Source organism: Pan troglodytes, chromosome 8, assembly GCF_028858775.2.
Source record: "Pan troglodytes isolate AG18354 chromosome 8, NHGRI_mPanTro3-v2.0_pri, whole genome shotgun sequence".
In the NCBI taxonomy this organism is placed as follows: Eukaryota; Metazoa; Chordata; class Mammalia; order Primates; family Hominidae; genus Pan; species Pan troglodytes.
Genome location: NC_072406.2, coordinates 50085515 through 50335982, shown reverse-complemented (window position 1 = coordinate 50335982; position 250468 = coordinate 50085515). Strand labels below are relative to the sequence as shown.

Sequence of the window (250468 nt, the reverse complement as noted above, 5' to 3'; positions counted from 1 at the left end):
GCAGCCTGTGCTGTCTTTTATTTTCAGAAACAACATAAATAAACAACAATTACTGAACGCAATGTGTAATCTCTATCTTCTGTGTTTCGGGGTCAATTGTCTAACAGGAGCCACAGGAAGAACTTCAGAGCCACCCAGATGCCAAGCCTCAATTCCCACTGTGACTCTACTCTGGCAGAGGTGAGACTTCACCTTCCAGAAACTATGCTGGGGGCCTCTGTGTCTGTGGCATATTGTTTATATTGTGTGTTTATAGGCAATTTTAACAATCACTGTTCCTAGATTGCAACCCTCCTGAGGCACTGCGCTGACACAGCAAAGTTATTCCCCTTACTGAAGAGAAAAATTAGAGGCCTAAACACCACAGAAGCCCTGATAATATGGAATATTAGCATCAATGTCAGAGCACAGTATTTAGGACAGATACTGATAAAGACAGCATAGATGACCACCTCACCTTGTCACCACCTGAGCGAGGAGCCCTTAAAAGATGGGTTTCCTCCCCGTGATTACGGCCTGCTGGCTTCTCCAGGACTGGGTTAAGGCACAGCTAAAGCTGTTCTCTTGGCCCTGCAGAGCCAAACCCTGGACCTTTCCAGGAAATGGATAAATACCATTTCATTTCATTCATTCACTGCTGCCTGTGGTGCCTGAATACATGCCCTGTGGCATCATCTGTGAGTTACCCACACTTCCCACAGCAGATGCATAGGGAGGAGGTATTTTACTCACCCTTCCTCTGACAGAAAAGGATGAAGTCAAGGGCCTGGTAGAGGCACCACTAAGAAAGGCATCTGAAAGGACCAAAGAGAGTGACCAGCAAGCATTTTTTGCAAGGCTGAGGAGCTGAAAGCTTCCATGAAAGGCTGAACCACCCAGTGGTGAAAAGCATCATCTGGGTTACCTTGTGCTGCCATAAAACACACCACAGACTTGGTGACTTAAACCACAGATATTTATCTTCTCACAATCCTGGAGGCTGGAAGTCTGCAATCACGGTGCCAGCATGGTCAGGTTCTGGTGAGGGCCTCTTTCCTTCTCACTGTGTGCTCTTTCTTGTGCATGGAGAAAGAGAGCATGAACAAGCCCTCTACTGTCCCTCTTAGAAGGGCACTAATCCCATAATAAGGCATCCACCCTCCTGACCTCAGCTAACCCTAGTTATGTACTCAAGGCCCTAATCTCAATACCATCACATTGGTGGTTAGGGCTGTAACATTGGGATATGGGGCAAGACACAAACATTCAATCCAAAGCAAGCATGTCCACACTGTTGGGACTCCAATCCCACTTTTGTCATTGAGTCATTATTTAACCACTGTACCTCAGTTTTGTCCTCTTTAAATTGAGGAAAATATACCTTGTAGGGTTACTGTGAGACTTAAATGAATTACTAAATGTAAAAAACTTTACAAGATTCTTGGCACATGGTAACTACCATACCTATTACCCATAACTAACTGATATTTTACACAATTTACTATAACCACAATTCTTATTCAAACATCCTGGACCTAGCTAACAGTGACACGTGATGATTTCTGAATGAGTTTTGAGAAGAAACTGAGTCCCAAAGAGTGCAACTTTCTCCCACTGTCAGAAGGCCTACACACCACTCTTCTCAGAGAGGTGGAAGAATTGAGCTGTGCTTTGGAACTCTCGATTACATCAGGAACAGATTGCTGATCGGTGACAGATAGCAAGTGTTAATAGTGATGTTGGTGCTGACACAAAGCTGACATCTCTTCATCATGCTCCAATACAAGCATCATTCCCTTGTGCCCAATGCCCATTGGCTGCCTTCTATTTTAATTAATTGATGCTGGTAAACTTTCTCTTACAATGCAGTGGCAAGTCCTGCTTCTTATCTTTACAGAACTTCACTCAGGACACACTCAGATGTTGCTCTTTGATCATGAAGGATGTTTACCAGCAACTTAGTGCCCAAATAGACAAGAGAAAGGGGGGGTGATGATTGCTCATGAAAAGTGTTGTTCACACAGCTGCACATCAAACTGCTGAACTGGGTGCCTGCCTCAGTCAGGGCCCCAGGAAGAAGGGGGTGATTCTCAGCCTAAGTTGTGCTCCAGAGCCTCAGCTGCTTCTGCAGGGCTGGGGAGGGAATAAGGCCACCTCCATTACACAGAGTGGAACTGCCCAGGCCATTTGCTTATTTGATCCTTATCACTGAGAAAAGGAATTTCAGAGCTGGAAGTCCTGGAAGTCCTGGAAGTCCTGGAAACCATCTTGGCACTCAGTCTTTTCTGTAGCCTCCAAGATGGCAGGAATCATAAGCTGGAGACATCTAGTAATTGTTGCTGCTGTTGATGAAGACTCCTCTCGCCCCAACAGTGGGCCTCACAGGTGCTAAAGACAAGTGGTCACCCACAGGGCTTAATGGCAGCGACCCTGGGAGGGACAGCGTCCCTAGCCTCTACTTTTCTACATGGAATTAATGAAAATGTAGAGAATAGAAGACCCAGAATGTATATACACATGAACATATCCTGAATAAGAGCTATTTTATCTCACTGAAAAGTTTATATCAATCACTTATTGGGGCATTCAGAGCATCCTTTGAAAGGCCAGTGTGACCTGAAGATTCATGGATCCTAAATTAGAGTACTGCCTGTGCGTAGCTGCATTAAACCAAATGATCAAGAATATCAAGATACATCTTCCTGGATCTTCAATCCCACTTAAAGATTTGGAGAACATATCATTTTATATTAAAACCAATAACATTTTCAGAATACATTTGAATAATTTCTTTTTACCTAAAAACAGAGTCTTTAAATAAGTATCATTTTTGAGATGCATTGCCATAGGATACATACTGAGGTGTCTTCTCTTTCTCTTACCTATTAGAGGCATTTCTGGGCAAGTTTGAGGAGCATGGAATTGACAGTCATCAATGCATTGCTGGATTTGAAAATGATTTATATCAATCAGCAGAGGACCTTCACTGGTGATGTCAGCAGGATCTGAGGATGTTCAGGTAGACATGCTACGCTTTGAATCCCCAAACTTGAACGACATTATGACTGTGCTCATAGCCAGGCTTCCCTTGCTTGTGGTCATTGCTGTGGATCAAGGTTGTTTTGCCTTCCATGCAGTGGATTTGCTGAGGTGCTTCTCCATCTGTATCTCAGAATTGAGATGTATGAGAAAGATTCTCAGGAGGGGAGAGATATCCTCTTGGGGACACGACCATTGGCTTCCTTGGCCTCACTGAGTAGCAGTGAATATGGACCAGGGGAGGAGAGCGGCAGGACTCACAAGGATGGTCTCAGCAGTGGAGGATGGTGGCAAAGAGTGAGGACTTAAGATTCAGATGAACCTTGCCTGGAACTGTGCCTCTGTGCCTTAGACTGCAACACTTCAGAGGTTAATTAACTTCTCTGTGCCTCACTTCCCCCCTCTGTAAAACCAAGACAGCAGTAGAACCTAACTCACAGGGCTGCCCTGCCTAGCACAGTTAGCTGTACTCCTACTTCCACACATTCCATTTCACCAAAAGCCCAAGAAGCTATGAAATGAAAACTTCAAAACTAAGCTATGTTTCTTCGTTCCTCAAATTCTACTTCTCCACCCACAAATATGTGTACAATGCCTTGCACTGATCTTAAAACAGCTCTGGCTGTAAAATCACTTTGCTGGAGTCAATGAGGTAAGAGGCTAGAACACAATACTAGGGATCTGACCCCTGCAGGCTGGCCATGATCCATCCCTCAGGCAGCCTTCCCAGAGCAGAAAAATCCAGGGAGCCACTTAATGAGACGTTTTCTTTAATGTTTTCTTTAACTCTGACAATTGCAACTGAAATTTAGCAGGAGCTTGTAGCCCTCCAAAATTCTTTCTCTTTCTTTCTCTCTCCCTCTCTCCCTCTTGCTGCTACTCTTTTTACTGCTTTTATGCACCAAACTTCATGGTTTTTTTTTTAATGGAATGATGTTCTTGGGGAAGAAAAGATTTAATAAAGATTTCATGGTAACACCAATGAAAATTGTAAAAAAGTCCAAATTTAAAAGTTAAAATCTTGGTATCTACTTTTAACATTGATTTATTTCCTTTATAAAATGAATAATGTTACAACCACTACAACCATGCCTTTCTTCCGCCAGCGGTTTTTGAACGCTTATTGCACGTCAACCTCTTGTTTACTTCTCAGAGACACAAATATGAAGAAAGCACAGTCCCCAAAGCTTACTGACAGGCACAGGCTCTACACATCTGACAGAATGGGATGTGTATCTGAGACTAGTGATTCATTTATACACACACCCTTATGGGTGCACAGGAGGATTCACCAGCACACCCTGCAATCACTCCTAACTTCCAACAGAGGTTTTCCAAATCATAAACACTTTCAAATTTAGTCTAAAATCAACCCTCACTTTCTCCCCCTTTTCCCTAATACTTCCTATTTTCATCAATGACACACTGCCCTCAGGCATAAGTGAAAGGTGGGTCTTGGTTCAGTTTCTACTCTCTTCTATCCATACCCCTTCCTGGGTATTCCCACATATATTATTTCAAAACCCTTGCAATAGAGATACTAATTATTCCCATTTCACAGATGAAGCAAATAAGGCTCAGGGGTTCAATCCAATGTCATATAGTAAAGGGCCGAGGCAAGATTTGAATCCAGGTCTCTCCAATGCTAGAGTCTGTGACTGTTTCATGGTATCTCACACACACACACACACACACACATATATATATATTTTTAAATAAATTTTTTATGAGAGACAGAGTCTGGCTATATTGCCCAGCTGGAGGGAAGTGGCTATTCACAGATGTGAGCCCACTACTGACCAGCGCAGGAGTTCCGATCTGATCTGTTTCTGACCTGAGCTTGTTCGCCCCTCCTTAGGCACCCTGGTGGTCCCCTGCTCCCAGGAGGTCACCATATTGATGTCGAGCTTAGCACCAGTAACCTTTCAGTGTCACATTCTACAGCCCAGAACTCCTGGGCTCAAGCAAGCCATCCTCCTGCAGACCTATATGCTTAGCAGACAATGGCTTTAATTTCTAGTTCATAATTTATTAATATTTTCTATATTATAATTTACTACCATTTTAATAACTTTTATTTTCATCAATTGCAAGCCTTACAATTTGTATAAAATAGCTTCAATTTTTAGCCCAGCAATCCTAGTCTGACTTTATCTCATACACATTTTACTATATTCCTGACTATTGTCTTTTTCTATTTTGCTTACAATGTAAGAGTTTAAAATGATAAATGAAATAATTGGACTGTTTTCAAAGAGTGTTGCTGTTCCTCCAGCACACTGCAGTTGTGCTATGTGAGCAACCAGTCATGCATCATTCATAAAGCAAAAGCTGCTGCATCTTGCTGCTCAGTTAATAAGCAACACAAAGCTCATTCATAAATAGAAGATTGGGAATCTAAAAAGTCCATCACATTATACTGGATTTCATGGTTCCTCACTATTCCTTAGTAGGACAAGTCTTATTAAGTTTGATACCAATAAAGTAAAAGTAAGATTAGTCTTCAAATCATACCAGAGGGGATCAGCAGCTTACAAAATACAGAGCCATACACTTAACAATGGAGATGCATTTTGAGAAACGCATCCTTAGGGGATTTTATTATTATGGGAACATCCTGGAGTGTACTTACACAAACCTAACCAGTTGCTTTGCCTCTTCCACCTGTTTCCCTTCCGCTCCTCCTTCCTCACTACAGCAATGAAGCCACCCCACAGTCCCCCTTTAAGCACTAATTATACCACCCCCTGGCTTCTCTTGTACCAAACGCATAGTATTTTATCCCATCATGATCCAAACATTATGAAGACACTCATGGGCGCTCTGCTGTTTCTTGGTATCACCTACATTAGCAACTGATATGGCTAGAATGGAGGTGTGGTTTCCCCACAAGCCCCCTCCTAAGTGATTTCCATCTTGGCCAACAGCTCTACTACCTCCCTGGCTTCTTGCTTAGCAAAACTCTAGCAGATGCCTTTGATTCTTCTCTTTCCTTAACATTTGAGAGATACAAATAAAATCTTAAGCCCCTTAATCAACTGGAAATACCCCTCTCTTGGCCAAGAGGATTCCAGAGAAACCTTAAAAACTGAGTTATTGGCCATGACAGATGGGAGGTCAAGTGTGCCTCAGTATGCCCCCTTCCTTATCAACCTTTAGCCAAAACTCCTTCGTAAGGAGTAAGCAGAGACCAGCTCTGGAAAACAATAAATAGATAACTTGTTTCTTCATCATTTTTAGCAAACCATCTGAGGCTGCTACAAGATTCCCGTTCCTCTTCACTGCTTCCAGGTGACAGTTCACCCATCACACAATGCATTTCTTTCTAAACAGTGACTGCCATCTCTGGATGTGTTTTGGCTGACTCTCAAAGGATGCAGTGAGGGTTTTGGCATCCTTCACTTTACCTTTTGATGTCAGAAGGCTGAAAACTCCACCTCAGATCACACTAATGCCATTTTTTAAAACATGCAATCCATGAAAAGGCATTAAGAATTGTTCCTGAACAGGTTTCTCCTCTCATAAATATTTGTAACTCCTCCTATAGCTCATTAAATATGTATATTTTGCCACCCACTCGGCATGCATTTCTGTCTTGCCTTCCATTCCCTCCAAGTGCTTCCTCTCAGCTATGCCTCCCAGCCAGCAAGATGGCCAGCCCTCAGTCAGTAACCCTTCATGAGAAATAAAGTTCTTTCCAAATTTTGAATCCTGTGATTCTTCAGTTGACATCTTCTACTCCAGTCCCTCCACAGGTGCTATCATCCTAAACACAGCCATGTTCCTCGTGTCCACCTGACTCTCAAATGCAAGTCTTCACCAGCCACTTGGCCTCCCTGCCTCCACTCCTTCCCCTGTGCCATCTATTTCTCACAGAGTGTCAGAGTCAGCTTTTAAAGTGAATATCAGAGGATATCATTTTCTGGCTGAAGCTCTCCATAGGCTCTCCATCCCATCTCCAGGAAAAGTCAAGTTTCTTGCTCTGTCTTTTACAAAGGTTCCCATGGTCCAGGTGCTGTGCATCCCTCTTCTCTCCTTTCTGCCACTCTCCCTACCACCTGCTCTTTCCTGCCTGGCTGGTTGGCTGTGGCCCTGTCCTCAGAACATACCATATTCTGTGTCCTTGGCTCAGCTTGGCCTCCCCTGGCATGGGCAGCACCAGCTCCGTTCCTCACTCAGGTCACTACCGAGATGGTGCCTCCCCTGGGAGGCTTCCATGATCTCCATGATCTGCAGGAAGTACACAGTCCCTCGCTATTGTAATTCTCGACATAACCGTAGTATATTTTCAGGGGAGTATACCAGACACATTTATGTGTTACCTGGCAAAACTCTAAATAAATTAAGCCCTATATCCTCAATTTGTCAGACATACCCAGGCTCAGGAGATTACATGTGCTGTGGCATGTCACACCACAAGGAGCAGAAAGAACAGCTCCTCTAATACAGAATTGCCAGGGCACACTGGCAGGTCATCATAAGCTGCCCTGGCTCTATAGAGCTCCAGCATTCAGACTAGGAACCAATGCACGCATGCAGCCATGCTAGTCAGTAATAAACTTCCCTGGACTTATACTAAAACCGTATTTTATTGATATGTCCAGTATGTTTTAAGAAAACAGTCTCAAACTCGGGTCTATCTAATATTACCAGCCACTTAACACTATGTGATAACTTTTTATGCTTTCAGCCCTGGATATTCTTTGAAGAATATTTTCTATAAGGAGTTCTAAAATCCTTCGATCCTCATATTGATACAAAAAAATTAAACACATGAACAAAATCTCTGTGCTTCACACAAAGGTGAGATCCAACCTGCGGCCCCATACAGTCACCAGTGTCATCAAACAGGCCACTACAGTGTAGGGGGATGCAGGGGCAGCTTCAAGCCATGAATGAGACAGCATTACACTCTGTATACACAGTGCCCTAGAATATCTGTGTGAAACAGGTGGAGGAAAAAAAGATGACTAATTTGTGTGTGTGTGTGTGTGTGTGAGAGAGAGAGAGAGACAGAAAGACAGAGAGAGGTGAAAGTTTCCATTTGTTGTTGGCATTGTCTTTTAACTTCTTTTTCATAGGCATCAAGAAAATTCCACCCCTAAAGCCAAATTAAATGTCTCATAACCAAAGAGATTAGTAAGTGGTATGCAAGACAGGCTCTGCACGGAAGGTACTCAAGCTGACAACACCTACTAATAAAAATGAGAAAAAGGTTTTGAAGGTCACACACCTCCATCTTCTTAAAAGACTATGGAGTCTCAAAATCAAGCAAACCACACACATACACAAAAACAATTCAGTACAACAAATCTGTTAAATATATTATGTTGGAATTTTAAAAATGTATCAGACAAAAGAAAATCTTCTTTGGCCTGTTTTTTCTTCTTTTCCCAGAGTGGGACACTTTGGCCATCCCTGTGAAACACTTATACACTTAAATGCAGAGGCAAGAACTGTAGCAGATTCCCTCCAACATTTGTCTGAAACACCTCACAGAGTCCACTAATGATATTTATATACTGTAAGTTAACAGGGATGAAGACAGGGATCGAATGGCTCAGATCTAAGAAGCAACATAATTTCTACCCCATTTGGAATATAATGCACTTTCAATCAGATCATTTTTGTGTGGCAGAACTTTGCACTAAAGAAACATCAAATACATGTTGAGGAAAACCACAGATCAGTCTAAAACTGAGTAAAGCAATGAACAACATGTATTAAAACATGCTTCTATTAAACAAAGTAAATCTCAGGGACCATCTTTGGTTTCACTAAGTCCACTCAGGAAGAGACACAGCATGTTCCTAAGGCAATGTAAGGTTCATTTCCTCATGCATAGCTTGACAGAGCACTTATGGCCCATCACAGAATGTGAGCACCCTTTTATCATCACAGACTCCCAATTCAGAGCTTTGCTGATTTGAAAAAATGTGTTTTAGGTTGTGATTTGGCAGACATAACTTAACCTGGGAGTAATGCTTTAAAACAAATTTCATAACATCTACCATGTCATTTTTAACCAATATCTTTAATATCTTCTGTTTCCACAGAACTTAAATGCAGCTCTGTTTTTACATGCTAAAGACATAGGTCTTTCTTTACCTCTATGGAATATTCACTTTTAGCAATAAAAGGCTCCAACAGGCCAGGTGCGATAGCTCATGCCTGTAATCTTAGCACTTTGGGAGGCCAAGGTGGGTGGATCACGAGGTCAGGAGTTCGAGACCAGCCTGGTCAAGATAGTGAAACCTCGTCTCTACTAAAAATACCAAAATTAGCCAGGCGTGGTGGCAAGCAACTGTAATCTCAGCTACTAGGGACGCTGAGGCAGGAGAATCACTTGAAGCTGGGAGGTGGAGGTTGTAGTGAACTGAGATTGCACCACTGCACTCCAGCCTGGGTGACAGAGCAAGACTCTGTCTCAAAAAAAAAAAAAAAAAAAACTCCAACTACGAAAAAAAATAGATTTTCCAAATATTTTCTTATTTCTATTCCACAGACTTATGCTCAAAATCAGCATGTCCCACAAGAATAAAGAAAACAATTATTGTGTAAAATGTCATCTAAGTCCCTAGCAGGCACTTCTGTCTCTTAGAGGCTTGAGTTAAAAATGGATCAATTTTGAGGATGGTCTGTTGGTCATTAGGACATAAGTACAAATACACATCTGGGGAAAAAATATCTACAGCATTCATTTTGTCCAGTGAATCACTGGAAAATATTTCATTAAAATACAATCCTGAAATTGATATAGAAATTATTTTAAAATTTAATTGATGTATAATTTTCTTCTATCTAATATTTGTGTGCCAAGTATTCTATTAGGTATTTAAAGATATACAAAAGATAAAAAAGCTCTGTCTCCAGTTACAAAGTAAATTGAGCTGTAGGCAACTATATATAAAGTGTTGTGCTACTGATATATATTTGGAAGTTGTTTTTGAAGCCTTGGTATATATGACATAAACTAGAGGGAAAGTAAAAAAATTTAAAAATACAAAAAACTTGAAGAGAAAATTCTCCAGCCCAATTTAAGAGATGAGTGATGGAGGAGAATAAACTAATCAAACAGCAGTAAGGAAAGCTAGAAAAGAATTATGCTTCAGAAGCAAAAGAGAAAAAATTTTTAGAAGGAATGAATGGGCAGAAGTAAGTGCTGCCAGGAGAGTGACCATCATGAAGCTTAAGGAGAAGTCACACATTTAAGAAGGAAGATGCAGAAGTGACAGTGACAAAATGCCACAGGAAAAGAGCTAAGGTGCACAAAAACATATACCAAGCCTCAGATAATTGTTCTTTTTTAGAAGAACACTAAACCACCAATGGGCCTCAAGCAAGGGTGAACAGGGTTATGATGAAAGCACATCTCAAAACTTTTTCTAAGAATAGTGAAGTTACTGCTTAAAGAGTTCTATAGCCACAAAATAGAGAAAAGTGTGTGATTTAGAAAAAAACACTAGAGGATTTTTCATGCAAGCTTTCATGAAATCTTTCACCTAGGGGATTTTTTCATCCTTTCAATATAAAGATGTAACTTTTTATTAATTTTAATTAATCATTTGTTATACATATGACAAAGGATGAGCAAACAAATTTAACAGCAACTAAAAGACATTAATCTGTATTAGGATGTGGAGAAAAAGCTCGGGGCTGAAACAACAAAAACAAAAATAGTAAAACAAATTACTGTCTGAAGGTGATATACAAATGAAATTTAAATATTTGTGGAGGATGCAAAAAGGATGTTTTTCTTATGTGCTAGAAATTACACTGCTTCTTGGCATAGTCACCGATAGGTCATAGAGAAAAATGCCATATTTAGCTAAAGAAGAGAAGGAAACTTCAGAAATAGTCTTTCCAGATTAATAAAAGAAAAAAGTTTCTTATTTCAATAAAATATTCATCTTTACTAAACTTGCAGGTTTCTATATACCACAAGGTTGAATAACCGAGCTGCAAAATGTTTGAGAACATTGCATATTCCCAGCCACATCGACTCTCTTGATTAGTGACTGCAGGCAATGTCTATACTTTGTTGCTTCCTCTTCCATTTTAGCTTTTTATGAACTTGATAGAGAAAAAAGGCAAGTCTTTTTATCAGCAAATTTCTGCATTTTATACAAAATTTTTATAGGCATCTTTTAGATAAAGTTCTCTAATCAGATAAAATCTGGTGTTACTAAATTCTCGTCAATGTATTGTTTTGGCCCTACCATGAAATTGCAGACAGAATTTTACAACACGTGAAAGCAATTTCACTTTTGTAAAGTTAAAACAAAATTTAAATAGTCGAGCATTCTTACAGAGCAATCATGGCACTCTGTCTTGCTGACCTGTGCTTCCTTTGTTAGGAAGAAGGCTGTTTATCCATTCTGCAAATGCTGGTGGTCCCTAGGGTCTGGGCTCTGTTTCTTTCTGTCTCCTTCCTCCATCTCCATTGGCAGTACCGGTACCATTCTTCTACGACATCAAATATCACCCAAATGGCAGTAATAGCCAAGTCAGTGTGTTGAAATAAATTTCTAGATTATTTATTACATAAGCAGACCACTGAAACATTTATTCAAAAGTATTCCATTGAGAGTCAAAAACATATTGATATGATTATTATTGGTCTGTTAAAGAAAACAAAATAAAAAGAACAAACTGGGAATTATCAATAAACAAATCAAAACTTAGATGTAATTATAACCTAAAGGGCTCACAGGGCAAATGTGAAGCAAGCTTCTGTCTCAGAGCCTGCATATGGAAGACATGCGGTACTTAGCTTTGTCGTCTTTCTTTCCTCCTCTTGTTTGAGTTTGGTATTAATAAAAGTTGGACTGAGTTTTTAGTGTAAACGTTTTAGAAGTAGAATATACATACAAAAACTGCACAGATCAAATGTGTGCATCTCAAATGGTGTTCCATTTTCAAAATATGAATACATATTTGCAGCACTTATATTTTTAAAAAGTCAGAAGCTGCCTCCTCATGCCCTTTCCACTTCTCACTCATTGTCCCTCAACCCAGGCATAACTACTCTCCTGACCTCCAACATCATAAACTAGTTTCGCAAGCTTTGAAACTTTATCCAAATGAGTCATACAGGATGGATGTTCACAGAGCCTATTTAGATATTATGGATCCTTGCCAGGTATACAAAAAGTGTTGCAGATAAGCCCAACAAACATCTGGGCTGGTAGTGCAGGGGCAAAAGAATTTACAAAGACAGTTGTAGATAAAGAAAGGTAGACTTATGAGAGAAAATATAAAAATATGTTGCAAGAAAGCAATGAGCACACCAGCATGAGAGAAGCCAACTGCAATAAACCAAGTCTTTCTGGATATTTTATAGGTTAGTGTTCATGCTGTGTGCTGAAGAGAGCTTTGTGCAGTACTGACAACACCAAAGTTGCAAGTGAGCTAACCTGCAGGTGCCTGGTGATAAGTTGGGTGCAGGAGGGCTACATGTTCTGAACCATGAAGAAAAGCAGACTTATAGTTTATCTGCTTTCTCTTTTTGCTTTCCCCTGGTTCTGCCAGCCTGACTCCTTTTTCCCAAAAGGACTCCATAAAAAGTGTTCTCGGTCAGCTAGCTGGTCAGCTGTTGTCAACTTGCCTGAGCTGATTATCCTTTTCTTTTTAAATTTGACCCTACAATTAGCAACCAGCAAAACCATGTAAAGCCTATGGAATACTAAGGGGCTGTGGATTAGAAGCTGCCTCATGTTTTTCTCACTATTTTCCAAATGCAAAACCTGGTTGACTAGTCTTTGGCCACATATCCAGACCCCAGAGGTGGCACGGAGCTAGAACCACCACCATTTGAATGTATGTTCTAAAAGAGAGCAAGGGATTAAGGGCCTGTGATCAGAAGAAAGGGAAATGAATGCAGAGCAAGCAGAAGATGACAAGATGCCAATGCACCCTGCACAAGAGATGTCTTTGCTACTGCTGAGCAAAATGGTAGGGTTTGTCTTCTGAGGACACTGAAAAGTATCTGTGCATTCAAATATGCCCTTCTTTCAGTTTCCACCTTTCATTGAAATCAGGTCGCAACCATTACAGAAGTATTGTGACTCAAAGTTCGCATAGGAGCACAGACAAAAGCAACCTACATTTCTCCTTAGCCAAAGAAATGCCAAACACTTATGATAGCTGGTTGCTCAAAGTTCATAAAATGGCTGGCAAGATGGCCAAATAGGAACAGCTCCAGTCTGCAGCTCCCAGTGAGACCAATGCAGAAGGTGGGTGATTTCTGCATTTACAATTGAGGTACCCTGTTCATCTCATTGGGACTAGTTAGGCAGTGGGTGCAGCCCATGCAGGGTGAGCAGAAGCAGGATGGAGTGTCACCTCACCCAGGAAGTGCAAGAAGTGGGGGGCCAAGTGGCTGTGGCCAGACTGCCTCTCTAGATTCCTCTTCACCTGGTAGGGCATCTCTGAAAGAAAGGCAGCAGCCCTAGTCAGGAGCTTATAAATAAAACTCTGATCTTACTGGGACAGAGCACCTGGGGGAAGGGGGCAGCTGTGGGCACACCTTCAGCACTCTTAAACATTCCTGCTTGCCAGCTCTGAAGAGAGCAGCAGATCCTGACAAGGAAGGCTCTACCAGCACAGCACTAGAACTCTGCTAAGGGACAGACTGCCTACTCAAGTTGATCACTGACCCCCATGCCTCCTGACTGGGAGAGACCTCCCTACAGGGGTTGACAGACACCTCATACAGGAGAGCTCTGGCTGGCATCAGGCTGGTGCCCCTCTGGGATGAAGCTTTCAGAGGAAGGAGTAGGCAGCAATCTTTGCTATTCTGCAGCCTCTGCTGGTGATACCCAAGCAAATAGCATCTGGAGTGGACGTCCAGGAGACTGCAGGAGATCTTCAGAAGAGGGCCCTGACAGTGAGAAGAAAAACTAACAAACAGAAAGCAATAATATCAACATCAACAAAAAGAACTGCCACATAGAAACCCCATTCAAAGGTAATCAGCCTCAAAGATCAAAGGTAGATAAACCCATGAAGGGAAAACCAGCACCCAAATCCTGAAAATTCCAAAAACCGGAGTGCCACTTCTCCTCCAAATGATTACAACTCCTCTCCAGCAAGGACACAAAACTGGACAGAGAATGAGTTTGAGAAATTGACAGAAGTAGGCTTCAGAAGGTAGGTGATAACAAACTCCTCTGAGCTAAAGGAGCACCTTCTAACCCAATGCAAGGAAGCCAAAAACCTTGACAAAAGGTATAGGAATGGCTAAGTAGAATAACCAGTTTAAAGAAGAACATAAATGACCTGATGGAGTTGAAAAACACAGCATGAGAATGTCGTGAAGCATACATAAGTATCAATAGCTGAATCTATCAAGCAGAAGAAAGGATATCAGAGATTGAAGATCAACTTACTGAAATAAGATGTGAAGACAAGATTAGAGAAACAAGACTGAAAAGGAACAAAAAAAGCCTCCAAGAAATATGGGACTGGACCAAACTTACAATTGATTGGGGTCCCTGACAGTGATGAGGAGAGAGTTGGAAAACGCACATCAGAATATTATCTAGGAAAACTTCCCCAACCTAGGAAGACAGGCCAACATTCAAATTCTGGAAATACATAGAACACCACTAAGACACTCCTTGAGAAGAACAACCCCAAGACACATAATCTTCAGATTCTCCAAGGTTGAAATGATGGAAAAAATGTTAAGGGCAACCAGAGAGAAAGGTTGGATTACCTACAAAGGGAAGACCATCAGACAACCAACAGATACTCTGCAGAAACCCTAAAAGCCAGAAGACAGTGGGGGCCAATATTCAACATTCTTAAAGAAAAGAATTTTCAACCCAGAATTTCATATCCCACCAAACTAAGTTTCACAAGTGAAGGAGAAACAAAATCCTTTCCAGACAAGCAAATGCTGAGGGATTTTGTTACCACCAGGCCTGCCTTACAAGAGCTCCTGAAGGATGCACTAAATATGGAAAGGAAAAACTGGTTCCAGCCGCTGTAGAAATACACCAAAATATAAAGACCAATGGCACCATGAAGAAACTGCATCAACAAATGTACAAAATAACCAGCTAGAATCATGATGACAGGATCAAATTCATACATAACAATTTTAACCTTAAATGTAAATGTGCTAAATGCCCCAATTAAAAGACACAGACTGGCAAATTGGATAAAGAGTCAAGATCCATCAGTGTGCTGTATTCAGGAGACCCATCTCATGTGCAAAGACACACATAGGCTCAAAAGAAAGGGATGGAGGAACATATACCAAGCAAATGGAAAGCAAAAAAAAAGGCAGGGGTTGGAATCCTAGCCTCTTATAAAACAGACTTCAAACAAACAAAGATCAAAAGAGACAGAGTAGGGCATTACATAATGGTAAAGGGATCAATGCATCAACAAGAGCTAACTATCCTAAATATATATGCACCCAACACAGGGGCACCCAGATTCATAAAGCAAGTTCTAAGAGACCTACAAAGAGACTTAGACTCCCACAAAATAATAGTGGGAGACTTTAATACCCCACTGTCAATATTAGACAGATCAACAAGACAGAAAATTAACAAGGATATTCAGGACTTTAACTCAGCTCTGCACCAAGTGGACCTAATAGACATCTACAGAACTCTCCACCCCAAATCAACAAAATATACATTTTTCTCAGCAACACATAGCATGTATTCTAAAATCAACCACACAATTGGAAGTAAAACACTCCTTGGCAAATGCAAAAGAACAAAAATTATAACAGTCTCTAAGACCACAGTGCAATCAAATTAGAACTCAAGATTAAGAAACTCACTCAAAACTACGCAACTACATGGAAACTGAACAACCTGCTCTTGAATGACTACTGGATAAAAAACAAAATTAAGGCAGAAATAAGTAAGTTATTGAAATCAATGAGAATAAAGACACAATGTATCCGAACCTCTGGGACACAGCTAAAGAAGTGTTTAGAGGGAAATTTATAGCACTAAATGCCCATGTCAGAAAGTGAGAAAGATCTAAATTTGACACCCTAACATCACAATTAAAAGAACTAGACAAGCAAGAGCAAGCAAATTCAAAAGCTAGCAGAAGACAAGAAATAACTAAGATCAGAGCAGAACTGAAAGAGATACAGACACAGAAAACCATTCAAAAAACAGAACAGAGCCCTCAGAAATAACACCACACATCTACAACCATCTGATCTTTGACAAATCTGACAAAAACAAGAAATGGGGAAAGGATTCCCTATTTAATAAATGGTGCTGGGAAAACTGGCTAGCCATATGTAGAAAGCTGAAACTGGATCCCTTCCTTACACCTTATACAAAAATTAATTGAAGATGGATCAAATACTTAAATGTTAGACTTAAAACCATAAAAACCCTAGAAGAAAACCTAGGCAATACCATTCAGGACACAGGCATGGGCAAGGACTTCATGTCTATAACACCAAAAGCAATGACAACAAAAGCCAAAATTGACAAATGGGATCTAATTAAACTAAAGAGCCTCTGCACAGCAAAAGAAACTATCATCAGAGTGAATAGGCAACCTATAGAACGGGAGAAAATTTTTGCAATCTACTCATCTGACAAAGGGCTAATATCCAGAATCTACAAAGAACTCAAACAAATTTACAAGAAAAAAACAACAACCCCATCAAAAAGTGGGCAAAGGATATTGAGAGGTGACAACGTGCTAGCAGCTCTCACTTGCTCTCAGCGCCTCCTCGGCCTCAGTGTCCACTCTGGCCACACTTGAGGAGTCCTTCAGCCTGCTGCTGCACTGTGGGAGCCCCTCTCTGGGTTGGCCAAGGCTGGAGCTGGCTCCCTCTGCTTGTGGGGAGGTGTGGAGGGAGAGGCACAGGCGGGAACCAGGGCTGCATGTGGCGCTCACGGGCCAGGGCGAGTTCCAGGTGGGCATGGGCTGGGCTGGCCCCACACACAGAGTGGCTGGCCGGTGCCACCGGCCCCAGGCAGTGAGGGGCTTAGCACCCAGGCCAGCAGCTGTGGAGGGTGTGCCGTGTCCCCTAGCAGTGCCGACCCACTGGTGCCGCGCTCGAATTCTGGCCAGGCCTCAGCTGCCTCCCTGTGGGGCAGGGCTTGGGACTTGCAGCCCGCCATGCCTGAGCCACCCCCTGGCTGTGGGCTCCTGCACAGCCCAAGCCTCCCCGATGGGCACCGCACCCTGCTCCACGGCGGCCAGTCCCATCAACCGCCCAAGGGCTAAGGAGTGCGGGCGCACAGCACAGGACTGGCAGGCAGCTCCGCCCACAGCCCTGGTGTGGGATCCACTAGGCAAAGCCAGCTGGGCTCCTGAGTTGGGTGGGGACTTGGAGAACTTTTATGTCTAGCCAGAGGATTGTATATGCACCAATCAGCACTCTGGGTCTAGCTCAGGGTTCAGGGATGCACCAATCAACACTCTGTATCTAGCTAATCTGGTGGGGACTTGGAGAACTTTTACGTCTAGCTAAAGGATTGTAAATGCACCAATCAGCACTCTGTGTCTAGCTCCAGGTTTGTAAATGCATCAATCAGTGCTCTGTGTCTAGCTAATCTAGTGGGGACTTGGAGAACTTTTATGTCTAGCTAGAGGATTATAAATACACCAATCAGCACTCTGTGTCTAGTTCAGGGATTGTAAATGCACCAATCAGCACCCTGTCAAAATAGAAGAATCAGCTCTCTGCAAAATGGCCCAATCAGCTCTCAGTAAAATGGACCAATCGGCTCTCTGTAAAAGGACCAATCAGCAGGATGTGGGTGGGGCCAGATAAGGGAATAAAAGCATGCTACCAGAGCCAACAGCAGCAACCCGCTCGGGTCCCCTTCCACACCGTGGAAGCTTTGTTCTTTTGGTCTTTGCAATAAATCTTGCTGCTCTCACTCTTTGGGTCCACACTGCCTTTATGCACTGTAACACTCACCACAAAGGTCTGCAGCTTCACTCCTGAGGCCAGTGAGACCACAAACCCACCGGGAGGAATGAACAACTCCAGACAGGAGGAATGAACAAGTCCAGACATGCTGCCTTAAGAGCTGTAACACTCACTGTGAAGGTCTGCGGCTTCAATCCTGAAGCCAGTGAGACCATGAATCCACCAGAAGGAAGAAACTCCAAACACGTCCGAACATCAGAAGGAACAAGCTCCAGACACACCATCTTTAAGAACTGTAACACTCACCACAAGGGTCTGCAGCTTCATTCTTGAAGTCAGACCCAAGAACTCACAATTTTGGGCATATTTTGGCAAGCCAGATGGGACTGTCACCTGTCGCCAAGAGGTGAGACTATCACCAAATGGCGAGACCATTGCCTATCGCCAAGTGGTGAGGCCATTGCCTATCACCAAGCGGTACCATTGGACCCCTTTCGCTTGCTATTCTGTCCTATTTTTCCTTAGAATTTGGGGGCTAAATACCATGCACCTGTCAGCCAGTTAAAAGTGACTAGCACAGCTGCCAGAGTAAAGACACAGGTGTCAGGCTTTCTGGGAAAGGGCTCTCTAAAAACCTCTGACTCTTCAGAGTTGGGAGCAGTGGTTTGCCTGGAACCAGCTTTCACTTTTCCTTTACTTCTGGGCTGAGCCGAGGGTCGACAGAGAGGAAAGCCATTTAGCTCTGGGGTCCCAACAACAAGTTGGTTGACCCTGCAGCCAAGAGTGGAACTCTCAAAGGCATGTCACCCAAGTGAGACTCACCCATCTATCCTATCTATCCTGACCCTTGCCCCCTGGGTCCTAATGCCTGCCAGACAAACTTCCTCTTGCCTCTCTTCTCCAAGGCTAGCCCCGCTTCTAAAAATCACTGTCTCTAGTGGTTTTCTAGTTTTTCCTGTAAGAATGATTTCTAGTATAAACTCCAGGACTCTGTTACCTTTTTTAGGCAACCTGGCTCACCAAGCAGAATGACATAATTTTTGCCCAAAGCCCCATTGTAGGGGGGAATATCTGTAATTTTAGGATCCCTCCTCAGACTAACAGGCCTAATAAAAGCTATTCCTGAAGCTAGGATATGTGGAACCTCAGAAATGGTATCCTTCCTATTCAAGTGAGGACAAAAGGTATCGCTCTTCCAACCCTAGAGATCCCTCCCCTCCCTCAGGGTATGGCCCTCCACTTCATTTTTGGTACATAACATCTTTATAGGACAGGGGTAAAGTCCCAATACTAACAGGAGAATGCTTAGGACTCTAACAGGTTTTTGAGAATGTGTTGGTAAGGGCCACTCAATCCAATTTTTCTTGGTCCTCCTTGTGGTCTAGGAGGACAGGCAAGGGTGCAGATTTTCAAGAATGCATCAGTAAGGGCCACTAAATCCGACCTTCCTCATTCCTCCTTGTGGTCTGGGAGGAAAACTAGTGTTTCTGTTGCTGTGTCAGTGAGCACAACTATTCCGATCAGCAGGGTCCAGGGACCACTGTGGGTTCTTGGGCAGGGGGAGAAACAAAACAAACCAAAACCATGGGCAGTTTTGTCTTTCAGATGGGAAACACTCAGGCATCAACAGGCTCACCTTTGAAATGCATCCTAAGCCAATGGGACAAATTGGACCCACAAACCCTGGAAAAAGAGGTGGCTCATTTTTTTTCTGCACTATGGCTTGGCCCCAACATTCTCTCTCTGATGGGGAAAAATGGCCACCTGAGGGAAGTACAGATTACAATACTATCCTGCAGCTTGACCTTTTCTGTAAGAGGGAAGGCAAATGGAGTGAAATACCTTATGTCCGAGCTTTCTTTTCATTGAAGGAGAATACACTATGCAAAGCTTGAAATTTACATCCCACAGGAGGACCTCTCAGCTTACCCCCATATCCTAGCCTCCCTATAGCTCCCCTTCCTATTAGTGATAAGCCTCCTCTAATCACCCCCACCCAGAAGAAAATAAGCAAAGAAATCTCCAAAGGACCACAAAAAACCCCAGGCTATTTGTTATGTCCCCTTCAAGCTGTAGGGGGAGGGGAATTTGGCCCAACTTGGGTATGTGTCCCCTTCTCCCTCTCTGATTTAAAGCAGATCAAGGCAGACCTGGGGAAGTTTTCAAATGACCCTGATAGGCACACAGATGTCCTAAAGGGTCTAGGGGAAACCTTCGACCTCGCTTGGAGAGATGTCATGCTATTGTTAGATCAAACTCTGGCCTTTAATGAAAAGAATGTGCCTTTAGCTGCAGCCCGAGAGTTTGGAGATACCTGGTATCTTAGTCAAGTAAATGATAGAATGACAGCTGAAGAAAGGGACAAATTCCCTACCAGTCAGGAAGCCATCCCCAGTATGGATCCCCACTGGGACCCTGACTCAGATCATGGGGACTGGAGTTGTAAACATCTGTTGATCTGTGTTCTAGAAGGACTAAGGAGAATTAGAAAAAAGCCCATGAATTATTCAATGATGTCCACCATAACTCAGGGAAAGGAAGAAAATCCTTTGGCCTTCCTTGAGTGGCTACAGGAGGCCTTACGGAAATATACTTCCTGGTCAATTGATTCTAAAAGATAAGTTTATTACCCAATCAGCCACAGATATCAGGAGAAAGCTCTAAAAGCAAGCCCTGGGCCCTTAACAAAATTTGGAGGCATTATTAAACCTGGCAACCTCAGTGTTCTGTAACAGGGACCAAGAGGAACACGCCCAAAAGGAAAAGCGGGATCAGAGAAAGGCCACAGACTTAGTCATGGCCCTCAGACAAACAAACCTTGGTGGTTCAGAGAGAACAGAAAATGGAGCAGGCCAATTACCCGGTAGGGCTTGTTATCAGTGTGGTTTACTAGGACACTTTAAAAAAGATTGTCCAACGAGAAACAAGCTGCCCCCTCATCCATGTCCAGTATGCCGAGGCAATCACTGGAAGGTGCACTGCCCCAGAGGAAAAAGGTCCTCTGGGTCAGAAGCCCCCAACCAGATGATCCAACAACAGGATTGAGGGTGCCTGGGACAAGCGTGAGCTCATGTCAACACCCTCACTGAGCTCAAGGTACGTTTAACCATTGAGGGCCAGAAAATTGACTTCCTCCTGGACACTGGCGTGGCCTTCTCAGTGTTAATCTCCTGTCCTGGATGACTGTCCTCAAGGCCCATTACTATCTAAGGAATCCTGGGACAGCCTGTAACCAGGTATTTCTCCCACCTCCTAGTTGTAATTGGGAGACTTTGCTCTTTTCACATGCTTTTCTTGTTATGCCTGAAAGTCCCACACCTTTATTAGGGAGGGATATATTAGCCACGGCTGGAGCTATTATCTACAGGAATGTGAGGAACAAGTACCCATTTGTTGTCCCCTACTTGAGGAGGGAATCAACCCTGAAGTCTGGGCATTGGAAGGACAATTTGGAAGGGCAAAAAATGCCCGCCCAGTCCAAATCAGGTTAAAAGATCCCACCACTTTTCCTTATCAAAGTCAATATCTCTTAAGGCTTGAAGCTCATAAAGGATTACAGGATATTGTTAAACATTTAAAAGCTCAAGGCTTAGTAAGGAAATGCAGCAGTCCCTGCAACACCCCAATTCTAGGAGTACAAAAACCAAACCATCAGTGGAGACTAGTGTAAGATCTTAGACTCATCAATAAGGCAGTAATTCCTCTATATCCAGTTGTACCCAACCCCTATACCCTGCTCTCTCAAATACCAAAGGAAGCAGAATGGTTCATGGTTTTGGACCTCAAGGATGCTTTCTTCTGTATTCCCCTGCATTCTGACTCCCAGTTTCTCTTTGCCTTTGAGGATCCCACAGATCACATGTCCCAACTTAAATGGATGGTCTTGCCCCAAGGGTTTAGGGATAGCCCTCACCTGTTTTGTGAGGCACTGGCACAAGATCTCGGCCACTTCTCAAGTCCAGGCACTCTGGTCCTTCAGTATGTGGGTGATTTACTTTTGGCTACCAGTTCGGAAGCATCATGCCAGCAGGCTACTCTAGATCTCTTGAACTTTCTAGCTAATCAAGGGTACAAGGTGTCTAGGTCGAAGGCCCAGCTTTGCCAACAGCAGGTCAAATATCTAGGCCTAATCTTAGCCAGAGGGACCAGGGCTCTCAGCAAGAATGAATACAACCTATACTGGCTTATCCTCACCCTAAGACATTAAAACAGTTGTGGAGGTTCCTTGGAATCACAGGCTTTTGCCAACTATGGATCCCCAGATACAGCGAGATAGCCAGGCCCCTCTATACTCTAATCAAGGAGACCCAGAGAGCAAATACTCACCTAATAGAATGGGAATAAGATGCAGAAACAGCCTTCAAAACCTTAAAGCAGGCCCTAGTACAAGCTCCAGCTTTAAGCCTTCCCACAGTACAAAACTTTTCTTTATACATCACAGAGAGAGCAGGGATAGCTCTTGGGAGTCCTTACTCAGACTTGTGGGACAACCCCACAACCAGTGGCATACCTAAGTAAGGAAATTGATGTACTATCAAAGGCTGGCCTCACTGTTTAAGGGTAGTTGCGGTGGTGGCCATCTTAGTGTCAAAGGCTATCAAGATAATGCAAGGAAAGGATCTCACTGTCTGGACTACTCATGATGTAAATGGCATGCTAGGTGCCAAAGGAAGTTTATGGCTATCAGACAACCACCTACTTAGATACCAGGTGCTACTCCTTGAGGCGGTGCTTCAAATATGCATGTGCGTGGCCCTCAACCCTGCCACTTTTCTCCCAGAGGATGGGGAACCAATTGAGCGTGACTGCCAAAAAATTATAGTCTAGACTTATGCCACCCAAGATTATCTCTTAGAAGAAGTCCCCTTAGCTAATCCTGACCTTAACCTATATACCGATGGAAGTTCATTCCTGGAGAATGGGATATGAAGGGCAGGTTACACCATAGTTAGTGATGTAACTGAACTTGAAAGTAAGCCTCTTCCCCCAGGGACCAGTGCCCAGTTAGAAGAACTAGTGGCACTTACCCGTGCCTTAGAACTGGGAAAGGGAAAAAGAATAAATGTGTATACAGATAGCAAGTATGCTTATCTAATCCTACATGCCCATGCTGCAATATGGAAAGAAAGGGAGTTCCTAACCTCTGGGGGAACTGCCATTAAATACCACAAGGAAATTATAGAGTTATTGCATGCAGTGCAAAAAGCCAAGGAGGTGGCAGTCTTACACTGCCACAGCCATCAGAAAGGTGAAGGAAGAAAGGCAGAAGGAAACCATCAGGCAGATGCTGAGGCCAAAATTGCTGCTAGGTGGAACCCCCCATTAGAAATACCTACGGAAGGAACCTTGGTATGGATCAACCCCCTCCAAGAGATTAAGCCCCAGTATTCCCTGACTGAAGCAGAATGGGGAATTTCACGGGGCATAGTTTTCTCCCCTTGGGGTGGTTGGTGATAGAAGAAGGAAAGGTACTTATACCCAAAGCCAGCCAGTGGAAAATACTTAAAGCCCTCCACCAAACTTTTCATATGGGTATTGAAAACACTCATCAAATGGCCAAATCCCTATTTACAGGGCCAAGTCTCCTCTGGACCATCCAACACGTAGTCAAAGCCTATGAGGTGTGCCAAAAGAATAATCCCTTGGTTCATCATAAGGCCCCTCTGGGGAAACAAAGAAGAGGTCACTATCCCTGAGAGGTCTGGCAGTTAGACTTCACCCATATGCCTAAGTCAAAGGGATTTCAATATTTGTTGGTCTGTGTTGATACCTTTACAAATTGGATATAAGCTTTCCCCTGCAAGGCAGAGAAGGCTCAGGAAGTGATTAAAGTCCTAATTCATGAAATAATTCCTAGATTTGGGCTTCCCCAAAGCTTACAGAGTGACAATGGTCTGGCTTTTAAAGCCATGATAAATCAGGGAATTTCCAGGGTGCTAGGGATACAATATCACCTTCACTGCTCCTGGAGGCCACAATCTTCAGGGAATGTTGAGAAGGCAAATGAAACACTCAAGAGGCACTTAAGGAAACTAACACAAGAAATTCATCTCCCATGGCCTACTCTTTTGCCCATGGCCCTGTTGAGAATCCGAAATTCTCCTCACAAAATAGAGCTCAGTCCAAATGAAATGCTGTATGGACAACCTTTTCTCACAAATGACCTCTTACTTGATCAGGAAATGGCCAACTTGGTCAAAGATATAACTTCTTTGGCAAAACATCAACAAAACCTTTAAAACCTACCTGAAGGATGTCACAGAAAAAAGGGAACAGAGTTGTTTCAACCAGGAGATCTAGTGTTGGTCAAATATCTCCCCTTTACCTCCCCATCTATGGACTCTTTATGGGAAGGACCATACTCGGTAATCCTCTCTACTCCCACTGCAGTTAAGGTGGCAGGAGTGGAATCTTGGATTCGCCACACCCGAGTTAAACTTTGGACATCCCCTGAGGAACCTGCAGGACCATCAACTCAGGAGTCCCAAGATCAGCCAGACCAGCCTCGATACACCTGCAAACTGTTGAAGGAATTGCACCTCCTATTTCAGAAGGAAACATCCCAGACTAAAAAGGCTCCTACCACTGATCCTGAGGAAAGACCCCTTCCTCCTTAAAAAAGATAAGTGAAAACAGCATACTAACCATACTCTTTGTGATAGGACTATATACTGTAGCTCCTGCCGGGATGAAAATCCTAATCACATCAACCTTCTGTCTTCCTTCCTTTTGACAGCAATTTACTCCTACCTTTAACTCAGACTAGATAAAATGATCTCGTTTTCCAGAGCACCCTCTTTACCTTCCTATTTGCTCTTTGCCTATGTATCCCTCCTGCTTCCTTGGATACCTCACACAACCACCCCTCCCCTTCCACTAGCTCCTAATTACCTCTACAAGACTCTCAACTTAACTCACTCTCTGTTAAACCAGTCCAATCCTTCCCTGGCAAATGACTATTGCCTTTGTATCTCTCTATCAACCTCTGCCTACGTTGCCACTCCCATTCCCGCAAAAAACTGGGTCTTTACCAACTTAACCTACTACCCTCGTTATGAAGGAAAAGACCCTTTCTGACTTCCAAATATGCAATCATTAGCCGACTTCCCCATATCTGATAGGACCAAGAATACCATAACAGGATGTGCAATCCAACTTTTAGGTTCTTACATTTCCAATCTCACCTATTACACAAGCAATGAAAAGCCCATACAAGGCCCTGTAACCACGAATACTATCTTACCTTTCCAAGCCCCTTTATGCATCCAATGCAACCTGTTATCAGGTCTGCCCCTGGGGCACCTACTACCTCATCAGTGTAATTACACCCTATTGCTTCAAGCCCCAACTGATCATAGTAACTTCTGAGTCACCCAAACAGCTCCATTCAGATGGCTTGTCCGCTTCTCAGGGCCCCCCAAAAAGCATCATCTCCTCCCTGCTTAACAAATAGTCCAGGTTTTGTAATGGCAAACATACTCCCTGCATGACCATTCACCCCTGGACCCCCTGCAGCAGTGCCCCCACCACTAGTGAATGCCTTCTCATCCCCTCTTTCAATCACTCTCTCGAATGGTTCTTAGTGGATACAAAATGTTTTTTTCTCCAATGGGAAAACAGAACACAGGGAGCCACTCAGTTTGCTCCCAATACCCCTTTCCAGCCACTCACTGGAGCTACCTTGGCAAGTGCTATAGGAGTATAGGAAAATGAAAACAATAAACTCACACACTTTTTTAACATACATAACCAGTTCTGTCTACCCAGCCAAGGTATATTCTTATGTGGAACATCGACCTATATCTGCCTCCCCATTAACTGGACAGGCACCTGCACCTTAGTCTTTCTAAGTCCCAACATTAACATTGCCCCAGGAAATCAGACCTTATCAGTACCCCTCAAAGCTCAAGTCCCTCAGTGCAGAGCCATACAACTAATAACCCTACTTATAGGGTTAGGAATGGCTACTGCTACAGGAACTGGAATAGCTGGTTTATCTACTTCATTATTCTACTACCACACACTCTCAAAGGATTTCTCAGTTTGCAAGAAATAACAAAATCTATCCTTACTTTACAATCCCAAATAGACTCTTTAGCAGCAATGACTCTCCAAAACCTCCGAGGCCTAGACCTCCTCACTGCTGAGAAAGGAGGACTTTGCATCTTCTTAGGGGAAGAGTATTGTTTTTACACTAACCAGTCAAGGATAGTATGAGATGCCGCCCAGCATTTACAGGAAAAGGCTTCTGAAATCAGACAATGCCTTTCAAACTCATACCAACCTCTGGAGTTGGGCAACATGGCTTCTCCCCTTTCTAGGTCCCATGGCAGCCATCTTACTGTTACTCACCTTTGGGCCCTGTGTTTTTAACCTTCTTGTCAAACTTTTTTCCTCCAGAATCGAGGCCATCAAGCTACAGATGGTCTTACAAATGGAACCTCAAATGAGTTCAATTAACGACTTCTAATGAGGACCCTGTACCGACCTGCTGGCACTTTCACTGGTCTAGAGGGCTCCCCTCTGGAGGACACTAAAACTGCAGGGCCTCTTCATTGCCCCTATGCAGCAGGAAGTAGCTAGAGTGGTCACTGGCCAAATTCCCAACAGCAGTTGGAGTGTCCTGTTTAGAGTGGGGATTGAGAGGTGACAGCATGCAAGCAGCCCTTGCTCACTCTTAGCACCTCCTCAGCCTTGGCATCTGCTCTGGTCATGCTTGAGGAGCCCTTCAGCCCACCACTGCACTGTGGGAGGCCCTATCTGGGCTGGCCGAGCCTGGAGCTGGCTCCCTCTGCTTGCAGGGAAGTGTGGAGGGAGAGGTGCAGGCATGAACCGGGGCTGCATGCGGCGCTCGCAGGCCAGCGTGAGTTCTGGGTGGGTGTGGGCTCAGCAGGCCCTGCACTCAGAGCAGCTGTCCAGCGCTGCCGGCCCTGGGCAGTGAGGGGCTTACCACCTGGGCCAGCAGCTGCAGAGGGTGTGCCAGGTCCTCCAGCAGTGCTGGCCTGCTGGCGCCATGCTTGATTTCTTGCCGGGCCTCAGCTGCCTCCCCACGGGGCAGGGCTGAGAACCTGCAGCCTGCCATGCCTGAACCTCCCCCTTGCCATGGGCTCCCATGCGGCCTGAGCCTTCCCAGTGGGTGTCGCCCCCTGCTCTGCAATGCCCAGTCCTATCGACCATCCAAGGGCTGAGGAGTGCAGGTGCATGGCAAGGGACTGGCAGGCAGCTCCGCCCACATCCCTGGTGCAGGATCCACTAGGCGAAGCCAGCTGGGCTCCTGAGTCGGGTGGGGACTTGGAGAACTTTTATGTCTAGCCAGAGGATTGTATATGCACCAATCAGCACTCTGTGTCTAGCTCGGGTTTTGTGGATGCACCAATCAGCACTCTGTATCTAGCTAATCTGGTGGGGACTTGGAGAACTTTTATATCTACCTAAAGGATTGTAAATGCACCAATCAGCACTCTGTGTCTAGCTCAATGTTTGTAAATACACCAATCAGCACCCTGTCAAAACAGACCAATCAGCTCTCTGTAAAATGGATCAGTTGGTGCTCTGTAAAATGGAACAATCAGCTCTCTATAAAATGGACCAATCAGGAGGACGTGGGTGGGGTCAGATAAGGGAATAAAAGCAGGCTGCTGGAGCCAGCAGCAGCAACCCACTCAGGTCCCCTTCCATACTGTGGAAGCTTTGTTCTTTTGCTCTTTGCAATACATCTTGCTGCTGCTCACTCTTTGGGCCCGCACTGCCTTTATGAGCTGTAATGCTCACCACGAAAGTCTGCAGCTTCACTCCTGAGGCCAGCAAGACCACGAACCCACTGGGAGGAATGAACAACTCCGGACGGGAGGAACAAACAACTCCAGACGCGCCGCCTTAAGAGCTGTAACACTCACCGCAAAGGTCTGCGGCTTCACTCCTGAAGCCAGTGAGACCACAAACCTACCAGAAGGAAGAAACTCCAAACACGTCTGAACTCCAAACATTGGAAGGAACAAACTCGGGACACACCATCTTCAAGAACTGTAACACTCACCACGAGGGTCCGTGGCTTCATTCTTGAAGTCAATGAGACCAAGAACCCACCAATTTTGGACACAATATGAATAGACACTTCTCAAAAGAAGACATTTATGCAGCCAAAAGACACATGAAAAAATGCTCATCATCACTGGCCATCAGAGAAATGCAAATCAAAACCACAATGAGATACCCTCTCACACCAGTTAGAATGGCAATCATTAAAAAGTCAGGAAACAATAGGTGCTGGAGACGATGTGGAGAAATAGGAACACTTTTACACTGTAGGTGGGACTGTAAACTAGTTCAACCATTGTGGAAGACAGTGTGGCAATTCCTCAAGGACCTAGAACTAGAAATACCATTTGACCCAGCAATCCCATTACTGGGTATATACCCAAAGGATTATAAAACATGCTGCTATAAAGACACATGCACATGCATGTTTATTGCGGCACTATTCACAATAGCAAAGACTTGGAACCAACCCAAATGTCCATCAATGATAGACTGGATTAACAAAAAATCAATGACTCCAGGAGCTGTTTTTATGAAAAGATTAACAAAATAGACCACTAGCCAGACTAATAAAGAAAAAAGACAGGAGAATCAAATAGACACAATAAAAAATGATAAAGGGGATATCACCACTGATTTCACAGAAATACAAACTACCATAAAAAAATACTATAAACATGTCTATGCTAATAAACTAGGAAATCTAGAAGAAATGGATACATTCCTGGACACATACACCCTCCCAAGACTAAACAAGGAAGAAGTCAAATCCCTGAATAGACCAATAACAATTTCTGAAATTGAGGCAGTAATTAATAGCCTACCAACCAAAAAAAGTCCAGGAGCAGATGGATTCACAGCTGGCTTCTACCAGAGGTACAAAGAGGATCTGGTACCATTCCTTCTGAAACTATTCCAAACAACAGAAAAAGAGGGACACCTCCCTAACTCATTTCATGAGGCCAGAATCATTCTCATTCCAAAACCTGGCAGAGACACAATAAAAAAAGAAAATTTCAGGCCAATATCCCTGATGAACATTGAGATGAAAATCCTCAATTAAATACTGGCAAAATGAATCCAGCAGTACATCAAAAAGCTTATCCGCCACGATCAAGTTGGCTTCATCCCTGAGATGCAAGACTGGTTCAACATACACAAATCAATAAACATAATCCATTACATAAAAAGAACCAATGACAAAAACCACATGATTATCTGAATAGATGCAGTAAAGGCCTTCAATAAAATTCAACACTGCTTCACGCTAAAAACTCTCAATAAACTAGGTATTGATGGAACATATCTCAAAGTAGTAAGAGCTATTTCTGTTAAGCACATAGCCAATATCATACTGAATGGGTAAAAGCTGGAAGCATTCCCTTTCAAAACCGGCATAAGACAAGTTTGCCCTCTCTCACCACTCCTATTCAACATAGTATTGGAAGATCTGGCCAGACCAATCAGGCAACCGAAAGAAATAAAGGTATTCAAATAGGAAGAGAACAAGTGAAATTGTCTCTGTTTGCAGACAACAAGATTGTATATTTAGAAAATCCCACTATCTCAGCCCAAAAACTCCTTAAGCTGATAAAGCAATTTCAGCAAAGTCTCAGGATACAAAATAAATGTGCAAAAATCACAAGCATTCCTATATGCCAACAATAGACAAGCAGAGATCCAAATCATTTGTGAACTCCTATTCACAATTGCTACAAAGAGAATAAAATACCTAGGAATACAACTTACAAGGGACATGAAGGACCTCTTAAAAGACAACCACAAACCACTGCTCAAGGAAATAAGAGAGGACACAAACAAATGGAAAAACATTCCATGCTCATGGAGAGGAAGAATCAATATCATGAAAATGGCCATATGGTCCAAAGTAATTTATAGATACAATGCTATTCCCATCAAGGTACCATTGACTTTCTTCATAGAACTAGAGAAAAACCTACTTTAAATTTCATATGGAACCAAAAAAGAGCCCGTATAGCCAAGACAATCCTAAGCAAAAAAGAACAAACCTAGAGGCATCAAGCTACCTGACTTCAAACTATACTTCATGGGTTCAGTAACCAAAACAACATGGTCCTGGGACCAAGACAGGTGTATAGACCAATGGAACACAATAGAGGCCTTAGAAATAACATCACACCTTTACAACCATCTGATCTTTGGCAAACCTGACAAAAACAAGCAATGGGGAAAGGATTCCCTATTTAATAAATGGTGCTGGGAAAACCGGCTAGCCATATGCAGAAAACAGAAACTGGATCCCTTCCTTATACTTTATTTAAAAAAAAATTAACTCAAGATGGAATAAAGACTTAAATGTAAAACCTAAAACCATAAAAACCCTACAAGAAAACCTAGGCAATACCATTCAGGACATAGGCATGGGCAAAGACTTCATGACTAAAACACCAAAAGCAATTGCAATAAAAGCCAAAATTGACAAATGGGATTTAATTAAACTAAAGAGCTTCTGAACAGCAAAAGAAATTATCATCAGAATGAACAGGTAACCTACAGAATGAGAGAAAAATGTTGCAATCTACCCATCTGACAAAGGTCTAATATCCAGAATCTACAAGGAACCTAAACAAATTTACAAGAAAAAAATCAAACAAACCCATCAAAAACTGGATGAAGGATATGAACAGACACTTCTCAAGAGAAGATGTTTATGCATCCAACAAACATATGAAAAAAAGCTCATCATCACTGGTCATTAGAGAAATGCAAATCAAAACCAAAATGAGATACCATCTCATGCCAGTTAGAATGGCAATCATTAAAAAGTCTGGAAACAACAGATGCTGGAGAGGCTGTGGAGAAACAGGAATGCTTTTACACTGTTGGTGGGAGTGTAAATTAGTTCAACCATTGTGGAAGACAGTGTGGCGATTCCTCAAGGATCGAGAACCAGAAACACCATTTGACTTTTCATAATGTACATAAAAAATAAACACTGTTGTTTGAAACCTGCTTTACCATAGGAAAGATTGGGCTCACGGACACAAGATTGCGGTTCAAGCACAAAGTCTGCTTATTCCTTCTAACTCTCCATTTATCTTTTAAAAATTAAATTGCATTGCAGGGTAAGTCACTTCAAATAAAATTTATTAAGTGCAAAATGTTCAGGAGTGTTAACCATTTCTCAGATGCCTGGTTTATTATCACTGTAGGTGTTATCCAGAGTCACAAAGTGAGGAGACTCACAGCTTGGAGTCTGACTCCAGGGGAAATTCCAGCTACTCTATTCCCTGCCTGGCCAAAAAGCTGACTCTTTCTCTCTAAGCCTGTTTCCTGAGGTTGCAGATTACTGAATGAGCTGATGCTAAAGTTATTATGCATGTAATTGCATATAGTAAAAACATATTTTCATAAATATATTCTGTCTGACACATAGTAATTGTTCAATAAACAACAAAGTCTCATTTACATGACTTATTTTCTTTAATTTCCATATAAAATCCAAGGATATTATCACCTTCATACACCTGAAAAGCTGAGGCTCAGAAATAACACAAGTATGGCTAATATGGACAATAGACTCAATGTCATAAATGATTTAGGCATTAGGTAATTTAGTTCAAATCTTACTTTCACAGTTATAATTTTAACTGAATAGGAAAGAAATTGGATTCGGGTCACTTTAATTTGGAAGGATTCGAGAGAATCCAGAGGCAATTTTGATAAAGGATGATGCTGTGCCCATCACTGCGTATAGAAAGAATCTGAAATCACTTTAAAGAGCTTTCAACTTAAGAAAATCTACTTTCTTTTTCATTTGTTAATTAGGAAAAGAAAACTCAAAACAAGTTGGTATTACATGTAACAATGACAAGGCAATTCTGTGACAGAATTGTTGTCTGATGGATGCCTGAGTTTTCTGATTCTAGATCCCAAATATTTATAGACTGTGAGAACGCACCTTGCTAGCACTGGTCAAGTCAATGTTTCTGACTTTTTTTATTATCAGTGAAGAGGGCTTTTTGTTATAGTTTTAATTTTCTTTTGTTCTAGAAATTGCCTCAGACAGGGATTGATGTCAGGAGCCTTCAAGGAGAGAAATATACATGAATGGGAGACCCCAGGTTGCAGGCAACAAGAGTCACAGGTATGGGAGAAACAAGGAAGTCTGTGCCATGTTAACTTTGCTCATCTCATCGTGCTTTGTACTCAGATAAGAATATCATCCAGAAACACAGCATGTTACTTCTTGTAAGTGAGTCTTACTGTTCCACAAAATATACAAGTTTAAAAGCCAGAATGGAAATCAGACTACAACAAATAATTCAGCAAACTTCAATATTCAAGAAAACTGTATAAAAATATGCCACAATGTTATTTCAAACAGAAAGGCAAGCCTCCGCTGATAGGACTTCCTCCTTGATGAGGCTGACTGCTCCTCACCAGACAGGCCTCAGGTTTCTGAAATATGAAACTTGAAGAAAACTGGACTGAGTCTATTCAACATTGTATTTGAGATTAATTCCAATAAGCTTAAGATATGCCCATTAGACATTTTCTGGGATGTTACTGCCTAAAAAAACTAATAATTGCAACACAAAATAATTCTTTACAAGGTTCGTAAAACCAATCTGTAACTTTAGGCATAGTAAAACAGTTAAACATGCTATACTAAAGACTGTTCTTAAAAAGCATTTACTTCCTTGGCTGACCACGTGCTTGTGAAGCTAAGCAAACAACTTGACAGCCTCACTTAGGTGGAGAGAAGCTTCCTTGGCAAGAGCTGACCACAATGCCAAGCTACACACAGGAGACTCTCCGAGTGCCCCATTTGGGTTGGGCTTTGAAGCTGGCTTTATACAGGGTCTCAACAATCACGCAGAGACTTTTGGGTTTTATTTACTTGTCAAATAAAGCAATAAAAAAGAGACTTTTGGTTTTGTTTGCCTTTCTGTCTTTCTAGTCTATCTTTCATGCCAGCAGTAGGGTGGTATTGAGGGTGGTTTTCCTCCTTTAGCTGAACCATTCCCAGTGTCACAGCAGCAACCACAGCATTCAGATGAGAAAGCTGTCTCTTTGACAGATTCTTTTAGGAGCACACTTGCTGCTATCCCAGAAGCCCCTGACAAGTGTGTCCCCATGTCTCTCGGCTTCATGAACCAATCACTACAGAAGGGATGGGATTAAGTTTTCCCCAGGAGTAAGGGGGAAAGTCACAGCACATATGGGAACAATTAGGAAAGGGTGAAGAAGAATGGATGCTGAGACAAGCAAACATGGTTCCACACCACAGACCTTAACCTGAAAACAAGTCCTCTCCTGGCCCTAGGCAGATTCCTACACTTAATCTCTCCTCCTCCACTGACATTCTCAGCTGTGAGTATCTTCAATGTATCATGTTCTCCTATAACACCCTATGACAGCTAAAACATTCTAATGAAGTCATATTTTAGGTGTTTTGGAGCAGTGGTTCTCAAAGTTTAAAGGAAAGAATCACCTGAAGATTTATTACAATTTAGGTGCTGGTGTGCCACACCCAGAGGTTCCAAATTCACTCTGTGTGTGTGTGTGTGTGTATGTGTGTGTGTGTGTGTGTGTAAGAGAGAGAGAGACAGAGAGAGAGAAAGAGATTGCCTGCAGGTGGAGGGGTTGTCATTTTAACAAGCAATCCAAATGATTTGAGTGCAGGTAATCAATGGACCTTGCTGAGAAACATCCAATTTAGAACCTATAAAATGTTAAAACTATGTGGCCAAAAGAATTTGGAGTTTAAATCACAGCAATATTTCCATACATGAAGGTTTAAAAATAATTCATCACTCCAGGAAAAAGAAGAGCATGCATGTTTTAGATTTTCCACAGGTTGTTACATATTTTCCAGAATCCTGTCAGGTAATTAGGGTGAGTGGTATTATTCTGACTTTGCTGATTGGGAGATTAATGCAGGTAAAGGGATTTGCCAAACGTTATATAACTGCCTGGGGCATAAACCCTGCTAGGTCTCCTGACTTTTGTACAGAGGTCAAGTAATATGGCATTCCCTCTACCACTACTAAAGTCAAAAGCATTGGGAAAAGCATGCAGAAAACATAAACACATTTCCTAATCTAATTTTGGATCAAGATTTCCTCATCTCTCCAATTCTCTATCAGTAGGCAACTTTGGGGGAGGCAGCGAACTAAAAAGAATTTAGTTATATTCTACTTTTAAGTATTTGCCTTGGGGACCCATTATGGGGAAACTTAAATCTCACAGATATGTTACTGGGGGAAAAAACACTTTCTGTAATCCCCTACAGAAAAACATTATCACATATTTTCCATAGCTGAGGGTTTGGCTGGCATTAACCACGATAGATACAATCTGAGTTTTTAACTTACTATAGATCTAAGCTTGAGAAGAGACAAATGGAAAAACAGGTCTCCTTTTAAGATCCCACAAATGTGGCATATTTTCAAGAGAGGAAGGACGCAGGTGGCTTCTTTGATTTCAGAAACTTCAACTGGAACTTCCTAATGTGTTGTCTGGTTGGGTTTCACATACCATATCATGAGATTCTTTACAGAGGATGAAGACTCTTTGATAGTGAAGAAGAATTCTAATTCTACTGTAGAATTATTACCATCAAGAGAAAACCTGCATTCTCCCCCATGAGAAAAACTCCAAATATCATGGACAAAACAAAGAATTCTCTAATCAAATTAGTAAAAGAAACCCCCAGCAGAAACAGTGCATCTTTTTGAAAGTTAAAGATGTTATGGGTCAGGCACAGTGGCTCACGCCTGTAATCCCAGCACTTTGGGAGGCTGAGGTGGGTGGATCTCTTGAGGGCAGGAGTTCAAGAACAGCCTGGCCAACATGGTGAAACCCTGTCTCTACTAAAAATACAAAAAGTAGCTGGGTATGGTGGCGAGCACCTTTAATCCCAGCTACACAGGAGGCTGAGGCAGGAGAATCACTTGAACCTGGGAGACGGAGGTTACAGTGAGCTGAGATTGCATCATTGCACTCCAGTCTGGGCAAAAAAAATGAAACTCTATCTCAAAAAAAAAAAGTTATGAATAGAGAAAATGTTTTGTGTATCCAATCTCTCTGGCTTCTGGGTGAAAAACGCCATTTGCTATTACACAGTAGTTTAATAGAAGAGCATCAAATAACCATGTTTATTTGCCAAAAACCTACTGTTTAGTGAACTACAAAAAATGGTTTATAAAAATCACTAGAAGCTGGCCAGGTGTGGTACCGCATGCATGTAATCCCAACACTTTGGGAGGCCGAGGTTGGTGGATCACCTGACGTCAGGAGTTTGAGATCAACCTAACATAGTGAAACTCCATCTCTATTAAATATAAAAAATTACCCGAGTATGGTGGCGCATGCCTATACTCCCAGCAACTTGGGAGGCTGAGGCAGGAGAATCATTTGAACCTGGGAGGCAGAGGTTGCAGTGAGCCGAGATTGCGCCATTGCACTCCAGCCTGGGCAACAAGAGCAAAACTCATTCTCAAGAAAAAAAAAGAAAAATTATCAGAAGCATTATTCAAATAGTAATTTTGAAAGCATGGTGGCTCACACCTGAAATCCCAGCACTTTGGGAGGCTGAGGCCGGTGGATCACCTGAGGTCAGGAATTTGACACCAGCCTAGCCAACACGGTGAAACACTGTCTCTGCTAAAAATACCAAATTAGCCAGGTGTGGTGGTACACACCTGTAATCCCAGCTACTCCAGAAGCTGAGGCAGGAGAATCGCTTAGAACCTAGAAGGTGGAGGTTGCAGTGAGCCGAGATCTTGCCACTGCACTCTAGCCTGGGCAACAGAGGAAGACTGTGTCTAAAAAAAAAAAAAAAAGTCTTTTCGATAGCAGAGTTGTGCAGCGGAAGCGTGCTGGGCCTATAAAAAGCAGTTTTTTCCTAGAATACCCTTCACTTCTGAGCGTTCACCAACCTAGGAACCTAGACAAATGGGCTTAGTTTGCCAGTCACAAACCAAGTGACCCATCCTGTCAGCTGTCATTGTCCTCTAATTTAGAAAATCATCTCTGGCAATCAGCTGTGGCCCTGTTTATTGTCCAGTACCAAAAAACTCCCCAAATAAAATATTTATCATAGCAGATCAACTCTGAACCAGAAGGAAGAGAGCACAAAACAGATATCATAAGCCCCAATACCTTACCAAAAGATTGTTGTCTTGTAGCTGACACTTTGTTTTGTGGGGCTCAATCATGCTGCTTTAAAATAGAATTGCTTTCTTTAAACACACAAAGTTTCTTTGTTGGAAATGCTCATTTTGCTACACAACAATCTTCTGGGTTTATTGAATCCCCTCTAATTTCCTCTATTGTCTGAATTTGGAAAAGAACTGAAAAGCACATTAGACATTTGTCCTCTTTTCTTACAAAATGCAAAAATGCATTAGAGGGCAAGCACGCCCGCTCCTGCAGGACAGGTCCATCCCACTCAGCATCCTCAGTGGAGGTCCTCTGCACCTTGGGATATTAGCCAATTGAGCCACCAGGTCAAAAGACAAGCAACACTACTCAGGGCTACCTCACAAGAAACAGCTGCTGGACACAGTCTAGACTTGGGTCAACCCAGGGGATTTTGTTTACTTCCGCAGAGTAAGTGAGGCAGAGATAGCAGACAGCTGTGCCATGCCCAGACCTGCCCCTAAAATATGTATTCCTGGGTGGGAAACACCAATTAAAGTCTGACCCACAGTTCTTCCCTTTCCACCTGGGTTCTGTGCCCCAGCATGAACATCCTCCTTTAAACGTCGGTGGAAACACCAGTGCAAACATCAATCTACTCAGTGCACACCCCTTGCAAACAACTGTCCCTTGGGCCTAAGGTTGTGCAAACTGGCCTGGATCTGGAAGGAGGCCCAGGCAGGCCTGGGCAGTGGGCATTTGACTGTTTGAGAAAGAGGCTTGGGTTCCTGGGAGCCCAGAGAACAGATTAGAAGTGGGAAGACTGGCTGTGTGCATCACAGCTTTTCACTCTGTGCAGAGAAATACACCCAGCGAAGAAGAGCCAGTGCAGAGGTCCCTAAATACAGGGCCCAGCAACCTGTTTTTGGGGTCTAAGGACAGGAATGCTGCGGGCAACCCCAGGGTGGGGTCTCTGGGATGAACCTGGAGACCTGAGCTTGCACAGCTTCCTTGGTAAATTGAGGAGGTATGGACCACAAGATTGCCAAGCTCCTTTCTATCCAAACTTGATATTGTTAGATTCCATGATCCAGTTCATCACGGTTGATGGCTGAATCTCATGCACTAGAAAAAGGTAATATAAAAGAAAAAAATAAAAAGACATTCAAGTGAGTATAAAGACCTTTAATCTCAGTCTTTCTAGTTCAAAGAGACGGAACAATGAGAGATGCTGGTTCATAGAGCTGTTAGATTTAACTTCCACAGATGACTCAGCAGAGGATAACTACTAATCAGAGTACAACATCAAAACTGTAACCAGTATAATCACTGGATTATGAGCAACTCAAAATAGCTCCAGTTTCCAAAGGGCCATAAACTGCACATATCAGTACTATGTGCAATTAACACATAATTTATTATGAAAATGTGGACATGCCAGGTAAGTAAGGGGATTTAGGTTGACTTTTTATAATACTTTACATTTGAAATGCCATTTCTGTGGATTGGATGACATCTTCCAGGTGCTTTAATTTGGTTTACCTCCTGATAGATCCTGACAGAAAGAGGTAGCACCAGCGTCTATCGAACCTCAATACAGTTGTAAAACACAGAGAGCCTGCTTGCCTACACATGGAGAAACATTGTTATCACAAGACACAGAAGGCAAACTTCCAATCTGGCATACTTACCTGTCCTCTCATATTTGGGGCAATGAGAATGGTGGACCAGATGGCTGAGTAGATGCCAAAGAACACCAGACTGGTCAGCATGCTTCCCCAGACAGCCAGATGACTGAACTGCAGAGGAAAACAGTCACTCAGACAGGGCTTCTTGGCTGGCATGGCAGATTCACCCGAACTCCACCCGCTACAGAATCCCTGCATCCTAGCTACCTCTTCTTATGGAAAGATTCTCATGACTCATAGCTTACTGGGGAGGTCAATCTTCCTAATTTCCTTGTCTCAGAATTTTTAACAATGACTTCAAGTAATGAGTGTCCCCAAAGTACTCTGAAGATGAACACACTTTTGCTGTCATGGCTGGCCTTTCTCTAAGATTTATCCCATAGTGACAGCAGGCCCCTCTCAGTTCATGGCAAGGGTTTGCTCCAACCTAAGGCTGTATACAACAAGGATTCATTAATCTGGTAAGAGAGTGGCTGAATGGACAAAATCAATAAGATGTTTTTATTGATCATTTTGGGACTTCAATTGTTCTGTTCAATTTGCAAAAACTGTTTTTAAAAAAAATCTGAAATGGATATTGCCTCTTAACAATGTTTCTTTAAGCATCTACTGAGTTGTTCATTTTTCCTCCTTTGTCCTCTTAATATGATGATCCTTGACTTCTTTCTTTCTTCCACAACTCACAATCTAATCCATATGCAAGTTCTGTTAGCTTTTAAAAAGATAAAATAAATCCAGGCTCTGACCACTTCTCACTGCCTCCTCCTCTAACATCCCAGGCTAATTAAGACATCATCACATTTAACCTGGATTAATTGCCACTGTCTCTTAGGGCAGTGGGCCCCAACCCACGACACAGGCCATGGACTGGTACCAGACCATGGCCTGTTAGGAACCAGGCTGCGCAGCAGGAGGTGCGCAACAGGTGAGCAAGCAAAGCTACCTCTGTATTTACAGCCATTCCCTATCACTGGCATTCCCACCTGAAGCTCTGCCTCCTGTCAGATCAGCAGTGGCATTAGATTCTCATAGGAGCACGAACCCTATTGAGAACTGCGCATGCGAAGGACCTAGGTTGCATGTTCCTTCTGAAAATTTAATGCCTGATGATCTCTCACTGTCTCCCATCACCCCCAGATGGGGCTATCTAGTTGCAGGAAAACAAGCTCAGGACTCCCACTGATTCTGTATTATGGTGAGTTGTATAATTATTTTCTTATACATTACAATGTAATATATAAGAGAAATAAAGTGCATAATAAACGTAATGTTCTTGAATCATCCTGAAACCAGCTCCTAGGAGACTCATGGAAGTCCACTTGTCCATAGAATAACTGTCTTCCATGAAACCAGTCTCTGGTGCCAAAAAAGTTGGGGACTGCTATCTTAGGAGATTACCTATTCCACATTGACTTACCACCTCATACTCATTTTTTTTTTTTTAAGCAGAGCATTTAAATATCAGGCAGGTCATGACACTTCATGAGAAACAAACATAAAGATTTAGATATAATCTTTAAATGCTGAAAATAACGAAAATGTCTAAAATAAGAGACTGCTGAAATAAATGATGGAACATCTATAAAACTTAATCTTTAATCATAAACAATAATTTTGTTGAATTAGATTTTAAGGCATAGAAATTGTGTCTAATTTTTTTTAATAACAAAGCCTTGTGTTCTGTAATGCATCATCTTATTTAAAAATACACACACACACAGACATAGAACAATGTCTGGAAGGATCCCCAGCAAAGCATTAGTAGTGGCTGTCTCTTGATAAAATTATGGAAATTAAATTTTTTTAGTCTTTATTTTCTATATATTTGTGTATGTATATGCTTTTTGTTTTTACAATGAGGCTTTACATTTGAAATGAGATGACTGTTGTTAGCTTAGAGGTGTATTAGGTGCCAAGCAAATAAATCACCAAGAGAATTTGGATTGCAAATTTGCTCCAATAAAGATCAATCCACAATTTTTACATAACAAATTTGAAATAAGATAGCCAGATGTTGTTTATTGTTTCCCCTAGGCTTAGAAATAAATCATAGCATGAAAATGTCTATACTGAATAGAGAAACAATTCTAGACAAAACTTACTTTAGTCCAAGCTGCAGTCTCAAAACCAGCTTTCTGACAATCAGTAACAAGAACATACTGTGGAAAGACAGAAGAGTTTGAAAAAACATTATTCTGAGTGAGTTATTTTCACTTTCCATGAGAAATCCCATGTCTCCACTCCAGATCTGCTTTCTCCAAGGCAGTTCAAGTTTGAAAATACAGCCATCTCAGCAGCTAACTCTCTAGGGGTTGTTTTTAGGGAACATACAGGAAGATTCACTTCCAGAAGAGCTCTCAATCTAGTGATGGACCTTCTCATAAATAGTAGAGAAAGACTTTCTGTTAGCTTGGATGATTTGGGAGACACCATCTTTCTGAGTGTTGTTCTCCTTTGCAGGTAGATGTGAAATGGTCATTTGAAGAATGGGGAAATCTGCTAATCACCTGTCAAGAAACTTTGACTTTGTATAACCTTCAAAAACAATAATGTAAGCACTTCATAACCATTCAGGCCTTTAAAGGATCTATCAAATACATTTTGAAGATTTAAAATAAGGAATAATAACAAGGAAGGTCTTATATAAAGGGTTTAGAGAAGTACAAGCCACACATGAGCTGCTTAAGAATGACTCAGTAAACAGAGATAAACTTACTGTGTAAACAATATTTTCAACAAATCAATAGGCAGTGGCATGACCACTGGTCAACACAGTATCTGAAAAAGAAAGAGGCTACTGCTAACTTCCTAGATCCTGAGCATGGCCACATATTTTATTCAAAATATTAAACACAGAACTTTAGAAACATCTGTAAACTCACAGGGGCATTTCAAAATCCCATTCTCTGTGATTCTAATGCCTAATTTTGTTTCTAGGGCTAAAGTTTTTCATCTTATAGTCTGTCTAAATGAAGCAAACAAAGTCAAGCTTTCAACAAACCAAACAACCAAACACTTGATCTGCATTGGAATTTACATTTTTATGAAGATTAAAATTTCTATTTATCCAGTTTTTTGATAAGGAATAAGAAATTATTAACCTATTTTTATAAAATGCCAACATTGAACCTTTTTTCAAGTGTTCATTTATGATTCATCTTTAATTTTTTGCTAAATTTGGATTACAGATCAATAAAAAGATAACTATATGAATATAAAATCAATTTATAATGGCTGAGTTCTGAAATAATTTGGGGGGATATTTACTACTCATGTTCTTATTTGCAACTATGTGAGTTTCTGGAATCTATCAGTTGGAGGAATGCAAGCAATCCAATGATAGATGTTTAGAAAATACAGGAAGGATTTCAAAGCTTCAGTTTTCCTGTCTTGTCTTGTTTTTTCAAGGATGTCTATAACAATGTATATGACAACCACTAAGGCAGAACTCTGGGAGAGTCATCTAATCATGTCAACTAAACCTGCACGGAGAAGCCTGATTTTTATCCTGAGGGGTCAGAGCCTATTTTTAAGATAAGCCTCAGTATCTTTGTATGACACAGCCAACCACCTTTTATTCTTTTGTATTTTTTTCAACTTTTATTTTACATTTGGGGGTAAAGTGCAAGTTTGTTAAAAAGATACATTGTGGAATGTTAAGGCTGGAGTACAAACAAATCCATCATCCAGGTAGTGAGCACAGCACACAATTGGTAGTTTTTCAACCCTTTTCTCTCTCCCTCCCTTCTCATGTTCCCCAGTGTCTATTGTTCCCATCTATATGTTCATGCATACTCAATGTTTAGTTCCCACGTATAAGTGAGAACATGTGGTATTTAGTTTTATTCTTTTTTATACTCAGTCCAGATTTGTGGCTCACAGGCTGGGTAGATAAAGACTTTTGTGTCCAAATTTCCAACCAGTAGCTGCTATACACACATATCTGGGCCTGCCGATTTTCCCATTTGCTTGTTGAAGAATCGACTTTTATGAAAGAATCAAGATCTGTTTATTTTCCTAAAACAACAGTAATGATGGAATCATAAGTAGAAGTGGGTAACCATGGGTCCCTGAATCCAGCTTCTAGGCACACACTTTCTCCTGTTTCTCCACAGTTAAGTTTGTGGATAAGGGAAGATTAATCATAAAAGCAATATTATAGGCTGCCCTAAACAGAGGGCCTGCTGCTGGGTAAGGTAAGAGTTACACTAGGAGAACAGGAAGACATATGGCCACTGACTTAAAATGGAACAATCCTAAATCTTAGGGGAGAGGTGGAAAATAGAGCCTGGAGCTTAGGCAGGACTTTATTAAAAGGGAAGGAAGGGAGCAAGTTAAAAAAAGAATGGACAGGCTAAACTAACCCCAAGAAGGCAGCAAATCAATGTATTAGCAAATAGCTATTCAAAATTGTAGGAGTTTACTTTTTAGTAACTGGCCTTAAGATTGGTTTTACTAACAAGCGCAACACTATTTTTTCTTTTTTAGTTTTCTCTCTCTTTTTTTTTTGTCCTTTTTATGATGGAAAATTTCAAACATACACAAATGGAAAGAATAGTACAACCACCCCCCGGGTATCCATAACCTAACAATAACAATTGTAAGCATTTGGCCACTCATGTTTCTTCAGCTCCCCCACCTCCTCCCTATCCTCCCAGGTTCCCACTGAATTATATATCATTTCATTCATAAATAATTCTGTATATTTACTTACAGCTCAATGAATTTCCACAAAGTGAACATGCTCATGCAAACCACACCTGCACTGGGAAATAGAAATTACAAACACCCAGAGCCCCCTCTGCAGTACTCTCTTAGTCCTTTCCTCACTCCTTCCCAAAAGAGTAGCTACTATCACCTATTGTGAACCTTGCATATATGGATTCATAGAATATGTGTATTTTTTGGTTTGGCTACATTTGTCTAACATTGTTGGTAAGATTTATCCATGTTGTTGCATATAGCCATAGTTTATTTATTTTCATTGCTCTATAGTATTTTATTGTAAGAATACACTACAATTTAGTCATCCATTCTACCATTGATGCACAACTGGGTTGCTTCCAGCTCTTGACTATGACAAATAATGCTGCTATGAACATTCTTTTGGTACACACTTGTGTGCATTTCTGTTGGGTATATAACAAGTATGAAATTGCTGGGTCTTAAAATATTTATATATTAACTTCATTAAATGCTGCCTAAGAATTTTTCAAGTGGTTGTGCTATTTTACCTTCACCAGTTCTAGTTGTTCCATATCCTTGCTGTCACTTGGCATTATCTGTATTTTTTATTTTGACCAGACTGGTCTGTGTGTCATAGTATCCCATTGTCATTTTAAGTTGCATGCCTTTGATGAAGATATTTTCTGATGCTTAATTGGCTCTTTGAATATATTCTGTAACTGATTTGTAGGAGTTTTTTATATATTCTGGATATAAGTTTTTTATTGGACATAAATATTGCAGATATCTTCTCCCACTTTAACTTGCCTTTTCTTTCTCTTAATCATGACTTTCTTAATACAAAGTTCTTAATTTTAATGTAGTCCAACTTAGCAGACTTTTTCTTTATAGTTAATGCTTATTTAGTCTTGCTCAAGAAATTTTTGTCAACTCCAGTGTCATAAAGATACTCTCTTATGTTATAGAAGCTTGTTTTTTTTTTTTTTTTTTGAGATGGAGTCTCACTTTGTCACCCAGGCTAGGGTGCAGTAGCACAATCTCGGCTCACTGCAACCTCCTCATCCCGAGTTCAAGCAATTCTCCTGCCTCAGCCTCCCGAGTAGCTGGGACTACAGGTGTCCACCACCATGCCTGGCTAATTTTTTGTATTTTTAGTAGAGTAGGGGTTTCACCTTGTTAGCCAGGATGGTCTCAATCTCCTGACCTCATGATCCACCCACCTCGGCCTCCCAAAGTGCTGGGATTCCAGGCGTGAGCCACCACTCATGGCCATTGTAGAAGCTTTTTTTTTTTTTTTTTAATTTTTAACCTTTCACATTTAGCTTTATAACCCACCTACAATTGACCTTTGTTTATGATGTAAGATAGGGGTCAAATTCTTTTATTCCCCCATAATGATATCCAAGTGATCTACTAACATTTATTGAAAAGATTATTGTTTCCTCACTACACTGCAGTTTCACCTTTGTCATAAATCAGGTGATGGTATAAATATGAGTTTGTTTCTGGTTTCTTTATTTGTATGTCCTTCTGCTAATACCATCTTATTGTAATTTTAATAAAGATTGAAACATCTGATGGTATACATTCTTGAGCTCTGTTCTTCTTCAGAACTTTCTTGGTTCTTCTTGGTCTTTTAAATTTTCAAATACATTTAAAATTAGCTTGTCAATTTTCAAATTACCTGATAGGATTTTGAGTAGGATTGCATTCAACCATAATTTAGTAAATAGAAATGACTTATTTACAATATAGAATCTTTCTGTTCATAAGCATTTTGTATCTTTTTAATGTACATGATATTTATATCCTTTTTAAAAATTTTACTTTAAGTTCTGGGATACATGTGCAGAATATGCAGGTTTGTTACCTAGGTATACATGTGCCATGATGATGTGCTGCACCTATCAACCTGTCATCTGGCTTTGAAGCCCCACATGCATTAGGTATTTGTCATAATCCTCTCCCTTCCCTTCCCCTCCAACCCCTGACAAGCCACAGAGTGTGATGTTTCCCTCCCTGTGTCCATGTGTTCTCATTGTTCAACTCCCATTTATGAGGGAGAACATGCAGTGTTTGGTTTTCTGTTCCTGTGTTAGTCCGCCGAGAATGATGGCTTCCAGTTTCATCCATGTCCCTGCAAAGGACATGAACTCATTCTTTTTTATGTCTGCATAGTATTCCATGGTGTACTCTAATTTGTATATGTACAAATTAGAACTCAGGATTAAGAAACTCACTCAAAACCACAAAATTACATGGAAATTGAACAAGCTGCTCCTGAATTACTACTGGGTAAATAATGAAATTAAGGCAGAGATAATGAAGTTTTTTGAAACCAATGAGAACAAAGAGACAATGTACCAGAATCTCTGGGACACGGCTAAAGCAATGTTAAGAGGGAAACTTACAGCACTCAATTCCCACAACAGAAAGCTGGAAAGATCTAAAATCGACCCCCTAACATCACAGTTAAAAGAACTAGAGAAGCAAGAGCAGCCAAATTCAAAAGCTAGCAGAAGACAAGAAACAACAAAGAACAGAGTAGAACTGAAGGAGACAGAGACACAAAAAACCCTTCAAAAAATCAATGAATCCAGAAGCTATTTTTTTTTGAAAAGATTAACAAAAGAGATGGACCACTAGCTAGACCAATAAAGAAGAAAAGAGAGAAGAATCAAATGGATGCAATAAAAAATGATAAAGGGGATATCATCACTGATCCTACAGAAATAAAAACTACCATCAGAGAATACTATAAATACCTCAATGCAAATAAACTAGAACATATAGAAGAAATGGATAAATTCCTGGACACATACACCCTCCCGCCATGAAACCAGGAAGAAGTTGAATCCCTGAATAGACCCATAACAAGTTCTGAAATAGAACCAGTATTTAATAGTCTACCAACCAAAAAAAAGCCCAGGGCCAGATGGATTCATAGCTGATTTCTACCAGAGGTATAAAGAGGAGCTGGTACCATTCCTTTTGAAACTATTCCAAACAAAAGAAAAGAAAGGACTCCTCCCCAACTCATTTTATGAGGCCAACATCATCCATACCAAAGCCTGCCAGAGACACAACAAAAAAAGAAAACTTCAGGCCAATATCCCTTATGAACATCGATGTGAAAACCCTCAATAAAAGACTGGCAAAATGAATCCAACAGCACATCCAAAAGCTTATCCACCATATGCAATACTTTTTTAAAAGGCATGCTTCAATAAAGAAACACTTCCATTTATTCAGGAGAATAATCTTTGAGTCTAACATAGATTAACACAGATTAGTCTATCTCTTTGAGTCTAACATAGATTATAGCGTTAAAATGAATAAGATTCTTCTTTTATGTACTCAATAAATGTTTACTTACAGTCTATTTTATGCTGGGTACTATTATGGGAACTGGAGAGAGAAGGTCTGTCTTTATAGAGCTTGCAGTATAGTGACAGAGATAGAACATGTATTCATAAACAGTTCCACACTAAAATGATGGGTGTAATAAGTGCTACGAAGAAATATATTAGCCAAGTGTGGTGGTGTTCACCTGTGGTCCCAGCCACATGAGAGGCTGAGGCAGGAGGACTGCTTGAGCCCCAGAGTTTGAGGCTGCAGTGATCCATGATTGTGTCACTGCACTCCAGCCTTGGTGACAGAGTGAGACCTTGTCTAAATAAAAAAGCATAATAATACAAAGAAACATAAGGTAGGGTAATCACATTCAGGGAGACAGGGACTGCTACTTTAGATAGGGAGCTCTGGAACAATCTTTTTGAAGAGGTGACACTTGAGCAGGTCAGAATGGTATGATGGAGTGAGTTAAGTGAATGTCTAGAGGGCAGAGAGAAGAGACACTGTGCAGAGTCTGAATACAGACAGCGCTTGATGAGCCCAAAGATCACCACAGAGACCAGTCACGCTGCAGGCACTGGGAGGAGGAAACGAGAATACACAGAGTCTGAGGAGCAGATAAACACAGACCATAGTAAAGAGCTTGGATTTCTTTGTTAATTGTGATAGGTAACCACTGGAGGATTCAGAGCTGTGAATGAAATGGTATAAGATATGTTCTTACAGGAATAGTCCAGCTTTTATGGGAGAATAGATCATAGATTACCAGAAATAGAATAATAATAAATGCAAAGGCAGCTTAGAAATGATTATATCTGTCCAGGGGTTGATATTGGTGGTGTTAAAACTGTGAGGTCCAATATGATGGCCACCAGCTGCATTTAGTTGTTTACATTTAAATTAATTAAGGTGCCATAAAAATTTATTCCTCTCAGGAGCTCGGGAGGAAAGGGAGAATGGGGAGTTATTGCTTAATGACTACAGAGTTTCAGTTTGGGGTGATAAAAAATTTTTGGAAATACATAGTTGTGATGATTGCACAACATTCTGAATGTAATTAATGCCTCTGAATTTTATGTTTAAAATGGTTAAAATGGCAAAGCTTATTACATATGCTTTTACCACAATAAAACATTGTAACATTAATCATAGAACCAAAACCATAAAACCATTTTTTTAATTGTATATATTTACAGAGTACAAGTGCAATTTTGTTACATGGATATATTGGGTAGGAGTGAAATCTGGGCTTTTAGTGTGTTTATCACTGGAACAATGTACACTCACCAATTTCTTATCACCCTCCCCCTTCCCACCCTCTTGCCCTTCTGGGTCTCCAGTGTCTTATCATTCTACACTCTATGTTCATGTGCACACATTATTTATTTCCCATTTTTAAATGAGAACATGCAGTATTTGATTTTATATTTCTGAGTTGCAAAACTATAAAACTCTTAGGATAAAAAATAGCAATAAACCTTTATGGCCTTGGGTTTGACAAGAGTTTCTTAGATATGGCACCAAAAGCACAGTGATAAAAGAAAATGAACCAGGCTTCATCAAAATTAGAACATTTGTCCTTCAAAGGACATAACAAAGAAAATAAAAGGAGAGGGCCGGGCGCAGTGGCTCACACCTGTAATCCCAGAACTTTGGGAGGCCGAGGTGGGCAGATCACGAGGTCAAGAGATTAAGACCGTTCTGGCTAACACGGTGAAGCCCCATCTCTACTAAAAACACAAAAAATTAAGCCAGGCGTGGTGGCGGGCACCTGTAGTCCCAGCTACTCGGAAGCTGAGGCAGGAGAATGGTGTGAACCCGGGAGGCGGAGCTTGCAGTGAGCTGAGATCAAGTCACCGCACTCCAGCCTGGGCAACAGAGTGAGACTCCATCTCAAAAAAAAAAAAAAAAAAAGAAAAGAAAAGGACAACCAGAAAAGTGGAGAAAATGTTTGCAAATTATATATTTGATTAGAAATATGTATCTAAAACACACAAAGAACTTTTACAACTCAACAGTAAAAAGAAAAAAACATAAAAATAGACAAAACATTTAAATAGGCTTTTTTGTAAAGAAGATATAAGTGTCGAATAAGTGCATGAAGAAAAGCCTAAGATCACCAGCCATCAAGAAAATACAAAATCAAAACCACAAGGAGACATCACTTAACACCCAATAGTGTGCCTATAATAAAAAAGGACAAACAATAACCAGTGTTGGTGAGGATGTAGAGAAATTAGATCTTTCATACATTTCCAGTGGGAAAGTAAAATAGTACACACTTTGGAAAACTGTGAGGTGTTTGCTGAAAAGAATATACATAGGTAGCTTATGACCTAGCAATTCCATTCCTAGGTACATACACAAGAGAAATGAAATTTATGAATGAAACATACAAAAGCTTGTTCCTAAATGTTATAGCAGCATTACCATAATTATTAATAATAGCCTAAAATAATACATAGCATTTTTCATTATTCACAGTAGCCTGTTCAGAACCCAAATGTTCATAACCCAACAGTTAATTGGCAAGCAAAATGTGTTGTATCAATATAATACAAACTTATTAGGTCATAAACATTAATGAAGTGCTGATACAGGCTACAACATGAATGCACCTGGAAAACCTTTATGATAGACTGGGCACAGTGGCTCACGCCTGTAATCCCAGCACTTTGGGAGGCCAAGGCAGGCAGATCACAAGGTCAGGAGATCGAGACCATCCTGGCTAACACAGTGACACCCTGTCTCTACTAAAAATACAAAAAAAATTATCCAGGCATGGTGGCGGGCACCTGTGGTCCCAGCTACTTGGGAGGCTGAGGTAGGAGAATGGCGTGAAGCCGGGAGGTGGCGCTTGCAGTGAGCCAAGATGTGCTACTGCACTCCAGCCTGGGGGACAAAGTGAGACTCCATCTCAAAAAAAAAAAAAAAAGAAAAGAAAAAGAAAACCTTATAATAAATGAAGAACCAGATACCAAAGGCCACATATTGTATGATTCCATCTCTATGAAATGTCCAGAAATTGTCACACCTATAGAGACAGAAAGAAGAGCAGTGGTTTCTAAGGACTAGTGCTGCCTGGGGGGAAATAGAGAGTGACGGTTAATGAATATAGGGTTTCTTTCAGAGGTGATAAAAATATTCTATAATGGATTGTGGTAATGGTTGTACAATTCTATGAATATGTTTAAAAAACTATACAATTGTACACTTTAAATAAATTGTATGGTATATGTTGTATCTCAATAAAGCTATTATTAAAAATTTGGTTCCTCAGTCACTTTAAATATGCAATAGCCACATGTGGCTAGTGGCTATTGTATTGGACAGCACAGATACAGCATATTTTTATCCTCACAGAAAGTTCTATCAGACAATGCAGGGTCAGAGTGGCTATGATAGACATGGTAAGAAGTGATACAAGTTGAAATTATTTCAAAGCTGGAAACGTGTGCCTTTGCTTTCCACTTGCATTTGCCCTAAGAGAGCCTACAGAAAACTTTGATTGGTGAAAAATTTAGAAGATGTGGGAGACTAAGCTGAAAATCAAATTTTGCAGTTATGATTTAACAAGTTTTTGAGTTTCCTTCTAATAACAGTATTTCCAATGCTGGTTGATTCTTAGACTAAAAGAAATTAAACATAAAGGGCATTTGTCTAAAAGGACAATGTGTTTCATATTTTATGGATGTACACTTAATAAAATTGTTAGATATTGAAAAAACATCTTATATAAGCACTTATATATGACAAGCAGTTTTAAGCACCTTACATATATTAGCGTCTTTAATACTTTAACAACTATTTGAAACAGTGTAATTAAGTGCATATTCCAGATGAGGTGCAGAAAACAGAAGTCAAATATGTCCAAGGTCACACAGTTATTAAAAAAAAACAACTGTAAATTTTATGAACGAGTTTATATTCATGAACTGGGATAGAATAATGGCCTCCAAAGACTAAAAAAGATAACTTCAGAGGAAAAAAAATTAGACTAAGAAATACTCATTTGAAAAACTGACACCTAATAGAAAATTTCCAGAAGAGAGTTATGGTGAACAGTAATAAGCTATAGGTCAGAAATAGTTTAAGCTAATATGACCCAACAATGCCATGAGCAGAGGGAGGTACCACTAAGTTTTATTTTACTCATGTGCACTGTTATTTTAGTATATAAAACATACCTGATCTTATAGGAGCATTCTTTATTTTAAAAGTGGGAAATGGCCTTCTCCAAAACTGTTGAAAGGCCTAGTTGCTTAATTCATGCCTATATGTAAGTATCCATATGGTATTCTTAAAAGATGAGCAATTGGTTTCCATGGTGTGGACTCTGGGGAATCAAGAACAAATGTTTTCAGGAGCCATTTTTTATGGTAACTATATTCTCTTTTCCATCACCTCCCTCTAAAATTTCAAGAAGAACAATCTGAAAACTTCCTTTTTAAAATCAAAACCTATTTCTCATTCTCCTGCCAATAACCACATTACACTTCAAGGAGGGTTGCTCGACTATGCTTGACAGGACACATGATGGGAAAACTCCAGTGTGGCCTGACACCAGGTATCTTAATGGACTTGGGTTCCTGTAAAGGTGACATGCTAGTTTTAACCTCGAATCAGTTTTTAGATCAAAGGCTAGGAGCAACCATGGGAGTACACATATGGCTGTGATGGTTGAAAGAAATTTGATTCACTGAATTGCTTGAGTGGAAAAATTCACTTTGAAACTTAAAATGAACTATCACAAACTCCATCATCAAAGGAGCACTTTGAAAATTCTCTCTAAAATCACATGAAAATAAGCAAAGTGAAATTCTTGGAAGCATTCTAGTGAATGAACAATGTACCCATACGTTCTCAAAAATATTTCTTCCAAATAATCATGTTGCTTTGCCCATGGTGAACATTGCTGATTTATACTTGAGGCTCTCTGCATGGATGGCGGAGAAAATTGGTAAGATTTCCTGTCTTTGTGACATGATCCACACAGTATCAAAGGAAGAAATGAAGCCACTTTAGCAACTTTAGTACCTGGTCAAACAAAACTCATGTAGGGCTCAGGGTGTCGTCAGGCATCTAAGGGACAGCTTCAGGCAGCACTTGGTGAAAGGAAATAAGCCTGAAGGTGACCCTTAGACAAGGGTCCTTTGGCTTAGACGGCACCCCAGTTTGTCTCAAATTTCGAATTGGTGCCATGTTTCTATGCTTTTTTGGGAGGGAGGAGAATAAATTCTTCTAAATGACAATTAAGGGTGTAATAAGAACTCACTCGTACTTAGGACAGCAAATCAGCACACCTATAAACAAGTACTCCAATCAGTTGTCATATCCTAGTTCTCTGGAGCTCACAATCCTTATTCCTACCACCTTTCACTCCCCTCAACTCAATAGCAACCCCTACTCTTGCCAGATTGTATGTTTTTCTCTACAGAGCAGTCCTATCTTCTTTAGAAGCAAATCTTATCAGGTGACTCTCCTATCACCAACTCTTCATTGAGAAGAAGTCCCTCCACCCACGTGTTAGTGAGAAAGTCCTCCCTCACTTCTTTGCCCCCTTTTCTAGCCCCCATCTCCTCTCTATGCTGTAGTTATCTTGACTGGGGTGGCTGTCCACCTTATAGGGGATGCTAGAAATGTGTAGAGGTGTGTTTTGATTGGTAGCTCTAGCAGGATAGGGAAAGTGAGAGGAAAGTGTCTTAGTTTTTCTGATCTACTGTAACAAAATACTATAAACTGCATGGTTTATAAACAATGTGAATTAATTTCTTAAAGATCTGGAGGCTGAGAAGTCCAAGATGAAGGAACTGGCAGATTTGGTGTTTGGCAAGGGCCCGTTCCTCATAGATGGTGTCTTCTTGCTATATCTCACATGGCGCAGGGGGCAATAAGCTCTCTGGAGTCCCTTCTATAAGGGCACTCATCCCATTTGTGAGAGGTTTGCCCTCAAAACCTGATCACCTCCAAGAGGCCCCATCTCTTAATACCATCACTTTATGGTTTTGGGTTTCAGCATATAAAATGTCGGGGTCTGGGAGCACAAACATTCAGATCACAGTAGGACGTTACCATATTTACTGGCCAGGATGAGGGGTGCTCAGTGTCCTGAACCCCTCGTCAGAGTCTGGCAAAGGAGAGTCAAGTTCAGGCATCCCCATCCCCACTAAGACACTTCCCATAGCCACAACAACTCAGGTCCTATGCCTCTGCTTGATCCTGGCCATAAATGCTCCTTCTCTGAATCCTTCCCCACACCTCCCTGACCTGTATGGCCACCCCCTACTCATCTTTCAAGAACTTCAATATCACTTCCTTGGAGAAGATTCTCCTGAACTTACTAAACTATGTTCTTTTATTATATAAGCTCTACCCACAGACCCCAGGACTCATCACATTGGTAAATAAGCAATATGTACACAATTTTTGACCATCAACTCTGACCTTAGGCAAGCTCCCAGAGGGCAAGAGAGGCAGGGCCTGGTGTATTAGCATCTATATCCACTGTGCTCTCAGACAGCCTCTTACATCATAGATATGCCACAATCTTGACGAACAAAGACACTCCTCTCAAAACACGCTCCCTCCTCTCCAAACACATTCCCATTCCTGGGTTTAATTCTCCCTAAACTCTCCCCTGGAATCTCTGCCAGTAGTTTTCCTTCTACTACTCACCTTAAAAGACACATTTGGCTCATTTCCCCAAAACGGTCTGATCATAAACATTTTTTAATTTAAATTCTATATTGACCCTTCAATGCCTAAGCAGTTAAGTCCCAATTTCTTAACCTCACACTCAAAGCCTTTACAATTTAGTTTTCAACTGCCTTCCTAAACTTCCCCATCTTCCACCCTTTAAGTCCTGATCTACTCACAGTTTTCCACATCTACCCTGAATTTCCCCACTTTAGTTTCATTAATAGTTTTGTCACTGCAGTGACAGAACTGTTAAAGCCCAGCTTAAATTTATTTAAAAGTTTACAAGTTGTTCTGGGAATCATATAGTTTGATCCTCAGTAGTTATAAAACAACATAAAATTATGAAAAATGTTATTATAACATAATGGAATTTCCTCTACTTTAAATATTTATTTTGCACCATCCCTGACCTCACTACCAAAAAAAAAAAAAATTCAAAGTGCCTGAGGTTTCCAGGCATTCTTAGCTCTATTTACTTACTTCCCACCTCAAAAGGCCTTAGAATTCAAATTCTGTAGAAAATGGATTTCCATAAATAATCCAATGAAAATGGGTCATATTTTGCCATTAATAGAATCACAGTCAACAAGGACTAATAGAATTAGTCACTTAAGTATCTTTAGATATGGGAGACAATAGAAACAATAAGAATCTCTTCTCTTTGTTCCCAGCTTTGAATATAACTAGGAAGCCTTCCCAGAAGAAAGCAGCTGTGAAGGGTACCCATCAGGAATATCCGGCTCAGAAGCCAGGGCCTCAGAGACTGTTCTCTCACTGAGACCTAGAGAGGGAACTCCCTGTGTTATTCTCACTGATGGCCCAGGAACCACCCTTGCAAGTCATGACCACCAGCATCATGTAGCACTGGAACTGATCTGGGCAATGACCTCTGTCTAAACTTCTGAATCCCCTCCGACAAAGACCCAAGACAGCAGCATGGCCATGCAGCTGTGCTCACATCTCACCCCTGCGCTGGCCAGGAATACATCTATCTTTCCTTTGGGTAGGGTCACCCAACTGCTCTGCCACTTCCAGCTGTGAAAGGCATCTATGTGACAGACCCCTCTGCAGTTTGAAACTGTGTGACCACTTTAACACCCAACTCAGCATCTGCATGGGTTTCTGAGAATTACCTATATCTTTTGTGGTCTCTTTGCTGATTCTCTGTTTCATTAAAAAAAAAAAAAGTGACTCATGTGATCCCTGAGTTCCTATATAGCCAATTTTACTCACTAGCTAAAGAAACACTGTATTTAAAATGACAAACCTAGCAACAATTAGGCAAGCTCTCATCAGGCCTCCATGCAGGGCTGTGTGATTGCCTAAAAAAGTCTTCCACAGCGGATCTTGAACTTGGACCATGGGGGCTGCTGCCCACATTGACCTCAGGGGCTGATGGGGGGAAGCAGGAAGGAGTCAACACACTGGAACTGGAGAACATACCCCATGTGGTGTGAACTCATCACCCAAGAAGAAATCTCTGTAACCTACTTGGCTTGCTGTGTGTGCTGGGGTGGGAGTCACGGTCTCAGTGATTTTCAAGTGTTCTCTTTCAAGCTTCAGATATCTCATAGGCAGATGACCAGAACTGAACAGCGGAAGGCAGGGCCTTTTTGAGGTGACAATTCTGAGATCTACCTTATTTACCCTTGTGTTGAAGTCTTTGGCATTCTGGGTGATTTTGTAGAGCTGGGGAAACCTGAGCATGCTCTCCCGAGTGCAAGACCTCTGGAAGACTCCCAGAGTGAAAGGAGGCATAGCGGTGAAAATCTGCAGGGAGAACAATAAGCCATTAAGAGTGGCCCTTCCAATTCACATGGCTTCAGTGTTCCCTTCTACCAAATGATTTTTTTTTTTTCAGTTTTACTTTAAGTTGAGGGGTACGTGAGCAGGCTTGTTACAAAGGTAAATTCATGTCATGGGGGTTTGCTGTACAGATTATTTCATCACCCAGGTATTAAGCCTAAGTATTCATTAGTTATTTTTTCTTTCTTTTTTTTTTTTTTTGAGATGGAGTCTCGCTCTGTCGCCCAGGCTGGAGTACAGTGGCACGATCTCCTCTCACTGCAAGCTCCACCTCCCGGGTTCACGCCATTCCCCTGCCTCAGCCTCCCGAGTAGCTGGGACTACAGGCGCCCGCCACCACGCCCGGCTAATTTTTTTTTTTTTTTTTTTTGTATTTTTAGTAGAGACGGCGTTTCACCACGTTAGCCAGGATGGTCTCGATCCCCTGACCTTGTGATCCGCCCGCCTCGGCCTCCCAAAGTGTTGGGATTACAGGCGTGAGCCACCGCGCCCGGCCTAGTTATTTTTTCTGATACTATTCTTCCTCCCACCCTCTGCCCTCTGCAAAGCCCAGTGTATGTTGTTCCTCTCTATGTGTCCATTAAAATCCAGTCAAGTACAAACCATGAGATTCCATGATTCACAATGCCCCAGAACACCCTCCAAAAAAAGAAAATAAAATACCATTTTTATAATAATCACTATAAGATAAATGCATTGAACACTAAAAGCATCATAAATATTTTATTGGCCATGAAATCTTGTTAAATTAGCAACTACCTTCCCGTGTAAAATGAGGGCTGATGTGGAATGACACCACCGTTACCTGAGCCAGGATGATAAGGGGGTCCTCTGTGCTTTACCTCTTTAAGGAAAGTAACTCTGAAACAACCAATCACTTTTTGTTCTTTTTCTGTTTTCTTTAGCCCTTTTCTGCCAATAAAGCTAACCCCCCTCTGCTCAGCTTATTGAAGAGCACTCATTCTATTTCATAGAATGAGATGTCAACCAATTCTAGAATGGCCAATAACAGCCAATTAGATTTTAAATTGTTGTAATTTTGTCTTTTGACAGAGGAACGTTCTAGGAACTCCTGGCCTCAATTGATCCACCCACCTCGGTCTCCCAAAGAGCTAAAATCACAGGCCTGAGCCACTGTGCCTGGGCTCTGGGCACATTTATTAACTTAAACAATGTCTGGAGACATTTTTAATTATCACTGAGGGAAGGGGTGCTATGATGATGAGGTGCTATTGGCCTCTAGTGGGCAGGATCTGGTAAGCATCCTACAATGTACAAGGGAACACCATACACAAAGAATCATCCCATCCAACATGTTGACAATGCTAAGATTGGAAAATCCTGCTCTAGAACCATCCTTAATGCCTCTATATCTTCCACTCATTTCTGAAAAGAGCCTGGTAAACAGATCTACCACAGGCAATAAAGCTAGCTCTTGGAAACAGAAAGAACCCCCTGGCTACTAGCCTGGCCGAAGTAGGAGAATTGCTTGAACATTGACAGTCTCATGCATAAACTATGAAAATGTCTAGTGTTTTTAAGAATTATAAGAGAATTAAAATGCAAAGAAATAGTTTGCTAAGGATAATGGCAGAGTGTACATGGAGTTAAAGTATTGAAAATTCTCTTTATTATCATCACATGAAAAGACAGATTAAAAAAGAGTCCTAAGCAGAATATCAACATACCAAAAGTAGCAATGAATAAAAACAAAGTATTATCACAATCAAGTTCAGTTTATGGGACAAATGCAAGGTTAGATTAACAAGAGTAAATAATGTAATGCAATTCAACACAAGTAACAAATGGTTTCTTAAATGATCATCTCAATAGATGCAAAATAAGTAATTTTTACTTTGTAAAATTGAACTTTGATTCACAATGAAACTTTGAGATCTAGTATTAGAAGAGAATTTTATTACTACAATTATAATGGTAGCTCCAGTGATTTTTGCACCTTGGTGTTCTCACTTTGTACACTTCTCTTTCCCTGAATATGACTTGCCTCTGGTGAACAGAATTTTGCAGATGTAGTTAAGCTCTAAAATCAGTTACCGTTTGGCTCATCAGTAGGGAAATTATCCTGAGTGAGCCTGATATACACTCTGATATGACAGGCTATTCTTGCTGACTTGATGAAGCAAGCAGCCATGTTGAGGAAATCCACATGGCTAAGAACTGTGACCAGCCTCTAGGAACTGTAGGCAACATTTAGGGCCTGAGATTACCCAGCTAAAAGTCAGGAGATAGCTTGGGATTTCAGTCATACTGTCATAAAAACATACATTTTGCCAGCAAACTTCATGACCTTGGAAGCAGACTCTTTCCCAGTCAAGATTCCAAATGAAAATTCAGCCCAGCTGACACCTTGATTGCAGCCAGATAAGACTGAGCAGAGGACCCAGTTAAGACATGAGCATACTTCTAACCCACAGAAGCCATGATCTCATAAATGTCTGTGGTCCTAAGATGTTATGATTGTGGTGATCTGTTATGCAGTCCTGCAAAACTCATACAGTAAACTAAAAGATATATATTATGAAAACAAAAACCCACTATCTACATAGAGATTGAAATATATTGTTTTCCCATTACAATTTCAACAAGACATGGATACCAATTGTACCCACATTTATTCAACATTATTCTTGCAGTAGAAAAAAAAAGAAATAAAAACTCTTGAACTACAAAGAAGACTGTTACTATTTACAGATGGTATGTGTATATAGAAAATCCTAAATATTGTACAGATCAAATATTCAGATAAGAAAATAACAAGGAGTTTAGCAAGACAGCTTAACTAATCAAGTTCAATACACAAAATATCAATTTTATTTCTATAAGCAAGTAACAAAAAGAAAAATATATATAAAAATAAAATTTGTGATAGGATCAACTATACCAAATAATTGAGTATAGATGTTAAACTAGGCAAGATCTCTATGTGAAATTCTTTAAATTAATTAAGTTAATAAGACAATTGAAATATTAGTAGTGTGAGAATACAATATTATCTCTTTTCTGCCCAAACTATTAACTCAATGAAATTCCAATCAAAATCCTTGCTCCGCAGAGCTTTGTGTATTGATTATAAAATGTATATGGCATTTTCCCTCTCTTCTCTTTCTGAGCATTTTTATTCATGAGCATGGAGATAAAACAGAAAGCTGTGGTTGTCCAGAGTGAGGAGTTGGGGCCTGGAGACAATGAGAAAGACCTAAGTGTGGGAGCACCACCCTGCACAATGTTAACAATCAAGTGAGAGCACCCCTGAATGGTGGGTGAAATAGAATAAAATATCAAAAACTGAATAGAGTCAGGAGGCATCCATGCAGAGATGGAGAAGGACAGCCTAGCATGGGTTTTCAGCACCTGAGCAGGAAAAATATTCTGTGTAAAAGGGCAGCTTGGCACAAAATACCTGAGAAAGAATGGGGTGAAGACAGAGGGAAAGCAGCAGAGGTAACCTGATGAAGGATGCTGAAGTCCCAGAGGGAGTGAGTACTCGCCTAAGGGCAGGGACACAAGAGACTGGTCACACAGAATGGTACTGAACAAATAAGTGAGGATAGCAGGTCCTTGAATAATGCCATTTCATTATAACATGGATGAAAAACAAATCTCATCTGAGGTCTCTGTCTATGAGGAGTTTAAATGTTCTTGTTATGTCTGTATGGGGTTTCTTCAGGGACTCTTCTTTTTGTCCTACATCCCAAAGTTCTGTACATGAGATTAACTGATGTGTCTATGTGGTGCCAGTCTGACTAACAGTGGATGTGTGTGTGAGTGACCCTGCAATGTCATGATGTACATGACGTTGCTTACAAGTTTGATGTAGGACAATTAATCCTTTTCAAACACTTCTAATTTAGATTAAATCACTGACCAGCATTAACAAAGAAACTCCATAATAATAGGGTTCCCTCCTGGCACCCAAAACTGCCAGGAGAAGCTCCTGCCATCTGCAAACCTGAACTGCAATAAGCAGGTTGGAAAAGGATCAAGTGAACGAATGGAAAGTACTGTAAAATAAAAATCTGTGAGAACTATGATAATCACACAAATGCCGTTGTTGACAGTGATGCCATACAAAAGCACTCTGTGAGGCTGACATACTTGTGACTGTTTGTTTCTGAACTGCATAATGGTAATTGGTGCTCCTTACAATCTGCAATCTACTGACGTTGATTGCTTGATGGAACCCACCAGCACTACAACTGCCATCACTCGGTGGTTCGCCAGAAATTGAGCAAAAAATATCTTACTTATTTCTATTAACCTTTAAAAAATATATATAAAGCACACATTGATTTCAATGTTTATTGTTTGTTAGAAGTGTTTTGGGTCCTTACTTAGAAGTTCAGTGATGTTTCTGTGACCAGAAATACATCATAGGAATGTCACTCTTATTTATGTCAGTTAGCCTATGGTAAAAGTGGTTTTATTATACGTCTTTCACTTAAGCTCAGTTCCAAGACCTATTGACCACGTTAAGTAAGGACTTACTACATACTAAGCATGAAGGGAGACAGGTTACTGTCAGAGACAGGAGTTACAAATGCAATTGACCCTCGAATGACATGGTGTGAACTGCATGGGTGCTCTTGTTAGCAGATATTTTTCAAGAAATATAAAAAAATTTGGACGTCGGGCACGGTAGCTCACGCATGTAATCCCAGAACTTTGGGAGGCCGAGGCGGGCGGATCACGAGGTCAGGAGATCCAGACCATCCTGGCTAACACGGTGAAACCCCGTCTCTACTAAAAATACAAAAAAAAAAAAAAAAAAAAAAAATAGGTGGGCGTGGTGGCAGGCGCCTGTAGTCCCAGCTACTCGGGAGGCTGAGGCAGGAGAATGGCGTGAACCCAGGAGGCGGAGCTTGCAGTGAGCCGAGATCGTGCCACTGCACTCCAGCCTGGACGACAGAGCAAGACTCTGTCTCAAAAAAAAAAAAAAAAAAAAAAAAAAAAAAATTGGAAATTAATGGCAATTTGAAAAAAACTGTAGATGAACCAAATAACCTAGAAATAGCAAACAAAAATATTTATACAATTACTAGTCTATTTTATCATTGCTACCATGAAATATACAAAATCAATTATAAAAAGTGAAAATTTATCAAAATGTGTGCATACAAAGAACACGATGCCAGCTTCAGCTAAGAGAAATGTAAACAAGCATAAAAATGCAGCATTAAATTGTAACTGCGAAAAGTTAACTTTAGTATGTATTGTACTGCTATAGTAAGTTTATGCCCACCTGGTACTATTGCAGTGAGCTCAAGTGTTGGGCGTATCAGCTCAAAACACCATGTGATGCCAATCATCTCCACAGGAGCAATTCGTTTACCTAGAAAAATGTGTCATACAGTAAAAGGTGATTTCTCATGGTTCTTGCCTGTTTTCCATCATTTTTTTGTAATACCATGAACCTCAAAACATGTGAAGTGCCACTATTGATGCCATAAGTGCTCCAATGATGTAAAGTCATGACTTTTTTACATGGAAAAGCTGAACATTTCTCCAAAGAAAAAGCTTTGAAAAATATTAACAAGTCATAACCTATTAAACAGAATGAACCATGAATCCATACTGATACAAGTAAATGAATAACTTGAAGATTTGAAGAGAAAGAGATATTTACATAGTCACAAATGAACTCCCTACAAAATAGTAATTCATTAAAAAGTGAAAAAATAACATGACAGAGGAGATGTTCAGCAGATACCACCATTAGAAATAAAATCTAGCATCACCAGTAACAGACCAAATCAAAACTGTGGTCAAATGATAGGATGCAATAAGATCACAGGAGCATTTTGGTGATAGCCATGTTCAAAAAGTATGATATAAAACTAATTACAAGGAAACATTACAAAAACTCAATTGAAGAACATTCTGCATTACTAAACTTTATCTTCTAAAGATTCAACGTCATGAATATCAAGACTGAGAAACTGCTACAACTGAAAGTCTAAGAGATACAGAAGCTAAATATAACTGATGTCTCTGAATGGAATCTTTTGCAACAAGGAATATTATAGACAAGTAATAAAACTTACCAAGAATCTAAGAATTAAATCTTAGAATGTATTAATGTTAAATTTCTGTGAGATTATATTGTAGTCACGTAGAATGTCCTGACTTGTAGGAATACCCACTAAGGAAATCAGAAATCACGGTAGAGTGTCAGCAATTTACTCTCAAATGGTTCAGAGAAAGAAAGTTCTTTGTAGTAAAGCTTGAAACTTTTCTTTAATTTTAAGACTGTTTCCAAAAGCTAACCAAAAAATAAATAAGTAAGTAACATAAAAGGTGAAAAGTCTTAGGAAAACCTTATTTTTTCATGAGGAAAGATCCATATAAATCAGTACTTAAAATTACATAAATTTGATGGTATGGTGTCAATTGCATTACATGCAACCACTGACAATGACCACAGTACTAATATACCAAAATGATGTCAGTTGAAATCTAAATCTATCACTGTAATTGTAATAAAAATTACAGGATACAAAGCACTAATAACAACTTGGTAGTTTTGCTTGTTTAAACAGCTGCCTATTGAATCATTTGAGTATGTAAAACTCAATAATACAGGATTTTATTTGTAAGATCCACTAAAAAGTTTGTTAAAGAGGCTTAGAAACATGGTTTAAAATGCCATATAAATTTTCATCAGACGTATATGATATAAAAATATTATCCTTTTTAAGAAAAATTTTTATATGTTTTATGTTAAATTAAAAAATCATTAAAAGCTCAAGTAAGCATTCCAGTAATAAAATATTACAATTTTTTATATTATATAATTTTAAAAATAAAAGTTAGTACCTTTTTTTCTGATGCTTTACTAACTTCATCTTTTAGATTTAAATCATTAGTAGATCCTAGAGGAGCCAGTTTCAGAAAATATAGATTCTAGTTCAGCACCACCTGGAAAGAAAAATATTTATGTTCTTTACCTAAAAGATTTTATGTAAACTAAGTGGAAGTCAGGAAAAAAGAGTTGAGAACCTACTCTGTGTTAGTGAGAATAAAAAAATGTATATATAACTATGATACAAAATTGCTGTTAAATATAACTCACCCGTAGTTGTGCATTGAAATAATTATCATTATGATTATGTATCAGAGCCTCTGGCTTTCTCATTCTTTATTCACTTATTCAACAACCACGTGACAAACACTGGAATTACAGGATGAAGATGAGATAATCCACTCCTTGGCAGTGTTATACTATTATATAACCTGAAAAAACAAACAGGTAATTTTCACACAAAGTAATAGATATCATGACACATTTAAAATAGGGCACTACTGGAACACACAGATAGGACATCCAGGTTTTGGGTCAATATTGTAGACTTTTTGGTGGATAAGATATGCAGGTTGATATCAGAAGGACAACAAAAACATGTCAGATAGAAGGGAGGAGCAAATGCCAAGAGCTAGAGCTGAGGAAGATCACTGTGAAATTCTATGTAGTCTAGTTGGCTGGATGCTAGAGCAAAGAGGTGGAGTACTAGTAAGTGGTAAGAAAAAGCTGAATAATTTGACAACAACCAAATTGACTCGGGCATTCTTATTGTATTCCAAGAAATGTAGAATATTTCCTGAAGACAAAAGTCAACCAATGACAAAGTCAAAGACTGGAGATTTAAAATGTCACCAGTCACGAGACTGCTTATGAACTATGACTGTTTGGCTATGCATTACAAGATGAGTCTTGGGTCTGTTGGCCTTAAATCACTACCATAACCTTGAGAAGAGAATGATGCCTTTGTTTTCTCAAAACAACTGCAGTGTGTAGGCTAAAAGTTCCACAGGGATGGCAGAGAGTTAGAGCCAAAAACAGATATGCCGACTACTTGAGATTTTTCTAAATATATGGAACATGACAAATTAATGAGGCATAAATATACTCTTAATTATGAGTATGTGTTTATATCTTTCATTAAATATGTGTACAAAAATAATTAGCATACTATCTATTAAACAAACAATAGCCAACTGATGTACTTATCAATTAATCAAACTGTAAATAGCCATTTCCTATTTACCATTTATTTTAGAAACCAATTAATAAATCTGAATTGAATTAATAAATTTTGCAATGTACCTTTCTCCTGCTCTAGTGGTATTTTCTGCCACTCCTGCTGCATTTTAAATAAGTCAAATATTATCTATAATGTTTAATTTTAAGAAGAGAAACTATCCTGAAAATGATGTCTCACTTACAGAATTGTGCCCTTTAGTACTTTCAGAGACTATACCTAACATGAGAATTGCTTAAATAGAAAAACACAATCACATAAATAACCTAAAATTCTTACTTATTTTAGATTTAGATAATAGAGACTATACATGTGTAGTGCTGTTAAACCTGAGAAAAAATTACAAATAATATTGGTCTATGAGTTTTTCTCTCACTACTACAAAGGTTAGAGAATTTATTTCGTATTTTGCAATGAATGCATTTCTTTCTAATTCTTAGCAAAACTCTGTCCTTTATTAAAGTTCAGTTTTTTCACTTCAATAGGTTTTTCCTTAAATTAACTTTCCATTCTCCCCCTTCAGAAAATTTACATTTCAATGTATGTTCTATGTTATCAACTTTTCAGCACAGAACCTTAAATACACACACGAAGAAAGTGGTACTCACATAATGTCATGAGAAAATTGGACTGGCAAGAGAATAAGTAAAAATATCATGTGATCTACATTATGATTGATATTTCTTTATATAAACACATAGATTTCAGAAAATTTGATTGAAAAAAGGATAAATATAGGTAGAACCAGTTTTCAATGTTAGCTTGATTCATAACTTTCTAGAATTAGAAAGAAGGAAAGTATCACGTAGCTGCATAGTTGTAACTTTGATGTCTTTTCAGAAATTAGTATCAGTTTTAAGAATCATTTAATTATAGTTTTCTACTTAATTATGAAATGTGTGGGAGTATTTCAAGCTCCATTGCAAGTGTTTCCATCTGGAGTGTTCCTCTTTACATCTTTTGTATAATAGGTATTCTCTCCCCGTATGCCAACAAGGTCTGAAATTGTGTACTGCACATACTGGACATTTTATTACCAATGATAATATGATACTTAAAGCCTTCACCATTTTCGGACAAACATGTTTTCCCATATTTTGAGAGACTGTACTTCATAACACATCTGTGACTATAATGTTACAGACATGCCTGGTAAATTTAATAATGTGACAATACACATTACTAGAGAGGTCTTGTAAAGGAAATAACTCAATATCAGATAAAGGAAGGAGGCTTTACTGGAAGAATATTATATTACCTTTAATAAACACTATGAAAATGTACATTTTCACGTGACTTCAACTAAAAAACTACTAAGGTAATGCTATTATCTTTTCCCCAAAAGCTCTTGTTCTAAATATTTAATTCCTACATGTAATAGATTACATTACTTCTTTATAGCCTTTTTATGAATATTTTTAGATAACACAAAAATTTGATTAGGTAAATATCAAACACGTTTCTCAACAGATTGTCTAATTTTGTACTGAAGAAATATGAACTCTGTAGAGAATACTTTCTTTTAACAAATTTCAGTGACGCCATTTTTTACCCTCCTAACTCTCAAAAAATAAATGGTAGGAGAGATATACCTAATGCTAAATGCCGAGTTAGTGGGTGCAGCACACCAACATGGCACATGTATACGTATGTAACAAACCTGCACATTGTGCACATGTACCCTAAAACTTAAAGTATAATAATAACAAAATTTTAAAAAATAAATAAATGGTAGAAGGAGCTGCCTCTCTTGCAGTGCTGAAGTGGCCTCTCCCTGCATAAATTATCTTCCAGCCTTTGACTGACCTTTGAACACTTTACCCCACAAAGAACTGCTGAGGGTAACTTCCTTTGAGAAAGTGATACCAGGTCAGATGTGAATGCTCAGAGAGAAAAGGGACAAATCCAAAACATGAGGAAGAAGCTTCTGTATGAGGACATCCAGAAGCTTAGGGAAAGGGTCTTGGATATTGATGGCTCCACCTTTATTGTTATTATTATTATTGGCTGTGGAAAGAGTTGGGTAATTTTATGCATATTTTCAAGTATAAACTTTTCAATGTTACATGACTTTTTATAAGTCCCTTTCAATTTTGTTCTTTCTTTCCTATTAAATCCACACATTTTTCTCATATTTCTCTTAATCAAAATTCAGAATTATTATTTCCATTCAAGCGACCACATACAGTACCTGGTGCAAATTATGGAAGGCAAAAGGAGATAAAATTGTCTTCATGACATCAATCACTGTTCTATTCAGCAAGAAAAGGTTGTCATTGATGGCTTCGAGGTGTGTATAGCTTATGAGATATTAAACATTGCCAGAGTAAATACAAAAGGTTAATAAACTGCTAACCTAATTTTATGAATAACACTAAATCAAAAGTTATGTTAGCTCCTTATAGGGTAAAATATGTAAATACTACACTGACTATTTTTTTCTTTTTAAATAGAAGGTGAGAAAATTATACACGGGAGAAAAAATGTATCCACAATTTTTAGGAAATTAGCAAGGCTCTCGCATAAACAATAGTTTTTAAACGATGTCCCATAGAAATCTAAGGTACTACAGAGGACATAGCAGTATTAAGGGATAATGAAGTCACAGCTTCAGAGCCTCCATCCTTTCTTTAGCAAGTTAGCTCTACTTGTATCTGTTCTGTTTTATATAATATGGTTGCATCTAACTGTTTTTAAAAAAAGTTCTGTTCTTCAAAAAAATTTTAAGCTATGAAAATCACTGATTAAGTCAAACCCTCATTTTACAAAAGAGGCAACACAAACTCAGAGCACTTATGCCTCACCATAGGTCACAAAGCCAAGTAGCTCCAGGCCAGAAATGGGCTTTAGGTCTTCCGTCTGAGACTTGCATTTGATGCCAGTGATTTCCTCCATATTTAGGAGAAATGTATAGATTTTAAAATATAACTCAGAGAAAATGCATGCATATGGTAAAACTGTCTTGTAGCTCAATCATGTTTAGGTGCAACAGGTTAAAAAGTAGTTCTCCAGCTAAATTGTGAATCCTAAAATTATGAATACAAAGTAAGCAATAGAAATTAATATCATAACATCTGTGAGTGGTAGTCAATATAATCTATTTGTAAAGAACAAGTTTGTTAAACTCCAGAAAAAGGAACTCGAAGGAGAAAAATGTTATCAAGCCAGGTGATATTGAGAAAATTCTTTTTTAGAAAAACTATTAATTTTCTCCAAATAGGACTTGGCTTACCAAAATCAATTAATAAATGAATTATCCATGTTCTGGGTTATTTTTAGCAAAATTGAAGACACAAAACATATTTCTCTTTACCATCTAGCATACTTCTATCTAACCTCTTGTCATTAATTGGTACACACAAAGACAAACCTGAACTTAATTTCAAGGAAAACTTAAACCCATGCACAAATAATTGGTGAGCCTTCATTTCCCTGACTTCAAGTTTCCATGTGAGGACTCATGCTCTCTCCACTTTCTTCTTGGGAGGAGGGAAGATTTACCTAATGGGCAAATTTGGGCAAAGCACATTGAGTGTGCTTGTTTGGCTCTGAGTCTCTTTGCAAACATGTGTCTGCCCACAGTGACATGAGTTTGCATTGACTGTCATGTCTGCAGGAAGCTGCCTGCTCCTGTGGCCATGTCAAGCAATTCTTTCTTTCAATTGCAACTGTGTGTAAGAGCTTAGTCTGAGAAGAAATGTTCAGAAGCTCACTGTGGCTGCACATCTGAGCCATGTCTTCCCATTAGTTGTCATGAGTCAGCAATAAAGCGGGTATGTTGATGTCTATCAATCTAATTCCTATGTTCTGAACTCAGGGAAAGAAATAGGAGAATCATTTGCAGCCTACCTCACCACAGCCCCACAAAGATGGCTACATAATACTTGTAAAAATGTTTCCTACTTCCTTGACTTTGTAACTTTATATTCTTCAACACAACCCCCATGTTAACAATAGGAAGGGCTGGAAGAAACTGAAATCAGGCCCGGCGCGGTGGCTCACGCCTGTAATCCCGGCACTTTGGGAGGCCGAGGCAGGCAGATCACGAGGTCAGGAGATCGAGACCATCCTGGCTAACACAGTGAAACCCCGTCTCTACTATAAGTAAAAAAATTAGCTGTGCTTGGTGGCGGGTGCCTGTAGTCCCAGCTACTCGGGAGGCTGTGGCAGGAGAATGGCGTGAACCTGGGAGGCAGAGTTTGCAGTGAGCCGAGATTGCGCCACTGCACTCCAGCCTGAGTGACAGAGCAAGACTCTGCCTCAAAAAAAAAAAAAAAAAGAGAATGAAATATAGTGAAATCAATCACAATAGTAAAGCCCAACAAATACAATATTCACTATTTCAACAATACAACAATAACTTAGTGACAGGCTACTGTTACATTATACTTGATATTATAAGTTTAAAAATATTGCTGTATTGTCTTTTTGAGACCAATTTGATAAATATATATACATCACACACATACTTTTCCATAATTAATATATTTTCAAGTAACCATGTTTTTAAAGTAAAATGTAATACCATTCTCTATTTTAAGGAGTACTCAAGTTTTATGACAGTAATTATGCACTCCCATGTAGCATAATCAAATAAGTTTGCACATTCAAACCACTGCAATTCAAGATCAAAATATCAATAGTTTAATGTCTGAAGGCAATTATACTTGGTAGTTTGTGAGTATTAAATACGTGCACTGTGTCACAGAGAAAGAAACTGGGGAACACTTAATTGACCAAAGAGCTGATAGATTAAGCATAGATCCGCACATATATTTAAAGACCTTGTGGGGGAAAAATGAATAAAAGAAGAATTAGAAGAATTTGAGAAACTATCTGAAACAATTCTTAGGATAAAATGAGGAATTTGCATTCGGCTAATTAGATAAAAAAGTGGAGACAGGAGAAATTATATAGAGCCTAAAACTGTTGTAGTAAGTTTCTCAAACTCTGTATTTGCTTTATGAATGATTGCCATAACTATTATTATAGTTTGATTAGAGTTAAAATTCAGGGTAGACAGGCGCTTCCTTGGTGATGCAAACAGGACTATTTTGTTTGGGAAAAACTGCAACTCAACACTGTGGAAAAAGTGCAGTTCAACATTCTGATATGACACAATGTTCCACCATGTGACACAAAGTTCCACCATGTGGCACAACTTTCCACCATGTGACACAATGTTCCACCATGTAAAAAGTTACAGTCTTTGGAATACGGTTTTAGCTTGGACATATCTATATAACTACATTTAGAAAAGAAGTTGCTAAACTGAATGAACATTTGAGAAATAGAAAAGTTACTTAAATAAATTATTAGAAACTTTTTGAGTCAGTAATGCACCAGAAGTCCAAAACCAATCAATGTAGAAATGAGTCTTCGTATCTCAAACATCTAATAATACTATGAGAGGTGGCACAGATTATCTAAAATAATACAATTTTTGGAGGGAGCATTACAAACAAGAAGACATTTAGACATCCATCTCAAACATTTAAAAAACATGTACCAAGTGACTACTGGGTGCCATGAATTGTCTTAGATACACAGGTACTATATAACTTTCAAACCTAAAAAACAACTTTAAACCAGCTAAGTCTTATCTTTCCTTAATGTGGAATAAATCTTTACGATTTCATTTATTACAAAAACATTCTGTGTGCAAAAGGATCCAATGACTGATGTATTTTTGAAGCTAATTTTAATTTTTGAATTTTATAATTTTTTAAAGAACCAATCAAATTATAAAATTACTTCTCATATATAGAACAAAGCATCTCAGAATTCAAATAAAAAAACAAAGTAAAAGTTTGGAAAAAGTATACGTAGTTATCTATGATAGCTATAATAGTGTTAAGTGGTAAGGCTAAACTTCATGTGTTGGTGACAGGTGCAAGAACTGGCAAATGACATCAACATAGAGAACACTGGCTTTGACATCCAGCACAACTTCAATCACATGCAACAAAAATGATGTATTATAATCAGTTTCTTTATAGTTAAAAAAGCTGTATAAGATAGACCTTCAAATTAACAATATTCCCAAATATTACAACCTTGCAAATAAAGAAGATAAATAAATTCAGTATCAATGCTATTTTAACATATTTTATGTTAGATTTAGATATTTTAACATTTTACTTTCTAGAATTATAGCCAAAAATGTCTAAATGTCTTCTTGTTTGTAATGCTCCCTCCAAAAACCCACCTTTTGTATTATTTTAGATAATCTGTGCCACCTCTCAAAGTAGTATTAGATGTTTTCCTAGTAGAAATAATTAAATTTTAGCAACTCTAGTAGGCACCTTCTTTCTGTATCTCTAAGAATTTTGTAAACAATTACATAAAGAAGGTATGAAAACATGTCACTGAAGCTTCATAGAATTATTAAGTCAAACATGATTTGGCAAACCAACTGTGCACAAAGAAACCCTGCACTCCTTGGAAGTACTAATGAAGTTTAAAATGAACTGTCTTTCAACATATCCGGAAATACTAAAAATAAATAGCACTTTGCCCCCTAAAAACTAAGAGAAAATATTTTCTCAAAAATCTTTGCCTGCACTGCATTTGTATTTATACATGTTTTCATTATCTTGTAAAATAATACATGAGCTGATTATTCTGGAAAAAAACAGATAAGAAAATTCATATGTGCATCATGACTAACACTTCACAGTAGTATTTAACATTCTTCCTCTTTTTGTACACAGAAGTGCAGTTTTATGACCCTGAAGCACTTAGACCCTGACCATATCACTTTTTTCAGAAAAATAAAACTAAGCTATCAAAATAGTTAAAAACTCAGCTAGCTGGGATCATCGAATTTATGTATTAAAACAATCATTTAATGGTTCCCATTTGGCAGCAATGCTGTCTGAGAAAGCTTAGATTTGCTCCTCTAGAATTTTTTAGAATATGAAGCCAGGTAAAGAAAAAACATTTCATTTAACATAAGCATACACTATTTTTCTCTGCATTAAAGAGATTATGAAATCACCATCAAAACTATAAGCCAATGTGCATTGATTGAAATGGGTATTTTAGTGACAGTGATACACAGTGAAAACTATTTGCTACCTATTTATTTTAGTTCAAAAAAATTCTGGGTTTTAAATAATTTATTTATTTATTTATTTTTTTAACAGGGGCTATGTTGCCCAGGCTGGAGGGCATTGGCTATTCATAGCTGTGATTATGATACACTACAGCCTTGAAATCTTGGGCTCAAGTGACTCTTTTGCCTACTCAGCCTCCTAAGTAGCTAGGATGACTGCATATAGTTTTAAAATTTTTACCCCAGACAAAAAATGGAATCTCTCTCTCTCTCTCTCTCCATTTATATATATATATATATATATATATATATATATATATATATATATATAACCAATGCTTCAATTTATACATCTTGTCATTGCTGGCATCATTATGGGATCTCCAGAAATTGATTCTTACTATGAGTAAAATCACCTGGTTGGATTGAATGATGTCTGTTGCATCATCAGGGTAGATGGGAACCCTGTGCAGCTTTATGCAATTCTGGGTAGAAAGAAGATAATGGCTTATGTGTGGTTGTAGTTGCTATTAAAAGACTCAATATCATCGCCATATTAGTCATCGATAATTCAAGTGATAGACATACATAAGTGAACATCATTTTAAAAATTCAAAGAGTTAATTTAGCTATTTTCAAGCTATTGTAAAATTGCACAGCAATAATAGACACTTTACAAAAACTGAGGGAAAAAGTGATGTAGGTATAGTGGCAATTAAAGATCCAGTCTTGTGTTAAAAAAAAAAACAAGACTTTTAGCTTTAAAACAAAACAAAAATGAATCATTTAAGTGTTCCATGTTTATTTACTTCATAAATGTATTTATTTTAGATTACTTTAAATAATGAACATCTACATGTGATTAAGTGTTTGGATGTCAAACATTCACTTCTGATTAGGGGTGCAAAACTTGAGATGGTACAGGAAAACATTAGAAGTGTTATGAAGCACAGCCAAACTCAAACCAATCAGAAAATAAGCCAAAACATCTCAAAGTATATATTTAGTTACTAGGAAATAATATTCCCTTTCTAAAATGTAACTTAAATGCAGTTTTTAAAGCAATTCAAAATGTGTTATTTTAAGTTTATTGAATGAAGTTAACAAATGGGTATTTCATGAAAATGAGAGCTCCAGGGACTTTTAGAAAATTGTAAAATTTCTGTTTTCTTTCTTTGTTAACGCAGGTAATGCTGACCATTATTTAACACACTGTGAGTCAATTAACTCAGTATTTCACCTACTTAAAAACAAGAATTGCATCAGAAATCTGAAAAACAAAGGAAGAAAGATAATATAACTAACCGTGAACAAGTAATTCTTCACACTGTTATTTTATGTCTGTAGGCTTCAGGAAGAAATCACGAATTTTTCTTCTAAAATAGGTATTCTGTTGACACAGACTATTGGTAAGATTTTCAACATAAGGTGATGCTAGGACTGGCCTCCTAGCATGAGTTGTGAGTAAAGATCTGGTCTGTTGTTTCTCCAAAAGAAGTTTCTTACTGGTCTCTGCTTGTCTGTCATGAGTTCTGTGAAGATTGCAAAAGGAAAATGCTTAGTATTTTATTTTTTCCTACATAATTAGAAAAGGACTTGTATTTAAAAAGAAAACCCTTCTATAAGAATAAATAACATTTCCCATTAAGCCGTGCTTTAACAATGAAGATGTGTGAGAGCATGCCTAGTGTATGCAATTACAGGTTTTAAATTGTTCTTAAAAAGTACAAATATTTTTAGGAGGATTTCTAACAAAAAGTTTTTTTTGCCGCCATGACTATTTCACTATGTAGAAATATATCAAAACATCATGTTGTATTTCTTAAATATGTGCAATTAAAAAACTAAAACTAAAAAAGCTATAATATGTGTTTATTAAACCAGTTTAAAGATTTTTAAATATTATCCCTCAAAGATATTTTCAGGCATTTGATTTAACATTTCTTGTACATTTTCACTCATTATTTGGGATCAATTAAGCATTTGACACTGAGAAGTAATTCAGACAAACAACTCCTAGGGGAGACAAAGATAGCTGAGTGAGAGATCAAAAAGAACTAAAACAGCTTCAAAGACAATTAGCTACTAACATTGTGACCAAGGCATCGGAGGTGGGGCCTGTGCCTTCTGTCTTCCACACAAACCTTCAGGCTAACCAAGGTGTTATTTTTAACCGTTTTGTGAATTGTACATCCCTTAATCTCTGTATTATTAATTCCCCATTTCACAAGGATGCTTTTATAAAGAATGAAAAAAACTATACAGGGTGTTTTCTCAGGGTGCTGTCTAATGATAATACCTAAGACCACTATCAAAGAAAGTTAATTTACCAAGTGTCAGAAAGTGAAATGTAGTAGTAATTGTACATGACCATTTTGGTCTCAATTTTAATCCTCTAAACAATAGTTAAACTTATTAGTATTTCTATTTGGGGACATGCTGAAAAGCCATTTAATGACAATACTACTGTCAAATTAAATGCTTCAAAAATACTTAGCTGAAAGGCTAACAGATCAGGTTGACTAGTGTGAATCTGAAGGGGAAAAAAAGCCATACAAAACCAACAAATGGGGAAGAGACATAAACTCTCCTGGACAAACACTTTGAAGGTCAGTTCATTTACTAACATCATGTTTCCATAATTATATTATCTAGTTAACTTCCACTTCCCACTGATGTTGTGAACCTGTCTCACTAAAAATTAAACTTTTGAGGCAAATTAATGAGCTTAATTTACTTTCTATAATTATATTTTGACTGACTTGTTTAGTTCATTTGACAACAAATCCCTAAATTTTAATTCCTCTAAATAGAGGTGTTTATATTTTTCTAATTCTGTTTTATTAAAGTCTTCTACAGTTTTCATTTTGGAGAGTTCAGATTGCAGATCTTTAACTATCACCTCCATCTTATTTATTGAAACAAGATCATGCTCTCTTAAGTTCTATAGGTTTTCTTGAGTTTCTGCTTGTGTCTAAACAAATTAAAAGTACAGTAACAAACAATTTAATTGTACATTTAAAAATAACTAAAAGAATAAAATTAATTTGTTTGTAACACATTGGATAAAAGCTTGAGGTGACGAATACCCCGTTTACCCTAATGTGATTATTATGCATCTGATGCCTGTATTAAAATATCTCATGTAACCCATACATACATATATGGATATATATATACACACCCTACTGTGTACCCACAAAAATTAAAATTAAAAAGAAAACAAATCAAAAGGGTACATTTTAAGGTAATTATAAGCTGCATAATTATTGTATATTTGTTTCCTTATAAGTCAGTGATTCAGAAAGCAATTTTAAATATGTGAAAAAGAACCTGAAGCTTGAAATACTTATCAGCAATATTTATTAAATTGATAATAGCTAATAACTAGATAGAAGGATGAGTTCTGGTGTTCTGTGGCATTGTAGAGTGAATACAGTTAACTATAATTTATGATATGCTTCCAAAACCTAGAAGAGAGGATTGGAAATGTTCCCAACAGAAATAAATAATAAATGTTTGAGGTGTTGAATATATTAGTTATCTTGATTTGAGCATTACACATTGTATACATATATAGAGGAGATATCATTGTTACTCTATATCCCATAAACGTGTATGTACATGTCAACTAAAAATATGAAACAATTCATTTCATTAAAAAAATAATAACATGGGCCAAACTTAGTGACTTACTGCTAATGAACAGAATGTGGCCTGACCATCCTCACTCAAAACAGGAGAAGGGGGTACCAAGGGCAAGCAGTTTGAGATAGAGAGCCTTTTCTAAACTAATGTTGCAAATCTCATGGTATACCTCTTACCATATTCCATTTTTTCAAAGCAAGTTCCATTTATGTATGCCTAGAAGCTCCAATGTAGGTGATCTGGCTGCCTGCCACAGCCAACATTCTAGGCAATGGCCAGCATTAACAACAAGACATATAACTGAGCAAACCTTCAGATTACTGTAGTTTCCCAGTCTTTGAGCTGTCCCCAGGCAAGTTAAGAGGAACAGTGACAAGCTGTCCTGGCCGAGCTTTTCCCAAATGGCAGATTTATTAGTAAAACAAATGTTGTTGTTTTAACCCACTAAATTGTGGGCAATTGTTAGGAAACAATAAAAAGAAAATTTGATTTAAAAAATGACAATAGAAAACTTACACAGTAGAAATTAGTCACCTTTAAAGTACAATCTAATAGAGGTTGATATTAACTTATTCATGACAAACGATGCTAATGAGAAGCAGTAGAAAAGTAGCAGACAGACATAAGAGCTACTGAGGAGAAAGATTTCCTAAAATTCCTTTTAATTAAAAATTCTTATTACTAGTTAGGAAATCAGTAAGACAGGGAAGCAAAGAGGCAAGTTGTGAAGCGCAACAGCTGGAAAATTAAAAATATTTGGTTTAACAATCAAAATCAGATGTTATCTGATTTCATAGAAGTAAAATCTTCAGAAAGCTAAGCAGTATTGAGTATTTATTAATAAATCTGGCATTCACTATTCATTTTCCTTTCCTCAATGAGAAAATAAAGAGAACATGAATCATTTTTAATCATCTCAGAAGTAAAATAAATGTAGTGGGTTTTGAATGTTAATAAATTAAATACAATTTCTCCTTCACTGTACTTCAAGTTTGTCTATATGAAGAAGTTAACCATTTAATCTTTATGTTGTACCACAATGCTTCTTCATATCATACAACAAAATTAGCTTTGATATTTTGATATTCAAACAACTAATTTCACTATTATTTGTCTCTTATAAATTGCCTAAACATAACCTGATTTTTTAGTGCTGCACTTCTGAAACTTTTTCTTTGAATAGCATAAAATATTTATTCCAAAAAATATATATGAAGCTATAAAATATAGCTGTGCATCTTGACCTATTTAAGCAGAGGGAAGTAATTACAGAGAATGGTGATTTCTGGGAATGCAGGAACTGTACCAAGAAAAGATCATCCCAGGTGTTATACACAAGAATCAGGTGCCAGGTCAAAAGAGGATCTACCTGTGAACTGCAAGATGACGAATTAGCTCCATTTCCAATAAGAAAAGCTTACAGTCTGGACTGACTCTTCTCCTCCCAGGATGGCTAACATCTACAGATGACTGTACAAATTACAATGAGTTAATAGAACCTAATGCATGAAATAGTAGACTGTCAGATGATGTGACCAAGATTTGATAGAAATGGGACTCAAGAGAGAGGCAGTCAATGAGAGACTAAAGGTTTGAATAGAGAAACAAAGGAATGGACTCTTGTCTTTGTAAGCTTGACTTCCCATCAAGTCATGGAGTCAGCAGTGCATAAGCTGGCCATGGGCTCTTTCAAGAAACAAAAAGTAAAGATGTTTCTCTATACTGAACTTTTATCATGTATGATAATATATAACTGGTAATATGCAACATGATTGAAAAAGAGTTCTCATATAAGTTGATTTGGTACTGGCATAAGAATAGAGAGATCAATATTTTAGAATTTAGAATCCAAAAACAGACCTGCACATGTATGGTCAATTGATTTTCAGCAAGGATAACAAAATGACTACATGGGAAAAGAATAGTATTTTCAACCAATGGTTCTGGGACAAATGGATATCCATATGCAAAAGAAAAAAGTTGGAGTCCCACCAAATACTGTATTTAAAAATTATCTCAAAATAAAATAGCTAAATTTAAGAGCTAAAACTATAAGTTTCTTCAAAGAAAAGACAGGAATAAATCTTTGTGACTACATTTGGCAGTGGCTTCTTAGATATAACAACTCAAAATATGGATTAACATTAGAATTTAAAACTGCTATGCTTGAAAGTAAAGTAAAAAGGCAAGCACTGAGTAGGAGAAAATATTTGATAACTGTATTTCTGATAGAAAATTTATATTTAGGATATATAAAGAACACTTACCATTCAGAAAGAAAAAAAAATGGCCCAATTAGAAAATGGGCAAAGGATGGAAAGAGACATTTCTCCAAAGAAGATATACACATGGCTAAGATGCACATGTTTTAATTAAAACATCCTTAAAATTATTAGTCATTAGGGAATGCAAATAAAACCACAGAGGGGTGCCACTTCCCACCACTAGGATGGAATCTTTCCTGGTAAAAATGTGGAGAAATTAGAACCCTCATACTGCTAATGAAAAATGGTATAGCTGCTTTGGAAAATGTACTGGCATTTCCTCCAAAAGTTAAACATAGACTACGATATGACTCAGCAATTCCACTCATAAGTATACACCCAAGAGACATGAAAACATATGCAAACACAAAAACTTATACCTAAAAGTTCATAGCAGCATTATTAATATTAGCCCAAAATGGAAACAACCTAAAGATCTATCAACTGATGAGCGGGTAAATAAAATGTTTGATGTATCTAGACAATGAAATATACTCAGCAGTAAGAAGAAATTAAGTGCTGATACTTGCTGCAACAGAGGACCTTGAAAATGTTATGCTATAGCATCTGCATGTGAGATGGGTTTCCACACTGATGGGTCTTGACTCTATCCAATTTGCCATGGATGAAGCTGGAAACCATCATTCTCAGCAAACTATTGCAAGGACAAAAAACCAAACACCGCATGTTCTCACTCATAGGTGGGAACTGAACAATGAGAACACTTGGATACACAGGAAGGGGAACATCACACACCGGGGCCTGTTGTGGGGTGGGGGGAGGGGGGAGGGATAGCATTAGGAGATATACCTAATGTAAATGACGAGTTAATGGGTGCAGCACACCAACATGGCACATGTATACATAGGTAACAAACCTGCATGTTGTGCACATGTACCCTAGAACTTAAAGTAAAATTATATATATATATATATATATATATATAAACAAAAAGAAAATGTTATGCTAAGTGAAAGAATCCAGTCACAAAAGGCCACGTACTGTGATTTGAACAAGATAAAGCTTCCAGAACAGACAAATATATACAAACACAGTAGATCGGTGGTTCCCTAGAACTGAGCAAGGAATGGGAAACTGGTAGGTGACAAAGAATGCAGAAATTTTTTAGACTGATAAAAATATTCTAGAATAGATTGTGGTGACGATTGTATAATTCTGTGAAAATATTAAAAGCTACTGCAAAGAGTGAATTGCATGGCATGTTAATTATATCTCACTAAAATTGTTACCGAGAAAATCAATTTGATACTAGTGACTTGAAGTCATCATAGGATGGCGTACTGCTTGCTTTTGTATCATTGGCCAGTGTTCAAGACATGGAATGAGCAGTATGCCCGCCTTATAGAAAAAGAACGTATTAAAAATGTATTCTTTCCATTAGAATCAAGCCCAAAAAAATTTTTTAAAAAATCTCTTTCACTGCTCAAAGCACTGACAGATTTTTACTTCCCCAAAGTATGTGGGTAGTTCTTTTGGTCCTCAAACTAGTTAAAAAGTACTTCATGTGTTAGCTTATTCATCTAAATATCCATTTCAAGTAGACTGGTTTTAAAATCTCCATGGAAATTAAGCTTTCCATTTTAACATTCCTTTAACTTTTCTGTAATTTCTAAAAGCTTCTTATATCTGCAGGAATGTACACAATGACTAAGTCAAAATGTTTCAGACTAATATTTAATAATTTCTTAAACAAACATGTTCTAACCTACAAAGAAACAAGTCAATAAATTATGACCCTCTCTCATTGGTTTTGACGTAACATAGTTTGAAAACATTCTAACAAAATTTAACTTTATGTAAGTAATATGAAGAAAAATGTACAGCATATATGACAGATAAAGGATTGATATTATAACCATATATATAGTTTTTATAAATAAACTATTAATATTTATTTTAGTATTTCATTGGGGGAGAAGTAATCATGGTTTTTGAACCATGATTACTTTTGCATCAACCTAATATGTTAATATAAAACACTAGCCTATTATTAAATATGAATTTTCACTCAGAGATCAGCATCAAAGGGGAAAAGCATATTTATATATGAATATTTGCAAAAGACACAATACATTTTTTATACCTTTTGACCACAGCCTGTAGAAGAAAAGAACACACACACATAAATTATCACAAAGATTATTCAAAGTAGAAAAATAGAAAGAAAACATTCTGAGTTGAGGAGGGAAAAGGAAACAGGCAGTTTTAGAAGAAAAGAAATGAAAAGAGAGATCATGTGAAGACTTAATGACTGTTGTAGGAAGAGATCTAAAGATCTTTGCTAGCACAGTGCTAACAAAGTGAAAGGCATCCAAAACCATGCAGAGAAAGATAATGAGAGAAAAATATTAATTGGAATCAGAGAACAAATTAAAGTTCTCAGCAAATAGAAAAGCAGCCGTCTTGGGGGCTTCAAAGGCACTGAGGAAAGTTCTATTTTTAATCTGAGTGGCAGAAACACAATTACTCATTTACTCTTTTTTAGGTCATACATATTTTTTATTATAACATATATATGTATATACATATAATATATGTGTATATATACACGTGTGTGTGTGTATCAAAAACAACAGAAGTTTACTGATATATATATGTAGCTCACATATGCATGGGAGATACCAGTAGAAAATAAGTAAATATCCATAATATATTTTAAAACTAAAAAAAATCAAAGAGACTAAAAGAAACGTTAATCAAGATAATTTTTGATGATGTTTAAAAATAACAAAGACATATTTTTAGATATTAAAGAATAGCAGATATGCATACTACCAAGAAGAAGATTACCAAATACAAACAAAAATATCTTCAGAAATAAAAATTCAAAGTAGATAATGAAGAGAGCAGTAGACATTATATGCCAAAGGCATTGTCATTATTGTTTTCAAAATCATTAAAGAATAAGTGTGATATTTAGGTATTCAAAAAAAGTTTCAGTTTGTGCTGTGACTCTGAAAAAACATTAAAATAGAATAATTTGTTTAATTATCAAAATGCAGATATAGGTCAAACTTGTATCTCAGTTTTAATAAATATATTGAAATTATAGTTAATAAATATTTTTAAAGTTCTAAAATATTGAAATATTACCCAGTTATTTCTTTTCCTAATTCATTTTTTCTTTATTTCTTGATCCAAATTATCCTCCAGAGATTGCATTAAGTCAATACATGTGTTTAATTTCTCTTTTCTATCTTCAGTCTTTTAAAGAAATTTAATTATTATTAAAAATCTAGAGATACTCTTCTTTCCTAAAAATATTATTTCTCTTGAGTTCATGAGTTATATATGTGTAAAGCCGTTTTATAACATGCAGTTTATACACTTTATTCCAATAATGACAGATTGAAACATAACTTTTTAAAAAACAACCCAAAATGATTTATACTTTCATTAGTATCATTTGTGGAATTTAAACTTCCAAAATTTATTTGGTAAAAAAGTTTTTATGCATAAAATACTAAATGCTAACAATAAGTGAAAAAATAATTAGTTATATTTACATTTTGGTTTCCAAAGATGCCCTCAAAGCATTGTCATCAATAGTTCACAATATTCCAGGTTTGTTCATTCAGATCTAAGTAAGATAATTTTTTGAAAGCTCTCATTTGTTCCCCATAACATTTCTGATTCTCACCTAACTTCAGGATAAGGTAACTACGCTCATTCTCTGTAAGCATTCTTTTATAGTTTTTTTTTTCTTTTTCTTTTTCTATTAACCATTTATCTTTAGATAAAGTGTATGTGTTTTCTATGTTTCTCATTCTCAATATTCTCAACTTATAATGGGTTTATCAAGATGTAATGCCACTGTAAACTGAGGAGACCCAGTACCGTGGGTTGAAAATCCCTATTCTAAAATCTGAAGCTTCAAAATTTGAAACTTTTAAAATGCAGACATAATTTTTCTCAATAGTCAGAACAAATATGAGTATTGACTAGAACAATTGTCCTCTATTAGAGTGGTTTCTGTTTTATATTTATTGATTAAGATATATTTCAAATAAAACTTTATTATGTCAATGTCTGAAAAAATAAATTATCAGTATAATATATTTAATTGTAACAACTGGTAAGATAGAATATTTTCAATTTATACAATAACAGGTAGCATGTATGTCAGATATTATCCCCTGCTTAGGCAAATTTATAGTAAGACATGATTATGTCTCATGAAAAAATAAAGCAATGTACAATTGAAAGTTAAATTGTTCTGCACCAACTAGAAAACACATCCTGAAGCATAAGGTCAATGAGAGTCAGAACAGTCAGAGAAAGCTTTATGAAAATGGAAAATGTGTCCACCAAGTCTGAATGAATGAGGATAGATGAACAAAAACTGAAAATGGAGGAACAGCATGAGGAAGGCAGAGAGATATGGAAATCGGCCCAATTAACTAAATATAAAATCCAGTGGCAGAGAAATAAAAACATAGGCCCACACAATAACTTGTAAGTGAATGCTTACAGCAGCATTATTCATAATGGCCACAAGTAGAAGCAACCTAAACATCTATCAACTGATGAATGAATAGCTGCTGTAGCCATGCAATAGAATATTATTTGACAATAAATAGAAATGAAGTACTGATATGTACTACAAAATAGATGAAACTTAAAATCACTATGCTAAGTAAAAGAAACCACTCATTAAACACCACAAATTGTATGACTCCATTTCTATGAAATGTTCAGAACAGGCAAATCTATAAAGACAAAAACTAGATGATGGTTGCCTAGGACTGGGGAAGGTGAAGAAACATGGAGGTGGGCGGTGGTGATGACTAAGAGATGTGAAGTTTCTCTTTAGGGTGATGAAAATGTTCTGAAAATGACTGTGGTGATGGTTATACAACTTTGTGAATATATTAAGAGACACTGAGTTGTACAATTTAAATGTGTGAACTATATGATATGTGAATTTTATCCCAATAAAGTTCCTTTTTAAACATCCAATGGCAGTATCAAGATAATTTCCTTTATTTTCTATTTTGAATGTGCATACTATACATGATCTAAAAGTTTATGTTTATACAATATAATTAAAAACAAAAAATAGAAGAATTGCCTAGCTATTCAAATACTGTGTATATTAACCTAAACATCTGCATTTTGGAGAACAGTATAATGTCCTTGGCATCCACTCACAAAAGTGGAGCTAAGAAATAAGATAATTTTCTGGAATATTCCATTATACATTCTTCTCTGATTAAATATGGCTTGCCTCGCCATGGTAACATAAATCACTGAAAAACACTGTTTATCTGAAGAATAGTCTCCCAACTTGTGGGCTAAACAATGTATAATTCTTAATCTTCTTAAGGGTAAATATTATGAGAAAAAATATGTAATTATAAGAAAAACATTACAGAATGACAGCCACAGTTTTAAAAATAAGCACATTTTAAAGATAATAAAATTGTAACAAAACTAATTATAATGACATATAAAAGAAGTCTTCCCATGGAAGTTAGTATCATAAAACAATTTATATCATTTAACCAGCTATAGATTCACTGTTGGCATGTTACATTTAATACATACTTGACTTTTGATTTGAAATCATTTCTTCATTAAATCCTGTATCTCATCTTTGAGATTAATGTGATAATGTGATGTAACCTCTAGTGAAGCCTCAGACACACACTGTTTATTGAGATCAGCCAAGTTTTTTTGAAGTTGTCTCACAATGACCTGACAAGACATGTTTATTATTGATTTTGTAAATCATCTTATCAAATTAACAATATTTACTTTCAAAAATATCCCCAAATATATTGATTCAGCTTATTTTCTTCATTTGTACACATTGCTGCTTATTACTGAATCCACTTAAGGAGACAAGAAGATGTTATCTTCCTGCCAAACTGGTAGTCTCTTACTAGACACCAGATTCATCCCACTAGTCATTTGTCCCCTAATGAATCTGTAATGCTTCACAACCTACTGAAGTCTCAAAAAAAAAAAAAAAAAAATGTGGGAAGGACTAGTGGTGGTAAATTCTACACAGTGGAATGCTTTCTCCTTCTTCTGTATTAGAAGCACAAATCAACATCAAAGTTCCTCACATATTCAATCACATGCTGAAATTTTTCCAATAGATTTCTATCTCAGAATAAAAGTATTTTTATTTCAAAGGCTTTAGAGGCCTTAGGTAACCTGGTCTCTGCATCCCTCCTGACCTCAGCTGCTGTGTTTCTCTTCTCTACTCACTTCTTTTGTACTATACATGAACCCTGCCACCCCTCATGAATTGTAAAATGGGGACCCAATGCAAAGCTAATAAATCACAGAGAGCTACATGATCTTTCTCTGGGACATGATAATCTTTGAGCCTTCAAATAGAAATTATGAGCAAATTATTTGTAACAATATTCAAAATAAATTATAAATACCAGTGGGGTGATTAAATCAAATTTGATATTGCTAAAATTCACTACATTTGTCCTAAGGTATTATTTAATAAAACACAGATGCCTTTAAAAATTGAGGTTATAACAATACATAATTTGAGATTCAAATATGTTCAGATTTAAGTCAAATTGACATAAATGAAAATAAAATTCTATCAACTAAAATACATAAAAAGCTACTGAAAAAAAGTATTATTACAAGACGCAGAAATGTATACTTCAAAATATACTTCAAATACACTTCAGTTCCTCTGGAAAATTTAGAATTAACTGTCAAAGTAAATTGCTAAATTGAATCTTAATTTCAAAATACTAATTGCTGATACGGGCATTCCCATTCATCTGCTTCATTGTGGTCATAAAATGTGGCCACAAAGAGACATTAAAACCTTTATTTCAACAGTAAAAGCCAATGTCATTAATGTTAATCTATTAAAAATCTTAAACTCTTAAAATTTCATCAGTGACACAATGTCTTTACTCAAAGTAAAACGTCTCTCAGCTTTAACTTTCATTTGGTGGAAATGAGGCATGTTTCTAAGCTGATATAGTAAGTGCATTTATCATCTATTTATACATATATATATATATATATTCAACTAGATTCAGCATTTAGCCAAGGCCAAATATGACTTTAAACTTTCTTTCAGGAAGTTTGACAAGTATTTATATTTTTTGATACTTACTTCTGTTTCTGCTTTCTCTTTTTCATATTGATATATACGGTTTTTTAAATGGTTATTGTAATTAAATATCTCCTCATTTTTCTCTTTTAGGAGATGATGTTGCATTTTCCTCTCAAGAAAATGAATATCAATTGTTATCTTGCTTTTGTTGTCAGCTTTCTTATGTGCATGAACTAATTGCTGTCGAAGCCACATATTTTTGCTTTGTAGTTGAAATAATTTCTGATCTAGAGACTCCTGCTGTTCAGTGTGTTTGTTCACATTATCTTGTTCGTTTTGATACATGTGTTCAGCTTCCTTCATTTGACACTGTGTTTCACATTGGTCTCTTTGTGCATGTTCTGAAACCAATGTATTTTCTCTTAGAGCATCTCCTGCATAATTGAGATTAATTTTTAGGCTTTTGGATTTCCTTTGAGCTTCAGAAAGTGGTTGATGGAGCACCTCATTGTTACATATCGTACTACTCACATCAACATTCATTTTTCTTTGCAAACAAGCATCTCCTGCAATGTGGAAAGCAAGTTCTTGACTTTTTCTTGATGTCACAATTTGATCATGGTCTTGTAGAGCAGAAGCCAGTCTAGGATGGTGTGATTCAATTTCTGTCTCTAGTATTTCTTTGTCTTGTTTTTCCTTCAATTTAGAAGTGAGCATTGTGTTCTCAGCTATCAGAACTTTAAGCTGCCCACTATATTGAGATGCCCTTTTAGTTAATGATTCCTCTTTCAGTTTTAGGGTCATCCGAAGTTCAGCATTCTTTTCTTTTAAAATCTTAATGTCCTCAAAGTATTTATTTTCCTTTTCCTGGTATTGGTGTTTCAGTGTGGCTATTTCCAGTTTTAGCATGGCAATTTCCTTTTTCAACATGCAATTTTCATGTAAGAGATCATTTTCATTTTCATGAGTGTGAGAAACCTAAATAAAACAAAATAAACTTTTAGCTAGCACTCAATAAAATGGCATATCATGGTTCCTCTGAAACTAAAGAATAACTTGTACATTTATACAATGAAAGGGTTTTTATAAGTAGGTATCAGTTGAAGAACCACTGAATCAAAACTTTAAACGCTATAGAGCATAAATTCCCCAAAGTTCAAACATTTATTTGAAGACAACGAATTCATGAAAGTACAAAAGAAATGACTAGAGAGTTTTTAAGAACCTCGGAATTGAAAAAAAAAACTTTCCCTGAATTACAACGAGCTCAAAAGCATAAAATAAAAGATAAATCAATTTGACTACATACGAAAATTGGGTTTACACTCTGATGTCTAACATATACTAAGAATCTTAGTGCTGCATATATTTAGACAGATAAAATTTCCCAGAGCTCTTTCAGTTCCTTTTTCCTGATAATATTCTCTAGATATTCTATCTTTTTAAAAAAATATAGTTAATTTTAAGAATTATATTTATGAATGTTTGGTAAGTTGAGACATTGTAACAAGCACTTTTAGTTATCACAATTCTGAAAGGAAAAGATTAAAAATATAAACAAGTTGTAGGATTTTCTCCCAGTCTTCTGAGTCTACATCCAGGACTTCACCAAATCTCAGTTCATTCTACTGGGTAAATATGTAAATATAAAAGAAGTCTTCTATTTCAAAACAAAAGAAAGAAGATAAAATCTAGAGAGCCCTACATAGAAAACCATGAGCTTATTTACTATGGCAGTAACTTTTGCTTCCTCTTGATAATGTTTGAGTCAGTATTAAATGTTAACTAGGAAAAACACTAAACTATGTTGCTAGGAACAAACTACTTACCAATAAATTATCACTAACTATATGGTAGGGATTATCATTGTTTTCAAAAGCTCTTTGTACTGAAATAAGATACTACTTGGATGTCATAACTTATAATAAATAACTGTAGCTACAAATGTGATAGTTAATTTTAAGACAACATTTTTGTTTGATTTAGACCTGAATAATACATACTAAATCAAAGGGATATTAAAAGTAATATTGATGAAATAAAGTTAGAAATATAAAATTTTTATCAGAGATTGATTTACCTGATTCAAATTACTTCCTACACTCTTCAATTCCATATCTTGTATTCTGAGAGCCTGTTCAAGTTGTTGTTTCACTTCTAACTCTTTCCTATGCTGCTCTTCGATTCTTCCTAATTCTTCCCTAATTTTTTCATTTAATATATCGGCATTTCTTCTCTTCTCTTCTTCTTGGTTTAAAGTCAATCTGCCATTAAACATACTTATCTTAAAATTTATTTTGTTAGAAAATAGAATTCATTTTGAGATCTATTTCTTCCTATATTGGTTTATTAGTCCAATAAAATTCCTATATTCTTGAATTTTTTTCTTCCTAGTTCTCAGCTATTTATTACTCCAAACTCTTCCAAATGACATACATACTTGAAAAATAGTGAGAAAAGAACATCTTCCAGTTAGAAAGTTTCTGCTACTATTAACTGCAACGACTGTTATAGAAAAGAATATTGGAAGCTATCCAGTAAATTTATAAGTTGAAAATTATTTTTTAAAAATCTCACGCAGTCAAAATTACTCCTCAATGAGGACAGATTATTTAGAGTTAACTGATTAAAGTGACTGATTAAAGTTAACTGATTACTTTTTATGAACAAGTTTACAGATTTATTAGACATAAATATTCATACTTCTAAAATATGGCAAGTATCCCTAAAAATAATTTTAATATTAAAATCTCAGATTAGGTTAAAGAGTCTAATATCTGTTATCCCATATACCTTTTGTTTCTTTTTTGAGTAATACTTTAAACGTACCTTGTTGATTATTATATATTTTATCAACAAATTTTAAATCTCTTTTAGAACAAGATAGAATATAATATTTAATTAAAGAATAAAAATAGTATGCATTTTTAACATAGAACTCTGAATTCATTTTATGTAGGACAGCAAGAGATGTTGAATAAACTAATAAATTATTATACATTTTCTTTATATTCCATGCACATTAAGATTAAAAGTGTATAATTGAAAGAAATCGAGTCTTGGGGAAAGAAGAATGGCCATTTCACACTCTCTTTGTTGAACTGTAATGAATATACATTTTCTTGAGAACAATTTAGAAGTAATGAACAAATAACTTCTTAAAAACTTCCTATAACTTAACCAAATATTTTTATATTGAAGAATTTATTTCAAGTCAATAATTAGAAAAGTAGAAAAAGTTTTACATGCAGTTATGCCTTGCAGCATTTATAATACAGAAAGTTAAAAATCAAAAAACTTAATTTGTTAAGTAAGTAATGGGATTTCCAAATAATGGCCTTCTATATAGCCATTAAAACTGTGATTTAAATAAATATGCATTGAATTATCAGCAGAAGTATTCACATTTAAGAACTTGTATTATTTAAAGAATTTGACACTCTACAAGACAGACATTTTTTTCTCCAGTAAAACCTCAGAAGGTAAGTCAGCTATTACAAAAAGCATCCTACGTAGTTTTAGTATAAATAGCTGAAATATTTATTTAAAACTAGGAAATCACACCTCACACTGCAGAGCTCTTGTTCCCATTTAACTTTTTGGTTCTCTAACCGTGATTTTATTTCTTTTGCTTCTGACAGTTTCTTTTTCAGTACACAAAACTTCTTTTTCATTTGTTCCATTTTTCCTGTAAGTTGTTCACAGTGATCTTTTTGAAGTTCCCTTGCTCTTTCACAAGAATGAACTGCATCCAAGATTTTTGATAGGCTAGTTGAATCTGTCTCAAGGAGGAGATACAAATAAAATATATTAGTACTTTTGGGATATAAAGGGCTGCATATTTTAACAATCACTTATACACTGAACAAATATATATTGATTGCCTACCACGTGGAAGGCATTATACTAAGCTCTGCAGATTAAACAGAAAAAAAAAAACCTCTCCTCTTGTTTAGCTTAAAATATACTGAAAAGAAAAGCCCCAGAAAAGTGACAATTATAAATTCAGATAGATACTGTAAGAAAACAGATCGCTAAGAATAAGATATATACTAGGCCCACAGAAAATTCCCCTGAGGAATGTATGGCTACACTGTGGAATAAAGATTGAAAAGGAAGCAGTTGAGCAAAGGGGGAAGAAAAGCATTTTAGCCAGTGTGTGGCATGTGCTGAAGCTCTAGTGTAGTCTGACTCCAGCCAAAAGAGAACAATGGGTATTGATTTTTCTTCTTAGCTAAAATAACTAAAAAGAAAACACACAAAATACATTAAACAATTTTTTTAGACAGTGGACATTAGGCAAAGAAGATGATAATCCCTGAAAAACAGAAAAAAAATGGAAAGCAAACCTTATGAATGTTTCAGCTTCCTGCTTTGACAGAGATTCCAAGACATGACACAGGAAGAAAAAACTGAGGTGGAACCTATCAGACTCTCTTGGTTGCAGTGATGAAGCTTAGAGTCTGGTAAAACCAAAGCAGACAGACATTACAGAACAAAACACTGAGGAGGGGAGAGAGATACAGAAGCAACAGCAAGAAACCCCTGGAAACCCCTCCTACTATTTAGCAAAATAATAAAGATTGCATGTGAGTCAGAAAACTACCTAAGACCAAGCTGGGTCGGGGGGGTCTTACAAAATTAGAGAAAATCACACCTGGTTCTCACATAGTGGCAAGAAGAGTGTCTATTTTTATAGATTTACCTGGAAGACTCAGACTTCACAGGAAAATGAATAGTCAGAAAGGCCTTGCCCCTCAGGTGTGGGGAGTTAGCTCATACCATAAAAAGCAAAAATGAAAAAGATCAAGCTGTTTATAAGTAACTCAGCTCTATTCTACAATAAAAATCAAGAAGATAAGTAGAGCAATAGAATATACTTTTAAAAACTAAATTGCACTTGTAGAGATACTAGTTACAATGCCGGAGATGAAAGCTACACTGAGTAGATATGAGCATAGATTGATTTGCCATCAGGAAAGAAAAGATTCACAAATTTGAGACACTAGAGAACTATGAGCAAACTCCCAGCAGGTAATATATAAGTCCCCAAACAGGTAGGAGGAGAGACAGAAAAAAACATTTGAGGAAAAATTGGCTAAATACATTCTAAACTTAATGAAAGCTACAATCCCACAGATCCAGGCTGGGATCTGGCTGGAAGTGAAGAAATGAAAATACACAATTGTAATTTCTTATACCATCTATGATATGATATAATATTACTTGAAGATGGGTTGTGATGAGGTAAATACATACACTATAAATCCTAAAAAAACCACTAAGACAGCAAAGCAAAGAGTTATACCTAATAACCAAATAAACTTATACCACAAAAAGATATAACTAAATCATAAAGAAATATAAAACTAGATCAATAACTAAAAAAGTTATACCTATATATATATATATATATATACATATAAAACTAAATCATAAAAATTACTAAACTAGTCTGAAGGAAGCAGAAAAAGAACAAAAGCAAAGCAAAGAAGATCTGGAACTAATAGAAATCAAACAGCATGATGACAGAAAACTTTCATCATATCAGTAATTACACTATAAATTAAAGTGGTCTAAAAACCTCTGCTCAAAGGCAGATCGTCAGAATGGATATAAAAGTAAGATCTACCTGTGTAATGCCTATAAGAAATAAACTTTAAATATAAAGACAAAAATTGATTAAAGATGAAACAACATATACCACACTAACACTTGACAAAAGAAGGCTGAGGAAGGGTGGTTGTATTAATACCAAAGTACATTTCATAGCAAAAATATTACCAGCAATAAACAAAGTCATTTTATAGTGACAAAGGGTTCACTTAATCAAGAAAACATAACAGTCCTAAATATTTATGTGCATAATAACATAAATCCTTCAAAATACATGATACAAAAATAGAACTGCAAAAGAAATGGACAAATGCCCAAGTGCGGTCTAAAATTTCTAAACCCCTTACTCAAGTGGTAAAATAAGAGGCAGAAAATCGGCAAGAATGTGATAGACTTAACATCATTCTTCAGAAGTACTCAAAGACTATATTCTAGATCATATCTTAATAAAAGGATTAAGAAGGATTTAAGTCATACAAAACATGTTACCTGACCCAAAAGCAATCAAATTAAAAATCAATAATAAAAAAGTACCTGAAACAACTCAACTATTGGAAATTAAGTAACATACATCCAAATAACCCTGGGTTGGTTCAAAAATAATAAAAAGGAAAATTAGAAAGTATTTTGAACTAATTTCAAATGAAAACACAACACATTAGATATTGTAAAATGCATCTACGACAGCACTTAAATTAAAATTTTCAGCACTGAATGTCTACATTAGAAGACTCTCAAATAAATAACTTTGACTTTTACCTTAAGAAACCAAAAAAAAAAAAAAAAGAAGAAGAAAAAAGTAAACTCAGTGGAAGCAGAGGAAAGGAAATGATGAATATCTGTACTGGTTTGAATGTTTTTGTCCTTGCAATTTTCGTATGCTAAAATCAAATCATAGAGGTGATGTTATTAGGAGGTAGGAGTTTTGGGATGTAATTAGGTCATGAGGGCCAACCCTTCATAAATGGATTAATGCCCTGATAGAAATAACCCCAGAGAGCCTCTTTACCCTTTCTGCCATGTGAGGACACAGGGAAAAACAGTGCATCGATGAATCATGAAGTGGTACCTATTCAGACATCAAATCTGATGATACCTTGATCTTGAACTGTGCAGCTTCCACAATGGTGAGAATTCAATTTATGTTGCCGATAAGCTCTCAACTACAGATTTTTTAAATAATAGGCAAAGAGAACTAAAACATCAGAGATGGAATGAATAAAACGCAAAAATGATAGAAAACTTGAACAACACCAAACACTTTGAAAGGATCAATAAAAGCAAAAGTCTATCTAGCCAAACTAGCTCTTGAAAAGAAAAACTACAAATTACCAAGTTTGAAAATGAGTTAATGTGACATTCTTTCAGATTCTACAGATACTTAAAAATACATGGTAATAATATAAAATTTATGTGAATAAACATGACAACTTAGACAAAATTGACAAATTCATTGAAATGTGAAAATTACCATCTGATCTTTGACAAAACTGAAAAAAAAGCAATGGGGAAATAATTCCCTACTTAATAAATGGTGTTGGGAAAGCTAGCTGGCCATATGCAGAAAACTGAAACTCGACCCCTTCCTTACACCTTACACAAAAATTAACTCAACATGGATTAAAGACGTTATTTCTGAGGGCTCTGTTCTATTCCATTGGTCTATATCTCTGTTTTGGTACCAGTACCATGCTGTTTTGATTACTGTAGCCTTGTGGTATAGTTTGAAGTCAGGTAGCGTGATGCCTGCAGCTTTGTTCTTTTGGCTTAGGATTGACTTGACAATGCGGGCTCTTTTTTGGTTCCATATGAACTTTAAAGTAGTTTTTCCAATTCTGTGAAGAAGGTCATTGGTAGCTTGATGGGGATGGCATTGAATCGATAAATTACCTTGGGCAGTATGGCCATTTTTACGACATTGATTCTTCCTACCCATAAGCGTGGAATGTTCTTCCATTTGTTTGTATCCTCTTTTATTTCATTGGGCAGTGGTTTGTAGTTCTCCTTGAAGAGGTCCTTCACATCCCTTGTAAGTTGGATTCCTAGGTATTTTATTCTCTTTGAAGCAATTGTGAATGGGAGTTCACTCATGATTTGGCTGTCTGTTTGTCTGTTATTGGTGTATAACAATGCTTGTGATTTTTGCACATTGATTTTGTATCCTGAGACTTTGCTGAAGTTGCCTATCAGCTTAAGAAGATTTTGGGCTGAGACGATGGGGTTTTCTAGATATACAATCATGTCATCTGCAAAAAGGGACAATTCGACTTCCTCTTAAGAAGATTTTGGGCTGAGACGATGGGGTTTTCTAGATATACAATCATGTCATCGGCAAAAAGGGACAATTCGACTTCCTCTTTTCCTAATTGAATACCCTTTATTTCCTTCTCCTGCATGATTGCCCTGGCCAGAACTTCCAACACTATGTTGAATAGGAGTGGTGAACCATCAAAAATTGAGCGAAGGATATGAACAGACACTTTTCAAAAGAAGACATTTATGTAGCCAAAAGACACATGAAAAAATGCTCATCATCACTGGCCATCAGAGAAATGCAAATCAAAACCACAATGAGATACCATCTCACACCAGTTAGAATGGCGATCATTAAAAAGTCAGGAAACAACAGGTGCTGGAGAGGATGTAGAGAAATAGGAATGCTTTTACACTGTTGGTGGGACTGTAAATTAGTTCAACCATTGTGGAAGTCAGTGTGGTGATTCCTCAGGGATCTACAACTAGAAATACCATTTGATCCAGCCATCCCATTACTGGGTATATACCCAAAGGATTATAAAACATGCTGCTATAAAGACACATGCACACATATGTTTATTGCGGCACTATTCACAATAGCAAAGACTTGGAACCAACCCAAATGTCCAACAATGATAGACTGGATTAAGAAAATGTGGCACATATACACCATGGAATACTATGCAGCCATAAAAAATGATGAGTTCATGTCCTTTGTAGGGACATGGATGAAGCTGGAAACCATCATTCTCAGCAAACTATCACAAGGACAAAAAACCAAACACCGCATGTTCTCACTCATAGGTGGGAATTGAACAATGAGAACACATGGACACAGGAAGGGGAACATCACACACCAGGGCCTGTTGTGGGGTGGGGGAGGGATCGCATTAGGAGATATACCTAATGTTAAATGATGAGCCAATGGGTGCAGCACACCAATATGGTACATGTATACATATGTAACTAACCTGCATGTTGTGCACATGTACCCTAAAACTTAAAGTATAATAATAAAAAAAAATCTAGATTAAAAAAAAGATGGATTAAACACTTAAACATAAGACCTAAAACCATAAAAAGCCTAGAAGAAAACCTAGGCAATATCATTCAGGACATAGGTATGGGAAAGACTTCATGACTAAAACACTAAAAGCAATGGCAACAAAAGCCAAAATTGACAAATGGGACTTAATTCAACTAAAGAGCTTCGGCACAGCAAAAGCAACTAACATCAAAATGAACAGGCAACCTACAGAATGGGAGAAAATTTTTGCAATCTATCCATCTGACACAGGGCTAATATCCAGAATGTACAAGAACTTAAACAAATTTACAAGGAAAAAACAAACAACCCCATCAAAAAGTGAGCAAAGGATATGAACAGATACTTCTTCAAAGATCACATTTATGCAGCCAACAAACATATGAAAAAAAGCTCATCATCACTGATCATTAGAGAAATGCAAATCAAAACCACAATAAGATATCATCTCACGCCAGTTAGAATGGCAATCATTAAAAAGTCAGGAAACAACAGATGCTGGAGAGGATGTGGAGAAACAGAATCGTTTTTACACTGTTGGTGGGAGTGAAAATTAGTTCAACCATTGTAGAAGAGAGTGTGGCGATTCCTCAAGGATCTAGAACCAGAAATACCATTTGACCCAGCGATCCCATTACTGGTTATATACCCAAAGGATTATAAATCATTCTATTATAAAGATACATACACACATAGGTTTATTGGGGGACTATTCTCAATAGCAAAGACTTGGAACCAACCCAAATGTCCATCAATGATAGACTGGATAAAGAAAATGTGGCACATATACACCATAAAATACTATGCAGTGATAAAAAAGGATATGAATTCATGTCCTTTGCAGGGACATGGATGAAGCTGGAAACCATCATTCTCAGCAAACTAACACAAGAACAGAAAACCAAACACTGCATGTTCTCACTCATAAGTGGGAGTTGAACAATGAGAACATATGGACACAGGGAGGGGAACATCACACACCAGGGACTGTTGGGGATGAGGGGCTGGGGGAGGGGTAGCATTAGGAGAAATACCTAATGTAGGTGATGGGTTGATGGGTACAGCAAACCACCATGGAATGTGTATACCTATGTAACAAACCTGCACGTTCTGCACATGTAACCTAGAACTTAAATTATAATATAAGAAAATTTTTTTAACTAGGAATGACAGTATACTGATTCTGGCAAAGGTTCAAAGGAAATTTTTATGTAAAAGATCCAACTCTCTTTTGCCAAAATATAAATGATGTCAACAATAGGAAAATAAAATCTAGTCAGTGTCAAAAAATATATAATATCTCAAGAAAAAATAGTTAACCTGCATTGCCCTAAATATATAAACGAAGATTAAGTCATAGTTAAAAGTCTTCCTACAATGAAAAGTCCAGGAAAAGAATCCTACACTGGTGAGTTCTACCAAATATTTTAGAAAAAAAGAGATATAATTATAAACAAACTCTACCCCTAAAATAAAAGAAAGTATGACATAGTTTGGATGTGTGTCCCCACCAAAATCTCCCATTGAAATGTCATCTCCAATGTTGGCAGTAAAGCTTGGTGAGAGGAGAATGCATCATGAGGGAAGATTTCTCACAAATAATTTAGCACCATGCCTTTGGTGCTGTACTCAAAATAGTGATCCTCATGAAAATTGGTCATTTAAACATGCATGGCACCTCCCACCTCTCTCTCTTGCTCCTGCTCTGGCCATGTGATGTGCAAGTTCTTCCTCACGTTCCACCATAATTGTAAGCTTCCACAGGCCTCCCCAGAAGCAGAGCCCCATGTTATGCTTCCTGTACAACCTGTAGAACTGTGCGCCAATGAAATCTATTTCCTCATAAATTACCCAATCTCAGGTATTTCTCTATAGCAATGCACAAATAGCCTAATACACAGTACATTTCAACTCATTGTATAATGCTAGCATTACTCTAAATCAAAACCGGATGATATTATTACAAACAAGAGAACTGCCTTATGAACATGATTGCAAAAATTCAACCAATTTGTGAAGCAATAATGATAACCTTAGAAAGATGAGTGTATAAACTGTGCTATAGTCATACAATGGAATATTACTAAGGACTCAAAAGAGATGAACTATCAAGCTATGAAAAGACATGAAAAGGGTTAAATGCATATTTCTAAAAATGACATTATCCAGAAAACAAAATTATGTATAGATAGAGTAAAAAGATCAGTGGTTGCCAAAGGGTTGAGGAATAAAGTCGTGTGCTGATATCCTGTGTTTTTTCAGCTTTCAGAACTTTTGGCTCATCTTTCTAATCTGAAAAGAGAGTCACTTCTTCTATTTAAGTTTACTTTCACTTGCTTGAGACATGTTATCACCTTGGAGGGTGTGGCTTTAACATATGCTGAAGAATGCAATTTGTTTCTGAGTGCTGTCAGGGGAGTCAGCCTCTGTATGATTCTTTTGGTTATATGTAAACTTAGTATGGTGGTTTTCCCAAATGCTAGTTCTCATGGCAGCATACTGGGCAGGTGAGAAGGCCCTCAATTTGCTGCAGAAATGAGAAAGTGGAGGTCTCAAGAAGCCTACATCATTTTCCTATCCACACTTGAGTCAGCAAATTTTGTAATGGGGTGTGCAGTGCAACCTCCCAGCCAACAAATGGTGACCGCAGGTTAGAACGTACTGTGGCAGAAGCGGATAAGAATATGCTTTGTCTTTGTTTTACCGGTAGGAACTCTCTGTTGCCTCAGGTTGTCGGCAAGTCTGTGTAATGCCCAGTGCCCTGAATTCTCTACTCAGCTCCAGAAAGAAGGACAAAGCTGAGCAAAACTACACTGACAAGCTGGACTGGACTGACAAAACTGGCTTGATGTTTGGATACCCTAATGAGGGGCACAGGCACCAGCCAAGACAAGGGTCTCAGGAAAAGCTCTTAGTGAATTGCAAAGAGGCTCCCAGAGGAAAGAGAAAATGCAGCATCAGTTCTATGTCCTGAGTGGTCATGAATGGCTCTGCTTCCTTATCAAAACCCTGACCTAAGACTCATAAAGAGCTCGTATGATTTTTTTTTTCTTCAAAAAAGCAGTCTCTTGTCTTCCTTTCCCCACAAAAAACACACTATGTCTGATAGTCACCATTTACCCAGATACGTTTAATTAAATATCAACCCTCATTTTCTTTCAGGAATTAATATTTTACTATTACTTTCTTTAACTGACTCAGGAAACTTTATGACATAGTTTGTTTTCCAGGATAAATTATTCATCAATAAGATTCTTCAAAGATATATATACTTTTCTATCAATGAAATTTATGTCTAGTCATTTAAAGTTTAAAGAGGTATAAGACTATTCTGTCAATGAATTATACAGACATGGACTTTAAAACACTTTATTGAATATATTTTCAAAAAACTATTATAATGATAATGATATAGTCTCTTTCTAATGTACCAATATATTAAGAATGTACTTGTGATAAATGTACTTTGGATAAATATATTAGAAATTTATATAAAAATAATAGCCATAAGTGACCTAATTTTTCACAAGTTAAAAAAAAAAGTCTAGGTTCAAACTATATCAAAAGTGTGCAGAGTCCCAGGTGACAAGAAGTAAGTATGTAACTATTTTCCTTCATAAACAAAAACATTGAGTTTAAAATTTTTAAGTGACAAAAGAAAAAAGCAAAGAACACACAAGGAAAATTTTACAAGCCATTTAATCATTTAGAGCCCATTTATCATATGGCATCTATGAATCTCACACATGGCTAACATATACTGGTTATAAATTGTGAGAGTTTCTGAAGTACAAGATACACTTCAGAATCACTTATATCATTAAATTACAAACATTCATCATATTCTTTAATTTATCTTATAATTGAGAAGGTACACAGTTACAATGAGAGTTTAGCTGAATGTAAAATTGATGTCTCATCAACGAAAGTATAATGAATTTATGAGTATGGATGTATATTAGAAAATAATGGTAAATAAAATATTCATTGTTTTCCATACACGTGGTGTAATTTTATGCCTACATTTTTTTGCATCCTCTCACTTATCCATCTGAATGTTTTTTGATCCCCTCATGTAAGAGGGCATATAAAACTCATAAAGAAAATAATGTATAAAAAACTTTCAATATTGAAATATGTATTCAACAACTTAATTGTTAAATATGAATTAAGTATAAATAACCATTTTAATTTTGAAATCAGTATAATATTTATGTAAAAATCAGTTTTAGTATTCAAGTAATAAATTTAGCATTTTTTTGTTTGTTTCTAAAATCAGTCTGATTTGATTTATCATGTTAGTCTCTAAGAAATTTTTATTTTTTCATTTTTATTTTTTTTGAGATGGGAGTCTCACTCTGCCACCCAGGCTGGAGTGCAGTGGAGCAATCTCAGCTCACTGCAGTCTCTGCCCCCTGGGTTCAAGCAATTCTCCTGCCTCAGCCTCCTGAGTAGCTGGGTTTACAGGCATGTGCTACCAAGCCCAGCTAATTATTTTTTGTATTTTTAGTAGAGACTGGGTTTCACCATGTTGGCCAGGCTGGTCTTGAACTGCTGACCCCAAGTGATCTGCCCGCCTTGGCCTCCCAAAGTGCTGGGATTACAGGCATGAGCCACCGGGCCCAGCCTTCTAACAGATTTTATAAAGCAGCAATTTTACAAAAAAAAGCCCTATGGATTCATATTCAAATTTATCTCACTTAAATAAATAATATCAACAAAACATATCTCTATGAATCCTGAAAGTAACAGAGAAGAGTAATGAGTCACTGTGGGAGTCGCCAAATCTAGTAATACCTCCTTCTTCCAATACTCTCCAGAGCACACACAATCTCATCTTCTGGAGTGCAAACATTCCAAATGCATCTGAAGTGAATTCACTCAAGTTTCCTTCTCAGAAACCTCAAAATTAAGTTCTTAGCTTCTTCCCCCCTCCCACTTCATGCCTCACAATTGCTATTCTTTAGCAAAATAATCTCCAGATCTGTGGTCTTGATTCTTTCCCTTCAACACTTTTTAAAATAAATTTTCCTACCAGTTTCTTTCTCTTGTTCAGAAGTAATATCGTGCATCTATAAATTCTGTTTTTGCTTTTTAACCTCTTTCTTCTCCTCTTCTGGCTAAAAACATACTCAGATATAAAATCAAAATAATGCTTTCCCTTGACTCTGTTATCTCTTGACATTCTATCCAATTGCTCTTCTTCCAAATTATTTCAGTGAAAACTCTATACCTTCGCTACTCAGTGTACAGTCCAAGAACTACCAGCATCAGCATCATCTGAGAATTTATTAAAATTGCATGACCTCAAGTCTGCTGAATCAGAATGTGCACTGTTAACAAGTTTTATAGCTCATTTCTTAAAGTTTGAAAACTTCTAGACAATACTGAAAAATATATATACATGTGTGGCTGCTCATATATGCTCATATTCACCAATAATAGATAAAACACAGCTTCACATAGTCAGGTAATTCCATCTCCAATGTCTTCCACAAGCGTGTAAGTACGGGTGGAAATTTTTTTTCTTGTTATTATACATTAAGTTCTAGAGTACATCTGCACAACGTGCAGGTTTGTTACATATGTATACATGTGCCATATTGGTGCACTGCATCCATTAACTCGTCATTTACATTAGGTATTTCTCTTAATGCTATCCCTCCCACATCCCCCCACCCCATGACAGGCCCCCGTGTGTGATGTTGCACTTCCTGTGTCCAAGTGTTCTCATTGTTCAATTCCCACCTATGGGTGAGAACATGTGATGTCTGGTTTTCTGTCCTTGCGATAGTTTGCTCAGAATCATGGTTTCCAGCTTCATCCATGTCCCTACAAAGGACATGAACACATCCTTTTTTATGGCTGCAGAGAATTCCATGGTGTATATGTGCCACATTTTCTTAATCCAGTCTATCATTGATGTATATTTGGGTTAGTTCCAAGTCTTTGCTATTGTGAAGAGTGCTGCAATAAACATATGTGTGCATGTGTCTTTACAGTAGCATGATTTATAATCCTTTGGGTATATAACCAGTAATGGGATCCCTGGGTCAAATGGTATTTCTAGTTCTAGATCCTTCAGGAATCACTACACTGTCTTCCACAATGGTTGAACTAATTTACAGTCCCACCAACAGTGTAAAAGTGTTCCTATTTCTCCACATCCTCTCTAGCACCTGTTGTTTCCTGACTTTTTAATGATCACCATTCTAACCGGTGTGAGATGATATCTCATCGTGGTTTTGATTTGCATTTCTCTGATGACAGGTGATGATGAGGATTTTTTCATGTGTCTGTTGTCTGCATAAATATCTTCTTTTGAGAAGTGTCTGTTCATATCCTTTGCCCACTTTTTCATGGGGTGTTTGATTTTTTCTTGTAAACTTGCTTAAGTTTTTGTAGATTCTGGATATTAGCCCTTTGTCAGATGGGTAGATTGCAAAAAGGTTGCCTGTTCACTCTCATGGTAGTTTCTTTTGCTGTGCAGAAGAAGTTCTTTAGTTTAATTAGATCCCATTTGTCAATTTTGGCTTTTGTTGCCATTGCTTTTGGTGTTTTAGTCATGAAGACTTTGCCCATGCCTTTGTCCTGAATGGTATTGCCTAGGTTTTCTTCTAGGGTTTTTATGGTTTTAGGTCTAACGTTTAAGTCTTTAATCCATCTTGAATTAATTTTTGTATAAGTTGTAAGGAAGGGATCCAGTTTCAGCTTTCTACATATGTCTAGCCAGTTTTCCCAGCACCATTTATTAAATAGGGAATCCTTTCCCCATTTCTTGTTTTTGTCTGGTTCATCAAAGATCAGATGGTTGTAGATGTGTGGTTCTGTTCCATTCATCTATATCTCTGTTTTGGTACTAATACCATGCTGTTTTGGTTACTGTAGCCTTGTAGTATAGTTTGAAGTCAGGTAGTGTGATGCCTCCAGCTTTGTTCTTTTGGCTTAGGATTGTCTTGGCAATGCAGGCTCTTTTTTGGTTCCATATGAACTTTAAAGTAGTTTTTCCAATTCTGTGAAGAAAGTCATTGGTAGCTTAATGGGGATGGCATTGAATCCATAAATTACCTTGGGCAGTATGGCCATTTTCACGATATTGATTCTTCCTATCCATAAGCATGGAATGCTCTTCCATTTGTTTGTGTCCTCTTTTATTTCGTTAAGCAGTGGTGTATAGTTCTCCTTGAAGAGGTCCTTCACATCCCTTGTAAGTTGGATTCCTAGATATTTTATTCTCTTTGAAGCAATTGTGAATGGGAGTTCACTCATGATTTGGTTCTCTGTTTGTCTGTTATTGGTGTATAAGAATGCTTGTGATTTTTGCACATTTATTATGTATCCTGAGACTTTGCTGAAGCTGCTTATATCAGTTTAAGAAGATTTCGGGCTGAGACAATGGGGTTTTCTAAATATACAATCATGTCATCTGCAAACAGGGACAATTTGACTTCCTCTTTTCCTTATTGAATACCATTCATTTCTTTCTCCTGTGTGATTGCCCTGGCCAGAACTTCCAACACTATGTTGAATAGCAGTGGTGAGAGAGGGCATCCCTGTCTTGTGCCAGTTTTCAAAGGGAATGCTTCCAGTTTTTGCCCGTTCGGTATGATACTGGCTGTGGGTTTGTCATAAATAGATCTTATTATTTTGAGATACATCCCATCAATACCTAGTTTATTGAGAGTTTTTAGCATGAAGTGCTGTTGAATTTTGTCAAAGGCCTTTTCTGCATCTATTGAGATAATCATGTGGTTTTTGTTTTTGGTTCTGTTTATATGATGAATTATATTTATTGATTTGCATATCTTGAACCAGCCTTGCATCCCAAGGATGAAGCCAACTTGATCATGGTGGATAAGCTTTCTGATGTGCTGCTGGATTCGGTTTGCCAGTATTTTATTGAGGATTTTTGCATTGATGTTTATCAGGGATACTGGTCTAAAATTCTGTTTTTTTGTTGTGTCTCTGCCAGGCTTTGGTATCAGGATGATGCTGGCCTCATAAAATGAGTTAGGGAGGATTCCCTCTTTTTCTATTGATTGGAATCATTTCAGAAGGAATGGTATCAGCTCCTCCTTGTACCTCTGGTAGAATTCGGCTTGGAATCTGTCCAGTCCTGGACTTTTCTTGGTTGGTAGGCTATTAATTATTGCCTTAATTTCAGAGCCTGTTATTGGTCTATTCGGGGATTCTCCTTCCTGGTTTAGTCTTGGGAGGGTGTAGCTGTCCAGGAATTTATCCATTTTTTTTCTAGATTCTCCAGTTTATTTGCATAGAGGTGTTTATAGTATTCTCTGATGGTAGTTTGTATTTCTGTGGGATCAGTGGTGATATCCCCTTTATCATTTTTTATTGTGTCTATTTGATTCTTCTCTCTTTTCTTCTTTATTAGTCTTGCTAGCAGTCGATCATATTTGTTAATCTTTTCAAAAAACCAGCTCCTGGATTCATTGATTTTTTGAAGGATTTTTTGTGTCTCTATCTCCTTCAGTTCTGCTCTGATTTTAGTTATTTCTTGCCTTCTGCTAGCTTTTGAATGTGTTTCCTCTTGCTTCTCTAGTTCTTTTAATTGTGATGTTAGTGTATCCATTTTAGATCTTTCCTGCTTTCTCTTGTGGGCATTTAGTGCTATAAATTTCCCTCTACACACTGCTTTAAATGTGTCCCACAGATTCTGGTATGTGGTGCCTTTGTTCTCATCGGTTTCAAAGAACATCTTTATTTCTGCCTTAATTTCGTTATGTACCCAGTAGTCATTCTGGAGGAGCTTGTTCAGTTTCCATGTATTTAAGTGGTTTTGAGTGAGGTACTTAATCCTGAGTTCTAGTTTCATTGCACTGTGGTCTGAGAGACAGTTTGTGATAATTTCTGTTCTTTTACATTTGCTGAGGACTGCTTTACTTCCATCTGTAATTTCTATTGCGTTGCCCCTTTCTTCTTCTCCGCTGGCTAAAAACATACTCAAAAATAAAAGTAACATAATGCTTTCTTCTGACCCTTTTCTGTCCTGACCTTCTATTCAATTGCTATTCTTCCACATTTTTCCCACAAAAGACCTCTCCTCAGCTACTCAGAGCAAGGTACAAGGACCACCAGCATCAGCATCACCTGAGAACTTATTAAAAATGCAGAATCGCAAGTCAGCTGAATCACAGTGTGAATTGTTAACTAGGTTTTCCGCTGATTTTCTATGAAAATTTCTGGTCTATACGGAGTGAATATGACAAATTATATACATGTGTGGCCATGCAGATATGCTTATTCTCACCTATGGCAAATAGAACACAGCTCTCCATGGTCAGGTGCTTCCATCCCTAATGGCTTCCCACCAGTGAGAAAGACATTAAGAGTCAGAATACTTTTGCTGTAATTCTCTGGTAAATTTTGGTACTAGGTCACTTTATATTCTTCCCAAATTTCTAACCACACCCAATCTTTTCCTAAACAATCATTTCATCATCCTCCATTATATAAACCTGATTCTTGTTCCTTCATGTACTCTCTGTACACTCTGTCTTCTTCAGTCTTCATTTCCTCTTTTACTACTTTCTTCTTTCTTATTTTCTCATTGTCCTCAGGTCTTGGAATATCTTGAATTCAAACTAATAATTCACCTCCTTCTCAGCACTCTCAATATAGTCTTTTGCCAACACCTGATGAGACATATAACTTATGACCATTGCACTTCTCTTTTTTTCCATGGTTTGCATTTAGGAGGTAATTTTCTTCAGCTATTAGAGCATATCCTTCCTCATCAGTTTAGAGAAATACTTGGTCAAATGACCTTTTAAATAAAAGATGGTTCTTACCTTCTAATTTTCCACTTATTTTATCTATTTCTTTTTGATGTGTAGCCTTGGGTAAACACACATCCTTCTGTGAAACAGTCTCATGGAGACTCTGTTAAAAGTAATATCAATAAATAATTTCAATGGAAAAATCCTAATAATGAAGATTATCAAAATTTCCTAATTAAAATCTTTTTTTAAAAAAATGTCCTATTTTGCAAGCAATTCAACTTAAGAGCAGACACGTATAAAAAAACAAAACATTTTGATAGAAAACCTCACATAAACCTCTCTACATCAAGCTGATCTTTACGTCCATGTGGCCATTAACTCAGTGACTGAGCAGGAAAAACAAATCATATACACGAAAAAATTCAATCGTGCATATTTCAAAACGTATCTCTCTTAAAAATATCTAACTTATGTTGTCGTCCTCATCAACAATAAATATGACATTTCAAACAAAATACAATACTCTTGCTACTTGCCATAACAGATACTGCATTAAACATGTAAAATATGCATGATCATACAATTGTCTAATGTTAAAAATGATGCCTGTCATGAAGAGAACTTTTAGAGTCTGTCATATAATTTATGCATAGAATGTTGAAAAAGCTGCTTTATTTTGATAAACAAGGGCTTAAAATCAGCAACAAGTTTTTGACAAAATTTATGGTGATAAAAAAGTGCTTGAATAGAATGCGAATGCAGTAAGAAAAAAATTATGTCATGTCTAAATAAAAGCAAATAAGTATTAAAGTCTTTTTGTCCAATTACAAATCAGATAAAATCTACCTGTCTATTGACTTCCACCCTTTGCTGTTACCACCAGGCAGCAGCTGCTTGTTTCTAACAGGTCAGATACTTTCTATGTCTTTCCACAGTTGTGATCTTAAAATACATCACTATTATTTGACGCTCATGCTGCTGCAGCTTGACTGTCATAAAGGGACTCAAGGAGTTCTATTTGTGAAAATATAATTTATATTTTTCAAAAGACTACTCAACCAATACTCTTGTTATTATACTCCCACAAGGTTTCCTACTCCTCATGCTTTTCTTTCTGCTGAAATGTTCCTTCAGATCTATACTGAACAATAAAGATATGTCAATACGTTCAAGTCCCAGGCATTAACTTTTCAGGTCCCAACTTTTACAATACTGCAGCTTAAACTGTCTCTCTATGAATCCAATTAGAACTTTTGTACATCTAGATATAAGACAGAATCATATATTTGCCCATAGCTGGACTCAGTGTAATTCTTTTGCTTTTAGACAAACGTACTTCAGATCCCATGTGAATTTCTAGTGAATTCTAACCCTTATTATTTCCACTGTACCACACTGGCTTCTTAAATTAATCCTACAAATTTGCACAATATCACTATGAAGCAGTAATCTACTTAGCACATAGATTCTCTATTAAGCGTATTCTGAAAAATATCAAAAATAATTTGGGGGTGACATATGCAGAGGTGAGAAAATAAAGTATAAGCATCTGATTTTATGTTTTCATATCATGCAATACTAATATTTAAAAAAATCAATAACACATAGTACCTCAGAATTCCAAGAATTTTCTTCAACGTTCTTTTGTTTTGATTCTGAAGGGAACATCTGATCTATAAAAGGTTAATCACAGATACATTCATGAGAACATTTCTCTACTATACATTTTAAAAACATATACAAATCTACTTTCATTCACGAATCTGTGGTTCCTCCTCTGTAGCCCGTATATTCTCAGCATAGCTAACGTTCATATTTCATGCAGAGTGTCCAAGAAACTTAAATCATACTTTGGTAAGCCACCGTTTTCACTCATTTTTGGAAGTGGACCCTGGATAGTTTCAGAGATACAACGTGTTGCAACACCATATCTCTAAGAAGTTCTGGGGCACAGTTCAAATTCTTGGTGGAATGCATGATTGAACAAGGAAATATTTTAAATATTTTACTTTTAATTTCTAATAACTAAAAAATCAGCAGATAAAACTAACCTTATAAAGATGCAGAAATCTGCATGTTTTCATTTTTATTTATTACTTATCAGCATAAAAATTGTGCAGTTAACTACGGAACTGTCATAAAATGGAATTTTATAAATAATCTAATATTAAAAACACAGTTAACTGTGTCCTTTACGGATGTCTCTTAAAATTATAATGCTGATCAAAAAAGAATGTTGCCGAACATTACACTGCACAACCATCTATGTATTAGAAGTTGAAAAAATTTGTACATATTAAATATGACCACGCACACATGTTGTAAAATGTTTAAACATGCATAAGAATAGTTTTAAAATATAGTTTAGAATATTGGTTACTTCTGGGCAATAAATGGTACCAGTGTAAAAAGACTCTAAAGCCAAACACTTCAGAATCACAGTTTCATGAAAAAGTGTGTTTATCAATTATTCATAAAGAAATGAATAATTCCTTTCCTCATCTTTACAAGGTAAAGTTACCACACACATACACAGGCACACAGGCAGACACACACACAGAAACACACAGAGTTCACTAATCCGAGTTATTGATTTTCTTAGGATTCTCAAAGTGACAACGCCGGAAACGAGGTAATTCAAGTTAAAACACAAGGGTTATATCAGTAAAAGATGGGATCCCCAAAATAAACCGTGGAATTTGAATCAAGTTTCGAAGAACTAAAAAAAGAAATTGGAGTTTCAACATTCACCTTCTTGAATCTTTAAGAAATACAGAAGTTCAAAATAGAAAACATTACAGTTTCAGGATACAAAAGTAGAAACATCTGAGATTAAGGCTACATTTTTAAAAAAAATATTGAAAATTACTGTGCTTGTAATACCAGCTTTTCAAACATCAATAAAAGTATTGGCATTACCTAGATCAAAACTTTTCATCAAAGTTGAAAAAACTAAAGTATTGGGGATAGAAAGACCATCAAAATGTCCAATATTGAAATATTGGTCTTTGCATAGTTACATTGAAAAATTTACCTGCTCTCAATGTTTGCTCATTCTTCGATTCCAAGGCTTTATTTGGAACAGACCTTTGCATTTCAGTGGCAGGCTAAATGCGGTTGGAAGCAAAATGATTAATAAAGAATGTATACTTCACAAAATACATAGTTAATAAGTCATTCAAAATGAAATCATAAAACTAAATACCTCGAAGGCAGATGGCTTCTCGGGAGGCTCTAAAAAGCAAAAGAGATTTATCATCAATCATAAGTAAATATGACAAGCCAGCCACAAATGAATGCCGTGATAGTATCTAACTGACTCCTCTTGCTCCAATTGGAGAATGAATACTTTAGATTTGGAAAGTTTTCTTTTGGTTTGTTTAGGACACACACACGACAAGAATACACTGAAGAAAATATAAATACACGTTTCACAGATCATGCAGTTAAGACTTCAAAAGCGAGATTGTGTTTCACATGTAAAAAGGGTTGATATGAGAAAATAAATGTCAAAGCTGAACATGGAATGCTACGCCACGCACGTAATGAAACAAATTACAATCACTTATATTATTCCATTCATCCTGTTCTTTAATATAGCCTATCTTCGGAAAGGTACATAGTTATGATGAGAGTTCAGCCGCATGTAGAACTGACATCTCGTCACTGAAGTGTTATGAATTGATCAGCTTGGATATACACTTAGGTCATAATACTAAATATGAATATTCATTTTTTCCATAACCATACGGTGTAATCATATGCCTTTATTTCTGTATCCTCTACTTTATCCATCTGAATGCTTCTTGATCCACTCATGCAAGAAGATGTGTAAAAGTCATCATGGAAATACTCTATACTAAGCATTCAATATTGACATATTTATATAAAAATTTATTGCAATAGATGAATTAAACATGAATAACTTTTTTTATATTGTTAAGTCACCACAATATTTATCTTAAAAAGCAATCTTATTATTCAAGTATAAATTCAGTATTTTTTCAGTTCCTACAATTCGTCTGGTTCGGTGTATCATTAGTCTATAATAAATTTTTGTGGAATGGCAATTTTACCAAAACAACACACTTCCTTAAACATAAACCCAATGTTCTTAGTTTCCAATATATCTCATTTCAATAGCTAACATCAACAAAATATATGTATTTGTCATGCCTGATTGTAACAGAGAAACCTAAAGAGTCACTGTGGTTACCCAAATTCTAGTAGGACTCCTGCTTCCGGTAGTCTCTGGAGTGCCCACAGTCTACATTCTGGAGTGCAAATAATCTACATGCATCTGAAGTGAGTTCACTCAACTGTTTTTCTCAGAGTCTCCAGAATTACCTGCCTACATTCTTTCTTGTTTGTCCCCTGTTACCTGCCTAGAATGCTTCTACTAAAAAAAAAAAAAAAAAAAAAAAAAAATAGAAAATATAAAAAAAATCTCTAATTGTGTAGAATTCTTCCCATCCAACACTGTTTCAAATTTATTTGTTCTACACTTCCTTTCTCTTTGTTTAGTGATAGTATCTTAAATCTATAATTTCAGTTTATCTTTTCCTTCTTCTCCTCTGGCTAAAAGCATACCCAGAAATAAAAGCAATATAATGCATTCTCTTGACCCTGTTATGTCTTGACCTTCTATCCAACTGCTCTTCTTCCACTTTTTTTCCGTGAAAGGCCTCTCCTTTTGCTACTCAGAGCAAGCTCCAAGGACCACCAGCAGCAGCATCGCCTGAGAAATTATAAGAAATGGGTGCCACCACGTCGGGCTAATTTTTTGTATTTTTAGTAGAGACAGGGTTTCACGGTGTTAGTCAGGATGGTCTCCATCTCCTCACCTAGTGATCTGTCAGTCACGGCCTCCCAACATGCTGGGATTACAGGCGTGAGCCACCGTACCCGGTCACCATTTTTTAAATAAATATGTGTAACTATCTTTTGTTTATGTTTTCTAAAGTAATGTGGTTGACAATTATATTAGGTATACTTTAAATATAAAACTGCTGGAGTTACAACCAGATGGTTTATTCTCAAGGCATCAATATCTTCTGAACTAGCATGTGAAGCCGTGGAGAATTTTCACAATTTATATGAGAAATGTGATCATAAACTGAACTACTTCTTCCCATGTAAACAGATGAAAAGTCTAGATCCTCTCTAGGGAAAAAGAGAGCACAGTGCCATGAGACACAAAATGAATCTGTAACCAACTCTTTTCATTATAAACAAAATTTTGATTTCGTTTGATTTATATCTTTTTAAAAAAGAAAAAGAGAAAAAAGACTCAGACGTGCAACTTCAGACATTATTTCATATACAAGAGCCCATTTGTTATTTGGCACTTTAAAACCTTACGCATTTTTGAAAATTCCTGTTCTAACTTCTGATCTGAGCATCTCTGAAGTTCAACAAATACACCGGGGGCCTAATAGTTCACATAATAATGTTCCTATTTCTCCTATTTACTGATATTTTCTAAAAAGTGTAAACTAAAATTTTTCAGACTCATGACATGTCACAATGTCATAATTTTCATGGTTAACGAGTAACAGTTGTAATGCATATTGGAAAGTAGGACTTTTCCAATTCATGTATTTTAAATATTTTCATTTTAATTTCTAACATTGGATGAAGCAGTAATACTCCCACTTCAGTAAAAGCTCTGTGATATCAGCTGCCATTTAATGTCGACTTTTAGTGGCTAGGAAACACAGTCTAATTAAATGTGTTTTAGAGTTAACATGGCAAACTATGAGGCCTTAAATCAAAGCAGAGCTAATTGTATTGAGTACATCTAAAATATTCGATAAGCAAACAAGGAAGTTGCAGGACAATACGTACAGTGTACAACTATTTATTGAGAATTCCAGACATCGGCCGGGCACGGTGCCTCACGCCTGTAATTCCAGTACTTTGGGAGGCCGAGACGGGCGGATCACAAGGTCAGGAGATCCAGATCAGACCATCCTGGCTAACACACTGAAACCCTGTCTCTACTAAAAATACAAAACATTAGCTGGGCGTGGTGGCAGGCGCCTGGAGTCCCAGCTACTCGGGAGGCTGAGGCAGGAGAATGGCGTGAACCCGGGAGGCAGAGCTTGCATGAGCCGAGATCGCGCCACGGCACTCCAGCCTGGGCGAGCTCAAAAAAACAAAAACAAAACAAAACAAAAAACTGAAGAAAAAAATACAAACAAAAAAAAGAAGAAAATTTAAGACATGAAAACAAATTCTACACGTAGCCTATAAGACATGAAAACAAATTCTACACATAGTCTATAACCACAAATATGTTGTGAGCTTTTGTGTTTTTATTTCTTTGCTTTTTCAGATGGAGTCTCACTCTGTCACTCAGGCTAAAGTGGCACAAGCTCGGCTCATGCAACTTCTGCCTCCTAGGTTCAAGCCCTTCTCCTGCCTCAGCCTCCAGAGTAGCTGAGATTACAGGCACCCACCACCACAACCGGCTATTTTTTGTTATTTTTAGTAGAGATGGAGTTTCACTAATTTGACCAGACTGGTCTGGGACTCCTGACCTTAACTTATCTGCCCGCCTTTGTCTCCCAAAATGCTAGGATTACAGGCACGTGCCACCGTGCACGGCCTATTGTAAAATGTTGTAAACGTTCATGGGAATGACAACAAAAACTAATTCAGGCTCTTTTGTACCTCTAGGCAATTCATTACAGTAGCATTAAAAGACACCAAGGCCAAATGCTTTGGGGTCACTCTTCTAAAACACCGTGTCTAGCCAAGAGTCATCAAGTAATGATTGCTTGACTTATTTTTTAAAATTATAAGTCACACACACACACAGTCATCTAATCAAAAAAAAAAACTGATTTTATTAAAATTCTCAGAGTGGCAACACTCACAACTGTCATGTCAGCAAGTGAAACTTTCTTCTAAGTAAAGATCATAATTCCAATCAGCTTTGAACCACTGCAAATATTTCACAGTCTCAAAATTCACCTGCCTTAAAACCAAGCGCGTACAGAAATTGCAAATTGGAAACTTTATCCTATCAGGACATTAAAGTAGAACCGCATGAGGTAAAGCAGAATTTTTTTTCTAAATCTCTAAATCTTAGGCTTGTAAATGGCATTTTCTCAAACAGAAATACTCACATTGGCATTATTTGTATCGACATTTCCCGTCGAATTATGAATAGAAAACAACATTGGGAATGAAAAGTCTCGCAGCATTTCTAATATTTTAATATTCTTCTTTCCAGAGTAAAATTGAAATTACAAAATTTACCTGCTTTGAAAGTTTGCATGTCCATCAATTCTAAGGCTTTAGTGAGAATAGAAACTTTCATTCCGCAGGTAGCCTAAATGGGTTTGGAAACAAAACAATTAATATACAATGTATACTTCATAAAATATGTAGTTAATACTCAAGATAAAAATATAAAAGTTATTACCTTCAGAAGACCATCTTTATCAGGAGACTCTAAAAGAAAAGGGACATATATAATTGATTGTATGCAAGCTTGACAAAGCCTACCGAACATTCATGCAGTGTCAACATGAAGATGAATCCTCATGCTTGGATTGCAAAAGGGATTACACTAGCTTTTGGGGTCTTTGGGGTTATTGCATTTGTTATCATGCCAACGTGACAGAAATATACCTAAGAAAATTTGAAAACTAGATTTCATCAAACATGCCGTGAGGATTTCAACATTGAAAATATATTTAAGGTGACAATAACTAAAGCAGAAATATGCTAATATCAGTAAGAGAAAGCGGCCATATAAGGAAAGAAGTTGTATTTAACAAGATGACCAAGTCATGCCACACCCCACCAAAACAGAATAAATGACTAAGCTAATGGGAGAATGCTATGGCATATTGTTAAGGAAACACGTCAGAATCACTTATGTCAATATATACATGTAGCTATTATGTTCTTCAATTTGTCCTGGAGTTTAGGAATTGCAAAGTTGTGATGAGAGTTCAAAGGTACAATGTACTTATCATTGCAGAGAAGGTTCTAAATTCAGCAGCATATCTACTTATAGAATAAAAATTAATAAATATATTCATTTTTGTACCTCTGTGAAATACGAGTATTTTTACATTCATAGGGTTCTCTAGTTTAGTCCTCTTAAAATTTCCTGATCCACTTATACAAAAAGGTCCAAGCGTACCCATCAACAAACCAATACAGGCCAGGTGCAGTGGCTCATGCCTGTAATTCCAGCACTTTGGAAGGCCGAGGAGGGCGGATCTCTGGAGGCCAGGGGTTCCAAACCAGCCTGGCCAAAATCACTATTTTGGAAACACTGTCCCCACTAAAATTACAAAAATCAACCAGGTATGGTGGCACATGCCTGTAATCTCAGCTACTTGGGTGCCTGAGGTACCAGAATCACTTGAACCCAGGAGGTGGAGGTTGCAGTGAGCCAAGATCATGCCATTGCACTCCAGCCTGGATGACAGAGCCAGACTCTGTCTCTAAAAAAGAAAAAACATGTAATGTGAAAGTATCAAAAACTAGAAGTAAACTTCCAGAGGCTTTTTAGATACCATTCACCTGCATATTTCAACGTTACAATAATGTAATATCGCCTCACCACAAGCTCCGCCTCCCGGGTTCACGCCATTCTCTTGTCTCAGCCTCCGGAGTAGCTGGGACTACAGGCACCCACCACCACGCCCGGCTGATTTTCTGTATTTCTAGTAGAGGTGGGGTTTCACCATGTTAGCCAGGATGGTCTGGATCTCCTGACCTGGTGATCCACCCACCTTGGCCTCCCAAAGTGCTGGGATTACAGGCGTGAGCCACCACACCTGGCCTGAAATCTTAAAATAAATGAAAAACAAGCTAATCGCTGAACAAAAATTAAAAAGTTGCTGTAGAATGACAACAACACTGTACAACCATTTATATATGATTTTTGCAAAAAGTGTTAATACCAATATGTATATGCTGACTGCTAAGGAGAAAACTGATCTGGAATCACAGGAGCAAATCATGACACTGAGAAAATAAATGCAAAAGCTGAACGTAGAATGCTACACCATGTGTCTTTAAGGCAACACATTATAATAATTTATATCATTGCATTACAAACATTCATCATGTTCTTTAATATGTCCTGTCATTGAGAAGCCACACAGTTCGGATAAGAGTTCAGCTGAATGTTGAATTGACATCACATCAGAAAAAGTGTTATGAATTGATCTGCTTGGATATATACTTAGAGCATAATTTTAAATATAAATATTCCTTGATTTTCATACCCATATACTGGAATAGTATGCCAACATTTTTGTAATTTCTAGCTTAGTCATCTCAATATCTCTTAATCCACTCATGGAGGAAGATGTACAAATCTCATCAGGAATGGCAAATTTAATAAGCTTTCAATATTGATGTATTTCATTTAAATTTACTTGCAACAGACTTTTAAACATTAATAACATTTTCTATGTTAAAATCAGTAAAATACCTACGGATAACAACAATTTAGGTATTCAAGTCATAAATTCAGAGTTTTATGGTTTTTAAAATTAGTCTGGTTTCGTGTGGCATGTTATTTACTAATGAGGTTTTATAAAATGGCAATTTTACCAACACAATTTGCTTCCTTAAAAATAAAGCCAAGGTTCTTACATTCAAGTATATCTTATTCAAATTGTGAACGTCAAAAACATACATACATACATACATCTATATATATATATCTATATATTGATGCCTCATATTAATAAAGATTATTAGTGAGTCACTGAGGTTTAGTCCAATTCTAGTAATCCTCATGATTCCAGTAGTCTCCAGAGCACCCACACTCTAACAGTCTGCAGTAAATCTTTTCTAAATGCTTCCGAAGTGAGCTCACTCCATTTTCCTTCGTAGAAAATCCAAAATCATCTGGTTGGCTTCTCTCTTGTCCCCTGCTTCCTGCCTCACAATCTCTCTGTTTAGCAAAAATAATCACTAGACTTGTGCTCTTGATTCTTCCCATTCGACACCTGTTAAAATTATTTTTTCCCACTCTTTCCTTTTACTTTGTTGAGTGGTAGTGTCTTCCACCTATAATTTCTATTGCGTTGCCCCTTTCTTCTCCCCTGACTAAAAACGTCCTCAAAATTAAGAGCACCATAATGCTTTCTCCTGACCTTTTCTGTCCTGACCTTCTATCCAACTGTTCTTCTTCCACATTTTTCCCACAAAAGGCCTCTCCTCTTACTACCCAGAGCAACGTCCAAGGACCACCAGCATCAGCATCGCCTGAGAACTTTTTAAAAATGCAGAATCCCAAGTCGGCTGAATCTCAGTGGGAATTGTTAACAAAGTTTTCAGCTGACTTTCTAAAGTTTGAAAACCTCTGGTCTATACGGAGTGTATATGACAAATTATATACATGTGTGGCCGTGCAGATATGCTTATTCTCACCTATTGCAAATAGAACACAGCTCTCCATGGTCAGGTGCTTCCATCCCTAATGGCTTCCCACCAGTGAGAAAGACATTAAGAGTCAGAATATTTTTGCTGTAATTCTCTGGTAAATTTTGGTACTAGAAGGTCACTTTATATTCTTCCCAAATTTCTAACCATACCCGATCTTTTCCTAAACAATCATTTCATTTTATCATCCTCCATTACATAAACCTGCTTCTTGTTCCCTCATGTACTATCCGTACGCTCTGTCTTTCTCAGTCTTCATTTGCTCTATTACTACTTTCTTCTTTCTTATTTTCTCATTTTCCTCAGGTCTTGCAATATCTTGAATTTAAACTAATAATTCAGCTCCTCTTCAGCACTCTCAATATAGTCTGTTGCCAACGCCTGATGAGACACATAGCTTATGACCATTGCACTTCTCTTTTTTTCGATGGTTTGCATTTAGGAGGTAATTTTCTTCAGCTACTAGAGGATATGCTTCCTCATCAGTTTGGAGAAATATTCGGTCAAATGATTTTTAAATATAAAACGGTTCTTACCTTCTAATTTTCCGTTTATTTTATCTATTTCTTTTTGACGTGTAGCCTTGGGTAAACACACATCCTTCTGTGAAACAGTCTCACAGAGACTCTGTTAAAAGTAATAGCAATAAGTAATTTCAATGGATAGATCCTAGTAATGAAGAGTATCAAAATTTCCTAATTAAATTCTTTTTTAAAAACACAATTTCCTCCTTTGCAAACAATTCGACTTAAGAGCAGATACATGTAGAAACCCAACACATTTTGATAGAAAACCTCACATAACCCTCTCTATATCAAGCTCATCTTTACGTTCATGTGGCCATTAACTCGGTGACTGAGCAGGAAAAACAAATCACCTTCACAAAAAAATTCACTCGTGCATATTTCAAAAAGTATCTCTCTTAAAAATATCTAACTTACGTTCTAGTCCTCATCAAAAATAAATAAGACATTTCAAACAAAATACAACACATTTGCTACTTGCCAGGACACATACCGCATTAAACATTTAAAATATTCACGATCATAGAACTGTTGAGTGTTAAAAATCATGCATGTCACGAACAGAACTTTTAGAGTCTGTCATAGAATGTATGTACAGAATTTGAAAAAGCTGCTTTCTTTCGGTAAACAGGGACTTAAAATAAGCAACATGTTTTTGACAAAATTTTTGGTGAGAGAAAAAGTGTTTGAATAGAATGTAAATGCAGTAAGAAAAAAATTATGTCACATCTAAATGAAAGCAAACAAGTGTTAAAGTCTTTTTGTCTAATAAAATGTCAGATAAAATCTACCTATTGACTTCCACCCTTTGCTGTTACCATCAGGCAGCAGCTGCTTGTTTTTAAGAGGTCAGATACTTTCTATGTCTTTCCGCCGTTGTGACCTTAAAATACATCACTATTATTTGACGCTCATGCTGCTGCAGCTTGACTGCCATAAGGGGACTCAAGGAGTTCTATTTGTGAAAATACAATTTACGTTTTTCAAAAGACTACTCAACCAATACTCTTGTTATTATACTCCCACAAGGTTTCCTATTCCTCATGCTTTTCTTTCTGCTGAAATGTTCCTTCAGATCTATACTGAACAATAAAGATATGTCAATACGTTCAAGTCCCAGGCATTAACTTTTCAGGTCCCAACTTTTACAATATTGCAGTTTAAAGTGTCTCTCTATGAATACAATTAGAACTTTTGTACCTCTAGATATAAGACAGAATCATATATTTGCCCATAGCTGGACTCAGTGTAATTCTTTTGCTTTTAGACAAACGTACTCCAGATCCCATGTGAATTTCTAGTGAATTCTAAGCCTTAGTTTTTACACTATACCACTTTGGCTTCTTAAATTAATCGTACAAATTCCCAGAATTTCACTGTGAAGCAGTAATCTACTTAGCACATAGATTCTCCATTAAGCATATACTGAAAAATATCAAAAATAATTTGGGGGTGACACATGCAGAGGTGAGAAAATAAAGTCTAAGCATCTGATTTATGTTTTCATATCATGCAATACTAATATTTAAAAAAATCAACAACACATGGTACCTCAGAATCCCAAGAATTTTCTTCATCGTCCTTTTGTTTGGATTCTGATGGGAGTATCTCACCTATAAAAGGTTAATCACAGATACATTCATGAGATCATTTATCTACTAAAAATTTTAAAAACATATACAAATCTACTTTCATTCACGAATCTGTGGTTTTTCCTCTGTGGCCCGTATATTCTTTTTGTTGATTACAATGACTACTTCTATAGTCATTCCAATAGAATTCAAACCTAAAGAGTCTGAAAATTAACATTATTTCATTAGAATGCAGAAAAATAGAAATTTAACTAACTTGTATGAATTATCTCTTCACAAAGCAGTCATATCCTATTCTCCTGTGAAACAAAGTATGCCCTAGGTTTCCTGTTCATTCAGAAAACTGTAATTACCTAACATCTCTCATTTCTTTGTTACTTTTTATTTGGTAGTATTACTTACGTTGATTGACTCAGCAATCTCTCTTACACAGTTCTTCAAAAAAGATGATTTCTCAATGAATAAGATGCTTTAGAAATATTAACTTTTTGATGTCAGTCAACTATATGTCCGACCCTTTTACATTTCAGTATGCTATGACAGTGTGTTTTGCGTGCGTCTATGCTTTAGGAAGATAAGCTTAAAAAACTTTTATTGCGTATAAATTAAGAACTGCTTCATTTACAATGACACACTTCTTCCCTAATGCAACAATATCTTCAGAGTCAGCTTGTGACACCTTGGAGAAACATCAGAAATGTATAGGAAAATATAATTGCCTTAAGTAACCTAATGTTCCCACATGTAATAGGATAAAATCAAGGCCCACTCAAGTCTTGACGAGTTCTCAGGGACATAAGACAGAAAAAGAATTTATACCAAAAATAACGTCCAGTTTTCTTTATCAGCACAAAGTACAAATTACAACTATTTGAATCAGGTTCAGGAAAAAAAGCAAACGTGCACAACTAAAACTTAAAAGACCGTTTCATCACTATGCATACGTTTATCATTTGACATCCATCAACTGTATACCTGGTTTTCAAAAGTAAATTTAACTTGTGATCTCAGCGTAGCTCATGTTCACAATTCATGCAGAGGGTCCAAGAAACTCAAATCACACTTTGGTAAGTCACCATTTTCACTCATTTTTAGAAGCGTACCCTGGATCGTTTCAGAGATCTAACGTGTTGCCACACCATAGCTCTAAGAAGCTGTGGGGCACAGTTCAAATCCTTAGTGGAGTGTATGATTGCACAAGGAAATACTTTAAATATTTTACTTTTAGTTTCTAATGACTAAGAAATCAGCAGATAAAACTAACTTTTTAAAGACTCCCAAATCTGCATGTTTTCAGTTTTATTTATTACTTATCGGCATAAAAATTGTGCAATTAACTATGGTACTGTCATACACTGGAATTTTATAAATAACCTAATATTTAAAAACACAATTAATTGTGTCCTTTATGGATGTCTCTAAAAATTATAATGCTGATCAAAAAAGAATGTTGCCGAACATTACACTCTACAACCGTGTACACATTAGAAGTTGAAAAAAATTGTACATATTAAATATGACCACGCACACATGTTGTAAAATGTTTAAACATGCATAAGAAGAGTTTCTAAAAATAGTTTAGAATATTGGTTACTTCTAGGCAATAAATGGTACTAGTGTAAAAGGACTCTAAAGCCAAATGCTTCAGAATCACAGTTTCATGAAAAAGTGTGTTTATCAAATATTCACAAAGAAATGAATAATTCCTTTCCTCATCTTTACAAGGTAAAGTTACCACACATACACGCAGGCACACACAGGCACACACGCAGACACACACACACACACACACAAACACACAGAGTTCACTAGTCCGAGTTACTGATTTTCTTAGGATTCTCAAAGTGACAATACCAGAAACAAGGTAATTCATGTTAAAACACAAGGGTTATATCAGTAAAAGATGGGATCCCCGAAGTAAACCGTGGTATTTGAATCAAGCTTCGAAGAGCTAAAAAAAGAAATTGGAGTTCCAACATTCACCTTCTTGAATCCTTAAGAAATACAGAAGTTCAAAATAGAAAACATTACAGTTTCAGGATACAAAAGTAGAAACATCTGAGATTAAGGCTACATTTTAAAAAAAAGATATTGAAAATTACTGTGCTTGTAATACCAGCTCTTCAAACATCAATACCAGTATTGGCATTACCTAGATCAAATCTTTTCATCAAAGTTGAAAAAAATAAAGCATTGGGGATAGAAGGACCATCAAAATGTCCAATATTGAAATATTGGTCTTTGCATAGTTACATTGAAAAATTTACCTGCTCTCAATGTTTGTTCATTCTTCAATTCCAAGGCTTTATTTGGAACAGACTTTTGCATTTCAATGGCAGGCTAAATGGGGTTGGAAGCAAAATGATTAATGAAGAATGTATACTTCACAAAATACATAGTTAATAAGTCATTCAAAATGAAATCATAAAACTAAATACCTCGAAGGCAGATGGCTTCTCGGGAGGCTCTAAAAAGCAAAAGAGATTTATCATCAATCATAAGTAAATATGACAAGCCAGCCACAAATGAATGCCGTGATAGTATCTAACTGACTCCTCTTGCTCCAATTGGAGAATGAATACTTTAGATTTGGAAAGTTTTCTTTTGGTTTGTTTAGGACACACACACGACAAGAATACACTGAAGAAAATTTAAATAGAGGTTTCACAGATCATGCAGCTAAGAATTCAAAAGCGAGATTGTGTTTCACATGTAAAAAGGGTTGATATGAGAAAATAAATGTCAAAGCTGAACATGGAATGCTACGCCACGTACTTAATGAAACACATTAGAATCACTTATATTATTCCATTCATCCTGTTCTTTAATATAGCCTATCTTCGGAAAGGTACATAGTTATGATGAGAGTTCAGCCGCATGTAGAACTGACATCTCGTCACTGAAGTGTTATGAATTGATCAGCTTGGATATACACTTAGGTCATAATACTAAATATGAATATTCGTTTTTTTCCATAACCATACGGTGTAATCACATGCCTATATTTCTGTATCCTCTACTTTATCCATCTGAATGCTTCTTGATCCACTCATGCAAGAAGATGTGTAAAACTCATCATGGAAATAATCTACACTAAGCTTTCAATATTGACATATTTATATAAAAATTTATTGCAATAGATTAAATAAACATAAAGAACTTTTTTTATATTGTTAAGACACCACAATATTTATCTTAAAAAGCAATCTTATTATTCAAGTATAAATTCAGTATTTTTTCAGTTCCTACAATTCGTCTGGTTCGGTGTATCATTAGTCTATAATAAATTTTTGTGGAATGGCAATTTTACCAAAACAACACACTTCCTTAAACATAAACCCAGTGTTCTTAGTTTCCAATATATCTCATTTCAATAGCTAACATCAACAAAATATATGTATTTGTCATGCCTGATTGTAACACAGAAACCTAATGAGTCACTGTGGTGCCCCCAATTCTAGTAGGACTCCTGCTTCCGGTAGTCTCTGGAGTGCCCACAGTCTACATTCTGGAGTGCAAATAATCTACATGAATCTGAAGTGAGTTCACTCAACTGTTCTTCTCAGAGTCTCCAGAATTACCTGCCTACATTCTTTCTTGTTTGTCCCCTGTTACCTGCCTAGAATGCTTCTACTAAAAAAAAAAAAAAAAAAAAAAATAGAAAATATAAAAAAACCTCTAACTCTGAAGAATTCTTCCCATCCAACACTGTTTCAAATTTATTTGTCCAACACTTCCTTTCTCCTTGTTTAGTGATAGTATCTTAAATCTATAATTTCTGTTTATCATTTTCTTCTTCTTCTCTGGCTAAAAGCATACCCAGAAATAAAAGCAATATAATGCATTCTCTTGACCCTGTTATGTCTTGACCTTCTATCCAACTGCTCTTCTTCCACTTTTTTCCCATGAAAGGCCTCTCCTTTTGCTACTCAGAGCAAGCTCCAAGGACCACCAGCAGCAGCATCGCCTGAGAAATTGTAAGAAATGCGTGCCACCACGTCGGGCTAATTTTTTGTATTTTTAGTAGAGACAGGGTTTCACCGCGTTAGTCAGGATGGTCTCCATCTCCTCACCTAGTGATCTGCCAGTCACGGCCTCCCAACATGCTGGGATTACAGGCGTGAGCCACCACCGCACCCGGTCACCATTTTTTAAATAAATATGTGTAACTATCTTTTGTTTATGTTTTCTAAAGTAATGTGGTTGACAATTATATTAGGTATACTTTAAATATAAAACTGCTGGAGTTACAACCAGATGGCTTATTCTCAAGGCATCAATATCTTCTGAACTAGCATGTGAAGCCGTGGAGAATTTACACAATTTATATGAGAAATGTGATCATGAACTGAACTACTTCTTCCCATGTAAACAGATGAAAAGTCTAGATCCTCTCTAGGGAAAAAGAGAGCACAGTGCCATGAGACACAAAATGAATCTGTAACCAACTCTTTTCATAATAAACAAAATTTTGATTTTGTTTGATTTATATCTTTTTAAAAAAGAAAAAGAGAAAAAAGACTCAGACGTGCAACTTCAGACATTATTTCATATACAAGAGCCCATTTGTTATTTGGCACTTTAAAACCTTACGCATTTTTGAAAATTCCTGTTCTAACTTCTGATCTGAGCATCTCTGAAGTTCAACAAATACACCGGGGGCCTAATAGTTGACATAATAATGTTCCTATTTCTCCTATTTACTGATATTTTCTAAAAAGTGTAAACTAAAATTTTTCAGACTCGTGACATGTCACAATGTCATAATTTTCATGGTTAACGAGTAACCGTTGTAATGCATATTGGAAAGTAGGACTTTTCCAATTCGTGTATTTTAAATATTTTCATTTTAATTTCTAACATTGGATGAAGCAGTAAATACTCCCACTTCAGTAAAAGCTCTGTGATATCAGCTGCCATTTAATGTCGACTTTTAGTGGCTAGGAAACACAGTCTAATTAAATGTGTTTTAGAGTTAACATGGCAAACTATGAGGCCTTAAATCAAAGCAGAGCTAATTGTATTGAGTACATCTAAAATATTCGATAAGCAAACAAGGAAGTTCCAGGACAATACGTACAGTGTACAACTATTTATTGAGAATTCCAGACATCGGCCGGGCACGGTGCCTCACGCCTGTAATTCCAGTACTTTGGGAGGCCGAGACGGGCGGATCACAAGGTCAGGAGATCCAGATCAGACCATCCTGGCTAACACACTGAAACCCTGTCTCTACTAAAAATACAAAACATTAGCTGGGCGTGGTGGCAGGCGCCTGGAGTCCCAGCTACTCGGGAGGCTGAGGCAGGAGAATGGCGTGAACCCGGGAGGCAGAGCTTGCATGAGCCGAGATCGCGCCACGGCACTCCAGCCTGGGCGAGCTCAAAAAAACAAAAACAAAACAAAACAAAAAAACTGAAGAAAAAAATACAAACAAAAAAAAAGAAGAAAATTTAAGACATGAAAACAAATTCTACACGTAGCCTATAAGACATGAAAACAAATTCTACACATAGTCTATAACCACAAATATGTTGCGAGCTTTTGTGTTTTTATTTCTTTGCTTTTTCAGATGGAGTCTCACTCTGTCACTCAGGCTAAAGTGGCACGAGCTCGGCTCATGCAACTTCTGCCTCCTAGGTTCAAGCCATTCTCCTGCCTCAGCCTCCAGAGTAGCTGAGATTACAGGCACCCACCACCACAACCGGCTATTTTTTGTTATTTTTAGTAGAGATGGAGTTTCACTAATTTGACCAGACTGGTCTGGGACTCCTGACCTTAACTTATCTGCCCGCCTTTGTCTCCCAAAATGCTAGGATTACAGGCACGTGCCACCGTGCACGGCCTATTGTAAAATGTTGTAAACGTTCATGGGAATGACAACAAAAACTAATTCAGGCTCTTTTGTACCTCTAGGCAATTCATTACAGTAGCATTAAAAGACACCAAGGCCAAATGCTTTGGGGTCACTCTTCTAAAACACCGTGTCTAGCCAAGAGTCATCAAGTAATGATTGCTTGACTTATTTTTTAAAATTATAAGTCACACACACACACAGTCATCTAATCAAAAAAAAAAAACTGATTTTATTAAGATTCTCAGAGTGGCAACACTCACAACTGTCATGTCAGCAAGTGAAACTTTCTTCTAAGTAAAGATCATAATTCCAATCAGCTTTGAACCACTGCAAATATTTCACAGTCTCAAAATTCACCTGCCTTAAAACCAAGCGCGCACAGAAATTGCAAACTGGAAGCTTTATCCTATCAGGACATTAAAGTAGAACCGCATGAGGTAAAGCAGAATTTTTTTTCTAAATCTCTAAATCTTAGGCTTGTAAATGGCATTTTCTCAAACAGAAATACTCACATTGGCATTATTTGTATCGACATTTCCCGTCGAATTATGAATAGAAAACAACATTGGGAATGAAAAGTCTCGCAGCATTTCTAATATTTTAATATTCTTCTTTCCAGAGTAAAATTGAAATTACAAAATTTACCTGCTTTGAAAGTTTGCATGTCCATCAATTCTAAGGCTTTAGTGAGAATAGAAACTTTCATTCCGCAGGTAGCCTAAATGGGTTTGGAAACAAAACAATTAATATACAATGTATACTTCATAAAATATGTAGTTAATACTCAAGATAAAAATATAAAAGTTATTACCTTCAGAAGACCATCTTTATCAGGAGACTCTAAAAGAAAAGGGACATATACAATTGATTGTATGCAAGCTTGACAAAGCCTACCGAACATTCATGCAGTGTCAACATGAAGATGAATCCTCATGCTTGGATTGCAAAAGGGATTACACTAGCTTTTGGGGTCTTTTGGGTTATTGCATTTGTTATCATGCCAACGTGACAGAAATATACCTAAGAAAATTTGAAAACTAGATTTCATCAAACATGCCGTGAGGATTTCAACATTGAAAATATATTTAAGGTGACAATAACTAAAGCAGAAATATGCTAATATCAGTAAGAGAAAGCGGCCATATAAGGAAAGAAGTTGTATTTAACAAGATGACCAAGTCATGCCACACCCCACCAAAACAGAACAAATGACTAAGCTAATGGGAGAATGCTATGGCATATTGTTAAGGAAACACGTCAGAATCACTTATGTCAATATATACATGTAGCTATTATGTTCTTCAATTTGTCCTGGAGTTTAGGAATTGCAAAGTTGTGATGAGAGTTCAAAGGTACAATGTACTTATCATTGCAGAGAAGGTTCTAAATTCAGCAGCATATCTACTTATAGAATAAAAATTAATAAATATATTCATTTTTGTACCTCTGTGAAATACGAGTATTTTTACATTCATAGGGTTCTCTAGTTTAGTCCTCTTAAAATTTCCTGATCCACTTATACAAAAAGGTCCAAGCGTACCCATCAACAAACCAATACAGGCCAGGTGCAGTGGCTCATGCCTGTAATTCCAGCACTTTGGAAGGCCGAGGAGGGCGGATCTCTGGAGGCCAGGGGTTCCAAACCAGCCTGGCCAAAATCACTATTTTGGAAACACTGTCCCCACTAAAATTACAAAAATCAACCAGGTATGGTGGCACATGCCTGTAATCTCAGCTACTTGGGTGCCTGAGGTACCAGAATCACTTGAACCCAGGAGGTGGAGGTTGCAGTGAGCCAAGATCATGCCATTGCACTCCAGCCTGGATGACAGAGCCAGACTCTGTCTCTAAAAAAGAAAAAACATGTAATGTGAAAGTATCAAAAACTAGAAGTAAACTTCCAGAGGCTTTTTAGATACCATTCACCTGCATATTTCAACGTTACAATAATGTAATATCGCCTCACCACAAGCTCCGCCTCCCGGGTTCACGCCATTCTCTTGTCTCAGCCTCCGGAGTAGCTGGGACTACAGGCACCCACCACCACGCCCGGCTGATTTTCTGTATTTCTAGTAGAGGTGGGGTTTCACCATGTTAGCCAGGATGGTCTGGATCTCCTGACCTGGTGATCCACCCACCTTGGCCTCCCAAAGTGCTGGGATTACAGGCGTGAGCCACCACACCTGGCCTGAAATCTTAAAATAAATGAAAAACAAGCTAATCGCTGAACAAAAATTAAAAAGTTGCTGTAGAATGACAACAACACTGTACAACCATTTATATATGATTTTTGCAAAAAGTGTTAATACCAATATGTATATGCTGACTGCTAAGGAGAAAACTGATCTGGAATCACAGGAGCAAATCATGACACTGAGAAAATAAATGCAAAAGCTGAACGTAGAATGCTACACCATGTGTCTTTAAGGCAACACATTATAATAATTTATATCATTGCATTACAAACATTCATCATGTTCTTTAATATGTCCTGTCATTGAGAAGCCACACAGTTCGGATAAGAGTTCAGCTGAATGTTGAATTGACATCACATCAGAAAAAGTGTTATGAATTGATCTGCTTGGATATATACTTAGAGCATAATTTTAAATATAAATATTCCTTGATTTTCATACCCATATACTGGAATAGTATGCCAACATTTTTGTAATTTCTAGCTTAGTCATCTCAATATCTCTTAATCCACTCATGGAGGAAGACGTACAAATCTCATCAGGAATGGCAAATTTAATAAGCTTTCAATATTGATGTATTTCATTTAAATTTACTTGCAACAGACTTTTAAACATTAATAACATTTTCTATGTTAAAATCAGTAAAATACCTACGAATAACAACAATTTAGGTATTCAAGTCATAAATTCAGAGTTTTATGGTTTTTAAAATTAGTCTGGTTTCGTGTGGCATGTTATTTACTAATGAGGTTTTATAAAATGGCAATTTTACCAACACAATTTGCTTCCTTAAAAATAAAGCCAAGGTTCTTACATTCAAGTATATCTTATTCAAATTGTGAACGTCAAAAACATACATACATACATACATCTATATATATATATCTATATATTGATGCCTCATATTAATAAAGATTATTAGTGAGTCACTGAGGTTTAGTCCAATTCTAGTAATCCTCATGATTCCAGTAGTCTCCAGAGCACCCACACTCTAACAGTCTGCAGTAAATCTTTTCTAAATGCTTCCGAAGTGAGCTCACTCCATTTTCCTTCGTAGAAAATCCAAAATCATCTGGTTGGCTTCTCTCTTGTCCCCTGCTTCCTGCCTCACAATCTCTCTGTTTAGCAAAAATAATCACTAGACTTGTGCTCTTGATTCTTCCCATTCGACACCTGTTAAAATTATTTTTTCCCACTCTTTCCTTTTACTTTGTTGAGTGGTAGTGTCTTCCACCTATAATTTCTATTGCGTTGCCCCTTTCTTCTCCCCTGACTAAAAACGTCCTCAAAATTAAGAGCACCATAATGCTTTCTCCTGACCTTTTCTGTCCTGACCTTCTATCCAACTGTTCTTCTTCCACATTTTTCCCACAAAAGGCCTCTCCTCTTACTACCCAGAGCAACGTCCAAGGACCACCAGCATCAGCATCGCCTGAGAACTTTTTAAAAATGCAGAATCCCAAGTCGGCTGAATCTCAGTGGGAATTGTTAACAAAGTTTTCAGCTGACTTTCTAAAGTTTGAAAACCTCTGGTCTATACGGAGTGTATATGACAAATTATATACATGTGTGGCCGTGCAGATATGCTTATTCTCACCTATTGCAAATAGAACACAGCTCTCCATGGTCAGGTGCTTCCATCCCTAATGGCTTCCCACCAGTGAGAAAGACATTAAGAGTCAGAATATTTTTGCTGTAATTCTCTGGTAAATTTTGGTACTAGAAGGTCACTTTATATTCTTCCCAAATTTCTAACCATACCCGATCTTTTCCTAAACAATCATTTCATTTTATCATCCTCCATTACATAAACCTGCTTCTTGTTCCCTCATGTACTCTCTGTACGCTCTGTCTTTCTCAGTCTTCATTTGCTCTATTACTACTTTCTTCTTTCTTATTTTCTCATTTTCCTCAGGTCTTGCAATATCTTGAATTTAAACTAATAATTCAGCTCCTCTTCAGCACTCTCAGTATAGTCTGTTGCCATCGCCTGATGAGACACATAGCTTATGACCATTGCACTTCTCTTTTTTTCGATGGTTTGCATTTAGGAGGTAATTTTCTTCAGCTACTAGAGGATATCCTTCCTCATCAGTTTGGAGAAATATTCGGTCAAATGATTTTTAAATATAAAACGGTTCTTACCTTCTAATTTTCCGTTTATTTTACCTATTTCTTTTTGACGTGTAGCCTTGGGTAAACACACATCCTTCTGTGAAACAGTCTCACAGAGACTCTGTTAAAAGTAATAGCAGTAAGTAATTTCAATGGATAGATCCTAGTAATGAAGAGTATCAAAATTTCCTAATTAAATTCTTTTTTAAAAACACAATTTCCTCCTTTGCAAACAATTCGACTTAAGAGCAGATACATGTAGAAACCCAACACATTTTGATAGAAAACCTCACATAACCCTCTCTATATCAAGCTCATCTTTACGTTCATGTGGCCATTAACTCGGTGACTGAGCAGGAAAAACAAATCACCTTCACAAAAAAATTCACTCGTGCATATTTCAAAAAGTATCTCTCTTAAAAATATCTAACTTACGTTCTAGTCCTCATCAAAAATAAATAAGACATTTCAAACAAAATACAACACATTTGCTACTTGCCAGGACACATACCGCATTAAACATTTAAAATATTCACGATCATAGAACTGTTGAGTGTTAAAAATCATGCATGTCACGAACAGAACTTTTAGAGTCTGTCATAGAATGTATGTACAGAATTTGAAAAAGCTGCTTTCTTTCGGTAAACAGGGACTTAAAATAAGCAACATGTTTTTGACAAAATTTTTGGTGAGAGAAAAAGTGTTTGAATAGAATGTAAATGCAGTAAGAAAAAAATTATGTCACATCTAAATGAAAGCAAACAAGTGTTAAAGTCTTTTTGTCTAATAAAATGTCAGATAAAATCTACCTATTGACTTCCACCCTTTGCTGTTACCATCAGGCAGCAGCTGCTTGTTTTTAAGAGGTCAGATACTTTCTATGTCTTTCCGCCGTTGTGACCTTAAAATACATCACTATTATTTGACGCTCATGCTGCTGCAGCTTGACTGCCATAAGGGGACTCAAGGAGTTCTATTTGTGAAAATACAATTTACGTTTTTTCAAAAGACTACTCAACCAATACTCTTGTTATTATACTCCCACAAGGTTTCCTATTCCTCATGCTTTTCTTTCTGCTGAAATGTTCCTTCAGATCTATACTGAACAATAAAGATATGTCAATACGTTCAAGTCCCAGGCATTAACTTTTCAGGTCCCAACTTTTACAATATTGCAGTTTAAAGTGTCTCTCTATGAATACAATTAGAACTTTTGTACCTCTAGATATAAGACAGAATCATATATTTGCCCATAGCTGGACTCAGTGTAATTCTTTTGCTTTTAGACAAACGTACTCCAGATCCCATGTGAATTTCTAGTGAATTCTAAGCCTTAGTTTTTACACTATACCACTTTGGCTTCTTAAATTAATCGTACAAATTCCCAGAATTTCACTGTGAAGCAGTAATCTACTTAGCACATAGATTCTCCATTAAGCATATACTGAAAAATATCAAAAATAATTTGGGGGTGACACATGCAGAGGTGAGAAAATAAAGTCTAAGCATCTGATTTATGTTTTCATATCATGCAATACTAATATTTAAAAAAATCAACAACACATGGTACCTCAGAATCCCAAGAATTTTCTTCATCGTCCTTTTGTTTGGATTCTGATGGGAGTATCTCACCTATAAAAGGTTAATCACAGATACATTCATGAGATCATTTATCTACTAAAAATTTTAAAAACATATACAAATCTACTTTCATTCACGAATCTGTGGTTTTTCCTCTGTGGCCCGTATATTCTTTTTGTTGATTACAATGACTACTTCTATAGTCATTCCAATAGAATTCAAACCTAAAGAGTCTGAAAATTAACATTATTTCATTAGAATGCAGAAAAATAGAAATTTAACTAACTTGTATGAATTATCTCTTCACAAAGCAGTCATATCCTATTCTCCTGTGAAACAAAGTATGCCCTAGGTTTCCTGTTCATTCAGAAAACTGTAATTACCTAACATCTCTCATTTCTTTGTTACTTTTTATTTGGTAGTATTACTTACGTTGATTGACTCAGCAATCTCTCTTACACAGTTCTTCAAAAAAGATGATTTCTCAATGAATAAGATGCTTTAGAAATATTAACTTTTTGATGTCAGTCAACTATATGTCCGACCCTTTTACATTTCAGTATGCTATGACAGTGTGTTTTGCGTGCGTCTATGCTTTAGGAAGATAAGCTTAAAAAACTTTTATTGCGTATAAATTAAGAACTGCTTCATTTACAATGACACACTTCTTCCCTAATGCAACAATATCTTCAGAGTCAGCTTGTGACACCTTGGAGAAACATCAGAAATGTATAGGAAAATATAATTGCCTTAAGTAACCTAATGTTCCCACATGTAATAGGATAAAATCAAGGCCCACTCAAGTCTTGACGAGTTCTCAGGGACATAAGACAGAAAAAGAATTTATACCAAAAATAACGTCCAGTTTTCTTTATCAGCACAAAGTACAAATTACAACTATTTGAATCAGGTTCAGGAAAAAAAGCAAACGTGCACAACTAAAACTTAAAAGACCGTTTCATCACTATGCATACGTTTATCATTTGACATCCATCAACTGTATACCCGGTTTTCAAAAGTAAATTTAACTTGTGATCTCAGCGTAGCTCATGTTCACAATTCATGCAGAGGGTCCAAGAAACTCAAATCACACTTTGGTAAGTCACCATTTTCACTCATTTTTAGAAGCGTACCCTGGATCGTTTCAGAGATCTAACGTGTTGCCACACCATAGCTCTAAGAAGCTGTGGGGCACAGTTCAAATCCTTAGTGGAGTGTATGATTGCACAAGGAAATACTTTAAATATTTTACTTTTAGTTTCTAATGACTAAGAAATCAGCAGATAAAACTAACTTTTTAAAGACTCCCAAATCTGCATGTTTTCAGTTTTATTTATTACTTATCGGCATAAAAATTGTGCAATTAACTATGGTACTGTCATACACTGGAATTTTATAAATAACCTAATATTTAAAAACACAATTAATTGTGTCCTTTATGGATGTCTCTAAAAATTATAATGCTGATCAAAAAAGAATGTTGCCGAACATTACACTCTACAACCGTGTACACATTAGAAGTTGAAAAAAATTGTACATATTAAATATGACCACGCACACATGTTGTAAAATGTTTAAACATGCATAAGAAGAGTTTCTAAAAATAGTTTAGAATATTGGTTACTTCTAGGCAATAAATGGTACTAGTGTAAAAGGACTCTAAAGCCAAATGCTTCAGAATCACAGTTTCATGAAAAAGTGTGTTTATCAAATATTCACAAAGAAATGAATAATTCCTTTCCTCATCTTTACAAGGTAAAGTTACCACACATACACGCAGGCACACACAGGCACACACGCAGACACACACACACACACACACACAAACACACAGAGTTCACTAGTCCGAGTTACTGATTTTCTTAGGATTCTCAAAGTGACAATACCAGAAACAAGGTAATTCATGTTAAAACACAAGGGTTATATCAGTAAAAGATGGGATCCCCGAAGTAAACCGTGGTATTTGAATCAAGCTTCGAAGAGCTAAAAAAAGAAATTGGAGTTCCAACATTCACCTTCTTGAATCCTTAAGAAATACAGAAGTTCAAAATAGAAAACATTACAGTTTCAGGATACAAAAGTAGAAACATCTGAGATTAAGGCTACATTTTAAAAAAAAGATATTGAAAATTACTGTGCTTGTAATACCAGCTCTTCAAACATCAATACCAGTATTGGCATTACCTAGATCAAATCTTTTCATCAAAGTTGAAAAAAATAAAGCATTGGGGATAGAAGGACCATCAAAATGTCCAATATTGAAATATTGGTCTTTGCATAGTTACATTGAAAAATTTACCTGCTCTCAATGTTTGTTCATTCTTCAATTCCAAGGCTTTATTTGGAACAGACTTTTGCATTTCAATGGCAGGCTAAATGGGGTTGGAAGCAAAATGATTAATGAAGAATGTATACTTCACAAAATACATAGTTAATAAGTCATTCAAAATGAAATCATAAAACTAAATACCTCGAAGGCAGATGGCTTCTCGGGAGGCTCTAAAAAGCAAAAGAGATTTATCATCAATCATAAGTAAATATGACAAGCCAGCCACAAATGAATGCCGTGATAGTATCTAACTGACTCCTCTTGCTCCAATTGGAGAATGAATACTTTAGATTTCGAAAGTTTTCTTTTGGTTTGTTTAGGACACACACACGACAAGAATACACTGAAGAAAATTTAAATAGAGGTTTCACAGATCATGCAGCTAAGAATTCAAAAGCGAGATTGTGTTTCACATGTAAAAAGGGTTGATATGAGAAAATAAATGTCAAAGCTGAACATGGAATGCTACGCCACGTACTTAATGAAACACATTAGAATCACTTATATTATTCCATTCATCCTGTTCTTTAATATAGCCTATCTTCGGAAAGGTATATAGTTATGATGAGAGTTCAGCCGCATGTAGAACTGACATCTCGTCACTGAAGTGTTATGAATTGATCAGCTTGGATATACACTTAGGTCATAATACTAAATATGAATATTCGTTTTTTTCCATAACCATACGGTGTAATCACATGCCTATATTTCTGTATCCTCTACTTTATCCATCTGAATGCTTCTTGATCCACTCATGCAAGAAGATGTGTAAAACTCATCATGGAAATAATCTACACTAAGCTTTCAATATTGACATATTTATATAAAAATTTATTGCAATAGATTAAATAAACATAAAGAACTTTTTTTATATTGTTAAGACACCACAATATTTATCTTAAAAAGCAATCTTATTATTCAAGTATAAATTCAGTATTTTTTCAGTTCCTACAATTCGTCTGGTTCGGTGTATCATTAGTCTATAATAAATTTTTGTGGAATGGCAATTTTACCAAAACAACACACTTCCTTAAACATAAACCCAGTGTTCTTAGTTTCCAATATATCTCATTTCAATAGCTAACATCAACAAAATATATGTATTTGTCATGCCTGATTGTAACACAGAAACCTAATGAGTCACTGTGGTGTCCCCAATTCTAGTAGGACTCCTGCTTCCGGTAGTCTCTGGAGTGCCCACAGTCTACATTCTGGAGTGCAAATAATCTACATGAATCTGAAGTGAGTTCACTCAACTGTTCTTCTCAGAGTCTCCAGAATTACCTGCCTACATTCTTTCTTGTTTGTCCCCTGTTACCTGCCTAGAATGCTTCTACTAAAAAAAAAAAAAAAAAAAATAGAAAATATAAAAAAACCTCTAACTCTGAAGAATTCTTCCCATCCAACACTGTTTCAAATTTATTTGTCCAACACTTCCTTTCTCCTTGTTTAGTGATAGTATCTTAAATCTATAATTTCTGTTTATCATTTTCTTCTTCTTCTCTGGCTAAAAGCATACCCAGAAATAAAAGCAATATAATGCATTCTCTTGACCCTGTTATGTCTTGACCTTCTATCCAACTGCTCTTCTTCCACTTTTTTCCCATGAAAGGCCTCTCCTTTTGCTACTCAGAGCAAGCTCCAAGGACCACCAGCAGCAGCATCGCCTGAGAAATTATAAGAAATGCGTGCCACCACGTCCGGCTAAGTTTTTGTATTTTTAGTAGAGACAGGGTTTCACCGTGTTAGTCAGGATGGTCTCCATCTCCTCACCTAGTGATCTGCCAGTCACGGCCTCCCAACATGCTGGGATTACAGGCGTGAGCCACCGCACCCGGTCACCATTTTTTAAATAAATATGTGTAACTATCTTTTGTTTATGTTTTCTAAAGTAATGTGGTTGACAATTATATTAGGTATACTTTAAATATAAAACTGCTGGAGTTACAACCAGATGGTTTATTCTCAAGGCATTAATATCTTCTGAACTAGCATGTGAAGCCGTGGAGAATTTACACAATTTATATGAGAAATGTGATCATGAACTGAACTACTTCTTCCCATGTAAACAGATGAAAAGTCTAGATCCTCTCTAGGGAAAAAGAGAGCACAGTGCCATGAGACACAAAATGAATCTGTAACCAACTCTTTTCATAATAAACAAAATTTTGATTTTGTTTGATTTATATCTTTTTAAAAAAGAAAAAGAGAAAAAAGACTCAGACGTGCAACTTCAGACATTATTTCATATACAAGAGCCCATTTGTTATTTGGCACTTTAAAACCTTATGCATTTTTGAAAATTCCTGTTCTAACTTCTGATCTGAGCATCTCTGAAGTTCAACAAATACACCGGGGGCCTAATAGTTCACATAATAATGTTCCTATTTCTCCTATTTACTGATATTTTCTAAAAAGTGTAAACTAAAATTTTTCAGACTCATGACATGTCACAATGTCATAATTTTCATGGTTAACGAGTAACCGTTGTAATGCATATTGGAAAGTAGGACTTTTCCAATTCGTGTATTTTAAATATTTTCATTTTAATTTCTAACATTGGATGAAGCAGTAAATACTCCCACTTCAGTAAAAGCTCTGTGATATCAGCTGCCATTTAATGTCGACTTTTAGTGGCTAGGAAACACAGTCTAATTAAATGTGTTTTAGAGTTAACATGGCAAACTATGAGGCCTTAAATCAAAGCAGAGCTAATTGTATTGAGTACATCTAAAATATTCGATAAGCAAACAAGGAAGTTCCAGGACAATACGTACAGTGTACAACTATTTATTGAGAATTCCAGACATCGGCTGGGCACGGTGCCTCACGCCTGTAATTCCAGTACTTTGGGAGGCCGAGACGGGCGGATCACAAGGTCAGGAGATCCAGATCAGACCATCCTGGCTAACACACTGAAACCCTGTCTCTACTAAAAATACAAAACATTAGCTGGGCGTGGTGGCAGGCGCCTGGAGTCCCAGCTACTCGGGAGGCTGAGGCAGGAGAATGGCGTGAACCCGGGAGGCAGAGCTTGCATGAGCCGAGATCGCGCCACGGCACTCCAGCCTGGGCGAGCTCAAAAAAACAAAAACAAAACAAAACAAAAAAACTGAAGAAAAAAATACAAACAAAAAAAAAGAAGAAAATTTAAGACATGAAAACAAATTCTACACGTAGCCTATAAGACATGAAAACAAATTCTACACATAGTCTATAACCACAAATATGTTGCGAGCTTTTGTGTTTTTATTTCTTTGCTTTTTCAGATGGAGTCTCACTCTGTCACTCGGGCTAAAGTGGCACGAGCTCGGCTCATGCAACTTCTGCCTCCTAGGTTCAAGCCATTCTCCTGCCTCAGCCTCCAGAGTAGCTGAGATTACAGGCACCCACCACCACAACCGGCTATTTTTTGTTATTTTTAGTAGAGATGGAGTTTCACTAATTTGACCAGACTGGTCTGGGACTCCTGACCTTAACTTATCTGCCCGCCTTTGTCTCCCAAAATGCTAGGATTACAGGCACGTGCCACCGTGCACGGCCTATTGTAAAATGTTGTAAACGTTCATGGGAATGACAACAAAAACTAATTCAGGCTCTTTTGTACCTCTAGGCAATTCATTACAGTAGCATTAAAAGACACCAAGGCCAAATGCTTTGGGGTCACTCTTCTAAAACACCGTGTCTAGCCAAGAGTCATCAAGTAATGATTGCTTGACTTATTTTTTAAAATTATAAGTCACACACACACACAGTCATCTAATCAAAAAAAAAAAACTGATTTTATTAAGATTCTCAGAGTGGCAACACTCACAACTGTCATGTCAGCAAGTGAAACTTTCTTCTAAGTAAAGATCATAATTCCAATCAGCTTTGAACCACTGCAAATATTTCACAGTCTCAAAATTCACCTGCCTTAAAACCAAGCGCGCACAGAAATTGCAAACTGGAAGCTTTATCCTATCAGGACATTAAAGTAGAACCGCATGAGGTAAAGCAGAATTTTTTTTCTAAATCTCTAAATCTTAGGCTTGTAAATGGCATTTTCTCAAACAGAAATACTCACATTGGCATTATTTGTATCGACATTTCCCGTCGAATTATGAATAGAAAACAACATTGGGAATGAAAAGTCTCGCAGCATTTCTAATATTTTAATATTCTTCTTTCCAGAGTAAAATTGAAATTACAAAATTTACCTGCTTTGAAAGTTTGCATGTCCATCAATTCTAAGGCTTTAGTGAGAATAGAAACTTTCATTCCGCAGGTAGCCTAAATGGGTTTGGAAACAAAACAATTAATATACAATGTATACTTCATAAAATATGTAGTTAATACTCAAGATAAAAATATAAAAGTTATTACCTTCAGAAGACCATCTTTATCAGGAGACTCTAAAAGAAAAGGGACATATACAATTGATTGTATGCAAGCTTGACAAAGCCTACCGAACATTCATGCAGTGTCAACATGAAGATGAATCCTCATGCTTGGATTGCAAAAGGGATTACACTAGCTTTTGGGGTCTTTTGGGTTATTGCATTTGTTATCATGCCAACGTGACAGAAATATACCTAAGAAAATTTGAAAACTAGATTTCATCAAACATGCCGTGAGGATTTCAACATTGAAAATATATTTAAGGTGACAATAACTAAAGCAGAAATATGCTAATATCAGTAAGAGAAAGCGGCCATATAAGGAAAGAAGTTGTATTTAACAAGATGACCAAGTCATGCCACACCCCACCAAAACAGAACAAATGACTAAGCTAATGGGAGAATGCTATGGCATATTGTTAAGGAAACACGTCAGAATCACTTATGTCAATATATACATGTAGCTATTATGTTCTTCAATTTGTCCTGGAGTTTAGGAATTGCAAAGTTGTGATGAGAGTTCAAAGGTACAATGTACTTATCATTGCAGAGAAGGTTCTAAATTCAGCAGCATATCTACTTATAGAATAAAAATTAATAAATATATTCATTTTTGTACCTCTGTGAAATACGAGTATTTTTACATTCATAGGGTTCTCTAGTTTAGTCCTCTTAAAATTTCCTGATCCACTTATACAAAAAGGTCCAAGCGTACCCATCAACAAACCAATACAGGCCAGGTGCAGTGGCTCATGCCTGTAATTCCAGCACTTTGGAAGGCCGAGGAGGGCGGATCTCTGGAGGCCAGGGGTTCCAAACCAGCCTGGCCAAAATCACTATTTTGGAAACACTGTCCCCACTAAAATTACAAAAATCAACCAGGTATGGTGGCACATGCCTGTAATCTCAGCTACTTGGGTGCCTGAGGTACCAGAATCACTTGAACCCAGGAGGTGGAGGTTGCAGTGAGCCAAGATCATGCCATTGCACTCCAGCCTGGATGACAGAGCCAGACTCTGTCTCTTAAAAAGAAAAAACATGTAATGTGAAAGTATCAAAAACTAGAAGTAAACTTCCAGAGGCTTTTTAGATATCATTCACCTGCATATTTCAACGTTACAATAATGTAATATCGCCTCACCACAAGCTCCGCCTCCCGGGTTCACGCCATTCTCTTGTCTCAGCCTCCGGAGTAGCTGGGACTACAGGCACCCACCACCACGCCCGGCTGATTTTTTGTATTTCTAGTAGAGGTGGGGTTTCACCATGTTAGCCAGGATGGTCTGGATCTCCTGACCTCGTGATCCACCCACCTTGGCCTCCCAAAGTGCTGGGATTACAGGCGTGAGCCACCACACCTGGCCTGAAATCTTAAAATAAATGAAAAACAAGCTAATCGCTGAACAAAAATTAAAAAGTTGCTGTAGAATGACAACAACACTGTACAACCATTTATATATGATTTTTGCAAAAAGTGTTAATACCAATATGTATATGCTGACTGCTAAGGAGAAAACTGATCTGGAATCACAGGAGCAAATCATGACACTGAGAAAATAAATGCAAAAGCTGAACGTAGAATGCTACACCATGTGTCTTTAAGGCAACACATTATAATAATTTATATCATTGCATTACAAACATTCATCATGTTCTTTAATATGTCCTGTCATTGAGAAGCCACACAGTTCGGATAAGAGTTCAGCTGAATGTTGAATTGACATCACATCAGAAAAAGTGTTATGAATTGATCTGCTTGGATATATACTTAGAGCATAATTTTAAATATAAATATTCCTTGATTTTCATACCCATATACTGGAATAGTATGCCAACATTTTTGTAATTTCTAGCTTAGTCATCTCAATATCTCTTAATCCACTCATGGAGGAAGACGTACAAATCTCATCAGGAATGGCAAATTTAATAAGCTTTCAATATTGATGTATTTCATTTAAATTTACTTGCAACAGACTTTTAAACATTAATAACATTTTCTATGTTAAAATCAGTAAAATACCTACGAATAACAACAATTTAGGTATTCAAGTCATAAATTCAGAGTTTTATGGTTTTTAAAATTAGTCTGGTTTCGTGTGGCATGTTATTTACTAATGAGGTTTTATAAAATGGCAATTTTACCAACACAATTTGCTTCCTTAAAAATAAAGCCAAGGTTCTTACATTCAAGTATATCTTATTCAAATTGTGAACGTCAAAAACATACATACATACATACATCTATATATATATATCTATATATTGATGCCTCATATTAATAAAGATTATTAGTGAGTCACTGAGGTTTAGTCCAATTCTAGTAATCCTCATGATTCCAGTAGTCTCCAGAGCACCCACACTCTAACAGTCTGCAGTAAATCTTTTCTAAATGCTTCCGAAGTGAGCTCACTCCATTTTCCTTCGTAGAAAATCCAAAATCATCTGGTTGGCTTCTCTCTTGTCCCCTGCTTCCTGCCTCACAATCTCTCTGTTTAGCAAAAATAATCACTAGACTTGTGCTCTTGATTCTTCCCATTCGACACCTGTTAAAATTATTTTTTCCCACTCTTTCCTTTTACTTTGTTGAGTGGTAGTGTCTTCCACCTATAATTTCTATTGCGTTGCCCCTTTCTTCTCCCCTGACTAAAAACGTCCTCAAAATTAAGAGCACCATAATGCTTTCTCCTGACCTTTTCTGTCCTGACCTTCTATCCAACTGTTCTTCTTCCACATTTTTCCCACAAAAGGCCTCTCCTCTTACTACCCAGAGCAACGTCCAAGGACCACCAGCATCAGCATCGCCTGAGAACTTTTTAAAAATGCAGAATCCCAAGTCGGCTGAATCTCAGTGGGAATTGTTAACAAAGTTTTCAGCTGACTTTCTAAAGTTTGAAAACCTCTGGTCTATACGGAGTGTATATGACAAATTATATACATGTGTGGCCGTGCAGATATGCTTATTCTCACCTATTGCAAATAGAACACAGCTCTCCATGGTCAGGTGCTTCCATCCCTAATGGCTTCCCACCAGTGAGAAAGACATTAAGAGTCAGAATATTTTTGCTGTAATTCTCTGGTAAATTTTGGTACTAGAAGGTCACTTTATATTCTTCCCAAATTTCTAACCATACCCGATCTTTTCCTAAACAATCATTTCATTTTATCATCCTCCATTACATAAACCTGCTTCTTGTTCCCTCATGTACTCTCTGTACGCTCTGTCTTTCTCAGTCTTCATTTGCTCTATTACTACTTTCTTCTTTCTTATTTTCTCATTTTCCTCAGGTCTTGCAATATCTTGAATTTAAACTAATAATTCAGCTCCTCTTCAGCACTCTCAGTATAGTCTGTTGCCATCGCCTGATGAGACACATAGCTTATGACCATTGCACTTCTCTTTTTTTCGATGGTTTGCATTTAGGAGGTAATTTTCTTCAGCTACTAGAGGATATCCTTCCTCATCAGTTTGGAGAAATATTCGGTCAAATGATTTTTAAATATAAAACGGTTCTTACCTTCTAATTTTCCGTTTATTTTACCTATTTCTTTTTGACGTGTAGCCTTGGGTAAACACACATCCTTCTGTGAAACAGTCTCACAGAGACTCTGTTAAAAGTAATAGCAGTAAGTAATTTCAATGGATAGATCCTAGTAATGAAGAGTATCAAAATTTCCTAATTAAATTCTTTTTTAAAAACACAATTTCCTCCTTTGCAAACAATTCGACTTAAGAGCAGATACATGTAGAAACCCAACACATTTTGATAGAAAACCTCACATAACCCTCTCTATATCAAGCTCATCTTTACGTTCATGTGGCCATTAACTCGGTGACTGAGCAGGAAAAACAAATCACCTTCACAAAAAAATTCACTCGTGCATATTTCAAAAAGTATCTCTCTTAAAAATATCTAACTTACGTTCTAGTCCTCATCAAAAATAAATAAGACATTTCAAACAAAATACAACACATTTGCTACTTGCCAGGACACATACCGCATTAAACATTTAAAATATTCACGATCATAGAACTGTTGAGTGTTAAAAATCATGCATGTCACGAACAGAACTTTTAGAGTCTGTCATAGAATGTATGTACAGAATTTGAAAAAGCTGCTTTCTTTCGGTAAACAGGGACTTAAAATAAGCAACATGTTTTTGACAAAATTTTTGGTGAGAGAAAAAGTGTTTGAATAGAATGTAAATGCAGTAAGAAAAAAATTATGTCACATCTAAATGAAAGCAAACAAGTGTTAAAGTCTTTTTGTCTAATAAAATGTCAGATAAAATCTACCTATTGACTTCCACCCTTTGCTGTTACCATCAGGCAGCAGCTGCTTGTTTTTAAGAGGTCAGATACTTTCTATGTCTTTCCGCCGTTGTGACCTTAAAATACATCACTATTATTTGACGCTCATGCTGCTGCAGCTTGACTGCCATAAGGGGACTCAAGGAGTTCTATTTGTGAAAATACAATTTACGTTTTTTCAAAAGACTACTCAACCAATACTCTTGTTATTATACTCCCACAAGGTTTCCTATTCCTCATGCTTTTCTTTCTGCTGAAATGTTCCTTCAGATCTATACTGAACAATAAAGATATGTCAATACGTTCAAGTCCCAGGCATTAACTTTTCAGGTCCCAACTTTTACAATATTGCAGTTTAAAGTGTCTCTCTATGAATACAATTAGAACTTTTGTACCTCTAGATATAAGACAGAATCATATATTTGCCCATAGCTGGACTCAGTGTAATTCTTTTGCTTTTAGACAAACGTACTCCAGATCCCATGTGAATTTCTAGTGAATTCTAAGCCTTAGTTTTTACACTATACCACTTTGGCTTCTTAAATTAATCGTACAAATTCCCAGAATTTCACTGTGAAGCAGTAATCTACTTAGCACATAGATTCTCCATTAAGCATATACTGAAAAATATCAAAAATAATTTGGGGGTGACACATGCAGAGGTGAGAAAATAAAGTCTAAGCATCTGATTTATGTTTTCATATCATGCAATACTAATATTTAAAAAAATCAACAACACATGGTACCTCAGAATCCCAAGAATTTTCTTCATCGTCCTTTTGTTTGGATTCTGATGGGAGTATCTCACCTATAAAAGGTTAATCACAGATACATTCATGAGATCATTTATCTACTAAAAATTTTAAAAACATATACAAATCTACTTTCATTCACGAATCTGTGGTTTTTCCTCTGTGGCCCGTATATTCTTTTTGTTGATTACAATGACTACTTCTATAGTCATTCCAATAGAATTCAAACCTAAAGAGTCTGAAAATTAACATTATTTCATTAGAATGCAGAAAAATAGAAATTTAACTAACTTGTATGAATTATCTCTTCACAAAGCAGTCATATCCTATTCTCCTGTGAAACAAAGTATGCCCTAGGTTTCCTGTTCATTCAGAAAACTGTAATTACCTAACATCTCTCATTTCTTTGTTACTTTTTATTTGGTAGTATTACTTACGTTGATTGACTCAGCAATCTCTCTTACACAGTTCTTCAAAAAAGATGATTTCTCAATGAATAAGATGCTTTAGAAATATTAACTTTTTGATGTCAGTCAACTATATGTCCGACCCTTTTACATTTCAGTATGCTATGACAGTGTGTTTTGCGTGCGTCTATGCTTTAGGAAGATAAGCTTAAAAAACTTTTATTGCGTATAAATTAAGAACTGCTTCATTTACAATGACACACTTCTTCCCTAATGCAACAATATCTTCAGAGTCAGCTTGTGACACCTTGGAGAAACATCAGAAATGTATAGGAAAATATAATTGCCTTAAGTAACCTAATGTTCCCACATGTAATAGGATAAAATCAAGGCCCACTCAAGTCTTGACGAGTTCTCAGGGACATAAGACAGAAAAAGAATTTATACCAAAAATAACGTCCAGTTTTCTTTATCAGCACAAAGTACAAATTACAACTATTTGAATCAGGTTCAGGAAAAAAAGCAAACGTGCACAACTAAAACTTAAAAGACCGTTTCATCACTATGCATACGTTTATCATTTGACATCCATCAACTGTATACCCGGTTTTCAAAAGTAAATTTAACTTGTGATCTCAGCGTAGCTCATGTTCACAATTCATGCAGAGGGTCCAAGAAACTCAAATCACACTTTGGTAAGTCACCATTTTCACTCATTTTTAGAAGCGTACCCTGGATCGTTTCAGAGATCTAACGTGTTGCCACACCATAGCTCTAAGAAGCTGTGGGGCACAGTTCAAATCCTTAGTGGAGTGTATGATTGCACAAGGAAATACTTTAAATATTTTACTTTTAGTTTCTAATGACTAAGAAATCAGCAGATAAAACTAACTTTTTAAAGACTCCCAAATCTGCATGTTTTCAGTTTTATTTATTACTTATCGGCATAAAAATTGTGCAATTAACTATGGTACTGTCATACACTGGAATTTTATAAATAACCTAATATTTAAAAACACAATTAATTGTGTCCTTTATGGATGTCTCTAAAAATTATAATGCTGATCAAAAAAGAATGTTGCCGAACATTACACTCTACAACCGTGTACACATTAGAAGTTGAAAAAAATTGTACATATTAAATATGACCACGCACACATGTTGTAAAATGTTTAAACATGCATAAGAAGAGTTTCTAAAAATAGTTTAGAATATTGGTTACTTCTAGGCAATAAATGGTACTAGTGTAAAAGGACTCTAAAGCCAAATGCTTCAGAATCACAGTTTCATGAAAAAGTGTGTTTATCAAATATTCACAAAGAAATGAATAATTCCTTTCCTCATCTTTACAAGGTAAAGTTACCACACATACACGCAGGCACACACAGGCACACACGCAGACACACACACACACACACACACAAACACACAGAGTTCACTAGTCCGAGTTACTGATTTTCTTAGGATTCTCAAAGTGACAATACCAGAAACAAGGTAATTCATGTTAAAACACAAGGGTTATATCAGTAAAAGATGGGATCCCCGAAGTAAACCGTGGTATTTGAATCAAGCTTCGAAGAGCTAAAAAAAGAAATTGGAGTTCCAACATTCACCTTCTTGAATCCTTAAGAAATACAGAAGTTCAAAATAGAAAACATTACAGTTTCAGGATACAAAAGTAGAAACATCTGAGATTAAGGCTACATTTTAAAAAAAAGATATTGAAAATTACTGTGCTTGTAATACCAGCTCTTCAAACATCAATACCAGTATTGGCATTACCTAGATCAAATCTTTTCATCAAAGTTGAAAAAAATAAAGCATTGGGGATAGAAGGACCATCAAAATGTCCAATATTGAAATATTGGTCTTTGCATAGTTACATTGAAAAATTTACCTGCTCTCAATGTTTGTTCATTCTTCAATTCCAAGGCTTTATTTGGAACAGACTTTTGCATTTCAATGGCAGGCTAAATGGGGTTGGAAGCAAAATGATTAATGAAGAATGTATACTTCACAAAATACATAGTTAATAAGTCATTCAAAATGAAATCATAAAACTAAATACCTCGAAGGCAGATGGCTTCTCGGGAGGCTCTAAAAAGCAAAAGAGATTTATCATCAATCATAAGTAAATATGACAAGCCAGCCACAAATGAATGCCGTGATAGTATCTAACTGACTCCTCTTGCTCCAATTGGAGAATGAATACTTTAGATTTCGAAAGTTTTCTTTTGGTTTGTTTAGGACACACACACGACAAGAATACACTGAAGAAAATTTAAATAGAGGTTTCACAGATCATGCAGCTAAGAATTCAAAAGCGAGATTGTGTTTCACATGTAAAAAGGGTTGATATGAGAAAATAAATGTCAAAGCTGAACATGGAATGCTACGCCACGTACTTAATGAAACACATTAGAATCACTTATATTATTCCATTCATCCTGTTCTTTAATATAGCCTATCTTCGGAAAGGTATATAGTTATGATGAGAGTTCAGCCGCATGTAGAACTGACATCTCGTCACTGAAGTGTTATGAATTGATCAGCTTGGATATACACTTAGGTCATAATACTAAATATGAATATTCGTTTTTTTCCATAACCATACGGTGTAATCACATGCCTATATTTCTGTATCCTCTACTTTATCCATCTGAATGCTTCTTGATCCACTCATGCAAGAAGATGTGTAAAACTCATCATGGAAATAATCTACACTAAGCTTTCAATATTGACATATTTATATAAAAATTTATTGCAATAGATTAAATAAACATAAAGAACTTTTTTTATATTGTTAAGACACCACAATATTTATCTTAAAAAGCAATCTTATTATTCAAGTATAAATTCAGTATTTTTTCAGTTCCTACAATTCGTCTGGTTCGGTGTATCATTAGTCTATAATAAATTTTTGTGGAATGGCAATTTTACCAAAACAACACACTTCCTTAAACATAAACCCAGTGTTCTTAGTTTCCAATATATCTCATTTCAATAGCTAACATCAACAAAATATATGTATTTGTCATGCCTGATTGTAACACAGAAACCTAATGAGTCACTGTGGTGTCCCCAATTCTAGTAGGACTCCTGCTTCCGGTAGTCTCTGGAGTGCCCACAGTCTACATTCTGGAGTGCAAATAATCTACATGAATCTGAAGTGAGTTCACTCAACTGTTCTTCTCAGAGTCTCCAGAATTACCTGCCTACATTCTTTCTTGTTTGTCCCCTGTTACCTGCCTAGAATGCTTCTACTAAAAAAAAAAAAAAAAAAATAGAAAATATAAAAAAACCTCTAACTCTGAAGAATTCTTCCCATCCAACACTGTTTCAAATTTATTTGTCCAACACTTCCTTTCTCCTTGTTTAGTGATAGTATCTTAAATCTATAATTTCTGTTTATCATTTTCTTCTTCTTCTCTGGCTAAAAGCATACCCAGAAATAAAAGCAATATAATGCATTCTCTTGACCCTGTTATGTCTTGACCTTCTATCCAACTGCTCTTCTTCCACTTTTTTCCCATGAAAGGCCTCTCCTTTTGCTACTCAGAGCAAGCTCCAAGGACCACCAGCAGCAGCATCGCCTGAGAAATTATAAGAAATGCGTGCCACCACGTCCGGCTAAGTTTTTGTATTTTTAGTAGAGACAGGGTTTCACCGTGTTAGTCAGGATGGTCTCCATCTCCTCACCTAGTGATCTGCCAGTCACGGCCTCCCAACATGCTGGGATTACAGGCGTGAGCCACCGCACCCGGTCACCATTTTTTAAATAAATATGTGTAACTATCTTTTGTTTATGTTTTCTAAAGTAATGTGGTTGACAATTATATTAGGTATACTTTAAATATAAAACTGCTGGAGTTACAACCAGATGGTTTATTCTCAAGGCATTAATATCTTCTGAACTAGCATGTGAAGCCGTGGAGAATTTACACAATTTATATGAGAAATGTGATCATGAACTGAACTACTTCTTCCCATGTAAACAGATGAAAAGTCTAGATCCTCTCTAGGGAAAAAGAGAGCACAGTGCCATGAGACACAAAATGAATCTGTAACCAACTCTTTTCATAATAAACAAAATTTTGATTTTGTTTGATTTATATCTTTTTAAAAAAGAAAAAGAGAAAAAAGACTCAGACGTGCAACTTCAGACATTATTTCATATACAAGAGCCCATTTGTTATTTGGCACTTTAAAACCTTATGCATTTTTGAAAATTCCTGTTCTAACTTCTGATCTGAGCATCTCTGAAGTTCAACAAATACACCGGGGGCCTAATAGTTCACATAATAATGTTCCTATTTCTCCTATTTACTGATATTTTCTAAAAAGTGTAAACTAAAATTTTTCAGACTCATGACATGTCACAATGTCATAATTTTCATGGTTAACGAGTAACCGTTGTAATGCATATTGGAAAGTAGGACTTTTCCAATTCGTGTATTTTAAATATTTTCATTTTAATTTCTAACATTGGATGAAGCAGTAAATACTCCCACTTCAGTAAAAGCTCTGTGATATCAGCTGCCATTTAATGTCGACTTTTAGTGGCTAGGAAACACAGTCTAATTAAATGTGTTTTAGAGTTAACATGGCAAACTATGAGGCCTTAAATCAAAGCAGAGCTAATTGTATTGAGTACATCTAAAATATTCGATAAGCAAACAAGGAAGTTCCAGGACAATACGTACAGTGTACAACTATTTATTGAGAATTCCAGACATCGGCTGGGCACGGTGCCTCACGCCTGTAATTCCAGTACTTTGGGAGGCCGAGACGGGCGGATCACAAGGTCAGGAGATCCAGATCAGACCATCCTGGCTAACACACTGAAACCCTGTCTCTACTAAAAATACAAAACATTAGCTGGGCGTGGTGGCAGGCGCCTGGAGTCCCAGCTACTCGGGAGGCTGAGGCAGGAGAATGGCGTGAACCCGGGAGGCAGAGCTTGCATGAGCCGAGATCGCGCCACGGCACTCCAGCCTGGGCGAGCTCAAAAAAACAAAAACAAAACAAAACAAAAAAACTGAAGAAAAAAATACAAACAAAAAAAAAGAAGAAAATTTAAGACATGAAAACAAATTCTACACGTAGCCTATAAGACATGAAAACAAATTCTACACATAGTCTATAACCACAAATATGTTGCGAGCTTTTGTGTTTTTATTTCTTTGCTTTTTCAGATGGAGTCTCACTCTGTCACTCGGGCTAAAGTGGCACGAGCTCGGCTCATGCAACTTCTGCCTCCTAGGTTCAAGCCATTCTCCTGCCTCAGCCTCCAGAGTAGCTGAGATTACAGGCACCCACCACCACAACCGGCTATTTTTTGTTATTTTTAGTAGAGATGGAGTTTCACTAATTTGACCAGACTGGTCTGGGACTCCTGACCTTAACTTATCTGCCCGCCTTTGTCTCCCAAAATGCTAGGATTACAGGCACGTGCCACCGTGCACGGCCTATTGTAAAATGTTGTAAACGTTCATGGGAATGACAACAAAAACTAATTCAGGCTCTTTTGTACCTCTAGGCAATTCATTACAGTAGCATTAAAAGACACCAAGGCCAAATGCTTTGGGGTCACTCTTCTAAAACACCGTGTCTAGCCAAGAGTCATCAAGTAATGATTGCTTGACTTATTTTTTAAAATTATAAGTCACACACACATACAGTCATCTAATCAAAAAAAAAAAACTGATTTTATTAAGATTCTCAGAGTGGCAACACTCACAACTGTCATGTCAGCAAGTGAAACTTTCTTCTAAGTAAAGATCATAATTCCAATCAGCTTTGAACCACTGCAAATATTTCACAGTCTCAAAATTCACCTGCCTTAAAACCAAGCGCGTACAGAAATTGCAAATTGGAAACTTTATCCTATCAGGACATTAAAGTAGAACCGCATGAGGTAAAGCAGAATTTTTTTTCTAAATCTCTAAATCTTAGGCTTGTAAATGGCATTTTCTCAAACAGAAATACTCACATTGGCATTATTTGTATCGACATTTCCCGTCGAATTATGAATAGAAAACAACATTGGGAATGAAAAGTCTCGCAGCATTTCTAATATTTTAATATTCTTCTTTCCAGAGTAAAATTGAAATTACAAAATTTACCTGCTTTGAAAGTTTGCATGTCCATCAATTCTAAGGCTTTAGTGAGAATAGAAACTTTCATTCCGCAGGTAGCCTAAATGGGTTTGGAAACAAAACAATTAATATACAATGTATACTTCATAAAATATGTAGTTAATACTCAAGATAAAAATATAAAAGTTATTACCTTCAGAAGACCATCTTTATCAGGAGACTCTAAAAGAAAAGGGACATATATAATTGATTGTATGCAAGCTTGACAAAGCCTACCGAACATTCATGCAGTGTCAACATGAAGATGAATCCTCATGCTTGGATTGCAAAAGGGATTACACTAGCTTTTGGGGTCTTTGGGGTTATTGCATTTGTTATCATGCCAACGTGACAGAAATATACCTAAGAAAATTTGAAAACTAGATTTCATCAAACATGCCGTGAGGATTTCAACATTGAAAATATATTTAAGGTGACAATAACTAAAGCAGAAATATGCTAATATCAGTAAGAGAAAGCGGCCATATAAGGAAAGAAGTTGTATTTAACAAGATGACCAAGTCATGCCACACCCCACCAAAACAGAATAAATGACTAAGCTAATGGGAGAATGCTATGGCATATTGTTAAGGAAACACGTCAGAATCACTTATGTCAATATATACATGTAGCTATTATGTTCTTCAATTTGTCCTGGAGTTTAGGAATTGCAAATGTGTGATGAGAGTTCAAAGGTACAATGTACTTATCATTGCAGAGAAGGTTCTAAATTCAGCAGCATATCTACTTATAGAATAAAAATTAATAAATATATTCATTTTTGTACCTCTGTGAAATACGAGTATTTTTACATTCATAGGGTTCTCTAGTTTAGTCCTCTTAAAATTTCCTGATCCACTTATACAAAAAGGTCCAAGCGTACCCATCAACAAACCAATACAGGCCAGGTGCAGTGGCTCATGCCTGTAATTCCAGCACTTTGGAAGGCCGAGGAGGGCGGATCTCTGGAGGCCAGGGGTTCCAAACCAGCCTGGCCAAAATCACTATTTTGGAAACACTGTCCCCACTAAAATTACAAAAATCAACCAGGTATGGTGGCACATGCCTGTAATCTCAGCTACTTGGGTGCCTGAGGTACCAGAATCACTTGAACCCAGGAGGTGGAGGTTGCAGTGAGCCAAGATCATGCCATTGCACTCCAGCCTGGATGACAGAGCCAGACTCTGTCTCTTAAAAAGAAAAAACATGTAATGTGAAAGTATCAAAAACTAGAAGTAAACTTCCAGAGGCTTTTTAGATACCATTCACCTGCATATTTCAACGTTACAATAATGTAATATCGCCTCACCACAAGCTCCGCCTCCCGGGTTCACGCCATTCTCTTGTCTCAGCCTCCGGAGTAGCTGGGACTACAGGCGCCCACCACCACGCCCGGCTGATTTTTTGTATTTCTAGTAGAGGTGGGGTTTCACCATGTTAGCCAGGATGGTCTGGATCTCCTGACCTCGTGATCCACCCACCTTGGCCTCCCAAAGTGCTGGGATTACAGGCGTGAGCCACCACACCTGGCCTGAAATCTTAAAATAAATGAAAAACAAGCTAATCGCTGAACAAAAATTAAAAAGTTGCTGTAGAATGACAACAACACTGTACAACCATTTATATATGATTTTTGCAAAAAGTGTTAATACCAATATGTATATGCTGACTGCTAAGGAGAAAACTGATCTGGAATCACAGGAGCAAATCATGACACTGAGAAAATAAATGCAAAAGCTGAACGTAGAATGCTACACCATGTGTCTTTAAGGCAACACATTATAATAATTTATATCATTGCATTACAAACATTCATCATGTTCTTTAATATGTCCTGTCATTGAGAAGCCACACAGTTCGGATAAGAGTTCAGCTGAATGTTGAATTGACATCACATCAGAAAAAGTGTTATGAATTGATCTGCTTGGATATATACTTAGAGCATAATTTTAAATATAAATATTCCTTGATTTTCATACCCATATACTGGAATAGTATGCCAACATTTTTGTAATTTCTAGCTTAGTCATCTCAATATCTCTTAATCCACTCATGGAGGAAGATGTACAAATCTCATCAGGAATGGCAAATTTAATAAGCTTTCAATATTGATGTATTTCATTTAAATTTACTTGCAACAGACTTTTAAACATTAATAACATTTTCTATGTTAAAATCAGTAAAATACCTACGAATAACAACAATTTAGGTATTCAAGTCATAAATTCAGAGTTTTATGGTTTTTAAAATTAGTCTGGTTTCGTGTGGCATGTTATTTACTAATGAGGTTTTATAAAATGGCAATTTTACCAACACAATTTGCTTCCTTAAAAATAAAGCCAAGGTTCTTACATTCAAGTATATCTTATTCAAATTGTGAACGTCAAAAACATACATACATACATACATCTATATATATATATCTATATATTGATGCCTCATATTAATAAAGATTATTAGTGAGTCACTGAGGTTTAGTCCAATTCTAGTAATCCTCATGATTCCAGTAGTCTCCAGAGCACCCACACTCTAACAGTCTGCAGTAAATCTTTTCTAAATGCTTCCGAAGTGAGCTCACTCCATTTTCCTTCGTAGAAAATCCAAAATCATCTGGTTGGCTTCTCTCTTGTCCCCTGCTTCCTGCCTCACAATCTCTCTGTTTAGCAAAAATAATCACTAGACTTGTGCTCTTGATTCTTCCCATTCGACACCTGTTAAAATTATTTTTTCCCACTCTTTCCTTTTACTTTGTTGAGTGGTAGTATCTTCCACCTATAATTTCTATTGCGTTGCCCCTTTCTTCTTCTCCCCTGACTAAAAACGTCCTCAAAATTAAGAGCACCATAATGCTTTCTCCTGACCTTTTCTGTCCTGACCTTCTATCCAGTTGCTCTTCTTCCACATTTTTCCCACAAAAGGCCTCTCCTCTTACTACCCAGAGCAACGTCCAAGGACCACCAGCATCAGCATCGCCTGAGAACTTTTTAAAAATGCAGAATCCCAAGTCGGCTGAATCTCAGTGTGAATTGTTAACAAAGTTTTCAGCTGACTTTCTAAAGTTTGAAAACCTCTGGTCTATACGGAGTGTATATGACAAATTATATACATGTGTGGCCGTGCAGATATGCTTATTCTCACCTATTGCAAATAGAACACAGCTCTCCATGGTCAGGTGCTTCCATCCCTAATGGCTTCCCACCAGTGAGAAAGACATTAAGAGTCAGAATATTTTTGCTGTAATTCTCTGGTAAATTTTGGTACTAGAAGGTCACTTTATATTCTTCCCAAATTTCTAACCATACCCGATCTTTTCCTAAACAATCATTTCATTTTATCATCCTCCATTACATAAACCTGCTTCTTGTTCCCTCATGTACTATCCGTACGCTCTGTCTTTCTCAGTCTTCATTTGCTCTATTACTACTTTCTTCTTTCTTATTTTCTCATTTTCCTCAGGTCTTGCAATATCTTGAATTTAAACTAATAATTCAGCTCCTCTTCAGCACTCTCAATATAGTCTGTTGCCAACGCCTGATGAGACACATAGCTTATGACCATTGCACTTCTCTTTTTTTCGATGGTTTGCATTTAGGAGGTAATTTTCTTCAGCTACTAGAGGATATGCTTCCTCATCAGTTTGGAGAAATATTCGGTCAAATGATTTTTAAATATAAAACGGTTCTTACCTTCTAATTTTCCGTTTATTTTATCTATTTCTTTTTGACGTGTAGCCTTGGGTAAACACACATCCTTCTGTGAAACAGTCTCACAGAGACTCTGTTAAAAGTAATAGCAATAAGTAATTTCAATGGATAGATCCTAGTAATGAAGAGTATCAAAATTTCCTAATTAAATTCTTTTTTAAAAACACAATTTCCTCCTTTGCAAACAATTCGACTTAAGAGCAGATACATGTAGAAACCCAACACATTTTGATAGAAAACCTCACATAACCCTCTCTATATCAAGCTCATCTTTACGTTCATGTGGCCATTAACTCGGTGACTGAGCAGGAAAAACAAATCACCTTCACAAAAAAATTCACTCGTGCATATTGCAAAAAGTATCTCTCTTAAAAATATCTAACTTATGTTCTAGTCCTCATCAAAAATAAATAAGACATTTCAAACAAAATACAACACATTTGCTACTTGCCAGGACACATACCGCATTAAACATTTAAAATATTCACGATCATAGAACTGTTGAGTGTTAAAAATCATGCATGTCACGAACAGAACTTTTAGAGTCTGTCATAGAATGTATGTACAGAATTTGAAAAAGCTGCTTTCTTTCGGTAAACAGGGACTTAAAATAAGCAACATGTTTTTGACAAAATTTTTGGTGAGAGAAAAAGTGTTTGAATAGAATGTAAATGCAGTAAGAAAAAAATTATGTCACATCTAAATGAAAGCAAACAAGTGTTAAAGTCTTTTTGTCTAATAAAATGTCAGATAAAATCTACCTATTGACTTCCACCCTTTGCTGTTACCATCAGGCAGCAGCTGCTTGTTTTTAAGAGGTCAGATACTTTCTATGTCTTTCCGCCGTTGTGACCTTAAAATACATCACTATTATTTGACGCTCATGCTGCTGCAGCTTGACTGCCATAAGGGGGACTCAAGGAGTTCTATTTGTGAAAATATAATTTACGTTTTTCAAAAGACTACTCAACCAATACTCTTGTTATTATACTCCCACAAGGTTTCCTATTCCTCATGCTTTTCTTTCTGCTGAAATGTTCCTTCAGATCTATACTGAACAATAAAGATATGTCAATACGTTCAAGTCCCAGGCATTAACTTTTCAGGTCCCAACTTTTACAATATTGCAGTTTAAAGTGTCTCTCTATGAATACAATTAGAACTTTTGTACCTCTAGACATAAGACAGAATCATATATTTGCCCATAGCTGGACTCAGTGTAATTCTTTTGCTTTTAGACAAACGTACTCCAGATCCCATGTGAATTTCTAGTGAATTCTAAGCCTTAGTTTTTACACTATACCACTTTGGCTTCTTAAATTAATCGTACAAATTCCCAGAATTTCACTGTGAAGCAGTAATCTACTTAGCACATAGATTCTCCATTAAGCATATACTGAAAAATATCAAAAATAATTTGGGGGTGACACATGCAGAGGTGAGAAAATAAAGTCTAAGCATCTGATTTATGTTTTCATATCATGCAATACTAATATTTAAAAAAATCAACAACACATGGTACCTCAGAATCCCAAGAATTTTCTTCATCGTCCTTTTGTTTGGATTCTGATGGGAGTATCTCACCTATAAAAGGTTAATCACAGATACATTCATGAGATCATTTATCTACTAAAAATTTTAAAAACATATACAAATCTACTTTCATTCACGAATCTGTGGTTTTTCCTCTGTGGCCCGTATATTCTTTTTGTTGATTACAATGACTACTTCTATAGTCATTCCAATAGAATTCAAACCTAAAGAGTCTGAAAATTAACATTATTTCATTAGAATGCAGAAAAATAGAAATTTAACTAACTTGTATGAATTATCTCTTCACAAAGCAGTCATATCCTATTCTCCTGTGAAACAAAGTATGCCCTAGGTTTCCTGTTCATTCAGAAAACTGTAATTACCTAACATCTCTCATTTCTTTGTTACTTTTTATTTGGTAGTATTACTTACGTTGATTGACTCAGCAATCTCTCTTACACAGTTCTTCAAAAAAGATGATTTCTCAATGAATAAGATGCTTTAGAAATATTAACTTTTTGATGTCAGTCAACTATATGTCCAACCCTTTTACATTTCAGTATGCTATGACAGTGTGTTTTGCGTGCGTCTATGCTTTAGGAAGATAAGCTTAAAAAACTTTTATTGCGTATAAATTAAGAACTGCTTCATTTACAATGACACACTTCTTCCCTAATGCAACAATATCTTCAGAGTCAGCTTGTGACACCTTGGAGAAACATCAGAAATGTATAGGAAAATATAATTGCCTTAAGTAACCTAATGTTCCCACATGTAATAGGATAAAATCAAGGCCCACTCAAGACTTGACGAGTTCTCAGGGACATAAGACAGAAAAAGAATTTATACCAAAAATAACGTCCAGTTTTCTTTATCAGCACAAAGTACAAATTACAACTATTTGAATCAGGTTCAGGAAAAAAAGCAAACGTGCACAACTAAAACTTAAAAGACCGTTTCATCACTATGCATACGTTTATCATTTGACATCCATCAACTGTATACCTGGTTTTCAAAAGTAAATTTAACTTGTGATCTCAGCGTAGCTCATGTTCACAATTCATGCAGAGGGTCCAAGAAACTCAAATCACACTTTGGTAAGTCACCATTTTCACTCATTTTTAGAAGCGTACCCTGGATCGTTTCAGAGATCTAACGTGTTGCCACACCATAGCTCTAAGAAGCTGTGGGGCACAGTTCAAATCCTTAGTGGAGTGTATGATTGCACAAGGAAATACTTTAAATATTTTACTTTTAGTTTCTAATGACTAAGAAATCAGCAGATAAAACTAACTTTTTAAAGACTCCCAAATCTGCATGTTTTCAGTTTTATTTATTACTTATCGGCATAAAAATTGTGCAATTAACTATGGTACTGTCATACACTGGAATTTTATAAATAACCTAATATTTAAAAACACAATTAATTGTGTCCTTTATGGATGTCTCTAAAAATTATAATGTTGATCAAAAAAGAATGTTGCCGAACATTACACTCTACAACCGTGTACACATTAGAAGTTGAAAAAAATTGTACATATTAAATATGACCACGCACACATGTTGTAAAATGTTTAAACATGCATAAGAAGAGTTTCTAAAAATAGTTTAGAATATTGGTTACTTCTAGGCAATAAATGGTACTAGTGTAAAAGGACTCTAAATCCAAATGCTTCAGAATCACAGTTTCATGAAAAAGTGTGTTTATCAAATATTCACAAAGAAATGAATAATTCCTTTCCTCATCTTTACAAGGTAAAGTTACCACACATACACGCAGGCACACACAGGCACACACGCAGACACACACACACACACACACAAACACACAGAGTTCACTAGTCCGAGTTACTGATTTTCTTAGGATTCTCAAAGTGACAACACCAGAAACAAGGTAATTCATGTTAAAACACAAGGGTTATATCAGTAAAAGATGGGATCCCCGAAGTAAACCGTGGTATTTGAATCAAGCTTCGAAGAGCTAAAAAAAGAAATTGGAGTTCCAACATTCACCTTCTTGAATCCTTAAGAAATACAGAAGTTCAAAATAGAAAACATTACAGTTTCAGGATACAAAAGTAGAAACATCTGAGATTAAGGCTACATTTTTAAAAAAAGATATTGAAAATTACTGTGCTTGTAATACCAGCTCTTCAAACATCAATACCAGTATTGGCATTACCTAGATCAAATCTTTTCATCAAAGTTGAAAAAAATAAAGCATTGGGGATAGAAGGACCATCAAAATGTCCAATATTGAAATATTGGTCTTTGCATAGTTACATTGAAAAATTTACCTGCTCTCAATGTTTGTTCATTCTTCAATTCCAAGGCTTTATTTGGAACAGACTTTTGCATTTCAATGGCAGGCTAAATGGGGTTGGAAGCAAAATGATTAATGAAGAATGTATACTTCACAAAATACATAGTTAATAAGTCATTCAAAATGAAATCATAAAACTAAATACCTCGAAGGCAGATGGCTTCTCGGGAGGCTCTAAAAAGCAAAAGAGATTTATCATCAATCATAAGTAAATATGACAAGCCAGCCACAAATGAATGCCGTGATAGTATCTAACTGACTCCTCTTGCTCCAATTGGAGAATGAATACTTTAGATTTCGAAAGTTTTCTTTTGGTTTGTTTAGGACACACACACGACAAGAATACACTGAAGAAAATTTAAATAGAGGTTTCACAGATCATGCAGCTAAGAATTCAAAAGCGAGATTGTGTTTCACATGTAAAAAGGGTTGATATGAGAAAATAAATGTCAAAGCTGAACATGGAATGCTACGCCACGTACTTAATGAAACACATTAGAATCACTTATATTATTCCATTCATCCTGTTCTTTAATATAGCCTATCTTCGGAAAGGTATATAGTTATGATGAGAGTTCAGCCGCATGTAGAACTGACATCTCGTCACTGAAGTGTTATGAATTGATCAGCTTGGATATACACTTAGGTCATAATACTAAATATGAATATTCGTTTTTTTCCATAACCATACGGTGTAATCACATGCCTATATTTCTGTATCCTCTACTTTATCCATCTGAATGCTTCTTGATCCACTCATGCAAGAAGATGTGTAAAACTCATCATGGAAATAATCTACACTAAGCTTTCAATATTGACATATTTATATAAAAATTTATTGCAATAGATTAAATAAACATAAAGAACTTTTTTTATATTGTTAAGACACCACAATATTTATCTTAAAAAGCAATCTTATTATTCAAGTATAAATTCAGTATTTTTTCAGTTCCTACAATTCGTCTGGTTCGGTGTATCATTAGTCTATAATAAATTTTTGTGGAATGGCAATTTTACCAAAACAACACACTTCCTTAAACATAAACCCAGTGTTCTTAGTTTCCAATATATCTCATTTCAATAGCTAACATCAACAAAATATATGTATTTGTCATGCCTGATTGTAACACAGAAACCTAATGAGTCACTGTGGTGTCCCCAATTCTAGTAGGACTCCTGCTTCCGGTAGTCTCTGGAGTGCCCACAGTCTACATTCTGGAGTGCAAATAATCTACATGAATCTGAAGTGAGTTCACTCAACTGTTCTTCTCAGAGTCTCCAGAATTACCTGCCTACATTCTTTCTTGTTTGTCCCCTGTTACCTGCCTAGAATGCTTCTACTAAAAAAAAAAAAAAAAAAAATAGAAAATATAAAAAAACCTCTAACTCTGAAGAATTCTTCCCATCCAACACTGTTTCAAATTTATTTGTCCAACACTTCCTTTCTCCTTGTTTAGTGATAGTATCTTAAATCTATAATTTCTGTTTATCATTTTCTTCTTCTTCTCTGGCTAAAAGCATACCCAGAAATAAAAGCAATATAATGCATTCTCTTGACCCTGTTATGTCTTGACCTTCTATCCAACTGCTCTTCTTCCACTTTTTTCCCATGAAAGGCCTCTCCTTTTGCTACTCAGAGCAAGCTCCAAGGACCACCAGCAGCAGCATCGCCTGAGAAATTATAAGAAATGCGTGCCACCACGTCCGGCTAAGTTTTTGTATTTTTAGTAGAGACAGGGTTTCACCGTGTTAGTCAGGATGGTCTCCATCTCCTCACCTAGTGATCTGCCAGTCACGGCCTCCCAACATGCTGGGATTACAGGCGTGAGCCACCGCACCCGGTCACCATTTTTTAAATAAATATGTGTAACTATCTTTTGTTTATGTTTTCTAAAGTAATGTGGTTGACAATTATATTAGGTATACTTTAAATATAAAACTGCTGGAGTTACAACCAGATGGTTTATTCTCAAGGCATTAATATCTTCTGAACTAGCATGTGAAGCCGTGGAGAATTTACACAATTTATATGAGAAATGTGATCATGAACTGAACTACTTCTTCCCATGTAAACAGATGAAAAGTCTAGATCCTCTCTAGGGAAAAAGAGAGCACAGTGCCATGAGACACAAAATGAATCTGTAACCAACTCTTTTCATAATAAACAAAATTTTGATTTTGTTTGATTTATATCTTTTTAAAAAAGAAAAAGAGAAAAAAGACTCAGACGTGCAACTTCAGACATTATTTCATATACAAGAGCCCATTTGTTATTTGGCACTTTAAAACCTTATGCATTTTTGAAAATTCCTGTTCTAACTTCTGATCTGAGCATCTCTGAAGTTCAACAAATACACCGGGGGCCTAATAGTTCACATAATAATGTTCCTATTTCTCCTATTTACTGATATTTTCTAAAAAGTGTAAACTAAAATTTTTCAGACTCATGACATGTCACAATGTCATAATTTTCATGGTTAACGAGTAACCGTTGTAATGCATATTGGAAAGTAGGACTTTTCCAATTCGTGTATTTTAAATATTTTCATTTTAATTTCTAACATTGGATGAAGCAGTAAATACTCCCACTTCAGTAAAAGCTCTGTGATATCAGCTGCCATTTAATGTCGACTTTTAGTGGCTAGGAAACACAGTCTAATTAAATGTGTTTTAGAGTTAACATGGCAAACTATGAGGCCTTAAATCAAAGCAGAGCTAATTGTATTGAGTACATCTAAAATATTCGATAAGCAAACAAGGAAGTTCCAGGACAATACGTACAGTGTACAACTATTTATTGAGAATTCCAGACATCGGCTGGGCACGGTGCCTCACGCCTGTAATTCCAGTACTTTGGGAGGCCGAGACGGGCGGATCACAAGGTCAGGAGATCCAGATCAGACCATCCTGGCTAACACACTGAAACCCTGTCTCTACTAAAAATACAAAACATTAGCTGGGCGTGGTGGCAGGCGCCTGGAGTCCCAGCTACTCGGGAGGCTGAGGCAGGAGAATGGCGTGAACCCGGGAGGCAGAGCTTGCATGAGCCGAGATCGCGCCACGGCACTCCAGCCTGGGCGAGCTCAAAAAAACAAAAACAAAACAAAACAAAAAAACTGAAGAAAAAAATACAAACAAAAAAAAAGAAGAAAATTTAAGACATGAAAACAAATTCTACACGTAGCCTATAAGACATGAAAACAAATTCTACACATAGTCTATAACCACAAATATGTTGCGAGCTTTTGTGTTTTTATTTCTTTGCTTTTTCAGATGGAGTCTCACTCTGTCACTCGGGCTAAAGTGGCACGAGCTCGGCTCATGCAACTTCTGCCTCCTAGGTTCAAGCCATTCTCCTGCCTCAGCCTCCAGAGTAGCTGAGATTACAGGCACCCACCACCACAACCGGCTATTTTTTGTTATTTTTAGTAGAGATGGAGTTTCACTAATTTGACCAGACTGGTCTGGGACTCCTGACCTTAACTTATCTGCCCGCCTTTGTCTCCCAAAATGCTAGGATTACAGGCACGTGCCACCGTGCACGGCCTATTGTAAAATGTTGTAAACGTTCATGGGAATGACAACAAAAACTAATTCAGGCTCTTTTGTACCTCTAGGCAATTCATTACAGTAGCATTAAAAGACACCAAGGCCAAATGCTTTGGGGTCACTCTTCTAAAACACCGTGTCTAGCCAAGAGTCATCAAGTAATGATTGCTTGACTTATTTTTTAAAATTATAAGTCACACACACATACAGTCATCTAATCAAAAAAAAAAAACTGATTTTATTAAGATTCTCAGAGTGGCAACACTCACAACTGTCATGTCAGCAAGTGAAACTTTCTTCTAAGTAAAGATCATAATTCCAATCAGCTTTGAACCACTGCAAATATTTCACAGTCTCAAAATTCACCTGCCTTAAAACCAAGCGCGTACAGAAATTGCAAATTGGAAACTTTATCCTATCAGGACATTAAAGTAGAACCGCATGAGGTAAAGCAGAATTTTTTTTCTAAATCTCTAAATCTTAGGCTTGTAAATGGCATTTTCTCAAACAGAAATACTCACATTGGCATTATTTGTATCGACATTTCCCGTCGAATTATGAATAGAAAACAACATTGGGAATGAAAAGTCTCGCAGCATTTCTAATATTTTAATATTCTTCTTTCCAGAGTAAAATTGAAATTACAAAATTTACCTGCTTTGAAAGTTTGCATGTCCATCAATTCTAAGGCTTTAGTGAGAATAGAAACTTTCATTCCGCAGGTAGCCTAAATGGGTTTGGAAACAAAACAATTAATATACAATGTATACTTCATAAAATATGTAGTTAATACTCAAGATAAAAATATAAAAGTTATTACCTTCAGAAGACCATCTTTATCAGGAGACTCTAAAAGAAAAGGGACATATATAATTGATTGTATGCAAGCTTGACAAAGCCTACCGAACATTCATGCAGTGTCAACATGAAGATGAATCCTCATGCTTGGATTGCAAAAGGGATTACACTAGCTTTTGGGGTCTTTGGGGTTATTGCATTTGTTATCATGCCAACGTGACAGAAATATACCTAAGAAAATTTGAAAACTAGATTTCATCAAACATGCCGTGAGGATTTCAACATTGAAAATATATTTAAGGTGACAATAACTAAAGCAGAAATATGCTAATATCAGTAAGAGAAAGCGGCCATATAAGGAAAGAAGTTGTATTTAACAAGATGACCAAGTCATGCCACACCCCACCAAAACAGAATAAATGACTAAGCTAATGGGAGAATGCTATGGCATATTGTTAAGGAAACACGTCAGAATCACTTATGTCAATATATACATGTAGCTATTATGTTCTTCAATTTGTCCTGGAGTTTAGGAATTGCAAATGTGTGATGAGAGTTCAAAGGTACAATGTACTTATCATTGCAGAGAAGGTTCTAAATTCAGCAGCATATCTACTTATAGAATAAAAATTAATAAATATATTCATTTTTGTACCTCTGTGAAATACGAGTATTTTTACATTCATAGGGTTCTCTAGTTTAGTCCTCTTAAAATTTCCTGATCCACTTATACAAAAAGGTCCAAGCGTACCCATCAACAAACCAATACAGGCCAGGTGCAGTGGCTCATGCCTGTAATTCCAGCACTTTGGAAGGCCGAGGAGGGCGGATCTCTGGAGGCCAGGGGTTCCAAACCAGCCTGGCCAAAATCACTATTTTGGAAACACTGTCCCCACTAAAATTACAAAAATCAACCAGGTATGGTGGCACATGCCTGTAATCTCAGCTACTTGGGTGCCTGAGGTACCAGAATCACTTGAACCCAGGAGGTGGAGGTTGCAGTGAGCCAAGATCATGCCATTGCACTCCAGCCTGGATGACAGAGCCAGACTCTGTCTCTTAAAAAGAAAAAACATGTAATGTGAAAGTATCAAAAACTAGAAGTAAACTTCCAGAGGCTTTTTAGATACCATTCACCTGCATATTTCAACGTTACAATAATGTAATATCGCCTCACCACAAGCTCCGCCTCCCGGGTTCACGCCATTCTCTTGTCTCAGCCTCCGGAGTAGCTGGGACTACAGGCGCCCACCACCACGCCCGGCTGATTTTTTGTATTTCTAGTAGAGGTGGGGTTTCACCATGTTAGCCAGGATGGTCTGGATCTCCTGACCTCGTGATCCACCCACCTTGGCCTCCCAAAGTGCTGGGATTACAGGCGTGAGCCACCACACCTGGCCTGAAATCTTAAAATAAATGAAAAACAAGCTAATCGCTGAACAAAAATTAAAAAGTTGCTGTAGAATGACAACAACACTGTACAACCATTTATATATGATTTTTGCAAAAAGTGTTAATACCAATATGTATATGCTGACTGCTAAGGAGAAAACTGATCTGGAATCACAGGAGCAAATCATGACACTGAGAAAATAAATGCAAAAGCTGAACGTAGAATGCTACACCATGTGTCTTTAAGGCAACACATTATAATAATTTATATCATTGCATTACAAACATTCATCATGTTCTTTAATATGTCCTGTCATTGAGAAGCCACACAGTTCGGATAAGAGTTCAGCTGAATGTTGAATTGACATCACATCAGAAAAAGTGTTATGAATTGATCTGCTTGGATATATACTTAGAGCATAATTTTAAATATAAATATTCCTTGATTTTCATACCCATATACTGGAATAGTATGCCAACATTTTTGTAATTTCTAGCTTAGTCATCTCAATATCTCTTAATCCACTCATGGAGGAAGATGTACAAATCTCATCAGGAATGGCAAATTTAATAAGCTTTCAATATTGATGTATTTCATTTAAATTTACTTGCAACAGACTTTTAAACATTAATAACATTTTCTATGTTAAAATCAGTAAAATACCTACGAATAACAACAATTTAGGTATTCAAGTCATAAATTCAGAGTTTTATGGTTTTTAAAATTAGTCTGGTTTCGTGTGGCATGTTATTTACTAATGAGGTTTTATAAAATGGCAATTTTACCAACACAATTTGCTTCCTTAAAAATAAAGCCAAGGTTCTTACATTCAAGTATATCTTATTCAAATTGTGAACGTCAAAAACATACATACATACATACATCTATATATATATATCTATATATTGATGCCTCATATTAATAAAGATTATTAGTGAGTCACTGAGGTTTAGTCCAATTCTAGTAATCCTCATGATTCCAGTAGTCTCCAGAGCACCCACACTCTAACAGTCTGCAGTAAATCTTTTCTAAATGCTTCCGAAGTGAGCTCACTCCATTTTCCTTCGTAGAAAATCCAAAATCATCTGGTTGGCTTCTCTCTTGTCCCCTGCTTCCTGCCTCACAATCTCTCTGTTTAGCAAAAATAATCACTAGACTTGTGCTCTTGATTCTTCCCATTCGACACCTGTTAAAATTATTTTTTCCCACTCTTTCCTTTTACTTTGTTGAGTGGTAGTATCTTCCACCTATAATTTCTATTGCGTTGCCCCTTTCTTCTTCTCCCCTGACTAAAAACGTCCTCAAAATTAAGAGCACCATAATGCTTTCTCCTGACCTTTTCTGTCCTGACCTTCTATCCAGTTGCTCTTCTTCCACATTTTTCCCACAAAAGGCCTCTCCTCTTACTACCCAGAGCAACGTCCAAGGACCACCAGCATCAGCATCGCCTGAGAACTTTTTAAAAATGCAGAATCCCAAGTCGGCTGAATCTCAGTGTGAATTGTTAACAAAGTTTTCAGCTGACTTTCTAAAGTTTGAAAACCTCTGGTCTATACGGAGTGTATATGACAAATTATATACATGTGTGGCCGTGCAGATATGCTTATTCTCACCTATTGCAAATAGAACACAGCTCTCCATGGTCAGGTGCTTCCATCCCTAATGGCTTCCCACCAGTGAGAAAGACATTAAGAGTCAGAATATTTTTGCTGTAATTCTCTGGTAAATTTTGGTACTAGAAGGTCACTTTATATTCTTCCCAAATTTCTAACCATACCCGATCTTTTCCTAAACAATCATTTCATTTTATCATCCTCCATTACATAAACCTGCTTCTTGTTCCCTCATGTACTATCCGTACGCTCTGTCTTTCTCAGTCTTCATTTGCTCTATTACTACTTTCTTCTTTCTTATTTTCTCATTTTCCTCAGGTCTTGCAATATCTTGAATTTAAACTAATAATTCAGCTCCTCTTCAGCACTCTCAATATAGTCTGTTGCCAACGCCTGATGAGACACATAGCTTATGACCATTGCACTTCTCTTTTTTTCGATGGTTTGCATTTAGGAGGTAATTTTCTTCAGCTACTAGAGGATATGCTTCCTCATCAGTTTGGAGAAATATTCGGTCAAATGATTTTTAAATATAAAACGGTTCTTACCTTCTAATTTTCCGTTTATTTTATCTATTTCTTTTTGACGTGTAGCCTTGGGTAAACACACATCCTTCTGTGAAACAGTCTCACAGAGACTCTGTTAAAAGTAATAGCAATAAGTAATTTCAATGGATAGATCCTAGTAATGAAGAGTATCAAAATTTCCTAATTAAATTCTTTTTTAAAAACACAATTTCCTCCTTTGCAAACAATTCGACTTAAGAGCAGATACATGTAGAAACCCAACACATTTTGATAGAAAACCTCACATAACCCTCTCTATATCAAGCTCATCTTTACGTTCATGTGGCCATTAACTCGGTGACTGAGCAGGAAAAACAAATCACCTTCACAAAAAAATTCACTCGTGCATATTGCAAAAAGTATCTCTCTTAAAAATATCTAACTTATGTTCTAGTCCTCATCAAAAATAAATAAGACATTTCAAACAAAATACAACACATTTGCTACTTGCCAGGACACATACCGCATTAAACATTTAAAATATTCACGATCATAGAACTGTTGAGTGTTAAAAATCATGCATGTCACGAACAGAACTTTTAGAGTCTGTCATAGAATGTATGTACAGAATTTGAAAAAGCTGCTTTCTTTCGGTAAACAGGGACTTAAAATAAGCAACATGTTTTTGACAAAATTTTTGGTGAGAGAAAAAGTGTTTGAATAGAATGTAAATGCAGTAAGAAAAAAATTATGTCACATCTAAATGAAAGCAAACAAGTGTTAAAGTCTTTTTGTCTAATAAAATGTCAGATAAAATCTACCTATTGACTTCCACCCTTTGCTGTTACCATCAGGCAGCAGCTGCTTGTTTTTAAGAGGTCAGATACTTTCTATGTCTTTCCGCCGTTGTGACCTTAAAATACATCACTATTATTTGACGCTCATGCTGCTGCAGCTTGACTGCCATAAGGGGGACTCAAGGAGTTCTATTTGTGAAAATATAATTTACGTTTTTCAAAAGACTACTCAACCAATACTCTTGTTATTATACTCCCACAAGGTTTCCTATTCCTCATGCTTTTCTTTCTGCTGAAATGTTCCTTCAGATCTATACTGAACAATAAAGATATGTCAATACGTTCAAGTCCCAGGCATTAACTTTTCAGGTCCCAACTTTTACAATATTGCAGTTTAAAGTGTCTCTCTATGAATACAATTAGAACTTTTGTACCTCTAGACATAAGACAGAATCATATATTTGCCCATAGCTGGACTCAGTGTAATTCTTTTGCTTTTAGACAAACGTACTCCAGATCCCATGTGAATTTCTAGTGAATTCTAAGCCTTAGTTTTTACACTATACCACTTTGGCTTCTTAAATTAATCGTACAAATTCCCAGAATTTCACTGTGAAGCAGTAATCTACTTAGCACATAGATTCTCCATTAAGCATATACTGAAAAATATCAAAAATAATTTGGGGGTGACACATGCAGAGGTGAGAAAATAAAGTCTAAGCATCTGATTTATGTTTTCATATCATGCAATACTAATATTTAAAAAAATCAACAACACATGGTACCTCAGAATCCCAAGAATTTTCTTCATCGTCCTTTTGTTTGGATTCTGATGGGAGTATCTCACCTATAAAAGGTTAATCACAGATACATTCATGAGATCATTTATCTACTAAAAATTTTAAAAACATATACAAATCTACTTTCATTCACGAATCTGTGGTTTTTCCTCTGTGGCCCGTATATTCTTTTTGTTGATTACAATGACTACTTCTATAGTCATTCCAATAGAATTCAAACCTAAAGAGTCTGAAAATTAACATTATTTCATTAGAATGCAGAAAAATAGAAATTTAACTAACTTGTATGAATTATCTCTTCACAAAGCAGTCATATCCTATTCTCCTGTGAAACAAAGTATGCCCTAGGTTTCCTGTTCATTCAGAAAACTGTAATTACCTAACATCTCTCATTTCTTTGTTACTTTTTATTTGGTAGTATTACTTACGTTGATTGACTCAGCAATCTCTCTTACACAGTTCTTCAAAAAAGATGATTTCTCAATGAATAAGATGCTTTAGAAATATTAACTTTTTGATGTCAGTCAACTATATGTCCAACCCTTTTACATTTCAGTATGCTATGACAGTGTGTTTTGCGTGCGTCTATGCTTTAGGAAGATAAGCTTAAAAAACTTTTATTGCGTATAAATTAAGAACTGCTTCATTTACAATGACACACTTCTTCCCTAATGCAACAATATCTTCAGAGTCAGCTTGTGACACCTTGGAGAAACATCAGAAATGTATAGGAAAATATAATTGCCTTAAGTAACCTAATGTTCCCACATGTAATAGGATAAAATCAAGGCCCACTCAAGACTTGACGAGTTCTCAGGGACATAAGACAGAAAAAGAATTTATACCAAAAATAACGTCCAGTTTTCTTTATCAGCACAAAGTACAAATTACAACTATTTGAATCAGGTTCAGGAAAAAAAGCAAACGTGCACAACTAAAACTTAAAAGACCGTTTCATCACTATGCATACGTTTATCATTTGACATCCATCAACTGTATACCTGGTTTTCAAAAGTAAATTTAACTTGTGATCTCAGCGTAGCTCATGTTCACAATTCATGCAGAGGGTCCAAGAAACTCAAATCACACTTTGGTAAGTCACCATTTTCACTCATTTTTAGAAGCGTACCCTGGATCGTTTCAGAGATCTAACGTGTTGCCACACCATAGCTCTAAGAAGCTGTGGGGCACAGTTCAAATCCTTAGTGGAGTGTATGATTGCACAAGGAAATACTTTAAATATTTTACTTTTAGTTTCTAATGACTAAGAAATCAGCAGATAAAACTAACTTTTTAAAGACTCCCAAATCTGCATGTTTTCAGTTTTATTTATTACTTATCGGCATAAAAATTGTGCAATTAACTATGGTACTGTCATACAGTGGAATTTTATAAATAACCTAATATTTAAAAACACAATTAATTGTGTCCTTTATGGATGTCTCTAAAAATTATAATGTTGATCAAAAAAGAATGTTGCCGAACATTACACTCTACAACCGTGTACACATTAGAAGTTGAAAAAAATTGTACATATTAAATATGACCACGCACACATGTTGTAAAATGTTTAAACATGCATAAGAAGAGTTTCTAAAAATAGTTTAGAATATTGGTTACTTCTAGGCAATAAATGGTACTAGTGTAAAAGGACTCTAAAGCCAAATGCTTCAGAATCACAGTTTCATGAAAAAGTGTGTTTATCAAATATTCACAAAGAAATGAATAATTCCTTTCCTCATCTTTACAAGGTAAAGTTACCACACATACACGCAGGCACACACAGGCACACACGCAGACACACACACACACACACACAAACACACAGAGTTCACTAGTCCGAGTTACTGATTTTCTTAGGATTCTCAAAGTGACAACACCAGAAACAAGGTAATTCATGTTAAAACACAAGGGTTATATCAGTAAAAGATGGGATCCCCGAAGTAAACCGTGGTATTTGAATCAAGCTTCGAAGAGCTAAAAAAAGAAATTGGAGTTCCAACATTCACCTTCTTGAATCCTTAAGAAATACAGAAGTTCAAAATAGAAAACATTACAGTTTCAGGATACAAAAGTAGAAACATCTGAGATTAAGGCTACATTTTTAAAAAAAGATATTGAAAATTACTGTGCTTGTAATACCAGCTCTTCAAACATCAATACCAGTATTGGCATTACCTAGATCAAATCTTTTCATCAAAGTTGAAAAAAATAAAGCATTGGGGATAGAAGGACCATCAAAATGTCCAATATTGAAATATTGGTCTTTGCATAGTTACATTGAAAAATTTACCTGCTCTCAATGTTTGTTCATTCTTCAATTCCAAGGCTTTATTTGGAACAGACTTTTGCATTTCAATGGCAGGCTAAATGGGGTTGGAAGCAAAATGATTAATGAAGAATGTATACTTCACAAAATACATAGTTAATAAGTCATTCAAAATGAAATCATAAAACTAAATACCTCGAAGGCAGATGGCTTCTCGGGAGGCTCTAAAAAGCAAAAGAGATTTATCATCAATCATAAGTAAATATGACAAGCCAGCCACAAATGAATGCCGTGATAGTATCTAACTGACTCCTCTTGCTCCAATTGGAGAATGAATACTTTAGATTTGGAAAGTTTTCTTTTGGTTTGTTTAGGACACACACACGACAAGAATACACTGAAGAAAATTTAAATAGAGGTTTCACAGATCATGCAGCTAAGAATTCAAAAGCGAGATTGTGTTTCACATGTAAAAAGGGTTGATATGAGAAAATAAATGTCAAAGCTGAACATGGAATGCTACGCCACGTACTTAATGAAACACATTAGAATCACTTATATTATTCCATTCATCCTGTTCTTTAATATAGCCTATCTTCGGAAAGGTACATAGTTATGATGAGAGTTCAGCCGCATGTAGAACTGACATCTCGTCACTGAAGTGTTATGAATTGATCAGCTTGGATATACACTTAGGTCATAATACTAAATATGAATATTCGTTTTTTTCCATAACCATACGGTGTAATCACATGCCTATATTTCTGTATCCTCTACTTTATCCATCTGAATGCTTCTTGATCCACTCATGCAAGAAGATGTGTAAAACTCATCATGGAAATAATCTACACTAAGCTTTCAATATTGACATATTTATATAAAAATTTATTGCAATAGATTAAATAAACATAAAGAACTTTTTTTATATTGTTAAGACACCACAATATTTATCTTAAAAAGCAATCTTATTATTCAAGTATAAATTCAGTATTTTTTCAGTTCCTACAATTCGTCTGGTTCGGTGTATCATTAGTCTATAATAAATTTTTGTGGAATGGCAATTTTACCAAAACAACACACTTCCTTAAACATAAACCCAGTGTTCTTAGTTTCCAATATATCTCATTTCAATAGCTAACATCAACAAAATATATGTATTTGTCATGCCTGATTGTAACACAGAAACCTAATGAGTCACTGTGGTGTCCCCAATTCTAGTAGGACTCCTGCTTCCGGTAGTCTCTGGAGTGCCCACAGTCTACATTCTGGAGTGCAAATAATCTACATGAATCTGAAGTGAGTTCACTCAACTGTTCTTCTCAGAGTCTCCAGAATTACCTGCCTACATTCTTTCTTGTTTGTCCCCTGTTACCTGCCTAGAATGCTTCTACTAAAAAAAAAAAAAAAAAAAAATAGAAAATATAAAAAAACCTCTAACTCTGAAGAATTCTTCCCATCCAACACTGTTTCAAATTTATTTGTCCAACACTTCCTTTCTCCTTGTTTAGTGATAGTATCTTAAATCTATAATTTCTGTTTATCATTTTCTTCTTCTTCTCTGGCTAAAAGCATACCCAGAAATAAAAGCAATATAATGCATTCTCTTGACCCTGTTATGTCTTGACCTTCTATCCAACTGCTCTTCTTCCACTTTTTTCCCATGAAAGGCCTCTCCTTTTGCTACTCAGAGCAAGCTCCAAGGACCACCAGCAGCAGCATCGCCTGAGAAATTATAAGAAATGCGTGCCACCACGTCCGGCTAAGTTTTTGTATTTTTAGTAGAGACAGGGTTTCACCGTGTTAGTCAGGATGGTCTCCATCTCCTCACCTAGTGATCTGCCAGTCACGGCCTCCCAACATGCTGGGATTACAGGCGTGAGCCACCGCACCCGGTCACCATTTTTTAAATAAATATGTGTAACTATCTTTTGTTTATGTTTTCTAAAGTAATGTGGTTGACAATTATATTAGGTATACTTTAAATATAAAACTGCTGGAGTTACAACCAGATGGTTTATTCTCAAGGCATTAATATCTTCTGAACTAGCATGTGAAGCCGTGGAGAATTTACACAATTTATATGAGAAATGTGATCATGAACTGAACTACTTCTTCCCATGTAAACAGATGAAAAGTCTAGATCCTCTCTAGGGAAAAAGAGAGCACAGTGCCATGAGACACAAAATGAATCTGTAACCAACTCTTTTCATAATAAACAAAATTTTGATTTTGTTTGATTTATATCTTTTTAAAAAAGAAAAAGAGAAAAAAGACTCAGACGTGCAACTTCAGACATTATTTCATATACAAGAGCCCATTTGTTATTTGGCACTTTAAAACCTTATGCATTTTTGAAAATTCCTGTTCTAACTTCTGATCTGAGCATCTCTGAAGTTCAACAAATACACCGGGGGCCTAATAGTTCACATAATAATGTTCCTATTTCTCCTATTTACTGATATTTTCTAAAAAGTGTAAACTAAAATTTTTCAGACTCATGACATGTCACAATGTCATAATTTTCATGGTTAACGAGTAACCGTTGTAATGCATATTGGAAAGTAGGACTTTTCCAATTCGTGTATTTTAAATATTTTCATTTTAATTTCTAACATTGGATGAAGCAGTAAATACTCCCACTTCAGTAAAAGCTCTGTGATATCAGCTGCCATTTAATGTCGACTTTTAGTGGCTAGGAAACACAGTCTAATTAAATGTGTTTTAGAGTTAACATGGCAAACTATGAGGCCTTAAATCAAAGCAGAGCTAATTGTATTGAGTACATCTAAAATATTCGATAAGCAAACAAGGAAGTTCCAGGACAATACGTACAGTGTACAACTATTTATTGAGAATTCCAGACATCGGCTGGGCACGGTGCCTCACGCCTGTAATTCCAGTACTTTGGGAGGCCGAGACGGGCGGATCACAAGGTCAGGAGATCCAGATCAGACCATCCTGGCTAACACACTGAAACCCTGTCTCTACTAAAAATACAAAACATTAGCTGGGCGTGGTGGCAGGCGCCTGGAGTCCCAGCTACTCGGGAGGCTGAGGCAGGAGAATGGCGTGAACCCGGGAGGCAGAGCTTGCATGAGCCGAGATCGCGCCACGGCACTCCAGCCTGGGCGAGCTCAAAAAAACAAAAACAAAACAAAACAAAAAAACTGAAGAAAAAAATACAAACAAAAAAAAAGAAGAAAATTTAAGACATGAAAACAAATTCTACACGTAGCCTATAAGACATGAAAACAAATTCTACACATAGTCTATAACCACAAATATGTTGCGAGCTTTTGTGTTTTTATTTCTTTGCTTTTTCAGATGGAGTCTCACTCTGTCACTCGGGCTAAAGTGGCACGAGCTCGGCTCATGCAACTTCTGCCTCCTAGGTTCAAGCCATTCTCCTGCCTCAGCCTCCAGAGTAGCTGAGATTACAGGCACCCACCACCACAACCGGCTATTTTTTGTTATTTTTAGTAGAGATGGAGTTTCACTAATTTGACCAGACTGGTCTGGGACTCCTGACCTTAACTTATCTGCCCGCCTTTGTCTCCCAAAATGCTAGGATTACAGGCACGTGCCACCGTGCACGGCCTATTGTAAAATGTTGTAAACGTTCATGGGAATGACAACAAAAACTAATTCAGGCTCTTTTGTACCTCTAGGCAATTCATTACAGTAGCATTAAAAGACACCAAGGCCAAATGCTTTGGGGTCACTCTTCTAAAACACCGTGTCTAGCCAAGAGTCATCAAGTAATGATTGCTTGACTTATTTTTTAAAATTATAAGTCACACACACATACAGTCATCTAATCAAAAAAAAAAAACTGATTTTATTAAGATTCTCAGAGTGGCAACACTCACAACTGTCATGTCAGCAAGTGAAACTTTCTTCTAAGTAAAGATCATAATTCCAATCAGCTTTGAACCACTGCAAATATTTCACAGTCTCAAAATTCACCTGCCTTAAAACCAAGCGCGTACAGAAATTGCAAATTGGAAACTTTATCCTATCAGGACATTAAAGTAGAACCGCATGAGGTAAAGCAGAATTTTTTTTCTAAATCTCTAAATCTTAGGCTTGTAAATGGCATTTTCTCAAACAGAAATACTCACATTGGCATTATTTGTATCGACATTTCCCGTCGAATTATGAATAGAAAACAACATTGGGAATGAAAAGTCTCGCAGCATTTCTAATATTTTAATATTCTTCTTTCCAGAGTAAAATTGAAATTACAAAATTTACCTGCTTTGAAAGTTTGCATGTCCATCAATTCTAAGGCTTTAGTGAGAATAGAAACTTTCATTCCGCAGGTAGCCTAAATGGGTTTGGAAACAAAACAATTAATATACAATGTATACTTCATAAAATATGTAGTTAATACTCAAGATAAAAATATAAAAGTTATTACCTTCAGAAGACCATCTTTATCAGGAGACTCTAAAAGAAAAGGGACATATATAATTGATTGTATGCAAGCTTGACAAAGCCTACCGAACATTCATGCAGTGTCAACATGAAGATGAATCCTCATGCTTGGATTGCAAAAGGGATTACACTAGCTTTTGGGGTCTTTGGGGTTATTGCATTTGTTATCATGCCAACGTGACAGAAATATACCTAAGAAAATTTGAAAACTAGATTTCATCAAACATGCCGTGAGGATTTCAACATTGAAAATATATTTAAGGTGACAATAACTAAAGCAGAAATATGCTAATATCAGTAAGAGAAAGCGGCCATATAAGGAAAGAAGTTGTATTTAACAAGATGACCAAGTCATGCCACACCCCACCAAAACAGAATAAATGACTAAGCTAATGGGAGAATGCTATGGCATATTGTTAAGGAAACACGTCAGAATCACTTATGTCAATATATACATGTAGCTATTATGTTCTTCAATTTGTCCTGGAGTTTAGGAATTGCAAATGTGTGATGAGAGTTCAAAGGTACAATGTACTTATCATTGCAGAGAAGGTTCTAAATTCAGCAGCATATCTACTTATAGAATAAAAATTAATAAATATATTCATTTTTGTACCTCTGTGAAATACGAGTATTTTTACATTCATAGGGTTCTCTAGTTTAGTCCTCTTAAAATTTCCTGATCCACTTATACAAAAAGGTCCAAGCGTACCCATCAACAAACCAATACAGGCCAGGTGCAGTGGCTCATGCCTGTAATTCCAGCACTTTGGAAGGCCGAGGAGGGCGGATCTCTGGAGGCCAGGGGTTCCAAACCAGCCTGGCCAAAATCACTATTTTGGAAACACTGTCCCCACTAAAATTACAAAAATCAACCAGGTATGGTGGCACATGCCTGTAATCTCAGCTACTTGGGTGCCTGAGGTACCAGAATCACTTGAACCCAGGAGGTGGAGGTTGCAGTGAGCCAAGATCATGCCATTGCACTCCAGCCTGGATGACAGAGCCAGACTCTGTCTCTTAAAAAGAAAAAACATGTAATGTGAAAGTATCAAAAACTAGAAGTAAACTTCCAGAGGCTTTTTAGATACCATTCACCTGCATATTTCAACGTTACAATAATGTAATATCGCCTCACCACAAGCTCCGCCTCCCGGGTTCACGCCATTCTCTTGTCTCAGCCTCCGGAGTAGCTGGGACTACAGGCGCCCACCACCACGCCCGGCTGATTTTTTGTATTTCTAGTAGAGGTGGGGTTTCACCATGTTAGCCAGGATGGTCTGGATCTCCTGACCTCGTGATCCACCCACCTTGGCCTCCCAAAGTGCTGGGATTACAGGCGTGAGCCACCACACCTGGCCTGAAATCTTAAAATAAATGAAAAACAAGCTAATCGCTGAACAAAAATTAAAAAGTTGCTGTAGAATGACAACAACACTGTACAACCATTTATATATGATTTTTGCAAAAAGTGTTAATACCAATATGTATATGCTGACTGCTAAGGAGAAAACTGATCTGGAATCACAGGAGCAAATCATGACACTGAGAAAATAAATGCAAAAGCTGAACGTAGAATGCTACACCATGTGTCTTTAAGGCAACACATTATAATAATTTATATCATTGCATTACAAACATTCATCATGTTCTTTAATATGTCCTGTCATTGAGAAGCCACACAGTTCGGATAAGAGTTCAGCTGAATGTTGAATTGACATCACATCAGAAAAAGTGTTATGAATTGATCTGCTTGGATATATACTTAGAGCATAATTTTAAATATAAATATTCCTTGATTTTCATACCCATATACTGGAATAGTATGCCAACATTTTTGTAATTTCTAGCTTAGTCATCTCAATATCTCTTAATCCACTCATGGAGGAAGATGTACAAATCTCATCAGGAATGGCAAATTTAATAAGCTTTCAATATTGATGTATTTCATTTAAATTTACTTGCAACAGACTTTTAAACATTAATAACATTTTCTATGTTAAAATCAGTAAAATACCTACGAATAACAACAATTTAGGTATTCAAGTCATAAATTCAGAGTTTTATGGTTTTTAAAATTAGTCTGGTTTCGTGTGGCATGTTATTTACTAATGAGGTTTTATAAAATGGCAATTTTACCAACACAATTTGCTTCCTTAAAAATAAAGCCAAGGTTCTTACATTCAAGTATATCTTATTCAAATTGTGAACGTCAAAAACATACATACATACATACATCTATATATATATATCTATATATTGATGCCTCATATTAATAAAGATTATTAGTGAGTCACTGAGGTTTAGTCCAATTCTAGTAATCCTCATGATTCCAGTAGTCTCCAGAGCACCCACACTCTAACAGTCTGCAGTAAATCTTTTCTAAATGCTTCCGAAGTGAGCTCACTCCATTTTCCTTCGTAGAAAATCCAAAATCATCTGGTTGGCTTCTCTCTTGTCCCCTGCTTCCTGCCTCACAATCTCTCTGTTTAGCAAAAATAATCACTAGACTTGTGCTCTTGATTCTTCCCATTCGACACCTGTTAAAATTATTTTTTCCCACTCTTTCCTTTTACTTTGTTGAGTGGTAGTATCTTCCACCTATAATTTCTATTGCGTTGCCCCTTTCTTCTTCTCCCCTGACTAAAAACGTCCTCAAAATTAAGAGCACCATAATGCTTTCTCCTGACCTTTTCTGTCCTGACCTTCTATCCAGTTGCTCTTCTTCCACATTTTTCCCACAAAAGGCCTCTCCTCTTACTACCCAGAGCAACGTCCAAGGACCACCAGCATCAGCATCGCCTGAGAACTTTTTAAAAATGCAGAATCCCAAGTCGGCTGAATCTCAGTGTGAATTGTTAACAAAGTTTTCAGCTGACTTTCTAAAGTTTGAAAACCTCTGGTCTATACGGAGTGTATATGACAAATTATATACATGTGTGGCCGTGCAGATATGCTTATTCTCACCTATTGCAAATAGAACACAGCTCTCCATGGTCAGGTGCTTCCATCCCTAATGGCTTCCCACCAGTGAGAAAGACATTAAGAGTCAGAATATTTTTGCTGTAATTCTCTGGTAAATTTTGGTACTAGAAGGTCACTTTATATTCTTCCCAAATTTCTAACCATACCCGATCTTTTCCTAAACAATCATTTCATTTTATCATCCTCCATTACATAAACCTGCTTCTTGTTCCCTCATGTACTATCCGTACGCTCTGTCTTTCTCAGTCTTCATTTGCTCTATTACTACTTTCTTCTTTCTTATTTTCTCATTTTCCTCAGGTCTTGCAATATCTTGAATTTAAACTAATAATTCAGCTCCTCTTCAGCACTCTCAATATAGTCTGTTGCCAACGCCTGATGAGACACATAGCTTATGACCATTGCACTTCTCTTTTTTTCGATGGTTTGCATTTAGGAGGTAATTTTCTTCAGCTACTAGAGGATATGCTTCCTCATCAGTTTGGAGAAATATTCGGTCAAATGATTTTTAAATATAAAACGGTTCTTACCTTCTAATTTTCCGTTTATTTTATCTATTTCTTTTTGACGTGTAGCCTTGGGTAAACACACATCCTTCTGTGAAACAGTCTCACAGAGACTCTGTTAAAAGTAATAGCAATAAGTAATTTCAATGGATAGATCCTAGTAATGAAGAGTATCAAAATTTCCTAATTAAATTCTTTTTTAAAAACACAATTTCCTCCTTTGCAAACAATTCGACTTAAGAGCAGATACATGTAGAAACCCAACACATTTTGATAGAAAACCTCACATAACCCTCTCTATATCAAGCTCATCTTTACGTTCATGTGGCCATTAACTCGGTGACTGAGCAGGAAAAACAAATCACCTTCACAAAAAAATTCACTCGTGCATATTGCAAAAAGTATCTCTCTTAAAAATATCTAACTTATGTTCTAGTCCTCATCAAAAATAAATAAGACATTTCAAACAAAATACAACACATTTGCTACTTGCCAGGACACATACCGCATTAAACATTTAAAATATTCACGATCATAGAACTGTTGAGTGTTAAAAATCATGCATGTCACGAACAGAACTTTTAGAGTCTGTCATAGAATGTATGTACAGAATTTGAAAAAGCTGCTTTCTTTCGGTAAACAGGGACTTAAAATAAGCAACATGTTTTTGACAAAATTTTTGGTGAGAGAAAAAGTGTTTGAATAGAATGTAAATGCAGTAAGAAAAAAATTATGTCACATCTAAATGAAAGCAAACAAGTGTTAAAGTCTTTTTGTCTAATAAAATGTCAGATAAAATCTACCTATTGACTTCCACCCTTTGCTGTTACCATCAGGCAGCAGCTGCTTGTTTTTAAGAGGTCAGATACTTTCTATGTCTTTCCGCCGTTGTGACCTTAAAATACATCACTATTATTTGACGCTCATGCTGCTGCAGCTTGACTGCCATAAGGGGGACTCAAGGAGTTCTATTTGTGAAAATATAATTTACGTTTTTCAAAAGACTACTCAACCAATACTCTTGTTATTATACTCCCACAAGGTTTCCTATTCCTCATGCTTTTCTTTCTGCTGAAATGTTCCTTCAGATCTATACTGAACAATAAAGATATGTCAATACGTTCAAGTCCCAGGCATTAACTTTTCAGGTCCCAACTTTTACAATATTGCAGTTTAAAGTGTCTCTCTATGAATACAATTAGAACTTTTGTACCTCTAGACATAAGACAGAATCATATATTTGCCCATAGCTGGACTCAGTGTAATTCTTTTGCTTTTAGACAAACGTACTCCAGATCCCATGTGAATTTCTAGTGAATTCTAAGCCTTAGTTTTTACACTATACCACTTTGGCTTCTTAAATTAATCGTACAAATTCCCAGAATTTCACTGTGAAGCAGTAATCTACTTAGCACATAGATTCTCCATTAAGCATATACTGAAAAATATCAAAAATAATTTGGGGGTGACACATGCAGAGGTGAGAAAATAAAGTCTAAGCATCTGATTTATGTTTTCATATCATGCAATACTAATATTTAAAAAAATCAACAACACATGGTACCTCAGAATCCCAAGAATTTTCTTCATCGTCCTTTTGTTTGGATTCTGATGGGAGTATCTCACCTATAAAAGGTTAATCACAGATACATTCATGAGATCATTTATCTACTAAAAATTTTAAAAACATATACAAATCTACTTTCATTCACGAATCTGTGGTTTTTCCTCTGTGGCCCGTATATTCTTTTTGTTGATTACAATGACTACTTCTATAGTCATTCCAATAGAATTCAAACCTAAAGAGTCTGAAAATTAACATTATTTCATTAGAATGCAGAAAAATAGAAATTTAACTAACTTGTATGAATTATCTCTTCACAAAGCAGTCATATCCTATTCTCCTGTGAAACAAAGTATGCCCTAGGTTTCCTGTTCATTCAGAAAACTGTAATTACCTAACATCTCTCATTTCTTTGTTACTTTTTATTTGGTAGTATTACTTACGTTGATTGACTCAGCAATCTCTCTTACACAGTTCTTCAAAAAAGATGATTTCTCAATGAATAAGATGCTTTAGAAATATTAACTTTTTGATGTCAGTCAACTATATGTCCAACCCTTTTACATTTCAGTATGCTATGACAGTGTGTTTTGCGTGCGTCTATGCTTTAGGAAGATAAGCTTAAAAAACTTTTATTGCGTATAAATTAAGAACTGCTTCATTTACAATGACACACTTCTTCCCTAATGCAACAATATCTTCAGAGTCAGCTTGTGACACCTTGGAGAAACATCAGAAATGTATAGGAAAATATAATTGCCTTAAGTAACCTAATGTTCCCACATGTAATAGGATAAAATCAAGGCCCACTCAAGACTTGACGAGTTCTCAGGGACATAAGACAGAAAAAGAATTTATACCAAAAATAACGTCCAGTTTTCTTTATCAGCACAAAGTACAAATTACAACTATTTGAATCAGGTTCAGGAAAAAAAGCAAACGTGCACAACTAAAACTTAAAAGACCGTTTCATCACTATGCATACGTTTATCATTTGACATCCATCAACTGTATACCTGGTTTTCAAAAGTAAATTTAACTTGTGATCTCAGCGTAGCTCATGTTCACAATTCATGCAGAGGGTCCAAGAAACTCAAATCACACTTTGGTAAGTCACCATTTTCACTCATTTTTAGAAGCGTACCCTGGATCGTTTCAGAGATCTAACGTGTTGCCACACCATAGCTCTAAGAAGCTGTGGGGCACAGTTCAAATCCTTAGTGGAGTGTATGATTGCACAAGGAAATACTTTAAATATTTTACTTTTAGTTTCTAATGACTAAGAAATCAGCAGATAAAACTAACTTTTTAAAGACTCCCAAATCTGCATGTTTTCAGTTTTATTTATTACTTATCGGCATAAAAATTGTGCAATTAACTATGGTACTGTCATACACTGGAATTTTATAAATAACCTAATATTTAAAAACACAATTAATTGTGTCCTTTATGGATGTCTCTAAAAATTATAATGCTGATCAAAAAAGAATGTTGCCGAACATTACACTCTACAACCGTGTACACATTAGAAGTTGAAAAAAATTGTACATATTAAATATGACCACGCACACATGTTGTAAAATGTTTAAACATGCATAAGAAGAGTTTCTAAAAATAGTTTAGAATATTGGTTACTTCTAGGCAATAAATGGTACTAGTGTAAAAGGACTCTAAAGCCAAATGCTTCAGAATCACAGTTTCATGAAAAAGTGTGTTTATCAAATATTCACAAAGAAATGAATAACTCCTTTCCTCATCTTAACAAGGTAAAGTTACCACACATACACGCAGGCACACACAGGCACACACGCAGACACACACACACACACACACAAACACACAGAGTTCACTAGTCCGAGTTACTGATTTTCTTAGGATTCTCAAAGTGACAACACCAGAAACAAGGTAATTCATGTTAAAACACAAGGGTTATATCAGTAAAAGATGGGATCCCCGAAGTAAACCGTGGTATTTGAATCAAGCTTCGAAGAGCTAAAAAAAGAAATTGGAGTTCCAACATTCACCTTCTTGAATCCTTAAGAAATACAGAAGTTCAAAATAGAAAACATTACAGTTTCAGGATACAAAAGTAGAAACATCTGAGATTAAGGCTACATTTTTAAAAAAAGATATTGAAAATTACTGTGCTTGTAATACCAGCTCTTCAAACATCAATACCAGTATTGGCATTACCTAGATCAAATCTTTTCATCAAAGTTGAAAAAAATAAAGCATTGGGGATAGAAGGACCATCAAAATGTCCAATATTGAAATATTGGTCTTTGCATAGTTACATTGAAAAATTTACCTGCTCTCAATGTTTGTTCATTCTTCAATTCCAAGGCTTTATTTGGAACAGACTTTTGCATTTCAATGGCAGGCTAAATGGGGTTGGAAGCAAAATGATTAATGAAGAATGTATACTTCACAAAATACATAGTTAATAAGTCATTCAAAATGAAATCATAAAACTAAATACCTCGAAGGCAGATGGCTTCTCGGGAGGCTCTAAAAAGCAAAAGAGATTTATCATCAATCATAAGTAAATATGACAAGCCAGCCACAAATGAATGCCGTGATAGTATCTAACTGACTCCTCTTGCTCCAATTGGAGAATGAATACTTTAGATTTCGAAAGTTTTCTTTTGGTTTGTTTAGGACACACACACGACAAGAATACACTGAAGAAAATTTAAATAGAGGTTTCACAGATCATGCAGCTAAGAATTCAAAAGCGAGATTGTGTTTCACATGTAAAAAGGGTTGATATGAGAAAATAAATGTCAAAGCTGAACATGGAATGCTACGCCACGTACTTAATGAAACACATTAGAATCACTTATATTATTCCATTCATCCTGTTCTTTAATATAGCCTATCTTCGGAAAGGTACATAGTTATGATGAGAGTTCAGCCGCATGTAGAACTGACATCTCGTCACTGAAGTGTTATGAATTGATCAGCTTGGATATACACTTAGGTCATAATACTAAATATGAATATTCGTTTTTTTCCATAACCATACGGTGTAATCACATGCCTATATTTCTGTATCCTCTACTTTATCCATCTGAATGCTTCTTGATCCACTCATGCAAGAAGATGTGTAAAACTCATCATGGAAATAATCTACACTAAGCTTTCAATATTGACATATTTATATAAAAATTTATTGCAATAGATTAAATAAACATAAAGAACTTTTTTTATATTGTTAAGACACCACAATATTTATCTTAAAAAGCAATCTTATTATTCAAGTATAAATTCAGTATTTTTTCAGTTCCTACAATTCGTCTGGTTCGGTGTATCATTAGTCTATAATAAATTTTTGTGGAATGGCAATTTTACCAAAACAACACACTTCCTTAAACATAAACCCAGTGTTCTTAGTTTCCAATATATCTCATTTCAATAGCTAACATCAACAAAATATATGTATTTGTCATGCCTGATTGTAACACAGAAACCTAATGAGTCACTGTGGTGTCCCCAATTCTAGTAGGACTCCTGCTTCCGGTAGTCTCTGGAGTGCCCACAGTCTACATTCTGGAGTGCAAATAATCTACATGAATCTGAAGTGAGTTCACTCAACTGTTCTTCTCAGAGTCTCCAGAATTACCTGCCTACATTCTTTCTTGTTTGTCCCCTGTTACCTGCCTAGAATGCTTCTACTAAAAAAAAAAAAAAAAAAAAATAGAAAATATAAAAAAACCTCTAACTCTGAAGAATTCTTCCCATCCAACACTGTTTCAAATTTATTTGTCCAACACTTCCTTTCTCCTTGTTTAGTGATAGTATCTTAAATCTATAATTTCTGTTTATCATTTTCTTCTTCTTCTCTGGCTAAAAGCATACCCAGAAATAAAAGCAATATAATGCATTCTCTTGACCCTGTTATGTCTTGACCTTCTATCCAACTGCTCTTCTTCCACTTTTTTCCCATGAAAGGCCTCTCCTTTTGCTACTCAGAGCAAGCTCCAAGGACCACCAGCAGCAGCATCGCCTGAGAAATTATAAGAAATGCGTGCCACCACGTCCGGCTAAGTTTTTGTATTTTTAGTAGAGACAGGGTTTCACCGTGTTAGTCAGGATGGTCTCCATCTCCTCACCTAGTGATCTGCCAGTCACGGCCTCCCAACATGCTGGGATTACAGGCGTGAGCCACCGCACCCGGTCACCATTTTTTAAATAAATATGTGTAACTATCTTTTGTTTATGTTTTCTAAAGTAATGTGGTTGACAATTATATTAGGTATACTTTAAATATAAAACTGCTGGAGTTACAACCAGATGGTTTATTCTCAAGGCATTAATATCTTCTGAACTAGCATGTGAAGCCGTGGAGAATTTACACAATTTATATGAGAAATGTGATCATGAACTGAACTACTTCTTCCCATGTAAACAGATGAAAAGTCTAGATCCTCTCTAGGGAAAAAGAGAGCACAGTGCCATGAGACACAAAATGAATCTGTAACCAACTCTTTTCATAATAAACAAAATTTTGATTTTGTTTGATTTATATCTTTTTAAAAAAGAAAAAGAGAAAAAAGACTCAGACGTGCAACTTCAGACATTATTTCATATACAAGAGCCCATTTGTTATTTGGCACTTTAAAACCTTATGCATTTTTGAAAATTCCTGTTCTAACTTCTGATCTGAGCATCTCTGAAGTTCAACAAATACACCGGGGGCCTAATAGTTCACATAATAATGTTCCTATTTCTCCTATTTACTGATATTTTCTAAAAAGTGTAAACTAAAATTTTTCAGACTCATGACATGTCACAATGTCATAATTTTCATGGTTAACGAGTAACCGTTGTAATGCATATTGGAAAGTAGGACTTTTCCAATTCGTGTATTTTAAATATTTTCATTTTAATTTCTAACATTGGATGAAGCAGTAAATACTCCCACTTCAGTAAAAGCTCTGTGATATCAGCTGCCATTTAATGTCGACTTTTAGTGGCTAGGAAACACAGTCTAATTAAATGTGTTTTAGAGTTAACATGGCAAACTATGAGGCCTTAAATCAAAGCAGAGCTAATTGTATTGAGTACATCTAAAATATTCGATAAGCAAACAAGGAAGTTCCAGGACAATACGTACAGTGTACAACTATTTATTGAGAATTCCAGACATCGGCTGGGCACGGTGCCTCACGCCTGTAATTCCAGTACTTTGGGAGGCCGAGACGGGCGGATCACAAGGTCAGGAGATCCAGATCAGACCATCCTGGCTAACACACTGAAACCCTGTCTCTACTAAAAATACAAAACATTAGCTGGGCGTGGTGGCAGGCGCCTGGAGTCCCAGCTACTCGGGAGGCTGAGGCAGGAGAATGGCGTGAACCCGGGAGGCAGAGCTTGCATGAGCCGAGATCGCGCCACGGCACTCCAGCCTGGGCGAGCTCAAAAAAACAAAAACAAAACAAAACAAAAAAACTGAAGAAAAAAATACAAACAAAAAAAAAGAAGAAAATTTAAGACATGAAAACAAATTCTACACGTAGCCTATAAGACATGAAAACAAATTCTACACATAGTCTATAACCACAAATATGTTGCGAGCTTTTGTGTTTTTATTTCTTTGCTTTTTCAGATGGAGTCTCACTCTGTCACTCGGGCTAAAGTGGCACGAGCTCGGCTCATGCAACTTCTGCCTCCTAGGTTCAAGCCATTCTCCTGCCTCAGCCTCCAGAGTAGCTGAGATTACAGGCACCCACCACCACAACCGGCTATTTTTTGTTATTTTTAGTAGAGATGGAGTTTCACTAATTTGACCAGACTGGTCTGGGACTCCTGACCTTAACTTATCTGCCCGCCTTTGTCTCCCAAAATGCTAGGATTACAGGCACGTGCCACCGTGCACGGCCTATTGTAAAATGTTGTAAACGTTCATGGGAATGACAACAAAAACTAATTCAGGCTCTTTTGTACCTCTAGGCAATTCATTACAGTAGCATTAAAAGACACCAAGGCCAAATGCTTTGGGGTCACTCTTCTAAAACACCGTGTCTAGCCAAGAGTCATCAAGTAATGATTGCTTGACTTATTTTTTAAAATTATAAGTCACACACACATACAGTCATCTAATCAAAAAAAAAAAACTGATTTTATTAAGATTCTCAGAGTGGCAACACTCACAACTGTCATGTCAGCAAGTGAAACTTTCTTCTAAGTAAAGATCATAATTCCAATCAGCTTTGAACCACTGCAAATATTTCACAGTCTCAAAATTCACCTGCCTTAAAACCAAGCGCGTACAGAAATTGCAAATTGGAAACTTTATCCTATCAGGACATTAAAGTAGAACCGCATGAGGTAAAGCAGAATTTTTTTTCTAAATCTCTAAATCTTAGGCTTGTAAATGGCATTTTCTCAAACAGAAATACTCACATTGGCATTATTTGTATCGACATTTCCCGTCGAATTATGAATAGAAAACAACATTGGGAATGAAAAGTCTCGCAGCATTTCTAATATTTTAATATTCTTCTTTCCAGAGTAAAATTGAAATTACAAAATTTACCTGCTTTGAAAGTTTGCATGTCCATCAATTCTAAGGCTTTAGTGAGAATAGAAACTTTCATTCCGCAGGTAGCCTAAATGGGTTTGGAAACAAAACAATTAATATACAATGTATACTTCATAAAATATGTAGTTAATACTCAAGATAAAAATATAAAAGTTATTACCTTCAGAAGACCATCTTTATCAGGAGACTCTAAAAGAAAAGGGACATATATAATTGATTGTATGCAAGCTTGACAAAGCCTACCGAACATTCATGCAGTGTCAACATGAAGATGAATCCTCATGCTTGGATTGCAAAAGGGATTACACTAGCTTTTGGGGTCTTTGGGGTTATTGCATTTGTTATCATGCCAACGTGACAGAAATATACCTAAGAAAATTTGAAAACTAGATTTCATCAAACATGCCGTGAGGATTTCAACATTGAAAATATATTTAAGGTGACAATAACTAAAGCAGAAATATGCTAATATCAGTAAGAGAAAGCGGCCATATAAGGAAAGAAGTTGTATTTAACAAGATGACCAAGTCATGCCACACCCCACCAAAACAGAATAAATGACTAAGCTAATGGGAGAATGCTATGGCATATTGTTAAGGAAACACGTCAGAATCACTTATGTCAATATATACATGTAGCTATTATGTTCTTCAATTTGTCCTGGAGTTTAGGAATTGCAAATGTGTGATGAGAGTTCAAAGGTACAATGTACTTATCATTGCAGAGAAGGTTCTAAATTCAGCAGCATATCTACTTATAGAATAAAAATTAATAAATATATTCATTTTTGTACCTCTGTGAAATACGAGTATTTTTACATTCATAGGGTTCTCTAGTTTAGTCCTCTTAAAATTTCCTGATCCACTTATACAAAAAGGTCCAAGCGTACCCATCAACAAACCAATACAGGCCAGGTGCAGTGGCTCATGCCTGTAATTCCAGCACTTTGGAAGGCCGAGGAGGGCGGATCTCTGGAGGCCAGGGGTTCCAAACCAGCCTGGCCAAAATCACTATTTTGGAAACACTGTCCCCACTAAAATTACAAAAATCAACCAGGTATGGTGGCACATGCCTGTAATCTCAGCTACTTGGGTGCCTGAGGTACCAGAATCACTTGAACCCAGGAGGTGGAGGTTGCAGTGAGCCAAGATCATGCCATTGCACTCCAGCCTGGATGACAGAGCCAGACTCTGTCTCTTAAAAAGAAAAAACATGTAATGTGAAAGTATCAAAAACTAGAAGTAAACTTCCAGAGGCTTTTTAGATACCATTCACCTGCATATTTCAACGTTACAATAATGTAATATCGCCTCACCACAAGCTCCGCCTCCCGGGTTCACGCCATTCTCTTGTCTCAGCCTCCGGAGTAGCTGGGACTACAGGCGCCCACCACCACGCCCGGCTGATTTTTTGTATTTCTAGTAGAGGTGGGGTTTCACCATGTTAGCCAGGATGGTCTGGATCTCCTGACCTCGTGATCCACCCACCTTGGCCTCCCAAAGTGCTGGGATTACAGGCGTGAGCCACCACACCTGGCCTGAAATCTTAAAATAAATGAAAAACAAGCTAATCGCTGAACAAAAATTAAAAAGTTGCTGTAGAATGACAACAACACTGTACAACCATTTATATATGATTTTTGCAAAAAGTGTTAATACCAATATGTATATGCTGACTGCTAAGGAGAAAACTGATCTGGAATCACAGGAGCAAATCATGACACTGAGAAAATAAATGCAAAAGCTGAACGTAGAATGCTACACCATGTGTCTTTAAGGCAACACATTATAATAATTTATATCATTGCATTACAAACATTCATCATGTTCTTTAATATGTCCTGTCATTGAGAAGCCACACAGTTCGGATAAGAGTTCAGCTGAATGTAGAATTGACATCACATCAGAAAAAGTGTTATGAATTGATCTGCTTGGATATATACTTAGAGCATAATTTTAAATATAAATATTCCTTGATTTTCATACCCATATACTGGGTATGAAATACCCAGTATGAATAGTATGCCAACATTTTTGTAATTTCTAGCTTAGTCATCTCAATATCTCTTAATCCACTCATGGAGGAAGATGTACAAATCTCATCAGGAATGGCAAATTTAATAAGCTTTCAATATTGATGTATTTCATTTAAATTTACTTGCAACAGACTTTTAAACATTAATAACATTTTCTATGTTAAAATCAGTAAAATACCTACGAATAACAACAATTTAGGTATTCAAGTCATAAATTCAGAGTTTTATGGTTTTTAAAATTAGTCTGGTTTCGTGTGGCATGTTATTTACTAATGAGGTTTTATAAAATGGCAATTTTACCAACACAATTTGCTTCCTTAAAAATAAAGCCAAGGTTCTTACATTCAAGTATATCTTATTCAAATTGTGAACGTCAAAAACATACATACATACATACATCTATATATATATATCTATATATTGATGCCTCATATTAATAAAGATTATTAGTGAGTCACTGAGGTTTAGTCCAATTCTAGTAATCCTCATGATTCCAGTAGTCTCCAGAGCACCCACACTCTAACAGTCTGCAGTAAATCTTTTCTAAATGCTTCCGAAGTGAGCTCACTCCATTTTCCTTCGTAGAAAATCCAAAATCATCTGGTTGGCTTCTCTCTTGTCCCCTGCTTCCTGCCTCACAATCTCTCTGTTTAGCAAAAATAATCACTAGACTTGTGCTCTTGATTCTTCCCATTCGACACCTGTTAAAATTATTTTTTCCCACTCTTTCCTTTTACTTTGTTGAGTGGTAGTATCTTCCACCTATAATTTCTATTGCGTTGCCCCTTTCTTCTTCTCCCCTGACTAAAAACGTCCTCAAAATTAAGAGCACCATAATGCTTTCTCCTGACCTTTTCTGTCCTGACCTTCTATCCAGTTGCTCTTCTTCCACATTTTTCCCACAAAAGGCCTCTCCTCTTACTACCCAGAGCAACGTCCAAGGACCACCAGCATCAGCATCGCCTGAGAACTTTTTAAAAATGCAGAATCCCAAGTCGGCTGAATCTCAGTGTGAATTGTTAACAAAGTTTTCAGCTGACTTTCTAAAGTTTGAAAACCTCTGGTCTATACGGAGTGTATATGACAAATTATATACATGTGTGGCCGTGCAGATATGCTTATTCTCACCTATTGCAAATAGAACACAGCTCTCCATGGTCAGGTGCTTCCATCCCTAATGGCTTCCCACCAGTGAGAAAGACATTAAGAGTCAGAATATTTTTGCTGTAATTCTCTGGTAAATTTTGGTACTAGAAGGTCACTTTATATTCTTCCCAAATTTCTAACCATACCCGATCTTTTCCTAAACAATCATTTCATTTTATCATCCTCCATTACATAAACCTGCTTCTTGTTCCCTCATGTACTATCCGTACGCTCTGTCTTTCTCAGTCTTCATTTGCTCTATTACTACTTTCTTCTTTCTTATTTTCTCATTTTCCTCAGGTCTTGCAATATCTTGAATTTAAACTAATAATTCAGCTCCTCTTCAGCACTCTCAATATAGTCTGTTGCCAACGCCTGATGAGACACATAGCTTATGACCATTGCACTTCTCTTTTTTTCGATGGTTTGCATTTAGGAGGTAATTTTCTTCAGCTACTAGAGGATATGCTTCCTCATCAGTTTGGAGAAATATTCGGTCAAATGATTTTTAAATATAAAACGGTTCTTACCTTCTAATTTTCCGTTTATTTTATCTATTTCTTTTTGACGTGTAGCCTTGGGTAAACACACATCCTTCTGTGAAACAGTCTCACAGAGACTCTGTTAAAAGTAATAGCAATAAGTAATTTCAATGGATAGATCCTAGTAATGAAGAGTATCAAAATTTCCTAATTAAATTCTTTTTTAAAAACACAATTTCCTCCTTTGCAAACAATTCGACTTAAGAGCAGATACATGTAGAAACCCAACACATTTTGATAGAAAACCTCACATAACCCTCTCTATATCAAGCTCATCTTTACGTTCATGTGGCCATTAACTCGGTGACTGAGCAGGAAAAACAAATCACCTTCACAAAAAAATTCACTCGTGCATATTGCAAAAAGTATCTCTCTTAAAAATATCTAACTTATGTTCTAGTCCTCATCAAAAATAAATAAGACATTTCAAACAAAATACAACACATTTGCTACTTGCCAGGACACATACCGCATTAAACATTTAAAATATTCACGATCATAGAACTGTTGAGTGTTAAAAATCATGCATGTCACGAACAGAACTTTTAGAGTCTGTCATAGAATGTATGTACAGAATTTGAAAAAGCTGCTTTCTTTCGGTAAACAGGGACTTAAAATAAGCAACATGTTTTTGACAAAATTTTTGGTGAGAGAAAAAGTGTTTGAATAGAATGTAAATGCAGTAAGAAAAAAATTATGTCACATCTAAATGAAAGCAAACAAGTGTTAAAGTCTTTTTGTCTAATAAAATGTCAGATAAAATCTACCTATTGACTTCCACCCTTTGCTGTTACCATCAGGCAGCAGCTGCTTGTTTTTAAGAGGTCAGATACTTTCTATGTCTTTCCGCCGTTGTGACCTTAAAATACATCACTATTATTTGACGCTCATGCTGCTGCAGCTTGACTGCCATAAGGGGGACTCAAGGAGTTCTATTTGTGAAAATATAATTTACGTTTTTCAAAAGACTACTCAACCAATACTCTTGTTATTATACTCCCACAAGGTTTCCTATTCCTCATGCTTTTCTTTCTGCTGAAATGTTCCTTCAGATCTATACTGAACAATAAAGATATGTCAATACGTTCAAGTCCCAGGCATTAACTTTTCAGGTCCCAACTTTTACAATATTGCAGTTTAAAGTGTCTCTCTATGAATACAATTAGAACTTTTGTACCTCTAGACATAAGACAGAATCATATATTTGCCCATAGCTGGACTCAGTGTAATTCTTTTGCTTTTAGACAAACGTACTCCAGATCCCATGTGAATTTCTAGTGAATTCTAAGCCTTAGTTTTTACACTATACCACTTTGGCTTCTTAAATTAATCGTACAAATTCCCAGAATTTCACTGTGAAGCAGTAATCTACTTAGCACATAGATTCTCCATTAAGCATATACTGAAAAATATCAAAAATAATTTGGGGGTGACACATGCAGAGGTGAGAAAATAAAGTCTAAGCATCTGATTTATGTTTTCATATCATGCAATACTAATATTTAAAAAAATCAACAACACATGGTACCTCAGAATCCCAAGAATTTTCTTCATCGTCCTTTTGTTTGGATTCTGATGGGAGTATCTCACCTATAAAAGGTTAATCACAGATACATTCATGAGATCATTTATCTACTAAAAATTTTAAAAACATATACAAATCTACTTTCATTCACGAATCTGTGGTTTTTCCTCTGTGGCCCGTATATTCTTTTTGTTGATTACAATGACTACTTCTATAGTCATTCCAATAGAATTCAAACCTAAAGAGTCTGAAAATTAACATTATTTCATTAGAATGCAGAAAAATAGAAATTTAACTAACTTGTATGAATTATCTCTTCACAAAGCAGTCATATCCTATTCTCCTGTGAAACAAAGTATGCCCTAGGTTTCCTGTTCATTCAGAAAACTGTAATTACCTAACATCTCTCATTTCTTTGTTACTTTTTATTTGGTAGTATTACTTACGTTGATTGACTCAGCAATCTCTCTTACACAGTTCTTCAAAAAAGATGATTTCTCAATGAATAAGATGCTTTAGAAATATTAACTTTTTGATGTCAGTCAACTATATGTCCAACCCTTTTACATTTCAGTATGCTATGACAGTGTGTTTTGCGTGCGTCTATGCTTTAGGAAGATAAGCTTAAAAAACTTTTATTGCGTATAAATTAAGAACTGCTTCATTTACAATGACACACTTCTTCCCTAATGCAACAATATCTTCAGAGTCAGCTTGTGACACCTTGGAGAAACATCAGAAATGTATAGGAAAATATAATTGCCTTAAGTAACCTAATGTTCCCACATGTAATAGGATAAAATCAAGGCCCACTCAAGACTTGACGAGTTCTCAGGGACATAAGACAGAAAAAGAATTTATACCAAAAATAACGTCCAGTTTTCTTTATCAGCACAAAGTACAAATTACAACTATTTGAATCAGGTTCAGGAAAAAAAGCAAACGTGCACAACTAAAACTTAAAAGACCGTTTCATCACTATGCATACGTTTATCATTTGACATCCATCAACTGTATACCTGGTTTTCAAAAGTAAATTTAACTTGTGATCTCAGCGTAGCTCATGTTCACAATTCATGCAGAGGGTCCAAGAAACTCAAATCACACTTTGGTAAGTCACCATTTTCACTCATTTTTAGAAGCGTACCCTGGATCGTTTCAGAGATCTAACGTGTTGCCACACCATAGCTCTAAGAAGCTGTGGGGCACAGTTCAAATCCTTAGTGGAGTGTATGATTGCACAAGGAAATACTTTAAATATTTTACTTTTAGTTTCTAATGACTAAGAAATCAGCAGATAAAACTAACTTTTTAAAGACTCCCAAATCTGCATGTTTTCAGTTTTATTTATTACTTATCGGCATAAAAATTGTGCAATTAACTATGGTACTGTCATACAGTGGAATTTTATAAATAACCTAATATTTAAAAACACAATTAATTGTGTCCTTTATGGATGTCTCTAAAAATTATAATGTTGATCAAAAAAGAATGTTGCCGAACATTACACTCTACAACCGTGTACACATTAGAAGTTGAAAAAAATTGTACATATTAAATATGACCACGCACACATGTTGTAAAATGTTTAAACATGCATAAGAAGAGTTTCTAAAAATAGTTTAGAATATTGGTTACTTCTAGGCAATAAATGGTACTAGTGTAAAAGGACTCTAAATCCAAATGCTTCAGAATCACAGTTTCATGAAAAAGTGTGTTTATCAAATATTCACAAAGAAATGAATAATTCCTTTCCTCATCTTTACAAGGTAAAGTTACCACACATACACGCAGGCACACACAGGCACACACGCAGACACACACACACACACACACAAACACACAGAGTTCACTAGTCCGAGTTACTGATTTTCTTAGGATTCTCAAAGTGACAACACCAGAAACAAGGTAATTCATGTTAAAACACAAGGGTTATATCAGTAAAAGATGGGATCCCCGAAGTAAACCGTGGTATTTGAATCAAGCTTCGAAGAGCTAAAAAAAGAAATTGGAGTTCCAACATTCACCTTCTTGAATCCTTAAGAAATACAGAAGTTCAAAATAGAAAACATTACAGTTTCAGGATACAAAAGTAGAAACATCTGAGATTAAGGCTACATTTTTAAAAAAAGATATTGAAAATTACTGTGCTTGTAATACCAGCTCTTCAAACATCAATACCAGTATTGGCATTACCTAGATCAAATCTTTTCATCAAAGTTGAAAAAAATAAAGCATTGGGGATAGAAGGACCATCAAAATGTCCAATATTGAAATATTGGTCTTTGCATAGTTACATTGAAAAATTTACCTGCTCTCAATGTTTGTTCATTCTTCAATTCCAAGGCTTTATTTGGAACAGACTTTTGCATTTCAATGGCAGGCTAAATGGGGTTGGAAGCAAAATGATTAATGAAGAATGTATACTTCACAAAATACATAGTTAATAAGTCATTCAAAATGAAATCATAAAACTAAATACCTCGAAGGCAGATGGCTTCTCGGGAGGCTCTAAAAAGCAAAAGAGATTTATCATCAATCATAAGTAAATATGACAAGCCAGCCACAAATGAATGCCGTGATAGTATCTAACTGACTCCTCTTGCTCCAATTGGAGAATGAATACTTTAGATTTGGAAAGTTTTCTTTTGGTTTGTTTAGGACACACACACGACAAGAATACACTGAAGAAAATTTAAATAGAGGTTTCACAGATCATGCAGCTAAGAATTCAAAAGCGAGATTGTGTTTCACATGTAAAAAGGGTTGATATAAGAAAATAAATGTCAAAGCTGAACATGGAATGCTACGCCACGTACTTAATGAAACACATTAGAATCACTTATATTATTCCATTCATCCTGTTCTTTAATATAGCCTATCTTCGGAAAGGTACATAGTTATGATGAGAGTTCAGCCGCATGTAGAACTGACATCTCGTCACTGAAGTGTTATGAATTGATCAGCTTGGATATACACTTAGGTCATAATACTAAATATGAATATTCGTTTTTTTCCATAACCATACGGTGTAATCACATGCCTATATTTCTGTATCCTCTACTTTATCCATCTGAATGCTTCTTGATCCACTCATGCAAGAAGATGTGTAAAACTCATCATGGAAATAATCTACACTAAGCTTTCAATATTGACATATTTATATAAAAATTTATTGCAATAGATTAAATAAACATAAAGAACTTTTTTTATATTGTTAAGACACCACAATATTTATCTTAAAAAGCAATCTTATTATTCAAGTATAAATTCAGTATTTTTTCAGTTCCTACAATTCGTCTGGTTCGGTGTATCATTAGTCTATAATAAATTTTTGTGGAATGGCAATTTTACCAAAACAACACACTTCCTTAAACATAAACCCAGTGTTCTTAGTTTCCAATATATCTCATTTCAATAGCTAACATCAACAAAATATATGTATTTGTCATGCCTGATTGTAACACAGAAACCTAATGAGTCACTGTGGTGTCCCCAATTCTAGTAGGACTCCTGCTTCCGGTAGTCTCTGGAGTGCCCACAGTCTACATTCTGGAGTGCAAATAATCTACATGAATCTGAAGTGAGTTCACTCAACTGTTCTTCTCAGAGTCTCCAGAATTACCTGCCTACATTCTTTCTTGTTTGTCCCCTGTTACCTGCCTAGAATGCTTCTACTAAAAAAAAAAAAAAAAAAAATAGAAAATATAAAAAAACCTCTAACTCTGAAGAATTCTTCCCATCCAACACTGTTTCAAATTTATTTGTCCAACACTTCCTTTCTCCTTGTTTAGTGATAGTATCTTAAATCTATAATTTCTGTTTATCATTTTCTTCTTCTTCTCTGGCTAAAAGCATACCCAGAAATAAAAGCAATATAATGCATTCTCTTGACCCTGTTATGTCTTGACCTTCTATCCAACTGCTCTTCTTCCACTTTTTTCCCATGAAAGGCCTCTCCTTTTGCTACTCAGAGCAAGCTCCAAGGACCACCAGCAGCAGCATCGCCTGAGAAATTATAAGAAATGCGTGCCACCACGTCCGGCTAAGTTTTTGTATTTTTAGTAGAGACAGGGTTTCACCGTGTTAGTCAGGATGGTCTCCATCTCCTCACCTAGTGATCTGCCAGTCACGGCCTCCCAACATGCTGGGATTACAGGCGTGAGCCACCGCACCCGGTCACCATTTTTTAAATAAATATGTGTAACTATCTTTTGTTTATGTTTTCTAAAGTAATGTGGTTGACAATTATATTAGGTATACTTTAAATATAAAACTGCTGGAGTTACAACCAGATGGTTTATTCTCAAGGCATTAATATCTTCTGAACTAGCATGTGAAGCCGTGGAGAATTTACACAATTTATATGAGAAATGTGATCATGAACTGAACTACTTCTTCCCATGTAAACAGATGAAAAGTCTAGATCCTCTCTAGGGAAAAAGAGAGCACAGTGCCATGAGACACAAAATGAATCTGTAACCAACTCTTTTCATAATAAACAAAATTTTGATTTTGTTTGATTTATATCTTTTTAAAAAAGAAAAAGAGAAAAAAGACTCAGACGTGCAACTTCAGACATTATTTCATATACAAGAGCCCATTTGTTATTTGGCACTTTAAAACCTTATGCATTTTTGAAAATTCCTGTTCTAACTTCTGATCTGAGCATCTCTGAAGTTCAACAAATACACCGGGGGCCTAATAGTTCACATAATAATGTTCCTATTTCTCCTATTTACTGATATTTTCTAAAAAGTGTAAACTAAAATTTTTCAGACTCATGACATGTCACAATGTCATAATTTTCATGGTTAACGAGTAACCGTTGTAATGCATATTGGAAAGTAGGACTTTTCCAATTCGTGTATTTTAAATATTTTCATTTTAATTTCTAACATTGGATGAAGCAGTAAATACTCCCACTTCAGTAAAAGCTCTGTGATATCAGCTGCCATTTAATGTCGACTTTTAGTGGCTAGGAAACACAGTCTAATTAAATGTGTTTTAGAGTTAACATGGCAAACTATGAGGCCTTAAATCAAAGCAGAGCTAATTGTATTGAGTACATCTAAAATATTCGATAAGCAAACAAGGAAGTTCCAGGACAATACGTACAGTGTACAACTATTTATTGAGAATTCCAGACATCGGCTGGGCACGGTGCCTCACGCCTGTAATTCCAGTACTTTGGGAGGCCGAGACGGGCGGATCACAAGGTCAGGAGATCCAGATCAGACCATCCTGGCTAACACACTGAAACCCTGTCTCTACTAAAAATACAAAACATTAGCTGGGCGTGGTGGCAGGCGCCTGGAGTCCCAGCTACTCGGGAGGCTGAGGCAGGAGAATGGCGTGAACCCGGGAGGCAGAGCTTGCATGAGCCGAGATCGCGCCACGGCACTCCAGCCTGGGCGAGCTCAAAAAAACAAAAACAAAACAAAACAAAAAAACTGAAGAAAAAAATACAAACAAAAAAAAAGAAGAAAATTTAAGACATGAAAACAAATTCTACACGTAGCCTATAAGACATGAAAACAAATTCTACACATAGTCTATAACCACAAATATGTTGCGAGCTTTTGTGTTTTTATTTCTTTGCTTTTTCAGATGGAGTCTCACTCTGTCACTCGGGCTAAAGTGGCACGAGCTCGGCTCATGCAACTTCTGCCTCCTAGGTTCAAGCCATTCTCCTGCCTCAGCCTCCAGAGTAGCTGAGATTACAGGCACCCACCACCACAACCGGCTATTTTTTGTTATTTTTAGTAGAGATGGAGTTTCACTAATTTGACCAGACTGGTCTGGGACTCCTGACCTTAACTTATCTGCCCGCCTTTGTCTCCCAAAATGCTAGGATTACAGGCACGTGCCACCGTGCACGGCCTATTGTAAAATGTTGTAAACGTTCATGGGAATGACAACAAAAACTAATTCAGGCTCTTTTGTACCTCTAGGCAATTCATTACAGTAGCATTAAAAGACACCAAGGCCAAATGCTTTGGGGTCACTCTTCTAAAACACCGTGTCTAGCCAAGAGTCATCAAGTAATGATTGCTTGACTTATTTTTTAAAATTATAAGTCACACACACATACAGTCATCTAATCAAAAAAAAAAAACTGATTTTATTAAGATTCTCAGAGTGGCAACACTCACAACTGTCATGTCAGCAAGTGAAACTTTCTTCTAAGTAAAGATCATAATTCCAATCAGCTTTGAACCACTGCAAATATTTCACAGTCTCAAAATTCACCTGCCTTAAAACCAAGCGCGTACAGAAATTGCAAATTGGAAACTTTATCCTATCAGGACATTAAAGTAGAACCGCATGAGGTAAAGCAGAATTTTTTTTCTAAATCTCTAAATCTTAGGCTTGTAAATGGCATTTTCTCAAACAGAAATACTCACATTGGCATTATTTGTATCGACATTTCCCGTCGAATTATGAATAGAAAACAACATTGGGAATGAAAAGTCTCGCAGCATTTCTAATATTTTAATATTCTTCTTTCCAGAGTAAAATTGAAATTACAAAATTTACCTGCTTTGAAAGTTTGCATGTCCATCAATTCTAAGGCTTTAGTGAGAATAGAAACTTTCATTCCGCAGGTAGCCTAAATGGGTTTGGAAACAAAACAATTAATATACAATGTATACTTCATAAAATATGTAGTTAATACTCAAGATAAAAATATAAAAGTTATTACCTTCAGAAGACCATCTTTATCAGGAGACTCTAAAAGAAAAGGGACATATATAATTGATTGTATGCAAGCTTGACAAAGCCTACCGAACATTCATGCAGTGTCAACATGAAGATGAATCCTCATGCTTGGATTGCAAAAGGGATTACACTAGCTTTTGGGGTCTTTGGGGTTATTGCATTTGTTATCATGCCAACGTGACAGAAATATACCTAAGAAAATTTGAAAACTAGATTTCATCAAACATGCCGTGAGGATTTCAACATTGAAAATATATTTAAGGTGACAATAACTAAAGCAGAAATATGCTAATATCAGTAAGAGAAAGCGGCCATATAAGGAAAGAAGTTGTATTTAACAAGATGACCAAGTCATGCCACACCCCACCAAAACAGAATAAATGACTAAGCTAATGGGAGAATGCTATGGCATATTGTTAAGGAAACACGTCAGAATCACTTATGTCAATATATACATGTAGCTATTATGTTCTTCAATTTGTCCTGGAGTTTAGGAATTGCAAATGTGTGATGAGAGTTCAAAGGTACAATGTACTTATCATTGCAGAGAAGGTTCTAAATTCAGCAGCATATCTACTTATAGAATAAAAATTAATAAATATATTCATTTTTGTACCTCTGTGAAATACGAGTATTTTTACATTCATAGGGTTCTCTAGTTTAGTCCTCTTAAAATTTCCTGATCCACTTATACAAAAAGGTCCAAGCGTACCCATCAACAAACCAATACAGGCCAGGTGCAGTGGCTCATGCCTGTAATTCCAGCACTTTGGAAGGCCGAGGAGGGCGGATCTCTGGAGGCCAGGGGTTCCAAACCAGCCTGGCCAAAATCACTATTTTGGAAACACTGTCCCCACTAAAATTACAAAAATCAACCAGGTATGGTGGCACATGCCTGTAATCTCAGCTACTTGGGTGCCTGAGGTACCAGAATCACTTGAACCCAGGAGGTGGAGGTTGCAGTGAGCCAAGATCATGCCATTGCACTCCAGCCTGGATGACAGAGCCAGACTCTGTCTCTTAAAAAGAAAAAACATGTAATGTGAAAGTATCAAAAACTAGAAGTAAACTTCCAGAGGCTTTTTAGATACCATTCACCTGCATATTTCAACGTTACAATAATGTAATATCGCCTCACCACAAGCTCCGCCTCCCGGGTTCACGCCATTCTCTTGTCTCAGCCTCCGGAGTAGCTGGGACTACAGGCGCCCACCACCACGCCCGGCTGATTTTTTGTATTTCTAGTAGAGGTGGGGTTTCACCATGTTAGCCAGGATGGTCTGGATCTCCTGACCTCGTGATCCACCCACCTTGGCCTCCCAAAGTGCTGGGATTACAGGCGTGAGCCACCACACCTGGCCTGAAATCTTAAAATAAATGAAAAACAAGCTAATCGCTGAACAAAAATTAAAAAGTTGCTGTAGAATGACAACAACACTGTACAACCATTTATATATGATTTTTGCAAAAAGTGTTAATACCAATATGTATATGCTGACTGCTAAGGAGAAAACTGATCTGGAATCACAGGAGCAAATCATGACACTGAGAAAATAAATGCAAAAGCTGAACGTAGAATGCTACACCATGTGTCTTTAAGGCAACACATTATAATAATTTATATCATTGCATTACAAACATTCATCATGTTCTTTAATATGTCCTGTCATTGAGAAGCCACACAGTTCGGATAAGAGTTCAGCTGAATGTTGAATTGACATCACATCAGAAAAAGTGTTATGAATTGATCTGCTTGGATATATACTTAGAGCATAATTTTAAATATAAATATTCCTTGATTTTCATACCCATATACTGGAATAGTATGCCAACATTTTTGTAATTTCTAGCTTAGTCATCTCAATATCTCTTAATCCACTCATGGAGGAAGATGTACAAATCTCATCAGGAATGGCAAATTTAATAAGCTTTCAATATTGATGTATTTCATTTAAATTTACTTGCAACAGACTTTTAAACATTAATAACATTTTCTATGTTAAAATCAGTAAAATACCTACGAATAACAACAATTTAGGTATTCAAGTCATAAATTCAGAGTTTTATGGTTTTTAAAATTAGTCTGGTTTCGTGTGGCATGTTATTTACTAATGAGGTTTTATAAAATGGCAATTTTACCAACACAATTTGCTTCCTTAAAAATAAAGCCAAGGTTCTTACATTCAAGTATATCTTATTCAAATTGTGAACGTCAAAAACATACATACATACATACATCTATATATATATATCTATATATTGATGCCTCATATTAATAAAGATTATTAGTGAGTCACTGAGGTTTAGTCCAATTCTAGTAATCCTCATGATTCCAGTAGTCTCCAGAGCACCCACACTCTAACAGTCTGCAGTAAATCTTTTCTAAATGCTTCCGAAGTGAGCTCACTCCATTTTCCTTCGTAGAAAATCCAAAATCATCTGGTTGGCTTCTCTCTTGTCCCCTGCTTCCTGCCTCACAATCTCTCTGTTTAGCAAAAATAATCACTAGACTTGTGCTCTTGATTCTTCCCATTCGACACCTGTTAAAATTATTTTTTCCCACTCTTTCCTTTTACTTTGTTGAGTGGTAGTATCTTCCACCTATAATTTCTATTGCGTTGCCCCTTTCTTCTTCTCCCCTGACTAAAAACGTCCTCAAAATTAAGAGCACCATAATGCTTTCTCCTGACCTTTTCTGTCCTGACCTTCTATCCAGTTGCTCTTCTTCCACATTTTTCCCACAAAAGGCCTCTCCTCTTACTACCCAGAGCAACGTCCAAGGACCACCAGCATCAGCATCGCCTGAGAACTTTTTAAAAATGCAGAATCCCAAGTCGGCTGAATCTCAGTGTGAATTGTTAACAAAGTTTTCAGCTGACTTTCTAAAGTTTGAAAACCTCTGGTCTATACGGAGTGTATATGACAAATTATATACATGTGTGGCCGTGCAGATATGCTTATTCTCACCTATTGCAAATAGAACACAGCTCTCCATGGTCAGGTGCTTCCATCCCTAATGGCTTCCCACCAGTGAGAAAGACATTAAGAGTCAGAATATTTTTGCTGTAATTCTCTGGTAAATTTTGGTACTAGAAGGTCACTTTATATTCTTCCCAAATTTCTAACCATACCCGATCTTTTCCTAAACAATCATTTCATTTTATCATCCTCCATTACATAAACCTGCTTCTTGTTCCCTCATGTACTATCCGTACGCTCTGTCTTTCTCAGTCTTCATTTGCTCTATTACTACTTTCTTCTTTCTTATTTTCTCATTTTCCTCAGGTCTTGCAATATCTTGAATTTAAACTAATAATTCAGCTCCTCTTCAGCACTCTCAATATAGTCTGTTGCCAACGCCTGATGAGACACATAGCTTATGACCATTGCACTTCTCTTTTTTTCGATGGTTTGCATTTAGGAGGTAATTTTCTTCAGCTACTAGAGGATATGCTTCCTCATCAGTTTGGAGAAATATTCGGTCAAATGATTTTTAAATATAAAACGGTTCTTACCTTCTAATTTTCCGTTTATTTTATCTATTTCTTTTTGACGTGTAGCCTTGGGTAAACACACATCCTTCTGTGAAACAGTCTCACAGAGACTCTGTTAAAAGTAATAGCAATAAGTAATTTCAATGGATAGATCCTAGTAATGAAGAGTATCAAAATTTCCTAATTAAATTCTTTTTTAAAAACACAATTTCCTCCTTTGCAAACAATTCGACTTAAGAGCAGATACATGTAGAAACCCAACACATTTTGATAGAAAACCTCACATAACCCTCTCTATATCAAGCTCATCTTTACGTTCATGTGGCCATTAACTCGGTGACTGAGCAGGAAAAACAAATCACCTTCACAAAAAAATTCACTCGTGCATATTGCAAAAAGTATCTCTCTTAAAAATATCTAACTTATGTTCTAGTCCTCATCAAAAATAAATAAGACATTTCAAACAAAATACAACACATTTGCTACTTGCCAGGACACATACCGCATTAAACATTTAAAATATTCACGATCATAGAACTGTTGAGTGTTAAAAATCATGCATGTCACGAACAGAACTTTTAGAGTCTGTCATAGAATGTATGTACAGAATTTGAAAAAGCTGCTTTCTTTCGGTAAACAGGGACTTAAAATAAGCAACATGTTTTTGACAAAATTTTTGGTGAGAGAAAAAGTGTTTGAATAGAATGTAAATGCAGTAAGAAAAAAATTATGTCACATCTAAATGAAAGCAAACAAGTGTTAAAGTCTTTTTGTCTAATAAAATGTCAGATAAAATCTACCTATTGACTTCCACCCTTTGCTGTTACCATCAGGCAGCAGCTGCTTGTTTTTAAGAGGTCAGATACTTTCTATGTCTTTCCGCCGTTGTGACCTTAAAATACATCACTATTATTTGACGCTCATGCTGCTGCAGCTTGACTGCCATAAGGGGGACTCAAGGAGTTCTATTTGTGAAAATATAATTTACGTTTTTCAAAAGACTACTCAACCAATACTCTTGTTATTATACTCCCACAAGGTTTCCTATTCCTCATGCTTTTCTTTCTGCTGAAATGTTCCTTCAGATCTATACTGAACAATAAAGATATGTCAATACGTTCAAGTCCCAGGCATTAACTTTTCAGGTCCCAACTTTTACAATATTGCAGTTTAAAGTGTCTCTCTATGAATACAATTAGAACTTTTGTACCTCTAGACATAAGACAGAATCATATATTTGCCCATAGCTGGACTCAGTGTAATTCTTTTGCTTTTAGACAAACGTACTCCAGATCCCATGTGAATTTCTAGTGAATTCTAAGCCTTAGTTTTTACACTATACCACTTTGGCTTCTTAAATTAATCGTACAAATTCCCAGAATTTCACTGTGAAGCAGTAATCTACTTAGCACATAGATTCTCCATTAAGCATATACTGAAAAATATCAAAAATAATTTGGGGGTGACACATGCAGAGGTGAGAAAATAAAGTCTAAGCATCTGATTTATGTTTTCATATCATGCAATACTAATATTTAAAAAAATCAACAACACATGGTACCTCAGAATCCCAAGAATTTTCTTCATCGTCCTTTTGTTTGGATTCTGATGGGAGTATCTCACCTATAAAAGGTTAATCACAGATACATTCATGAGATCATTTATCTACTAAAAATTTTAAAAACATATACAAATCTACTTTCATTCACGAATCTGTGGTTTTTCCTCTGTGGCCCGTATATTCTTTTTGTTGATTACAATGACTACTTCTATAGTCATTCCAATAGAATTCAAACCTAAAGAGTCTGAAAATTAACATTATTTCATTAGAATGCAGAAAAATAGAAATTTAACTAACTTGTATGAATTATCTCTTCACAAAGCAGTCATATCCTATTCTCCTGTGAAACAAAGTATGCCCTAGGTTTCCTGTTCATTCAGAAAACTGTAATTACCTAACATCTCTCATTTCTTTGTTACTTTTTATTTGGTAGTATTACTTACGTTGATTGACTCAGCAATCTCTCTTACACAGTTCTTCAAAAAAGATGATTTCTCAATGAATAAGATGCTTTAGAAATATTAACTTTTTGATGTCAGTCAACTATATGTCCAACCCTTTTACATTTCAGTATGCTATGACAGTGTGTTTTGCGTGCGTCTATGCTTTAGGAAGATAAGCTTAAAAAACTTTTATTGCGTATAAATTAAGAACTGCTTCATTTACAATGACACACTTCTTCCCTAATGCAACAATATCTTCAGAGTCAGCTTGTGACACCTTGGAGAAACATCAGAAATGTATAGGAAAATATAATTGCCTTAAGTAACCTAATGTTCCCACATGTAATAGGATAAAATCAAGGCCCACTCAAGACTTGACGAGTTCTCAGGGACATAAGACAGAAAAAGAATTTATACCAAAAATAACGTCCAGTTTTCTTTATCAGCACAAAGTACAAATTACAACTATTTGAATCAGGTTCAGGAAAAAAAGCAAACGTGCACAACTAAAACTTAAAAGACCGTTTCATCACTATGCATACGTTTATCATTTGACATCCATCAACTGTATACCTGGTTTTCAAAAGTAAATTTAACTTGTGATCTCAGCGTAGCTCATGTTCACAATTCATGCAGAGGGTCCAAGAAACTCAAATCACACTTTGGTAAGTCACCATTTTCACTCATTTTTAGAAGCGTACCCTGGATCGTTTCAGAGATCTAACGTGTTGCCACACCATAGCTCTAAGAAGCTGTGGGGCACAGTTCAAATCCTTAGTGGAGTGTATGATTGCACAAGGAAATACTTTAAATATTTTACTTTTAGTTTCTAATGACTAAGAAATCAGCAGATAAAACTAACTTTTTAAAGACTCCCAAATCTGCATGTTTTCAGTTTTATTTATTACTTATCGGCATAAAAATTGTGCAATTAACTATGGTACTGTCATACAGTGGAATTTTATAAATAACCTAATATTTAAAAACACAATTAATTGTGTCCTTTATGGATGTCTCTAAAAATTATAATGTTGATCAAAAAAGAATGTTGCCGAACATTACACTCTACAACCGTGTACACATTAGAAGTTGAAAAAAATTGTACATATTAAATATGACCACGCACACATGTTGTAAAATGTTTAAACATGCATAAGAAGAGTTTCTAAAAATAGTTTAGAATATTGGTTACTTCTAGGCAATAAATGGTACTAGTGTAAAAGGACTCTAAATCCAAATGCTTCAGAATCACAGTTTCATGAAAAAGTGTGTTTATCAAATATTCACAAAGAAATGAATAATTCCTTTCCTCATCTTTACAAGGTAAAGTTACCACACATACACGCAGGCACACACAGGCACACACGCAGACACACACACACACACACACAAACACACAGAGTTCACTAGTCCGAGTTACTGATTTTCTTAGGATTCTCAAAGTGACAACACCAGAAACAAGGTAATTCATGTTAAAACACAAGGGTTATATCAGTAAAAGATGGGATCCCCGAAGTAAACCGTGGTATTTGAATCAAGCTTCGAAGAGCTAAAAAAAGAAATTGGAGTTCCAACATTCACCTTCTTGAATCCTTAAGAAATACAGAAGTTCAAAATAGAAAACATTACAGTTTCAGGATACAAAAGTAGAAACATCTGAGATTAAGGCTACATTTTTAAAAAAAGATATTGAAAATTACTGTGCTTGTAATACCAGCTCTTCAAACATCAATACCAGTATTGGCATTACCTAGATCAAATCTTTTCATCAAAGTTGAAAAAAATAAAGCATTGGGGATAGAAGGACCATCAAAATGTCCAATATTGAAATATTGGTCTTTGCATAGTTACATTGAAAAATTTACCTGCTCTCAATGTTTGTTCATTCTTCAATTCCAAGGCTTTATTTGGAACAGACTTTTGCATTTCAATGGCAGGCTAAATGGGGTTGGAAGCAAAATGATTAATGAAGAATGTATACTTCACAAAATACATAGTTAATAAGTCATTCAAAATGAAATCATAAAACTAAATACCTCGAAGGCAGATGGCTTCTCGGGAGGCTCTAAAAAGCAAAAGAGATTTATCATCAATCATAAGTAAATATGACAAGCCAGCCACAAATGAATGCCGTGATAGTATCTAACTGACTCCTCTTGCTCCAATTGGAGAATGAATACTTTAGATTTGGAAAGTTTTCTTTTGGTTTGTTTAGGACACACACACGACAAGAATACACTGAAGAAAATTTAAATAGAGGTTTCACAGATCATGCAGCTAAGAATTCAAAAGCGAGATTGTGTTTCACATGTAAAAAGGGTTGATATAAGAAAATAAATGTCAAAGCTGAACATGGAATGCTACGCCACGTACTTAATGAAACACATTAGAATCACTTATATTATTCCATTCATCCTGTTCTTTAATATAGCCTATCTTCGGAAAGGTACATAGTTATGATGAGAGTTCAGCCGCATGTAGAACTGACATCTCGTCACTGAAGTGTTATGAATTGATCAGCTTGGATATACACTTAGGTCATAATACTAAATATGAATATTCGTTTTTTTCCATAACCATACGGTGTAATCACATGCCTATATTTCTGTATCCTCTACTTTATCCATCTGAATGCTTCTTGATCCACTCATGCAAGAAGATGTGTAAAACTCATCATGGAAATAATCTACACTAAGCTTTCAATATTGACATATTTATATAAAAATTTATTGCAATAGATTAAATAAACATAAAGAACTTTTTTTATATTGTTAAGACACCACAATATTTATCTTAAAAAGCAATCTTATTATTCAAGTATAAATTCAGTATTTTTTCAGTTCCTACAATTCGTCTGGTTCGGTGTATCATTAGTCTATAATAAATTTTTGTGGAATGGCAATTTTACCAAAACAACACACTTCCTTAAACATAAACCCAGTGTTCTTAGTTTCCAATATATCTCATTTCAATAGCTAACATCAACAAAATATATGTATTTGTCATGCCTGATTGTAACACAGAAACCTAATGAGTCACTGTGGTGTCCCCAATTCTAGTAGGACTCCTGCTTCCGGTAGTCTCTGGAGTGCCCACAGTCTACATTCTGGAGTGCAAATAATCTACATGAATCTGAAGTGAGTTCACTCAACTGTTCTTCTCAGAGTCTCCAGAATTACCTGCCTACATTCTTTCTTGTTTGTCCCCTGTTACCTGCCTAGAATGCTTCTACTAAAAAAAAAAAAAAAAAAAATAGAAAATATAAAAAAACCTCTAACTCTGAAGAATTCTTCCCATCCAACACTGTTTCAAATTTATTTGTCCAACACTTCCTTTCTCCTTGTTTAGTGATAGTATCTTAAATCTATAATTTCTGTTTATCATTTTCTTCTTCTTCTCTGGCTAAAAGCATACCCAGAAATAAAAGCAATATAATGCATTCTCTTGACCCTGTTATGTCTTGACCTTCTATCCAACTGCTCTTCTTCCACTTTTTTCCCATGAAAGGCCTCTCCTTTTGCTACTCAGAGCAAGCTCCAAGGACCACCAGCAGCAGCATCGCCTGAGAAATTATAAGAAATGCGTGCCACCACGTCCGGCTAAGTTTTTGTATTTTTAGTAGAGACAGGGTTTCACCGTGTTAGTCAGGATGGTCTCCATCTCCTCACCTAGTGATCTGCCAGTCACGGCCTCCCAACATGCTGGGATTACAGGCGTGAGCCACCGCACCCGGTCACCATTTTTTAAATAAATATGTGTAACTATCTTTTGTTTATGTTTTCTAAAGTAATGTGGTTGACAATTATATTAGGTATACTTTAAATATAAAACTGCTGGAGTTACAACCAGATGGTTTATTCTCAAGGCATTAATATCTTCTGAACTAGCATGTGAAGCCGTGGAGAATTTACACAATTTATATGAGAAATGTGATCATGAACTGAACTACTTCTTCCCATGTAAACAGATGAAAAGTCTAGATCCTCTCTAGGGAAAAAGAGAGCACAGTGCCATGAGACACAAAATGAATCTGTAACCAACTCTTTTCATAATAAACAAAATTTTGATTTTGTTTGATTTATATCTTTTTAAAAAAGAAAAAGAGAAAAAAGACTCAGACGTGCAACTTCAGACATTATTTCATATACAAGAGCCCATTTGTTATTTGGCACTTTAAAACCTTATGCATTTTTGAAAATTCCTGTTCTAACTTCTGATCTGAGCATCTCTGAAGTTCAACAAATACACCGGGGGCCTAATAGTTCACATAATAATGTTCCTATTTCTCCTATTTACTGATATTTTCTAAAAAGTGTAAACTAAAATTTTTCAGACTCATGACATGTCACAATGTCATAATTTTCATGGTTAACGAGTAACCGTTGTAATGCATATTGGAAAGTAGGACTTTTCCAATTCGTGTATTTTAAATATTTTCATTTTAATTTCTAACATTGGATGAAGCAGTAAATACTCCCACTTCAGTAAAAGCTCTGTGATATCAGCTGCCATTTAATGTCGACTTTTAGTGGCTAGGAAACACAGTCTAATTAAATGTGTTTTAGAGTTAACATGGCAAACTATGAGGCCTTAAATCAAAGCAGAGCTAATTGTATTGAGTACATCTAAAATATTCGATAAGCAAACAAGGAAGTTCCAGGACAATACGTACAGTGTACAACTATTTATTGAGAATTCCAGACATCGGCTGGGCACGGTGCCTCACGCCTGTAATTCCAGTACTTTGGGAGGCCGAGACGGGCGGATCACAAGGTCAGGAGATCCAGATCAGACCATCCTGGCTAACACACTGAAACCCTGTCTCTACTAAAAATACAAAACATTAGCTGGGCGTGGTGGCAGGCGCCTGGAGTCCCAGCTACTCGGGAGGCTGAGGCAGGAGAATGGCGTGAACCCGGGAGGCAGAGCTTGCATGAGCCGAGATCGCGCCACGGCACTCCAGCCTGGGCGAGCTCAAAAAAACAAAAACAAAACAAAACAAAAAAACTGAAGAAAAAAATACAAACAAAAAAAAAGAAGAAAATTTAAGACATGAAAACAAATTCTACACGTAGCCTATAAGACATGAAAACAAATTCTACACATAGTCTATAACCACAAATATGTTGCGAGCTTTTGTGTTTTTATTTCTTTGCTTTTTCAGATGGAGTCTCACTCTGTCACTCGGGCTAAAGTGGCACGAGCTCGGCTCATGCAACTTCTGCCTCCTAGGTTCAAGCCATTCTCCTGCCTCAGCCTCCAGAGTAGCTGAGATTACAGGCACCCACCACCACAACCGGCTATTTTTTGTTATTTTTAGTAGAGATGGAGTTTCACTAATTTGACCAGACTGGTCTGGGACTCCTGACCTTAACTTATCTGCCCGCCTTTGTCTCCCAAAATGCTAGGATTACAGGCACGTGCCACCGTGCACGGCCTATTGTAAAATGTTGTAAACGTTCATGGGAATGACAACAAAAACTAATTCAGGCTCTTTTGTACCTCTAGGCAATTCATTACAGTAGCATTAAAAGACACCAAGGCCAAATGCTTTGGGGTCACTCTTCTAAAACACCGTGTCTAGCCAAGAGTCATCAAGTAATGATTGCTTGACTTATTTTTTAAAATTATAAGTCACACACACATACAGTCATCTAATCAAAAAAAAAAAACTGATTTTATTAAGATTCTCAGAGTGGCAACACTCACAACTGTCATGTCAGCAAGTGAAACTTTCTTCTAAGTAAAGATCATAATTCCAATCAGCTTTGAACCACTGCAAATATTTCACAGTCTCAAAATTCACCTGCCTTAAAACCAAGCGCGTACAGAAATTGCAAATTGGAAACTTTATCCTATCAGGACATTAAAGTAGAACCGCATGAGGTAAAGCAGAATTTTTTTTCTAAATCTCTAAATCTTAGGCTTGTAAATGGCATTTTCTCAAACAGAAATACTCACATTGGCATTATTTGTATCGACATTTCCCGTCGAATTATGAATAGAAAACAACATTGGGAATGAAAAGTCTCGCAGCATTTCTAATATTTTAATATTCTTCTTTCCAGAGTAAAATTGAAATTACAAAATTTACCTGCTTTGAAAGTTTGCATGTCCATCAATTCTAAGGCTTTAGTGAGAATAGAAACTTTCATTCCGCAGGTAGCCTAAATGGGTTTGGAAACAAAACAATTAATATACAATGTATACTTCATAAAATATGTAGTTAATACTCAAGATAAAAATATAAAAGTTATTACCTTCAGAAGACCATCTTTATCAGGAGACTCTAAAAGAAAAGGGACATATATAATTGATTGTATGCAAGCTTGACAAAGCCTACCGAACATTCATGCAGTGTCAACATGAAGATGAATCCTCATGCTTGGATTGCAAAAGGGATTACACTAGCTTTTGGGGTCTTTGGGGTTATTGCATTTGTTATCATGCCAACGTGACAGAAATATACCTAAGAAAATTTGAAAACTAGATTTCATCAAACATGCCGTGAGGATTTCAACATTGAAAATATATTTAAGGTGACAATAACTAAAGCAGAAATATGCTAATATCAGTAAGAGAAAGCGGCCATATAAGGAAAGAAGTTGTATTTAACAAGATGACCAAGTCATGCCACACCCCACCAAAACAGAATAAATGACTAAGCTAATGGGAGAATGCTATGGCATATTGTTAAGGAAACACGTCAGAATCACTTATGTCAATATATACATGTAGCTATTATGTTCTTCAATTTGTCCTGGAGTTTAGGAATTGCAAATGTGTGATGAGAGTTCAAAGGTACAATGTACTTATCATTGCAGAGAAGGTTCTAAATTCAGCAGCATATCTACTTATAGAATAAAAATTAATAAATATATTCATTTTTGTACCTCTGTGAAATACGAGTATTTTTACATTCATAGGGTTCTCTAGTTTAGTCCTCTTAAAATTTCCTGATCCACTTATACAAAAAGGTCCAAGCGTACCCATCAACAAACCAATACAGGCCAGGTGCAGTGGCTCATGCCTGTAATTCCAGCACTTTGGAAGGCCGAGGAGGGCGGATCTCTGGAGGCCAGGGGTTCCAAACCAGCCTGGCCAAAATCACTATTTTGGAAACACTGTCCCCACTAAAATTACAAAAATCAACCAGGTATGGTGGCACATGCCTGTAATCTCAGCTACTTGGGTGCCTGAGGTACCAGAATCACTTGAACCCAGGAGGTGGAGGTTGCAGTGAGCCAAGATCATGCCATTGCACTCCAGCCTGGATGACAGAGCCAGACTCTGTCTCTTAAAAAGAAAAAACATGTAATGTGAAAGTATCAAAAACTAGAAGTAAACTTCCAGAGGCTTTTTAGATATCATTCACCTGCATATTTCAACGTTACAATAATGTAATATCGCCTCACCACAAGCTCCGCCTCCCGGGTTCACGCCATTCTCTTGTCTCAGCCTCCGGAGTAGCTGGGACTACAGGCACCCACCACCACGCCCGGCTGATTTTTTGTATTTCTAGTAGAGGTGGGGTTTCACCATGTTAGCCAGGATGGTCTGGATCTCCTGACCTCGTGATCCACCCACCTTGGCCTCCCAAAGTGCTGGGATTACAGGCGTGAGCCACCACACCTGGCCTGAAATCTTAAAATAAATGAAAAACAAGCTAATCGCTGAACAAAAATTAAAAAGTTGCTGTAGAATGACAACAACACTGTACAACCATTTATATATGATTTTTGCAAAAAGTGTTAATACCAATATGTATATGCTGACTGCTAAGGAGAAAACTGATCTGGAATCACAGGAGCAAATCATGACACTGAGAAAATAAATGCAAAAGCTGAACGTAGAATGCTACACCATGTGTCTTTAAGGCAACACATTATAATAATTTATATCATTGCATTACAAACATTCATCATGTTCTTTAATATGTCCTGTCATTGAGAAGCCACACAGTTCGGATAAGAGTTCAGCTGAATGTAGAATTGACATCACATCAGAAAAAGTGTTATGAATTGATCTGCTTGGATATATACTTAGAGCATAATTTTAAATATAAATATTCCTTGATTTTCATACCCATATACTGGGTATGAAATACCCAGTATGAATAGTATGCCAACATTTTTGTAATTTCTAGCTTAGTCATCTCAATATCTCTTAATCCACTCATGGAGGAAGATGTACGAATTTCATCAGGAATGGCAAATTTAATCAGCTTTCAATATTGATGTATTTCATTTAAATTTAGTTGCAACAGACTTTTAAATATTAATAACATTTTCTATTTTAAAATCAGTAAAATACCTACGAATAACAACAATTTAGGTATTCAAGTCATTAATTCAGAGTTTTATGGTTTTTAAAATTAGTCTGGTTTCGTGTATCATGTTATTTGCTAATGAGGTTTTATAAAATGGCAATTTTACCAACACAATTTGCCTCCTTAAAAATAAAGCCAAGGTTCTTACATTCAAGTATATCTTATTCAAATTGTGAACGTCAAAAACATACATACATACACACATCTATATATATATATATATTTGATGCCTCATATTAATAAAGAAAATTAATGAGTCACTGAAGTTTAGTCCAATTCTAGTAATCCTCATGATTCCAGTAGTCTCCAGAGCACCCACACTCTAACATTCTGCAGTAAAACTTTTCTAAATGCTTCCGAAGTGAGCTCACTCCATTTTCCTTCATAGAAAATCCAAAATCATCTAGCTGGCTTCTCTCTTGTCCCCTGCTTCCTGCCTCACAATCTCTCTGCTTTAGCAAAAATAATCACTAGACTTGTGCTCTTGATTCTTCCCATTCGACACCTGTTAAAATTATTTTTTCCCACTCTTTCCTTTTGCTTTGTTGAGTGGTAGTGTCTTCCACCTATAATTTCTATTGCGTTGCCCCTTTCTTCTTCTCCCCTGACTAAAAACATCCTCAAAATTAAGAGCACCATAATGCTTTCTCCTGACCTTTTCTGTCCTGACCTTCTATCCAACTGTTCTTCTTCCACATTTTTCCCACAAAAGGCCTCTCCTCTTGCTACCCAGAGCAAGGTCCAACGACCACCAGCATCAGCATCGCCTGAGAACTTATTAAAAATGCAGAATCCCAAGTCGGCTGAATCTCAGTGTGGATTGTTAACAAGGTTTTCAGCTGACTTTCTAAAGTTTGAAAACCTCTGGTCTATACGGAGTGTATATGACAAATTATATACATGTGTGGCCGTGCAGATATGCTTATTCTCACCTATTGCAAATAGAACACAGCTCTCCATGGTCAGGTGCTTCCATCCCTAATGGCTTCCCACCAGTGAGAAAGACATTAAGAGTCAGAATATTTTTGCTGTAATTCTCTGGTAAATTTTGGTACTAGGAGGTCACTTTATATTCTTCCCAAATTTCTAACCATACCCGATCTTTTCCTAAACAATCATTTCATTTTATCATCCTCCATTACATAAACCTGCTTCTTGTTCCTTCATGTACTTTCTGTATGCTCTGTCTTTCTCAGTCTTCATTTACTCTGTTACTACTTTCTTCTTTCTTATTTTCTCATTTTCCTCACGTCTTGGAATATCTTGAATTCAAACTAGTAATTCAGCTCCTCTTCAGCACTCTCAATATAGTCTGTTGCCATCACCTGATGAGACACATAACTTATGACCATTGCACTTCTCTTTTTTTCCATGGTTTGCATTTAGGAGGTAATTTTCTTCAGCTACTAGAGGATATCCTTCCTCACCAGTTTAGAGAAATATTCGGTCAAATGATTTTTAAATAAAAAACGGTTCTTACCTTCTAATTTCCCGTTTATTTTATCTATTTCTTTTTGATGTGTAGCCTTGGGTAAACACACATCCTTCTGTGAAACAGTCTCATAGAGACTCTGTTAAAAGTAATAGCAATAAATAATGTCAATGGATAAATCCTAGTAATGAAGAGTATCAAAATTTCCTAATTAAATTCTTTTTTAAAAACACAATTTCCTACTTTGCAAACAATTCGACTTAAGAGCAGATACATGTAGAAAACCAACACATTTTGATAGAAAACCTCACATAACCCTCTCTACATCAAGCTCATCTTTACGTTCATGTGGCCATTAACTCAGTGACTGAGCAGGAAAAACAAATCACCTTCACAAAAAAATTCACTCATGCATATTGCAAAAAGTATCTCTCTTAAAAATATCTAACTTATGTTCTAGTCCTCATCAAAAATAAATAAGACATTTCAAACAAAATACAACACATTTGCTACTTGCCAGGACACATACAGCATTAAACATTTAAAATATTCACGATCATAGAACTGTTGAGTGTTAAAAATCATGCATGTCATGAAGAGAACTTTTAGAGTCTGTCATAGAATGTATGCACAGAATATGAAAAAGCTGCTTTCTTTCGGTAAACAGGGACTTAAAATAAGCAACATGTTTTTGACAAAATTTATGGTGAGAGAAAAAGTGCTTGAATAGAATGTAAATGCAGTAAGAAAAAAATGATGTCACATCTAAATGAAAGCAAACAAGTATTAAAGTCTTTTTGTCTAATAAAATATCAGATAAAATCTACCTATTGACTTCCACCCTTTGCTGTTACCATCAGGCAGCAGCTGCTTGTTTCTAACAGGTCAGATACTTTCTATGTCTTTCCGCCGTTGTGACCTTAAAATACATCACTATTATTTGACGCTCATGCTGCTGCAGCTTGACTGCCATAAGGGGACTCAAGGAGTTCTATTTGTGAAAATATAATTTATATTTTTCAAAAGACTACTCAACCAATACTTTTGTTATTATACTCCCACAAGGTTTCCTATTCCTCATGCTTTTCTTTCTGCTGAAATGTTCCTTCAGATCTATACTGAACAATAAAGATATGTCAATACGTTCAAGTCCCAGGCATTAACTTTTCAGGTCCCAACTTTTACAATATTGCAGTTTAAAGTGTCTCTCTATGAATACAATTAGAACTTTTGTACCTCTAGATATAAGACAGAATCATATATTTGCCCATAGCTGGACTCAGTGTAATTCTTTTGCTTTTAGACAAACGTACTCCAGATCCCATGTGAATTTCTAGTGAATTCTAAGCCTTAGTTTTTACACTATACCACTTTGGCTTCTTAAATTAATCGTACAAATTCCCAGAATTTCACTGTGAAGCAGTAATCTACTTAGCACATAGATTCTCCATTAAGCATATACCGAAAAATATCAAAAATAATTTGGGGGTGACATATGCAGAGGTGAGAAAATAAAGTCTAAGCATCTGATTTTATGTTTTCATATCATGCAATACTAATATTTAAAAAAATCAACAACACATGGTACCTCAGTATCCCAAGAATTTTCTTCATAGTCCTTTTGTTTGGATTCTGATGGGAGTATCTCATCTATAAAAGGTTAATCACAGATACATTCATGAGCACATTTCTCTACTAAAACTTTTAAAAACATATACAAATCTACTTTCATTCACGAATCTGTGGTTTTTCCTCTGTGGCCCGTATATTCTTTTTGTTGATTACAATGACTACTTCTATAGTCATTCCAATAGAATTCAAATCTAAAAAGTCTGACAATTAACATTATGTCATTAGAATGCAGAAAAATAGAAATTTGACTAACTTGTATGAATTATTTCTTCACAAAGCAGTCATATCCTATTCTCCTGTGAAACACAGTATGCCCTAGGTTTCCTGTTCATTCAGAAAACTGTAATTACCTATCATCTCTCATTTCTTTGTTACTTTTTATTTGGTAGTATTACTTACGTTGATTGACTCAGCAATCTCTCTTACGCAGTTCTTCAAAAAAGATGATTTATCAATGAATAAGATGTTTCAGGAATATTAACTTTTTGATGTCAGTCAACTATATGTCCAACCCTTTTACATTTCAGTATGCATGACATTGTATTGGGTGTGTTTTTTCGTGTGTATATGCTTTAGGAAGATAAGCTTAAAAAGCTTTTATTGCATATAAATTAAGAACTGCTTCATTTACAATGACACACTTCTTCCCTAATGCAATAATATCTTCAGAGTCAGCTTGTGACACCTTGGAGAAACATCAGAAATGTATAGGAAAATATAATTGCCTTAAGTAATCTAATGTTCCCACATGTAATAGGATAAAATCAAGGCCCACTCAAGACTTGACGAGTTCTCAGGGACATAAGACAGAAAAAGAATTTATACCAAAAATAACGTCCAGTTTTCTTTATCAGCACAAAGTACAAATTACAACTATTTGAATCAGGTTCAGGAAAAAAAGCAAACGTGCACAACTAAAACTTAAAAGACCGTTTCATCACTATGCATACGTTTATCATTTGACATCCATCAACTGTATACCTGGTTTTCAAAAGTAAATTTAACTTGTGATCTCAGCGTAGCTCATGTTCACAATTCATGCAGAGGGTCCAAGAAACTCAAATCACACTTTGGTAAGTCACCATTTTCACTCATTTTTAGAAGCGTACCCTGGATCGTTTCAGAGATCTAACGTGTTGCCACACCATAGCTCTAAGAAGCTGTGGGGCACAGTTCAAATCCTTAGTGGAGTGTATGATTGCACAAGGAAATACTTTAAATATTTTACTTTTAGTCTCTAATGACTAAGAAATCAGCAGATAAAACTAACTTTTTAAAGACTCCCAAGTCTGCATGTTTTCAGTTTTATTTATTACTTATCGGCATAAAAATTGTGCAATTAACTATGGTACTGTCATGCAATGGGATTTTATAAATAACCTAATATTTAAAAACACAATTAATTGTGTCCTTTATGGATGTCTCTAAAAATTATAATGCTGATCAAAAAAGAATGTTGCCGAACATTGCACTCTACAACCATGTACACACTAGAAGTTGAAAAAAATTGTACATATTAAATATGACCACGCACACATGTCGTAAAATGTTTAAACATGCATAAGAATAGTTTTAAAAAATAGTTTAGAATATTGGTTACTTCTAGGCAATAAATGGTACTAGTGTAAAAGGACTCTAAAGCCAAATGCTTCAGAATCACAGTTTCATGAAAAAGTGTGTTTATCAAATATTCACAAAGAAATGAATAATTCCTTTCCTCATCTTTACAAGGTAAAGGTACCACACACATAAACAGGCACACACGCAGACACACACACACATAAACACACACAGTTCACTAGTCCGAGTTACTGATTTTCTTAGGATTCTCAAAGTGACAACACCGGAAACAAGGTAATTCATGTTAAAACACAAGTGTTATATCAGTAAAAGTTGGGATCCCCGAAGTAAACCGTGGAATTTGAATCAAGCTTCGAAGAACTAAAAAAAGAAATTGGAGTTTCAACATTCACCTCCTGGAATCTTTAAGTAATACAGAAGTTCAAAATAGAAAACATTACAGTTTCAGGATACAAAAGTAGAAACATCTGAGATTAAGGCTACATTTTTTAAAAAATACATTGAAAATTACTGTGCTTGTAATACCAGCTTTTCAAACATCAGTACCAGTATTGGCATTACCTAGATCAAATCTTTTCATCAAAGTTGAAAAATGTAAACCATTGGGGACAGAAAGACCATCAAAATGTCCAATATTGAAATATTGGTCTTTGCATAGTTACATTGAAAAATTTACCTGCTCTCAATGTTTGTTCATTTTTCAATTCCAAGGCTTTATTTGGAACAGACTTTTGCATTTCAATGGCAGGCTAAATGGGGTTGGAAGCAAAATGATTAATAAAGTATGTATACTTCACAAAATACATAGTTAATAAGTCATTCAAAATGAAATCATAAAACTAAATACCTCGAAGGCAGATGGCTTCTCGGGAGGCTCTAAAAAGCAAAAGAGATTTATCATCAATCATATGTAAATATGACAAGCCAACCACAAATGAATGCCGTGATAGTATTTAACTGACTCCTCTTGCTCCAATTGGAGAATGAATACTTTAGATTTGGAAAGTTTTCTTTTGGTTTGTTTAGGACACACACACGACAAGAATACACTGAAGAAAATATAAATACAGGTTTCTCAGATCATGCAGTTAAGACTTCAAAAGCGAGATTGTGTTTCACATGTATAAAGGGTTGATATGAGAAAATAAATGTCAAAGCTGAACATGGAATGCTACGCCACGTACTTAATGAAACACATTAGAATCACGTATATTATTCCATTCATCCAGTTCTTTAATATAGCCTATCTTCGGAAAGGTACATAGTTATGATGAAAGTTCAGCTGAATGTAGAACTGACATCTTGTCACTGAAGTGTTATGAATTGATCAGCTTGGATATACACTTAGGTCATAACACTAAATATGAATATTTGTTTTTTTCCATAACCATATGGTGTAATCATATGCCTATATTTCTGTATCCTCTACTTTATCCGTCTGGATCCACTCATGCAAGAAGATGTGTAAAACTCATCATGGAAATAATCTATAATAAGCTTTCAATATTGACATATTTATATAAAAATTTATTGCAATAGATGAATTAAACATAAATAACTTTTTTATATTGTTAAGTCACCACAATATTTATCTTAAAAAGCAATCTTATTATTCAAGTATAAATTCAGTATTTTCTCAGTTCCTACAATTCATCTGGTTCGGTGTATCATTAGTCTATAATAAATTTTTTGTGGAATGACAATTTTACCAAAACAACACACTTCCTTAAACATAAAGCCAATGTTCTTAGTTTCCAATATGTGTCATTTGAATAGCGAACAGCAACAAAATATATATTTGTCTTGCCTGATTGTAACAGAGAAACCTAATGAGTCACTGTGGTTACCGCAATTCTAGTAGGACTCCTGCTTCCGGTAGTCCCTGGAGTGCCCACAGTCTACATTCTGGAGTACAAATAATCTAAATGCAACTGAAGTGAGTTCACTCAACTGTTCTTCTCAGAGTCTCCAGAATTACCTGCCTACATTCTTTCTTGTTTGTCCCCTGTCACCTGCCTAGAATGCTTCAACTAAAAAATAAATAAATAAAAAATAAAAGCAGAAAATAAAAAAAAACCCTCTAACTCTGTAGAATTCTTCCCATCCAACACTGTTTCAAATTTATTTGTTCAACACTTCCTTTCTCTTTGTTCAGTGATAGTATCTTAAATCTATAATTTCTGTTTATCTTTTTCTTCTTCTTCTCTGGCTAAAAGCATAACCAGAAATAAAAGCAATATAATGCATTCTCTTGACCCTGTTATGTCTTGACCTTCTATCCAACTGCTCTTCTTCCACTTTTTTCCCATGAAAGGCCTCTCCTTTTGCTACTCAGAGCAAGCTCCAAGGACCACCAGCAGCAGCATCGCCTGAGAACTTATTAGAAATGGGTGCCACCACGTCCGGCTAATTTTTTTGTATTTTTAGTAGAGACAGGGTTTCACCTTGTTAGTCAGGATGGTCTCGATCTCCTAACCTCGTGATCTGCCAGTCACGGCCTCCCAACATGCTGGGATTACAGGCGTGAGCCACCGCACCCGGTCACCATTTTTTAAATAAATATGTGTAACTATCTTTTGTTTATGTTTTCTAAAGTAATGTGGTTGACAATTATATTAGGTATACTTTAAATATAAAACTGCTGGAGTTACAACCAGATGGTTTATTCTCAAGGCATCAATATCTTCTGAACTAGCATGTGAAGCCGTGGAGAATTTTCACAGTTTATATGAGAAATGAGACCATAAACTGAACTACTTCTTCCCATGTAAACAGATGAAAAGTCTAGATCCTCTCTAGGGAAAAAGAGAGCACAGTGCCATGAGACACAAAATGAATCTGTAACCAATTCTTTTCATTATAAACAAAATTTTGATTTTGTTTGATTTATTTTTTTTAAAAAAGAGAAAGAGAAAAAAGACTCAGACGTGCAACTTCAGACATTATTTCATATACAAGAGCCCATTTGTTATTCGGCACTTTAAAACCTTATGCATTTTTGAAAATTCTTGTTCTAACTTCTGATCTGAGCGTCTCTGAAGTTCAACAAATACACCGGGGGCCTAATAGTTGACATAATAATGTTCCTATTTCTCCTATTTACTGATATTTTCTAAAAAGTGTAAACTAAAATTTTTCAGACTCATGACATGTCACAATGTCATAATTTTCATGGTTAACGAGTAACCGTTGTAATGCATATTGGAAAGTAGGACTTTTCCAATTCGTGTATTTTAAATATTTTCATTTTAATTTCTAACATTGGATGAAGCAGTAAATACTCCCACTTCAGTAAAAGCTCTGTGATATCAGCTGCCATTTAATGTCGACTTTTAGTGGCTAGAAAAGACGGTCTAATTAAATGTGTTTTAGAGTTAACATGGCAAACTATGAGGCCTTAAATCAAAGCAGAGCTAATTGTATTGGGTCCATCTAAAATATTCGATAAGCAAACAAGGAAGTTCCAGGACAATATGTACAGTGTACAACTATTTATTGAAAATTTCAGACATTGGCCGGGCACGGTGCCTCACGCCTGTAATTCCAGTACTTTGGGAGGCCGAGACGGGCGGATCACAAGGTCAGGAGATCCAGATCAGACCATCCTGGCTAACACACTGAAACCCTGTCTCTACTAAAAATACAAAACATTAGCCGGGCGTGGTGGCAGGCGCCTGGAGTCCCAGCTACTCGGGAGGCTGAGGCAGGAGAATGGCGTGAACCCGGGAGGCAGAGCTTGCGTGAGCCGAGATCGCGCCATGGCACTCCAGCCTGTTCGAGCTCAAAAAAACAAAAACAAAACAAAACAAAAAAACTGAAGAAAAAAATACAAACAAAAATAGAAGAAAATTTAAGACATGAAAACAAATTCTACACATAGCCTATAAGACATGAAAACAAATTCTACACATAGTCTGTAAGACATGAAAACAAATTGTACACATGGTCTATAACCACACACATGTTGTGAGTTTTAGTGTTTTTATTTCTTTGCTTTTTCAGATGGAGTCTTACTCTGTCACTCAAGCTAAAGTGGCAAAAGGACGGCTCACTGCAACTTTTGCCTCCTAGTTTCAAGTGATTCTCCCACCTCAGCCTCCAGAGTAGCTGAGATTACAGGCACCCACCACCATAACCGGCTATTTTTTGTTATATTTAGTAAAGATGGGGTTTCACTAATTTGACCAGGCTGGTCTGGGACTCCTGACCTTAACTTATCTGCCCGCCTTTTTCTCCCAAAATGCTAGGATTACAGGCACGTGCCACCATGCACAGCCTCGTGTAAAATGTTTTAAACGTGCATGGGAATGACAGCAAAAACTAATTCAGGCTGTTTTGTATCTCTAGGCAATTCATTACAGTAGCATTAAAAGACACCAAGGCCAAATGCTTTATAGTCACTCTTCTAAAACACTGTGTCTAGCAAAGAGTCATCAAGTAATGATTGCTTGACTTATTTTTTAAAATTAAAAGTCACACACACCGTCAGCTAATCAAAAAAAAAGCTGATTTTCTTAATATTCTCTGAGTGGCAACACTCACAACTGTCATTTCAGCAAGTGAAACTTTCTTCTAAGTAAAGATCGGAATTCCAATCAGCCTTTGAACCACTGCAAATATTTCAGTCTCAAAATTCACCTGCCTTAAAACCAAGCACGTATAGAAATTGCAAACTGGAAACATTACACTATCAGGATATTAAAGTAGAACCACATGAGGTAAAGCAGAATTTTTTTTCTAAATCTCTACATCTTGTGCTTGTAAATGGCATTTTCTCAAACAGAAATACTCACATTGGCATTATTGTATCAAAATATCCCATCAAATTTTGAATAGAAAACAACATTGGGAATGAAAAGTCTCACAGCATTTCAAATATTTTAATATTCTCCTTTCCAGAGTAAAATTAAAATTACAAAATTTACCTGCTTTGAAAGTTTGCATGTCCATCAATTCTAAGGCTTTAGTGAGAATAGAAACTTTCATTCCGCAGGTAGCCTAAATGGGTTTGGAAACAAAACAATTAATATACAATGTATACTTCATAAAATATGTAGTTAATACTCAAGATAAAAATATAAAAGTTATTACCTTCAGAAGACCATCTTTATTAGGAGACTCTATAAGAAAAGGTACATATATAATTGATTATATGCAAGCCTGACAAATCCTACCGAACATTCACGCAGTGTCAACATGAAGATGAATCCTCATGCTTGGATTGCAAAACGGATTACACTATGTTTTGGGGTCTTTTGGGTTATTGTATTTGTTATCATGCCAACGTCACAGAAATATACCTAAGAAAATTTGAAAAATAGATTTCATCAAACATGCTGTGAGGATTTCAACATTGAAAATATATTTAAGGTGACAATAACTAAAGCAGAAATATCCTACTATCAGTAAGAGAATGCGGCCGTATAAGGAAAGAAGTTGTATTTAATAAGATGACCAAGTCATGCCACACCCCACCAAAACAGAATAAATGACTAAGCTAATGGGAGAATGCTATGGCATATTGTTAAGGAAACACGTCGGAATCACTTATGTCAATATATACATGTAGCTATTATGTTCTTCAATTTGTCCTGGAGTTTAGGAATTGCAAAGTTGTGATGAGAGTTCAAAGGTACAATGTACTTATCATTGTGGAGAATGTTCTAAATTTAGCAGCATATCTACTTATAGAATAAAAGTTAATAAATATATTCATTTTTGTACCTCTGTGAAATACAAGTATTTTTACATTCATAGGGTTCTCTAGTTTAGTCCTCTTAAAATTTCCTGATCCACTTATACAAAAAGGTCCAAGCGTACCCATCAACAAACCAATACAGGCCAGGTGCAGTGGCTCATGCCTGTAATTCCAGCACTTTGGAAGGCCGAGGAGGGCGGATCTCTGGAGGCCAGGGGTTCCAAACCAGCCTGGCCAAAATCACTATTTTGGAAACACTGTCTCCACTAAAATTACAAAAATCAGCCAGGTATGGTGGCACATGCCTGTAAACCCAGCTACTTGGGTGCCTGAGGTACCAGAATCACTTGAACCCAGGAGGCAGATGTTGCAATGAGCCAAGATCATGCCACTGCACTCCAGCCTGGATGACAGAGCGAGAAAACATCTTATGTGGATGTATTACAAACAAGAAGCAAACTTCTAGAGACTTTTTACATATCATTCACCTGCATATTTCAATGTTACAATAATGCTTATTGAAAATAACAGTTTTAGTGTTCAAGGAATGAATCCTACAATAGTTTTGTTTCTAAAACTAATTCTATTTGTGATACCGTGCCAGGTGTTAAACTATTGTTATGAATAAGCTCTTATAAAAAACTTAGCTTCAAGAAAATCACAGACATTTCATTGAGATAGAAATGGATCTCATGTCTTCAAATAATATTAATCAAACATGTTTAATCACTCATTTTTCTCTACTCCTCAAATTTTTCCATATGACATGCTTTAATATATTTAGAAATATCAACTATATATGTTGTTTCCCTTGAGAGATCATTGATCAATAATGAAGACACTTCAGGGACATAAACTCTCTAAAACACACAAAATTTATATCTAATCATTTTAAGGCTAAATATGCATGACCATATTGCATGTATGTGTGTTAGAAAAAAAGTGCTTAAAATTGTATTCAATATGCTTTAAATAAAAACCTGCTTTAATTACAATGAGAAGGTCATTCTCTATTCATTAATATCTTTAAAAGTTACTTCTGAAGCACTGAAGAAACCTCTGAAATTCATATATAAGAAATGATACCATGAATTCATCTGCTTGTTTTAGGTAAAACTGTGAGAAATATACATCCTCACTAAGTGCAAAGAAAGCAGTGTCATGAGACAGGAAATGAATATATAACCAAAATATTTTCCTTTATAAAGAAAATAACTGGCATTAAATTTTCTAAGACAAGATAAAAAAGCAAAACACGCAGAGATGAAACAGTAAAGGTGAGCTCATCATCAAGGAACCATTTATCACTTGGCACTTAAGAATCCTATGTAAGGTTGAAAACTCTGGTTCTAAATTGTGATCTGATCATCCCTGAAGTTCAAAATTCATGCAGAGGAACCGGGTAGGAAAATACCACCTTAGTTATTATTTTATTACTTTTATTTTTATAAAGGGGTACACTGGAGTTGTTTAGAATCAGGACAGGTCACATGGCATAACTCGAAAGATTCATGAGCCGCATTTCTAATGGCTATTGAAATGTATGGCTGTACATACTTGGATTTTGAGTACTTCACTTTTAATTTCTAGTATAGCATGAAGTAGGACATACACTTAAACAAAGGCTTGTTGACATCCGTAATTATATTTATGTTGCTCGTTAGTCACCATGAATAGCGTCTAATTAAAGGTGGTGTAAAGTAAAAATGCACACTATGATTTTTTTTTTTTTTTGATAGCGTATCACTCTGTTGCCCAGACTGGAGTGCACTGGTGAGATCTCCGCTCGCTACAAGCTCCGCCTCCCAGGTTCACGCCATTTTCCTGCCTCAGCCTCCAGAGTAGCTGGGACTACAGGCACCCACCACCACGTCCGGCTAATTTTTTGTATTTTTAGTAGAGATGGGGTTTCACCGTATTGGCCAGGATGGTCTGGATCTCCTAACCTTGTGATCCGCCCGCCTCGCCCTCCCAAAGTGCTGGAATTACAGGCGTGAGCCACCACGCCTAGCCTGAAATCTTAAAATAAATGAAAAACAAGCTAATCGCTGAACAAAAATTAAAAAGTTGCTGTAGAATGACAAGAACATTGTACAACCATTCATATATGATTTTTGCAAAAAGTGTTAATACCAATATGTACATGCTGACTGATAAGGAGAAAACTGATCTGGAATCACAGGAGCAAATCCTGACACTGAGAAAATAAATGCAACAGCTGAACGTAGAATGCTACACCATGTGTCTTTAATGCAACACATTATAATAATTTATATCATTACATTACAAACATTCATCATGTTCTTTAATATGTCCTGTCATTGAGAAGCCACACAGCTCAGATGAGAGTTCAGCTAAATGTAGAATTGACATCTCATCAGTGAAAGTGTAATTAATTGATCAGCTTGGATATATACTTAAAGCATAATATTAAATATAAATATTCCTTGATTTTCATACCCATATACTGGAATAGTATGCCAACATTTTTGTAATTTCTAGCTTAGTCATCTCAATATCTCTTGATCCACTCATGGAGGAAGATGTACGAATCTCATCAGGAATAGCAAATTTAATAAGCTTTCAATATTGCTGTATTTCATTTAAATTTAGTTGCAATAGACTTTTAAATATTAATAACATTTTCTATGTTAAAATCAGTAAAATACCTACGAATAACAACAATTTAAGTATTCAAGTCATAAATTCAGAATTTTATGGTTTTTAAAATTAGTCTGGTTTGGTGTATCATGTTATTTGCTAATGAGGTTTTATAAAATGTCAATTTTCCCAACGCAATTTGCTTCCTTAAAAATAAAGCCAAGGTTCTTACATTCAAGTATATCTTATTCAAATTGTGAATATCAACAACATACATGCATACATATATACATATATATATTTGATGCCTCATATTAATAAAGATTATTAATGAGTCACTGAGGTTCAGTCCAATTCTAGTAATCCTCATGATTCCAGTAGTCTCCAGAGCACCCACACTCTAACATTCTGCAGTAACACTTTTCTAAATGCTTCTGAAGTGAGCTCACTCCATTTTCATTCATAGAAAATCCAAAATCATCTAGCTGGCTTCTCTCTTGTCCCCTGCTTCCTGCCTCACAATCTCTCTTCTTTAGCAAAAATAATCTCTAGACGTGTGCTCTTGATTCTTCCCATTCAAAACCTGCTAAAATTTTTTTTCCCACTCTTTCCTTTTACTTTGTTGAGTGGTAGTATCTTCCACCTATAATTTCTATTGCATTGCCCCTTTCTTCTTCTCCCCTGACTAAAAACATCCTCAAAATTGAGAACACCATACTGCTCTCTCCTGACCCTTTTCTGTCTTGACCTTCTATCCAATTGTTCTTCTTCCACATTTTTCCCACGAAAGGCCTCTCCTCTTGCTACCCAGAGCAAGGTCCAAGCACCACCAGCATCAGCATCGCCTGAGAACTTATTAAAAATGCAGAATCCCAAGTAGGCTGAATGTCAGTGTGAATTGTTAACAAGGTTTTCAGCTGATTTTCTAAAGTTTGAAAACTTCTGGTCTATACGGAGTGTATATGACAAATTATATACATGTGTGGCCGTGCAGATATGCTTATTCTCACCTATTGCAAATAGAACACAGCTCTCCATGGTCAGGTGCTTCCATCCCTAATGGCTTCCCACCAGTGAGAAAGACATTAAGAGTCAGAATATTTTTGCTGTAATTCTCTGGTAAATTTTGATACTAGAAGGTCACTTTATATTCTTCTCAAATTTCTAACAATACCCGATCTTTTCCTAAACAATCATTTCATTTTATCATCCTCCATTACATAAACCTGCTTCTTGTTCCTTCATGTACTCTCTGTACGTTCTGTCTTTCTCAGTCTTCATTTACTCTATTACTACATTCTTCTTTCTTATTTTCTCATTTTCCTCAGGTCTTGCAATATCTTGAATTCAAACTAATAATTCAGCTCCTTTTCAGCACTCTCAATATAGTCTGTTGCCAACACCTGATGAGACATATAACTTACGACCATTGCACTTCTCTTTTTTTCCATGGTTTGCATTTAGGAGGTAATTTTCTTCAGCTACTAGAGGATATCCTTCCTCACCAGTTTAGAGAAATATTCGGTCAAATGATTTTTAAATAAAAAACGGTTCTTACCTTCTAATTTCCCATTTATTTTATCTATTTCTTTTTGATGTGTAGCCTTGGGTAAACACACATCCTTCTGTGAAACAGTCTCATAGAGACTCTGTTAAAAGTAATAGCGATAAATAATGTCAATGGATAAATCCTAGTAATGAAGAGTATCAAAATTTCCTAATTAAATTCTTTTTTAAAAACACAATTTCCTACTTTGCAAACAATTCGACTTAAGTGCAGATACATATAGAAAACCAACACATTTTGATAGAAAACCTCACACAACCCTCTCTACATCAAGCTGATCTTTACATTCATGTGGCCATTAACTCAGTGACTGAGCAGGAAAAACAAATCACCGTCATAAAAAAATTCACTCGTGCATATTTCAAAAAGTATCTCTCTTAAAAATATCTAACTTATGTTCTAGTCCTCATCAAAAATAAATAAGACATTTCAAACAAAATACAACACATTTGCTACTTGCCAGGACACATACAGCATTAAACATTTAAAATATTCACGATCACAGAACTGTTTAGTGTTAAAAATGATGCATGTCATGAAGAGAACTTTTAGAGTCTGTCATAGAATGTATGCACAGAACATGAAAAAGCTGCTTTCTTTCGGTAAACAGGGGCTTAAAATAAGCAACATGTTTTTGACAAAAATTATGGTGATAGAAAAAGTGCTTGAATAGAATGTAAATGCCGTAAAAAAAAATTATGTCACATCTAAATGAAAGCAAACAAGTGTTAAAGTCTTTTTGTCTAATAAAATATCAGATAAAATCTACCTATTGACTTCCACCCTTTGCTGTTACCACCAGGCAGCAGCTGCTTGTTTCTAAGAGGTCAGATACTTTCCATGTCTTTCCACAGTTGTGACCTTAAAATACATCACTATTATTTGACGCTCATGCTGCTGCAGCTTGACTGCCATAAGGGGACTCGAGGAGTTCTATTTGTGAAAATATAATTTATATTTTTCAAAAGACTACTCAACCAATACTCTTGTTATTATACTCCCACAAGGTTTCCTATTCCTCATGCTTTTCTTTCTGCTGAAATGTTCCTTCAGATCTATACTGAACAATAAACACATGTCAATACATTCAAGTCCCAGGCATTAACTTTTCAGGTCCCAACTTTTACAATATTGCAGTTTAAAGTGTCTCTCTATGAATCCAATTAGAACTTTTGTACATCTAGATGTAAGACAGAGTCATATATTTGCCCATAGCTGGACTCAGTGTAATTCTTTCACTTTTAGACAAATGTACTTCAGATCCCATGTGAATTTCTAGTGAATTCTAAGCCTTAGTTTTTACACTATACCACTTTGGCTTCTTAAATTAATCGTACAAATTCCCAGAATTTCACTATGAAGTAGTAATCTACTTAGCACATAGATTCTCCATTAAGCATATTCTGAAAAATATCAAAAATAATTTCGGGGTGACATATGAAGAGGTGAGAAAATAAAGCCTAAGCCTCTGCCTTTATGTTTTCATATCATGCAATACTAATACTAAAAAAAATCAATAACACATAGTACCTCAGAATCCCAAGAATTTTCTTCATCGTCCTTTTGTTTGGATTCTGGTGGGAACATCGGATCTATAAAAGGTTAATCACGGAAACATTCATGACAACATTTCTCTACTATAAATTTTAAAAACATATACAAATCTACTTTCATTCACGAATCTGTGGTTTTTCCTCTGTAGCCCGTATATTCTTTTTGTCAATTACAATAACCACTTCTATAGTCATTCCATTAGAATTGAAATCTAAAAAGTCTGAAAATTAACATTGTTTCATTACAATGCAGAAAAATAGAAATTTGACTAACTTGTATGGATTATTTCTTCATAAAGCAGTCATATCCTCTTCTCCTCTGAAACACAGTATGTCCTATATTTGCTGTTCATTCAGAAAACTTTAATTGCCTATCATCTCTCTTTTCTTTGTAAATTTATATTTGGTAGTATTACTTAGTTTGATTGACTCAGCAATCTCTGTTACACAGTTCTTCCACAAAGATGATTTATCAATGAATAAGATTTTTTAGGAGTATTAACTTTTTGATGTTAGTCAACTATATGTTCAATCCTTTTACATTTCAATATTCTATGACAGTGTATTGGGTGTGTTTTGGGTGTGTATATGTTTTAGGAAGATAAGCTTAAAAACTTTTATTGCATATAAATTAACAACTGCTTCAATTACAATAACATACTTCTTCCCTAATGCAACAATATCTTCAGAGTCAGTTTGTGACACCTTGGAGAAACATCAGAAATGTATAGGAAAAAATAATTGCCTTAAGTAATCTAATGTTCCCACATGTTATAGGATAAAATCAAGGCCCACTCAAGACTTGAGGAGTTCTCAGGAACATGAGACAGAAAATGAATTTATACCAAAAATAACGTCCAGTTTTCTTTATCAGTACAAAGTACAAATTACAACTATTTGAATCAGGTTCAGGAAAAAAGCAAACATGCACAACAAAAACTTAAAAGACCGTTTCATCACTATGCATACGTTTATCATTTGACATCCATCAACTGTATACCTGGTTTTCAAAAGTAAGTTTAACTTCTGATCTTAGCATCCCTAATGTTCACATTTCATGCAGAGGGTCCAAGAAACTCAAATCACACTTTGGTAAGTCACCATTTTCACTCATTTTTAGAAGCGTACCCTGGATCGTTTCAGAGATCTAACGTGTTGCCACACCATAGCTCTAAGAAGCTGTGGGGCACAGTTCAAATCCTTAGTGGAGTGTATGATTGCACAAGGAAATACTTTAAAGATTTTACTTTTAGTTTCTAATAACTAAAAAATCAGCAGATAACACTAACTTTTGAAAGAGTCTGAAATCTGAATGTTTTCATTTTTATTTATTACTTATCAGCATAAAAATTGTGCAATTAACTATGGTACTGTCATACAATGGAATTTTATAAACAACCCAATATTAAAAAACACAGTTAATTGTGTCCTTTATGGATGTCACTAAAAATTATGATGCTGATCAAAAAAGAATGTTTCTGAACATTACACTGTACAACCATGTATGCATTAGAAGTTGAAAAAAATTGTACATATTAAATATGACCACGCATACATGTTGTAAAATGTTTAAACATGCATAAGAATAGTTTTTAAAAGTAGGTTAGTGTAAAAAGACTCTAAAGCCAAATGCTTCAGAATTACAGTTTTAGGAAAAAGTGTGCTTATCAAATATTCACAAAGAAATGACTAATTACTTTCCTCATCTTTACAAGGTAAAGGTACCAAACACATAAACAGACACTCACAGGAACACACGCACACACACACACACACAAACACACAGAGTTCACTAATCCGAGTTACTGATTTTCTTAGGATTCCCAAAGTGACAACACTGGAAACGAGGTAATTAATATTAAAACACAAGTATTATATCAGTAAAAGACGTGATCCCCAAAGTAAACAGTGGAATTTGAATCAAGCTTCGAAGAACTAAAAAAAGTTAAGAGTTTCAAAATTCACCTACTTGAATCTTTAAGAATTACAGAAGTTCAAAATAGTAAACATTACAGTTTGGGATACAAAAGTAGAAACATCTGAGATTAAGGCTACATTTTAAAAAAATATATTGAAAATTACTGTTCTTGTAATATCAGGTTTTCAAACATCAATACCAGTATTGGCATTCTCTAGATCAAATGTTTTCATCAAAGTTGAAAAAAATAAAGCATTGGGGATAGAAAGACCATCAAAATGTCCAATATTGAAATATTCGTCTTTGCATAGTTAAATTGAAAAATTTACCTGCTCTCAATGTTTGTTCATTCTTCAATTCAAAGGCTTTATTTGGAACAGAGTTTTGCATTTCAACGGCAGGCTAAATGGGGTTGGAAGCAAAATGATTAATAAAGAATGTATACTTCACAAATACATAATTAATAAGTCATTCAAAATGAAATAATAAAACTAAATACCTTGAAGGCAGATGGCTTCTTAGGAGGCTCTAAAAAGCAAAAGAGATTTATCATCAATCATAAGTAAGTATGACAATGCCAACCAAATGAATGCAGTCATAGTATTTAACTGATTCCTCTTGGTCGACTTTGAGAACGAATACTTTAGATTTGGAAAGTTTTCTTTTGGTTTGTTTAGGACACACACATGACAGGAATACACTGAAGAAAATATAAATATAGGTTTCATAGATCGTGCAGTTAAGACTTCAAAGCGAGATTGTGTTTCACGTGTAAAAAGGGTTGATATGAGAAAATAAATGTCAAAGCTGAACATGGAATGCTACACCACGTACTTAATGAAACATATTAGAATCATTTATGTTATTCTATTCATCATGTTCTTTAATATGGCCTATCTTTGGAAAAGTACATAGTTATGATGAGAGTTCAGCTGAATGTAGAATTGACATCTCATCAGTGAAGGGTTATGAATTGATCAGCTTGGATATATACTTAGGTCATAATAGTAAATATAAATATTCATTGTTTTTCATAACCATATGGTGTAATAATATGCCTACATTTCTGTATCCTCCAGTTTATACATCTGAATGCTTCTTGATCCACTCATGCAAGATGATGTATAAAAGTCATCATGGAAATAATCTATAATAAGCTTTCAATATTGACATATGTATATAAAAATTAATTGCAATAGATTAAACATAAATAACTTTTTATATTGTAAAGTCACCACAATATTTATTTTAAAAAGCAATCTTATTATTCAAGTATAAATTCAGTATTTTTTTAGCTCCTATAATTCATCTGATTTGGCGTATCATTAGTCTATAATAAATTTTTGTGGAATGACAATTTTACCAAAACAACTCACTTTCTTAAAATATAAAGCCAATGTTCTTAGTTTCAAATATATCTCGCTTGAATAGCTAACATCAACCAAATATATATTTGTCATGCCTGATTGTAACATAGAAACCTAATGAGTCACTTTGGTTTCTCCAATTCTAGTAAGACTCCTGCTTCTGGTAGTCTCTGGAGTGTCCATAATTTACTTTCTGGAGTGCAAATAATCTAAACACATCTGAAGCGAGTTCACTCAACTGTCCTTCTCAGAGTCTCCAAAATTACCTACCTACCTTCTTTCTTGTTCGTCCCCTGTTACCTGCCTAAAATGCCTCTGCTAAAAGAAATTTAAAAAAAAATTTTAAAAAACTCTAACTTCCTAGAACTGATTTTTTCCATCCAACACTGTTTCAAATTTATTTTTCCATCACTTTCTTTCTCCTTGTTTAGTGACAGTAACTTAAATTTATAATTTGTTTCTTTATCTTTTTCTTCTTCTTCTCTGGCTAAAAGCATACTCAGAAATAAAAGGAATATCATGCTTTCTCTTGACCCTGTTTTGTCTTGTCCTTTTATCCAATTGCTCTTCTTCCACATTTTTCCCATGAATGGCCTCTCCTCTTGCTATTCAGAACGAGCTCCAAGTACCACTGGTATCAACATCGCCTGAGAACTTATTAAAATTTAGAAACTCAATTATGCTGAATGCTACTGTGTATTAACAAGGTATTCAGCTGATTTTTTAATGTTTCATAAGTATTTGTCTATACTGAGTGTATATGATAAATTTTATAGATGCACACCTATGCATTTTTGTTAATACTCACCTATTGCAAATAAAACACAATTCTCCATGCTCAGATAATTCCATTCCTAATGCCTTCCCAGTAGTGAGAAAGACAGGAAAAGTGAGAAAACTTTAGCTATAATTTTCGGACAAGTTTTGGTACTGGAAGATCATTTTATATTCTTGCCGTCTTTCTAAGCATGGTCTATCTTTTCTAAAAAATATTTTATTTTGCCACCTCCATTATATAAACCTGCTTCTTGTTCCTTCATGAACTCCCTGTACTCTCTCTGCCTTCTTTAGTCTTCATTCCCTTTTTACTCCTTTTCCCTTCCTTGTTTCCTGACTTTCGTCATGTCTTAGAGTATCTTGGATTCAAACAAATAATTCGGTTGTTTTTTTTGCGCTCTCTACATATTCCTGTTGCCAACACCTGAAAAGATACATAACTTATCATTTTACTCCTCTCTTTGCGATGTTATGTATTTAGTGGGTAATTTTATTTGGCTATTAGAGTATATCAGTCATCATGCATTTAGACAAACATATGGTTAAAAGACTTTCAAATAAAAAATCGTTCTTACCTTCTACTTCTCTATTTATCTCCATTACTTTTTGATATATAGACTCAGGTATACACACTTGAATCTTTGCAGAACTCTCAAAGAGACTCTGTTAAAAGTAGTATCAATAGATAATTTCAGTTTTAAAATCATAAGCATGAAAATTCCTAATTAAAATATTTTTAAACTCAATTTCTGACTTCAAAGGCAATTTGATTTGAGGATAGGCACATATTGAAAATCATGACATTTTGATAGAAACCCTCACACATGCTATCTATATCAAAACTTATCTGTTATCTTCATGCAGCTATTGACTTGGTTACTGAGCATGAAAAATAAATAACATTGACAAAAATTTTCATTCATCTGCATATTTCAAAAAGTAGCTCACTTAAAAATATCTTACTTTATCTTCCTCACCAAAAATCAAGAAGGCACATCAAACAAGTACAATACACTTGCTACCTGCCATAACACATGTTGGGGTTCAATCAGACTGGTGGAAAAAATATTAGAGAGAGTTACATAAATAGACACAAATCTTCTTGGAAGGCCGAGAAGTTTGCATAACTTTGGTAATAGATATGGTTGAAGGCAACCTGATCTTTACCTTTAGTTAAACAAATTAAAGTAGTCATAAAGGAAGGCAGAGTAGCTTACCTAGATAGCTTGTTTACTCATATAATCTTAAGACTCACCTTTGAGGTACCACAGGTGCTTAAGTGCTTTTTACTCAGGACTACCCCAGGAAGTCCACAATGTCAATTACCCTCTAAGGGTATTGACTCAAGCTTTTGTTAATTAATCATACTGAATAAATGCGAGTCTGACTAGCTGATCAGGGCCATAGTCACAACTGTTTACAGAACTCAACAGGGAGTCTGTAAGCCACTCAGACGCCCTCAGCTGGACTGGCAGAGAAGAATATCTGTGTGTCAATGTACTTTATTCATCTGTCCCCGGGTCAGGGGTCTGCAAGGGACAGACTCCCTGCAGCTGGTGCCCCCTCCAGAGGAGCGCTGCCGCAAATACATACTGCATTAAACACTGAAATTATTCATGATAATAGAATTATTTAGTGTTAAAAATGATGCATGGCATGAAAAGAATGTTAAGAATAAGTCATATAAAGTGCACTCAGAACATTGTAGAAGCTGCTTTATTTAGGTAAATGGGCTTAAAATAATCAAAATGTTTTTGATAAAATATCTGCTGATGGAAAAAGTACTTGAATAAAATGAAAAAGTAGTAAGGAAAACTTATATTTATGTTATGTTTAAATGAAAGCAATCAAGTATTAGAAAGTCTTTTTTTGTCTATGGACAAATTAGATAAAGTCTACTTGTCTATTGACATCTCATTTCTATTACCACTGTGCAGCAGGGGCTTGGATCTAAGAGGTCAGGCACTTCCTGTGTCTTTCCACAGTTGTGACCTTGGACTATATCACTATTATTTGATACTTATGTTGCTATAAGCATGGCTACCACAAACGGACTCAAAGAGTTCTATCTGTAAAAATAATTTCTACTTTTTAAAATACTACTCAACCAAATTGTTGTTATTATAGTCCCACTGGTTTCCTATTCTTTATGCATGTTTGTCTCCTGAAATGTTCCTTCAGATCTATACTGGACAGATATGTCAATAATTTCCAATCCAAGCATTATCTTTTATGTTTCAAGTTGTACAAAACCGCAGCTTAAATTGTTTTTCTAGGAATCCAATTAAAACTTTTGTACGTCTAGATATACCACTGAGTCATATAATTGCCCAAAGATGAACTCAGAGTAATTCTTTAGCTTTTGATCAAATTTCACCTCAGAACTCATGTGAATTACTGGTGAATTCTAAGCCTTATTTTTTACACTGTACTACACAAGTGTCTGAAACTAATTCTGAAAATTAGCAGAATTTCACTACCAAGCAGTAATCTACTTAGCACACATTTTTTTTTAAGTATTTCTTTTTTTGGAGACAGAGTCTCACTCTGTCACCCAGACTGGAGTGCAATGGCCCGATCTGAGTGCAATGGCAGGACCTCAGCTCACTGCAACCTCCACCTCCCGGGTTCAAGTGATTCTCCTGCCTCAGCCTCCTCAGTAGCTGGGATTACAGGGTTATGCCACCACACCCAACTAATTTTGTATTTTTAGTACAGACAGGGTTTCACCATATTAGCCAGGCTGGTCTCAAACTCCTGAACTCAGGTGATCCTCCCAGCTCGGGCCTTCCGAAGTGCTGGGATTACAGGCATGAGTCACCGTGCCCAGCCAAGTATGTTTTTAGAAATATCAGAATTTCTTCTGAGCATAGGCAGTGGTAAGAAAACCAAGTCAAAGCCTCTGACTTTATATTTTCACATCACTCAATATTAATATTTTTAGAGAATAACATCAATAATACACAATACCCGAGAATCACAAGAATATTCCTCATCTTCCTCTTGTTTGGATTCTGATGGGAACCTCTGATCTATAAAAAGTTAATCACAGATACATTCATGATAACATTTCTTATTATAAATTTTTAAAACATATACAAATCTATTTCATTCATGAATCTGTGGACTTACTTCTATAGCCTGTATATTCTATTGGTAGATAATCACAACCACTTCTATAGTCAAATGGTTAGAGCTGCAATCTTAAAAATGTAAAAATTAATTTTATATTCATTAGAATGCAAAAAAATTAAAAATTTGATTAATTTGTATTAATTATTTCTTCACAAAAGAAGTCATATCCTCTTCTCCCGTGAAGCATACTATGTCAGATATTTGCTATTCACTCAGATAACTTTAATTACCTGTCAGCTCTCATTACTTTCTTTTATTTTTTAGTATTATGTAGTTTGATTGACTAAGTAATCTTTATTATACGGTTCTTCAAAAAAGATTATTTATCAATAAATAAGATGCTTAAAAATATTAACTTTTTGATATTAGCAAAATATATGTCCAACCCTTTTAAATTTCAATATGCCATGACAGTATATTTGGTGTGTATGTGTTTTAGATAAATAAGCTTAAAGAACTTGTATTGCATATAAATTAAAAACTGCTTTAATTACAATGAGATAGTCTTTCCTTAATGCAACAATATCTTCAGAATCAACTTGTGCCTCTTTGGAGAAACATTACAAATTTATAGGAAAAATAATTGCCTTAAGTAACTAAATTCCCCACATTTCATAGAATTAAATCAAGGTCCATGCAAGGCCCAAGGAATACTGAGAGCCACGAGACAGAAAACAAATATATAACAGAAATATTCTAAATTCTTCTGAAGTGAATTCACTCAAATTTCCTAGTTAGACACAGCCCCTTAACTGATGGCTTTCACAGGGACAAAGAAACCCTACCAATTACTACGGTTATTTTTAAGTTAAAAAAAATTCAGTAAAAGAAATCAAAATAAAATAACGGCAAAGAAAGACCTACGTATTTAAATGTGTAAATTGAGCTTCTGAACTTGATTCTTTTTACCCTGGATGGGTCAAACTTTCATAATAGATTGATACTAGGCCACAGATTGGTGACAAAAAAAAAAAAAAGACTATAGCATGAACTACTACAAAAGTTTCGTCTTTAAATCTTTTTATGTAATTACCCTCCATCTTTCTTCTATATGAAGGGCCAGCAAACTATAGGCCACAGGCCAAATTCAGCTTACCAAATGGTTTTTTATACAAAGTTTTATTGGAATACAATCTTGCCTGTTTGCTCACACATTATCTATGACTGCTTTCACCCTACAATGCAGAGTTCAATAGCTGTTATAGAGACCACATGGCCTAACTTTTTTTTTTCTTTTTTTAGATGGAATGTTGCTCTGTCACCCAGGCTAGAGTGTAGTGGTACGATCTCAGCTCACTGCAACCTCTGCCTCCTGGGTTCAAGTGATTCTCCTGCCTCAGCCTCCTAGGTAGCTGGGATTACAGGCGCATGCCGCCACACCTGGCTACTTTTTGTATTTTTAGTAAAGATGAGGTTTCACCATGTTGGCCAGACTGTTCTCGAACTCCTGACCTGGTGATCCGCGTGCTTCAGCCTCCTACAGTGCTGGGATTACAGGCGTGAGCCACCGTGCCCAGCGGCCTAACATATTCTCTATCTGTCACTTTACAGGAAAAGTTTGCCAATCTCTGCCTTATACCATAACCAGTATGCCCTGATACTCAAATCTAATCTTGTGACTCCCCTGCTCAAAATTTTCCAATGAATCCCGGCAGAAAACATTGCTGGCTTCCTATGCATAGGCATTATTTTTTCTTTCTTGCTGCAGAAACTCAAGTTTCTTTAGATATTCAGTATTCCATTACCCCAACCCCATCTCAAAAAGAGAAATCATTATTCTAAGCTAATCACAGTAATTACATTTGCTTTCCTAGTGACTGGTTTAGATATGGGTATGTGGTGTAATCCAGCCAATAAAATGTTACAGGAAGATTACTGCAAGCTTCCAAGTTTTCTCCCTATTTAAAAGAAACATGTGAACAAAAGCAGCCCTTCCAGCCTTTAAATATTGTCTTGAGAGAGCATGATTATTGGAGCTGTTGCTAACTAGCCAACCATAAGTGGGATCCTGGCTGGGCACGGTGGTTCACACCTGAATTCCCAGCACTTTTGGAGGCCAAGGCAGGCATATCATGAGGTCAGGAGTTTGAGTCTGGTCAATATAGTGAAACCCTATCTCTACTAAAAATACAAAAAATTATCCAGGTGTGGTGGTGGGCACGTGTAATCCTAGCTACTTGGGAGGCTAAGGCAGGATAATCACATGAACCTGGGAGGCGGAGGTTGTAGTCAGCCGAGATCACTCGTGCCATTGCACTCCAGCCCAGGGGACAGTTCGAGACTCTGTCTCACAAAAAAAAAAAAAAAAAAAAAAGTGTGATCCTATGATATCCCTGTACCACCAAACAACTTTGGTTCCTATGGTTTTAGCCATTGTTAGTTAGTTCATCTAGTATTTACGGCCAGAAGAATTGTGAGAATTTTTCCAGGACCTACAGAATAAGAGATACTTATTCCTATACTATTAAAAAGTGTTGCCTAAGCTCGCCTTATTTGGATATTCAAGTCATTCCCAACTACTCCCATATCACACTTTTTTCACTAGGGAACCTGAAGTGCCAATAAACCTTACAAAGTTCGCTCGAGCATCTTACCATTGGCACTTGCTTTTGTAGATGATTCTTTTGTAGGACATGCAATCATCTTAGATCTTCCTTTTTCTAAAACTTTAGTTTTATTAGATGTTACTCTTGCCACGCATCCAGTCTTTACAGGTGTTTCTTTTTTCTCCCATGCGATCTTCCTAGGTCTTCCTTTTGCTGCCCACGTAAATTTCTCAGATGTTTCTTTTGCGGGACTCATAATTTCCCTAGGTGTGTCTTTTTTCTCCCATGCGATCTTCCTAGGTCTTCCTTTTGCTGGCCACGTAAATTTCTCAGATGTTTCTTTTGCAGGACTCGTAATTTCCCTAGGTGTTTCTTCTGCTGACTGTTCGAACTTTCCAGATGTCGCTTTCTCTAAACATTGAATTTTGTCAGATGTTCCCTCCACCAAGGATGCAGCCTCATCAGGTGTTTTTTCCACCAAGCTTTCAGCCGTGTCAGGTGTTCTTTCCACCAAGGGTGCAGCCTCATCAGGTGTTTTTTCCACCAAGCTTTCAGCCGTGTCAGGTGTTCTTTCCACCAAGGGTGCAGCCTCATCAGGTGTTTTTTCCATCAAGCTTTCAGCTGTGTCAGGTGTTCTTTCTGCCAAGGGTGCAGCCTCATCAGGTGTTCCTGCAGATGTTCCTTCTGCCAAACACACAATCTGGTTAAATTTTCCTTCTACTAAATATCATCCTCCTGACTCTTCACCTGGCAAACTTCTACTCATTCTGTATGCTTTCCTTAAATACTACCAAACTTTTCTTTTCTCTCTCTTTTTTTTTTTTTTTGAGACAGAGTCTCACTCAGTCACCCATGCTGGAGTGCAGTGGTGTGATCTCAGCTCAACGCAGTTCAAGCAATTCTCCTACCTCAAGCGATTCTCCTACCTCAGTCTCCCAAGTAGCTGGGATTACAGGCTTGGGCCATATCACCCAGCTAATTTTTCATATTTAGTAGAGACGGGTTTCACCATGTTAGTCAGGCTGGTCTCAAACTCCTGAGCTCAAGCAATACATCTGCCTTGGCCTCCCAGAGTGCTAGGACTACAGGAGTGAGCCACTGTGCCTGGACACTACCAAACTTTTTAAAGCTTTAATTCTTCACCTTGGATATAAAAGGTCTGACACATGCTGAATACAGTAACGACATGCATAATAAGTAATAATTATAAGCTTCCAAAGGGGTTCTGGCACAGAGTGAGCACTAAATAAAGTAATAAATAATAAAAAAAGACAATAATAACAAGAAAAATGCTTAGTACCTTAATAAAGTAGTAAATAATATAAAATGACCAATTATATAATAACAAGGAAGATGCTTAGTACCTTAAAGATACCTAACAATTATTTGTTAAGTAGACAAGTGGATAAATGAATAAAAAACATTTTTTAGGAAATTCTGTTGGAAAAATGCAGAAATTCAATAAGGACAGCTCTACTGTTTTATGAGCACCTTAAAGACCCAAACTATATGTATTCTATCTTTGTCTCCTGCAACTTGCAAAACCTAACTTACAGAGGTCCTTCAATAAATATATAATAAAGATATGCCCATATAATTCATATTGTACAATGCATTATGTCACATTTAGGTATCATAGTAGCATTTTTGTTATTATGAAAAATTTTTCTAACTTCATTATAATTTGTTGAGCCTAGAGTTAAGCTATTTGAATATTTATAATGATAATATTTTGGCTATTAGAAACAGAGTATCTTGTTGTAACAAATTACTATTAACACACTAATTATCCAGCAGATAGAACAACGTATCTTGTTTTAATGAAGTAAATATATCTTACTTGGTTTCAACTTAGAGGAAATGAAGTTGATACTAGTGAGACCTTGTTGGTACAAGACTATGTAACATAACCTGCGCTTCTCAACAAATAATTGCTTTTCTGACTTCTGCATTCAGTAGGTATCTTTGGAAAATAATTTCCTATTGGTACTGAGGCACCCTGGCTAAGTTTTGTAATTCTTGTTGACATTTGTTTATGGCACCAGGAAAGCATTATTAAGTTTTCAAATTCTAAAGATAGTTACTTTTTTAGTGACACAAGTCACTATGTCACACAGTTGATGCTTGAATATGGGTTTTCACTGTAGGAGCCCACTAACAGACAGATTTTTCTTTTCCTTTGCCACTGCAAGATAGCAAGACAAATCTCTCCTCTGCTTCCTCCTTATCAGACTACTCAACATGAAGGCAATAAGAATTAAGACCTTTATGTATAATAATTCACTTCCACTCAAAAGTGAATATATTTTTCCTTCTTATAAAAGTTTCTTTCCTCCAGCTCACTTTATTGTAAGAATACACTATATAGTACATATAAAATAGAAACTATGAGTTAATTGACTGTTTGTGCTTTCAGGAAGGCTCCAGGTCAACAGTGGACTACTAGTAAAGTTTTGGAGGAGTCAAAAGAAAGAGATTTTCATATGAAGCAGATTTTCAGCTGCATGGGGGATCAGCACCCTAACTCTCATATTGCTCAAGACTCAACTGTAATTAATTCTCATTTACTAAATGCAAACCATTTATTGTAAAAATTAAATAGAGACCAGAGGTTCAATATCAACCTGGGCAAAATAAGGAGACCATGTCTCTACAATCAATCAATCAATCAATCAATAAAACCATGTTTCTTCATAGGTTATTGTGGGAGTTCAGTCAGGCTGGTGAGAAACATTTTAATGTGAAGTTATAGGACATAGACACAAATCTTCTTGGAAGGCCAGAGGGTTTTGTAAAAGTCTCAAGATACGGTTATGGCTAAAAGCAGCCTAATTCTTACCTTGCATAAATAGCTTAAAGTGGATGCAAAGGAAGGTAGAGTAGTTTATCTAAATAGCTTGTTTACTTATGTGGTCTTAAGACTAACCTTTGATCACCCATGGGCAGGATGGCTCTCCAGGGTGGGGATGACCAGGTTAATTACCCACAGGTGTGTTGACTCAAAGCTTTTGTCATTAAAACTTTACTAATAAATGCCCACAGGGCCAGCTAGCCAGGGCTGTGGCTGCTGACTCTTTACAGCATCTTCCTTGGTGTCTGTAATCAGCTCGGAATCCTTGCTGCTCTTTCACTGAATATCAGTATCTGGTTATGTGTCTCAACCATCTGCAGGACAGACCCCTGCAGGTTATAATATTCAAATGTTGTTGACAAAATCTCTCAGCATTTGCTTGTCTGTAAAGTATTTTATTTCTCCTTCACTTATGAAGCTTAGTTTGGCTAGATATGAAATTCTGGGTTGAAAATTCTTTTCTTTAAGAATGTTGAATATTGGCCCCCACTCTCTTCTGGCTTGTAGCGTTTCTGCCGAGACATCAGCTGTTAGTCTGATGGGCTTCCCTTTGTGGGTAACCCGACCTTTCTCTCTGGCTGCCCTTGACATTTTTTCCTTCATTTCAACTTTGGTGAATCTGACAATAATGTGTCTTGGAGTTGCTCTTCTCGAGGAGTATCTTTGCAGCATTCTCTGTATTTCCTGAATTTGAATGTTGGCCTGCCTTGCTAGATTGGGGAAGTTCTCCTGGATAATATCCTGCAAAGTGTTTTCCAACTTGGTTCCATTCTCCCCGTCACTTTCAGGTACACCAATCAGATGTAGATTTGGTCTTTTCACATAGTCCCATATGTCTTGGAGGCTTTGTTCATTTCTTTTTATTCTTTTTCCTCTAAACTTCTCTTCTCACTTCATTTCATTCATTTGATCTTCAATCACTGATACCCTTTCTTCCAGTTGATCGAATCGGCTACTGAGGCTTGTGCATTCGTCACATAGTTCTCGTGCCTTGGTTTTCAGCTCCATCAGATCCTTTAAGGACTTCTCTGCATTGGTTATTCTAGTTAGCCATTCATCTAATTTTTTTTTCAAGGTTTTTAACTTCTTTGCCATGGGTTCGAACTTCCTCCTTTAGCTCAGAGTAGTTTGATGATCTGAAGCCTTCTTCTCTCAACTCACCAAAGTCATTCTCCGTCAGCTTTGTTCTGTTGCTGGTGAGGAGCTGCGTTCCTTTGGAGGAGGAGAGGCACTCTCCTTTTTAGAGTTTCCAGTTTTTCTGCTCTGTTTTTTCCCCATCTTTGTGGTTTTATCTACCTTTGGTCTTTGATGATGGTGATGTACAGATGGGGTTTTGGTGTGGATGTCCTTTCTGTTTGTTAGTTTTCCTTCTAACAGTCAGGATCCTCAGCTGCACGTCTGTTGGAGTTTGCTGGAGGTCCACTCCAGACCCTGTTTGCCTGGGTATCAGCAGTGGAGGCTGCAGAACAGCAGATATTGGTGAACAGCAAATATTGCTGCCTGATCGTTCCTGTGGAAGTTTTGTCTCAGAGGAGTACCCGGGCGTGTGAGGTGTCAGTCTGCCCCTACTGGGGGGTGCCTCCCAGTTAGGCTACTCGAGGGTCTGGGACCCACTTGAGGAGGCAGTCTGTCCGTTCTCAGATCTCCAGCTGCGTGCTGGGTGCTGGGAGAACCACTACTCTCTTCAAAGCTGTCAGACAGGGACATTAAAGTCTACAGATTCTGCTGCCTTTTGTTTGGCAATGCCCTGCCCCCAGAGGTGGAGTCTACAGAGGCAGGCAGGCCTCCTTGAGCTGAGGTGGGCTCCACCCAGTTCGAGCTTCCCAGCCTCTTTGTTTACCTACTCAAGCCTCGGCAATGGTAAGCGTCCCTCCCCCAACCTCACTGTCGCCTTACAGTTTGATCTCAGACTGCTGTGCTAGCAATGAGCAAGGTTCCATGGGGGTAGGACCCTCTGAGCCATGCTCGGGATATAATCTCCTGGTGTGCCGTTTGCTAAGACCATTGGAAAAGCACAGTATTAAGGTGGGAGTGACCCAATTTTCCAGGTGCTGTCTGTCACCCCTTTCTTTGACTAGGAAAGGGAATTCCCTGACCCCTTGCGCTTCCCAGGTGAGGCAATGCCTTGCCCTGCTTCGGCTCATGCTCAGTGCGCTGCATCCACTGTCCTGCACCCACTTTCCAACACTCTCCAGTGAGATGAACCGGGTACCTCAGTTGGAAATGCAGAAATCACCCATCCCTTTCTGCATTGCTCACGCTGGGAGCTGTAGACTGGAGCTCTTCCTATTCAGCCATCTTGGCTTCTGTTATTAATTCCTACTTTTCATGATTAGATGTTCAATTATTTGTGGCTTGTAATTCAGGGCATGTAAGCTTCTTTATAATTTGTAATAAAATTTATTTATAAATATATTAATTCATTAAATTGGATAACCTGATCATCCCCTGTTACTGAGCTCATCAATCACCCCAAGGGTTATACATTTTATAACAAGCCTAAGTTGTTAAGACAGTTGAGGAAACATAAAATATACAAACTTAAAACTTGCGTTATTTATACAAAAGTATTATATAGGATTTAGGGACCATAATTAAACAAATATTTTTTTAGGTAACATTTTTTGAGATTATAAACTGCCTACAACTAAATTCTTAACTAATTCTGAATTATAAACCAAAAAATCAAATCAAAGTTATATATATATATATACACACACATACACACATCCACACCCACATATATGTATATATGTAAACACATGCTATTTACACATTGCTTTTTGAATTGCCTTTTTTTTTTTTTTTTTTTTTTGAGACGGAGTTTCGCTCTGTCACCCAGGCTGGAGTGCAGTGGTGCGATCTCGACTCACTGCAAGCTCCGCCTCCCGGGTTCACGCCATTCTCCTGCCTCAGCCTCCCACGTAGCTGGGACTACAGGCGCGCACCCCCATGCCCAGCTAATTTTTGTATTTTTAGTAGAGACGGGGTTTCACTGTGTTAGCCAGGATGGTCTCGATCTCCTGACCTCGTGATCCACCTGTCTCGGCCTCCCAAAGTGCTGGGATTACAGGCGTGAGCCACTGCGCCCGGCCCCTTGAATTGCCTTTTTGTGATCAACACTTCCATAATCTTATGATAGCACCACCAAGGGTAGTTTACTATCAGAAGTCTTACCTGGATTGGTATTTTGATGATTTTTAGATAATTTTCGTATATATTCCATAATTTGTTCATGAATGCTATGTATAAAAATGTGATAAATAAAATTACCATTTTAACACTGACTTTATAAAAAACATTTACCAAATTTATTAAGTTCTTAGAGCATTTCAGACAATATCAGAACTAACATCAGAACATTACTTATTCCATAGACTTTAAGTTTGTAAGCTCTATGAACTTATTAAGCTTCTAACTAAAGAAGAAATAAAGTAAGATGAAATACTCATGCATTTAGGGCAGTATAACTCAGTAAATTAACTAGAGTTAGCTTGGCTTAATGGAAAATCTCCCTAACTCAGAAAAAGTCCTAGCACGGTTACCAACGGGTATTTTTTCTTGAACAAGTTGCTTCTCTTAGGCTCAATGTCTTCTAAAAATGAGGATTTTAGAGCCTTATTTCACTAGACTATTATAAAGATTTAATAAGATAACATTTTAAAAATGCTCAAAGAAATAGTGAAGCAATGAAATAATTTGTTCTTGAACCTAATTGCTGAAACTGTTTTAAAATCCCCAATAAAACCCAACGTGTTGGCCTGATGCAGTGCCTGATGCCTGTGATGCAAGCACTTTGGGATGCTGAGACAGGAGGATTGCTTGAGCCCAGAAGTTCATGACAACCCTGGGCAACATAGGGAGACCCTGTCTCTACAAAAAATTAATTTTTTTAAAAAAAGTGTTTCTTCATAGGTTATAATGTTCAAATGTTGCAGTTTTCTGTTATTAATTCCTACTTTTGGTTATTAGATGTTCTATTCTTTGTGGCATGTAATTCAAGGCATCTAAGCTATTTTATAATTTGTAATGAAATTTATTTATAAATATATTAATTCATCAAATTGGATAACCTGATTATCCTCTATTACTGAGCTCATCAATCACACCAAGGGCAGAAAACTAATAGATGTCAGCATCTGGCTTGGACTATTGTTACTCTTTATTTACCTCCTTAAACCTGAACCAACAAATCTTTGATAGAATGATGCTTAGTCACTATGATCATTTCCAGCTGCTGTGGAAGACAAAACCCACCACTGTTTTTTGTAAGTTCCACAAAGAAGATGCAAGTTGGTATTTTCTCATTTCTGAGATGCCTACTAACAGCATACTGCACACAAGATCCTATGTGTTACTCACCAAATCTCATTTCATACATCACCTTACATAAATATTTTTTGTATGAAAATCACAATTGCAATACTTGGTGTCACGCATTTTGCTTTGACACATCATTTCCTTGGAGCTAGTTAGAAAGTAGTCAAATGTCCTTTTGGGGACTGCAAGAAATATGCAACACTTCACAGATTTGTGTGTCATCCTTGTGCAGGGACGATGCTGATCTTCTCAACATTGTTTCAATTTTAGTATATGTACCACTGAAGCCAGCACAAATCCCTACTTTTATACCTGAAGACTGATCAATGATGGATGAGGCTTAGCTCTGTTAAATCTAACCAACTTACTTGAGATAGAGTGAAGTCTATTGAATGGCTTCATGGTAATGCAGAATTTGAAAATATTTTAAAAACTTGAGATAGAGATGCAAGTAGCATGGGAGATTTTTACTTTTAGGAAAAAAGAATCACTTGAGGGTATAACCACAAGTTGGAGCCCACTACAAATTTGGAAAGATGACAAGGGATCTTACGGAATAAGATGAGCCCTTCTGCTACTTACAAAATGGCACTACACAGGATATAAAGTGCCAGGGATATAGTTCTGGTAACAAAATAAAAATGGGTCTCTAATTTCTTCCTATAACATTACTTCAACCTGACTTACAGTTTTAAACTATCACAATTAATATTTGCAAGAGAAAATAGAAAAAAGTCATTCAAAGGATAACTTACCCTGAAGGTCTAGGCCAAGTCCAGGCTAAGATGTGGGTTTCACATCAGGTTTTGAGTGGAGGAGCAGGGTCAATTTGCTCACTACGTGTGTGGCTAAAGCTAAAAGTTCTAGCTGCCAGAGCAGGGTGCTGGTACTTTGGAAACAATGGCTGAGAATATGTATGTGAACTTTAAAAAACTGTAATAACTTTGAAATCTACATATGGATCACCATGAAGACTGAGGGATCTGTGTTAGTAAGGGCATCCTGGTCACAAAGGTCAATCATTACTAGACTGCAGGAGCAGTTTCAATGGCAACAATGCAGCAACAGAATCAATGGAAACAACAAAATAAAGAGAATGGTGATTTCTGCCCCCAATCCTTTTGACTTATACAAAAAGAATGTCTTCCTTGGATTTAGGGAACTCCTTAGATTTTTTTTAAAAAATTCAGGCATTTAGATATGGAAGACAGCCCCCAGAGGACACTATCAGGTTTTCTGCTAAAGTGGACACTTCAAGACCCAAATAACTAATTAGAAAAATCAAGTAGACAACATTAGGATCCCTAGGGATAAAGTTGTTGAAAGTCCTAAAATAAAGAATCCTGGACCCAATACTCCTTCTAACTAGTCTAGCTTTTTGCCTAGTTTCTGGCTGATGAAGTGAACTCACTGTAATCCAAAAACTACCTGAAACAAACTATAAAATCTCACCTAGCCTCTAAACGTAAACACTTACTGATGAAATCCACAAGTAACAGCATAATGTTCTGCAGTTACTCCACATATATCTGCAGCAAAGACGTCAACATTTTGCTGAAGAAGCATGCCAACTATCTCTGATGATCCATGACATGCAGCAAGCATGAGGGCTGTGCTAAAATAACAAAGAGATAACTTCATTATTATGAGCAGAACCAATTTAATATGTGCCTGTCATTGTAGAATTAACCATTTACATGTACCAACAAACAAGTATCTTGAGTGCTCAAGTGTTTATCCTTGTAAATCACCACCAAGGCTAAAAGGAAGGAGCAAAAAGATTCATGTCCCACTGGGATATGGCACACTAGAATTGGCTAATATAAAGTCCTTTGAGAGGCAAGAAATTATGCTCTGTTCACTAATCTAAAAGAGGCAAAGATTTAAATGAAAAATCATCTATTTCTTCCTTAGTCTGACATAATAGTTTATACTTCAAAATCAGCTAGAAGTCAGACAAGTGACAGCAATCTAAAGGCTTAAAACAATATTAGGAATAATGATATTAGTAGTAGTCATGCTAAGTTTAGTTAATGATGCTGATAAGAATGTATGAGACCCTGAATTAAATGCTGTTGATATTCATAATGTTACTTCAACACAATAGTCCTTAAAGGACATATTATTATTCTCCTTTTCATATAGAAAATCATACTTGGTATTAAGTAACGTTTGCAAGGTCACACCTATCAAGTGAAGAAGCTAGAAATTAAACTCAGTCTTGTGTGAATCAAAAGCCTATCTCTTTTCTCTTTATTACTCACCTATGGCTTAACTTAATTAACTAAAATTTTAATCCAATTAAAGATGTCTTTCTTCCTCTACCCATACAAATTAAAAATAAAAATACACTATGAATAAAAAAGGAAAAATAATAATAAATTCACAGTATCTGGTGATAGCAATTAATAGTCACGTAGGGATAACCTAAAATTAATATTCTTCAAAGAAAACAAGCAAACAGTCATCCTAAAGACAAAATGATTTTAAACTCCTATTTCTATTTAATTTTTCTTTTTTTTTTTTCTTTGAGACAGAATCTCGCTCTATTACCCAGGCTGGAGTGTGGTGGCATGATCTCAGCTCACTGCAACCTCTGCCTCCAAGTTCAAGCGATTCTCGTGCCTCAGCCCCCCGAGTAGCTGGGACTACAGGCATGTGCCACCATGCCCAGCTAATTTTTGTATTTTTAGTAGAAATGGGGTTTCACCATGTTGGTTAGGCTGGTCTCAAACTCCTGGCCTCAAGTGATCCAACCACCTTGGCCTCCCAAAGTGGTGGGATAACATGCAACAGCTACCGTGCCCAGCAAATATTGCATTTTTTAAAAAGTGTATAAAAAACAGAGGTTAGAAAAATACTATAAAAGTGTTAATCATTTATAAAGTAAACTAAAAAAGTTCATACTTCTTAAAACTAATACAGAACCACTTTAGAAGATAATGAAACCAAAAACATCAGATTACACATAGGAATCAGTCAATATAATAAGAGAAGATAAGTCCTACTATATACTGTTCTTTATGTTGACCAGTCCAAATAATTGCTTTTCTTCTGATAATTTGTATTGATATTTTCACATAATCTAACAATTTTAAGTAAATGTTATTAATTTAATATTTCTGACTTGAGTGTTATTATTCTAGAACACTACTCAAGTGTTTTTTAATAAAAAAAGAACTACTATACCATTTATACTTATTAACTGCATTCGCATTTGCATTTTTTATCAGCAAAAATTCCACAATTTGCTCACTTCTTTTCGTTATGGATAGTAAAAGTGGTGTGAGGCTAGCCTGTAAAATAGCAAAACAATTTATAATTCATGAAATTACATATTTCTCAGCTGAACTGAATACCTTATATAATATCTTATGAACTTAAACACATAAAATAGAAAGTAAATCAATAGCAGTCCCTTCTTTCTCCGTTTTCTGTGCTTTCCCATGCACTGCACCTTCCGCTGTAAATATTCAGCCTCTGCATCACCACATAACTCTGGTTATCTCCAAAAATCATTATATTGTAATGATTTTATGGTTTCCCATCTAAACCAAGAGCTTCTTGAGGGCAAGGGCTGTATCTTTTATTTCTATATCCTTAAACCCTAAGACATAGTAGTAAATATTTTGTTTTTGACTAAAGTAGTATTCTAATTTAGTGTTTCTTAAACTATATTCCAAAGAATAATTACCTTACCAGAAGCACTGTACCCCAACATATTCTACCATTATCTATGTTCAAGAAATATTATAAAACTGTGAATTAAATGTCCAGTATTCAATAAATGACTTGAACTTTGACTATTCCTTATTTGACAATATATTTTTGCAGCAGACATTAACATTTGACAAATTAGAATTTCAGGGATACAACTCTGAAAGCTTCCCAAGAAAAATGGAGGTTTCCTCTGGGTGATACAAACTCGCTTGATTCTCTTCTATCAATAATCCCAAGATCCCAGATGCCAATGTCAGGCACTCCTGTTCTACATGGGTCACTAAGGAAGCAAGTCTAAATTAAAAGAGATTGGCTTCAAATGAACTTTGATTGCTTATTATTAAATGGTCCATGGGGTTTCTCCTATTACAAGACAATAGAATTTTATCTCAGCTATTAGAAATTCAGTATAAAAGTTTATTCTCAATTATAATGATAATCCTAAAATTCTAATGCATATCTACTTCTTAAAATGCAGTAATCCATTTTTATTCTGGTTTCTATTGTAATTGCTATTTAATTTTTGGCAAAATATCAAAAATATTAATAAAATGGCTTATTAATGAAAGTTCTAACTCATCTATATGCATTCGCATAATAAAAGCCACTAAAACACTTGAATTTTAAGGGACAATTCTGAGGAGAAGGATATAATATTATCTGCAACATGCATAACCTTTCAAATATAACCATGATTAATCTAAAAAGGCTTAAAGGCATTCTAATAGAAGATGATTATTTATAGTTTATATACAGAAAAATCATTGTTTAAAAAGTCTTCTAAATTCTAGAAGTCAACCCCATTATTAATGAATTAATGTAAAATATAAACTTTATATTATAAATACCTATCAACTGTCTTGAATACCTTGAAATCTTTACCAAAATATACTATGAGAGAGGAATTGATAACTGAAGTATTTACAGAGGCAAAAGAGGTAAGCTGAGTAAGTGATGTAACTAGGTGGGCACAGTAGCAAACTGGAAACATATGCTTTGTGTAAAGCTAGAATGTCTTCTTAGCATACCAAACAGTCATATGGGCTGGAGACACCAGATTCAATCCTTTAAGAGGAAATCCAGATTTCTGCATGTCTCCTAAATTTTACATGTTGACTCAATTTATGCAGGCAATTTTTGCTTTCCTCTAGTTTTACACTAATTGGAAAGAAAAAAAAAACTTGGGTGGGAAAGAATATTTGAAGAAGTTTTTACCTTTAACACATTCAAATATTTATCATAAATGCAGAGAAAATCCATACTCTCTAATAGTTCTTCTAAAAACATTAATATTTAAAGTAAAATCTTAGACAATTAAGTTCTTTCAAACTATTTTCATTCAAGGAATGTTTGAGCTTCCAAATATAAAAAACCTTACATATGTTAATGTTAAAACAAATGGATTTCAAATATTTTGAAAATAACATTGGTTAGTGTCTACCTTGTTGTGCACTTCGATGACTGCACCATGGGACAGCAGTTTTGCCACCACTGACAAAATCTCACTATAAACAGCATAATGGAGAGCCGTGTTGCCATACACATCTATGAGATTTAGATCGGCACCAGAATCTATCAGAATATTTGCACAAGCCTCCCGATGGCATTGTAGAGCCTGTCAGTATTAAAGCAAGAATTATTGTAAATTGTATAATTTATAATATAAATTATTATAAATTATAAATTATAGGAAATCAAAATAAATATTCCACAGGTTTCAAAACTAGTTGTATTTCAATGAGATAAATTCATTTTTATTCTATGTATTTAAACCAAATCCATCTCCTGCTGAAAAATCTGGCTACTATTTACCTTCATCAGAGGTGTCCTGTGTTCACAATCAAGGACGTCAAGCTGGCACTTTCTGTCTACCAGAAATGTTACTACTTCCTCATGGCCATTGACACAGGCCCAGTGTAGAGCAGTCCTATGAGAGTGAGAGGAGTTTTTGGCAAAGTTTAGTCCACTGTCCCAAAACATACAATGAGTTATGTAACTGTAAACATTAAATACCACGCTCTTTCTCTGCCTTCAAAACAAATACTTAATATTCTCCTGAAGAAAGTACAACATTCATTTGCTCTCATTACTCACTACATTAAAGAAAGAGTGGCCTATTTGAATAGAAAGAGCTTGGCCTTTGGATTCAGTTCAACTCGGGCTTGAATATTACTTTAAGGTCTTTCACTTTCTAGCTGTCACTTAAACTTTCTGCACCTCAATTTTCTCATCAACAAAATGAAGATGAACACAGCAGTTATCTCACAGGTTATCACTATGATGCCTCAATGGGAATCTATGCAAAGTATTTTGAAGAGTTCCTAGCACATGTAACAGCTCAGTAATTGTTAGATATTATAATTATTACTACTACTTAACAAAGACAACATTTTAAGTAAAATGGTACAATTATGCCTACATTGTGGTGTGTTTTAAAGGTTAGAGATAACACTGTATTTTAATGATTCTAAGATGCTCAATTTCTCATATTTTAACATTTCTGACATTGAAATGCCACTTATAGTTCATTATTTATTACAACTATATTTGGCAGAAATTTAAACAATCTTTTATTGGTGCATAAAATAAGGAGGCATCACACAATTCACAGTGCCTTCCAAGAAGTGGAATATGGTATATACAACAGGACGAGGCAGTCCTAGTCACAGGATTAACACTGAAAGAAATGTTAGCTTTTAAGAGTACTATGCAAAAGGAAAGTTGAAATAAAGACAACAAATTATTAAAACAAAGTACTTCTTTAATATTTTTAAAGCTTCAAGCCAAAGAAAACTTGGGATTCAAATAAATAGGTATGGCTCATCTTATTCCGTATTTAGATTTACAGAATATATGTAAATTCATATTTAGATTTATAGAATGCATGTAAATTAGGTATTTCCAATGATTAATATTACTATTCAAAGCTATTATAAATTTCCAAAATCACGGTTGGTAGTTATATTTTACTAGTTTTTCACTTCAGAAGGGCTTTTTTTTGAAAGATGAGAGGAAAAGTTTCCATTGAGATTCAGTCCTAATACTCCAATTTTAAATCTCTCACTTTGCTCAGGCTGAGCAGGTAAATGTGAAATTTTTAAGAATGAAAGGGTCCTGAGAGTTAATAGAATGTAACTTTTACACAATAGGCATTCAGCTTACATGTGGTAAATGGATTAAAAGAATGGATCAATACAGTTGAGAAGTTCAATATCTTAAAAAACTGCTATAAATAAAGCACTTATATTTGCTCTTTTATTTTTCTAATAATAAAACTACACTAAATGATTAATCTGTAGTTATTGACGTATATGTAATAAATCTATATATAATAAAAATATGTGTCTAATAAAATGTACATGTAAATCAATAAGCACAGATAAAAAGATTCTCTTCTGAAGATGATAAAAGTTCACAGAATATACTAATCCACAAAAAATAAAAATTAAAACATAGAAAGTGAGAAACTATTTTTATCTGTGCAAAATTCACATTGCTGATCTTCCCAAAAATTATTTTATTAACAATAAACTTTTACTAATAGCATTGTACATGCTCAATGCATAAATCAAAGATAATAAAAAGGAAAAACATTTTATATTAAAACAAATGTCCTCAAATAACAAATTTTATATTTTGTACATAATTTCAGATAACACAAGACCATAGTCTATGTGTATGTATAGTCAAACTGAACTTTACCCTCACTTGGTTCACCAAAATACATTTTCAAATGTCAACATACTTCTGTATATATTTCTACCTTGAGTGGTCACATATTATCCCATGCTGTAAACTCACTGAAATGTATTTATAAAAGCCATTAAATGGATTCTTTTTAATACACTGATATTTTAAGAAGTGCTCAGAAAAGAAATTGCATGTATGTTTCATTATTTTCTAAAAATATTTTAGTATAATAGAATTGATCACTAATGGGCATATACAATTTTTAAAATATGGTACTTACCATCAAATTGTCTATTTGAAAAGTCATCTGCAACTTAAACTTTAAGGAGTACTATAAATATCACTGCTTTTTATCCTCACAAACTTTGTGGATAGAAAACAGTATTTGATTCCTTTTTTAACTTAAATGCCTTCTCTAACCAGGAACACTAAATATTATTTCCTGTGTGCATAGGTCAGTTGCAGATCTTAAAAAAGGACTTTGCCCAATTTTTAGATCTGCAATTTAGATCTCTAATTTAAATTTCCCAATTTTAAATTAGAGGGTTTTTTGTTGATTTGAGTGAATTCTCTATAAAGCGAAGATTTTTAAATCTAATATGTATACACACACACATACATATGTAGTAAATATTTTTACAAGTATGCTGCCCTTTATTTTTTCTCATATGCAGGGTGATTTAATTTTTGTTTTACTAAATTGCCCTTCAGAGTGCTTGCTTCTGAGCTTCTTAAAAAGGTTTTGTCAAGATAAAAATGTATCTGTGTAAATAGGCATTTATATTTTCTTCCGGTATTTTTATCATTTTGTACATTAAAAATTTTAATCTATATTCCATCAGGAACTTATTTTGTGGCACAAAAATCTAGTTTTCTCCAAAAAGCAGGCATTTCACTTAGGAAACTAATTCTTTTCCTGCTAGTATAAAGTGTGACCATTACCAAGTTCTAAATTCTTACATATATTTGGGTGTTTGTGGATTTTCTATTCTGTTGTATTTATTTACCTGTCTTTTCAGCTGTTAGTGAACAATTTGTTTTTTTTTTTGTTTTTTTTTTTTTTTGAGACAGAGTTTCACTCTATCACCTAGGCTGGATTGCAGTGGTGGGATCTCGGCTCTCTGCAATCTCCGCCTACCGGGTTCAAGCGATTCTCCCGCCTCAGCCTCCCCAGTAGCTGGGATTACAGGCACCCGACATCATGCCCGGCTAATTTTTGTATTTTTGTAGAGACGGCGTTTCACCATATTGGCCAGGCTGATCTTGAACTCCTGACCTCAGATGATCCACCCGCCTCCGCAGCCCAAAGTGTTGGGATCACAGGCGTGAGCCACCACTCCCGGCTCATCTTGTGCAAATTAATACCACATTTTGATATCTAGAAGGGCAAGACTTTTTTACTCCATTACAAAATATTTAAAATGTCATCACAATAGTAAAAGACAGCCTGTGTAATTTGAAAAATGTTAAAACGTTGATAACTTTATTTGGTTTATGTAAAACTGATAAAGAACTCGCATCTTGAGAAAAATGAGTCTTCTTAAATTCAAGAACATAAACCATCTTCCCACCTCGAAGTTTCCTTCTAAGGTCCCTCAGCAAAGAACATATTTACATAGACATTCATTGATATCAAAATGGATATTGGACTCTATCCAGAGAATTTTTAGCCAAGAAATACATATATTATGGGAATTATTTCATTACGCACCATTTCATAATGTATCTAACATTATCTTTTAAAACCTGTACATTAAAAGTAAAACCCTGTATGTACTTAATTTTGTGAGTTAAATCACTTTAAAATTCTCTACACAGTCCTCTGTGAGAGGAAGTGGGAGTGAAGGAGAAAGCAGCTAAAGTTTGGGGTTGATTTTAAGGTGGCATGGGCCCTCCGCCCTGCAGGGAGTCCGCATCCCAAGCCTGGGGGCCTGCCCAGGAAGAAGGCCTAGACCCCAGGGCCCAGGATGGCTGCCCCGCTGCCCGTTACTCCTCCACCTGCTCCCTTCTTCCCCAGGCCCCCCAGCCCCCGACTCTGAAGGGGCTATCCTCCCACCGCCGCCACCTCCTCCTGCAGCCCCGGCTCAGGCAGGGCCTGGTACCTCCTCTTGGCGTCTTGTATATTAAGGTTGATGGTCTTCTTCCTCTTTGTCATCTTCTCCAGCTTCCGGACTTGTCCCCGGGAGGCAGCTTTATGGATCTTTCTAAGATCCCCAGAGTGGACGATGTAGGAGTCGTTGCTGGTATAGACTAGCTGGCTGAAGGGGCTCGGGCGCTCCGGGCCCGGCACGACCTCGCCAGCGGCGGCAGAGATCCCCTCCATGGCTGCGGCCACCTGCTAGAGAGAGCCCGCGCCTCCCGATCGCCCTTCCCAGCCACCACCCCCCACCCCTCCCCAATCGCCCTCGCCCTTCTTCAGTCCACGCACCGCCTCGATACCCGTAAAAAGTTCTGTGTTCGCCAAGCTCTTGCACACTCAGGCCTCTCTCAGTAGAATCGCGCTGAGCAGAGCCGTTAGCCAGCAGCGCATGCGCAGCTCAGCAGGCTGAGGAGACACGCGCCCTGGCCGCGTTCTCCGGGCACCGCGTGCAGGTGGCAACTGCCGCTGAGGCACTGCGAGGCTGGCGGGCCTCCCTGGAGCGGAACGTGGGGGGCGCCATGCCACATGGCCCGCTTGACATAGCCGCCCCTGGCCCCTCCTCGACCTGCGATCCAGGAGCTGGACCCTGATGCTGGGCACGGTGCAGCCTCTTGGGTGGCACTGAGTGTCGGTTCCCGCCCTCCTGCAGCCAGGGACCCACCCCCTGACTTAGGCGCCCTGGAGGCTTCTGGCCCAAGGATCCGCGCTGCTGGTGACGCTGACAGGGTCGAGGTTGCAGCCCCTGCTGCCGCGTGCCATGTTCAGGTGGGAGCTGCACCTGAGTCCACGGTGGAGGCTAATCTTGTATTTTTTTTAGTAGAGACGAGGTTTCCCCATGTTGGTGAGGCCGGTCTGGAACTCTTAGGCTCAAGCGATCTGCCCAGGATCGCAAAGTCCTGATCCCAGGACTTTGGAAGGCTGAGCGGGGCAGATCGCTTGACCCTAGGAGTTCCAGAACTGCCTGACCAACATGGAGAAATCCTGTCTCTACTAAAAAAAAAAAAAAAAAAATACAAAATTAGCCGGGCAAGGTGGCACATCCCTGTAATACCAGCTATTCAGGAGGCTGAGGCAGGGAAATGGCTTGGACCCGGGAGGCGGAGGTTTCAGTGAGCCGCCCGTGGCCCCTCCTCGACCTGCGATCCAGGAGCTGGACCCTGGCGCTGGGCACCGTGCAGCCTCCGCGGTGGCACTGAGCGTCCGTTCCCGCCCTCCTGCAGCCGGGGACCCATCCCCTGACTTAGGCGCCCTAGAGGCTTCTGGCCCATGGATCCGCGCTGCTGGTGACGCTGACAGGGTCGGGGGCGAGCCACCACGCCAGGCTGATGTATTCCCTTCTGATGAATAAATTGACTGGGTGCCAATTTATCACCAGAAAAGATGGATTACCTCACTAAACCACCTTCCAAACCTCTCCTCTCGGTTTCCTGCATTGGTTCCTTTTTTTTTTTTTTTTTTTTTGAGACGGAGTCTCGCTCTGTTGCCCAGGCTGTAGTGCAGGGGCGCCATCTCGGCTCACTGCAACCTCTGCCTCCCGGGTTCAAGCGATTCTCCTGCCTCAGCCTCCTGAATAGCTGGGATTACAGGTGCGTGCCACCACGCCCAGCTAATTTTTGTACTTTTAGTAGAGATGGGGTTTCACCATGTTGGTCAGGCTGGTCTTGATCCTGATCTCGTGATCAATCTGCCCCGGCCTCCCAAAGTGCTGGGACTACAAGACAAGCATGAGCCAATGTGCCCCTCTGTAATTTCTTTTCCTTTTTCTTTCTTTCTTTTTTTTTTTTTTTTTTTTTGAGGCGGAGTCTCGCTCTGTCACCCAGGCTGTAATGCAGTGGTGCTATCTCAGCTCACTGCAAGCTCCGCGTCCTGGGTTCACGCCATTCTCCTGCCTCAGCCTCCCCAGTAACTGGGACTACAGGTGCCCGCCACCACACCCAGCTATTTTTTTTAAAATATTTTTAGTAAATACGGGGTTTCACCGTGTTAGCCAGGATGCTCTTGATCTCCTGACCTCGTGTTCCACCCGCTTCGGCCTCCCAAAGTGTTGGGATTACAGGCGTGAAACACCGTGCCTGGCCAATTTCTTTCTTTTTTTTTTTTTTTTTCTTGAGACAAGTTTAGTTCTTGTCGCCCAGGCTACAAGGTAATGGTGTGATTTCAGCTCACTACAACCTCCGCCTCCCAGGTTCAAGCGATTCTCCTGCCTCAGCCTCCTGAGTAGCTGGAATTACAGGCATGTGCCACCATGCCGGCTAATTTTGTATTTTTTCTTTTTAGTAGAGACAGGGTTTCTCTATGTTGGTCAGGCTGGTCTCAAACTCCCGACCTCAGGTGATTCGCCTGCCTCAGCCTCTGAAAATGCTGGGATTACAGGCGTGAGCCAGCACGCCCGGCCAGTTACTTTGTAATTTAAGTAACATAAATGCTGGCCAGGCGCCGTGGCTCTAGCCTGTAATCCCAGCACTTTGGGAGGCCAAGCCCGGTGGATCACCTGAGGTCGAGGTCGAGACTAGCCTGGCCAACATGTTTAGTAGAAACAGCCGTCTCTACTAAACATACAAAAATTAGCTTGCGGCCTGGCGCGGTGGCTCAGGCCTGTAATCCCAGCACTTCGGGAGGCTGAGGGAGGCAGATCACCTGAAGTCAGGAGTTGGAGACCAGCCTGGCCAACATGGCAAAACCCTGTCTCTACCAAAAATAGCCGGGAGTGGTGCTGCACACCTGCAATTCCAGCTACTAGGGAGGCTGAGGCAGGGAGAATCACTTGAACCTGGGAGGCGGAGGTTGCAGTGAGCCAGATCAAGCCATTGTACTCCAGACTGGGCAACTGAGCGAGCCTCCGTCTCAAAAACAAAGTCTAACTAAAAATAAAAAATAAAAAGTCTAACAAATTGTAGAGACTACATTTCATTAACTTACAGTGTTTTCTTTGTTAGTTTACACTAACTAAAATTTAATTGCTATTTATTCCAGAATAGGCTAGAAAGGTATAATGGGCTCTTTTTTCCACTGAAGATAAAAAATAGGAATGATTGTTCTTGCCTATTCTGGGATACTTGAAGGTCCTTGGATCTTCACAAAGGAACTCACAAATTCTGTTCTTCTGAGTTTTATCCCTAGTGAAATTGATTCTTACCAATTAAGCATCAGTAAAATGACCAAAGTAACTATAACATGAT

At 36.6% G+C, this 250468-nt stretch overlaps 1 protein-coding gene and 1 non-coding gene across 3 annotated transcripts; both read right to left on the bottom strand.

Moving 5' to 3' along the window:
- Positions 1-35437: 35437 nt before the first annotated feature.
- Positions 35438-248358, bottom strand: ANKRD30A (ankyrin repeat domain 30A). 2 transcript variants are annotated; one of them, XM_024346307.3, is made up of 86 exons: positions 247252-248358; positions 243272-243386; positions 242901-243074; positions 240929-241035; positions 239217-239354; positions 236597-236661; positions 230617-231252; positions 227858-227919; positions 225463-225550; positions 223243-223271; positions 223073-223145; positions 220803-220864; positions 219264-219354; positions 214498-214526; positions 214332-214404; positions 210254-210282; positions 210083-210155; positions 207782-207843; positions 206242-206332; positions 202693-202721; positions 202527-202599; positions 198469-198497; positions 198298-198370; positions 195990-196051; positions 194450-194540; positions 190918-190946; positions 190752-190824; positions 186694-186722; positions 186523-186595; positions 184215-184276; positions 182675-182765; positions 179124-179152; positions 178958-179030; positions 174899-174927; positions 174728-174800; positions 172420-172481; positions 170880-170970; positions 167348-167376; positions 167182-167254; positions 163123-163151; positions 162952-163024; positions 160644-160705; positions 159104-159194; positions 155572-155600; positions 155406-155478; positions 151348-151376; positions 151177-151249; positions 148869-148930; positions 147329-147419; positions 143797-143825; positions 143631-143703; positions 139574-139602; positions 139403-139475; positions 137093-137154; positions 135553-135643; positions 132024-132052; positions 131858-131930; positions 127800-127828; positions 127629-127701; positions 125319-125380; positions 123779-123869; positions 120250-120278; positions 120084-120156; positions 116020-116048; positions 115849-115921; positions 113541-113602; positions 112002-112092; positions 108473-108501; positions 108307-108379; positions 104246-104274; positions 104075-104147; positions 102652-102713; positions 101110-101200; positions 85948-86161; positions 84464-84647; positions 82444-83361; positions 80889-81038; positions 70714-70940; positions 61385-61545; positions 61129-61230; positions 60357-60454; positions 59555-59644; positions 54136-54258; positions 49977-50125; positions 39852-39908; positions 35438-37860 (listed from the first exon to the last, which is right to left on the bottom strand). In XM_024346307.3, exons 1-77 carry the CDS (start codon positions 247470-247472, stop codon positions 80907-80909), a joined length of 6879 nt encoding a protein of 2292 aa, XP_024202075.3. In that variant the 5' UTR covers positions 247473-248358; the 3' UTR covers positions 35438-37860; positions 39852-39908; positions 49977-50125; positions 54136-54258; positions 59555-59644; positions 60357-60454; positions 61129-61230; positions 61385-61545; positions 70714-70940; positions 80889-80906. The 2 variants fall into 2 exon arrangements, with proteins under 2 accessions (XP_024202075.3, XP_054516972.1); XM_054660997.2 differs by lacking the exons at positions 35438-37860; positions 39852-39908; positions 49977-50125; ... (62 more) ...; positions 202527-202599; positions 202693-202721 and adding an exon at positions 228020-228090 and having other exon boundaries at positions 206278-206332.
- LOC112204619 (U6 spliceosomal RNA) lies at positions 237927-238033 on the bottom strand. The gene has a single exon (XR_002938295.1). It is a non-coding gene; the product is annotated as a U6 spliceosomal RNA (small nuclear RNA).
- Positions 248359-250468: the final 2110 nt, after the last annotated feature.

Coding starts and splice junctions, on each gene's coding strand:
- ANKRD30A (XM_024346307.3), bottom strand. CDS start 247,472: ATGGAGGGGATCTCTGCCGCCGCTGGCGAGGTCGTGCCGGGCCCGGAG. Junction 151,250..151,347: donor AGAAGCCATCTGCCTTCGAG/GTATTTAGTTTT, acceptor AACCCCATTTAG/CCTGCCATTGAAATGCAAAA. Junction 132,053..135,552: donor AATAAACGGAAAATTAGAAG/GTAAGAACCGTT, acceptor CTTTTCTTTTAG/AGTCTCCTGATAAAGATGGT.